This window comes from Diadema setosum, chromosome 19 (genome assembly GCF_964275005.1).
Source record: "Diadema setosum chromosome 19, eeDiaSeto1, whole genome shotgun sequence".
In the NCBI taxonomy this organism is placed as follows: Eukaryota; Metazoa; Echinodermata; class Echinoidea; order Diadematoida; family Diadematidae; genus Diadema; species Diadema setosum.
The window spans coordinates 20,651,261-20,934,051 of record NC_092703.1 but is presented as its reverse complement, the minus strand read 5'-3'; the positions used below and the strand labels follow the sequence as shown (position 1 = coordinate 20,934,051).

The window sequence follows — 282,791 nt, the reverse complement described above, 5'->3', positions numbered from 1 at the left end:
ACAAAAATGGTAAATAATCAATTAATAACAAATCTAAGGTGTTGACTGTGAAATCTAAACTTTTGTAACAATGGGGAGAGAAGGGTGGAGGGAGTGTGAGCGGTGCCCTCAGCTATCGGATTACCAGCGAGTAATTGAACACTGACGTCAGCAAGGCCGCATTTCTATTCGGTCTTTTGTTTGTAGTCGCTGTGCACCCCAGTACCGTGTTTCACAGATGAATTATTTGCGATTTTTTTTTTTCATTTATCCCGCCGTTTCCTCGGGCCGACCTCTGAAGCAATCTCATGCTCTCGTATCCCGATAACCACCAATGAGATGTGAGAGCCACTATCACTTTGAAGTTTACGATGGGAGCCAATGTACAATAGCGCATACACATGAACAACTCTGAGAAGTAATTAACGACAATGTTCACTGCGGGATGTTGGTATATTACTTTTTATTGCTCATATCTATGTAAACTAGGCGGACTCCCGCTCTCGCAAGCCACAGTTTATACAGCAGCAAAATACATTCGAACAGTGACTAATGTGCTGCTGGCATACAGATGTATTTTTTCACTGCAATTATTTTCATATTTATCTTACACCATACATCGAGCGCATACACAAGCACACACACTCATGTGGTATTAAAGCGTATACATCTTAGTAACTGTTATGTAAGTATATGTGCTTAAAAATCGTGTTGATATTTACAGAGAGATATATAGATATATCATGTATATGATGTGTGCGTGTGTATACGTGTATTACATACTTTACAACGAATGACTGAAAGCAGGGATAAAGGTGGGACCCCGCCCCCGTTGAAAGTATGAACAACTTGCTAAACTCTACGTGATAATCGTAGATGCAAAAAAAAAAAAAAAAAAAAAAAAAAAAAAAAACAAACAAACACCAAACAAACAGACAAAAAATATTCATCTAGGCATCTGTGTTCCTGTCTCCAGGATTCATTTTTAGGAAAATGCGAGCACTCTAGCAGCAGCATCAGCTTTGAGCTGGGGTCATCGCCATGGTAACTGTGATTACTGTAAGTTCACATAACTACAAAACAGAGGTTCCAGGTCATTGTTAGAATGTTAACATACTCTATCAAAGATCACGCAGTCTCTGTATACACCTTTCATATACATCTTATACGCCAAGATCCTGGCGTTACACATTCTGTAGTATGTCTACTAATCACTTTCTCATCTACTTTCTTTGCATTCTTTTGTATTTAAAACTGCTATTATACTAAATACATATAATACTCGAGGTAACTGAGCTATAAAGTGAGATTATAACTAATCATTAAAAACTTTGTTTTATTTCTTTATAACTTTTCGATCTGAAAAAGTATGAATGAAATTCGAAATTTTGTTGGTGTCTAAATTACTCTAAATTCGCTTCAGTTATTATATCGACATACTCATATTAAATGCATAAAGCGTGCGAGCCCCATTTTATGATCATTGTGTAATGCTCCGAGAGAAACACTGAGCACCTTCGATCCGATTTCAGTACATAGTGGACCCTATCGTTGAACAGAAGCTTCAAAAATAAAAAGGAGGAGGAAGAAGAAGAAGAATTAAGCTTCATAAATCTTGTATGACCACGAAAGATCGTAATGTATAGGCCTACCTCACAACGTACTAAGAACCTTTAAATATGGAAACATCTAAAGGAACAGTGTCATTGGTTTATAATTGTGATTATATTATGCAAATTAGATGGTGTCGCAACTCAGAAAAGAAAAGAAAATCATCAAGATCTATACCTTTTCTTCCATATTGATCAAACATTGTAGTCTGATTTCATTTTAAGATCACATGACAGGTAATTTCATTATGACAACTAAACTGATATAAAATATGATATATATGAAGTTTTATCTTAAAAGAATATATTTTTGTGCAGCCGTAACAAAAAGGAACATTGCCATACAATGATGTCATCATCAGTGAGTTCGTATAGATGCAATTTACGCTTGCAACTAATGTCACTTTAACAGTTAATATGTCTAGTATAAAACATGTAATAGGCCTATTTTATTGATCAGCATTCTCACAACTGGTCATATTATTACTTATCCGATTTTAATGCAACTCTCACTATTTTGTTAATTTGTTTTTGGTCATAATCTTAAATGCAAAGTCATTTCACTTAGCTGAAAAATTTCACTCCACCAATATGTTTTTGTAAACGATAAGTGCAATTTGCACGCTGAATAACCACGCTTTCGTTTTCTTCATTTCCGCCTGAGCTGTTCGGTGCTTCCCTCCTGCCGACTCCAGCCTCTGCCCAGTGTTATCTGCGTTGCGCATAATAATCATAATTAAAGGCGGACACGATTATCTCAAATTTTCCGTCATGCTGTCGAGAATGCCGCTTGTACTGTTTGGAGGGCTGAACTTAAGCAAACTATCAAAATAATGAAAGTCATTTCACTGTAAAAATTTCCAGGTATTTAAACCTTCTTCTCTCCTCATTCAAAATGACGAGAGATCATTCGGAATGAGATACGGTACACCATGAGAAGCAAAATAATGTTCTAAAAAAATAATATTTGATGTTATTCATAGTTTATTTTGTTGTTGTTTTGTCTTTTAGCAACAAAAGTTGTAGCGTTTCTGCAGTCTCAGTTGTAGAGTAAGAACGAGAGGAGTCTATTAATGGCAGAACATTTGTTGTATACAAATAACCCTGCCTCATTAATCCTGCAGAAAAAAAAAAAAAAATCTCGAACTCGTGGGACGTCATTACGGTAATAACAGATTATTATCACATTGTTTTAACACTTGCAAGTTATAAGGAAGAGCAAATATAATCATGTACCTTCACGGTCACATCCGACGCAACTTGACATACGAACATGGATTTGATACGACGAGCTGACATAGAGGCAAAAATCAAAATATATTGATAAATGTGAACAACTACAGCCCTCCTTAGGATATTCCATATTTTGATTCAGACTGTTGCGTGCGTCAAATTCACTCTTCACGCCTCAGCAATGTCACGAAATGATTATTACGAGTATTGTTGCATGATTATTTCCTTTCCTCGATCATGGTTGTGTGCTCTATATACCATAGCTATTCACGTCCCATTTGCGATAACAACAGCAATAATAATGAGTATTTGGTACGCTCTCCACAGTATAAACATATCACTGCTTTAACACAAAATAGTCAAACAACAAAAACAATTATTATATAGGCATAGAAAAGATAAAGCAATATATAATATCTGGGAAAGAGATATTATGTTTTCAGGAGTTTTTTTAATGCGTTAGATCGTTATACCTCATTCCTCGTGTCTCATTGTTTTCTTCCCCCTCCCCTTCAATTAAACAACAATGAGCGAAGATCGAACTATCAGTTTATACATCAGTGGATCATCGAGCGTGACCCTTGCCAAAAATTTACTCCATTTGTTCCGCTTCCTTCTGAATCAGGGATTGCACGCTTTGTCATTGTAGAGGGCGCTAGTGCAGTTCCTCCAGAGCGGGTTGATAGATATCTATCAACACGCTCTGAGTTCCTCGCAAACCCACTTGAGAAGCCGAACATGAACGCGTTATAATACGAGAATGTACACTGTTGCAACAATGTGAAAATGTGATTGTTGATGCAGAGCTACCAAGTCTCACGCATTCTGCGTGAGACTCAAGCATTTAGGGGCCGTCTCACGATCTCACGCATGGTACCCATTTTTCTCACGCATCGGGCGAAGTCTGCAACTTGGGCCTATAATAATGAGCATAGCTCAAAAGATTAAAATGATATATTTTCTTTTTGTCTTTCAAAATAAGTAAAAAAAATAGTCACTTAAGTATGCACCTGATCGCATCATTAAGAGCTAAAAATTGAAAAAGCTCCTACCGTGGGAGGCCACAGGGGGGAAAAACCCCTCCCACACCCTCGCTCGCACGCACATTCGCTCGCCGAGATGCCGAGTCATGAAAATCTCACTCATAAAAATTTTTTGAACTTGGCATCCCTGGTTGATGGTTTGTTGTTGTTGTTGTCGTTGTTGTTAATGTTGTTGTTGTTGTTGTTGTTGTTGTTGTTGTTGTTGTTGTTGTTGTTGTTGTTGTTGTTGTTGTTGTTGTTGTTGTTGTTTTCATCAACCACAATGCAATTTCACCTCAGGCAATTTATTTTCTATTAATATATTCATTATAAAACAAAAATAATCAGAAGCGGAAAGTGTTGTAAAGTGGTTTGTACTAAGAAGTTGTTTTCCTTTATGTTACGTTTGCGTGACAGAACAGCGCTGTCTGAATTAATTTATACTAACTGCACATTCCTAATTTATTGCTTCATCTGCATTAATTGCTATAGATGTAAAGTGTAGGAAATCGTGCTAAGATTAGCTACGTAAAGGGAAGTGCTATAATTAGACTGGTCGGCTGCAATATCGTGGGGTTCTTGTCCTTTTTGGTAGCTGGTAGCCTCAAGGTAAGCTTGATGTAATATTTATGACCCCTTGCCACATTATCTGTGGAAGGAGGTGAATCCTCATTTTCGGACTTTCTCCAGCATCCGCTGATGGTATTAGAAACCTAATAAAACAATACTAATTTTTGGTATTGTTTATCTAGATTGGTATACAAGCTGGACCCTAAGATGTCATTTAAACGTATAAGAGTATAATACTACAATGTCGGGTAACAATCATTGTAGTTGCATTTTGACTTGAAATGAAATTAATTCAAAAGAGATGACATAATCAGTAGGGAAAACTGGAAAATGAAAAGCAAATATCGTCTGAAATGTAATTGTGAGATATTACACTTGGTTTCTTGGTTTCCTGACCCTGTTTTATAGTGACAGAGTTTTGTAGTCTCGTTAGTGGTATTATCGCGTGATAAATGTAGCGAAAGAACTTTGCGCGTGGTCCATCACTGCTTCAAACAGCAGCACAGTACGATATAGTCTAGTGGGATTTGGAGAAAATATGACTGTTAGAGGCATTTTTTAGTAAAAGTTGGGAACCGGTCTATTTTGTATAATTCGAGTACGCTGAATCCAAAAATTCCGGTTCCCAAGCGGAATTTTGAGTCTAAGAGCATCTAATTTGCATAAACAAAATGGCCGCCAATCCATCGCTTTTTTAGGTATTTCGATGATCTAATTTTCATGAAATCTCCGTAGACATGCAGAAATAGTAATAATTTTAGAAATTAAGGTGCGGAGACAATAGCTAGGTCGTTATTGTTCATAACTATCACTTATTATATGCAAATTAAGAAGTGAAATATGCAAATTAGGAGTTGCCGCTGATACAGCAATGCATTACCGCATATGTATAGTAGCCCTACCTATACTTATTTACTTCTGTTTTTAATAATTTTAACAAGTTATCGGGCAAACAAAAAGTACGTGGTGTCGTCAGAGTCCAATCAAGTCCTGCAATCAATCAATTCATTAGAGTTGAATGACACTTATGCAAATATCTATACAAATTGGTATACAAGAGGATACATAACTGGCAGGGTTCTAGATTCTACAACGCATCGCCGCAATAAATTATATGAATCTGAATCATAATTCTGATGATAGTTATCATTGTGTCACGACCCGTTCACGATTCCTAGTCTGATAAAGAGATACAAGAACCAACTTCAAGTATTAAAATAAAACACGCATCTCATTTGCATAATAGATTATGCAATTTTTTTCCATTTTCTCAACATATTTTCCCCTAAAACAAAGTTTTGCTATCAAAATGTACCTTGGCGTAGTGAAATGTGATATGCTATCGGTCAAACAAAGTGTACATGGTGTCATCAGAGTCCGAGGAAAATTAAGCACTGGAATCAACCAATTCAGAAAAAAAAAATATAACAATAAATTTGCAATTACGTATGCAAATTGGTATGCAAGAGGCTATACTACGACAGGCTTCGAGATTCCCCAACACATTGCCGCGATATAGGAATCTCAATCATTATAGTGATCATATCAAGACCTAAATTGATGATTCTTTTGTGACAAAGAGATACAAGAAAAAACAGCTATTAGAAATGCCCTAATAATCTAATGTGCATAATGAATTATACAAATAGTTGGCCATGTCTATGAATATATTCCCTAAAACAAAGTCTTGCTATCAAAATGTACCTGGCGTACTGAAATACAGCTAAGTTATCGGGCAAACAAGTTGCACATCATAGTGTCGTCAGAGTCCGAGGTAAATCAAGTACTGGAATCAATCAATAAAGAAGAACTGAATAACTTACGGAAATATGTTTGCAAATTGGTATTCAAGAGGCCGTAGACAAGGAAGGTTTTAAAATTCTTCAACGCATGCCGCAATATGTGAATATGTTTCATAACAGATTACATCAAGGCCTGTTAATGATTCCTGGGCCCCGTTTTATCAAAAGATAAAATCGATTTTAAATGTCCTTACCACACAGGCTGCCATAGACTTACAGTTGAAATCAACTATATAATCAATTTTAACTCTTCATAAAACAGGGCCCTGGTGTGATTAAGAGATACAAAAATTAACTGCAACTACTAATCAACACACCTTTATTATCTCATTCGCATAATGAATTATGCAAATATTTACCCATTTTCTGTCCATATTTACCAAAAAACAAGTTTTTTTCTATCTTAGTTATCGGGCAATCACATCACTATACATTACCCTATAGATTAGTGCAAAGTCACTTTATCCTTCCCTGTACTTTGTCGTTTTCATTGGATAAATTGGTTTATAATTATTTTCAATCTGCAGTTTCAATCTGCAAGTCTGGCAACTTTCATAAATCTCGTCTGCGAACATAATTTATGGCTTTTTTTATCTATCTCTTCACCCATTCTTCAGGGTCAAAAAAAAAAAATCCTGGTATCTCCGGACAGTGTCGGAAACAGAAAATAAGGATGACTTTGTAATTCTTCAGTCATCAACACCTTTATATTTTGGCTGTCGAAGAAACATAATCTGAGTCGAAAAGTCTATTTCTCAATCGAGCTTAATTGATCTATACATTCATGCAAGGTTTGCATCATCACACTGTTGCTAACATGCACACGCTGCTGAACATCGTAGGCCTGATTTGTGACATTTGCATCGAAACGTTCTGCATTGCTTTCGCATGCAAATGAAATCATCTCAAGGCAACTTTGCAGGATTGGAGCTAGATACATCAGTTGTACAGGCTGTAGGCCAGATCAAAACGTTCCCACCCATTATCTAAAGGTGAAGAAAGATCAGGTCTGGCACAGTGAGCAGATTTTCTTCTTTCTTTCTTTTTTATACAGGAGTATTGTCGTTGATCTGCTTCCGCGAGCGTTCAGTTTACTTTTGTCGGTAAAATGGCGGAACATAATTTTTTTTTGTGCCAAACGAGCTTGTGTGATGCATCTTTTGAATAGAATATAAGTTTTTTCTTATAAAGACGACTGATAACAACCATGTCTTGGAATCCTTTAGTTTTCTTCTCGTACAAGCAGCATCCTTGATGATTGTGAGTCCTTGATCACTTGCTTTACTAAGAGTGCTACTGTCAGTATCAGTCTGACTGAAAAAACACAACTCCAGCATCTACGGAAGAAAGGTCTCTTTGAGGTAGCTATCGGATCGATGTTATCTCTCCAGGGAACAAAAGTAACTTCATGGTCGCAAGGTGGTGGAAAGCCCAGGTCCTCCATAAAAAAGATCAATATCTTAATTCTTGGGCAGAAATTCAAGTTACAACATGCATATTCAAAAACTATACTTGATAAAGCATATAATGACAGGCGAAATGGCGACCATTTACGTCTGATACGATGTGGAATCTTTTGTATGTAACATGGTTCCTAATGAGTATTCAGTATTCATTAGTTTTTACAAACCACTGGTCCTTAAAGCTAGAGGCCTATTTGCTAAGAATGTCATTTCTATGATCTGAATCACACCTCGTGAGATATATCAGAAGTCAGACACCCAAGGGAATGTGGCGTCGTCCAGTTAAGAATAAATTGAAATGCATCCATACCTAGTGGTTATCACTGGCGGTATGTTATCCACGCATATTGAAAACAAAATAAAAAAAGGACCAGGAAGGTGTAAACCCCTTATTTCGCAGATTGCACTGGACGAGGCAATTTCAGAGTTCAAACTGTCTTGAAGTTGACTAAGTTACATTCTTTGAACAGATGTAGAAGGATCAAATCTAGGTAGATGTATGCCACACGTCTTTTTTTTTTTTTCATTTCCTCTCCCTCACTGCTATTGTAACATCGTTATTTAAGATTATCATGACAAGGCGCGGTCAGAGTGGCAAAAGATCGCAAAGTTTAAGATCGTGAAGTCTTCGCGATCTTTTGTTGTCCGGTCACACTGGCAAGAGACCGAGAAGATTGGCGGGGATGGCATTATAAAATGAAATATCCCTGTAGTGGGAAGTTTCGCGGAAAGTTTGCAGTCACACGCACTTGAAAAAACTTTAAGATCTTAAAGATTGCGATCTTAAACTTTTCGATATTTTGCCAGTCTGACCGCGTTTTTTGAGATCTTGGAGATCGCGATCTTAAACTTTTTGATCTTTTGCCAGTGTGTGATCGCGGCTATTCTACAAGCTTAATTTCCCAATGGATCCTTCTCCAGTCTTTAAAAAAAAAATATATATGATTTCATCTAACGGACTTACAACATATTTTGTTTATTCATTGGGGCATCAGTAATGCTTGTTGTGATATTAAAGATGTTTTTCTTCGACTTGCAAGAAAAAAAAAAACGCCTCAAGAGAAAATACTATAAAACCACCTATCCCATTTCAACCTATAGACGAATGCTTGCTATGTATAATCATATGTTATCATATATGAGAGTACCATGCTCTGGCTAACTGGGAAATAGAATTTCTGTGCTGATGCTACAGATTTGCATATTGGAACAATACAATAATGGATGTTGCATATGAACACGATGGCATTGATCGATGACATTTTTCCACCCCCTCCATAAAAAGTTGAGTCATGATCCGCGTAGAGAGAGTTTTCATGAATTCGTTTTGCGATTATCGATGTACTACGCAATATTGCGGCTATTTTATATGTATTATGCACATTAGATGTAAAAGTTCATTCGCTTGAATAAGACCCTTGTTTTGTTTTTTGTTTTGTTTTTGTTTTCTTGCCCTAGCGCAATCAATTTTCGTTAAGAATCGGGTTCCTAACTTGAATTCTAAAAAAAAAAAAAAAAAAAAAAAAATCCGAAAGGACCTTTTTACAGGATTTGAAAAATAAAATCCCACCAGGGTATATAGGCTATTGAATTAACTGCATGCACAAATTAAAAACTCATGAAGCATACATTATGATGTGCATATCAATTACAATATTTGCAATTTATTTTGATACCACTGAGAAGGGATTCTGGTATTTATCTAACCCTTAAAATCTGAAAGTCTACATATCTAATGTTTTTAAATTCCTTCTCACAAAAAATGTAAAAATTACTCTTTAGTGTTAATAAGTATATATTCATCTGCACATTTCAGTCCTAATTTGCATAATTTTGAAAGAAATAATTATAGGCCTACTATTTACCACCTGAAAAACGTTTATCCTTCAAGGTGCTAATTCCATTCTATGTACAAAGATTTCAAATCATTTTTTCCAGCTCATTTGCAAAAAACAAAAAACAAAATCTAGAAAATGCTTGTCTGAAATTGACAATTTCTGTGGCTGGGCAGCCATTTTGTTTATGCAAATTAGATGGTCAAGATTGGTGAATTTTGCTTGGGAACTGGAGTTTTCCTCACCCTCAAAACCTGAAAGTCTACATATTTAGTGTTTAACTTGCCATTCAAGAAAAAATTGTAACAATTAATCTTCCAGTGTTATTATATACTTATATATCTACATATTTCATTCCTAATTTGCATAATTATGAATAAAATATACAATTTACCACCTGAAAAAACCGTTTATCCCTCAAATTGCTAATTCAATTCTCTGTACAAAGATTTCAAATCACTTTTTTTCAAGCTCGTTTGCAAAGAATTTCTAGAAAATGCGTGTCCGAAACTGACAATTAATGTGGCTGTGCAGCCATTTTGTTTATGCAAATTAGATGGTCAAGATCAGTGAATTTCGCTTGGGAACCAGAGTTTTCCTAACCCTCAAAACCTTAAAGTCTACATATTTAGTGCCTAACTTGCCTCTCAAGAAAAAGGAAAATGTAAAAATTACTCTTCCAGTGTTAATATATATATATATATATATATATATATATATATATGCATATTTCAGTCCTAATTTGCATAATTATGAAAGAAATATACCATTTACCACCTGGGAAACGTTTATCACTCAAATTGCTAATTCCATTCTCTGTACAAAGATTTCAAATCACTTTTTTCAAGCTTGTTTGCAAAGAATTTCTAGAAAATGCGTGTCTGAAACTGACAATTTCTGTGGCTGGGCAGCCATTTTGTTTATGCAAATTAGATGGTCAAGATCAGTGAATTTCGCTTGGGAACCGGATTTTTCGGATTCAGCATACTCAAATTAGGTAAAATAGACCGGTTCTCAACTTTTACTCAAAAATGCCTCTAACACCTTTTTAGAGAGCCCTTTTTCAGAAATCCCACTAGACTAATACGTGGAAGTAATGCATTGATTAAAAATACTAAAATCTCCTATGGATCGAATCCTAGCCGGCGTGGACACTACTTTTGCACAGAAATAACATCACACAAAACAAGAAAGACAAACAAACAAACAAACAAAACAATCACCCATGATGCCCCTCCTGCCCCACAGGGTCACGTGGTACCTGGTTTTTGCAGGGTAACGAGAAGACCTCCTGGGGAGAGCAGATAAAGCAAAATTTAACCTGATAATCTTCCATTAAATAGTGACCGGAATGACATGTAAAGATATTTGCAGCATTTTGATGACTGGAACTCTTACAACATGTTCTATCACGAAATTAAAATCTCACAGCCTTTTGAAGAAGTGTCTCTGCATCAGGGTATCATACGCTTATGTTTCGTGATCTTTGTATTTCATATCCTGTATATAAACCGTTTGTTTATTCAATCGAAAATGTTATGCGTTTGCAAATGTTATGAAGTGTCAGTACACGTATTACGATTACTGTGTTATACTATACTTCTTATATACAATAGCAGCGTACGCATAAACTGCTAATAACAAGAATTGGCACTATTACGTAATCAATGTCGAAACCTCGTCAATATCATACGTCAACGAAGTATCTTTTTGAGACAGACATCGCTGTCGTAACTTCTCCATCTACTGATATGTCAATCCATTAAATTGTCTCAAAATAATTAGGTTAATTCATCCTCCTCCGCTACGGACAAGTTCCAAAATTTTACTGAAAGAGAATGGAGTCAAAGGGGGCCTGTGTAGTGAGCTTTCGATGCTAGTAGAATCTTCGTCAGAGGCAAAATGACAAACAGGCATGAAGGGAAAGCAATCACAAGGACTTCACACAACAAAAACAGTCAGGGAGGGGCTAGGGACACAGAACAAAGAAAACAAAAGGAGAGGGTAAAGGAGGTCATGGGCAATGAGCCCAACAGGTAAAGGGAGGGGGATTAGAGCAGGAGGCAAAAGGCAGAAGAGGGTCAGTGATGATCCCGAGGACCATGGGGGGGGGGGGGGCAACCTTTGAAGGATAAGGATGAATAGGGAGGCAACATCAAACATGATAAGGAGCAACAGAGGGATAACGAAAGGAAAAGAGTGAAATAGCAACAGCATAACGGGGGGGGGGGGGGGTGGCTGAGAAAGCAGCGAGCCCTAATCAGTTATACCAAGAGGAGGCAACAAAATGAAAGTGAGTTAACCAACACTCAAATGCATGTTATCAAACAAATCAAAGTACAATTTTTGTATAATCCTAAATAATTATAACAACAATAATGATATTGATAATAGTAATGAAAATGATAGTAAAAAAAAAGAAAATAAAAATGAATGTGAAAAAGGGGGAGGGGGAGGGGGACACAAACTTTTACTCCATTGGCTCGCCACTATTGGATAAGCAGTTTTCAGCAGCTTTTTTGCTAGAAAAAAAAATAGATGGATGAAGACATCACATTGACATTGTATCAGCCTTTTCTGTACCAAGGACTTTTGACAGTGTCACAATGCTTTGTGGATTTCTGTGCCAAACTGCACTCAAGGCATATATATTGGGTTCACACAAGTTGTCCACTGGACTAAAAGAGTTAAACCCATCTAAATGACGTCTGAGAGAATACCTTGGCATAATGCGCCTCTATGTATTTTCAAGCAACAAGAAAGCGCTGTGCTCTGGAATGGTCAAGACGGCAGGTGATAGCCAAACTGTAGATGGCGCTATACAGGATGGCGACCATGTGCAATATTGCAACTGGGTGTCTTTTCAGTGTATGAAGGCCTCTATAATTGCCATTTTATTTACATTCTATAGTTTATTCCTTGTGAGGCATCTCCTGACGATCGTACCAGAAACTTGTCGTTGTTTTTTGTCATTCTTTTTTTTTTCGAATAATGCACTATTTGTGAAATGATGTCACAAAGCAATCGTGACATCACAAAGTAATTCTGACAATTCTGACACGCTGGACACTAAATGTCACAAAGCACTAGCATTTCTACTTCCTCCTAATGATGCTTTTACCTTTACAGTAAATACCACAAAATAAGGTCTCAGCAACGGCTACTACTATCTTTATAACAACAACAACAACGTACTACTACTATTACTACTACTACTACGATTATACTACAACTACTACGACTACTACCGAAGTCTACTTCTACTTGTACTACTGCTACTACTACTACTACCGGCTATACTACTACTATTACTACTACTACTACTACTACTACTACTACTACTACTACTACTACTACTACTACTACTACTATACTACTACAACTACTACTACTACTACTACTACTACTACTACTACTACTACTACTACTACTACTACTCCTATTCTTCTAATAAAGTGTGGGTCCCGCACTTTATTAGAATTGCACTTTCTAATTAAGTGTGGGTCCCACACTTTATTAGAATTGCACTTTTTTTGATATCTCAGCCATTTCAAAACCAATTTTCATCAAATTAACATTGAATTCCCCATAGAATTACATGGTCTTTCATATTTTATAAGAGGTTTCTCACTATCTCACAAAAAAAAACACTAAAAAAAAAACACACTATACGATCCCTTTAATCAGGGGCGGATCCAGGAATTCCGTAAAGGGGAGGCGTCTTTATACAAAAATTAAAGGGGGCGCACGCGCCCCCATTATGTTTCTTTCTATTTTCTTTTGTTAAGAACGAAACAAAAAATACAGAGGGGTGAGTGCCCGGTGCGCTCCCCTCTCGATACACCACTGTTAAAGGGACATTCCAGACGATTTTCATAATTTCACATCATGTAGTACATAAATCGACAACTCCCTGTATAGATTTGTGGAATTTATTGTGGTTCTTGAGCAGAGAAATAATACTTTGAAAAACCTTAAACAAATTACACTGAACAGGATGATGACATAGAAGGTTCACATATTATTTCAGAAATGATAGCAGTGTAATTTCCTAACAATACCGCTTGCTTGCGAGTTCACCTGTCTATAATCTATGCATGCCTTCGATCTTCTTTTGTTCTGCTTCCTTGAGCCCCAACTCATGCATTCTTATGGTGACTCTGCCATGTCATCATCCTTGTTCATTGCAATTTGTTCTATTTTTTGAAAATATTCTTATTCTTCATCCCAATATTATCACAAATTCTGAAACTCTGTCCTCAGTATAACTAATTTATAGTTGTACAAATGTAAAAATCTGAGAATCACCCGGAGGTCTCCTTTAATGATGAGCATTGTGATCATGATCATTGTAGCTTGAATCACACAAGCAATACGCTGATTCTACCATCATTGCTGTTGTTACAAACATCAAGATAGTAATGTCCACCTTTGTCTTGTTTTATTCCAGGCATCACATCCCTGTATTTCGTCAGCCCACTTGGGAAAAAAAAAATCATAATAACTGTTATACGATGTGTAAATTTCACGTGTGTGTGTGTGTGTGTGTGTGTGTGTGTGTACGTGTGTGTGTGTGTGTGAGTGTGTGTTTGTGTGTGTGTTTGTGTGTTTACTAACTGGAACAGAGGGACAGAGAGATAAATTATATGTTATATAAAAAATATTAAATTTTCCAAATAATGCGTGTATGAATAGCGACTCTCACCTCGCACAATCTGTTCGTTCAAGCATGCATGCATAAACAATGCATCATAAGCAGATATCAACAAATTATTGTGGCCTTTAGGATGGGTTTGATGCCGTGATGCCGACACGTCACGCAAAAAAAAAAAAAAACAAAAACAAAACAAAAAAAAAAACAAAAACACAAAGACGACACGTTTTACAGCTGATTAGATGGGTATACAGACAGCCCATCAATGCGGACGAGATAAATTATTACTAATAATATTATGATGCGCCAGTGTGTGTGTGTGTGTGTGTGTGTGTGTGTGTGTGTGTAAAGTACCCAGCGACAATGTGCGTGCCTGATGAACAAAGTACGAAAGGGGGAACGGGAGAGAGCAGTATAATTACAGTTTTATAACACTGCTTGATAACTTCGGCGTTGCCATGGTTGCTGATCGTGCTTGGGATGTTGACAGGCAGTGCAGAGCTGGCGAGAAGAGCTATATATATCCTGCCGTCAAATGCTCTCAACGATCACTTCATGGGCTTCTTCTCTCACATCCCTTTAGTTCTCATTTTGACACGAAATGCCCTCAGATGCGCATTGTTCAAGGGGTAAACTCATCCATGTTTGCGGATAGGATGATGCCTGCTCACTTCACCGACGTAGAATAAAAGAATTGCAGCTCTTCTGGGGTTTTAGGCCAAAGTAGATTCTGATGGACGCTGATGTGAACTCGAACAGTGGCATGTTTGACTTCTCAATCTTGTTTGTCCGAGAAGTATTAGACCGCCCTAGAGACAGGGCTTAGCAATGAGAAGTGGAGACTCAAGAAACACGATTTGTAGGCCTACCGGACTCGACTGTTTACAAGATCCTGTTGGTTCGGGAATATACACAAGTGTACACCACGTTTTCTCTATGCAAAGACGGAACGAGTTTCAGCAAAAGTGATCAGTGATATGCTTACAATTTTGTTACTGAATGATATAACTATGGTGATGGGATATTGTCGTTTGTATCTGAAATGGAGCAATGGCTGAAATGCGGATCATTTAACGGAATATCGCTCGATGGAACAGAGGAACGATTGTGACTGTTGAATTGGCACCAAGTACGCTACGGATGTTATTGTGAAACGTATGTGACTGAACAGTTATGTCTTGCTATAGGATAACTGCACTGTAGCGTGTTTGGCGGATCTGGTGTTTCTTTCTATTTTTTTTCTATTGATCTGGAAAAAGGATTTTCTGCCGGTTTTTGCATGTTACTGCCATCGCAATGGCTACAATCACGAGTGAACCGTCAGTGACCGGTGACGTTCCACGCACTCCAACGAGAAGTTTGGAGAAGGCCACCTTGAAATCGGAAGGAAGCAAAGGCGGGAGCGACGGTGGGTCTGTGGTAGCCGGTGGAGCTGCGAGTGAGGCTAACAGCGAAATAAGCAAACCTAGCGTTAAGCCAATGGTCCGGAAAATCTCTCAGTGGAGTCTGGTGAAGAAGAAGCTCAACATCCGCGGAGATGCCGCAGGTCCTATGAAGGGCTCCATGTCAACCGGTAACCCCATCCTCATCCGCACGGCCTCCAAGCGCTCACTCTCTACAGTCAACACGAGCATCAACAACCAGAGCAACAACGGCAACAGCCAAGCCGAGTCGGTGCGAGTGGAGAACACGTACCAGCTGGGACCGCAGAGCGAGCGCACCTTCCGCCCGCTGCGGGTCCAACGCGAAGTCGAGAGCCTGGTCGAGACGATTCTGGCTGACGAGCGCTACGATGCGTCGCGATGTGGCTTCATCACCGTGCGCATCACCGAGACCGTCAAGGACAGGGTGAAGACGTTGGGGTTTTCGCGTCATAAGCTCGTCGTGCAGACGATGCTGAGCTCGGCTAGCGGACAGAGCTTCGAGATCGCCAGTCGGTGCCTGTGGAACGCAGAGACGGATAACTACACGACCGTTGTTTACCAAAACCCTTCTCTCTTCGCCGTGGTGTCTGTCTATGGTCTCTACTATGAATAAGGGAAGCTGAAATGGTCCAAAGATGATGTGTTGTTTTATCTATTTTATCAGAATCAGCGTGTCTCTGCGGCTGTTGCATAACTGGATCGAAAAACAAATAAAAGCGAAAGACACGCGCACACAACAGATATGAAACATTAATGTATTGTTATTTCCGCGATGAACTGTGAGAGTCGCATGAAACAGTAGGCCCTATGCCATGAAATGCAAATGAGTAAAAGCAACAGATTTGCTTATAGTTTTTGTATTAGTAATGAGAGAAAAACTTATAAATTTGCCACTAAAGCTATAAATAGTCCTTGGTCACCAGGCTCTAAAAAAGAGAACGACATTTGAGAATCTAAAGTTTGAGGAGTAGTTTACATTTGTAATGAATTCAAAACACACTGGGAGGTATTTATTGACACTCATATTGAGTGCTGCAACAAATAGCTTTATCGTACATATTTTTTTTTCCTGTTTTGTTACGGAGACCATGCGTCATCATGAGATCATCTTTTGAGAGGTATTGTCATCACTGCATTTAATAAGCCTCTCGAATAGCTCACGATTTGAGACGTATTTGTCATTCCATCGGGGAGTGATATCCAATACCCTCTAGACCGCAAGAATTTGACGAAAATTGCTCTCATTTCGGAAAGACACAAAGTAGAAAGTGAATACTTTACTTCGAATACTTTACAACGTCTTCAGTCAGACGAGCTTTCCAACCATGCTTAAACCCACCAGATTTATTCAGTCAGCTGATTGTAGATATTTCTCTTTATGCACTTGCTAATAGTGGTGTATGTGAACAATAGCAATAGCCACCAAGATGCATATTGTCAGCGGAGAACCAGAAGGACGCTTTATGGCGTTCTAAGATTCGAGCAAAAATAAAAACGAAACAATCAATTTTCATGAAATAAAAATCTTATTCAATCAAAAGTAGGTATACAGAATCATACGCGTTGTTCCAAATATCAGGTAAAATAGCACCTCTTCTGGTTTTGATTTATAACATTTTACTGAAAATGAAAATGATTTAAACACCATAAAATAGAGGAGACTACCGACGTGATACATCAATAATTCGATGTCCCCCAAAAGTGTGATAGCGCCCTTCTGGTTCCCAGCCGACGAAATAGTGGTGGTGGTGGTGATGGTGGTAGTTATGTTATTATTACAAAAGTACTATAGTAACAAAATAGTGATGGAAGAAGAAGTGGCAGTAGCAGTTGCATAGTATATACCGCCCTTCTGCACACTCTGAAGACAGACGCCAAGAGGTGTTAATGTGATCCACTATCTACCATGAATTGAATGGTGGATTTGGTGTCATGGAGACCCGTGTATTCCCCATGCACGGTATTTTTTTTTTCAATTCAATTCAAATGAATTTATTAGGAATTTTCTGCATTGAATATATTATTACAAATGAGATACGATCACTTTTTTTCATTTTCAGGACAATAGAATAGACAGTGTGTACATCCGAATTAACATAATTGAGATACAAGATTTGAAGATACAGATACAAGATACAGATTGAAGAAAAGAGGAAGAAAACACGTCAATTGAAAACTACTCGGGATATAGTGAACCAAAAATGATCTGACTGAATTATGGCGCATGTATTGGGAGTGTGAATGCAGAAGACTGTCGTCAAATAAGCATATAGCTTGAAGATACGACAGCCTTAAAGAGAGGAAAAAATGGGCAAAATATACATCATTGTATACTTATCGAAAAAGAAAAGAAAAAAAAACAGAGTCGTTCTGGCATCACATTGCGACAACAAAAATTGTATAGACACTATTATGTGTAAGTGACAGGTGTTTGGTGTTCGTTCTGTGTGTTGACTATTGCGTAGTCATGTCGCAATTTATGATAGATTATTGTAAAGTAAATAATATTTTGAAATCAAACTTTTCGCTGTTGTTCATCAGCATTTATCATTCTAAAATGCAATCTTGAAGTGAATAAGTGTCCGTATTTATCGAAAAAAGTACACGACGCACGTTTTCATTTAAATCTAATGTTCTGAGCTTCTGATTATTTGTTCTTACCACGACTATAGGCCTCAGAAAAGGTCTGATGGCAAAGCCGCCCTAAAAAACCAAGCGGAAATCATAACGGGATACAGTAACTTAAAGGGACTGTACAGTACTGGTTGAGGTGGGGATTCATGTTTTGAACATTCCTAAGTGAGATAATGAGAAACCTCTGATGAAATATGAAAGAGCATGTAATTTTAAGAAGGATTCAATGTTTATTTGATGGAAATTGGTTTTCAAATGGCCGAGATATCCAAAAAGGTGAAAATAATAAAAGGCAACAGGCCACGCCTTTTATTAGGATCTCTTTGTTTCACATTGTTTTTGGATATCTCGGCCATTTCAAAACCGATTTTCATCAAATAAACTTTTGATACCCCTTAGAATTGCATGCTCTTTGACATCTCATAGAGTGGTTTCTGAATATCTTGCAAAATGTTAAAAGCTAAATCCTCACCTCGACCAGAACTGTACACACCCTTTAAATGAAAATCAGCTCTGTGGTCATGGTGGTAAAAAAAAAAGTGTAATAGTAACTTGCATTTCAAAGATGTATTCAGCATAGTTGCGGTTTTCAATTTACATTGTGTCTCCAGTTTTGATTACCGACGTATTGTATATAATATGTTTGTCTGTACAAGTTTTGTGTGCCTTAATCAATGCAAAACTCATGGGTATACGCGTGTGTCCTCCAGCTCATCAGACTTGACTCGTTTCACAACATTACCAACAACAGAAGCAGTAAATCACTTTAATTGCCACTGCCATGGTAACCGCCAGAATTACCAATAAGCGCTGTTCAGATGCATGTAAAATTCAGTGATTTCAACCAGGATGTGAAAGATGATGTGTATGGTCCACCGTCTGCATAGTCTCCACTAAGACTAAGACGCTTTCAATAGGAGCACACGTTTCAATAGACCGCAGGGGCACATAGTCTCGTCACACAAGCCATAAGCTGGTAAGGACAACGCAGTCTTGACAAAGAGACTATGCATCAGAGAAATAATTTATAACATTTGCTGCGGTAAACTAGACTATACATCAGGGAAATTATTCATAATGCGGCGGCACTGTGTAGCGAATAAATTTGTTTTTCGCTATGAATAGGCAGCGCACCTGCTGCATATAGCCATCCGTTCGATACAGGTTTCCTGTAATAAGTTTGGCCACAAAACATGTGCCACCATCGACAATAAATCATACGCTATGACATTAGATAGAATATTGTCAGGAAACTTTGACGTTGACACGTTAGCACCATGATGGAGGACTGTGTATTAGACAGAAGCTAAACTCGTCATTTCATTCACCTGCGCCGTTGTGATGATGAAATGTTATTTTCTTCCTCTGCAATCTTTTACTGTCAAAAGCAGGGTACCACTAAAAATATCTTCTATATATCGGAGTGTTATTTTTCGCAACAAGTGTTAAGACTTCGTCACCTGGCAACGTCAACTCGAATTCTTACCGAGCAATACGTAAGCGGCCACCTGCAAGAAATCAATATTGGACGGTCCTGTTAACCTAAATAGAATACTCGTGTACATTATGGAGCATGAGAGAAAGTCGATAAAAAGTTTGAAAATAATTTTCGTGCACAGATTTACTCCCTATTTGATGAAGTACACGTGTAGAAGGTTTATTAAATGATTGTTTTACGTTCTCTGTTCACTTTGCGTCTATTTAAAACAAAGGTTGCATTTATTACACATCATAGTGTAGATAATAAAATTATGAGAACTCATCGGTTTCCATGAAGTGTGTGTGTGTGTGCGTGTGTTTGCTTACTCGTAAAGTTTGTTGAACATTAACGTTTTTATCCCAAAATATTTACCTCACACGCTCATGATTTTACCAATCCCCCGCGATTGTGTTTTTCTTGCCTCACTTTCTTGATTTTCTCGTGTGTGTGTGTGTGTGTGTGTGTGTGTGTGTGTGTGTGTGTGTGTGTGTTTAAACTCATTCTCATACGACATTTACAATTTTGACTTGAATACTTTTGTGTCTAATCATGTATGATTATGGGCATGATGGGTGTTTAAGCATTGGTGTATACCGTGCCCCTTGTTTGCTTTGCGCAAAATACCCTTTATAGTTTTACATACTGTGCTTTGATATGGCCCTGACTGTATTCGTGTAATTTATTTTCTTTCTTTTCCCATTATCTATTAATGTTCTAGACGATGGTAAATAACAGAGTACGACTGAATCGAAATTATTAACGACAAAACAGCAAAAATGCTAATGGACAATGCGCTAGACTTTATTTAAGACTCTATTCAAGGTATGCAATCAACTTATATCATGTCCATGGCCACTCGTTAAATCCCCATTATACACAGACTGACAGAGCATGGACCTACGGGTAGGTCCATGCACAGAGCAAGGCCTCTAAAAACATTCAGTATACTGAAAGACCGTAAAAATTAGCAGATCTCTCAATGATCCCTCAGAGAACTTTCAATGATCTCTGAGGTCCTTCAAGTGATCTTTAAGTGAATTTCATGCTCTCCAAACAATTTTTAAATACTTCAAAGTGGTCTTTCGGTAGTCTTTCATGAAAATGGTCTTTCAGTGGTCTTTCAGCAGTCTTTCAGTGATCTCTCAGTGAGCTCTCACAAGGGTCTTAAAGGGCTGGTATAGTGTTGGTGGAGATGAGGATTGGGCTTTTAAGTTTTGCGAGATACCAAGAAAGCACTTATGAAATAGTACAGACCATATTATTCCAAGAGGGATTCAAAGTTTATTTGATGAAAATCGGTTTTTGAATGGCTAAGACATTCAAAAACAAAGTAAAACAAATAATAACACGTAATAAAAGGTGGGTCCCACCCTTATTTGTTTTGGGTATCTCAGCCATTTAAAAATCAATTTTCATCATATAAACGTTAAATTCCTTTTAGAACTAAATGCTCTTTCGTTTTTCATAAGAAGTTTCTCATTATCTCACCCCAAAATGTTAGAAACCCGAAGTTAGGTCTCAACTAAAACTACACGATGCCTTTAAGTTTTTCAATTATCTTGATAGTCTCCCAGAATCGCCACATTTTTGGAGAAGATCACTGAAAGATCACGGAGAGATCATTGACGGATCATTGAGGGATCATTGAAATACTTGTCTCTCAGATATCGTGATTGATCTCTTGAAGATCTAAGAGAGTATCTCAGATGATCGGTCAGTAGTATCTCGATCAGTAGTCTTATTGACCTCTCAGGGAACGTTCGGCAGTCATCGTTCGAGGTCCCACAGAGATCTCTGAGTAATTTGCTAAAAAAAAATCACCTTTTGGTCTTTCAAGAATCTTTTAAAGTTGTTTGTTTGTTTGTTTGTTTTAGAGTCAATCTACACAGACACTTTTATCTGGTCTTGGAGACTCCTGAGGGGTCTTGGAGACTCCTGAGGGTTCTTGCCAATTTTGACTCTCAAATGGTGGAATGGGGCCTTAAAAAAACACCCCCCAAAAAAAACAAACAACAAAACAAAACAAAACAAAACAAAAAACAAAACAAAAACAAAAACATATGTTAACTCTCATATGATTATTTTCATATGAGAATATGTTAAGAGAGTCCGGTTCGGTGTGTAGCAGGGAAGGCGAGTCAGGCTTATCTCTCCCTGGTGTGTGTGACGTGAATGATTTTCAACATATTTCATTTCATTTCATTTCATTTCAATTAATTTGTCTCTTCTTGGCTCCCGTATGTGTAGATATTAAAGCAGTCAAACCATGATGGAAAACCTCAAACAGAATTAAAGATAGCTCTTATCAAGGCTGCTTCGAAAATCCTTTTCTCCCCCCCCCCCTTTTTTTCAGCTGGCGTATTTATATATTCATTTTATTTTAGTCCTGAAGTGCATTGTAATGTCTGATTACGATCTGTAAATCCTGTACAGCTGTATTATTTGTTGTTGTTGTTTTTTTTTTTTCATTTTTACGGGTTGGCCTAGTTACTGGTCGGCCTAGTATTTATCATTTTTGTTTGGCTGTTCCCTTTAGTATTTAAGTAAGGTTTTTTGCGGATATCTACATTCACAATATGTTACTTTGCATTTATACTAATTTGTCATGACTGTTGTGCAGAGCAAATAAACTGAATTGAATTGAATTATCTTCCTCTTTTTAACCACCAAATGATTTTGTCACAAACAAACCAACACATACACATTTCTATATGAATGTAATTTTGTATGTTTGTACTATTTGTTTGTACCTACGTATGTATATGAATCGCACACACACACACACACACACACACATTATATAAAAGTGTATACGTATATATATATATATATATATATATATATATATATATATATATATATATATATATATATATACATACATGTATATATATGTACATGTATTATATATCATAAGAGCTACAGAGTACTTTTCTGCATCTAATTGCGCCCTTTTACAAGCTGTACAAACGACGAACATAGTTTTGGTTTTGGTAGATACATGTAATTTAATAGTGTATGTAAGCGAAGTCTCTCACAGACAGCACCAAAATGCAGACATTATACAAATACAGCTGTATCAACATTATACATGTATCAAAATAGCACAAGTTGAGTGTGGTGGTGGAGAGTGAGAGAGAGAGCCACATACACTATACGGGTGCACATTGTGCATGGACTCACAATTACATGGCATTTCAGTCTAAAACCCAAATGTACACATGGACTGCGTGAATACAGCAATACCAACAAGAACACATCAGTTGATGTTTGAGAAAAAGGACAATCCGTTTTCAAAAGTTATGAATTTTCAAAGTTTCGATGCTGCTAAAGCTGGATGTGAAGACTGCAGCAGTTTGTGTCATTAATGCAGGACAATATAGAGAAAATTTAAAGAGAACTTTACAAAATGTCTTTAAAAAAAAAAAAGTACACAATCATTCCCCCGACTTGTTACAGATGTAAATCAAGGGTACATTAATATTCCCGTCTGCTTCATGAAAGAGGTACAGTAAGTGCTCTGTCATTATGCTAAAAAAATGAAAACATGTTGAATTTTCTTTATACATTTATGTTGTATTGTTGTCTGCATGACAAACACGAACTGATGTAGTCTTCTCATCCAGCAATGGAAGCTACGAGACTTTGAAATTCCCAACATTCGAACAAACTGTCGTACATGTATTTATTTCCTTCAATTTCAATGTATTGTATTCTACTAATATTGCTGCAGTCACTCAAGCCACATACATTGTATATACAATGTATTTGGGTTTCATTCTCTTTCTTTGTGGTCTAACTAAGTATGTGCTACACGGTCAAGCATCCACCAGACACACACACACACACACACACACAAAGAAAAAAAAAACACCCAAATACACATACACATCCTCACACACAACTGGTACGCGTGCTGTTACTGTTGTGCACATGGTAGCCTTTCAATGGCACTTTCTTGACTGATGTGTGTAATAACATCCTTCTTGGGGCAATTATAGGACTTCTTCCTTGTTGGGACTTGACACTCCAGAAAATTTGCTGGCATTCTTTTGCCATCCACGCACACTCTCCCTATTCCATTTTCAATTAGCTATACTCTTACACAAATTCACCCGAGTGTATAAAGTACATGTACTTTGACATCGCTACTAGAACTCTGTACATGTACTCAAATTCATAGCTAGTTAAATAGTACTTAAACTTGGCTTCGAAGAAACTTACAAAAATTCTGCAAAGCAGTGTTGCTCTTTACCATCAGCACATGCAAAGTAGTGTGGGTTACAACAGATGTATATACCAGGGTGTTGTAAGGAAGACATAAACTCAAAATATCACAAGTAGTCCAATTTCAGTTTTGTTTTTCCTTCACATGCAAAATTTTACTTCAGTTGCCATGTGAATGACATATAAATCACGATACAATAACAAACTTGCAATATAACAAACTCTCTCGGACCATAAAATCACATTACTTTATAAAAATACTGCTACAAAGGGCTCTAGAAAGCAACAACAACAAAAAAATCAAAACTTGGCAAGGCGAGAATTTTGTTGCTGTTGTTTGAACTAGAGTGTCTTACATCAACGTTCTACATTGAAGGGTCAACAGTACTGTGACATGCTGGTTGATCAGAAGAGATGTACCAATTAAGACCTCTGTTTAACTTTCAACGACGAATTCAAAAAGCTATTTAGCGAGCGACCTCTCCTAACATTACAGGTGTACATGATGTTCTGCAATAGGGAAGTTGCCCAGAACGAAGACTTCACAGCCAAAGATTTGGGGCTGATGTCATGCTATGCTTACTGCTCAAAAGTCATCGCCTCCATCACATGAAACGTGTAGCCACTACAATGCAAATTCAACATGGAATTTGCACGTATTGGCAGAATGCTGACTTTGTTTCTACAGACAAGCATTTCACAAGGATGTAATGCTATGAGAATTTCTCTCCTTTCTCTCACAACTGAGTGGAACTTTTATAGCACATCACAACTTGCTTGAAGAGTGATTCTGATGTAATGTTTCTAAGGATAGTGGTTGAACTTGGTCCACATATTTCACTCACAAATCTCAAGACGGCTTACTTTTGGAAATCTGTGTTTTTACTTTCCCCTCTACAGTAGTGCACAAGATTAAAAGAAAAACAAAACAAAAACAAGCTTACAGACCATGATCAATACAGAGAGTTCCTGTTAAAACAAATAAGGTCATAACAAAACTTTGTTCCAGTGAAGTAAAAATTATCATCTTTATATACTGTACTATCTTTTTGTTTAGCTGTAACGAAAGAAAACTGCTGGTCACATGGACTTCAATTAACAGGAGTCCCATGTATAAACAAGCATGACATCTTCCCGAGGAGGATCACTGCATCTCTCTTTACACAGCTTTACACACCAGGCTAATGTTCACTCACTTTTACCAGAGTACCATCTTCATACTTACTAGCTTATGGATATAAGTGTTGCATGGCTGTTTTCACACAGCTTGCATACAGTCATTGTCTTTGCCTATTAATGAGAACTGATTGTATTCCAAGCAAGACCGACTAAATACTTAGAGTACAAAGGAAACTTGTTAAAACAAGGACCTATTAACCATGACAATTACCTCATTATATCAGGTTTCTCACTATATCACTAGTTTTCTATTTGTTGGTGATAAGAATAAAGGGATCTATCTCTTTCTGCAGTAAATGCAGGCATGTCAGCATTCTCATATAAAAATCAGAAAAATTCCAAAGTGCCATCCACAAAATGCGTCTGTACTACATGCACCTTTACAGCCAACCATCATTCTCAAATCAAGACCATTGTTATGTTCTGTTTCTGAATTTAAATAAATTGTTTATTTCCCAGCAAGCTTCTAGCAGAATCAGATACATTGTATGTGGCAGTTCTGTAGATGTCTCATCACGCTAAGCACAAAGTCTTCCACAGGCGACTTGCACATAGATGGCTCCTTTGTGAGGGAGAGGGGCCAGTGAGGTCCAGATTGCACTATCCATCCTGCATGGAAGTGAGAGTAGAACATATGCATGTCAACCTCAGAGGCTTAAAGGTAGGGGATACCTTTTACAGACCTCCTAAAATGCAGCAAAACATTAAATATGAACCTCAGGGGACTTGTTTAGGCCACTGCTGAGAAATTTCGAAGTCAACAGTTATCTACAATTTGAATAATGCACAAAACTCAACTACTCAGTAGTTCTGTGTGTCAGCCACACTTAAAGACCTAATAAAATGCTTGCAAAATTTTTTAATATGCAAAAGAAATGTAAAATATATGTCATGATTATCAATGTTAATATGTTGTCAGTGTCGTTCCGGTTTTCATTGCTTCTAGAAACTCCCCCAAATATCACATTTTTGGAGGACCCCGTTGCAGCTTTTGCGAAAAAGATAGTCACGTGACCAACACCCCTGAACCGATTGATGACGTATAAGCACGGAGTTGTGCTCAGTTAGCAGACGCCGCTCAGCACAAGCACTCAGATTACTAGCTTGGTACACGCGCGTACACGATAGCAAGCCCGGCCAGGCCCGGGCCCCGCGGGATGTGCGCTCCCGGTCGACACACTGACTGTCGACATGTACGCATTACCACGTACATTATCACTAAGTTAGCTTGCACAGATACCTGGTACCTCGAGCATAATGTCTTCCCCTATATGGGTAAACTTCGACAGTGACATTGATGATGATGATGGAGACTGTAGCTCTGACGATAGCGGAGAGGAAGAGGAGGCACATGAAGGTGAAGGGGAAGATGGGGAGGGAGAGGCAGCCGATGAACCAGAACGTTATCGTGGGGCTGCACTTTACCGATATGAACCAGCTGCATCTCCCCGCTGCCAGTGCAAGAGCGTATGAACATGGCACCAAGCCCGAGAATAGACCTCACGGAAACGATCGCCTGGGAAATACAGAGTGGTATGTCTGGTATGCCCCCATATAGTTTAACGTTAGAAAGGATACACTGTATTCTACATGACTGACATTGTAAGTTGTAACTGTCTAGTAAGTAGATTAGAAGAACAGGCCCAGCTCGCTCACAAAGTGAGCGGCTACTCCGGCCGCAGCAAGCAAGCGGGAGCGTCCCGGCCGTGGCCTGGCCCGTCGGCCGGCGCTTACAAGTTAAACTACCACTGGGTACCAGTAGTAGTCTAGTAGTAGATCTAGTAGCAGTCTACTAGTAGTTATAATAGTCTACTAGTAGTAGTAGTCTACTAGTACTACTACTAGTAGTGTACTATTACCACTACGGCACTAGGTGTAGTAGACTAGTAAGTAGTAATAGCAGAATCTTTGGTAGTAGTACAGAGGCTACACTCTAACGATTAACGGTTAGGGGGATATGTTGTTACAGGGTGGGTCGTGGCTAAAAAAAAAAAAAAAAAAAAAAAAAAGCCTAACACGTTAACCAGTTTCCCATAGTCAGTTTCTGCAATATGATCAGTAATTTAGATGCGTCATTTTCTAAGAAAAACGACACCAAGAATGATCGTCAATTTTGGTCGAGTAGTTTTTGTTTTATGCTAAAAATCATACTGTGGAAGGAAGCCCAAACGCCGTGACCGATGAATGCCACGGTGGGGCTGGATTCACGAGTAGGTCTAGGCCTATAAAGCAGGCGAGTCGCCGTAGTATTAGTACAGACACGCAGTGGTGGTGGGGCTATCGTGAAATAGGCCCCACTGCAGTCACGCGTGCACGTTTATAGCAAGCAAGGGTAGGTCCTCCTAGGGTTTAGGGTTAGGTAGGGTTGTATTTATGGTTAAATTGGCCGTTAAATTAGTCGAGCCGAGGGCCATATTATGAAGTCATTTTCGCCGCATTCACGAGTATTCACTGTGGAAGGCAGCCCCACATACAGCCGTGCTTACCTACCGAGATGAACGCCACACGGTGGGGCTGAAACAGGCGAGTCGCCGTAGTATTACTATTAGTACAGACACGCAGTGGTGGGGCCTATTTCACGAGTTTGCCGAAAATAATGGATATCCAAGCGTACCACAGTTGTAATCTGTATTATTGGCAGTATTAAATCCGATACAGTTCATTAAATATTCTTTTGTCTAAAGGCTTAGCCAATGACAATAGTGCAGCGCTAGCTCGCTCCCCCGCCAGCGCTAGCCAGTGCAGCCGCCGGCCGCGCGCCGGCTGTCGCTGCGCTAGCATAGCCTTGCCAGCTCGCTGGCTACGGCTAGAGACTGGTCGTGAACGACTCCGTTCTTAGACGTCATCACAATTTAGAAGTGATAGTGCGCCGCATGCGGTGAAAGTATAGCAAGTTTTCCAAAACCGAGGAAATTGCATCCATTATGTTAACAAATATAGAACAAAATTCAGAACAGTAAAAAACCCCGCACAACCATAGAATTACTTAGAATTTAACATTTAATATTATTACATCATTGAGAAAAAAATGCCTAAACCATTTTATTAGGTCTTTAAGCCTTTTTGTTGCAGTCTTCTTTATTTTTTTTTTTATCTATAAACACAAATCTAAAAGTATAAGAGCTGATGTAATAACATATAGAGTGTGTGGCAAGAATGTTTATAGAAATGTTTGTAAGTTTTGATGAACTTTCTTCACAAAATATACATGATGGACACACATGCAGTGCATGGGTCTGCAATGGTAGCCTAGTAATGTACTGGAATTTACGGTGAGCCCCGAAAAAAATTCAATTCAAAATCTAACGGTCAATAAAAATGTACTTAATGTTACCTTCCACTTTCAATACTTTATGGGAGTTTCTAAAATGATACTCTCTTCAACATACCACTGTATTTATACAACTCTTCATTTAAGGCATGCAAATGGGATTCCCTACCTTTAATGTCTCCAATATTGCTACTTAACAATACAAGCTATTTGGGTCTTAGAACTTGTTCTCTTCAACATGGAGGATGATACTATTCAAACATGTGACATCCCAACTTATCACTAAACCTTTGTTACGCCAGCAAAATTCCCTGCGTGTACTAGCCGATTTCCTACTCTTGGTTATGTTGTATAAAAGATTAATTTTGCTCATGCAGATAGAACAAACATCATATTAGAATAACCATGTCAACAACAGTACACTATTAATATGTTGATCTTCTATTTTAGAAGCATATTTGTCTAGTTCTTTACAAGACTCACCACAAACAACAAAACCACCCACAGTTAATTGAGCACTGTAAATTAATCCCCTTCCCATTTTAACAAAATCCTGACTTACTGCTTTATGCTCCATGAAATACGGAAGTCTCCCAGTTCTTCTGTATGATGTCTGCAGCAGAGTCTCTTCTTCCTCAGCCAGCCTACAGCAGACTCGCAGTCATCGCTTGGTCCACATCACAGCATCTGCAGAATTTCCATGGCAATGACAGCAAAATCCATCATCATTAGGATATTCGGCTACACCACCGTGCATTTGTCCCATACCAGAAATATGACTGGCAAATTTGCATGAAAGTATGATCTTAAGTCATGCTGGCATTTTACTTTGTGGTTAATACAGTGAAAAAAGGGGGAGAATTTTCTGCAAATACCATAATGGCAGTAGTCCACACCAGTTGAAAAAGAAATGTTTCCAGTGACAGGGAGCAGCAAACAATTGATATGTATACAGACTTCAGAGGATGGATCGGTTTCCCCCCTTATTGCCATACAAAACTGCCAACAATTCCAACAATTTTGTCAAATTGCAATACATAAACAATCAATGGAATGGGGAAAGGGAAAAGAGCAAACCCTTAGCAGGAGAAGTAAATCAAGGAAAGAAAATCTGCAAAAAGAGCGAAGGAAGAGTAAAACTAGTCCGAGCCAATTCTCCAGATGTAAACTCACCTCCGTGGTTCATTTACTATCAAACTGGGAAGGAATGGGTCAACCAATCTCCAGCACGACGTACTGGGTTTACATCTGTCCACAAGTGATACCTGCAAATAAAAGTGAAATGGATACTTCAATTAATAATATTGTGCACCTTACTCACAGGGACACCACGGGAGGATAATGGTCTACTCAACAGACTAAAGCCTAAGTAGGTGTTTACACTCTTATGTATAGGATTCTGTTTGAAAAGATTTCCTTAGAAATACTACTCTAAAGTTGAAATAACTTCAAGAATGAATATCTTTTTGTCACTGAGCCGATCCTCCACTGCAGTAAATTTCAAGGAAAATGTGTTTTTAGATGGTATCTGTGTGTTTTAACGAAATCTAAGGATGGTTCCCTAAAAGATGCTAAACACAATCTACAAGAAATGTGCAAATACATTTTTACATTTTCTCATTACATTTTCAATTTGAAAACATCCATATCTGCACACATTTCCCAACTTTCAATGAAGCACAGTCCCTCTGCATCGACCTACAACTGTACATCCAATTCTGACTCTTAATGGCAGCTAAGAGACTTAAAAAAAGATCTGTCTTTAGTCATTTCTATGACTAATAACTTCTTGGACGGCACTTTTGTGCTGCTATCAATTGTGGGCAAGGCATGGGTCGCAAAGCGGAACCATGTTATAACTAGAAATGTCGCTATGGCGACTGATGCCTCCGCATAATGCATGATTCTCCCAATAGGCGTATAGTACAATGTCTTCACAATGTGTGATCCATGACAGTTTCACATAACTTGCAAAATATTGAAATGACAGGTTTGTCAGAAATGTCTTGAACTGGGTTTGCTATAATTTTCTAAGAGTGCAGGTACACATATTTGGGGAATTTTGGGAAAGTTTATGCAATGAGTAATTTTCAAGGTACGAAGAAAGAGTGTGATGACGGTACAAAATAGATTTTTTTTTTTTTTTTTTTGGGGGGGGGCATTGAAACCTGGCCTTTGACCCTTAACCTTTGACCTTCTGGCTGGAAATTTCCCGGAGAATCTCCATTAGGTAATGCATGTATTAAGTTTTGAAACTAATAATGCAAGCATTGCATATACTAGTATATGAGGGAAATAGTAAAATTTTGAGGAGTTGACCTTGACCTTTGACCCCTGACTATTGACCCATGACCCCTAAATTCCCTAGATAATCCCTGCCAGACAGTACATGCATATGTACCAAGTTCCACGAAGATACATTGAAGCATTTGAGAGAAAAGTAATATTGCAACATTTTCACCTAACCTTTGACCTTATGACATGAAACTCTCTCTGGAGAATCTTTACGCAGAAGTACATGTCCACACCAAGTTTCAAGAAAATACCTTCGGGCATTGCATAGATATGGGGGAAATTGCAACATTTGTAGCATTTGACCTTGACCTTTTGACCTTTGACCTCTTGCCAATGTCACTAAAATCTACTCAACTAATTGTCCCATCATACATCATCCTTGGACCAAGTTTGGTGAAAGCTGCTTCATCCAGTTTTGAGTTATCACGTAAACAGATAAATTTTAGGATTTGACCTTGATCTTTGACCTTTGACCTCTGTCCGATTTCACTGAAAAACTAATCAAGTAATTGTCCCATCATACATCATCCTCCAACAAAGTTTGGTGAAATTTGCTCCATACAGTCTTGAGTTATCGCGTAAACGGATACAATTTCATGATTTGACCTTGACCTTTGACCTTTGACCTTCAGCCAATTTCACCCAAAATCTAATCAAATAATTGCCCCATCATACTTCATACTTGGACCAAGTTTGGTAAAATTCAACTAAATATTATTCAAGTTATCGCGTAAACGAAAGCGGACGGACGGACGTACGTACGGACGTACGTACAGACGTACGGACGTATGGACAGACGGACAGACGGACAACCCGAAAACATAATGCCTCCGGCACCACTTCGTGGCGGAGGCATAAAAAGGTTGGACAAACAAAACCCTCTTATAACAAGGTGACGTTGCAGGTGCAAGCTCTTTCTATTTCTTTGTCTGTGTACCCTGAAATAGTGAGGAACCTGATATAACAAGGTACAATTTGTATTTGTCATGATTTTTAGGTCAACTTTATAACAAGTTCTCCAGTATCTCTGACAGAACAACTCTCACTAATCCTGCTCTTTATTCCTTTCTGTGTCTGTGTGCAACCCACTATCTATGTAGAATTATACCATCATCTACGACTCCATTTCTAGGCTACTTTTTCCTTCTGTAATGCACCATAAGTCTGGCCGATATGATTACAAGCAGAGACGGTCGTGCCTCCCCAATTCTACAGAAGGATCCCTGGAGATTCCACTATCTCTCCACGTTTTTGACAAATTATGTCTCCCTGCTTTGGAAATCACATATTACAGCCCAGTTATGTCAACATTTAGCCATCAAAATGAGGCAGATTCCAAAGAGCAATCAGGAAGATACTTGTGTTTAACATGCATCTCAATGGGAAAATATAATTTCAAAATTGGGATCATTTCTATATTATTATCCACTCGAACAAATTATCACAATTTTCAGGAAGCCTCCTGCAAAATTATGGGGACTTGTCAGCTCTGATTGCCTATTACAGTATATGTAATACACAAGTATTCTATCTTCCTGGTTGCTCTTTGGAACCTCTGTGTTTGATGTGTTGAATGGAGGCAATCATGTGCAGGGTATCTAATGCTACGTTTACATCATGTTCCCGGTGGCCATGGCAGTCTCATTTACCCCTAAACATAGTGTGCCGTGAGTAGATGAGATATCTGCGTGTCTTTTCCCCTCCATATTCTACTCGTTTGTTCCAGTCCTCATTCCTGTGAACATGTAGCTATCAGACACCATTCTCACTGTGTCTGGTCAAGCTAGACTACACAATATTTATTTGACGTGATGTCAAGCTTTGTTGCATTCATCCCATTTCATCATGGCCTACAAGGTTTCTCATAAGCACCAGGACTGCTCTGACAAATTTTGACAGTTTAAAAATCTGACATGGCATCCACGGCAATTACTGTCTGTCACATTTGCCCATTCCATCCCATTTTCTCACGTCCATCCCATTTTGTCCACGGTGGCCTGAAACGGGACTGCCATGGCTGCCGGAATCATGGCGTAAAAGCAGCATAACTGGTGTTTAGAACATACCATCAAGCTCATAGCTGTGTGCCATTCAGAGAACACCCTCAGGATGAAACCAAAATGAGGGAAGCCTGGGGGAAGGAAAAATAATGGAACAAAATCAACACAAAACCAACTCTTACAGACCAGAATAATGGCATAGAAATTGATGATACACAACCCTGTGAATATGCAGGATGAGAACAAAAAAATATAGACAAAAAAACAAACAAACACAATTACATTCACAAATAAAACATCTTTTACTGCAATTTCATATCAATGTATTAAGGCAAAGTTTGTCATGATATTATGTGAACTAAAAGAATGCAGTTTAATGGGTAAGAAAGTTCATGATGTCAACTGAATAACCGTCTTCTTAACCAGAGTATGAAAGCAATTGAAACAGCTGTAATTGGAAACCACTAAGCATGAGACATTGTTTCATGACTGGATCAGAGTAGAGGGCAAATTCATCTGGAGAAAACTGCCCATATCGTGGAACAAATTATGTCAGGTTCTGAAGCTATGCAAGGTCTTAATTTTCACATGGAGAAAAACCACTTGTCACTTGCTGTATTTTTCAATTTTCAATACATGTTACTCCCTTTTACATGCACTATGCTTGAATCAGCCTTTTAAGAAATCCTTTTGGTTAACTGAGCAGCCATCTCTGCAGAAGCCTGATTGAGTTATAGTTAAGAGTACAGAAAAAGACACTACAGAGGTAAAGTCTGGAGATTCATACAGCAGATCTCTGTTGAATGGTTGGTCATTTGCTACTCTTGGTACACTTTTGTGCATCAATTCTATTTTGGCAATACACAATATGGGTCTCGATCAGCTCTGCACAACTTTTTTTATTTGTATCACTTTTTCTGGAGAATGTATCTCGCAGCCAATTTATGAATGATGTATTGGCATACAACTACCGAAGTATTCACTGCTCTGAATGGTAGCGATACCTTGTAGTCCAATAATGATCACAAAGGAGCAAATTTTATCGCGGAAACTATCAGTGCAAATTCCTATCTGTTCATCACTGTGACAAAAGACAACATAATTGGGAGAATTGACTAAACTGAATGGCTATGCAAGCACTAGTGAGTGTTGGAGAATTCCTGACAAATCCACTTCCTGAGTGAGTTTGTGATGAAAACAAAGTCTCCCCCAAGATTCACACAAAAGAAGTCGCGTCTTTCACGTCTTATTTCTCTGTGCACATTTTTAAAGAGCAGTACCCAGACGTACTGATACACACAAAAAATTGTCATCTCCTAGCAATATTCTGCCTGTGAAGGAAAGCAAAAGAAAGCCAAATTTCTCATCAACGATTCTAGAAACTTGCAATTTCTTCTACTTGAAACAAACCGAGATGAATTATTGGTACTCGTATTATTGACACCGACATACAAACGTAGGTGCAATTACACATTTGTTCATCTAGTGTATGAGAATATGCAGGATGCCAAATAAATATGATGATTCCACAGCAATCATTTTATCCTCAAATGACTATCTACTCTACTCACTCGCTCCATTTACGCAATACTGTAGCCAATAGACATGCAGGGTATCCGAAAGTACGGAGGATCCCGAGGCACAGTGTAAATCCACCATACCAGTGAGTAAGGCATTCTGAAATCATTTCCTATCTTGCTCGCGTGATCCACAGGCTATCACATTCCCAGAGTTACAACATTTTTGTTTGTAGAACATTGCTTGGGGTTTTTCATGAAATCTTTGGGATGTAGCTCACAAAATCATGCTTATTATGGATCCAAACTCCAACCTAGCTCCAGTGACACCACGTGGCATCACCAGATGAGGTCAAAATAGGAAGCTGTGAGCAGCTGCACATGATATTTGAGTTTATTCGTCTGCGACTCTATTAATTAAATCTACAGATATTGTGGCATGATAAACAGCCATTATACATGTGTGTGCTGTTCTAGTCATGACCATTTTCAGAGAGCACTACTGATATTACTGCAGCAGACAAAATTTAAGAACACGTGGACTTTCGAACAGCAGTAGCTGCACACTTGCAATAAGCAAAGAAAAAAACACAGTGTATGTTGTACATGGCGAGTGTCATAATCAAGATTGTCCTCTGCGAGATGAAAAGTATATTTCCCCAACCATCCCCTCCCCCCAAGAAAAAGTCTCCAGAGGTTATAAGTGGTGGACATGATAAAACAATGGTAACACAAGTGAATTGTATACGGACAAGAACTGGCATAAAAGAAGGCAATACAGTCATATATTGTACATGAATACCTGGACTCCTGCTGGCGTATATGAAGACCTGGCGAATACAAACCACTCTGGCGAACTTGTCTTCGTTTTTTTCTTCCTCATCTCCACTCATCAAACTCTGCTGGTGAGCACAGACATAGGTTGCCTGGCTCATCTTTAACGGTAAGCACAATCCTACAGAGGCTCAAGAGAGAATCAATGCTCGGCGACTGTGTTGGCGGAACTGTGAACAATGCCGGAGTTACATGTAAAAAGACACAGGGTAATTCTGGAGATAAAAAAAAGAGTCTGTACTGAACCCCCAGCATCACAGGATTTATCTGCATTCTATTACATCTGATGGTTTTCACTCAACGAGACTACTATATTGACGGCTGGATAGAACTGCCAAATAGTGAGAGATAAAAAAACAAAAAAACAAAAACAAAAACAAAACAAACTAAAAACAAGTCACATATCTTAAAAAGTACCATGGTTAAGGAATTAATTTTTGTTGACAGTTTATTTAATCTGTTCCATTAAAGGTTGAACAGTCACTTTCACTGGAACAATTCCCCCCCCCCCCCCCCCCAATCACATCCTTAATACGTTCTGGGTAATGAAGATTTAGAGGCACCTGATCAAAAAAGAGGTGAGCATCTTTTATCTTCATATTTCAAAATCTTGAAATAATTTACCGAAGCAGATGGACAGCTAAATTCACAAAATAAGATATAAATATCAGCAAAGAAAGATTGAAAAAAAAAAACCCACACAAACTGAAAAGCTCCAAAGCTTATGATGGCGTTTGGAAAGTTCTCCATGATTTATGGTTCAAAATTGCCTTCAGAGACTTTTCAATCTGCTGCTCCTGAATATTATATATTTGTGACAGGTTGAAGACATTGGAATACACACACATAAATTTAACTTGCTACAAAATTGGCACAATTTATTCCATTTGATTTAATTTTCTTGATCCCAAATTTGTGATCCACAGATTGCACCTGTGACAAGGATGATGAAACACTTCTGTTCAGAATATCCCATTCTATTCTTAAAACTCACATTCTCAGCTAAGAAGAAACACCCCCCCCCCCAAAAAAAAAAAAACCCTAACAAAAAAAAAAAAAAAAAAACTAATAGAAAAGGAATACACTACAAATTTCAGTGCTCTATTCTATGAAATAAATCTGAACGTAGTACATCTTAGTCATTTGAAATCTAAGCCTTGATCTTACTCACAACAGTTCTGGCAATAATGAAAATTGAAAATGATGATTCAATGTCTTTGGATTGAAAACCACTCCCCCCCCCCCCCCCAGAAAACAAGCAAAATTAAGAACAATATCGTAAGTTACATCTGCCCCAATGTACATGATGTACCCTGTTATAAAATGGTAACATCAAGGTAAGATTTAGTTTGAGAGATAGTAGAAAAAGAACTATAGAAACAACATAGTTTATGTCAAGTCGTCCACTATCAAACTGGAAATATCATGGACTTAACATCCTCTCTCAAGACAGAGAACAATTCAACAAATATACCAATGTCCAAACTGTTTGAACTCGACTTGAATAATGAGTACATACACTACATGTCACCAATTACTTTTGATATGGTACCAGTAAAATGTTGACATCAGTTACATCAGTTACATTTTGGTCTTAATTTTAAGTAGTATATGCCCACTGATCTTCAAACACTGATCCAATTATGTGTTGTTTGTCCCAATAGTCTGATTTAAAAAAAAAAGAAAAGAATAAAATACAAATAAAATACTTTTCCGGAATCATGCACACGTCACCTTGTTAGACCACTGTAACAAACTAGAGGTTTCTCATGCAACCTTTTCTCTAGTAGAGGTGTGCAAAACATTATAACCATGTTAACGTCCAAGTAATTGGTTATTAGGTACCATCAATGTACCCAGAGGTGTGTACTTGAATATAAACATGGTGGTATGAGATTCCTCATAGCACCTTTTCTTTTAGCCGACAAGCCTTTCTCTCATGGCATTTAGTCCGGCATTTGAAGAGATTTCAATATTTTGCTCAAATCAGCACTTTTAGAATTTTGACTTTACATTTCAGAGCACAATGTTATTAAAAAGTTGTTGAACTATAAGTTTAAAGAAAACTGTTCATTAGGAACCAAACACACAAATCCTTCTTTCTTTCTATCTTATTTCCCTTAAAATGCAGGCTGCATAATATTACATTGTATCATTAAATGACAGCATCAACACCATTTTTCTTTTACTGATTTATCCAGACCATGGTTATATTCAAGTGTTGAAGGGTCATAAATTGTACAACTTGCTTTAAAAGTCAGCTAAAATATTTCAAGAAAACATTTTGTTTAACTGCTAGTCAAGTGAAAATGACTATGAAAAGGTGACAGTACAAAGTATTTTTTTTTTCTTTGTGCTAAATAACAAACAATTATTAGTCATGCTCAGGTCTGACCTCAGTATAAACTCTGAAGCATCATGACCATCATAAACATCCCACCTACACTCCCCCAATGAATAAAGACAACTATAGAAACAAACTGCACATTTGTGAGAGAGAAACTAGTTAGTGCAGGACTAGAAAAATGTACAGGTATTGAAATCAAAAGAAGACATGAAATGACAGTTTTGAGGAAAGAAGGGTCTTGGAGGGACAGGAACAAGGACAGAGATATACAAGAGCAGAGAAACAAGGACAACACGAATTTAGGAACATTCATATAAATGGGAACCATGAGCAACTTACACTCCTTTGTAAACAAGCAGCTGGGCTGCAAACATGCATAATCCACAAACACAGACTTGAGATTGGCTGGTTTATAAACTATGTATTTAAACTCACAGGAATTTGGTTTTACTTTTGTTTTCAACTTGAGGACCTTTTAGCCAGCTATTCAAACCACCTGTGCATACTTGATGTATTTCAAGTTTAGAACACTTTGCATTTATTATCTGTTGCTGTGTTGGGCGTGTCTCAGGCAAGCCTTTGGGTAAGTTTTCTACTTGCTAGGAACGGTCTTTGTCATAAAGGCATGCCTAAATTAAAATGCGCTGTGAAGTCATTTGGGTTCTGAAGCATTACAATGGGTGCCTAACACTCCTCTTCACTGTAAAGTCACTGCCAGTAGCACTCTAGCTCCAAGAATGAAATTGTATTTATGTATTCCTTGTAATGTGCAAATCAAAAGTAATGAAAATTAGGTCCTCTTTAAAAAAATTTATATTTCTCCATGATGCCCACATTTGCACATGCCCGTTATCAATTTTTTAGTCTGGCATGTGATCTTTTAAATATGTTAAGTGCTCCACCCAAGCGTGGTCTAGTACATTTTTCTATCTCCCCCCCCCCCCCCCCCCCCAGTGCATTTTAATTTGCTGGACCAGTTCAAAGCACATACATTCATTACTGCCAGCACATTGAAAGAGAGAGCAAACTGCAGCAAGGGGGAGTCTTTTCTGCTGGCGAGAGCACTAGTCCTGATTACTGAATGCTCTCTTTTGTCAAAGCACCGGAGTACCACTTATACTAATAAGCGTTGAGCTTATGACCTCTGCAGAGAGTACATAGTTGTTATTTCTCCATCTTTAACACCTCCCTGGTTTGACATACAATGTAAGTGTCAACATTTAACTTCTTCCCCTATAAAATGGATCAAGAAAATTCTGCAATTTCAATGGTCAAGAGCTGTGCATCAATTTGAATGGCTGCATACATGTATCTTTAAAGTGTCATTGCGATCATGAACGATAGACACCATTAGCCTCCTAACGCGCACTTGACAATCATTAGCGCATATTAGCAAGAGACGGCTAGCCCTGCATCCAGTAGTAACAAGTAGCAAGATTCGCACAATTAGTAAGCGCTTGCGAACTGAACAAGAGATGGCTAGCCATGCATCCAGTAATTACTGACGCATGGCTTGCATCTACTGCAAGCTTTAAGGAAATGCACCCAATAAATTTACCATGTGTAGGTAATTATCAGAAATATGATTATATCAATGGATTTCCGGCAAAAGTTTGTCCATTGGTCCATAAAACAGAAGATGCAAACGGATTTTCATTATATCAGTAGTAATAGTGTGCACGCGGCAATTATAGAACCTCTTCTAGCGCTGAGTGGGTTTAACACTTCCATAGCTATCTTATGCAAACAACTACTGATGCACTCAGGCCTGTGCATCATTTGCATAATCGCAGTTATTGGAGCTATAAAAAGCTCTATTACTCTTGCTATATACTTCTATGGAGTCATTACACAGTAATCTTACTGTATGCTTCAATTACCTGCACACGGAATGAGTGTGGAGTTCCGTCTTTGAAAACGGTCAGTTTGCATCCTTTTAATTTCCGAATTTCCACAAGGGAAGTAAAGGATAATAATCAAACAAATTCCAATGCCTTTCTAAGGCCATATCAAGGTCATACTTAAGTGAAATGAAATATTTTTCCTCACTTGACTTTTGACTTCTTCCAACAGCTGAATGAAATTTGGTTATAGTTCAGAGAAATTTAAGTTACATGCAAATTCTTTCCACAACTATTCCACTAGTTCCAACACAATGCAGGGCATTACGAAAGATATTTCACCCACTTACCCTCATAGGATTTTGAGCAAGTACCCCATACTTTTTATCAGGCTAGTACCCAATCATTCTCATTTGCCCAACAGTACATTTTAAATGCCCTGGGCTAATGGGCAAGTGGTTTTGTAGTGCCCTGCAGTACGACACGATTTGACATCTTTAGACATGAGATATTGGTATTTTGCAACCTCAATGTTACAACTACATGATGTATCTGACGTAAAGTGCAGAAACTTTTGAAATCAAATTCCACTTCTGTTTATTCCTTTGGTGGTTTCATTTATTCATCTTTTCATTAAATCTTTTTTTTTTTTTTTAAATGCCTTCATTGACCAACTAGAGTTTATAATATCACAAAGTAGGTTTGGCATTACATATTTATACAATTTTTTCCATGCCATATTGGACAAATTATGTTGTTACAATCAAAGACAAGCATTTTGATTAAATAATTCAACCTCCGTGTAACAGGTGGCAGGGAAGGCTTATGGGATCAACAAGTTTCTACATATTTTGTTTTTCCTCTGGGTGAAATCATCAAAATAGCAGTAATAGCAGTAATGTAATGACCCATACCAGTCCCAGGTAAATTTGTAATATGAATGTTTTTATGAAATAATCATCCTATTATATTATAAAAGACAGAAAAAAAAAAATGTGGTGATAACAACTGTTTACAATTCGTCAAAGTATTGACCACATTGCTTTGTACCACCATTTTGGAGCATACTGCTCTTTACTTTAGAAAGAGATGTGACAATGATCGGTTCTGAAATTTTAAACTGCCAACTCAAACATGGTTTGAGGGAAGGTTATAGAAATTATGAAGTAAGCAAAATGGCAGTCAAGAAATACGGTAGGTGAAGATTGTTTGTAACTATCAAAATATACATGTTCAAATGAAAGACATTTGATTAAAAACTCATATTAATACAACAGAGGATTTTGATGACTTTTGAAACTCCAGCCTGGTATGTTTGGTTGACAACTTGAGCCTATCAAACCATTTAAAATGAACAATGACAATGGACACTTGATAATCTGAAGCTGGTTTACGAATATGCATTTGTGCACTACTTGTGTCAATCCTTTTTGCACTAATATTTATCATGCCTCTGAAACTGGCCCTTCACTCTGTCATTGCTAGTTGCAACCAGTCTGCATAAAATGCAAATGGCAGTTTGATATTCTGATCCCGAGAAGGTCAAGGCTACAAAATATGTAGACCCATTTGGTTCGAGTGCTGCTTCATATATTAATGTACGATCTATATTTCAGCGGGAACTGGGGGGTTTGATATGCCTGCCAATAGCTGATTTACAATCTGACACAGCAATATACCAGACTCATCGCATTCCATCCAGTCATCTTTTCTTATTTTGGACCTCCCCCTTCCCTTCCAGTTATGGCTGACACATGTTAGTGTTTGTTTGTTTTTTAATTACTGTCTATTGTTGGCATGCATTCAGGTTGTGGATAACCGGTAATGTTACACAATTTTGCCACTGATCAGGTGGTTCTCAGGAAAAACATAAAGCCTCTTATTCATAACCTCTATTTCAGCTTTATTATGATTGCCTGGCATTCCTGTCATTAATCATATACTTTTCATACTGATCAGTGGATCTTAAATTAACGAAATACTTAGTATTCTATTCTTGGGAGTGTTGGCCATAATGTGTAACAAACTAATTATGCAAAAGAGGGGAAACCATTTTCAGGCTTTTATATATTGATTCTTCTTGTCCCTGCTACAGGGTTGCAGCACCTGTGGAAAGAAATGCTGTGAATAGAATGACATCAATACAAGTGAAATGTTCAAAATGAAGGTGAAAAAAGAAAAGAAAAAGAGAAACAGAATATCACTGAAGTTTATTTAAAGAGCTGTCGGCTGGTCCTACAGGTGTCAAGATCTTTTAAAAAACACAAAGCATGTTGCTGTTGCAATCTTCGTGACTCGTGTAGATGACTCCCTGCCCCAAGGCACAGCAGCAAACACATATCGGTAGGGTTAATCTTCTACTCAGCTTCGCCCATTTTTGGTAGAGTGACAGTGTCCTTCACAAACAATTTTAAGTGCAAACCTCCCAACCTTTCTGACTGAAAAATAAGAATGATTTGGCTCAAAAGTAGGAAAGAAAGAGCAGTTCCCATAGCGAATGTGTAGTAAAATTATCCAGAAAGATAGAAAACTCCTGTTGAAACAAGAGCTGGGAGTGGTCAAAATTAAGATTCTTTCCTCCAAATTCAGAATGGTTGGGAGGTCTGCAAGTGATTTAGCTTCATGCTGAATGTTATGTAACATTCCCACAGTCAAACTGATAAGAGTACGACATGTACTACACTCTTCAGTGTAATTCTACAGATCTACGAATAAAGAAAGGTTTAACAATGGGGAAGATCACTACATGCTGGGCAAGCAATGGATTCTTAAACAGTCTCAATGATTTTAAAAACAGAAATTCTGCAGCTGAGATAACACACACAAATGAAGTGTCACAGCAATAAAGATCACTCTTGTGAACTGCCAGAGTATTATGCTGCAGTTAATGTGTATATGCTCTTCAACTTTTTACAAGTTTCATCTGATACCTATATTTGCTTCTCTGAGGTTCATTACATGTCTATTTCACTGCAATCACATCATCTGGGCATCCTTGGGCAGGTCACACTTCTTGGCAGTCATGATTACCTAAAGCATTTCTTTTTTTTTTCAATATTTCCAGTACCTGACATGACTACAGTGGACTCCCATTACAATGAAGTCCTCGGGACCGACAGTTTTCTTTCGTTATATCAAAATATTGTTATAACTGAACAAATAAACAATAAAAAAGATAGAACAGAAAATGTTCCAACCTAAATTTTTATTTCGTCGTAACCGGAACATTGTTATAACCATGTTCATTTTACTGGAGTGCAATGTACTGTGAAAGTAGAAATTTTGCAGTGTGGAAATTTACATACCATAACCTAGCGCAAAAATAAAAGCATGCAAATATTTTTGCTTGCTATATAATGTACCACTTTTAAACGTCTTGATTCTGCTAAATTCAAAACACAAGAAATTCATCTCATCCAGTCCAGCACGAAAATTACTCATGCAAAATAACCACTTTTACAGTATGCCAATTTATTTGAGCTCCACATGAACATTGGCTTAAAGTCAGCCTTGCTCCATTACTTTAGGTATGACGGAATGAAGGACAAACCGTATCCAGCAAAATGGAAGCCCAACATATTTTTTTCTTGGTAAACTTTCCATATTTCCCCCATATTTTTTCTTGTGAAAACTGAAGCTTATAGATATATTCTTGTCCAAACTATGATTTCCAATCTCCACTTGCCTCACTAAGGCCAGTGTTATGAACTACAAACTCTTATGTCTCAGCCAGTGCCAAGAAACTCACTGGTTGCAATTGTGTTTCCATGGCAGTGGTACTCCCAATGACACTGAGGCCCATATACCTGATACAATGTTGTTTCCAGCGCAACTCTTAGAAAGTCAGGTTCGGACGATCACGAAGAGGTAAATTATTTCACTGCATGCTATAAGAAATACATATGAGAGAACAAAAATACTAACTTCCCCCCTCCCACCAAATCATCTTTGTGCTAAAAGTCAGCATATTTTTCCACATCTTTGAGAAGTCTTTCAAGGGCTCAACATAGCGGTGGCCTGAAGCCACTAGATATTGATATCAAGCCACCTTATTTCCAAAAAGGTTATCTTTTGGTGGCCTAATTAAATGCAACTAAGACAAAAATGAATTGTGATGCATCCTTTTATTTCTGGCTGATATACATCTTTTTCAGGCCATCAAAATTTCAAATTTAAACATGTAAGTGTCAAACCCTGTCTTTTTCGGGGGTATAGAAAAGGGAGCATTTGAACTTCAATATGAAACTCATGGATTAGAAAAATCTAATGCATTTCCCGTTTGTCGAGTGTCACTTCAAATTTCAAGGTTTTTCTCAGTATCCATGAAGAGCCATTTAAGTCCTGTGAAAAGAAAGAAAAGCAATGTTTCTCTGTTGTGATAAACAGAGGCACGAAAGGAACAAGGGCAAGGCACATTATCACTTGAAAGCAATAAAAGAGTAACATATAACCTGTTGTGACAGCAACACTAATATAATTCACAATGAGGTGAATGCAATGCAAAGTATCAATCAATAAAAGTGTGTATTACATATAACCAGTGTACATGTTGGACTGTGATTCTTTTGCAATTCTTTTAATATACCCCAGCATTCAGTCACTTAAATTGCTTTTAAAATACCGTATGACACAGCATGCAAGGTGGCAATTGTACTGTAACTCGAGGACTATAACAATTCAAGCACGAGGAACACGCCTGTGCGCAGTCATCACACTATTATCGAAGCCTGCAGTATTTCTTGTACAGCAAGCAGTGTTGGTGTGTCCATCAATGGCAATAGCTCTTACTTTCTCAGCTGATGAAGATCAGCTGTATGTCACAAAGAGGTAACCAAGTCAAATCTTTCCTATCATTTGTTATTGATAACGTTTCATTAAAGAATGCATCCAAATATGAAACATGTGGGTGAAGGATACACAAGTTTTCACATGGGCTATTTGCCCTCTATATATTTTGACTTGTCTATTACTAGACATCTAAACAATTGATCTTGGATAGGTAACAGTGGCACTGGCACCCTTTGGAGTGGAGGCATAAAAAAAGAAAGAAGCCAGTTTACATCCATAGTAAGGAATTGATGGGCCTTTGTATGGCTCTGCTAACAAAACACCAATGTACACCACCATTAAACATGAAAGTCTCAGTGACCTTCCCTCAGGTGAAGAACATAAACTTACACTGTCACTGGATTCACACACTGACTTCTCATGACTTACATCCCCTTTGCTTTCCTAAGAGCTTTTTGCTCATCGGTCACTCGTCTCGGAAGCAAAGTTTTGTTTTGTTTTCTTTTCTTCTTCTTCTAGTCACCCACTGAAGTGTACAGGATCACAGTCCCATGAATCTGATTTGTGATGGTCGACTTTTATCAGATCTGTGTCAGCCACGTTGGGCGCAATCCAATGAGGCAAGATCGTCCTATAAAGGAACTAAGCCAGAGCTTTAACCTTACTGTGCCATTTCAGACAAATATTGAGTCAATCCAATAAGTGCCGAGTCAGTGTCATATAAGTGTCAAGTCAGCGTCGGATAAGAGTCCAACATATTGTGTCAGATTTGTGTTGTGCGGCTATCGAGCATGTCCTGCAGACATCTCATGACAGCATGTCGAGTGTCTGACAGTCATCCGACAGATTGTAGCTCAAGTCTAGGTGCTACGGCTTTCCTGGCATTGGTGAGCCTTGGTGCGAGTCTCTGGATCTTGTCAGCTCAGTTTCGTGGAACTCATCGGAACGCTTATATTTTTTTTTTTCTGTTTGGGAATCAGTAAGACTCTTTCTCAAATGGTCAGTCAAAGGGAGCTTTACCATGTGATCACTTGTTCAGAAGACGTTGGAGTAGATTGTTCCCTCTGTTCATCCTTTTTATCCACTGTCAATTTACGAGCACATTAACTTCCTTCAATATTCAGTTAAAGGGACATTCCAGACGATTTTCATAATTTCACATCATGTAGTACAAAAATCGACAACTCCATGCATAAATCTCCGGAATTCATTTTGGTTCTTGAGCAGAGAAACAATACTTTGAAAAACCTCAAACAAATTACACTGAACAAGGATGATGACATAGGAGGTTCACATATTTCAGAAATGTAGCAGTGTAATTCCATTACAATACCACTTGCTTGCGAGTTCACCTGTGTATAATCTATGCATGCCTTCTTCTTTTGTTCTGCTTCCTTGAGCCCCAACTCATGCATTCTTTTGGTGACTCTGCCATGTCATCATCCTTGTTCATTGCAATTTCTTCTAAACTATGAAAATATTCTTATTCTTCATCCCAATCATCACAAATTCTGAAACCCTGTCCTCAGTATAACTAATTTATAGTTATTCAAATGTAAAAATCTGAAAATCATCCGGAGGTCTCCTTTAATTTTACTGACAGAAGACAGTACTTCGTAGCTGCTCAAGCAAACTACATATTTTCTTTGTTGCGCAACCAAGTCGGGTGGAAAGCAAGGTCAAGGTTTGGTAATGAGCAGATTGTTCAGGACTACATTCAAGCTTCGGCTGTGGACAACTAGTTTTCTGAATATCAGGGAAGAGATTACCATCCACCATGGCCACTTTGCTGACCACACAGTTAAGTCCTAATTCTCACATCACTATAGAAATGGAAGTAAACTAATAAATGAGTCTCTCAAGTTGACAGTAATTTGTGAAATGTTCGCATTTCTCACTGGCTATTTTGTATAGTTTGGGCTGACCATCGACTGTGCTACGATGTCATCAAAAAGCATCTCCACATGACAACTGCAGGGTCTTGCTGGAGAAGGTAACCTTCGTTTGAAACATATCTGAAATTACTTGAAAGAACTCCTCTCTTGGCAGACCCTTCTATAAGCGCCTGGAGTGCTCAGTAACGGCAGACACATATCTCACTTGGGACTTTGCGAAGTAGTTGCGAAGAAGTGAAACAATCATCAATTTTGAGAACATTCACTGTACGGTGCTGTACGCAAGTTATCTTGCTGGGATCCAGCCCTAAAAGCAGAATATTGATTTACATGCAGCTCCTCCGGTGGACAGGTGGATGTCGGCTACTTGCAGTAATCACTTAAAATACCTGTAGTTCAACATTCTTATTGGGATATAAAAAAGGAACATGAGAAATTAAACAGACAGACACATGCACCTACTCACGCTCACACACACCAACTCACATGAGAAAAAAAAAATTACACATGCAAATACTAAAACACTTGTTTCCACAAGATCATTTTTTTTTTTTTTTTTTTTTTGAGTGGAATAAAATCTCTGAGCAGCAATGAGTGAATTCAGACAGATTCTTTTTCTGTCTGCTTCTTACAAAACCACATATGAAAGTGCATGTACTGGACTAAGCAATACATGAATTTGTAATGCCCTTTCTTTGCCATGACATGACTTTCTAATGAGCTGTTACGACATCTATTAGGGTATCCCCATTATAGAATAATATCAGGTATACAGAAATACTTCGCTAGCACTAAGGATGGGCCAATTATTAACCCAATTCAAAACTTGTGCAAATTTAGCAGCAGCTTCAATCAGCAAGAGCAAAGGAAAAATACACAGGCACTTTAGCCCATGTAAACATTTCTTTTCAATAATTCTACTTGTCTTATGTCTTACTTCTCATAAATTATCCATTTCATTCCAAGCCATTGTAAATTGCTGCAATAAAAAATTAAAAAATTTTTCTAGCACAGGAGAACCGTCAGCTTTCATAAACAACTGAGAATTTTGTGTCAAAAACACACATTCTTTACTTCAGATGTCATTGGAAGGGGGAAAAAAAACAAAACAACCCACATGACATTAAAGGACTTGAAAAAAGCAAGGTGATTGTCATGCTCATAAAATGAGATCCATGACACCCTGCATCACAAAAATAGTTACTGTTGATCTATCCCCTGGTGTATGTGATACACATTCAAACTATCAAAAGCTTGAATTTAAAGGGACTGTACAGTACTGGTTGAGGTGGGGATTCTTGTTTTGAACATTCCTAAGTGAGATAATGAGAAACCTCTTATGAAATATGAGAGAGCATGTAATTTTAAGAAGGATTCAACGTTTATTTGATGAAAATTGGTTTTCAAATGGCCGAGATATCCAAAAAAGTGATAATAATAAAAGGCAACAGGCCACAACTTTATTAGGATCTCTTTGTTTCACATTGTTTTTGGATATCTCAGCCATTTCAAAACCGATTTTCATCAAATAAATTTTTGATACCCCTTAGAATTGCATGCTCTTTGACATCTCATAGAGTGGTTTCTGAATATCTCGCAAAACAATTAAAGCTAAATCCTCACCTCGACCAGAACTGTACACACCCTTTAATCCACCATTAGAAATGCGATTTCAGCATATGAACATTTGTGTCCGTGAATGTATAATCAGCATTTTAGTAAAAAATACTGAAAAACCACAATATAGTTGGATTAAGTCATTCTTTCTTCACCTTAATCTCGATGATGTACTCGTATGCAAGCTTTAACTTACATCTTATGACTAATTAATCTAAAAGACAGTCACCAATATTCTTCCCATGGATGAGGTTCAAGAAAATTCGAGAAAGTACGGTTCCAGTGTCAAGTACATCACAGACTGTCAAATAATTATCAGCACCTGCACATCTGATACATACACTTATGCATGCAGTGTCAGCTCAACTGATAAGGATTCCAGTTTGATAGAGCACAAAACCCTGTTGAAGAACAGTAGACTCTAATTTGAAGAAATTAATTGCTGCCAGTAAAAACTTAAACCACAGTTTGAAAAACTAGATACAAAGGTAAGTATGATCTCTGAAGGAAAAAACAATAACTCTGTTATGTCGAGTTAATCGCATCAGTGTTCATGGTCACAAGATTCCACTGTATAATGCAAAATAAAATTATTTATTGGAGTGTGAAACAGGTCGATTCAGACCCAATCTCTTTTTATGAAGCCGCTCTATTAATAAGTTGGGATAGAAAGACTGATTTCTCCGTCCACAAACAAGCAAAGATAAAAATGATGTACATATTTATTCCAGGGCAAAAGTTTAGCTATGAAGACAGTATTCACTCGCAGACATCTGCAACACACTATTGCTGCTAAGGTGGAGGTGCATCATTGCGGCTTCATTTTTAGCATACTTACCATCAAGAAGAGCTGTCAAAAAATAACTTATCTTAACAATATCTCCATGATGAAAGTATCAAGGAAATGCATTGTCCAGGGAAAAAAAAAAAAAGAAAATCTGCCAAAACTCCAGCAAAGAAATGACCTGGTGAAAGAAAATCTGGTTAGGAACAGGTAGATATTTACTTCTAACCCAAAACCTACACAAATAGGGCCTGCCAAAGGCCTCTGTTTTTCATCCAAGTGTCTATCCGACAGACTGAGTAGAACACTACAACAGTGTTTCCAACTTGTCTTGGGCTAGATCTTTTCAGCTGTCCAAAAACTGCTATTATTCAAGGTGAAAACACTAAAAAAAATCATGTTCAGAAGTCATGTTAAGATGACAAATTGCTCCTCCTATTGCTCATGTAGACAACTGAAAATAATAGTACATTAATGACTTTTGCTTTCAACTTTGATCAACCTTTGAGCGTGTACTGTAAATCACGAGGGGACACAAATTTGAAGTGTCTAAACCCCATCATTATAAGTTATGATTTGGTAAACATGGTTCATTCAGAGTGAGATTTGCTATGTAATTTACTGTATATGTTGTCGACACCTAAACTTTCCTAAGACCATGTCCACAAAATGCTACAAACATGGTACTCAGGGCTATACTGGGATTTTTTTTTTTTTATTATAGCAAAAAAGTGTCAATAAACAAATAATTGAATGAATACACATTGTAACAATTTGTTCATTACTGCTATTTCCAACAAAGCTTTCCCCTTATGAACTTAAAGCTCATTATCAATCATCAGAAACACACCCCACGTAGAACACTACACTATAACAAGCAATTTTCAAAAGGTTCAAGGCTAGCACCTCGAGTTTATACTATCATGAACACTACAACAGAATTTGGCAGTTGTAATAGCTGATGTTTTGACCATTTCACTGTCTGCTCTGCAACAAATTTTATTTCAGGGGCTAATATCTAGATGTATCAATGTTGCATACAGGGTCAATTTCCATTAATGCCCCCAACCCTCCTTACAACCTGTAAAATGATATATTTACTGTAAAACGAGGAATGTTCGCATGCATTTTAATTTCACGAATTTCGCGAGCGCCAACATTCGCGAAATCAAAATGCACACGAACATTCTTGCCTACATAAATATGCATTGGACGCCAGTGGCAATTCACGAAAATTTCATGCCGCGAGAAAGGTCCGTCAGCCCCAATTCGCAAATTTTCGTGCCACAAATTTATTGTGTTTTACAGTATATCAACTGCCATTCTTTCTATTCTTTTTGAAAAAACTCCTTCCCAATGCTAATTGTACATAATGTAGCATCTTTACAGAGTCTCTTCGAGCTCTTGCAAAACATTTAACACTAAAATATACCAGAAAACATGCTTCAGAGTATCAAATGGCTATTTTGATTCAGGCAGACAAAAGCTTCAGCACAATTTTGATGCCACCTTCATTTGAACTTACTTGTAGTAAATTTTGACAGAGTCAATGCACTAGCATGTTCTGCAAAATCTGAATTGTGGTATCAAAATATTCCAGATTTTGCCAGTCTTCATTAACTAAATTGGGGTTGGGGTGGAGGAAAACTCCCACCCAACATGCAAGACATCCACATTTCACTGTCTACACTATTTAGGAGAATGCCAAGGGAACTCCTGCCCCCAAATACTAGATGTTCACATTTAACCATAAATCCATACCTTTTAGGAACAAGCAATTCATGTGAAGGTACCTCCTAGTCCCAGCAAATAGATGAAGTTTTACAGTTCATGAATGTCAAATGCTCAACAATCAAAAAAAAAAAAAAAAAATTAAAACAAAAACAAAGCTGGTCTTTACAAAATGTGAAAATGCCCTAAACTTCTAATAAATCAGAAGCATTTAAAAAAAAAAAACATTAACATGCTTTCTCTTTATAAGATTTTTTTTTTAAATCATAAAAAAGGAAGTTGACCACAGATATCTTCCCTATTCCCCTTTACCTAACTCAAACAGAGTAAAAAAAAAATAATAATAGCAGTAATTATTTGTTATGTAGCCCTCCCCCTCTGGCAATCATCAGGTCAAAAAGACCAACAAAAAAAAAAAAAAAAAGGAAAAAGAAAAATAAGTTGTAACTAATTTCCAGACACTGGAAAAAAAAACACAAAAACATGGACCTTTCTTATCTGAGCAATTTTCAGGGTTTTTTTTTTTTAATTTATTGATCTATTTATCTCTCTTATTTTTTAATTACAGTAAGATACAGGAAATGACAAAGAAGTGATCATTGGGTGCCAAAAGAAAATGGTCCATCTTTACTTAAAGCAAAAATTGATAAGACCTTCTCTACCACGCAAAAACAAAAACACCCTCGGATTCATTTTAAATCTTCAAATGCCTAAAAATTTTCCAGTATGTGTAACTGTGAGGAAGTCAGCATTTAAACTTAAGTATTTATCAGAACAGCTTAATATTAAAGAAGAAGTCCAAAAAGAGAGAGAAAAAAAGGAAAAGAAAAACATTCAGATCAAATCATCCTGCATCCAACAAAATGTCTCTACTTCTCTTTCATACACTGCAAACAAAAGACATCAATTTGACCAAATTGCAATGCTCATCTTGCCTCAGAACCACATTTTCTTTCACTCAGGGGTCAATCTTACTCTTACTCTCACTTCACTGATTCGTTCATTAATTCCCTCAAAACTTGCAGAAATGGCCTGTGCATGTCGTAGTATCACCTGATAATTGGTGTATACATTTTGTTTGTGTGTATGTGTGTGTGTGTGAATATACTGTACGAGCTGAAATTTTCGCGAATTGCTACTTGGAGGACGTTTTCGCATGTTGTTAATTTCGCAGCTGCGAGGGTCTAACTGAACTTACTTATTTGCATACTGTTATTTTCGCAAGTTGTTATTTTCGCGGTTCAAAGGCGATTCGAGAAATTCGCGAAAATAAAACCACCACGAAAATTTCAGCTCGTACCGTACACTATGTGAGTGTAATATCTTCTCGACAAACATTTGCTGAGAAAACTCAAACTCTGCAGCAGTTCTAACCACAGGTAATATATTACCAATAATTGTGAATACATCGCTTGACAAGCTTATTGGGGGCATGCAATCAAAGCCCCTCAGGTATTAGCCTTACACACACTCAAATGTACTGTAAAATATCAATGCTCACTGATAATGAGACTAGTGGTCACAATAATGGAATAGATGACTTGACATCAAGTTGTCTATGCTCAAGTGTGCATGCAGTCAGGACACCCATTCAGCACTCACAACACCCATTCATGACTCACAACACCTATCCTGCCACTCACAGGACTGAATCACTATTTTTCCTTCACTTCTGCATGCAAAAAACTTCTCACACTAACCCTGGTCTTGAATACTGTAACAGAAGGGCAATCTCACACAGGCAAAAGCTACTGTAATGCTGTAATATGCCATCAGCAAGAGCTCCATTAAATAAAGGATATATACTGGAGCTCTATACCTGTGGTAAATTTTGAGGGAAAATGCTACCACGGTAGTTTGAGAAACAAATTGTGCAATATTGACGATCACCCACGTCTTGTCCTGGCTTTCTCTAAGGAATAATGTATCAAGTGCAGATTTTACAGAACTCCGTAAGTGCAACTTCTACGCGCGTGTTAAACACTCTTTAATACTGCGCCACATTTATGTATACATTAGCAATAAAAAAAAACAGCAAAATTCACTGGAGTAAATTGCCAAAACAGATGTTAGGTGTGGATTACAAGTATGCACAAGTTACCTTGGTTAGTAGACCATGCTATGCTGGGAAGGACACATCAAGAAAAATCTGAATGCTGAAGACGAGTTGATTTCCTGATTCACAATTATCTAGCTATAGGGACTTCTATCAAAACATTGAGAAGAGAATTCTGTCCATCACCGATTTTACAGGAGAGGTGAACACAGCTGAGTGAAGGAGTTCTACATAAGGCCAAAAAAAAAAAAATTGTTGCATTGGCGTAACATGAGATTTTCAACTAGGGTCGGTCGGGCAGATTTTTTTTTTTTTTTTTTTTTTTTTCTACCTGCATTTTACGTGTAAAACTCGTGCTCAGCTCAGTAAACAGTTACAACTGCTGAACCGAATGTGCTGTGTTCATCTATTCTACAAATCATTTATGAGGCCGATATTACTCCAATTATACCCTTTCACAGAATTTAAAGATGTTGAAATCCCTATCCTGAATGTTTTCACTTCATATTTTACTATTTTGACTTAGATAAGATAGATGCAAATTGACCCATATGTACGATCTTTTCATCGCACACGGCGATCTCTATTACAGTCCCACATATACAGATTCGTGTAAGTTCTCCACACAAGAAACCTATGGCAAAACTGTGCACAATACATCGCAGTCTGAATGCTAGATCTCTCCCTAGTACATCCGATATCCCCAGAGCCGTTTCCACTTCCGGGTTTGTGCGATCGCGATCGCAATCAACAAGATATTTGATATCGATAGCAAAAAAAATAATAAAAAAACATGGGGTCGGCGGAAGTTTTAGGGTCGGGCGGGTTACGCCAATGCAACAATTTTTTTTTTTTGGCCTAATTGGGAAAACGTTGAACTGACACAAGCTAAACTTTTTTCCTATAAAATTTCCACTTTAATAGTCTATTGTCTCTTCTCGAATAGAGCAAATTTATTAAAAATGCTGGAAAAAAAGTCTACTATCTGATAGTCCTCAAACACAAGTAATTCGCCTGGTGCTATCCACACAGACTCTTGGAATCTGAAAAGAAACCATTGAGAAAGCAAGGAGTTACAGACTGATTATCACCAGAAACAGGTTTCCATGCAGAATGGAGAACTACATGATTTCACCTAGCTTCTGGTATATTGATGATAGATGGAAATTTGGACTTAATTTCTCTCACTCTCTCTTACAACAGAGGGGAAAATATGCATCTAATGTCAGATGAATGGGGACTGCAGTTTCCTGAAAGACTACTCAGATGCATAACGCGTATTCTGTTTAGGACATAAGGGTGCTTTGCCACATACATTGTATAGCTGCAACTTGCTGTATGTGAAGACAAACTGTGTAAAATCCTATGGTGTCCAAGTTACTTTGCCGAGAGTGTTGTGCAATATTGTGCAATTATTTGTCCTTCTCCCAGTATATACCAGCATACCCTCACCCTAATATGGCATGATCCCTCCCTTCTCCCCTTCACTTTGGGCTTTAAGATTAGCCAGCAAAGCAGCCCATGGATTTTTCAAGTCTTACTCAACTCAACTCCAGCAGGTTTAAAAGCACATGATGCAAAGGAAAGGAATATGGATACTACTACAGAGAAAATGATAGAAGCAAATACACTCAGATACTGTTTTTCTCTAATAACAAACACGATTCACCATTTTAATGACATTTTTTTTTTCCACAAGTCACATCACAATTCTTTTTGATACTGCCCTATGTTCTAATCCTTTATCACTACAAGCAACCTTGTGATATAAAATGTTACAGACTTTGTTTTCAATTATTGGGAAAAGAAAAGCTAGGAATTTTTTATTTTTTTGTCTTTACTTAAATAAAACATAAAGCTCAGCAACTTCCAAGTCAACGGTTCAAAAACATCCAACATACACAAGAATGCACGCTCTCTGTCTAAAGAGCTATTTGGCTATTCTGAATTAAGGAGTGCTTAAAATTCTTGAGTATGCTGTTATAAACATCATGGATAAATTAGTAACAAGATCCACCTCTACCCTCCCCCCCCCCCCAGCAAACTTGCTATTATACAACAATGATATATATACAGCGTCTTGATATGATTATAGTTATACTGTGTAACAAAGCTTTTTGACAGCAAGAATTCAGGCTTGCAATGTACCTGGCTTTCACTATTATCCTCTCTAAAGCCAATAGTATCCCAAATATCAACACATCCTGACAAACAAGCCTAAACCTACAATGATATATTTAGTAAGAATGTCTATGTAAGTAAACGGATCATAGATGAACACATGATTACAATTTAAATGAATCAATACTATGTACAATTTCTCAAAGAGTGCTTCAACATTTCCAAAAATAAAACAATGAACGTGAATGAACCCCAATAATTACAAACACTGAACGCCAGGTAACGCATCAAACATTAAAAGCACATCATCCCTTTTGTCTAAATGGAGTTCAGTCATTGACACTTTCCATACACAGCTTCTTGGCAGGTAAAAACAACTTCTGCTGCAGAAAACGACTTAGGAAGAAACAACTAACAGCTGTGCGAGATAAAACTGAAGAGTAGAAAATGACCCCCCCCCCCCCCACAACGCAAATGCCTGTGGTGGCATCGAAGAAGACACATTTGTGTAAGTTCTCTCATGTGTGAATATTTGCAATGCTACTACAACGCCTCTCAAGGTTTGGGAATCTTCTTGTGGCTGTTGAGAATTTAGAAACGGCGCATGCGCTTGTTCATGTAGTCATCCCGACGGTCCATCCTGCCTCGCTCCACGCGGTCGATGTCTCTGCGTTCCACAGGCATCCGGCCTCCTCTGGCATCATCCATCTGAGGTCGGTTTGGTCCCCTGCTGCCATAGGTAGCCGGTCCTCCCATGTTGGGGCCTGGGCCTTGATTGGGGCCTCCTGGGCCGCGCTGGTTTGGACCACGTCCCCCCTGAGGGCCGCGACCTCCCTGACTGACTGGGGTGCCTTGCTGGCTCCCTGGGGCACTGCCGAGTACTCCAGCTCCAGAGCCGGGACCCCCCTGGCCGCCAGCACCTCCCCCTCCCATGGGGCCTCCCTGGTTTGGCCCGCGATTCTGACCATTGTTGAATCCACCGCCTGGTGGCTGATCAAATCTACTCTGGCGCTGTAAGTTGTATATTCATTCCAGCAGTCAATAGAGTTTTTTTTTTTTTTTTTTCAAACAATCATTTTCATCGTTAATTGTGTGTATGATATTGTTGGACAGAATATGCAGTTTGTGTTTGAATTCACGCAAGCAACGTAGTAGAATAAACCCGTGGTAAATTACACGTTACATAGATATGATACGCAAGGCACGTTCCATCGTCAAACAGGAGTCAAAGGATTGTGTACAAATAGGGGCATCAGATCAATTCAGTGTTGTTCCATTGCAGGCATCAAATGAGTCATCGGCAAAACAGTGAGGACACATGGGAAAGAGACAAAGGTAAGGCAATCATTAGCATAGACATCAACACCTATTAGGTTCGGAATCTTGATTCATAGGGGTAAGAAAGTGGCACTTGATGATACGTTTATGGCATGTATGCTTTCTTGCACTTGGCTGTCCAGTCTAGCAAGTTGAAGATGCACCGTTCACAAAGTAAAGGCAAACAGCAAAATTAGGAAACATGTACACACACACACACACACACACACACACACACACACAAAGGAAAATTCCCAAGTTCGTCCATTTGGTGTCCACTGTGAATCATCACTTTTTTCACTAAAATTCTCCAAGGTCACCAGATATTATTTCATAGTCTCGTACGAGTGGGACTCAAGACAGACCACAAGAGATAGTAGTCCATGCCAGCAAACCAGTGAATATGACCACAAAGTGAGCCCTCGTACAACTATTTGCAACGACGAACGCTCATTTCATGCTATTCAGACATAGTAACCCATTGATAGGCAATATCAGATCCAAGTTAGTTTCCACCAAAGTTTACTTCATACAGACGAAACAGACAGAGAAAAAGAGAAACCCTACCAATAGTACGGCAGTTTTGTTGAATAGCGAGATTTTTGAGCACTTTACCGTGTTTGAACAGTCTACTTCCATTTGACCAAAATATCAGGGGGGGGGGGGGGGGGGGAGGGAGACACTGCATGAAAAGTGGGACCTTTCTTTGCCATGAAGTTCACCTTTCCAATGACATGCATATTGAAACACTCGCCTATGATCATCAACTGTGTCTATACGTTCAAGAAATCTATGAGCAAAGCAAAGAGATTGTCTGGTATTTTCTTCTAATTACTGACTACCAATGGTGACTCAAAGATATTAACAGCATTATTCCTATAATAATAAGGTTTAGTGAACTTGAACTTTAACTCACACCTAATTCATAAATTCATTTTTTAGTTATACTTTTTTTTTCTTTTTTCTTTTTTTGATTTATTTATAGGCAGCAACCTGCAAATTCCATGGTTGAATGTAGGTCCTTTATGTCATAAAGTGACTTTGTAAGTTTCATTCTTTGATCAGTCCAGTGACATAAGTAAACCATTGGATACTATTAGAAATACACGGCCTACATTCTACAATAAAAACAGAGTGTGTATTGTGAGACGACATTTCTCATAACAACAATAAATAAATAAATGAATAAATTAATTAATTAATAGATTAATAAATAAATAAATAAATAAATAAATGAATAAATAAATAAATAAATAAATAAATGAATAAATAATGGTTTCTCTAGACAGGGTAGCCCTCCTTGCGTTTAGCTTTCAAAAAGGTACATACTGATCTCAAAACATAGCACAGCCTGAACAATAGTTTTAATGGCTTTCAAATCCACATTGTCATTCATGGACCAACTACACATAGTACACAATTTTTATCCCTCCCACACCCCCCCCCCCCCAAAAAAAAAAACAAAACAAAGAAAACACCAAATAACAACAGCGCTATTACAGCATGTCACCAAAACACAAATCTCATGCCTGCCTGAATAAACATTTGGGCATGGGCTAAATACTTACAACATGAAACTGCGAAGTCATTTTACTTGCCAAATAGTAAACTCTAGCTGCCCTAAAGGTCAAGCAGCACAAGATTTTCTACATCTTGTACAGGCAAATAACCCCATGAATGCAATGTAACAGATAGCATAATAACTCTGGTACCCTTTGGGATATAGGCATTAAAAAAAAAAAAAAAATGTCATGACCATCCGCTTCCTACATGGTTCATCATTAAAGTTTCAATTCCCTGTGATCACAGTAGGACCAGCAAGAGACCATATGCAACTGCAAGAGGTCTGGCATTTGATTTAATTATGACCAATGTTCCTCCACAGCAACGGTTACATGCCCTGAATATTTTAATCAAACCAATACCTCATAATTATAAATCTGGCAGATCGTAGGCAGACAAAGGGACGGCATCCCAAAATTCACTTCAAAGGACAATTATATTGGATTTTAAGTATATTTCAGGAAGTTTCATGACACAAGGGGGGAAAAAACTCAAGTGAAGCAAGCCTGTCAGAAGGAACAACTATTTGTTACTTGGTGCATCTCAACATAAACTTACAGGAACAGACTAAGTGTGAAGCATTTTGAGAAACAAAATACATCCTAAAAAGTGCCACTTTCAGAGTTTACAAGAGAATCACAAAAATATATCAAAATACCCCTGCTATGTATATACTGGTGGGATCAAAGAACTGTATACAGCGATGCACGCAATCGTGGTTGTAACGTGGTATTACAGCGCAGCACAAATGTAGGATACAAAAGCAAAACGAACAAGCAGCACAAATCTGCCATGGCAGATACTCTGGAGGCATGAGCCAACACATTTACTTTGCACATTACTGTGTATACAAAAGCGATGTACAAGTACATGTGTATGTAATGCTAGTAATAGTTCCATAAGCTTTTTACTTATGACCAACCAGAGCTGGCCACAAGTTTTGAATTGTCACACATATCTTACAATCCGATAAACAGGATTACAATTTGTTTTTGTTTTTGTCTTTGTTTTTGAAGTAGCAGAAATAAGTATGATTTCCATCTGAGAAAGACAGCAAAGGCTGGATATCCAGTCCTGTCACATTTTCTCCTCACACCTATTCATCATTTTTAACAGAAAACAACACGATAAAACCTATATGAATGCATTTCAATGTTTAGGAATGAGGGGGAAAAAAGATGGTTTGAACTCAATACGTCTCTTTCATGAATGCAAGACATTCGTTCACTAAAAACTTCAATGAAAAAACAATGATTACCAGCAGACCAGGAAATATGCTCTGAATTACACCAATTGATGCAGTGAAACAGATGCATATCTCTAGCATTTGAGATGCAGAAAGGACAACTGTCCTAAACTTTAGTTTATAAATATGATTCTACACTGAAATCTGAGAGCATGATCATGTATGTAGATGGTGAAATCCATGTAAACGAGCACTGTGCATTCACATCAGCTCTAACATAATATCTGGAAAAGGTATGTCATGGTTTAATAAAACTGTTGATATGCAACACATCTTTAAAAACTGATGCATATCATTTCAGTGAAGCTCCATTTGCCTATAAGAGAGGATTATGCTATCTCAGTGAGCAGAAAACTGCACCAAGGCAGGCACATCAGTGGAGAGTTTGTGGTGAGGGTGATGGCATATGATTTCACAAAAAGAAAAGCGATAAGGATGAAAGTTACCTGTTCTTTCATACGTTCCATTACTATCTCTCACCAATAACATTTTCTCTCTCTGTTCTATCTTTTTCTCTTTTTCTATCCATCTGTCTCCCTCTTTCTCTCTTACACACACATATAACCACAGAGAAGGTATGCATATACAAAAGTGCACAATGTCTCACAGCTCCATAGACAATACTTACCCCGGGAGTGCCTTGCAATTGCTGGGTCATCAAGTCTTGACTACCACCTCCCTGGGGGCCACCACTTGAACCCCCTCCACCCATGAGGGGCTGAGGCCCACCTCCCTGCATAGGGCGTCTAGAGCCCTGGGAAGAACATGTACACAGTGCGCTAGCTCCAAAGTCCCATGGCAAACATTTTAATAATTTACGCAACAAGAGGTACATGTACTAAGCTAACTGAGAATAGTTTTGAGAAAATAATTCCCCCAAACAAGAAAAATATCTTGAGTGATAATCATAGCAAAGATTTCTACTTTCAACAATCACATATCTATTGACTGGGTTGCCAATTCAATGTTACTTCTATTTAGCATGAATGTATCTGTGACACAGTTCTGAACACTGCCGCTTCGCTGCCATGAATGAAGTATCACTACCTGGTTCATACACAATAACAAAATACTGATTGTTCTTCAAATTCCACATTGTTGAAGAATCCTGCAACACTTCAGGGCCAAAACTAAGAAATTTTGCCAGTAGTCCACAGTTGATTGTGTGCCTACATCTTCTCTTGTAATCAGTGCAGGATTACAATTTTATTCAAATATGGATGAAGTTCATTGATCCTGAACACTGAAATGTTTTACATTGATTTTTCATTGTCTTTTTTTTTTTTAAATCAAATCATATCACCGCTAGACATTCTGAGCTAAAGGTCACATGGGCAGGACTGAATTTCTTTGGTCAAAGTGTAATGACCTTCGGACTTCCACCACTCTCACTGCATGCAAATATTGACCTCTATGCTTTCTACCTAATACTATTACCACTGGACAGTCCTGTTTGAACTTACGGCTAGAAACTGTCATCAGTTAGATTACTGTGACCTTTAAACTTTTACCAGTGTTTGTTTCCTCATTTCTATTCTTCATCACAAATTACATCATCAATGGAGTTTCTAAGCTTAAGATATGGTTGGAAACAAGAAATTTGGAAACAACGTTGCCTGATCTTGAACCCTGAGCCTTCACACGATTTTACCCTAAATATAATCCAATGCCTTTATACCTCATTAACACATCTGCACTCTGTACGATGAAAATCCATCACAAGAGATTCCTTAAATACTATTTATGAGAGCTGGAGTGATCCAATAAAACATGACCTCCGAAATCGATTGGACAGATGCCACAACTCTTTTCTGGTCCTGCCACAATTCATATAATTTTTAATTGCATCAATCCAAACATAATTGTCATGGGACTATATCGCCATGCTTTGTATTTATGTCTTGTAAAACAAATCATGTTTTATAATGGAAGTTGCCATCATTAAAAAAACAAAAACAAAACTTAAAACGCTGAGAGGAAGAAAAAAATCCACAGGCATACTTTCATCCTGCATGATAAAATGAAGTATTCGCTTCGCAGCATTCAATGCATATTGTGTTTCTTGATAAATCTCTCTCGTCTTTAGATAACCAGAATATGCCAACATTTTCATTGGAATACCTAAGGAATCTACAGAGCGCTATACTGTTTTTCATCAAGCAATGATTTGAAACATCCAATTTATGATACGATTATTAAGAAGGGAATTGGGAGTATATACAAAAGAAAACTATAATCCTCTCGTAGTCTGGAATATTTCAACACCATACAGAAGAGAATATTTACCAAATAACACTTAATTCCATGTAATTTTCATTGTGTGTGTGTGTGTGTGTGTGTGTGCAACAGGACAAGCACAAACATCAGGAACGAAAAACTTCACACAATACATACTGCCTGAAATGGAATGGTCACTGCTACTTGGAAAAAACATTCACTACTGAAAGAATGCAGAAGTCAAATATCACTATTCCAGTATTCATTATTAGCACCATATTTTTACTAACAACATTCTTTGCGAATATTTCTGAGATGGAAAATTTTCAAAGTAAGAAGTGGAGATATGTGAAATTATAAGAATGATTGAAAGTCTACCATAGCGTTAACTTATGTTTAATATGTTCTATGATGAAGAGAGAGGTTAAAAAAAAAAAAAGAAGAGAAAACAAACGTAATTCAAGAATTGCAGCTGGAAGCATAGAGATACTACAAATCAATTTAGAAAAAAAAGAAAAAAAGAAAGTCAACTTCGACAGATTTTTCCTGTCCGACATTACAGAAAATTCTACAAGAATTTGTTGGTGCCATGCCAGTTGTCCAGGATAGCACAGAAATGCTGCAAGGAGTAGCACATTTTCCTAAAATTTATAAAAAAAGGACAAAGATTGAAGTAATTCAGTATAAAACTCTTCTTTTCTGTTACATAACTAAATATATGGAGTACAGTTGTATGTAGACCAAAAGGACACCAGCCGTGCAACATCGACTCCTCAAGAAAACAGGAGCAACAAACAGTTGGGGAAAAGAAATTCTCAGAAAAAAGAAGAGCATCCCAAGCCAATAAGCTTAGATGAATTACTATCAATGAAGAAGTACAAGAAATCTCACGTTTTTGTAGCTGATCAGCATGCCATACTTCCACTTTTCACTCTCTCTGCTTCTCTCACTTCAGAGTAAGGCACATTGAAATCAAAAGGTCTCATGCTTTGATCTCGTCAACCCCATTACAATTGCTGCATTGCTGTATTGCTGTATGAGCTCTTGAAGGGCTACACTATAGATGGGGGATCTCAAAATTTCAGCAACATTTCATAGGTTGCAGAAGCGTTTATTTCAATGAACACCACGGAGAATCAAAACTGGAGAAAATGCTTCTCAATTCATCCAAGCATTCAGTTTTCCTGGCGCCCTCATTAAATCCACAATTGAAGTACAATATCTTAGGAGGTTAGAATAGTAAACTTGATGCCAAATCCCTCTAGCACTTCACAGCAAAGTATGCTTGCAAGCCTCTCAGGCCAAAAGAGAATTCTGGCTCGGCTCTTGGACGGGACTTTCTCCAGTTTGGATCCCCCAGGGACTTGGCGAGGACAGCTTTCACCTACCTGATCCATCTGCATCATCTCTTCCTGCCGCCGGATCATGTCTTGCTGGAGCCTCATCTCGTCCTGTTGCCGGCGGCGAAGTGCCTCCTCCTGCTGGTGCCGCAGGAGAGTCTCTTCCTGGCGACGCGCATCTCTCTCGTTACGTCTAAATGTACAGAGATACAGTAACAGTGGAATGTCATTAACAGGCCAAATATAGCAGGATACATGTACTCAACCCATTGAAGAAGAGTCCACTCAGGCAAGTGTCTATAGGAAATGTGTGTTGTAGCAAAATCAGCCCATCCTCACCAGGTTAATGTGACTAGGTAATTTGCCAGATCCTAATCCTTCATATAAATATGCTTTTATTTTTGTCCTTGGTATTAACAAGATACCTGATATAGCTCATTAGAACAAGATTCCCTTGTACCGCAGGTTAGCACTTCAGTTTAGCACCTCAGTTCCAAATAATCTACTTTCATGGCAAAATTTTGCTTTGGGCCAAAAGCAATCTTCTTTGCGTTTCCCAGGTCATTGCATGCAGACCTTAATGGGTCAGCTTAAATTACAACTGGGTTGAGTGCTTCGAACACATGCCATTTCGAAAAAATCAAGGATTGAATGTGTGATGACCTTTTAGCACTGAGCCAATTTGAGTGTACTTTGCTATCTATAATTTCTTCAATATTACAGCCCAAATATTTGGTACATTTTTATCAAATAAAGTCAATCAATTTTGTGTTACAATATTTGTGATAGTACTGCACAGCATGAAATTTATGAAACAGGGAAGCCAGTTAGAATGAAAGAGAGGGCCTGAGATACATCTAAATGAAGCTACTTTCTACATGAAGGGGCCTGAACTTTGATACTACCAGGGCCTGAATTTAGACTTTTGCCTCAAACTGGCATCCCTGATGAAAACATTCATCATGAAAAAGAATTACATCCACATTTTGCACACCTCATCTCAAACTCCCTGCGTTGGTCCTCCAAGCGCTGCAATTCTTCCTGCCGTCTGAGGAGTTCTGATGGGGGAGACAAAAAAAGAAAAAAAGAATAAGAAAAAATGTATATACATGTAATAGGCAGCACAACAGGAACAACTGAATTAACACAATTTCTGCAAGCCTCCATGAACACATGCTGCTACACACCATAATGCCATTACATTCATTCATTAAATCTCTGCAGATTAAAAGGGTCGTTGTGTAACCTATAGATTCCATACAATCATGAAATTTAGTTAAACTGGCAAAACTTTGAAGTAGCATCCTCAACACTACCCAAAAAGCATATTTGCAAATCTATTGCAATTGGACTGATAAAAAGTCAATAAGCCAAAGGAGGGAGAGGTTTTGTTTGTTATTATCTTTCTTACATTTTCTCAAATATACCTTGATACAGGATGGTTGAGCACAAAAAGAATACTCAGTCTGCACATGGTTTATGACAGGCAGGAGGCAAGGTTACCTTGTCGCATCACCATTGTCTGATGCTCAGTCTTGGCAATCTCCATCTCGTCCAACATCTTCAGCCTAGAGTCTTCAATGTTCTTCTCCAGCTGCTCCCGCTTGAGCTTCTCCTCCTCTTCCAGTGCCTTCATTCTCTGCCCCCATTCGTACTCGAAGCTCCCGGGCTGAGCAAATCTGGGTGGCTGCTCCCTCTCCCGCTGGTACTCGCGGTTCTTCTGCATGTAGCGCTCGGGATTTCCATCTTCTTCATCCTTCTGTTCCAGTGGTTCCACAGTAATTGGGAATGGTGACCTGGAAAGCACATGGGTCAGAGATCATTAGTTCATCTCTGCGGGAGGTTACAGATATACAAATAAATGTGTTGAATGAGACAACAGCACTCAAAATTATTCTACAATATCTATTTACCACTTCTAACACATCACATCATTTTGCACAAACATCAAATGAATGCAAAGATCCTTGACGGACAAACTTACGTTGTGAGCAGAAACACCCCTGTCCTTATCCTGTTCAGGGCATTCTGTGCACCAGGTTTGCGGGCAAATTCGACGATGCCATTTTTTGTTGGTCGCCCTCTGTCGTCAACTATCACTACTGCCCTCTCTACCTCTCCGAACATGGAAAATGCTTGCTCCAAAAGCTCATTTGATGTGCTTGGGGGGATGTTTTTCACTCGCAGCGCAGCACCATGTGTTGCAAATCTGACTCGGATAGTGCGGTTCTTCTGGCTTGTACCATCTAGAGCAGCTTTTGCAGCCTCAGCGTTCAACCGTGTGTCCTGGGTAATAGAAAATAATATGAATTAGTCACAAAAGGGAAAAGACATGGGACATCTTATGACAGAGCTGACCACGCTACAAGAAGCTTTTAGAATACAACATACTCTGTAAATGTTCAAGGAAAAATCTACACATGGCCGTGGTCTACAAATGTATGCACTGACAGGCCAGCTTTTTCCTCCAATAAAATATTGTTTTCCTCAAATCAACATTAAGATGGGTAGCTTTTACACAGTCTCACATTGTACAGATCCTCCTGAATTTCTTTTTCTTGCAGAAAGTTGTTTTGGGGTTTTTCAAAGCTTTTTTTTTTTTTGGGGGGGGGGGCTTGATTCTCATTCTTTAATATAAGTGCTATGAAATAACCCTACTCTCTCACACACAAGTAGCATAATTCAAAAAGAAATAAAGGTAGAAAGAAAATGTCAAATATCAATGCATAGTAGACTTTGTTCAACTGATCTAATTCTTTTTTCTTTTTTTTTTGTTCTAGACTCTGCATGAATCAGAATAGGCATTTGGTTGTTGAGAGTGTACGCAACTTAACTCAACGCTGCACACTGGCACTGGTCTGCCTTTCCAAACCAATATTCCTCTTGTGACCTCATCTGTCAATCATTGCTACTGTAAATTTACTGAAATGTTTAACAAAAGACATTGACATTGGAATGCACTTTCCCCTCGACTCAGCATAACTTGCATGTCCCTCGCCATGTCTTTGGTTAGTCACATAGGTCTAATTATCACAGAAACATGCAAGTTATGCTGAGTCTTTTTTTTTGTCAAAAAAAAGGGCATGCACGCTAATCCATTCATAGGCGGTACGTCGCGAATTTGAAGCATGGACATATGGGGTAGAACAACGAGTGCAGGCATTCAAACAATGATCGCAGCGCAGGCATTCGAATCATGCACGCTATTTTGCTTCCGCAATTTAGGCGGTCGAAAAATGGGTAAATTTAGATTACATGTAACTTGCTTTATTCTCAAGCACACAGAGATTGTGAGAATGTGGTTGTTGGGTTGGCAATTGTGCACTTTACGGCCCTATATTATCGGTACCTCATTCGCCATGTGCCACGGTGATATCCCATGAACCACACCGCACTGAGCTGCTGGCGAGCTTCTCTTGCTGGATGGAACACCGTTTCACAAGTGATAAGGTCACTAAAAGCCCGCCTCATTCACTGCACTTCTGCGGAGCTAGCTGACACATGGGAACACTGTGCGATCGCGATCTTCGCGTGCCTTTGCTCTCTGCTGCGCTGCAGGATTATCGAGCTTTACATTTACAATGTTGCATCACAGAAAATTGCCATGATCATTGCGCAAAGTGTGAGAAAGTTGGCAGTAGTCTGTGATACAATAGATTCCATTTTTGAACATCCTAGCTCACGCCAGCTCACCACAACAGTTACGTGAATATTTTCATGCCTCTTCATCCATCCCGTTCCGAACCCATCACAAATCGCGCAACCAACCACGCGGGCGAGGCTTGTGTGTGTGTCTATGTAATGGCTGCCCGTAAATCGGTAGCTATACATACACACACTTTGCACGGCGTCGGGCTTAAACGGTAGCTGTGTAGACGAAATAAACACTAACAGACTGACGAATCGGGATAAGATTTTTTTTTTTTTTTTTGGGGGGGGGGGGGTTATTATCATTTTACAGAATAATTTTGCCAAGCCACGAGCGGACATGTGTTCTCCGCAACAGGTTAATTAGAGATTCCCTGCTTTAATAAGATATAACACAAAATTCATTCATTTAAAATCATGCATGGTCATGATGGTTGTGTTCCCTGTGTCTAGGGTCTGCTCGCGCTGGATCACGCCGCGCCGCCGCACAGGGAAGGGCATTAACAGTGTTAGAGCAAGGACGATTGATGATTGACGAAGATGGCGATTGCCGGCGTTATGCCGTTGGGTTTGTCACAAACAATAGTGAACATGATGAATTTATGATCTGGTGAGTGGTGTACTATTACTAAGATTGAAAATATAGCCTCTATTTTTGCAATATGATAAGGAATATAAAAAGCATTTAACGTTAGAACCCTACCAGCCTGATGAATCCAAAGCCTTTTTGACTGTTGAGGAATGATTCTGAGACCTCTCCAAACTTTTCAAACATCTGTTTGAAATCTGCTTCTGTGACATCATTTGCTAGATTACCGACGAACAGGCGGCACCGTCCAGTGAATTTCTTCTCAGGCTTTGGTCCAGCGTCTAGTTCAGGCAGTGGGTTTAGGGTATCATTGCCTTTTTGGTGATCTCTTCTGGCCCCTTGTCCATGGAACGGAGGTTTGTTGCGGCGATCGCCTTGTCCACCACCACCTCTGCTTGGAGTTGTGTTTGCCGTCTGGCCTTCACCACCACCTTTCTCGTCTTTGCCACGGTTACCACCCTGTGGATTTGATCGCCTTGGTCCCTGATTACCTCTCTGCTCGTTCCTATTAGGCATGATGAATATTTAAGGAAAGAAAAGTTGTATTTCTGTTTCAATTCTTCACAACACACGCTGCCTGATGCTTCTCAGTGCAAGAACAATGGCTGCTGCGAAAAACGAGGGCGATCGCAAAGTGCATCGACGCGCTCTTCGGAGAGAATCGGTAGCTTCCGTCAAAGAATGAGGACTAATACTGGCATCGATTTCGTTAAAATAAAATAATTGATTGGTTTTTACTAAATTAAGAAATATGGTATCAATTCAATTAAATTATCTTATCTTATTTTATAATTTTTTGTTTTTGTTATGAAAATACTGGCTTTTTTCTATTTAATAAAGTGGTAACTTCCAGCTATTCGGAATACCCGAAGCTTATAATCCGAACTTTACTACCGGCTGCCAATTTTCGGAGGTGGCGAGGCCGAGGCTGCTGCGCTGGCTGGGCGAATGGATAACGAGGATTGACACAAACGGAGCGCGGAGCGTGGCATGGCGTGTCTGCATGCATGCGCATGCATTAGATGTCTACTGCTCAAGTGTACTACAAGTCGTGATTTTCTTGGAGTAGACCCACAGAACTCAAGTTCTGTGAGTAGACCACGCCACGACATGCAGACATTCAATCATCGTGCTGTCCAAAGAGCGTAAGGTTACTGTCAAAGGGGCAATTATTTCAAAGAAAGGCCTTTCTGCCACACCAGCATTCCCCCAAGCTAAAGTTACATCAGACATCCAAAATTGTATAAGATATTTCAAAAATCAAGTCAAAGGGGAATGAGAATGGTACGGCAATAACCAGAAGTAAGAACCTATCTTGATCTCTTCCCGCCTTCCCATTTGGTCATTATTACTTTGGCAAGCAAAGACAGGCAGTGGTTGGGCCTCATGAGTATGCCATTACTTTTGTCAGTTGTGCAACCCTTTCCTTATGTGAAAGTTTTGGGTGTTTGGTTCCAATCTATATGTTTATGTCATAAAATCAATCTCAAAGACAAATACCTGTTTCTTGTTTTGGCCTTGCTTTTCTAATTTCATGCATTTATATCATATTGGACATAAATTTATGGAGTTTATTGATCGAAGCCAATGATAACGTAGGCCCATGACATGCGATCCTTACTCTTTTAATTCTGAAAAAAGAAATATATATTTGTAGTTTGATTCTGAATATTATATATGTATGTATGTATGTAATATATATATATATATATATATATATATATATATATATATATATATATATTATGTTTGCAAAAACCGATAAGTCCATATTTGCCAAGTGGAGATATTTGCGATTAAAGGTCAAGAAAAATAAGGAGAATAATAAGAAAATCTTTGCTTCTTTTGACCATAACTTCAAAAATGTACCTTTATATGTAGTGACCAATATATCATTGAAAAGGAATTATTTTGTACTTTATGACAGAGACCGAACTTCAAAATCTTGAAAAATTGACTTGTCGGTTTTGCGAACAAACTCTTCATATATATATATAAAACGAAGAATCAAGAAATAAACTGGTAATGCATTTTTTTTTTGAAAAAAAAAAAGCGTGAGTTTATTCGACTCGGATTTTCGATGGCCTCCACCTTCTTCAGGAGTCTCGAAGAAGGTGGACGGCCACCGAAAATTCGAGTCGAATAAACTCACTCTTTATTGCCAAAAAAAAAAAAATGCAATACCAGTTTATTTCTTGATTCTGCTTACATTAGAGCTAATACGTACGTGAATTCTCAACATTTTTGGACCTAGAATATATGTATGTTTTGATTCTGAAAACTCATGTGGGAGGGGTGGGATAGGCCTTTGATAGGAGTACAGTAAGTGGGGACACTTGACGCCCATAATGATTTAGAGGCATGCTTCACATTGCATCTGAATCAGAAGTTTTCTTTTTTCCTTCTTTTTAAATCTAAAATATGGCCTTTTAGATAAAGGCAATACATCCCATCACCCAACCGGTGCACGGTCAGATCGCTGAAGTTCAATTCTAAAAATTCTAAACGCTCCCTCGTGATGGAATGGTGTCGATCCCTATAAACCCTTCCGTCCACCTCCATAGGCCCAAGGAAATAGTAAAAATTAAGAGCATGATCGTACGGTTCAATACGAGGTGACACGTCGGGCCAACACAACTGTAGACATTTATCCTTGAATATTCGTTTTTCTCATTTTCTGGGAGAAAATATCATTCCACCAAAATGTGCACCAGATCGTTCCATTTCAATTCTAAAAACGTAAAAGTTCTTGGTGGGATCGGAGAGGACACCCCCCCCCCCCCCCCCACACACACACACACAGGATCAGATGCATTGACACCAACGGATCAAGAAATTAAAATAACGTTTATTGTATAGTACTATTTGATTGAAAAGCTAGTATGCAATACTTTGTCTTGGGACTATGGGCAGAAGCGACTCCAAAAGAACTATTCACTAAGGGGCGCAGCCCCAAAGTAAATTACTTCTTTGAAGGCACCGAGGCCTATAGATTAACCAGAAACTAGAAATTTAGCAAAGTATATTTGTTTATATTTTGGATCTAAATTTCAAACAAAAGAAGGGGAAATGGGTAAAATGCGAGGCGACAAGTCGTGTAATGGATGCGATAATTATGGTGAAGGAACAACGCACGATGGCAGAACGGGTGCTGTTCGTTATTCCGAAGATTCGATATTCCGAAGGTTGTAATTCCAAAGGTTCGTTAATCCGAAACACACATTATATTCCCTATACCTAGAGGTTCGTTAATCCGAAAATGAAAAAGGGTTCGTTAATCCGAACATTTGTGGCGTTGTTCCGAAGGTTCGTCATTCCAAAGATTTGTTAATCCGAAAATGAAATTCGGAAAACGAACCTTCGGAATAACGAATCTTTGGACTGAAGAGCCTTCGGAATAACGAACCTTCGGAATACTAGTAACGAGCTGTAACCGGCAGAACAGCTTTGTGACGTCACAATTGTCTTGTTAGAAATACATTTCACGGTACGGCGCAGTGCGCGATGTCAAAATTGCTTTGTGATGTCACAATTGTTTTTAAAAGTGTTACATTTCATAGAGTGATGGTACAAGGCTGTGCATAACTTTGTGACATCATTTTGCAAATAGTATACGACATAAATATATTGGGAAAATGTCGTCATAGGAGTGACGTCATTTTGCAAATAGTAGGCCTACTTCATGGAGTGTCAAACATGCCAACACTATGACATAGTTGAAAATAATACCCATAATCACATGAAGCTATTTCAACCAATCACTGGAGGACAAATTTTTGATCCAAAATATATTATGTTATTGCATAATATAATTCGCCAAAGTGTGCACCATGCAGACTGCTCAATTTCACTTAGGGTCTCCTTTGTGTGAAAGTGGGACACCCCGGTCTCCCCCTATTCTCCCACACACCCTCCCCTCCCCCCCCCCCCCCCCCCCCCGCCTTCGGTCCACTTTTTTTCATCATGATGCATGGGGAGAGTGGGGTGAACTGGGACGCGGGAGAAGTGGGACACTCCCATATCTCAAAAAGTGTTGATACTATTCAGCTTTCAAGTCTTATCCCCTGTTAGCCATTTGACATCAGAGTACGCAAAGCACATGGTAACATCTCTACAACAACTCTGCTTGAAAGCTTAATTTTGAATTATATGTTCGGACACTTTTTTGTAGTCTTTTTTTTTTTTCATTCAGTGTGAAGTGCTTTTTGAATTCATCGTATAGCTTTAGGGGGCACTTAGCACGCTATATTATGTAGGCCTTGTTCCAATAATTTGCCAAAATGTGCAAAATTGTGATGTTAGCCGCCATTTTGATGATTTTTTTTTTGGGGGGGGATGCTGGGGTAAACTATTCATTTTTATTATTTATTTATTATTTTCTTTACATTTCAGGCGCTTTAACTAATTTTTTGTGATAGATCATAATGGATATACATGTACATGCATCGCGTTTGCGATGAAACTATCCATGTGTAAATATTTATGTATGCACACACACGCACCCGCACACACACAAACATATCGTATGTATGTGATATGCTTGTCATATTGCCTAGCAATATTAACACACACACGCACCCACACAGACGCACACATACCCGCACACACAAAGACACACATACATATATTATTGTATCAGGGCTGCCAACTCTCACTCATTGAGAGTGAGACTCACTCATTTTGGTCCTTTCTCACTCTAAAACTTTATTTCATTTGCATGCACTTCTATTGATCTCACTCATTTTGACTCCTAAATTATAGCATTGGCCTATGGGAGGCTCACTCTCAACTAGTTTCCAATGTTGGCAGCCCTGTTGTATGTATGTGATATGCTTGTAATACTGTCTAGCCTGTAGTTACTGTTTGTCCCACTTTATCCCAACGAATGTCCCACTTCTCCTAGGGGGTCTCCCTTTAAAAAAAAAATCAGTAATGTCACAAATGTGAGACTTTATAGGACTATGAAGTAACAAGGCTCATCATGTGGCCTAGCATCAGCAGTCTTTGGGTGCGAGGCATGATGAGTGCCCCATTCTGAAAAATCAGAAAAGTTATACGAGGTATCAAATAACAATTTTTGTCCCACTTCTCCCCACTCTCCCCTACCCGGATCGGGGCGGAGCAAGAGGTGAAAATAGCATGATTTAGCCATTCACATTGTCTCAGAATACTTGGGTTTTTTTTTTCTCTTATGTTTCTGTATTGAAGAAATACAAATATTCTACCTGTAGCGTGCCCTAGATTGCTCAAATAATAATAATAATAATAATAATAATAATAATAATAATAATAATAATAATAATAATAATAACAATGATAATAATAATGATAATAATATTGATAATAATGATAATAATAATAATGATAACAATAAAAGACAGGGCCAGCGCTTCATTTTTGAAAGTGCGGGGCCCAGTTTATGGGAACAGGGACGTCGATTCATTTTGAGGATGGAGAGGCAGCCAAAAAATCCAGGCTGAGAAGCAAAAGAAATTTTTGAAAAAGGGGAAAAGAGGGCCACTTCCGGGGTTAATTGGCTGACAAGCAAGAAAAAAAAAACACAATAAAATAGAATAAAATAAGAAATAAAAAAAAGGTGCAAAATTTTTCCAGAGTGTTAAAAAAACAAACAATAAAACAAAACAAAAAGGTCTTCACACTTTTGGATGGCATTTCCCTCCCAAATCAAAAGCTTCACAGTTTTTGATGTCACTGACTCCTCTATATAACAACATCGGCTGCTGACAAGCAAAGAAAAAAAAAGTCAAACACTTTATTTTCTGCCCCCCCCCCCAAAAAAAAGAAAGTGGGGGGGGGGGGGGCAAGTAGAAAGACCCTTATATGCATCATACAGAAAGTGTGGGGACCGGGGGTCCCCCACCCCCCCCCCCCAACTTTTTTTTTTAATAATACATAGGGATACATAGGGTCTACACTTGAGACCCTAACATTTTTTTTCTTTTACCCCGAAGTTTTGAGTGGCACGAGAACAAGACCCTGTAAGAAGGTATCGTTAGTGTTTTGTTAGTTTTTTATTTGTCACAGATCATCAACCCCGGAATTGTTCCAGAAAATTGCCGCCCGCCCTGTGAAGACCTCTTTTTTTTTTTTTTTTTTTTTTTTTTTTGCTTTTTAGCTCATGAAACCCGGAAGTGCCACCAGTAATATAAATTGGGCCCCTTCTTTTAAAAACGTGATGCCGCGGATCAATATGGAACAGATAATACGATTTAGCCATTCACATTGTCCCTCGATTATTTATTTTTCGATATTTTTTTCTTGAAAATTCGGTAAATTTTCCACCTAGTGTGCTAGGCCACCATCGCCCTTCCGAGCCCAAGACACCCTCGAGTCCTCCTTCCCATCGGGCCGCAGTGATCAAGGTCCGATCGATTTCTTGACTTACGGCAATCTCCCCTGAAAAATCCTGACTGTACGACCTCATCATTGAATAGCTTCAAAATATTATACGATCAGTCAGAGGATTTGAGATTGGGGTACATTGTATATACTAGCGTTTGAGTGAAAAAAAAAACAACAAAAAAAAACGGACATTTTTAAATCTTCGTAGACCTGCAAATACGGAAAGTTCGTCGTGGGATAGGATATCACTTCACTATATTTGCATATTCATGTTGACTTGTTCAACAACTGTTTAGGGAAAATTATCAAAACTTCAATATTTCATAACTTCCTTATTTTTTTCATCCAACTCTTGACAAATTGTTCATAATTGCCATTATTGTGCTCAGAAAAATGTGCCCTTTCTTGTCAGACTATAAATTAACGCACTGGAATTCCTCTAGGTATACGAGCTGCGCGCAACGAGTCGAGCGAGGACACAATGCCACTATTCCCCACCCCTCACAAAGAGGGAATAGCACTCACACTACACCGTCTGCAGCATGTTACGTACAAATCATGTACTGAATACCACAGAGCTTGGTACAGTACGTACGTACGCACGTCCCCTAGGCCCATGCAGGCAAATCAGCGTCCCTTTTTGTATGCGCGTATAACCGTATACGAAGATACGAAGTATCCTTTGCTGTCTGAGCGAGAAGTGTGCGTGCCGCGCTCAGGCTTTGTTTGTCTATAAGGCATTTTTGTTTCATTCAGGTACAAAGTGCGTGTGTGGCGTACAGAAAGGATTCAAGACTACAATTAAAAGAACGGAAGATAGAGAAATATTCCTTATTTCACAGAGTTGCAGCGTGAGTGACACCTGAGCTCGAACTGAATTGTTGCCGGAGTTGGAAACGATTGCGCACACACCACACACAGTCCCACTCCATTGGTATGGCGTGAGTGCAGTGGACGCAATGAAACCCGATCGTCAGAAACTGACACTGTCAGGAAAAACGCTTCGGCTTTTCGCACTCGCTGTCTGAATGGGACGTTAGTTGTGTGCAACACGTAAGTCAACGCGATATCATCATTTTGGCTGGTCCAACAATGTATTCTCGAAACAGAATTATCGGTTTTTTTTTTTTAGTTGAGGACATATGCTGTGTTCTGTGCTGTTCCATGGTGCGTGCGTGAGGCCGTAGCCGTAGCGTAGCTAGCTCGTAGCGCCGTAGCTGAATGTACGATGCGCGTCAAAGGAAGACAAGGTGGGTTTCGCGAGGGCTAGGCTATCTGCGCGACCAGCAAGCCCGAACGCCCGAACTGTGTGAAGGGGCGCCCCGGGCCCGGGCTTAGGGCTGGGCCTAGGCTAGACAGCCCCATCGCTGTACAGAACTTGAGTCACGGCGTCTGGTCGGGCTATTCTAACTCTGCTCTGGTTAGGTAGCGCCAGACTAACGTGTTAATATGGTTTTGGTTAGGCCTTTACATGTTACTCTCAACATAAGAAGTTGGTGACGAAATGAAAAATTGCTAGATAATTAATTGTACTATTTAAACTTGTAAACTAGACACTGAGGCAAGTGTAGTTGTTGGATATTTAGACTTGGACTTAATAATTATTGAGGTTTGTTTTTTTTGTATGTGTGTGTGTGTGTATCCATCAACATGACCGTACATAGTATTAGTGTTATAGGTATCTTTCTATCTGAATGAAAAAAAAAAATATGCAAGAATTGTTTAAATTCTGAAATCTAAATGATGTGTAAGATAGTCAAGAATAGTTTCAGTGTTCAGAAATCTGCAAAGCTCTGTGTTTTTTTAGTGGGAATATAGGGAGTGCTGATTGTCGTAATTTGATGTGAAACTGATGACTGTGACAAGGTTCTGTGGTCTGACAGTGCCTTATCAGTTGAGCATAAAAAACTATATAGATCTACCTGAATGTCAAACACAAATTATGGCCAATAATTCAAGGTGACGACTTGCATTGGACACCAAGAGCATTTGACCGAAGGATTGGTCTGTATCTTGTCGTCGGGGATATGTTCCGAGGAGACTGTACGTCTCGTCAAAAAAAAAAAAAAAAAAAAAAAAAATGATTTTAAAAAAATCCTCCGGACAGACAGTTCTTTTTCTGTCTACAAGAGCTTGTACTTGTACGTTTGAACAGCATTCTGAATATTGAAATGGAATGAATTCATGTTTTGAATAGTTCTGTGAAACCTGCTTGTTTATGAAAGTTTATTTTTCTGTCATCATTGGTGTGATTGCAAAAATGTGTCTTATAGGCAGAATACTTCAAATTTTAGCAGCGTTGAAGTTTTCATTTGTTTCATGTGTCTAATGACTTTCATACACCAAATGCACTGCATGTTATCTCCAACAAATCCTTATCTTTCAAAGAAGGAAACCAGTAATACAATTTTTTTCATTCCATCACTGGTAATTGATAGCAAATTCATGCACACACAACTTGCCTTAAAAGTCCCAGTTTGCATTATATTTGTGAAATATATGGCATTGTTTATATGGTGAATTGGGTATAACTATATTATGAAATCTGAACATTGACTGCCAATGGTTGATTTTCTTCCAAATATCACTCCCCTTAATTATGCAATGTACAAGCATAGGACCCTTTTTCTTCATCAAAACCAACAACAGCACAAAGGCAAACTACAATGAAAGATTTTATGACTTAATTGATGTTTACAGGAACATGGAGGGACAGTCCACCAGTGGAGGACAGCAGGCAGTGCTAGAGGAAAGCGTTGATGAAGCTCAGTCATCTTCGACATCATTACGTAATGATGGGAATGGCTGTCCTGCTGACACAGAGGAAGGAGAGAAAAAAGAGGATAGTGTTTTGGAGGAGGAGGGGAAGACAGTTGAGGAAGTTGATAACGAAGATGACTTACTAAAGACCGATGGCGAGTCAGCAGCAGAGGAAGATGCTGATATGGAGGAGGACATGATGGGATCACAAGATGATGCTTCTCCTGATGAGGAACCAAGACAAACGAACCCAGTTGAGGAAGTTGGCAATGAGGTTGACTTGCTAAAGACTGATGAGGAGGTTGCAGTGGAGGAAGATGCTGTTATGGAGGACACAATGGGATCACAAGATGGTGCTTCTGTTGATAAGGAGCCAAGACAAACCAACCCAGTTGAGGAAGTTGGCAATAAGGACGACTTGGTAAAGACTGATGAGGAGGCAGCAGCCGAGCAAGATGCTGTTATGGAGAAAGACACAATGGGGTCACAAGATGGTGCTTCTGTTGATGAGGAGCCAAGACAAACCAACCCAGCTGAGGAGACATCGGAGATGTCGGGAGGAGAATGGTTGGAAGATCTCCAGGATGAGACGAGCACAGCCGGAAATCAAGACAGTGGTGGTCAGCCAGATGCCTACACTGAGCCTGAGTCGACATGTGAGGGATTTAGAGAAGAAGCGCCAGAGACTGGTGAGGCCCCAGCTGGAATGACCTCGAGGAATCAAGGTTCTGATGAAGGTGAGTGGATGGAGTGTGATACAGCCAATGACTCTGCTATAGACTCCGTGCAGGCCCAGCAGGGGGAGGAGGATGTTGAGGAGGAGGAGGAGAGACAACCTGCAGAGCACTCCCAAGATGATGATGTGATTGGAAACAGACCCTTTGGATCAGATGGACTACATTCTGATGAGCCTATCACTGAGCCCATCACTGAGCCCATGAATTCAGAACTTGTTGACAAGCAGCCTGTGAGTGAGACAGCTGAGGACTTCCAGGAATTGGGTAACCTGCCAGCAGCAGCAGTAACAACAGTATCAGAGATTGAAAGTGTTCAGGATCAAACTGCACATGAGGGAGCACATTCTAGTGTTGAGGACTCCCAGGGGAGCATTGTTATGCAGGAGGGTACCTCAGAAACAGACGGAACCACTTTTTCAGCTGGAGTCCCATATAGTAACAACATCAAGAAGGCTCAAGAGGTATTAGATAGTTTAGAAACACAAGAAAGAAATGTGGGTGAAAGTCAAAATACTCTGCCAGAAGGGGTAGAGTATATGCACACTGAAGAATGTGGCTCGGACAGTGAATATTTTGTCCCCCAAATTCAAGAAGTGGTTTCACTGGGAAATCTTCCAATGGATGAAAGCAATTCAGGAGATGTAGACATCTCCTGTAATTATGGCTTTGAGAACTCAGAGATGGACACAGGTGGTCCTGAAATTATTGCTGTTGAAGGAAGTGATCTTCAAAATTCCACTGATGTTGCTGAAGGGATGGAAACATCCACATGCAGCATCACAGATGAGCAGAACCTGGAAACACCAGTTTTACAGCAGGGAGGAGAGAGAGGGAACGCTGTGTCGGTGCATTTGCAATCTGCGTGCATATCAGACAATGACCCAAAAGCACCAATGCAGGACGTTGCTGCCGAGCCCATCATAATTTCTGTCGGAGAGGTGGAGACAGTGGATGCACTAACAGCGCAATCCAATGTAGGTGCCTCTGATTCTGGTGTTGAAAGAGCTGCAGGCACTGAAGAAACTCATGGTGAGCTAGTTGGAAATAGTGGCATTACACCTGAACTTACTGCACCGGCAGAGTATTCTTCTTCTACTTCTTATGACGCTGCCATGTCTCAAACAGGGGATGCTCCAAGTGATCCCTCTGCCCGTGATTCTGCTGCTGTTGACCCATCAGCTGCTGAAAGTCTTGTTTCAAGCATCCAGTCCGACGATCTTGCAATCAAGAGGGAGATGTTAGATGATGTGCTGGGAGACTCATCAGGTACAGATACGCCTCGTCCCACCTCATCGCATACTGATACACCCCATCCTGACCATGAAGTAGATGTGAAACCCAATCTAGAAGAGCTAGACAAGGTAGTGCAGCAGGCAAGTAGCAAGGATTCCCCTGTGGATGGACCCGAGGCCGTGGCAATGCAGGGAAAACAGGCAGAGAGTCGACGCAACAAAGGGAGCAGTATTACCAGTATAGTTGGCAGGCTTTTCAAGACAAAACAGGAGGAAGAGGCGAGAAAGAAAATGGAGGTAAGAATTCTTCAGCATTCTTCTGCAAGTCTTGTACAATCATACTTAATATGCACTGTCAGCTCTGCATTTAGAGAAGTTTCATAAAAAGTCATATCAAAAAGCTCAGTGTAAATTCTCTAATCCAAATATTAAAAATGTGTAGCAATCATATATTGTGCATAGGATATTGCCAAAGGCAGCCTATTCACCAGTCCTAATATATTTGACCTGTGCAGCATTTAAAGTTTTTCAAACTTGTGGAAAAAGTGGCCCAGAGTGCAAGAGGTCCATTATTAAAAAGCAAACATGCATTCCACTCAACCTTTTCTCATCCCAGGGTGAAATTATTAATTGTCCATGAAACTGTGGCACACAAGCCATATTCACATGTCACAATTTTCAACTTTTCTGTCCTCCCTAGTGTTCTCCCGAGGAAAGCCATGACCAGCCTGGGAGCGACCAAATTGCAAATGTTCCCATCAAGATCTCGGGCGTCAAGTCCTTGGCACCCGCCAATTTGGCGTCAGCCCGGCAACAGAGGCAGGAGAAGCGACAGGCGTCAATGGACTTCGTCATTTCTAACGTCACATCACTGGCAACCGGGGTAAGTTGGATACAAGCGGGGATTCCCACCATGAGGAGCAATCCTTGAACCATCAGTGTTCTCCCTGTTAGTTTTTGATTAAGAGTCCTTCCAAGCAGAACATTTTTTATTTGTACCTTCTCCCTTCTACAGTAGACTCCTGTTTATTACGAAGTCCTCGGGACCAGCAATTTTCGTTGGTTATACTGAAATTTCATTATAACTGAACAAATAAACGATTAAGAACAAAGAGCAGATAATGTTGCTGCCTGAATTTTTACTTCGTTGTAACAGGAATTTTGTTATAACCATGTTTGTTATGACAGGAGTGCACTGTATTCTTGCAGCTCTCTCATTCACTCTCATCCCTCAACACTCCCCTCATTGTACAGTCCTCCCTCCCAACTGTGCCTCACCTGGCCCTCTGTCACTCTGCTACACTGCCACTGTGCTTCTGAATCACACCATAAGCAACTAACATAAATATAGAAAGAAATAGAACTTGCAACCAAAGTAGATCTGTGCCCCGTTGCATAGAAGTTACTGTTGTGGTAACTTTGCCATCCAATGGTAACTACCTTGGAAACAATACTCAACAGCCAATCAAAATCAAGAATTCCATGGTAGTTACCATTGGATGGCAACGTTACCACAACAGTAACTTTTATGCAATGGGGCCCAGATTTCACAGTAAACAGATAAGATAATGCCACTTCTGTTCAAGGGAAAAGCCGTTTCTGTTTGATAATCCTCAGATGCATACTATTACTACAATAATGATTTTCATATATATATATACTGTATTTCATATATATGCTAATGATTTTCATATATATATTTTCATATATATATATATATATATATAATTCAAGGGAAAAGCCATTTCTGTTTGATAATCCTCAGATGCATGCTATTACTACACTAATGATTTTCATATATATATATATATATATATATATATATATATATATATATATATATATATTTATATTACATCTATTTCCCCGTATGATATATCTTTATGTTTGTGAATTTTTTTGCAACGACAATCTATCTCAGGTCGAAAAGTGCAGCAAGTGTGAGAAAGAGATCAAGCCCGACGAGACTTCCTACATGTGGCAGAGCGAGAAGTTCTGCTGCTTCCCTTGCCTGGAGGAGAAGCGGGAGGTGTCCTCCAAGACGATAAACTGCGACTCGTGCTCCGCCGTGATCCACCCCCGCGCCCGTCACGCCTTCTTCCGCAAGGGCGAAAGGGAGCTGCGGGAGTTCTGCTCGGCGGACTGCATGGAAAAGTCGGAGAAGTCGCCAAAGATGTGCCCGGGATGCGGCAAGGATGTGGCGAACCAGGCCAACTCTATCCTTGCTCAGGTGAAGGCACCTCCTCTGCTTGCTGACTTTCTGCTCCTACTGCCTTGTGTTACATGAAAATGAACCTTACACAGAGGGAGAGAGAAAAAAAAAATCGTAGACCAGTTTTGTAATTGCAGTGATCACCACAACAAAGACCCATGTAACAATGACACATAAAAAGTGATAGAAATGGAAAAAAATGAAATGAGACTTATGAACTATTCCAGTATTGCATCGTAAGATGAAATAACAAATGCACAACAAGTTTGTTGTTTACTCTCATTTGCATTTGATTTGATATGTTCTTTCATATAGTTGGCTCTCGGATGTATGAATAGTTTGATTTTTTTTGTTTGATGAGATTGTAGGGATTTTTGATCGAAAGGTTTGCTACATGACCTTACACCACTGAAGATATGAATTTTAATAATGCAGAAATTAATAGGGCTTGTCAAGGTGCTTGCTGGATGTGGTAGTCCTCAAATCATCTTAAAACACTTTGCAAAGAAAAGCGATTAATATCAAATAACGAAGTAGGGGCTGAATGACGATTGAGAATTTGAAGAGAATTGCTGTGTCCGTCCCACTCTTTCAAGAAACAACAGTGCGAATATGTGCACAGTACCAGTGTGTGGAAGATATTGCGAACAGAGTTTTATGTCGGCATTTAATAAAGCTGTCACCCTCTGTTCTTATTCTGCGTGTGTACGTGAAGGTCGGGCCAGAGGGAGAATTCTTCGAGTTTTGCAAGCAGGAGTGCGTGAACAGCTACGAGGAAAGCATCGTCAATGATGAGAACAAGGAGCCGGAGATTTCCTTCGTCAAAAGGTTTTCAAAAGCATGCTGTTCGGAGTGCGGCCTCATTGAGATGGTGAGTGGGTTGATCATTCAAGTTCTACTTTGCAAAAATTCCCATACTGTAAGTTTGCAGCATAACTGCCTCTCCTAACCCATCTGCCCTACAGCATCACATTCCCCCCCCCCAAAAAAAAAAAAAGTAATCAAACAAATTTTATCAAGTAACTGTTCAGTCTTAATAGCTTTAGACTTGTGCTCTTTACCATTTAATGTAAGTATATGGATCAAGTTCTTTGCCGTTTTGAAGTGTGCATGTCTCTTTTGCAGCCGTGAACGATCAGATTCCTTTCATAAAAGCGGATACCGTCAACCTTGCTTAAGTCGACCTCGCAGAAGTTGAATAATTGCCTGAGTCAAAGTCTTTTCAGGTCCTCTTCTCTTTGTATTCTATTGATTTTAATCCCTCATAAGTGGAATTTGTTCGAAGTTGAAGCTATTCAGTCCAAATAGATTCCACTTAGGCAAGGTTGACTGTATATTGTAGGTAATTCCAACCTTTACTTAGAATGATAAAACCAGTAGCTCTTTTATGATGGAGGAGGAATAAAATAATGCTCTAGATTTCCAGTGAATTTTATTCAGATCCTGAAAAATTTCCAACCATTATTCTTGGTACAAAAGGGGGAGTGTATTCTCAAATGACATGGTGTTTGTTTTTCATTTTTGTTTTTAAAAACTCTTTGAGATGTATTTTTATAAGATATCATTTACGCCATTAAGAGACATTATTCTTCAACCATGCAAAATTTGGGGATGTTTGCAAAAGGGATATATGACTTTTCAAACTTTAGGGAACATCTGTTCTCATGGCAGCCTCTGTCTTTAGAATCCCGTAGTCTGGATGGATCTCTTTATCTGTCTTTCTCGTGCACTCTTTTTTTTTTTTTTTTAATTAATTTCTTCTTCTTTTTTAGTTGTCTTGATTACATTGTATGGCTCTTTCCCATGAAGGTCCGCTATGAATTCTGCTACCGGGAGAAGACCCGGGCCTACTGCTCAGAGGCTTGCTTCGACGCATTCCGGATGAAGCACAACATTAAGATCCGGCGCTGCGCCGAGTGCAACTGCATGTGCTTCAGTGACACAAGCAACGGACTGGTTGTTGCTACGGGCAAACAGACTCGCTACTTCTGCACCCAGAAGTGAGTTTCTCTCACTCCCATGCGTCATTTGTATTATATTGGATGGCAATGAATGGGATACAAGGGAATATTGCCAGAGTTAGGGCCAGTATTGCAGAAATCAAAGATGAGTGCAATATTGTTATTATTCATTCAACCAGGTAAAGAATAAAGGATATCCATACGAATTACAAACATGAAACAAAAACAAGAATGAACATTACAAAGGGGTACACTGTACTGTTCATGTAACACAAAATGAAAGATAAATAACCTAACGAGTGCAGTATTCCTGGGTATTTCATAAATTAATTAAAGCCATCCAATATTAACTATTATCATCTATAATCATGTAGGGAAAGCATAAACTGTAAAAGTACTGTACTTCCACTGCTCTTTGAAGTCGACTCTGCACTGAAAAAGGAGCGACTCGTACAAACTAGTTTGCTACATACACTAGCAACCAGCGAGATATTTGCACTCTTGCGAATTGTAACAAGAGTTCGCACACTTAGTACAGTAAAAAGCTTTTGTGCACTCAGCTCGCGCTCATTGGCCTATGCCTTTCGTTCAGTACAGTCTCGTATTGCTCAGTGAAAATCGAGCATACAGAATACATGTTTTTGATGCACTGCTAAAACATCCTATATAGATGATGATTGTTATTATTGTAGAGGTGGTATAATCTAATTGTTGGATGGGTGATAATGCATTTAAAGTAGATTTTTTTTTTTTCAAGTTTAGTAAGATCATAGTTTCTGTCATCTGAATGGTATATCTATGGGGAAACAACATTTCCGGAGGGGGAAACATTGCCTGAATCTAACAGAAATGTTGCATTGTTACTTTTGTTTTGGTAGGGGCAGTCAATTTGTTAAAGAAATAAGTGACTAATCAACTAGCTCAAGTTTAATTTTAATACAGTTGCTGGTAAAGGAATTTTCTATGTGGTGTGTAAGCACTATTTACATAAACATTAGTCCCATGTATAACATTTGAAGTAGTCAACTTGGAGACATGTTCAAAGCCATTCATGAGAAACAGCTCAGCAAATGAGTTGGAGACTACAAGCCATAGTGTTGCCATCAAATTTATATCTGTGCTTAATATATACCACAGTCTAGCACAACCAGGTCTGGTACACATGCTAGGTTACAAAATATAAGTACTCTTGTAACAGATCAGCTTTGTTCTTTGTCTAACCTTGTGTAGGGATTCATAGCAGTTGACCGTTCAAATCTGTGATGCAGGTTGTAGCTTCGGGCCTTCGGCTGCGGTTTGCACACTGGAATATGATAATGTCACAGTGCCAGCATTTTTCTTTGCTTGGCTGTGCATATATATGAAATATGGGTGTTTAAATCGAGAAATAAGATATATACAAAGCACCTTGTGTTCAAGAGCTTGCACATGACTTTGTTTACAGTATGGTAAATACGCTATGTGCTGTAGATTATGAGGTGATTTTATTTTTTTGTGAATTTTGTGAGTCATCTGATATTCACAAAGTTGAAAAAACATGCCACAATATTGCCTGTATTTACAATAATGCTCCAATATTGCCACTGTTTTCTTTCATGCTATGAATGTTACTCACAAAAGATACAGCATATTCAGTACAAATCAACCTGGGCTATAAGGCCACCACTTTACAGATCTCTCTCTTATCCGGACATGGACTAGCACACTACTATATTTGTATTACCACTGCAAACTTTTCCAAGAGTACAAAACAGTGATTCTCTTACAAATACTAAGAAATGATAAAGTTTTAACCAAACTGTCAACCACTATGGTAAAAGGTATACTTGCACCAGCCAAAATGCTATCGCTAGAAGGTACAAAGACCAAGATGAAAGTCAATTACCACTCATATTCCGTTTTGTTCCTACATTATTTGAATTATAAAACATCCAAACATCATTCTTTAGTACAGTGACACAACATCTGCTCACTGTAAAAATTGCTGCGGTTTTATTTTCTTCCAAGGATTTGGGTTAGGGTTAGGGGTGTGATAGGGTTTTAGGTTTGGGTTGATATGAGGATAAGGATTAGGGTTAGGGTTATGTTTTTGGGTAGAATTTATGTTTGGCTTAGCATGCAGATATTTCATAGGAGTAACTGTCACTGGAGCAATTGTCATGGAACACAACTTGCTTAGAATTGTCTTGCCAAGCATCTCCCAGTGATATCACTTATGTGGGTTGCCATCGATCCCAGTGAGTTAGTATAAGTGAGTGAGAAGGTAGATTCATGAGCAGTGAGCCGAGGACTGCTTGACCTTAAAGGGACTGTACAGTACTGGTTGTGGTGAGGATTCAACTTGTAACATTTTGCTAGATACTTAGAAACCACTCTATGAAATATTAAAGAGCATTATTCTAAGGGGAATCAAAAGTTTATTTGAAGAAAATCAGTTTTCAAATGACTGAGATATCTAAAAACAAGGTAATACAAAGAGATCCTAATAAAAGTTGTGGCATGTCAATTTCATTCGGATTGCTTTTTTGGATATCCCGGCCATTTGAAGGTCAATTTTCATCAAATAAATGTTGAATTCTTCTTGAAATTACATGCTCTTTCATAATTCATAAGAGGTTTCTCATTTTCTCGCAAAAAAAAAAAAATGTTATAAGCTTGATTCCTCACCTCAACCAGTACTGTACACTCCCTTTAAATCCAATAACCACTGACAAACTTCACTTGCTCACTCTCCCCCCTCCCCCCAGGTGTAAAACAGCCGGGCTGAAGCCATGCTCAAACTGCTCCGTCTTGCAGCCTTGGAAGGACATGCTGCGGAGGGAGCCTAATTCTTGGGAGTTCTTATGTTCTCAATCCTGCCTGGACCAGCATAAGAAGAAAAAAGGTGGGGACCGGTATCACTGTGCCCCTTTCAGGAATCAATGTGTCCCTAAATCCATTGAATGTCAGAAAACACATTTCTTACGCTTGGAACTCTATCTTTCTATTTAACATGTCACAATCCGTTGTTTTGTGTTTCATTTGGTGGAGTGAAAATTAGTTTCATTTGAGCCCTTGTTAGTTCATGTTTACTTTTTTTGTTTCTTTTGAGCATGTTCAAAATCTTATTAATTTTATTCCTTCATCTTCTTAATTTCTGAATTTAAGACTGATTTGTAAATTATGTGATAGACATTCATGTTTCTCTTTCAGGTCAAATTTCTGTAAATTGCTTTTTGATTTTTTTTTTTTTTTTTGTGTGTGTGCATAATTAATGAATTAAATTAGTTCCATTTGATCATTGTTCAATACCAAATATGCAGAAAAGTTTAGAGTTGCCAATGTAATGATGACCAGGTGATAATTTCTGTTGCAAATTTGCCCTAGGATGTGATGGGTTAACACCACCTGTCTTATCTTTCTAACATCTACCCTTGACTTGGCTTGAATTAAAGGAAAATTAAATTGAACTATGTATTTGTATATATATATATATATATATATATATATATATATATATATATATATATATATATATGTGTGTGTGTGTGTGTGTGTGTGTGTGTGTGTTTGTGTGCAGTGCAGGAAATCAGTGACATTAGTAGAAGACATTGGTGAAATATGAGGATAATTGGCCAATCCATTCAAAAGTTGGGAATTTTAACCCGTTGAGGACGAGTCCCAAGTATACTCGGGCAAGTGTCTATGGGAAATGTGTGTTGTAGCAAAATCAAACCGTCCTCAATGGGTTACAAAGTTTTGGTGCAGCCATCGCTGGATGAGCGGACTACAACACTTTTTAACGACATGTATGGACAGTGATGTAAATAAAATATTAAGAAAATTCAAGATATTTTCACTTCTGTAGCATAATGACAGAGCATTTGACCTATCTATTCAGTCAGCAGGAGAATGATATTACCCTTAGTACACATGCCAGTACCAAGTCCATAGAAATTGTAAGAATTCTCAAAAACTATGTTCATGTGCAATTGCCCAGACATTCCACCGATGCAGCCACTGCAGCCTGTGACACAAGTAAGTTCCAATACCAACTCCAGCCGCCCAAGGTCTCCACCGAACCTTCGCTCGCGTACAGCGACCACTGCTTCCTCTACAGACACATCCACACCGCAGCAGCAGATGTCTCAACTCCAGTCACAGGGCAAGAAGGTCCAGTGTGACCACTGCGGCAAGCAGCAGAAGCCGCTCTACCACCTGACGATGAGCGACCACACCCTGCGCAACTTCTGCTGCTACAACTGCGTCATCAGCTACCAGGGCAAATTCAACGTGCCGCCGGTCACGCTCCCCCAGGAGACCCTGCTCCTGCGATGCCACCAGTGCCAGCGTGGATTCAACTCACGCCCGTTCGTTCTGGACTACGAAGACAAGACCTCGCTGTTCTGCGGGAAGAAGTGCATAGAAGACTTCAAGAGAGTAAGCAGAGATGCCCGCTGTTACTTTTTTTCAGTATTTTGTATTCTTGTTTTCTTGTGTTTTGTTTTGGCCCAAAATTCTGCAGGTTTTGTGGAAAATAGTTGTGGTTAGTAATTTACTCCACATGTCTATTGCAGGCTAAAAAATACTGTTTGTCCACCCAAAATCCACCATGTCAGCCGTCATGAGTAAAGCGATGTTGTTTACAAGTTTAGCATCCCTGGGTGAGGGAGCATACACTGCTTCTATAGCTCTCTCCTCATAGCATCCAAATCACATGCCAGCAGTATTTTTCTCTTTTTCCTTACCCGAGTCATGTTCAATTCAGATTGAAATTGACAGTCACTGGCAGTGCAATTTCAAACTTTGATTGTGTGCAGTGTTTCGACAACAACAAAGATTATTTTGCTTTCCTTTTTTAAAGGACTTTCTTGCTTAGTAGAGGTCACCAACAAAAGCAATACTTCTGAAAGCTCCTTCCATATCTTTTTAAAGTTGTCAGATGTTTGTATTTCCTCACAAAACACAGCCCTCAGCATGAAAACAGTTAATAAAGAAAACAGAAAACCTCATCTGTAAATACTTATGGCACCCTTTCTCCTGTTGAGTGTCTTCTCACTACTGTGTTCTGTATTACTGAGAATTGAGAGGCATTATATGTTTTATTTACATTTTAGATGTTTTCCTTTTCATTTACATCTTTCTTTTTTGTGTGCAGACAAAGTGTGTGTCTATGATATGTGACCAGTGCCACCAGGACAAGATCCTGTATGAGGAGACATACTTTTGCGGTGAAGCGAGATCCTTTTGTAGTGAAGGTATGGCAAACTATTCTTCAAACTCAATTTACATGACATTAAAGCATATGGATATACATGTATATACTGTAAACATGGAATATATTTCATGGTGTGAGATTTTTTTTGAAAGATTTGGGCTTGATTTAGCTATGCATGTGAAAATAAACCCAATATGTATAATACATATTATTAAAGGACAAGTTCAACTTCATATACATGTGGATTGAGTGAAGGCAACAATATTAGTAGAACACATCAGTGAAATTTGGGGAAAATCCGACAATCCGTTCAAAAGCTATGAATTTTTAAAATATCTGTGCAATCACTGCTGGAAGAGAAGACTACTACAGTGTATGATGTCACATGCGTACAACGATATAAGGAAAACAAAAAGAGAATTTAACAAAACTTGACTTTTTGAATAAAGTGCACATTTCTTCCACTTGTTACTGACTTATGGTAGGGGTAATATCATTTCCCCTGACTTCTGAAAGAGAGAAGTCGAGTGTTCATTTATTATGTGAGAAAAGTGAAAATATCTTGAATTTTCTTTATACTTTCTTTACATAGTTGTACTCATATGACATCACAAACTATAGTAGTCTTCTCATCCAGCCGTGACTGAGCAGAAACTTCAAAAATTCATAACTTTTGAACGGATTGTCCGATTTTCCTCAAACTCTCATTGATGTGTTCTACTAAAATTGCTGCATTCACTCAACCCACATGTCTATGAGGGTGAACTTGTCCTTTAAACATTAGAATATGTACAAAAATACTCTCATAAACAAGTCGTGGCAACGTCTTCTGAAACTGGCCCAGCTCAAAATATCAAATGTTTGAAAGATTCTACTTTTACTGGATGTAATTCCGAAACTGCTCCTCACTTATGCATGAGCTGAATGAGTGTATACAGTAGTTGCAGGGCCTGGGTCGGGTTGGCAACTTTTTATGTAATATCACTGATCTGAAAGCTGCCACCGTCTTTCTTTACCTTTACATACAGGTGACTTGTGTTATAACAAAGTCCTCATGACTGGCGGTTTTCTGTCGCTATATCCAAACTTTGTTGCAATTGAACAGCAAAGTATTATAAAGATATATGAATAATAATTTTGGGACCTCAATTTTTGTTTGCTGTAACAAGTATTTCGTTATGAATAGTTATGACAATAGTTATGACAATTGATACTCTACAAATTATGTATAAAATTGCACACAAGTTTTGTCCGAAATATTTGCTTGATATGTTTCAATTTAAAGTTTTCAGCTATAACGTAAGGAATTCATCGTTAAATTTTGTGTTACCTTTGATTAAGACTTGTTTCATACATAAAAGTTTGACATATTCTGGATCAATGCATTGGAATAAGTTACCATTGGAGTTGAAACAAAAACCAACGTTTGTAAGCTTTAAAAACGCACTTGACCGAAACTGTTAATTGACAACTTTTCAGTTTCCCCCTTTGTATGTGCTTCTCTCTCCCTATCTCTCTCCTCTCTCTCTCTCTCTCTCTCTCTGTTTCTCTTTCTGTCTGTCTCCCTCATTCTCTCTTTCTCCTGAACTCTCTTTTTTTTTTTGTCTCTTTCATTTTAAACTACGGCGAACATTTGTATAATTGTACATGGTTATCTTTGATTGATCATGTTTGTTTCTGTCGAAATGTGTGCCGCAGTTTCATCAACATGTTATTATGTTTTTTTCTATATGTTTTTTCTATATGTTTTTAAGTATGAGTTTTGTTTTTGTTTGTTTGGTTTCTTTGTTCATTTCTGTATAAAATGTATATCTATGTTGTATTTTTTATCCGCACGGACCTGCGGAAGAACAGCCTTCGGGCTGAAGTATGTGCCGTGCATAAATAAATGAATGAAATGAAATGAAATGTATATGATTTTTATTGTTGAAATAAGAGAGATTCTTAGTGTGATTATTCTATTTTGTTATTTTGATTGTATGGTTGCCATGGTTACCTCCTCAGGATGCAAGCTCCTCTTCAAGCAGGAGATAGTGGAGAAGCTGGGCCTGCAGTGCATCGTGTGCGACTACTGCGCCCAGATGTGTCAGCAGAGCAGCCAGGAGCGCTTCGACGGAAACCTCTGCCATTTCTGCAGCCCGGCGTGCAAGGAGAAATACGGGCTGTGGTTCTTCAAAGCGGCCAAGTGAGAAGGAACAAGGAGATTTTGTGCTTTCTCCCTTTTCTGTAATGTTTACCCTCACAGTTGTTTTTGTTACTGTGAGAGGGCATTCAAAATGCTTGCAGCATATTCACTAAATCCAACTTTTTATCATGAAATATTTATGACTGTAAATCACTGTATTGCAATTTTATATTACGCAAGCCTTTTCCAGCTAGTTATCATTTCTTAAATATGAAAAGAAATGAAAACATATTTGTTTGTTACATACTCATTTATTTGTTTATTGTTTTTATATTTATGTATTCATTTATTCATTTGATGATTTATTTTATCATTTATTCAGCTGTTCATTATTCACTTACAGAAGTACGATTGTATTCATTGATATTTTTATTGCAGGTGTGATGGTTGCAAAAAGATGGGGACGGACCTGTCGGAGTCATTCAAGTGGCGTGGGGAGATGAAGCGGGTGTGTAACCAGCAGTGTCTTCTTCTCTTCTACACCCAGCAGGACACCCCGAACGTATCCACCCAGCTACCAGAGCCCATACCGACGTCCACTGCAGGTAGGGTGCCACAGAGCGGGAGCTCGAGTGGTAGCTTGAATGAGTACAGAATTGAAAGCGAGCCAGTGAAAATGTGCTGGTCATTGTCGTAGCAAACTATGGTTGGAGTTTACGCATGAATTGATAAGTGTCTGAATTTCGGATTTGGCTTGGAAGAATACTGTATACGCCGAATATTTCGTGAGGTTTTTATTCTTCGCGAGTCAGGTGCTATTCGCGAAATTAAAGACATGCAAAAATATTGATTCTGATCCCGATGTGGATGTGATGTACGCGTGTACATTTCTCCATTCAGTACATTACTCCACGATCGCGAATTTAACCACTCGCGAAAACGTTGGGAATTCCCGGTATGCAAAAATTTAGACTCGCAAGATATATGGCATATACAGTACTTGATGTCTGTTTGTCCTCAAAATGACCTTCATATGTGCTTGACTTTTGATATAAAAACCTTGAAATTACACACCTACGATTTTTAGGAGACTTCAGAAATATCAGTCTGTGAATTTTGATGGAAATCCAAATTTTCTTTCCTGTTGTGGCATTTGTTCTCTAATTTTTCTTCCCCCAAATTGTGTGAAATGAAATAAAGTGATAAAATAATAGAACCAAAAACCAAAATTTACTCTAAATGGTTCTTGGAAAGTCCATTATTTTCAGTTTCTGAAATGAACCCTGTAGAGTTCTTTGTTGCCTTGCAGTTTTACCATATTGTATCAGAGGTTCTTTGTGCATATTAGAGAAGAGGCTTAGTCTCCCCTCAGATATGGGGTGAATTTGATCTCTTTAAAACAGAAAGAGAGAGAGAGGCATATTGTCAGCTGAGTGTTCATTGGATTGATCTCTCCCCTGTTGCAAATTTTATTATATCTTCTCCGTGTTGTTCATTGTTCTCGTTCTCAGACCATGCCACACCAACCATTGCCAAGGTGATGTCGTATACTCCCGTTGAGAAGCTGGGTCCTGGTAAGTTTATTCAATAATATACAAAGTTTCAGTGTTTTTTAGTGTGATGGTTCCAAATACAGTCAAACCTGTCTATAGCGGCCACCCAAGGGAAACAATAAAAGTGGCCGCTATAAACAGGACGGTGGCCATTTTTTAATTTCATCACTTGCATTGTATGATAGCATATAAAGTACCGCATGTTATTCTTTAAAAAAAAGCAACAAGCAAATAAGTTTGTGCGTGCAGCTGTAATATGGAGATTTTTTGTACAATTTACTTCATATAATTTTTTGTTTTGTTTTGTTTATGCTACTAGTTTTTCTGTTCTTTTGACTTTTAGAATAACATTTTGGGCTTGAGGAACTGCACTAGTTTGTACCGGTTTACATGAATGGGGTTCATGAATGAGTGTAAGGGGATTGATATTGTGTGAACCTGACGTAAGCAACAAATAATACCCAGACAAGTACCCTATTCCCGTTATTCAAAGGTATTTCCATCACTTATTAGTCGGCATTTTGGTACAATTCTCTGGTGTTATTAGGTATTATGTAGCATCTATTCAGGGCGGCATTACTGAAGCCTAGATCTAGTCAAGTTAGTGGTAATTACCGTAAAATGGATTTTCACGGCGAAGACCTGCATTAATTTTGTCAGTCATGTCTGTGTGATTGTGACTGAGGTAGGACTCGGTAGAATTCACGCAATGAACGTGAAAGCCAACGTATTCATGGCTGATTTAACAGTTCAGCTAAATTTTTGTGGCCGCTATACGCAGGTAGATATTCACCTTGGGATACAGAATGAGTGGCCACTGGCCGCGTTAGGCAGGTGACCGCTATATAAAGGGTCTATAATACAGAAATTTCGTGCGGGGGATTTTTCAGTGGCTGCTATAGGCAGGTGGCTGCTAAGACAGATTTAACTGTATTACATGAGTGTGCAAGTTAAAGGGATAATATAGTATTGGTGGAGATGAGGATTGGGCTTTTAACTGTTTGTGAGATACCAAGAAACCACTCATGAAATAATGCAGAGCCTGCCATTCTATGAGGGATTCATAGTTTATTAGATGATAATCGGTTTTGGAATGGCTGAGACATCCAAAAACAAAGTAAAACAAAGCGATGCTAATAAATGGTGGGACCCACCTTTTATTAGTATTGCTCTGTATTGGACATCTCAGCCATTTCAACAACAAAAAAAAGATTTTATTTTCATAATCATCTCATCCGATCTGCACCTAATTGATCCTGAGGGATATCACAGTAAATAAATAAATTTTAAGAATTTGGAACTTACTCTTTGTGATTGTCTGATTTCACACACGCACACAAACACAAACACGCACACGCACACACTAGTACCAGGGATGCATCACTGACGAAGCATATGATTCAACCCGCTCAAAATGTGCAGACAAAATCACAGAGATATTTTATGCAGATTATAGAATTTGCGCAAGTCACAAGAAGCCAAAAATATGTTGATGTACCATCAATATTTCAGTATTTACAGGAGCCTTTGATTAGCAGACATCAAAGTATATATATCAGTAAGAGATGAGGAGAAAGAAGCATGGGAATTGTGCTTTCAACAAGGATATCTTCATTGCATAAAAAGGGTCTATAATACAGAAATTTTGTGGGGGGGATTTTTCAGTGGCCGCTATAGGCAGGTGGCCGCTAAGACAGGTTTTACTGTATTACATGAGCATGCAAGTTAAAGGGATAGTATAGTATTGGTGGAGATGAGGATTGGGCTTTTAACTGTTTGTGAGATACCAAGAAACCACTCATGAAATAATGCAGAGCCTGCCATTCTATGAGGGATTCATAGTTTATTAGATGATAATCGGTTTTGGAATGGCTGAGACATCCAAAAACAAAGTAAAACAAAGCGATGCTAATAAATGGTGGGACCCACCTTTCATTAGTATTGCTCTGTTTTGGACATCTCAGCCTTTTCAAACCCCCCCCCCCCCCCCCCAAAAAAAAAAAAAAAAAAAAAAAAAAAATGATTTTATTTTCATAATCATCTCATCCAATCTGCACCTAATTGATCCTGAGTGATATCACAGTAAATAAATGAATTTTAAGAATTTGGAACTTACTCTTTGTGATTGTCTGATTTCATTGAAACTTCACAGTTTTGTGTGTATATCTGTATTCTGTTCTCAAGAGCCAACATATATATGTGGAGCATTGTTTTTCTTTAGTACTGAAGCGCTCTCGGAGCAATGACAAATAATCTGTGATACAAAATATCTGTGATCGCAATGAATTTGCAAGTCAGGCAGAGAGATAAAGAAGAACAAAATGATATAGGCTAACCATGGTAGATTATGTTGATTTTAAAAGTATGCTGTTACTCGAGGCATTTCTTGTCTACAAGTGCATGATGAATACCGCTCCTCAATACCTATCCAACCTACTAACCACCCCTACAGTCTCCAGATATCAACTCCAGTCACAAGATGATAAAACAGCCCTACAAATCTCACAAGCAAAAACCAAAGCTTTCGAACACACATTTTCATATACTGGATCTGTTGTTTGGACTGCTTTACCAAAACAACTCCGCCTATGTGTTTAGAAGGAAACTCGAAACTGAACTGTTTCAATTGTAATTATGTTGTTTCTATACTTTGTGAATGCCGTATGTTGATTGTACAGCGCTTTGATCAGGTCCTGTAAAAGGGCTCAATAAGAAATAGTTATTATTGTTATTATTTCTTCTTACTGGTCTCTCTTTTTCCAGCCCGGACGTATATCACGGAGCCAAAGAAGCCAAGCTCTGACAAACAGACCCAGATAACCACGAACACTGTGTACATCAAGCCACCACCTCCCCCTCCCTCTTCCCTCCCTCCTGGCCCGAAGATGGTGCGCAACAAGATAACGAGCTGCAAACCCATCAACATCACCAAGGCAACCATGTGCCGGCCATTTGTGAAGGACATGTGCGTCGGAACAGGTGAGGACTTTCCTGGCTGTCCAAATGCAGTGCAGTGGTGGTTAGGTTCCCAGTCCACCTCCAATGGGAAAAAATGGAATACCGTAAATGTAATGATTTTATCACGATTAATTTTTCACGCTTCGTGGCTCAAAAACATATTCACTGGTTCTTGAATTTGCGCTGCACAATTGCTCTATACTTGTAAGTTTTCATTCAGGTCACAGAGAATGCATGAATATTCATTTGAATGTACAGCCTGCACAGAAACTGCTGTGTACACACATGCGCTGAAATAAATACCTGTACTGCTAATAGTATTAGGGCACATGTACACACACATGTACACAAACACGCACACACACAAACACACACACAAACACGCACACACATGCACACACACACACACACACACACACACACACACTTGTACTAGGGAGGCAGCACTGATGAAGCGTACTATTCCAGCCATTCAAAATGTGTAGAGAAAATCACTGAAATATTTTGTGCAGATTATAGAATTTGTGCAAGTCACAAGAAGCCCAAAATATATATGTAAACATCGATGTACTATGAATATTTCAGTATTTACAGTAGCCTTTAATTAGCAGACATTGGTTTTGTTGATATTAGTCAATGTGTGAAATTAGCAAAAAATAAAACACCACAAAGTACGCTATATATTCCATGGTATCGTATCTGTGTAAATTGAATCTCAATACTGTAAAGCAAGATATTTTCACAGCATAAAATTTTCTTGAATTGGAGCCGACAGCCTTTCTCACGGCATGAATTTTTTTCATAAATTGCCACTGGTATGCAATACATAGAGAGTAGATGGGAACATTCATTAATTAATTCATTTGCTCATCTTGGCTCTCAAGAATTTTGCGAAATTAAAATGCACATAAAATTTCTGGGTATACAGTAGTGTTATTGCTCTATGTCTTCATTGCATTTTACTCAGAAACCCATTGTTGCATTTTATCCCCAACTATTCCATCACCCATTATTCCATCTCATTCCAGACTTCCCCAAGGTACCTGCCATGGTACCCATTCCCGTTCCCATCTTCGTTCCTGTGCCGATGCAGATGTACAAGATGCCCGTCCCACACCCGGTGTGTGTCCCCGTACCCGTTCCCACGCCCGTCTTCATCCCCGTTGCGGCCCGGGACTGCGACCGCCTCATGTCTACCCTGGAGCAGATCAAGGCGCGCGTCCCCTCCGACCCGCTGGAGGCGGAGCTGTTCATGATGGCGGCGGCGGCGGCTGGCGAATCAGAGTCCGGGCCAGATTCCCGGGAAGATGACATTGGGAGGGACAGCCACAGGGGCAGCAGCAGGGATCCACCAAAGATGTCCCTGGTTGACCAGGCTGTAAAGGAGTGTGGCTTGCTTGATGAAGTTATGGATGGTGAGATGACCATACGTAGAGTAATCTTCCAGTAAATCTTGATGGCAATGATAATAGAAACTAATGATTTAGATGATGGTTATGGTGATGGCAAAGATGAAGAATTGATGATGATGATGATGCTGATTAATGAGAATACAATGATTAGGCCAATGGGGGTGAAAAAAATGATGATGAAAACAATGAAGGGATAACAAAAGTGTTTGTGTGACTTTTGCCATCAGTTGAAGGAGTATTTTGCATGTGAGTCCAGCTAAAAAAAGATTGAAGCCTTTTTTAAAAGTATTTTATGTAGAATGATCTTATTGTCAATTATCTATTTCATATTAATACAATTTTAAATACAAGTATTAAGCACTGTATAGGTGCTATTTGTTATATTAGTATGATGATGATGATGATTATTATTATTATTATTATTATTATTATGATTGTTTGTATTATTATTGTCATTGCTATTATTAGCGTTGTTATCATCACCATCATTATGAGTATGATCATGATTATGATTATGATTATGATATGTGTTTAATCATACAGATGTCGGTGTTGATGAGCTCCTGGCTAGCCTCTCCTCCCCGGACGTTGCTGATGACATCCTTCTTCTGGACGACGATGATGACGAGAGTCAGGAGGAGAGGGAGAATCGTAGACTTGAGGAAGAACTGACCTCCAAACTCAGAAATCTTGGTCAGTGAAAGTCAGCGGGAAAAACATAGTTCACATTATGCCTGCAGAACTGTCAATTTTTGCTCTGAAATGGACATGAATGCATAAGAAATGTGTGAAATGTTACTGTGACGATACAATTTCAGTTGGGAATAGAGAAGAATGTGGAATATTGGCAAAATAGGTTTGCTGGAAGTACTACAGTCTCAAAGCTTACCTGATTATGTTTTTTTATTTTTTATTTTCTTTTCTTTGTTTAATATTGATTCTTATTTTGATTAATTATTATAGTGGAGAAATCAGGCCACAACAGCATCCAATTCTTCTTTCTTATTCTGTAAATGTGATTCTTCTTCAGCAATTGTTCCACAGGCAAAATTGTCCAATAAGTCCCTATTCACAAAATATTGCTAAGAAATATTTGGTACAGACAGTTATGAAACACCTGTAGATTTTTATGCCTCCGCCACGAAGTGGTGCCGGAGGCATTATGTTTTCGGGTTGTCCGTCCGTCCGTCCGTCCATACGTCCATACGTCTGTACGTCCGTACGTCCGTACGTCCATACATCCGTACGTACGTCCGTCCGCATTCGTTTACGCGATAACTTGAGTAATATTGACTGGAATTTTACCAAACTTGGTCCAAGTATAAAGTATGATGGGGCAATTAATTGATTAGATTTTGGGTGAAATCGGCCAAAGGTCAAAGGTCAAAGGTCAAGGTCAAATCATTAAATTGTATCTGTTTACGCGATAACTCAAGACTGGATTCAGCAAATTTCACCAAAATTTGTCTGAGGATGATGTATGATGGGACAATTACTTGATTAGGTTTTGAGTGAAATTGGACAGAGGTCAAAGGTCAAAGATCAAGGTCAAATCCTAAAATTTATCTGTTTACGTGATAACTCTAAACTGGATGAAGCAGCTTTCACCAGACTTGGTCCAAGGATGATTTATGATGGGGCAATTAGTTGAGTAGATTTTAGTGACATTGGCAAGAGGTCAAAGGTCATAAGGTCAAGGTCAAATGCTAAAAACGCTGCTATTTCCCCCATATCCATGCAATGCCCGAAGGTATTATATTGAAACTTATTGTAGACATGTACTACTGCATAAAGATTCTCCAGAGAGAGTTTCATGTCATAAGGTCAAAGGTCAAAAGGTCAAAGGTTAGGTGAATATGTTACAATTTTACTTTTCTTGCAAATGGTTCAATGTATCTTCATGGAACTTGGTACATACACATGTACTGACTGGCAGGGATTTTCTTGGGAATGTAGGGGTCATGGGTCACTAGTCAGGGGGTCAAAGGTCAAGGTCAACTCCTCAAAATTTTACTATTTCCCTCATATACTAGTATATGCAATGCTTACATTATTATTTTTAAAACTAAAACTTGATTTATACATGTATTCCCTAATGGAGATTCTCTGAGAAATTTCCAGCCAGAAGGTCAAATGTTAAGGGTCAAAGGTCAGATTTAAATGCAAATATATATATATATTTTATACTGTAATTACACTCTTTCTTCATACCTTGAAAATTACTCAATGCATAAACTTATAAAAGGGTAGGTCAGAAGTCAAGTAAAAGTTCTCAATTCCCCAAATACAGGTACCTGCACTCTTAGACAATTATAGCAAACCTAGTTCAAGGAAAGTGAATATTCAAGATATTTCTGACAAACCTGTCATTTCAATATTTTGTCAGTTTTGTGAAACTGTCATAACACTTTGTGAAGACATTGTACCATACACCTATTGGGAGAATCATGCATTATGGCGGAGGCATCAGTCGCCATAGCGACATTTCTAGTTTTTTTTTTTTTCATGGTTTACGTTCATGGAATAATTGCCCTTCCAACTAATCCCCACTGAATGCAGGCGACATCCCCGAGTCGGAAGGAGTCCCACCTCCGCCCCTCGCAACCCCCAGAATCAAGCGCATCATACTGAAGAAGAAGAGGCGCAAGAGGGGAGTGAAGAGGTCCAAGAGGCCGAGAGAAGTCAAGGGCGGTGGTCCCCAGCAGGCGTCCCAAGACTCCTCCCTCCCTCTGCGCAGAAGCAGCCGTTCCACTAAGAAGACCAAGTATTTCAGGTGACTCTTCTCCCTCCGTTCTGCAGTGTTTATCTTGTGAATATCTCGGCAAAGTTTTTGTTATCCATCCAAGCGTCCAAGTGGTAACATTGTCCTTTTACGCTGCAGCTGGTCTTATATCTTAGTTGTTGTTGCCAAACCTAGATGTGGATGTAATGCTTGTGTGCCGTTAAAAAAAATAATAAATAAATAAAAGATCTATGGCTTGTGACAGTTAAAGTTCTTACATAGTATAGTTACTGTTTTGTTAAGTGTTCTGATGATTTTCATTTTGCTAGCAAGCCGTTAACCTGAGTTTTATATTCTTCTCAGGAGCATTTATTTATCTTTTTTTTTTTTGTAGAGGGCGGGGGGGGGGGGGGGGGGGGCGGTCATTTGCCAATTTCTCTAGATTCCCCTGCATAGTAGTACTGATAATAATATGCATACTTGTAACCCACTGTATCAATCATAAATGTATACTCATTACACAGAGAATGACAGATAAGAATGTGACGAGATAAATGAGATATTGTGATAGGGCCACACCAAATCTTTGCAGTAAGCAGTTCTTTTTGTGTCAAGTATTGTGTCTGAATAAACCAAGTTGTGCATTGGCAGATACAACACTTATTTCATAATTTCATTAGAACTGCCAGAAATATGCCTTGCTATGTGTTGTAACTTCATGGTTGTCTCGTCAAGCTTGTACTAGGGAGATGAATCTGAACACCTTGTGATAGAAATAACTCATCTCGTTCAATGACAGTTGAGATGGAGCCTGTGATGCTAGTCTTAAGATGTTGTTGCCATGACTACTTAAATCATCTTAGTGCCGGTGAGGAGAGCCAGGAAGAGGTGGACGAAGAAGAGGAGTATCAGCCGGAGGAATCTTCATCGGACGAGGAGATCGTTGAGATGGAAGATGAGGTCAGCCAGGAGGATGCCCCACCACCAAAACCTGTGGGACCGCCTCCGATTGACGAATCCTGGGTAACTGCCGGGCAGGCGGCGTACAGCCTTTTTGTCCACAGGCACAACAAAGGGGTAAAGACGCCAGCCATGCGGCTCCAAGCCAGCATTCTGGAGTGCCCCACCGACATGCTCCACCGTGGCCTCATCATGTTCCTGCGCCACGCCCGGCGGCCCGACGCCGACGAGCCGTACCCTCCGGAAACCATGTTCCTGCTCTGCCTGTCCATCCAACACTTGGTGACCAACAGCGGTCGCATGGAGAACTTCTTCGTCGGCCCAAACTTCGAGCAGTTCCGCCTCTGTCTCCACCAGACTCTGGCGTCGTGGGCCCCCCGACTCCACCCCCAAAGCGGCCTCTTGCTCAACTCCCGCATCACGGAGGAGATGATGTGGTCTGCCCAGCAGCTTGGGGCCCACTCACCCCAGGTGCTCCTCAGCACCATCTTCTTCTTCAACTGCAAGAACCTTGCCATGAACACGGTGCAGGAGCACTCAGAAGTGGCCTTCTTCCGCATGCAGAAGCACGTGAAGAAAACCGGCCCTGGGAGAGAGCGTGCACATGTCATTCGTTACTTCCCTCCAAAGAAAAAACCAGGTTGGTAGTCTCTTGGCACTATGTCTCACTTTCATTCTCTCTTTGTCCTTCCATCAGTTTGGCTCTGCCCCCCCCCCCCCCTCCTTTTTTTTTTTTTGCATAATACATAGGAATACATAGGATGATGAGTAGTTTTGGAGTATTTTGAGATTAAAAGTATAGGGTAATAAAAGTTGGTATACTGACTTTAATTCGAGAAGGATCCAGGCTAACTCGGACTCAGGGACAACTAGACCCTATTTCAGACAATTGACAATATTTCATATGTAGGCGAACGTTCATTTTGTATGTGCGCCAAATAGGTTCTATTCTAGAACCTCTTTGATGCACGCGTTGTGTCAACTCGGCCCCAGACTGCTACCAGCCAGAATGCAAAGCACTCCCATAGTACAACTGTACAATTCAGAACAACTTGGCCCTGCCGTTAAACCGAGGCCGAGCTGTCCCCGAGTCTGAGTTAGCCTGATCCCAATCAGGTACTGGTAAGTTCTGAGATGGAACTCCAGCGAACCTTTTTGGTTGGGCTGATTTGAAAGTGTGTTGCATATTAAGCACAGTGAACTTGAACCAGGTACCTTAAAATATGAGTCTGTGATGTTGTCCACCGAACTGCATCATCCCGCCTTTTCTTCCCCTTTTTTTCCCTTTGTTTGACAGAAACAAATGTCATTGAACTGAATGGAACTATTTTTATCTGTTCTCTCTTTTTTTTTTTTTAATCACCAAAACTTAATGGTACCAATATGAATGGAGCAACAAGAGAGTGTCTTGTCTTCTTTCAGATGAGGATTCAAGCGAAGCACCAGGCACAAGTCGACGGAAGAAGGAGCAAGTCCTCGAGAGGTTGGACCAGAGTGAGAATACGGAGAATGTCCTTAGGTGTCCCGTCAAACTCTACGAGTTCTACCTTTCCAAGTGGTAAGGACCCTGACCACTTGACGAATGTATTCTGCTCCTGTGGGATGTGGAATTACACCCCTCCCCCTCTCCCTTCCTCCTCCCCTCTCCTCCACTTTTTTGTGTCAGTGGCCTTTGCAGAGTCTGCCTTTGAAAAGTGTTCTGGTTGTGTGCAAAAATACCTTCCTACGGTTTGCACCAAGAACTAGTGTACCATCAACCTGTTTGAGTGTTCACCTGCTCATGTTGCCAGTAAAATGTCCCGAGAAAGTTCTGATGTTTTAAAAACAAAGGTGAATAGTGTTTGCGTGTCTTTATGCAGCTAGCAGCCTTTTACATTTTCTCCAGTAGTCAGTGTTTTATCACTCACAATGGCCCAGGACTCCAAGGTGAGACTAGGGGCCTGTTTCATAAAGAGCTGCGATTGATCTTACACTTGATTTATTGAGCGTAACTCGTTGAATTGAGCGCAAGTTCAATATTGAAAATAATTCCTTTTTCATAAAGACACGCTTGATTTCAAGGAAAGACGTGCGAAACTTTCAGAAGATTGAGCGTTACTTATGATCAATTGCAAAGTTGTTTATGAAATGCAATTTGCAATTGATTGCAACTTAAGCTCAGTCGTTATGAAACAGGCCCGTAGATCTGACAGCACACTCAATTAGTTTTCTCTCAGGCAGTGTATTTGTAGCAGTGTTTTTTTACCTACACCTCAAATGTGACCAAGAACAAAAAAAAACAAAAACAAACCAGAAAAGGATGATCATTATCATTACAATTTCCTTTGTAGAGAGAGACAAATTGAAGAAAATTCACTCCTCATGATTATCATTTTTTGTAACTGATTTTTGGAGCACAACTTTATATGTCTGATATTTGTTTCCCTTGGTTGGTTGCTGCAGACAGCTTTTTACTTTAATAATGGAATGCACATTAATTTCTGCAGGAAATACTTCTTACTTTGAAATCTCAATTTGATGCTTGCAAGTTAGTGAAATCCAAATTCTCTATGCCTGAGAGATTCTACTGTGTCAAGATTTATCAGCCACAGACAGTTGGTAGACTTTACCAGGTGTAGGTGATGTGTGCACTGTGAAATCCCTTTTGGCAACTGAATCCCTCAAATCTGCTCTGCTCCTTTCTAGTCCGGAGGCGGTCAAGATGCGGAACCAGGTCCTGTACCTCCTCCCGGAGCACTCCTGCGTGCCGGACAGCCCCGTCTGGTACTCGGCCACCAAGCTGCCGGACGAGGAGATGGCCCACATGCTGCACCGCTACGCCATGATCCACGAGGTCCAGACGGCGTGGAGGCTGAAGGAGGAGAAACTGGCGAAGGAGAAGGATGCGGCCCCGCCCCCCTCCAGCTCCAGCCACCAATCACCGGGTGCCACAGAGGAGTCCGCCACACCCATAGAAACTACAGTGCCTGGTCAAGAGTCGGGGACACAAATTTAATCAGCTTGACCAGTTGTCATTCCTCGGTGCAAAAGTTTGCCAGCTATTCCCATACGTACTGAGTTAGGGGTACAGACAGAAATCAAACTCATCTGGAGCCAGGAAGCCACAGTGGAATGTCAATGGAAACTTTTGATACACTGTCATTTGTACTGCAGGAGTATCATCAGTGTCCATAGTAGGAATCAAGCTGATAGAAAGCTTGTAGTGCATGTCCTTCCACAGGATATTCATATACTTTGGATCACAACCTTTTATACTTTTTTTTTTCTTTTACCTTTCCTGAATATTAAAATTTAAATTCTTGAGGTCTGTAGAGTACCCAAACAGTTATTAAAGGCTGAAGGAGGTATTTCGAAGACTTCATCATTGATATGTGAAAAATGAAATAACCTTTCAATTATTCTTAGGAATTCCATTGAAATGGTAGATTTCACTTTAATATTTCTGTGATATGATAATCAACTTTGAAATTTGGCTGGTCGATTTTTACCAAGAGGTTCACAGGCTAGGGGCTCTTTAAATCAACCTTGCTTTGAATTTGACAGAAAAATCATACTGTCAGAATTCTTGCAACAAAAGAAAAAAGCATTACATCATCATATATTTATTATGCCATTACCTCATGTAAATACAATCAAATTTGTCCTGATCGGTATGTCCTGTGTAAAGGTCTCGACTGTTTAATGAGGTCTGGTATATGTGGTTACTACAAACTCCCCCAAGAGAGATATTGTGTGTGAAAGACCTTACATGTATGTAGTGGCCACCTCCTTAGAGTGGTCATCACCACCATAGTGTGTCTCATGTGGGTAATATCTCATTGTGCATTGCAGCCCCCTACCACAGGTTGAGTTTAATCTGTAGATGTAGTAATAGGTAACAAGCTGTGACCACTGTTGCACAAGTTTCAGCACCTTGCATAACAGCTGGGGGGGGGGGGGGGGGGGGGGATTAAGAGCTATGTGAAACTGAGAGTCAAAGAAACCACACATGAACACAAATTGTTTTTTCCCCCAGTTATTAATTTCTGAGATGATTTAATTTACAACGTGGAATTACCTTTTGTTTTCACACATTTAAGCAAGACATGAATGGCATTAAGTAATAATATGATATAAATTGAGTAGGGTAATATGAATTGAACACCAACCTGTCAATTATGGCCTTTGAAATGAGGGATGGGGAGAGTCAGTATGCCATTGTGCACTTTGCATCTGTATCAAAGTAATGCCATAGGTCCATAGTCTTCACAAACACTGGGCAGCCATTGATGGAACAAAAGTGGAATGATTTGGACGAGCAAAATCATCTTTATGTGGGATTCTGTGAAGTTACGTCCATTGTCCTGTCTGGATCATTTGTGATAAAACTGTACTGTTTTAACTATGAGCATTGTTCCGTACTTTTATCGAACAGGTCCTGGTTGAATCAGAACGTATATGAATTAAACAGTAGCATTTATCATATGGCAAAGGTCGACAATCTAATGTAACAACATTCTGAACTTTTCTTGGTCTGAGGTGGCAGACTTAAATTCATTTATCACTTTGGACATGCACGGCAGAAAATAAAAAGTGAGAGGGTCAGCTAATTAGGTTTGTTCAACCCTTTCTTTACCAATCGGGACTCAAAGCAGGCAAAAGATTAAGAAGACAGAAAATCTTTAGAGTGATGTCAGAGAATCTTCAAAGCAAATATCTCTTTAAAGAAAGCAAACAAAGAAAGTGCAAAACAAGTACATTGTACAAGATAAGTCATATACGGCAACTCCTGAAGTGAGGCAAAATCTGAATAAAAAATGTATGATTCTGAAAAAGCAGTGACATTCCTGTTGAATTTGCATGCCATTTTTGCAATCAACAAACCTCAGCCAGTCTTGGTGAGCTCTACATGCATGGATGAGCCTCTTACCCTTGAGTTGAATTGAGTTGAGTTGAGTCCAGTTTGTATATTATTCTATGTGGCCGCTACTAGAAGAGCTCAATGCTTAATATGTAAGCAAACCATTTAACTTCTTTCTTTTCAGCCCCCCAACAGGACAAGGTACTGTAGTAGCTTAATGCCTACCACTGCTACCAACAGTTTTGAACTGAGGATCTCATGATTTAGAGTCTACCTTCTCATCCACACAGCCATAGAACTGTGTGGGACTGTACAAACTAATTGTCAGCTCATTTCAACTACCAGTAGTGCCATGCTACATCACGGCTAAGCAGTCTTTTTTTCTTCTTTTTTTTTCTCTTTCTTTTTTACTTTTGGGAATTTGAATTCAGAAATGCTCTATGTACAGGTAATGCTATTGTACTTCATCTCTGTAGACTTGCAAATGCCAGTAATGTTTGTAATAAAATTCATTCTGTCCTTTTGAAAGATCATGTGCTTAAGTCATTCCTTTGTCAATGTGTGCTATGTAGTGATGTTTGATGCTTTCATGTGTCACACACAAATGGGATTTAAATTAGTCATTTTTAATTTTGAAGCAAAGGGCAATGGTTTCCCCTCCCTTCACAATATTCTTCATTAGGACACTTAACCCTATTCTAACTGGGCTATTTGAGACCAAGTTTTTACTGGGGGGGGGTCAATTTGACCCCCCCTTCAGATCTCGGCCGCCGATCGCGCGAACGCCGCAAAATTTTGCCTGAACATAGAGCCGGATGTCAACTACAAGATTACATGATCATACAATAAAAAAATTTTGATTTCATATTTTTTAATAAATTAATTATGCAAATTAACGCATGAAATCATATTTTCACCTATAACTCCATCAAAAAGACTGAAGGATTATTGAATTTTTGTGTCAGAGTTCCTCAAGACACATCAAACAATTTTCTTGTAAAAAAATAGCGCAATCAAAATCATTTTCTTTTGTTTTTTATTGTTTTGTTAATTTCTTATGTATTTTATTGTTTTTTCGATCTTTTGTTTTCTATTGTTTTTTTGCCAAAATTTGTTGGAGGCACTTTTTCAAGCTTATCTACATTAGAATTGATTTATTTCAATGGTTAAAAGTTGAAATAATCTAATTTATATCAATTAAACAAAAAACCACAGTTTGCATTGGATTTGCACATGAAATCATGAATTTGAGCGGTTTTCGGGTTGATATGCATATGCAAAACATTGCATAACTTCAGAACGGTGTACCCGGACGTCGCAAATTTGGTCTCAAAATATGTGGGAGACTCAAATGAAAAAAGTCATGAAACGACGCGGCAAAATCTTTGCGCGTTGCGGAATCGTGGCGCGAAACGTCGAGGGGGGGGTCAATTTGACCCCCCCCCCCCCCAGTTAGAATAGGGTTAAACGATGAGGTGGCTCAATTTTAATCCTTTGAGGATGGGCTGATTTTGCTACAACATGCATTTCCCATAGACGCTTGCTTGAGTATACTTGGGACTTGTCCTCAATGTGTGCTGTATAATGATTCAAATGGATGCAAAACTAGCAGACACTAAGCATACAAGAGTTTTGCCTCTCTGCCGGGCAGTGTGATGTTTGCGTGGGAGAGCTATTCAGAGCAGCATCCATTATCTCCTGGTGAATCTGTGCTGAGCTTGAGCCATCGGTGGGGGTCTCTTTTGCTCAGGACTGTGCGTACTTTCATCATTGTGTCATAATTTTTTGAGATGGTGTTCATTAGACATTAGATAGAGAGAGAGAGAGTTCAAACCCCTTAACTTTAATGATCACACTCTTTGAAATTACATGTATTTATGTGTTGGATAGTAAAAAAAAAAAAAAGTTGATAACCTACAGTACTTGATACACCTTACACGAGAGAATTATTTCCCCCACTCAAACCATGGAGCTACTATAGCGTTATATAGTAGCTCCGTGCTCAAACTGAGATACAAACATACAGTGCATTCCCATTACAACAAACAACGGTTACATGTATAACGAAATTCCGGTTACAACGAAATCAAAATTCAGGCCACAACATTATCGGCTCTATGTATTTTTATTGTTCATTTGTTCGGTTATAAAGAAATTTCAGTATAACAAAAGAAAACTGCCTGTGCCGAGGACTTCATTATAACGGGGGACCACTGTAATGCTTTTTGTTGGATGATCCATCTTGAAGGAGTAGATATATCATACGGATGGAGAGGACATGTAGCTACCACACAACCATAGCATACTGATATTAAATGGATCGATAAGAGAGATAGAAAATGCTTTAGTAGTACTGGAAGCATGATGGGAGTAACGATCGGGGAAACTACTGCTGATTATTGGTCATTGGCCTGGAAATTGAACACTACCTTTCTTAAGCAAGTTTTCATAACAGCGTACAGCATGCAACTTTTGGCTCCAAAGATATCTTTTCTGCTGCCTCGATATGAAATGATAAGATGATGCTACTTCAGAGAAAAATACATGTGCACATACTGTACCATTAAAAAAAAATCGTAGAAGTACATTTGCGACAGAAAGGGGAAAAACCAATGTCTGCGCCTCTGGACAAGGCTACACTTCCAGCAAGGCTCTCTTTTCCTTCCTCGTGCCTCGCTCGATGGCGCTGTCTTTTTTCCGCACTTGGTTGTTATTTTCCTTGGCCGCCCTCTTCTTCTTCCTGCCGCAGAGACACTTGACGCTCACGAGACAGACGAGAACCGACAGCAGTGCCAGCGTGAGGAGGATGACAATGTGGTAGACGAGTGGGAGGGGCTTGAGGACGCGACAGATCCTGTCGATCATGCGAACGAACGCGTTCTCCCCGCTCTGGTTCATCCAATCACAGTCGAGAGTCTGTGGGTGATGATGATGTGAAAGAAAACAAGTGGATTTGTTTGTTTGATTGTTTCACTTCCGTATTAAAAAAAGAAAAGAATTAACATATTTCATACAGTAAGAAAAAATGTTTTACATATAATAGTCACGAATATAAAAAAAAAAAAAAAATACGGAGGGTAGCCCATTTTCAGTAGTGACAATGATTGTCACTACTGCTGGTCTTCATTAGTCTTCATTGAAATTGCCATTACTCACGATTTTATCGTCGTAAGTACATGTCCTGCAAAATAATAATATATCTTGTTAAAATGGTGTGCATTTATTTGATGGTTTAAGTTGCCTCAACATAAGCTTTCTCTCAGGCATATAGATGCAAATATTTCATGTTACAATGATTGTGTACCTATATCATAACTAAAGAATAACTTTGAAGAACGTACGAAAAGACGAGAAAACAAACCGTAAGATTCAACGGCCTGGCGCTAATGCCCTTATTCTCGCTGTCCGTTAGGCTCTGACCGACATTGCTGAAATCGTTATCATTGTCATCTGACACTTTGTAGGGTGCTGAGTTGAGACTTTCCACTCCCCCGTCGTGAGGAATGGCGGGAAAGGACCCTTGAAGAGACTTGCCCACTTGATCGTCTGCAGGGGTAGGGCCTGCATTCTGATCACTCCATAGACCTTGCTGGGACGAGGAATCCATCACAAATCCCACGCTGGGAGATACGTTGGTGGAAGCGTTGCCATTTGTTGTCAAGTTCTCAGTCACAGCGCCTGACTGCAATGTAACCCGAGGTGACACCTGTGCGACAGATTGTGGAGTCTTGTTCCAACCATCGTCGTCAAGGCCTGCTTGGCTGGTATTAGTTCTCGGCGTGACAAATCTCTGGTCACCAGTTTTATTCCGATGCGCCCCCGCCTGTTGTTCGCTTGAGGAAGCCGTCGCTGCATCAACGTTTTCCTGGGATTCGTTCTGGCTCGACTGCCCATTACGCGTCGAGGAAGGGTCAAAAAATCTCCTTGGTATGGAATCTAGGGCTAAAGTCCAATTCGCAGATGACACACCGTTTGCAAGATCGATACCTGCTGTCTCAGCCGTGTGACTGGTGTTGGTTCCTGTCGTATCCACTCCTTGTCCGACGACGTCCGGCGAACTATTTACGGAGTTCTTGGTGACGGCCGTGGAGCTGCGCCGTGTCTCACTAGCAAAGAGGACGTCTTCCGTCGCGGTGTGGTCCAGCAAGGGCTTAGATTTCGTGCCCTCTTGTACATGCAAGAAATCCTGAAGTTTGGCCCAAAAATCATCCCAAGACGATGAGGGCCCAAAAGGATTCTGTTTCAGTGAGGAGATGTTGGCGAAGAGATGATAATGATGAAGGTGTTTATGATATTTAAGAAACGAAATTACATAAATGACGAAGCGAGTAAAGGAAAGGAAGATGTGTCTTAAATGTACAAGGTATAGGTCCTACATAAAGTTTTAGGAACTGCTGACGACCATATTATTCGTCGTTAAGATTCATCAAACGTAATGTTGTCTTGGTAACAGGACACAGTCATTATCCTTTGTTTGAAGCATCCCCCATGCACAGGATGATATGGGTCACATAAGCTTGAAAGTAGGCCCTATTATATACTCAACCTGTCCCCTTAAATCGAGCAAGATCTGCTAAACGAATATAAGGGAGTTCATTGTCGTTATTTGCGCATGTGCAAAAGAAAGGTTAAATGCGAATGTTTGCGTATTTGCCATTGACTTTAAAACGAAAAGAATCATGTTAATTAGAATCTAGAATATCAAGTTAAGGTTTCATGCGTACAGGTTAAAGTGATTCATAAACAATGTGTAACAAAAGCTGTCCATGTATTTTATTTACATTCATTATAAAGGTGGCATGCTTTAACAAAGAATGCTTCATTTCTTCAAGACATTTCCATGATATTCCAGGGGTCAAATGCGACATGCGCTGACTGTGAACTCCCTTATTCGCAGTGCGCAACTGTAGCAGTCTAACATTGATTTCATGATTTGGTTTCATAAACAGATACTCCGAAATACTGTCCGCACCTTAACCTATAACTCAAGCCACTATCACTATACATGTTATATGTATTGTCATATATTTTGTTTGCCATATCGCAATCATTTCTTCACACTGAATCTCTTTCTGAAAGCAACACCGTTTAGTTTACCCAAAATCGTCTTAAATGAGTAAACCATAACACTCTGCACAACACAATTATTCCATTCATAGAGAACAAAATGTCGACAAAGAAAATGGATTGTAGGCGTTGCTAATAAGGAATTGGGAAAAATTGCTCGATATACTATCAATAACAACAATAATTATAAATGCCCAAGCGCAATGCAACGATTATATAGCATAGGTTTGTATGTGTCTTGTCATTGATTTCGTCTAGATGTTGGTTTTGGCGTTTGTTTGTTTGTTTGTTTGTTTGTTTGTTTTTGTTTGTTTTTAAAGGCGATGTCGTCTTGTCATCTAATTTGCATAATATTATGTTGTGGTGACTGATCAGTCACTGTTGCGTGAGTACATGTTCGTCTATCAAAGTTAGACAAGCTTATCAACGTCCGAGTATCACATAATCATATAGAGTGATAAGTCATACAGACAGGAGGCAAATTTGAACCTCACAATTAACATGATAGAAAAAGTACATACCTCCGAAGACGCTCCTGGAGTACCTGTGTTATCATCCTGCGTGTCCTGCGTGTTTGCTATGGCGCCAAAACATAAGAGCGCGACGAAAAGGGAAGACAAATTTCTGGACGTTATTTTTAACATTTTCGTGGGACAAGCGGACTCTTCACAACTGTAGCAATGCTAGAAGAGGCGACACTGTGCTCAGTTGAAATCACACAGAAAACGATGAGGAGCAATTCTGAACGTCATGACGGAATTTTCATAGATATTGTTCAGAATGATCGTCCACTATACTGACACAATTAGCTGCGCTTATTAAGATATCGCGGACCAAACGTCATCCAAGACCACGTATTTATATGATTATTGCTCTCTGTGTAGATGTATACCCCTGACTCATTGGAGAGTTGTAGAAGGCTTGGTAAAATCTATAGAGAAATAATCACAGGTAAAATCTGAAACCGATCGAACGCAGAGCGTGATCAGTTTCACACGTCATGGCATAAAGTTCAATCTGTAAATATACAGTGTTGGGAGGTGCATGGGAACAACCACATGTTGCACTGGAGATTCGGGTGCGTTGCCATCTGTTGCCAACGGAGAGACAACAAAAGCAGACATGGTCGGTTAGTAGTACTAGTAATTCAGAGCACAGAGTACGAGTGAAAGAGAATTATACATACCTGCCCACTCGTAATATACCTAAGATCGTATGGTTTGCTCACTGGTTTTGATCGAGGTCCTCGATCGGCCCTGCCGCTCTTTTATACCAACACATTATTGACATTCATGTCTTATTCATGTAAACAAGTACTTGTAGTAGGACCTATCTGTTTTTTGTATATGCCTGGATATATTTCTATATACTGTACGACTCAAAGATTACATAATTATGTTTTGTTGCACTTCATGATCCCATAGTAATTACAAGAAAGATATACGCACACATTCTGTTCCTTCCCTTCGTCTCTGACTCTTTCTATCTCCTTCTCTCTCTCTCTCTCTCTCTCTCTCTCCGTATATTTACCTGAATTTATACTTTCTAAACATTGCTACTTTGTACGTATGATAGCTGAGTCATTCACTTCTCCCATGCTGTCTAATATATAATTCGGAATCTGTACACACTTATTGTTGTTGAAACAAACCGATCAGTTGTTGCTATTTATAATCATTGTCATACTTTATTGCATGGACTTCAGACCAATCAGAACCAAGCGTTAAGTGACTTATCCAATGCATTCACTTTGATATTCTTCCCCATTTTTATCAACTTTTCATCCCAGCTATATACCCTTTAGACGTGTGAGCCCGCTGGTAAGGCTCATATTTCATTTAATATTTTTCACTGTCTTGATCCATTGGAGGGGGAGGGTGGTGTATAATCGGGTAGTACGCCTACCGTGTTATAGATGTGAGAGCGTTATTTCTCACATGTGTAGTCATGTGCAAAGAAAGGGAAATTACGTTTATTTGAGGCAGAGACCGAGACACCGAGGTGTGTGTGTATGGTGGGGAGGGGGCCGGGGAGCAGTATCATTTCTTACATAATTTTTACGCACGAAGCACAACGAGGTGGCACCATGCCCTACTAACTCCTGGCGGCTTGGCTCATACAAATGCCCATCGAACACTCTGATTTTTTTATTATAAAGGAAATATTATTTGACTAAACTGACATTCAGTTGGCCGTCTGGTCACAGAAGATGCTAAGAAAAGAAGCATTCAAGAAAATAAATAAATATATATATGAAGGCCTATATGCACATTTAGCACTCAGAGAGTGTAGACCTCTGCCAATTAGCAGCTCAATTTCACCCATTTGTGATTTCCACCCTGCATCATAAATAGTCTCACATTCCTATCATCAGCAATTTTAGAGTCCTTGACCATCAAAGCATAATGATATCATACTGGCACTGCCGACCAGTCGTCTCTGCCTCCGCCCGACATTCTGACCAACAGCGCAATGACTCTGAGTGTGGTAAAACACGCACGCCATCTCGCGTTTATGGTGGCCCCTGCCCATGAAAAAGAATCCTTCAAATACTAGCTAATACTCCTCCCCCGGCCCCCGGCTCCCCCCCCCCCCCCCCCCCCCCAAAAAAAAAAAGGGGGGGGGGAGGGATCCAGACTGTGATCTTGATCACTACCAAAATTTGGTAATATGTTCCGTGTCATTGGCAAGTTTCCCTGAAAATTCTATGCAACTCCATTCGTAAATTTTTGAATTATTTTGCATTCAAACAAACAAATTAACGCCGGCAAAAACGTAACGTCCATGGAGGACGTATATAAACAAACACAACTACAAGCAAAACCATAAAAAAGCACAAATGGGTTGGTCTGAGTAAATTTGCTAGAGCCAAGCATTTAAATAGGGCCTATCCCAACCAACGGAACTCCCTTAAATCATGGACCTACTTTGTTGTAGGTCCATGCTTTAATACATGCATTCACTATGCATGTAACCTGCAAAATGATTACCTCGACAATGCTGGTACCCGTATATATTCTAGTGCCGTTTTAAAGGTAAAATGCCGTCGTGCACTCCTGCAGGGGATTTTTATGTTACAATGTCAGTGTATTTAGTGAATTCAAATCTACTTTCATTGTTTACTTAAATTGTCATATTGTATACTGATTATATTCATCATGCAAACGGCATTATTTCCATCAGAATGCATAGATACGAGAATAATGTCTTACTTCACTTTGATGTTCTACATTGTCATTGTTTTGTTTTTATTTTCTATTTGTATTTTATAGCATCTTGTGTGCGGTATAGGATTGATGATCATCGATTATTTTTATCATTATTATTATTGTCATTATTATTACTGTTATTATTAATCACTGTGAGAGTGATTTGACTACACTAGAGATTCGTAATAACTCCGCGTTCGTGTGGAATGATTCACGCCCGGTCGGGTTAAATAAAGGGATCAGCACGATAACGATAATGTCACTTTAAGTTCTCCCAGTCAATAAGACATGCAGGCTTTCGTTTACCCATAATATCGAAAGTCCATAACTCACGTGTTACAGCGCAGATAGGAAGTGGGGAATATCCCACAGACAATTAACGCTAAAAGTCCTACTTCAGCGAGTCGAAGCTATTTGCAGTGCTCCATTATAGTGAAGCTATTTTTATAGTAGTCCTGTTTCGGCGACGAAGGCACACCCAGTATAGCCATCATGGAACTACACGAGGTCATACCGGATGTCATCGACGAAGTACCGGAATATGTAGCCGAGATCGCTTGGTCTCCCGATACGCGAGTCGACATGGGCAACGAACTGACCCCCACGCAGGTATTAAAGGCTATCGACTCTAAATTTTTGCTGTCGGTACTTTTATCATAGGATCGGACCGGCTGAGCTATAGTGCGTTGGCCGCGGTAACGTAATCTTATACCTCAAACTGCAATTATAGTTTATTCAATTGTCTCTTAATTCTCTGTGAATGGTAACAGGTTTACGTTGCTCGGTATAGTTTATATCACACGAGAATGGAATTCACAGATAATGTGATAAATGTATCATTAGTGATAAATGTATCATTACATAACATTTCACATGCTTTGATCCAGGAAGAAATAAAGTATGTTAAAAATACAAAACTGACATACAACTTATAAAACTTCTCATACTAAGCATGAGAATATACTTGTATGTTGTATATTTGGAGACTGTTAAGATGATTTTTATTTGACATGACAATGCATGACAGTGCAATTATGCGTATTATTATTGGCATTAAAAAAAAGACGGGCTATGCGTAAGTTTTGAGATGATGACTATAGTTAAGACTGGCTGATTATGTTTGCAGTTATAGTTTGATCATGGACCCTAGTAGGGTCCATGGTATAGACTGCTTTGAGGAAACATTATAGGACAAGTTCATCTTCATTAACATAAGTCGTGTACATTCTATTGAATGTACACAACGCAATTAATATCATCCCACTACTGAGGAAGATGGTTACTGAATGTAGTGTTGTTGTGGAGTGTTTCTGTCTTTTGAGTGTGCATGTAAGGGGATAGCGCGAACGCAGATCCCCGCTACCATAAATTATACGCCCGAGTTCCCCACGTTTGGGGGAATCGCAAGGTTCAGCAAGCCGGAGTGCAATGGCAAGCCTCGCCCTGGGAGTGCGTCCTTCTTGATCAACGCAACTCCTGCGCCAGGTAAGTATGCCTACACGAATTCCGATAAATATGATATATAAATTTATATTTGTTCTAGTCATGGTTAGCAGTGTTTGTAAAATAACCATCACCGTTATCAATATTGCAGATTTCTAGTTTTGCTTAAATGAAAACATTACAACGCAAGTATATTAATTTTTAGAAAATAACTTAAAGCAATATTATGTCAATTTTTTGTAAAATTCAGTATTTTGAGCAAGAAAATCCAGATAATCAGCATGATTTCGCACGTAAAACGCCGTCTTATGCATAATAATGAATATTCATGATGTGCCTATACGTCATACCGTCAGTTTCTGCGCATGCGCTCAACTACTGAGTCGTTGTGTTTGTGCGTATGTCCCGAGTGCGCATGTCCGTGATGCGTTGGTCTTCATTGACTGTTTTCACGCTGATAAAATCTTTTTACGTTCCCGTGCCCTCAATTGTTATATCCTTATTTCTATTTTCAAGTCTATGGATTTGCAATTTAGCAGTTCTTATTCAATTATCGGAGTCGGAGGATGAAAGTGACCTACACCGCTTCGATAAATGGGCAGTACAAAATCAACTAGCATAGCGATAATGTTGTAAGTTTACAAAAGCGTCGTCAAATTCGTCAGAGCAAGGAGTTATCAGATAACTCCTTGGTCAGATGTGGTGACTATCAAACACCCTCACCCCTCCCCCCCCCCCCTTTTCTCTCTCCCTCTCTCTCTCTCTCTCTCTCTCTGTGTCTTTCTCTCGTGGACGACTTGTTTATTTGGATAACGTGGCCAGATGATGTAATCTGATACCTCCTTGATCCGGCGATAAGATAAGTCGATACGATCCGAGCATACATCAGGATCAGTGCGCGCGCGCAAGTCAGCTAAGTATTAGCTTGCACAACAATCAAAACAAGGATATCTACTTGATAATAGTTACATAGGCCTACAAACTCCAGCATAACTACGTGCAATATTGATCACTACATGTTAATCTGCCTATATAATTATGTGTATTATTATTGGCATTAAAAAAAAGACGGGCTATGCGTAAGTTTTGAGATGATGACTATAGTTAAGACTGGCTGATTATGTTTGCAGTTATAGTTTGATCATGGACCCTAGTAGGGTCCATGGTTTGATAAACATAGCAGGAAGCACAACACGTATAGACTGCTTTGAGGAAACATTAAAGGACAAGTTCATCTTCATTAACATAAGTTATTGAGAGAATGTAGCAATATTAGTAGAACACATCATTGTAAGTTTGAGGAAAATTGGACAATCCGTTCAAAAGTTATGAATTTTTGAAGTTTTTGTGCAGTTACCGCTGAATGAGAAGACTACTGCAGTGTATAATGTCACATGCGTACAACAATATAAGGAAAATATAAAGAGAATTTCACAAAATTTCATCTTTTGAAAAAAGTACACATTCCCTTGACTTACTGACGTAATATTATGGGTAATATTATTCCCATTGCCTTTAGAAAGAGGCAAGTCAAGTGCTCTTTTATTATGCGAAAAAAGTGGAAATAAGTTGAATTTTCTTTACATTTTCTTTATACTGTTGTACTCATATGACATCACGAGCCTTAGTAGTCTCCTCATCCAGCGGTTCCAACACAAAAGTTTTAAAAATTCATAACTTTTGCATCGATTGTCCAATTTTCCTCAAACTTTCACTGATGCGTTCTACTAATATTGCTGCATTTTCTTAATCCTTACGTTAATGAAGGTGACTTGTCCTTTAACAATTCAAATTCCATTATCTTCCCTTTCTCGATTTCAATGAATCTATTTTATTTGTACTTGTCTGTGAGTTAACTTTGTTCAACGTCAACTTGAATGTGGAGTGAAATAGGCCAAATTGTAACAGCTTAATTATCTACTTTGGTTTAATGTCAGTTCTTTGGTTCCACATGATATAACATGATTGATAATGATCAAAATCATCAATGTCATCCATGTAGAGCAAAATGGTCTAAATGGTTGGAGAATGAAAGATGATGAAAACAAATCAATTCGATAACCCGCGTGGGCTGAAAAGCATATTGACAAAAGTTACGTTCATGTTTTTGCATGGATTTTGAGTCTTTGTAGTGAAAATACTTCACTCGACAGCGTACTGATCAAAAGATAATTCAAATCCATAACAAAGCCTTTTTCTGTAGATAATATAATTTGATATTTGATGAGACGATTCTTTACATTTACATATCATTTCTACAGAAGAATTGCTCATTTATTTTTCTTCTTTTTTTTTTGCAACATGACATTGTTTGAAAAAAAAAAACAACAAAGTCATTATCTTAATAACATTGTTGCATTCAACATTAAGCACTATAAAGTCCTTGTTATTTTTTTGTTTTGTTTTGTTCACGTGCATTTCTATCTTTTCTCCCTCTTTCTCTCCAGGTAAAATCCCCTCCCACGATTTTTTCGTGGCCCACTGAGCCCGGCGCCCTGTACACGTTGGCTATGGTGGACCCCGACGCCCCATGCAGGACGGACCGCTCGGTGGGTGACGTCATTCACTGGCTGGTTATTAACATTCCCGGCTGTGACGTCAGCAAGGGTCAGGTGCATGCGGAACACATTGGATCAGGCCCTAGAGAGGGATCTGGTAAGACAAACTAATACTTTACCTTAATGCCTCATGAATGTGTAGGAGTCATAAATTCTTAGAGCTTTATGAAGTTCCTTATACACTAAATTTTCATTTCATTTTTTTTTTTTTTTTATAGTAAACTATTCTTACTGTTTCAGACTGACTCTGGGTCGAGAAACGATGAAAAAAAAGTTTTGATTTACTTCTGGCGTAGGATACTTGTAGTAGGAATTTTGAAATATATTTGTGGACAAATCAATGGCTAATGATTAGATTTCAGTAAAAAAAATCTAATCTTTGATAATTTGCCAGTTTTTGGTTCTAAAATTGCGTTTTTGGGACCTAAGGGACAATCAGACCTTGAATCAAATTTGTATTTCATTTTTTGTTTGTTCGTTTGGTTTTTTTTTTTTCAATATATGAGATGTCACGAAGACCCTCTCCCAGCTGTCTCTTTGCATGGTGCTGATTTGATATACTAAATATACGGTGTCTGTTACCAAACCAGTACGGTTCATTTTTCTCTCTCTTGTGATCGTAACAAAATAATTTCCCGGCACAGTTTACAACCTTAAGTTACATGGTGCACCATTTTCGAAGGCAAACAATCCATCACTAGATCATAAACACAACTGCACATGTGGGACATGACAAAACAAACCACAAATTCTGCATTTATTATTACAAAGTGACGTTTACTCACTCCCATAAATCTAATTTATGCATACTTTCATTTCTTTAAAAATAATATGTATATTTTCTAAGGTTATTTCAGTCAAATAAAAAAAAATAAGTATGGCACTCAGACGGCTGGAAAATATTTACTGAACGAATAACAATGTAGGCCTATTCACACTTGATGCAGTTGCACGATCAACAAATTCAAACATTTTTACTGACATTCTTCGAGGATTACATGCAGCCGTATAGGCCTACATTATTATGGTGTGAGTGGGGCTAAGGGGGAAATGAAGTGTCATCCTTGTAGAAAACCAACTTCCAGGACGGGCATTGAAAATAATGAAACAGTTGACGTAATGCATGCAGATCATTATGCAACTTATTTCGGCGTTATTATGTTCATTTTTCTTCGGCCTCATCCCCCTTTCCTTATTCTATCCATTGCATTGATTTCTTCCCTTTTCTGTTGTTGTTGTTGTTGTTGTTGTTGTCGTCGTCGTTGTTGTTTGTCGTCGTTGTTGTTGTTGTCGTTATGCGTCCATATTCTATATACGGTTTGCACCTTCCATCCTCCGCCATGCAGGTCTTCACCGTTACGTGTTCCTAATCTACGAGCAATCCGGCCCTATCACTTCGCCATCGGAGGCGTACCGACCACGCAATAGCGAGCGCCGCATCCGCTGGAGTGCCCGCAACTTCGCCCGCGACAATAAGCTGGGAGCACTGGTGGCCGCCAACTTCTACATGGCACAGTACGATGACTACGTACCGACGTTCTACGAGGAGCTCCACGCCAACGACCCGTAAAGCCATGGGCTCGGTCATTGAACACATTGAACACAGGCAGCATGCCGGAAAACAGAACGGAATAGAACGGATCGGAACGACGCTTAATAACATGCAGCGGCTAACCATTCCGTTTCTTGTTGCCGATATTCAAAACTAAAATTTCGAAAGGGACTTTGCGATGTGAAAGGTATTCCCACAAGATTTCCACATGGTTGCTCAGTTTATTTCTTCTTAATTACGCACATTCTACAGGCAGATTTTAATAACTTACATTTCGAGTGATTGTAAATTCAATACCCCCTCCCCACTGTACACCCTTCTTGTCGCTATAGGTTTCAGTTTCGCGTTGTTTAGCTGGGATTCGAACCCGTCACCTATTTTTAGCGAGTAGAATTATGTTTAGCGGAATTGCCACCTTCAGACAAGATACTACAATAGGTCCTATGCCATGTCTCAGTGAACTAGGAAAGAAAATTGCAGCAAAAGAACAAACAAATGTATTCTCCTCATTGTATATTGTGCTCCTGCGGGGGGGGGGGGGGGGGGGTGATCTTTATGGTTAACAGCGCTCATGGATCTTTCAATTTCGAGCCATGCAGTAAAAATGTTTACATGCCTTATATTCTCTTAATAATGCGTAACAAGGAGAAACATTTAGCTGCATTCAAAGCCGTGGAGATAACGGCTTGCATAATGGGTCGTTTGTAGTTGTTGACTAACTATACTCTTCCTGATCCTGTAATCAGGATATATTTGCAGTCATGTGATATTTGCTAACACACACACACGCACATAATCACACACTCAAATTATACATGATAATGCCATTAATATATTTCTGTTGGATTTTACTATCCTATATGTAATTTTCTTAATGTCTCATGTGCTGTAACTCGTTGATAGAGAACATTGCCTTTCTAAAATGAAAATTTTAAATGATTTACTTTGTGCAACTGTGTGAGCTAAAAAAAAAAATCTTAGTTCGTTTTAATGAAATTGTCAATATGATATCAAGTTGTTATGGTGTATAAGGTGAACTGTCGTCTGCAAAGTACAAACGAATAAATCAAAGTCAATATTCGTCTACATGCAGCCAAGTATGACATGTCATTACTGTACTAATGAGGGAGACAGATTGATGATAAAGCGCACGTGTTAGTAAAGTACCGTACATAACTCATATTGTATCATAGTTCACATTACCGGTTCAAAACCCTAGATGCATGTTATGGGTATTTTTGTTCCTTTGTTTGTTGCGATGTTGCTTTTGCTCCCCAGCGGCACATGACAACATTTACATCAATTTGCATCGCTGATCGCCAGACACCTCCCCTCCTTAACCATACGCGAAGTTCAGTGTAAATTATAGGCACCAAGAGATCATCGCACTTTCATAGAGACACAGACACATTCATCACCTTATGCGACTATGCGCTTTATTAAAATCGTTCCACGTTGGTACCTCCTGAAGTAAATCATATAATTATAACAGGCAAACGATATCGCCCACGTCACATGAACACGTGAGGGTGAAGGGATAAAAGGGTACACAATATGCACATTTTTACCACTAATTGCTCTCGTTGCCGTGCAGGAGAGGTGCGACTTTGTGCCAAAATCTGTCAGTGTTTTCAAGTCGTCAAAGCACATAAGTTGCTTTCAGCGAATTCGAAGCTGTTCGCTCGTTCCAGCACGTCGATTTCGACCACGAAGATGAAAGCGACGACTCTGATTCTCTTCAGCGCCACCGTACTGGTGCTGGTGCTGTCTACTTTTGCAGAAGATGTGAGGGAAGGTGAGATAGATTTATACATTGTCAAAATCTTCATTTCCAAACAGTTTGTGCGTGTGTGTTGTGTGTGTGTGTGTGTGTGTGTGTGTGTGTGTGTGTGTGACGAGACTCGGAAAATGACAGGCGTTTCTTTTACACTCGATATTTTCAATTACTGTGTTGATAAGAAAATGTAACTGATAATACTCTATACTCAGATTACTTACATCATAAGTATTCCGGTCCAGTTTCACACTAACCCCCTATTCAGACGCAAGCCAGTTTATACCAAAACTTGATCAAGAAACGACGTTTAGAGAATCATTGTATAGCCGACAGACCGTTCAGACCATAATCTCGACCGTTCTGGAAAATGTCGTATAGATGTGCGGTTTCCCACTGCGCATGCTGTTGTGGTCAATGAGGGGCCACCTTCCGTGCCCAGTTATACAGTTCTATGGTCGCCATACGTTCAGACGCATAATGGACATGATGGAATGCTGATTCGTTATCGAATTCTAGTTCGAAACGATGCTCTGACCGTCGTTTCGTCAGTCAGCGTGCAGACGTATGAATTCATCGTATGGCTATAACCGTTTTGGTATAGCTTTACCGTTATAGCATATACATAAATATATATATATATATATATATATATATATATATATATATATATATTATATATATATATATATAAAATAGCATACATACTTATGATACAGGCCGGCAGTGCACGACAAAAGTTATAGTGCACGCAAAATATAACGATTGCAAACGATAACCCACTATCGATTTGATATCGGTTTTTGCTCCCTCATTTTAATCATCGAGTACTTGAATCCCGCACCTTATCAACACGATTGCGCCACAACCACGATATGTTTTGCTCGATATTATCGTTATTCTCAATTCTCGCAGGCTGGCTATGCCAGCTACTTAACTGTGTGATGGGACCAGACTTTCAGCGGTAGATTTAAACATGGAAGCTGAAATGAACAGGTTCCCTACTTTTAAAGAGACTGATCTATATAAACAGTATCTTAGACAATAAGGACACAAAGGATGCCATCAAATACGCCCTTCGAATTTTGGACTCCTACTGTTCTGAAAAAAGAATCAATCCGACGGATATTACTGAGCAAGTCAACCCAAGATTTGTGCCGCTTTCTCCGTACATTCTACGCGGAAGTGCACCGTGGAAATGGGCAGCGTGTGGTGTGTACAGTATACGCTAAGCGCTCTTTGATCACGCTACGCTATGAACTTTACTACGACATTCACAACACACTCTCGGAATCCGCATGTGCAGCAATGTGGCCTGGCACGAGCCTTGTGTTTAAATCCAGTAGATCCCTAATCCTACAAAACATCATCTAGTCCTGGTCCTGGACCCACAGTGCAGTAAGTAGGGCGTCTAACGTGTTACTGTTAGTGTTACTGTTAGATGCATGGTAGCTAGTGTTAGACCTATTGTAGGGTCAAGTGTTAACTACTGTAGCTCTGTCGCTCGTAAGTGACGTACAGTACCGTACAGTGTACGTAGATCTAGTATAAAAACGTTAGGCCAGGGCCCCTAGGGCCCTAGACCTAACCTATCGTAGGGCCTAGAAAACGTTAGATATAACCACGTAGACCCTAGACTCTATAGTTGACTTTGGATCTTCAGGATTTTGTCTACACAGGTTCAAAGAAACTGGTATTATTGCTTGTGTAGACACGTGTAACTGTTAGAAATTATCTAGGCTTATCTTGCCTGGGTATGTATGCTATTTTATATATCACATAGTGCATGACATCTTATTGCACTATAACAAGTACCAAGCACCTCCAAATTCTGAATTTGCCCTCAGGCAATTATATTCAATTCGGCCTGCGGCCTCATTGAATATAACTGGCCTTCGGGGCAAATTCAGAATTTGTCGGTGCTTATATTGTTATAGTGCATTCAGCCTCATGCACTATATATATAATATATATATATATATATATATATATATATTTTTTTTTTTTTTTTTTTTTTTTTTTTCGTCTGAACACCCTGCTGGTGCATGCATAAGTATAATCTTTCGTTCAATTTTGCCACAGTGTAACCAAAATACAAAATACAGCCAAAACAAAATGCAGAATGGGCATTCGAATTCGCCATAGAGCATTCAAAATTGCAAAAAACAAACAAACAAACAAACACCCGCCATTCATTTTCTCTCTAGTTCATTCAAGTGTAGCACGGTAAAACACGCATGACTAGAGTTAGGGCATTCGATTTCGCCAAAAGATATTCATGTTCATAATTATGTATTCAATTTAGCACAGCATTTCCATAATGTAAACAGAATTACAAACATTACCGTGTATTGTATGTTACTGGTTCAAAGTATGTTCAAATATGTGTGGATGTTTTGTGATACAACTGACCTACACATAATGTATGCAGCAAACATAATGTGATAACTCAAACTTTTTAAAATCACTTAATGGTAAACAATACCGTTAATGTGTTTCGATAGGATTATTCTGGTGAATGTCGCCACCATGTGCGCACTCACAGTGGAGGCGCTATTACCGAGTGTAACCTCGACCTCACAATCTTGTCCCATACTGTAGAAGCAAAAGTAGCAGCGTGGACATATGAGGAGCAAGATGGTAATCTGAGGGAGGAGGAGGCACCAATGGCACCCGAGTCCGAAACCAGATTTTATCTTCGAGAGCCTGCTTCCGCATCCGATGTGAGTCCATCAAGTCTTTGTTCCAAGTATAATCGAAGATTAATAAAAAAAAAATATTTTAATGTGATCATCAATATTCTTCACATCACCTTACTTGTCCTCATACAATGTGTATAGATAAATTCACATACACACACATAAATGAACATAAAATTTCACATTTGCACACAGAAAATTTATCCATTTTTCTAACGAAATTAACTATAAAAAATGATGTTTTGTTTTATCTCTACCCTGATATTTTATGGTGCAGAGTGGGTCAGTCACTGTTATAATCATGTAAATAAATATTGAGAGAGAGAGAGAGAGAGAGAGGGGGGGGGGGGGGGGGGTTACGTGCCCGTTCATATACGTAGGTAAATAAATGAAAATAAGTTCTAATCTGAGGTTTCTATATTAGAATAGTCATAGATATAATGCACAAATACAGATTACATATAAAGAACTCTTCTAACAAATAACATTTTCTTGAAAATAACAATTAGTTCTGCCTCTGTAACCAAACTAAACACTGTAGTCCACATTGTGTACCATTCGTCCTTTTTGCACAAGTTTTACATAATTTAGTGCTTTTGCCGTGTTGCTACGATCAAATTTCTTATTTCAAAAAAATATTATGTAATAATGAATTATAATCTTTTGAGCAACATAAATAGATGGATCAATTATTCCTCTACAGAGTTCAGTCAACGGGATAAAATTGAGATTCAATCGTGTCTAGCTTGCTTGAACAGTAAAATCAGAGCGACAGATGTTTCACAGAAAGTCTCAGATGTTTTTATAAGACAGACACCTGCTTTTGAACCTGGGCGATTTGACGATGCCACCACCTGTATAAAAAATTGCTACGACCTGTAAATAAGTATTAATACTGAAATTTCCTCACCCATCTCAATTCAACGTAAATGAATTGACGCCTTTTCCTCAAATCACAGTTGTCTTGAATAAAAAAGCAATTACATCTTTAAGGGAGACTATTATTTATAATTTGATATTGCATTGATCTATTGTGACTGAATCTGAAAAAAATTGTGATCTTGGAAATAGAATTTGATTTGTAAAATAGAATCGAAATCAAATATACGACAGAGGTTGAAGACGGAAAAATTCCACTTAAGATTGATAATCTTATTATTATTATAAGAGACCATTATGCCACTGTTAGTGTAAAAGTTTTTTTTTTTCCAGATGCACTCTAATGTTCACATTACCCATTATCTCTTTCACTGCTTTTACTTTGAAAAATTTCGGGAGACATTTGGCACTGTGAAATTTAATGTAAAGGTATAGTTTCTAAATAGTAGATACATTGTAATACAGTGTGTAAATGGCTTGCTTTGTGAGATAAAATGTCTGGTTCCTTGATAAGGACCTCGGAAGAAAGGAAATCTTGGAAATATGTACAGAATATGGAAACAGTATGAAGTTAACATGAAGTGACAGAATGAAAAGAGAGAGAGAGAAATAATAATATTGATAATAATAATAATAATAATAATAATAATGATAATAACACAGTGCTTATATAGCGCATATCACTACCATTGTGTCTCTGTGCGCTTTAAGGGAGAGGGATGAAAATAGAAAGAGGATAATATTATGAGAAAGAAAGAGAGGGCGAGAAAGAAATAGGTAGAGTCTGGAGGTATAGAGATGTATTGACTGGTAGGCAGAAAGGGCGAGTTGAAAAGTATACTAAGCTTCTTCATGGCCACAGAAATTTAAAATAAAAAGATAATTTCGTGGGTGCACTTTACATGCGCATTTTTTTTTTTTTTTTACATGGGAGTTTTCCTCACTAGCCAGACAAGAGAGAGAAAGAAGGAAAGAAATACATAAGGGGAGAAGAGAGAGCGAAAAGAATGATCGTGCAAATGATCAAAATGACGCAGAGAAATCATTATTGTTATTATCACTATCTATACTACTTCCTCTTCTTTTGGTAGAGAGGATACCGCAGACTTACAGCAGACAATATTTTATCATTCGGGTCATTACAGTTAGGAGCAAAGCTTATGATGTATGTCTTGTAGTCAAAACAATGTTGATAAAATTGAACAAACAAAAAATTTTAGGACAAAACCATGTTGCATTAAGTACCTTTCGATGTAATGAGAAACAAACACTTACACATGATTTAAACAAATAACATCAAACAGAGGGTTTAGGGCAATTACTCCAGACCCAGCCTTCCCCTGACCCAAACCCTAATCCTAAACCTGAACTTAGTCCTAACTTTAACCCAAACTCTAGCCCTTCACTCTAACCTTATCACTAACCAGTTATATTTACCCGGTGGTAAAATTGCCCTCGGGGGTAATTGCAATGATACACAAACAGATGGTACATCAGCCCGGCAAGTCGATAATCATTCAAGTATCAATTAAATTGCAGACACAATTAATATGTTGTATACTTATTCCTGTAACTCCATACGGCACATCATATCAATATCATATATTGTGACTCTCCTCGACAGCTCCATACATACTGTGCGTGCACATAATGTTCTTTCTCGTTTGTCAATATTCATCCATTTACAGCTTCCCCCCCCCCCTCTCTCTCTCTCTCTCGAACTTAAATGCTTAATATGTTTCTGTGATCAAGCAGTATTCAAATGTAACCCGTAAAATTAATCTATCCGTATATTGTGTGTGTGTGTGTGTGTGTGTGTGTGTGTGTGTATGGTGCCTCTAAATACATGCATTCATGTTTCTATAATCATTGTTAATGTTACTTGTTACCTTCATCCAGGACTAGACAACAAGTGACGAAGAGCCTATGGTAAATATATTCCTTCTCCATAACTGTAGCATATACTTCTCTTATTTCTATCAGTATCTTTATGTTCAAGTATTTTGATTAGATAATTTGATTAAAGTGAAACCAAGCCTGGTCATTCGTGACTTCTCCCCCTTGCACTTGCACCTTATACCTCCCCCTCTTATTGTCTTTTTTTTTTCTTTTTGTTGCGGCGAGTAAATCCTTGAAAAAGTTTTTAGCCGTTCTGTCAGGAGTAAGGGATGTCATCTCGTCAAACATCATTACGTATTGTGACGACCCCTGCAACGTTTGACTGACATGGCTGTCATGAAAGTGAAAATGCACCAATTTACTGCATGCATTTTGTGTCCTATAAATGATTTTGATGATTTTGATGATTTTGTTTGAAGACTTGATCTGCCTCGGGAAATCTTAATTAACCAAATTCGGTGCTTTTGTATTTCCGTTGTACATTGTATTCTTGAAAAAAAAAACAGTTGCAGAAATAAGCTGACAGTGAAATTATAAGTTTACCTCTCTCATTTTGCTTCATTTACACCAACGTCATTTTCACACTTTTCGCTTTTTTATCTCTCTTTCTCTCTCTCTCTCTCTCTTTCTTGTAATAAACGATGCACATTCTTCGGCTAATGTTTGATTTTACTAGATCCACATGTGGATCATTCTTAAAGGTTTGTATTTTCTTTTACAAGGACGAGGAACACTAAACAAACTGATAGAGGCAAATGTCCGCCTTGTTACACGGATGATACGTCAATCAGTCTTTATATTTTGCTTGAAATTGAATTATTACTGTGAGCTGAATCAAAGCAGAAATGAAATTGTGGAGAAGCTTGAATAACTTTTCTTAACTATGTTTTAATCTGTAGACAATTAAAGAAATTTCAGTACATATTACATCATATTGGTCGCACAGAAGACACGTTGTGTATAAACATTATCATCTGATCATCTCCCTTCAAGACACACATCAATCGTTGTGTCCAAATGAAGGTTAATTATTAGTCAACTGTCTCTGATGGGTGAATGTTTAAACAAGCGATCCTGGGTTCGAATCCCATCTGGTTTGAATCTCAGTCCCGAGAATTAAATCCTTGTTGAGACCTATAAAAAGACCTAAAGACCTCATTAAATTTTCAGCAAGAAAACACACTCATAGAAAAGGAATAGTTTTCATCAAGAAGACAACGCATTGTTAGTCTTTAAGCATTTAATGTTACAAAGTGTTAATCAATTGAAAATGATATGACAATCTAACGTCTCTCTCAATGATTATATTAAACTCTTGAAAATGAAATAAAGACATAGAATTTACACAAAACTTTAACCATTCTTAATTGCAATTTTGCAGTTTATTAGAGGAAGTACTATACGGGACTCTAGGATTCTAAAAATAATAATACAGAAATTTGAGCCGACAAACTCGTGCAAAACAGAGTCGAGGTTCATCTTTTAACACACACACACACACAAACACAAACACACACATACACCACACACACACACACACTTACAACAAACAAATAGACAAAACACTGTCGAATGACGATAGTGTTGTCAATATGTTGCTTTCTCTTTCAATTCATTCAGGCTTCTGGCTGCATCGGTACCTCCGCCGTGGACTGCAATGACTACCCTGGCCACAATAGTACATTTTGGAGATGGTTGCATGCTGTCCGATCGTTTGGATTAAATATTACTAAGATTGATAAAACTTGGAAGACTCGTGACGTATCCCATTGTGAGCTTAACGATTTGCGTTGAAGCAATCCAACGAATTATAATCCCTCTTGTAATTTGTTTATTTTTCCTCGTGTATCTTATTGTTAGAGATTATAAGTGAGGGGAATTGATGTGATTTTTCTTTCTTTGATCTTTTTAAATGATTTTTTTCCCCAACACAAACTCATTGTCTATTCGAGAAAAAGTTATCTTGACATGAAATGCAGCGTTACATTTTCATGCTAAAAGCAGACGACTACGCTAATAGATCTTAAAGATAAGATTCTCTCCTTTTCAAGAAGTGGTTATCTCAAGCTGAATTTTTCTCATCTAGCAATATCAATACGATGTATTTATCACAACAAGTAGGAGGAAAAAAACACAGATAGGCCTTTACGCACCAGAATATTCAGATAATATATAAAGCCGAGATACTGTTAGCACCTACTTACACCATGAACGTATGACAAAATAACAAGTAATGCCATTTACGGCAACGCTAGCCCGACTCGTTCTGATGGTGTGCCATCAATACTGGATTTTCTATCAAATTGCACTGCTGATGTGTATATATCTGGAAGCCCGAGAACTCGATAAAGACAGATAAAAATGCACATACACGTAAACAGGAAAAAGTGTATTTTCATTCCATAATATGAAACGGTTCCAGTAGTTCAGCAATATAGAGTCCTGTATGCACATCAAACATATATGGACTTGGAAGTAAAATACAGCAAACGTTTAATATTGAAAACAGAAATTGAATGTACGTCGTTTGTTGCATGGAATTTCGAATATGAGTATACCAGTGATAATAACTATGACACTCCCTCTAAAAAGGCATTCAGTTCGAGTCTCATAATAAAGAGTTGATGCTTGTAACTTCCAAATCTTGTGGTCACGTCCATTTCTTCGAGTGACGTCATTCAGCACTTGGACTGGAGAAAGAAACCAGAGACAAAGAGGGAGAAAGAGAGAGAGAGAGAGAGAGAGAGAGGGGGGGGGGGGAGGGGGGAGAAGAGAGAAACAAAACCCTTGAAATATTGAAATGATAAGAAGGCTATCGCTTGTAGTATAGCAATATAATCAAGGGAAGTGTAGAACATAGTTCGTTTGGAGGAAAGGGCAAAGCAAAAAGACACAACAATGAAACAGCCTATAGTGATTTTTATGAAGTACATGATCACACACACTAACACGCACACACACACATGTATATATATATATATATATATATATATATTATATATATATATATATATATATATATATATATATGTGTACATACATGTAGGCCTATATGCATTTTTTTAATGTGTATGTGTGTGTTGTGTGTGTGCTTCAAATTCATGTGTTTCTTTTATGTATCTTTGTATCATTGGTTTCATACTTTCCTGAAGCGCAGGGTTGGTTTTATATTAAAGACTTACGGAGCGCGGAATGTAATATAGAAGGTGCGGAATGTTTTATGGTGTACGGTCGATGTGGAGGGTCTTGGAGTGGGAGGGGCGACAGGGGTAGCGCTCGTCACTGGGTTATCATAGCATAGCCCTAAAGGACAAGTTCACCTTCATTAACATAAGGATTGAGAGAATGTAGCAATATTAGTAGAACACATCAGTGAAAGTTTGAGGAAAATCGGACAATCCGTTCAAAAGTTATGAATTTTTGAAGTTTTTGTGCGGTCACCGCTGAATGAGAAGACTACTGCAGTGTATGATGTCACATGCGTACAACAATATAAGGAAAATATAAAGAGAATTTCACAAAATTTCATCTTTTGAAAAAAGTACACATTCCCTTGACTCGTTACTGACATATGTTATGGGTAATATTATATATATATATATATATATATATATCAACATTCGTTATGCATTGTTATGGATACATAATCAGGTACATTTGCACACGCGAGAGTGTAGGTCTATATTTACGTATCATAGTTGTCAAGAGTATATAGCTGCACTATAGAAATGATGATATATCGGTAGCCGGCAAATTCCACGAAAAGACTACCGTAATAGATAGGATTGAAACACATAGATTGTAACATGTCTCGCAATATGCTGTTGTAATATTATACCTACAGCTAATTCCACCGTGTCTCCGTATTCCTTATCGGGTGAGCCCCGGCGGAATTTCTCGCAGATGCTGGCGAGCCGCCACTCCAGTCCGAGATCTGTTATGACACACCACCGAATACAAGCCGCGCAGCTGGACACGAGAGTAATAAGGAGGATGACCCCAAGAAAAGCAAAGGCACAAATTACCGGCCACTGGTCTGCATAAAAGCAAGTAAAAATTCATGAATATGTTAAAAAAAAGAGGGTCAGAATGCATCGCTAAACGTCTTAGCTTCTCCAATTTTACACATACTTGCTCCCTCTCCACACACACACGCACACACACCCACTTACAAATTCCTAAACGATCTTGTAGGTTGGCAATTTCATGAAAGCAACCCTTAAAACAAGAAAAAGAGTTGCGACTTTTGATCAGTCTCATAAGCAGACATTACAACAACAGCAACAGCAGCAGCAACAACAACAACAAATCTATATCTACATAGTCACATTCCTATTTATATTGTGTAAAATTATGACATTAACTGTTAAATGCAGCAGCGATGTGGCCGTATGGTGATGCATATTCTAGGGTGTGGTCGCATGTGTTACTGCAAGTAGTGGATGGTGCCAGATTGCGTTGAAAATGGGCCCAGTTTTGTTTTTCCTAAGAACTTTCTTGTTTTGGAAGTCTATGTACATTTATGGCCAAAAGTAAGAGAGACAAGAGCTCGACAAAAGAGCTTAAAAGTTTCAGTTGAAGAGGAAATTATTTTGCTGTTAGAATATTTTGAGTTAATCTTCAGATCCTAACTTCTGTTGTGGAATGGTTGTTCTTGTCTTTGGGAAAATTACATATTCACCAGTAATTATCTACTTTTTAGTTCCAAAGATGGTGTCTCGATGCCTTGAGTCCAAAACACGTATAAACGCCGTATTGTGACGACATTAACTTTGTTCATAGATTGCTATCATTTCTGCCTGACCCATTGCTTCTCGAATACTCAAGAGTAAGAGTACATTATGGAAGAAATCAGATTTTTTTTTTTTTTTTGCGTAGCTAATGACGTCAGTGTGTGATTTCTCACAATACACAGGCGGTTCTCTGCTGAACCGAATATGTCTCGCTGTTCCAGAACACAAAACAAAAAACAAAACAAAACAACGAATTTCACTCAAGCTGATCTCACAAACTACCACTGCCATATATTGAGAGTATCCGTCGTTCTGACAAATTTTATATTCCGACTGTCAGTTGGTATACAATATTATATTACGGAAGTTTATTAATTTCAATTCACCATTGACAAATTTACATTAAATTTCTCGGTTTCATGTTGTTTACTTCATGTTATGTCAAATGCCGCAGAAGCTGACTGTAATCAAGGAAGTACATTCAGTTTCAAACACACACATACACAAAACAAAATGAATTTTCGCTCTTTTAAGAAATATGGTTGTACTAGCAGTTACAAACTTTCTAGCTTAAGGACTTGCACATTCAATCACCGTTCACATTTACGACATCTTACACCATCACTATTCTTTCATTGTTCGGTTAACAATTTAAAATATAAACCTGTGAGGTTAATGCATAAGATGATGTTGATTGTGATAATAATATTATGATCATGTAGGTCTACCTGTCTATCATACAACGTTTCCATTACCAATCAAATCAAAATCCTCCTCAACTGTCGCATTGGCTGTTGTGGACGCCGACGTCCACGGTGTTGCTCTTGATGATACCTCGTCTGCCTCATTTGTTGACATGTAGCTTATGTTGTCGCCACTCTTGGCCAACGTGGTTACTGATGTCGTTCCCTCAGGCGCTGTCGTAATGCGTGACGTTGTATTTGCTTCTCCTGTTTGGCAGGTGATTGAAGGTTTTTGGGAGCGCAAATGGAGGTAAGATTAATGGACCGCTAAACCTACGGACCACATAACAAGGAGAGGACTACCTCCATTCGACGACAATTCATCATCGACAACAAAAATCTTTGCTACCTTCAGAGAGACCTGTAGTTGAATATCTTATCAATACTAACCTTGTTTTAGAACCTAACCTCCCGGTATTAATTATAGATCCCATTTCAACTTCATTTTGTCATTCCATCATACCCTCTTTTACACTTTGTCTGTTTACTTGCAGTGATAATATCAGTGATGGCACCGATTCGCTATTTTCGCTAATCAGCTAATCGCTAATCAGCACCGATTCGCTATTTTCACGCATATTTACGTAAATGTCTTTGCATTAACTTTTACATTATATTATATTTTGTTTGCAACACATCTATCTTAACTAGAGTCCTGTACACTTCATTAATAGTTGCATTATTCATACATTTTGTTACGCTAAATATGCACTCCCTTGGAAAGGACGGGCCTTATGTTTTCTAAACTCTTGTTTTATTGATGATCGGTAATTATAATTAATTGTGATGAAATGTAAATGTGTAATGATGTATGTGTTTACTGTTTTGTGAGTATGCTTGTACGATTGTGTATATATTGAAAATTGTATTATGTGTACATGTACATGAATGTACGTAGTGTGTATGTATGAAGATATTTCTACGTGTACACCCATATGCCAACAAGAAAAATTTCCTAAATGGACAATAAATTAATCTGAATCTGAATCTGAATCTGAATAAGTTGAAAATGTGGTTGATTCTATTTGATATTATATAAACAATAGGCAAGAAAATAAATTCTCTCTTTTCGTATTGTTTACGTGTCTGAGTATCAAATACACATCATTTAGATCTTCATTTGCTTGGTCCGGTTCCATCCGGTAAATGGATCGATGAATATCAAATTATTTTTTTTTTTTCGTGTTTGAACAAGATATTGAGAGTAATCCAAATTCTGAACAGGTTTTGTTGAAAGTGTCTCGAAAATGAACATTCAAAGTTCAGAACTTTAAGATGATTTGCAAGAGTTTAATCTTCACATGGGACTTTCATCAATCCTTCAGGACCGAATTCACCTACATCTGTATACATAAATATTGTGTAACAAAGATTTCTAGATGAGGTGAAACAAACATGAACAAAGAAGGTTTGTATAGTCATCATTTCATATTTCAAACGATTTCACCGTGGATCTTCATTCGTTGTTAATAGTCCATTAGCGACAAATCAATATAAAGAAATACACAGTGCAGTCGGACAACTACGGAAACGTCCGAATAGAATACAGTGCATGGATGGATTATTGGACAAGTGACATAATAAATTGCAGTAGGCCTATATCGAAGTAGGCCTATGCTTTCTGGCTTCCATGGCAGAGGAGATCAAGAAGCTTGGTGTCATATTTTTAAACGTTTTTTAATGTCTCCAAACATGAAATGTGCAAGATGGAACCTTTAACAACGAAGTATACAAAGCCCTATATTTTGGGATGATGTACTCACCAGTAGCACCTTGTGTTGATAAGACAGTAATGACAATTAGCAACGTGTACATTTTGCCCTTTAAGTTTCACCCCTAAGAAAACTGCGATAAGGTCCTGGCATTCACTGGCGCAATGATTTTAAGCAACGTCTCCACCACAGCCGATGGGATGAGAGCTGCCGATTGACAGAAAAGACTCCCTGTGCGTTTCATGGACCAAAGATGTCTTACTATCACACGCCAATCGAGCCCCGTTCCGCATCTTGCACAGCCGTTGCCTACCGTGTCTTTTCGATAGGTATGGTCACAAAAACCTGAGCCCTGTCAGCATATCATGGACACGCTTACCGTCTTGCCTCCTCGAAGGATTCGAGGGATTGAAATTCTATATAGCTTGTCGGAAGTGTATCAGAATGCGGGATATAGAATATGACGAAAAATAAAGAAAGCAAGAGAGACACTAGAAATAAACAAACTGTGTTTTCTTCACCGGTGCTATGTTGTTGACACTGTATAGGATGGTCATCCATCTTTGTTCTAGTACCTCCTTGGTTGACATCAAGTATCATTACGTCGACTTCATGACTGATGGGTCGCAAAATCCAATGTCATTGGCCCAAATTTTTACAGGGTGTCTGCTTTCTGTTACAGTCATATCATCATTTCTTCTTTTTTCCATTTTGCTTCATTACCTTCAGTCAACCGTTTTGATGCATCATTTTTTATCACTTAAAAGGAATAGGCCTGTGGAGATTTGAAGTCGCTAACGAAAAGTGAGATTGCCAGTGATTGGGCCTCAGGCGCTTGGGAGACTTTCGTTTATGTGGCTTCTGATATAACACATGTATAGCCGCGATCTTGTTAGTGTATCTAATGGAAAATAAAAGCAACAATGAAACAATCGGATGCATGTTATTCGTGTTCTCTGAATGTTATGGTGTCTCCCTTTTACCGAACTATAATTACAACCAAATAAATAATAGTACCACGCAGGTACTTCGCAGTCCCTGTATGCGGTCAGCGCGGCCAAGATAATGACATTCTGTCGTTTTTGTTGGCCTTCTGCCATTCCTTCAGATGAATTTCTGAGTTGTCAGCTCCCATGCGCCTGGCACGCAGGTCATACAGAATACCCGCAAGAAGAACATAAGTAGCACGCATCCAGCAAGTAAGACACATATGCACGCTCGCGCAAATCCTTGTCCGCCCTCAGAAATTGTCCGGTATGCTGAAAATCCCCACACGCAACAAGCCCGCGTAGCTTGCCCGGAAAGGTATGACAAGGCCTTAACATGGTTACGGGTAAAAAAAAAAAAAAAAAAAAAAAAAAAAAAAGGATTTGCCTGCGCACCTCCGGGCGACTACGGGTGAGATACGTGATAGATACTGTTACGTGCAGGTCATCTGCGGGGACCTCTGGGTAGTAAAAATTGTTCTTCGCAAGTCGCACGCAAGGCTTGCCCGGAAAGATGTGACACGGCCTGTAAGGCGGCCGTGTCACACCTTTCCGGGCAAGCTACACAGGCTTGTTGCGAGTAGGGATTTTTTCAGCAAGCAGGACAATTTTCTGCGGGCGGACAAGAATGTTTACGAGTTTCGCACTTGTGTCTTATTTGCTAGACGTGTGCTACTTACCTTCTACTTGCGTGTATTCCATTTGACCTGCGTGAGAACTTTGAAACCGATCCGTTTTCTGTTACGAGCGATTTACGGGTACTGTGAAGTACCTGCGTTGGAGTTGTCTGCAAGATGCTGCCGGTAAGGGTCTCCTACTGGTGTTCTGCGTGTACCCCCCGCAACTCACTCGTAACATATTTTGAATATGCTCAAGACCATGTCATACCGTATCTGGGGAAGTTTGACTTGCGGGGAAGCAAATTTGCTACTCGGAGCTCTCCGCAGTTGGTCCGCACCTGACAGTACCTAGCGCGTATCTCGCCTGTATTTGCCCGGAGGTGCGCACGCAAGTCCGATTTACCCGCAGCTAAGTTTACAGAATGACCCAAACTTTTTCCGGGTGAGGACAGTCGGAATTGCCCGCAGAGGTACACGCAGAACGCCAGTAGGAGGCCCTTAGCGGCAGCACCTCGCAGGCAGCTCCCACGCATGTATTTCGCAGTCCCCGTATGCATGGTATGCGGCCAAATTAATGACATTCTGTGGTACTTCTGCCATTCCTTCAGAGGAATTCCTTCACTGAGTTGTCAGCCCCACGCACCCGGCACGCAGGTCACACAGCATACCCGCACGAAAAGCAATAGCTTAAGGCGGTGTCACACCTGTCCGGGCAAGCTACGCGGGCTTGTGGCGAGGAGGTAGTTTAAAGCACGTAGAAGATTTTCCGCGGGCGGACAAGAATGTTTGCAATTTTCGCACTTGTTTCTTACTTTCTAGACGCGTGCTACTTAGCTTCTAATTGCGTGCGTTCCGTGTGACTCGCGTGAGAGCTTTGAAACCGATCCATTTTCTGTTACGAGCGACTTACGGGGATTGCGAAGTACCTGCTTTGGAGTTGCCTGTGAGGTGCTACCGGTAAGGGTTTCCTACTTGTGTTCTGCGCGTACCTCTACGGGCAACTCCCGTGACTCTTCCGGAACAAGTTTTGAGCATGCTCAAGGCCTTGTCATATCGTATCTGGGGAAGTTTTGCGGCTTGACTTGCGGGGAAACAAATTTGCTACCCGGAGCTCTCCGCAGTTGGCCCGAACTTGACAGTACCTAGCACTTATCTCGTCTTTAGTTGCCCGAAGGTGCGCACGCTAGTCCAATTTTACCTCAGCAAAGTTTTGAGCATGACCAAAACTATTTCCGGATGAGTCGCGAGGATTGCCCGAAGAGTTCCACGTAGAACACCCGTAGGAGGGCCGTAGCCGCCGCAATTCACAGGCACTTGACCCACTTGAAGTAGGTAAGTTGCCCGCTGATCTATGCCTATGTGAAGGGAGCGCGTGCCATTTGTGGGCTCATTCTCTTCTTTGTCCTCTGTCCTCTGTGGCGTCGACGACTACCTGGTCCCTTTTGGACAGGACTTCATCCGCCGAATGGACTTCAGCAGCAATTTGATGCATTTGCTGTGAATCTTCCGGGCTTTGTGGCTGTCCATCCACTGGACGTTCTCTGCCCTTGTGCACTTTCCGTCTTCGGGGCATCTTAACTTCTTTAAAGCTAGTTGACAAATGATTGTTTGCCCATCCACTCGAACAAGCCTATTGTTCAGGCTAGCACTCATCTCGCAGGCGACTAGTACGCAGATAACATGCAGTTGTGGCGCAGGTACTTCGCAGAGCCCGTATGTCGCCCGTAACTGACATAAAAGAAGCTATCACGAAGCTATCACGTGACACCAACGCGCCTAACATGCAGTTCAACGGAATACACGCAAGAAGGACTTAGGTATCACGCGTTTATCATGTAATACCCACGCCAAACTCGCCCTAAACCTTGTCCGGCCGCAGAAATTATTCTGCGTGCTGAAAAATCCCCATACGCAATACGCCCGCTTAGCTGGTGTGACAGGGCCTTTTTTGGCAGCGGGTAAATAGAGCCAGCGTGCGCACCTCCGGGTAACTACTTTTGAGATACATGCTAGGTACTGTCATGTGCGGGTCATCTGCGGGGACCTCCGGATAGCAAAAATGTTCATTTCATTTTCATTTCATTTTTTATTTCATTTCCGGCCAAACCATATAATATGACATTGCATATACACAAAGTCAGTACAAAGTAACTTTTACACAAAATGGAAATGTTCTTCGGAAGTCGCACGCAAGGCTGGTGTGACACGGCCTTTACTCGAGCCTTCAGCTCGAGTGAGCTAAATAAGTGTCTTGCCTGTCTTTACTGCTGCAACAAGACCATATCACCTTAACTCCTTGACCGTATTATAAATCTCAAGCCCATCCATGGGTTTTTAGTTCAGTTACCAATATGTGCAGATCGTCCAAAATGTGCAGGCAAATCGAATTGAATTGAATTGAATTTATTCATTTCATTTCCATTTCCATTTACATTTACATTTTACATTTACATTGCATTTACATTGCATTTACATTGCATTTGCATTTTTCATTTACATTGCATTGCATTGATGATTACATGTTGACACATACTATTACAGTAATATAACAACATGAATTAACAGAATATAGAGTTACTATACAAAATGGAAATGGGGTGACCCAACTAAAAGCATAGCTTGTAAAATTTGTAGGTCACCATTCAACGAGTAATATTCAGAATTATGTACAGAGTGATTGAGAATATAACATACCCAACAGACTCCTGAAACATACTTACATAACTTATACATATACATCTTAAAGATAGTAAAAATGAAAGAGAAAGAGAGGGAGAGAACGAGAGAAATAGAGGAAATAAAGTGAGAACCAAAGGGGGAGAGAGGAGGAAAAAAAAGAAAAAAAAGAAAGAGAAGATAAACAATGGAATTAGAATGAATAGGAATACCACATGAATGATATACCATATAAAAATGATATAAGATTACCTTATTGGGTAAAAGTGTCCAGATATTTGGTATAGGATTATAAAAAAACTGGTTACATCGTAACATATTTACTCAAAAGGCTTAGTTTTAATTTGTATTTGAATGTTTTGAGGCTTATGGTTTGTTGAAGAGAATAGTCTAAAGAATTCCAATATTTTGGTCCAGCGAAAGCAAGTGTATTGTGTTTAAAATTGGTTCTAATGGATGGCAGGTGGTAAGAAGAAGACTGCCGAGTGTAGTAATTGTGCACTTGTTGATTCATAACAAAAAGTGACGAAATGACTTGTGGAAATTCAGAATCCTTCGAGCTGTACATAATGGATCCTAGATTCATAAAATATATATCCTGTACTTTTAGTAATTTATTTTCATAGAAGAGTTCATTAGTGTGAGAACGTGATGTTGCACCAGAAATAATTCTCACTACCCGTTTTTGGAGTAATAATAATTTATCCAGGTATAGTTTTGCTGGATTTCCCCAGGCAAGAACGCCATAATTGAGATAGGGTAGTACAAGAGTTGAGTATAGCATACGCAATATATTCTTTGGAAATATAGATTTTATATTATTGATAACGCCAACATTTCTGGAAAGAAGTTTACTTAAATAGCATATATGCATTCTCCAATTCAATTTGTCATCTATATGCACTTTTAACTGCACATTTTGGTAACAGTAATGTTGATCCCGTTAGGTATAGGTGCACTATCGGCACATTTTGGTAAATTACCAAAATGTACAGTTACCAAAATGTGCCGTCACATATTGATGGCACATTTTGGTAATTTGCACAGTATTTTTGGTAATTTACCAAAATGTGCCGATTTACCAAAATGTGACGTAACAGGGGGCATATACGATATCTCAAAAGGAAACGTGTCATTCGCTTCACGTATTCCAAGACGGTCTAGCGATTTGAAAATGATTGCCTTCATTATAGTAGAAACAACAATATTTTAGTATTCTCTGTCAATCTTTCTCAACTGATTCATTCCCTCCATCCCCCTTCCTCCTGCCCCTCTCTTTCCTTGGAAATCGGCAGCATGAAGACAATAACCGATGAAAATTACTTTTTAAGCGTGATTTGTGGCTAAATATCACTGCAAAAGACAAAAAAAAATGCACATTGCAAAAATCTCAAGTGTATACTGTAGAAAGTAATGGACAGGAGTTGTTTTGAAACCAGGGAGGTTCCCACTGTACCTCCCTGTTGAAACTATACGTTCCCTGAATTATTGCTCTTGGTTACTCGTATAAAGGTTACGGGGGGGGGGGGGGTGAGAGAGAGAGAAATGAAAGGGTAATTCCCCCGCCCTTTCTTGTAGCGTTTGCTGCTACTACTAATTGATTAGAGCCATGCAGAAGAAACAGGCCCTTCACGTAGGAGCAGCGAATTTCGATACGCGTCGCGGGGCTTTTTTTTTTTTTTTTTTTTTTCTTATTATGAAACCAGTGCCGGTTGGGTTACGCAAGCCAAGGCGCCTAGGCATAGGCAGTGTAGTTATGAAAACACAGCGCTTGTGCTTGAGAAGGCGTTGTCAGTGTATATGTACGGACGTATTCAGACACCAATCTGAATCGCTGTCTTTCTCTTGAGAGAGGTTCAGTTCGATATTAGCATCTAAACTACCACCTAGGTAGCCCACTTTTTGACGAAACAGAAAGCCTCACCAAATGAGTCAAAGCCAACAAGGCCGATACGATTGTCAACGAGCTCGAGTAAATGGTAATCGTGTAGAAATGCACACCTACCGTTCGCTTCGCTGTTTGTCAATCAAATTTTGTGCAGCTATTGGAGATGCTAAATTGAACCATATCAGAGAGTTTTCATGGAATTAGAAAGCCGAAAAGGTAAGAAAAATGAGAAATCGGAGTTGAAAAGTACGTCGGTCGCGAACATAGTCTCCGACCTAACTAGTGCACCGATTTCGCAGAGAACGATGTCAACGATTATAATCGATTCTGGTAGTCTCTAATTAGCCGCTTACTAACAATATCGAACTCGACTCGTGCAATACGTGTAGCCCCAAGGCCCTACTTTCTTTTTCGTATTTTTTTTTTTCTTATTGTTAGCTCACCCGAGTCGAAGCAGGGAGGCGTGGGACCACCTCCCTGGTCGAAGGCTCTAGTGAGCTATTGTGATAGTTCTTTGTTTTCATTGCCACTATCATGATTACCACTATTCAAATTATTGATACGATTATTCATACCAGGATTAAGACATCGATCCTTTCTTTAAAAATTGTGGCAAGTATTGATTTTATCATGAAAAAAGTTGATAATAATTTAGATTAAATTATTTAATTTGAATAGTATTGAGGGGAATAGAATGTGGTTGAAGGAAAAGTGGAAGAAAAAAGGTTGGGCTATTAGGGAGAGAGAAAGAGAGAGAAAAGAAGATGAGAAGGAATTAAGTTGAATTCAAAGGGGATTTGTTTCTAGTAATTTTCATCATTCATAGGCCTAATTTAATAAATTAATGAGAATAGTATTACAAAAAGTGTATGTTATACAATCATGTATTAATATTCTGGACTTCTCATAAAGTGCTCATTTTACCGAAAAAGAAACAGAATATTGAAATTGAAATGGTAATATGTTTTCGATTGATAAGTTCAACTTACAGTAGAAAGTAATTGTTTTTATGATAGTATTTATTTTTCCATTTCATTTTTTTTATTATGTATACAAAAACAGCAACCCAGTATTTGCTTTTGTTTTGTAGTAAAAATCCATTTTATTGTGCAATATTCATGATGGATAATTCCCATTTTTTCATATATCTTTTACTGTTTTGTACACATATTATCCATCCATCATTTAGTCAGCGAAAAATGTTGACAGATATACCGTCACATGCAGGAGAAAATTAACTAAAATGATAAAAAAAAAAAACAGACGCATCAAGATCACTTTCTTTTTTCCACATTACTGAGTATACTGTCGAGCCGACGTAATTATTGTGGTTAAACACCAAACAAGCGGCTGTATTACAGACTACAACGATCGATTATTCTCGTTATATCACTCTTCCACATAATCGATCATCCATCATGCTACGCTGAGACAGTCGTCGATCGGCGTACTTTCGAGTCAAAATTAGCTACTTTTCTTCTGTAATTGACTATGAAATTTCATGAAACCGTCAGATATGGTCCATCTTGACATTTCTGATAGCCACAAGAAGTTTTCATTGACAAATTAAGGAAGGAAATGGTAGGTGTGCATGGTGTGCATTTCTACATGATTACCATTTTCTCTAACTTTCCTACAAATACACAAGACTCACTGCACTGTGAAGTACGGTATACGGCGAGACAGTCGGCACTATGAATACCCCCTCGTACGTCAAAGTGTCACCTGACAAGGCACGTGACCGGTCCTTGCTTTTTCTGGGGGCGTTCCCGACTACCCGAAAAATGAGCGATTTAGGCGATTTCAACTGAGTTTTTTGAAGTTCACAGATCTCGTTGAAGAAAAGCATATGCGATTTCTAATAGTATTGACACAGTATTTTCATATGATCATGCTTTATAAAGTTATAAGACTGCCCCTTTAAATGAATCCCACAAGAATTGGTACAATTATCCCCCAGCATTCCCACTGATACCCACTGATCAGTTAATACTAGATTCTAGCCATCCCCTCGTGTCTAGATCCACACTATGGCGCTAATCTATTAAGGAAATTCCACTCTGATATTTATTTTTCATAGTCACATATTTTCGTTTCTGTAGGGAATTTTTCTTTTTTTAAGATGTTGTCAGTCAAATAAGAGTTGTATTTGTTTTGTTTTTTTATGTCCTCCTCAGTGGATAGGTTCTGTCTGAACCAAAATAATTAAACCAGCACCACGTCCGCGTCCAAGGTTTGACCTCCCTGAGCGTTATGAGCGTCCCTTGCTAAAAGTTGTCTGCATGCAAGTTGCCCCTAAATCTACATAACAATTACATGTAGCATGCAGACGGTTGAATTTGGGACAGCATTATGGTTGAAATATGGGGGGGGGGGGGGGGGGGCTTGCTGTATTTGAGAAAAATGAGAATTGAAACACAGAACGCAATGGCAATGGCAATGTTTTGTTTTATTTTATTTTTATTTTATTTTAGCTTTGAATACGAGGGTAGGGACTAGAGGGTAGTGTAGAGTGGTATGGCAAAACTAAAAGTGGGGGTACACTGGAACTCTCACATGCTGTTTGTTGATTGAACAGAATTGAGGATGCTGCTGTTAGCCTGGTGGAGGAATATGACAGTCTAGCATAGTTGTAGCAAGAGTTTTATATGTGGTGTCGTCTCATTGGATTCTGGCAAGATGTACTACTGCAGATGTACAGACCTAGCTACCGGGAAAATTATGCAAAATAGAAAAAGCATACCAGTTGCCATACTTGGTGACATGTCTGTTTTTGTTTTTCACGAAGAGAAAGTAGTTCAGATATTATCTTGTCAAATTTGTTCACACACAGATGGTTAAGTCGGCAGATTTGGCCAAAGGAGCTGCTAAGAGTAAGCAGAAGTCATCAGTGGAGAAGAAGTCCAAAGCTGGCAACATCACAAAGAAAAAGAACCAAACTGAAGCAAATTTGAAGAAGGCTGCCAAGAAAGCGGAAATAACACCAGGGAAGAAGGGTAAACAAATCAATCTTGTCTTTTTTTTTTCTCTCTTTCTTTAAGATCTGTGATTCCGCTGACAAGTCTTCAAGTCATATTCCATTCTAATCACATTCTTTTCTAGCTTCCAGGTGTATGATACAAACATGTCTTCAGGGAATTGTTCTGAAGAGTTTGTGATGAGGTCGTCTGGAATCGACATCTCCAGCTCCAGGTTGACCAAAGTTTTGATATGTATGCTGATGAAACATTCACATTGTGTCATGTTGTGGAAAGCTTTCATGACTTCAGAGAACATTGTGCCAAGACAACAGTTTTTCTACAAAAAAAAAAATTCAATCATACTTATGAAAAAAGGCTAAACTGTTATCTATCAAAGGATTATAGCTATTGTAGTGTTGTTACTGTTTGGGGAATTTTGACAGAACAACAGTTGTCAGAACATTGAACTTCAGACCAACGGGAGATTACTAATTTTTTTTTGAATTATTATTTTTTTTTTTTTTCATTCTGTTCCTGTTACATTATTCCCCTATTTCTGATTTTTTAATAATCTTTCCGCTGGGTTGTGCAAAAATTGATATTTCAAAAAAGTATATATTTCTTGAACCAAATGTTTAGAAAGTTTGGAAGGTCAGTAACTTGAAGTAGACCTCTAGAATGAGATAAATTCCTTGGTTGGAATGCAATCTAAAGAGTCCATCAGAAACTTTGTTTCATGGGTCTTCCATGATAAAGATTAGCCTGACCAGACGCCGTGCGGAGCACGGATACAGCGACTGGGCTGTGTATAGTTAGATAAAGATAAGAATCATAAGACTTATGGGAAATGTCATTACAATCTTCTTTCAAGTGCCACTTCTGCACACTTGGTGGAACTTTCTCAGAGTTCAACTTACTGGTCTATATGTTTTCTATTGCTGGTTTTGTGTGTTCTTGCCCTGTCAGATAAAAAGTCTTCAAGCGAAGAGGAAGCCATCCGCTCTGAGAGGGGCTACACCGCCCCCCTTCCCAAGAAGAACACCAAGGGGGAGCTTGTTTTCCCTGATTACCCTGAGATTCGGCCGAACATGACCCCAAAGGAGGTCCTCCAGGCAGGCAGCTTCAGCGGGACGTACTTCCGACCAATCAAGTCCTCAGTGACAGGTATGTATGGCAGCGTGGCTTAACCCATTAAGGACAAGTCCCGAGTATACAGGGGCAGGTGTCTATGGGAAATGCATGTTGTAGCAAAACCAGCCCCTCCTCAATGGGTTAATCTGCTTCGCTGCTTGTTGGTGGATTTTTATCAGTAAAAAATGAACAGAATACATCTCGCTTTTTACCTGGCTCCCACAAGCCGAAGATTTTTAAAGCCATTTGAAAATTTCTCTCATTGCCATACGTGTAATAGGTGATTGGCAGAAGTGTATGAGGTACTCCTAGATAGGTATGATGTCAGGGTCATGCAAAGCTGCTTGCCCATTTGCCAAGGACAAAGTAAAATGAATTGACACTATCCTTACAGAGAAAGTTCTCCTAACTAAACATGTAGATTGAGTGGATGCAGCTATGCTAATGGAGCATATCAGTGAAAGTTTTAGGAAAATTGGACAATTCTGGTAGGAATTTTTAAATTTGGTGCCACCATTGTCAGATGAGGAGACATACAACACTTTCACCTGTTAATGACATCAATGCAGAACAGTGATATAAAGTAGATATTGAAGGAATTCCACAAAGTTTCTTATTTTATGGAAAGTACACATCCTGTGGCTTGTTCTTGTCGTATGAAAAGGATTATAGAACCTCATTTGCTTTCTGAAAGGGATAAGTCGATTGCTCTTTCATTATGCTAGAAAAAAAAAAACATGTAAATAGATTCTGCTTCAGCTACTCTTTACAATCAGCCTCTTGATCTGCAGATGAATGTCATCTCAGAATCCGCTGAAAAGTATGTGATTTTATGCCGTGAAACATTCATGCTCATTTGTGTTGGTTCTGTGCAGGTAGTCAGTCTTGGATATTCTGGGCAATGTGTTAAAGGGATGGTATAGTATTGGTTAAGGTGAGGATTGAGCTTTTAACTTTTTGTGAGATACCAAGAAACTATTTATGAAATAGTACAGAGCATACCATTCTAAGAGGAATTCAACTTTTATTTGATGAAAGTTGGTTTTGGAACGGTGGAGACATCCAAAAACAAATTAAAACAAAGCCATTGTAATAAAAGGTGGGTCCCACCTTTATTTGGATCGCTCTGTTTTGGGTATCTCTGCCATTTCAGAACAAATTTTCATCAAACAAACTTTAAATTCCTCTTGGAATTACAGCCTCTTTCATAATTCATAAGAGGTTTCTCACTTATCTTATCAAAATATGTTAGAAACCTGAAGTTAGGTCTCAACCAAAACTATATGATCCCTTTAATTTCTGCTCTGTTTGCATCATTCATCCTTATGTCTTTCTCTGTCTGTCTGCCTCCCCCTCTCTCCCTCTCTGTCTTTATCTGCCTTTCTTTTCCTCTCTTTCTCCTTCTTTCTAATCCTCAGGTGAGAAATATTCTGGTGTGTGGAAGGAGCTGCCCAAGAACTGGCTAGAGGGGCTCGAAGTTTCGAAGCAGGTGAGATGATGTAGAATAGTTTAACACTTAGCCCTCAAACTGCCCACAACTGCCCATACTGAAAATCATTGAATAACCTGCAGTTACCCTAACGTGTGTGTAAGTGTTCATCTGTGTGCATGTGTCCATATGTATGCATTGTGGAGTACAGTGCTGTACAGAAGTGTATGTGCTTCACTGCTTAATTGATATCATCTTTGTTTTGTCTCCACAAAAACACAATTTATTTGTCTAACTCCAAGAAAAGTAGAAGGAAATTTGTAATTGCTTTCATCGAGTGGATTTTGGCATAGCAAGGAATCTTTAGATGCTCAAGGGTTCAGGTTATGTTGACCTTATAAATGTTTCCAGAGTAACTTGCGTTTGATCCTTGTGGCTGTTTGTATTGCATATATACATGTATATTAATGTGAGGCGATGAATTCATATTTTGTATTGTCTGTACAATATCTATCACACATGGTAAAGAAGACTTTCCATTTATTTGAGGTGTCAGGTGACTATCCATCTAAATTGAAGTGGTCTCCTTTATGAAACAATATGCTGGCAGTAGTCTCTGATGGGGCAAGCTAAAAGTTAAAGGTCATAACTCCTCAGTTTGATATTCTGCTTTCTAGCACAAAAGAGGCAGGAATTCATCTTTGTGAAAGGTGTCAAGTTTGTGAAGTTTTGTTCTGTCGAAGTCACAAAAAGGCTGTGCTGACATGCTTCCATGAAGTGCTGAGCTGTTCCATCATACCAAAAAGCAGATGAAAGATGCTTAGAAACATATACTCATTTGTAATTGCGAATTAAGGCAATGGACATATTATGATGCTCTTGAAAACATGCCAATTTGATGTAATTGTTGTGGGAAATTCAAATGATCTTACTATGTTTCAAATAAACTTTTCTTTTTCAATGTGATACTGTATGAGGATATTATATCATCTATTGCTAAGTTACTGTTTTCTCCTTCATTAGATATAAGTATTTATCATACACTTTATGTATGCAAATTTGTATGTCGTTAATTGAAGGTGGCATCCAGTACATATCGCGAGGATGTCAACACCTACAAGGTGAAGTGCGGTGGCAGTCTCGAAATGTGGGAAAGCAGCGGATGGATTCACAAGCAAGATCCCTACGGCTGGTTCATGTGGTACTGCAGGTACTGCCCATCAAAATATGGATATCTGTAGCCGATATTCAATTCTTCTGTGAAAAGAAAATAGGAAAAAAGAAAGGAGAAGCATCTCATTCTCCTCCTCCTCCCCCCTTTTTTCTCCTTTCTTCCATTTTTGCTCTAATGACATCATGGCTCTATAAGTTCTCAATGTCAAATGCTGACCTCTGCCAAGCAGCTCATTTCTGCCATACACGCATGCTGAAAATTGCCCAATTTCCCAATACAGAGGTCTTTCTGTACGTCATCAACTTCCAACTGCGTGGTGCCTTGCAACTGTGTGGCGCCTTGCCTGCCCGAGCAGAGCACATGCTTTTATTTATTTATTTTTTTTCAGTGCATGTATGCAAACCTCAATTACGCATAGCTTGAACTCCCATGGTTATTGACCCTATCTGCTGAAATCTAAAAAAAAAATCCTTAAAATTCCCAGATTACTACTAAAATTTCAATCCTCTGTTCCTTGTGTCATTGACTCTTCATGTAAGTTTCATCCAAATCCATACACAACTTTTTGAGTTATTTTGCAAACAGACAAACCAATGCCAAAAAAATATAACCCCCTTGCCTTTGGTGGAGGTACATAAGATAACAGTTCTTCCTGCGCTCATCTGCTCCTCCTCACAGTTATAGTACAGTGCATTGGGAGTTGGTCTACATCAGTCTGTGAGTCTCTGAAACCACAAGGTTACTAAAAGGCAGCCAATCTTGGGAATCTGGCATGTGTCAATAACACAAATTATTTGAAAGATTTTCCTTTTACGGATCCCCGACCTCCCTGACTTTCCACATACATATCATAGCAGTAATCAATGGTTTACAGATCAATTTCAAGTTATGTTAATTGAGAAAACTTGTTTGAGTTAAATGCTCCACAGCATAAAGCATGTTACCTTTGTGAAGGTAGTGGATATTCTGAGCATATGTGTGTTCTGTCTTTGGTTCATATAAATTTGATGTTATTGAGAATATTTATGCATCTGTTCTGCATTGATTGGCATTATTACTGTTCTTACTGAATAAAAAAACTTTTTCCATCTGTCCTCATTATAGTCTGGAATGAATCAATGCTTTTACTGGTAAAAGATCAGTGAAGAATAATGTACTTACATAATTACCTATAATTGCTTCACCATTTTCTCAACTTAATTTGATTGCATGTCTCTGCCTTACAGGCAGTGAGCAAAATCTGTGTTTCACATTCCATCAACGAGGCTAGATCGCAGTAAATCTTACTTGTACTCCTCCATTTTCATCTTGTCCAATCAACACCTTTCATCATGGAAACTTCTTTGTTCCACCTCATGTCCACATCCCAGGTTCTACTTGGGGAGGCGCACAGATGACGACGAGCGACAGGTCGGAAGGTGGAAGAAGTGCGCCGGCCTGAAAGGGAGGTGGCGCAACAACCTCATCGCCAAGTGTGCCCGCAGTGGCTCTGCCTTCGACAACTTTGGCGTCTCGCCTGTGGTCCGGCAAACCCTCCAGCACTGGGGCTACCGACTCACCAAGGAAGACTTTGAGAAGGCAGCCAAGAGATTCAGGTAGCAGACACTCTTGTCTGGTTGTCAGGGGAAGGGAAGGGGGGTCATTTCAGTATGCATAGTTATTGTGGTAAATGTCTTTCTCCAATATCACCTGTGTGGATTGCCTTGCTGGAAGTCGAGATAAATACATTCCTTTTGAACAGTTAAAATTCGTAGCTCTCTGTTAGCTTATATCATATCATCACTTTTGAGAAACAGTCCACCATATTGCTGTCTTGGAGTTTACACAATGATAAAATGATAAAATTAATGCCCCTGGACTAGATTTTATAAATTGACATTTAGAGCTTTATCACAATTGAGAAGGATTGAAATATCAGTCTCAATTCATTGAGGCATTAGGGATGTGTTCTAATTGAGGGTTTCCCAATTCATCACCATGCTGCATGCAGGCCTGCAATGGCTGTGGAAAAAGAAAAAGTGCTTCAGGTCTGACTTAGCCAAACAGTGTTTCTGGGTGATTGCAGTGTCACTGCAGTTATCCTTTTTCACTATCATGAAATATGGTGAATTAGTTCTTTTGGTGAATATAGCAGTTTTTAATGAAACTATTCTTGTACATAATTAAGTGTTTCTTCTGACCCCCATTTTGTTTGATTAGAATAAAGTACATGTTTTTGTTTGTGCATTTCCATTTAATTGTGTAAATATATTATAATTTCCCCCATAAAATCTTAGGGTATTGTCCTCTGACTGATGATCATTGACGTGTGTACATGCATTTGTAGTCTCGCGCCATTGTAGTGCAAAGAAGATAATGTCAGAGTGATTGTTATTTTTTGTTTGTACTATAACAGTAGAATCATGTACATCAGCTACCTTAGTTTGTAATGCCAATGGGAGTGGGTTTTGAAAGTGGAATCAGAAATTAAGGGAGGGGGGGGGGTCCTTACCAATGATTTGTTTTGTGTCCTGTCAGAAGACAATACTGTATACGCCGAATATTTCGCGAGGTTTTTATTTTCGCGAATTTCACGAGTCGGGTGCTATTCGCGAAATTAAAGACACGCGAAAATATTGACTCTGATCCCGATGTGAATGTGACGTACGTGTGTACACTTCTCCGTTCAGTAGAGGACTCCCCAATCGCGAATTTAACCACTCGCGAAATCGTCGAGAGTTCCCGATTCGTGAAAATTTAGACTCACGAAATATATGGCGTATACAGTAAATGGTATGGTGGGTGAGAAAGATATATCAACTGAATCTCAGGGAGATTTTACCTTCATTCTTTTTTCTTTGTCTTTGTGTGTAAATATGATCAAATAAAAGTAAAAGGAAATGGAAAATGTATATTTTTGAATATCAGTACATTCATGCGGCAAGGACATCTTACATTCACATGATATTGCTGCATTAAACAAAAATAGTCGGGAAAGCAATGATAAACTAAAAAATGATTATACAGTAACAGACCAGTTTTCATAATTCACAATCTAGCCTAGTAAAACTGAACTTTGATTGTAAAACATTTGTGCAAAGAATGAAAAAAAAAGGAAACAAATGACAATTGACTGCAACAGTGCTCAGGTCACATGCAATGTTAGTGCGAGATCTCATGTGGAGCTGACATTTCCCTTTCTGTAAAGCAAGACAGCATCTATCACTTTGCTCGGATTTACATTCAGAAGGTATATGTCTCTTGTAAATAAAATGTGTATGTGGTGTAGTCATCTTGATGTGTCTTGAAAATCATTATCATTCTTGAAGAAAAGAGTGAATCTGACAGTGTTTGAAGACTATGCAAAGACGTCACTATGCGACTTTCACTGTTATGAAATTCATCATGTCTTCATTATGAAGTGGTTATATTTTATAATCTTCTGGTGTCTGCTTCCATCCAAAATATTGTTTTGATGTACTGGTTATCTTTGCAAAGTTTCTTGATGTTCTATGTTGCAATTCTGATATCACACATGAGTGAAAGAACTATGGATGTACAAATTGTACTTTACTCAGAGGGGACAGGGAAGATGTTAAGTTATACACTACATGCACTTCTTAAAGGACAAGTCCACCTTCATAGACATGTGGATTGAGTGAATGCTGCAACATTAGTAGAACACATCAGTGGAAGTTTGAGGAAAATTGAACAATCCATTCAAAAGTTATGAATTTTTGAAGTTTCTGCTCAGTCACTACTGGATGAGGAGACTTCTGCAGCCTGTGATGTCACATGTGAAGAATGATATAAAGAAAATATAAAGAAAATTCAACATATTTTCACTTTTCTCGCATCATAATAGAACACTTGACTTGCCTCTTTCAGAAGGCAGGGGGAATAATATTACCCATAACATACGTAAGTGACAAGTCGAGGAAATGTGCACTTTTTTCAAATATTAACATTTTGTGAAATTCTCTTTTATATTTTTCTTATATTGTTCTAGATGCATATGACATCATACACTTTAGTAGTCTTTCTCATCCAGCAGTGACTGCACAGATACTTTAAAAATTCTTAACTTTTCAATGAATTGTCCAATTTCCCCCAAATTTTCACTGTGTTCTACTGATATTGCTGCATTCACTCAATTCACATGTATGTGAAGGTGGACTTGTCCTTAAAGCTTCTGTGACATATTTGTTGCTTTCTATTTCAAGTTCATTTTTTTTTTTTTTAACTGAGGGACTGCATTGTTTCTTGTTATATACTGACATACACGTACTGAGAAACTTGTCATTTTAAAAGCAAATGTTTGTAATGAATCATGAACAAGGTAGATTTGATTTTGAATATGAATCTTACCCGGTTGAAGACTAGTTCAATGCCAAAATTGATTTGCCCCTTTCGTTGACCTCACTAGCAAATGCTCAACTTCTATTGTTGTTATTGTCTTATAGTTAATGTCTTATTTATTGGTCATTGATTCACGATTGCTCTATTTAAAGTTGGTCCCCAAGCCTTGTGTGCTCGACTTTTAACTTAAAACTGTATATATTGTAAAAGACTTCAGTTTTGATGTTTTACAAATAAATGTCAGCCTAAGACTGCAACACACAAAACAGCCAGTATTTGTTGTGTTTTTATCAATCACAAGTCATTTATTATGGAAATTCTTTCTCAAATCTCTAATCCTATACAGAGAGTGCAAATCTAATTCATAAGTTTCCATCCTTTGTCTTTTTTTTTTCTATGGGAGTTTTGATGTTTCCTCTGCACAGAAAAGAAATTACACTTGTTCTCCACAATACAATAGCTTCTCACTTTTTTGTTGATAACAAAAGAAAATGGAAACAAAGACCCAATGGTTAAATAATTTTAGGCAGGTTGTTACCAATGTCACACTGAATTTTAAGTTGCGATTTCTCTCTTCTGACATTAGTAGAATCCTACCATTAATACATTTGAGGAATCAGCTTCCCATATGTGTGTGAAGCAAAGATTGCACATTTCTTGTTACATGCAAAAATAAAAAGAAGAAGAAATCATTCATTACTTCACATCTTTTATTCATAATAAATGTTTTGCATACACCTTGCATCTAAACATTTATTATAGATCAAGCTAACATGATTAAGTACTGCACATAACAAACATACAGAGTCACCAATATACTAATCTAGGAGGTACACTGTACAAGGCTCTGTGTACGTCCTTGGTCTAATCATCTGCTACTTATTCAACATACTGCATATTTCATGCTTTTGTTTATTTATTGCAAGTATACCAGAACTTTGGTATTCTGAAGAATCAAGTGAATGGAAAGGTTTTTGTGTGTAAAACCTGCACGTGCACATACACACACACCCACACACACACAGTGCATACACACACACGCACACCCATGATACACACAGTGCATGCACACACACAAAACTGAACATCGTCATTACAGAAACTGAACTACCATAATACATGGTTGAACACAGAGTGTTAAAGGCTACCTTTACATTTGTACCTCTTACCTACTGGGTCATTTAACTGGTTGTAAACTGCATAATAAGATGAAAACTCTGCAAGAGTTAGATGCCATATTTAAAGGACAAGTTCACCTTCATAGACATGTGGGTCGAGTGAATGCAGCAATATTAGTAGAACACATCAATGAGAGTTTGAGGAAAATCGGACAATCCGTTCAAAAGTTATGAATTGTCAAAGTTTCTGCTCAGTCACGGCTGGATGAGAAGACTACTGTAGCTTGTGATGCACATGTGTACAACGATATAAAGAAGGAATAAAGAAAATTCAACATATATTCACTTTTCTCGCATATCAAAAGAACACTCGACTTCTCTTTTTCAGAAGGCAGGGGGAATAATATCATCCATAACATACATCAGTGACAAGTCAAAGAAATGTGCACTTTATTCAAAAAGTAAAGTTTTGTGAAATTCTCTTTTTATTTTCCTTATATCGTTGTACGCATGTGACATCATACACTGTAGTAGTCTTCTCATCCAGCAGTGACTGCGCAGATACTTTAAAAATTCACAACTTTTGAACAGATTGTCCGATTTTCTCCAAACTTTCACTGATGTGTTCTACTAATATTGTTGCCTTCACTCAATCCACATGTATGTGAAGGTGGACTTGTCCTTTAAGCCTTGTTCGTTCATGGCTGCTGCTACATGAACTCAATTAGTATTCCTTAGTCTGAATCAAGTTAATATTGACCAAAAGAAAAAAAAAATTCTCTTGAAATTTCACAAATTAACATATGCACAGTGAAATAAGTACAATGATGTATCCCAATGAAATTCACAAATGAATCATATGAATGGGACTATCAGTGACAGGGGAGGCCTCAACTTTGTAACTAACGCCTACAAGCTGCTGGAAAACAACTGCATATATGCATTTACATTTTTGATTACAACAGACAAGTGACTACACAGGGGCAACTGCTCATCCCACCTGTTTACATGGCACCCAGTTCTTTGATTTTGTTAAAACAGTTATCAATGAAGGAGAACAGTGCTATTTCTTTATCAAGCACACAAGGTATGCACAGTAAAAACACACTCCCCGTCACACTGAACTTTGAGGTACCACTAAACTTTGGGGCACCACTAAACTTTGGGGTACCACTAAACTTTGGCGTACCATCAAACTGTGGCGTACCCCTAAACTTTGGGGTACCACTTAACCTTGATAGGTAAAGTAAGTCTCATTACACACAAATGTATTTTGAGAGAAAGTTGCTTGTCATGTTCAGCATGGTGGATAAATTCCCCCACCAAAGTTCTCAAGAATATGCTACATGTATTCAAGGGATTATATGAATTTAAAAAAAATTGAAAAGGTAATGCCTGGCACTTCATCTAAATACTTGGAAGACTCATAGCATTATGCACAAATTCGGCACAACTTGCAGTTTTTTCCTAGACGTGTTGTACATCCATATGCCTTAAAAAGGAAGCGTTTCACATATCTGTAATATAGTAATATCTATCAACTCAGCACCTTTCTTATATCTATCTAGCAGGCCCATGTACATTCCCAGTGAAGGTATGGATAACAAATTTGGAGCGATTGCTTTCTACATGTACCAACATTCTTCCCACGAGTTCTCCATCAGAAGTCAGCTCCTAGTTTCCCTTTGTCAAATTCTCTTTTCAAGCAATCACTTGGTCCACCAACAGTTCAGTATCAAGTTGTGGATAAGACTGACGTGATGCTGAAGGCCATATGACTGGATAGACTTGCTTGTGAACTGGCTACTAAATAAAAATGTACTGATACTTTTACAAAGGGGAAACTCATTCTAGAAATCTCCACGGCCAATTCATGCAACTGCCTGCCATACACCTTGACCTCTCTTTTGGCGCCGATGCATGAATGACAACACAAGCTAGCCAATCGCTACACAAAATTTTCATATATTGTTTATGCAGAATATTTCTTTAGGTTTTTATTTTTGTGAAATTCATGAGTCGGGTGCTTTTCGAAAATTTAAAAACACAAAAATATCATTTAACTCTCATTCCGACATGAATGTGACGTGCATGTATACAGTTCTCCATTCGGGACTGTACTCCACAATTTTGAACTTAACCACTCGACAAGTTGTTGGGAAGTCCCTATTTATTATAATATACTAGTTATATGGTGTATACTGTAATTACCGCTATGATTTCAAAAATTCAGTTGCTACAGAAGCATAGCCACTTGATGATACAGGAAACATTGTACATGCATGAACAGAAGCAATATATCTGACTGAAAACTGGCAATTATTACAAAATGCACTTTGCATAAATTGACTGTACACTGCAGCACAAATCATGATAAATAGGAACGCAAGTCTCCATTCAAAGACAATCTCATCAAATACAGGTAGAAGTTCTCAATTTGTAATAGAACGATACAACAAATATATTAATATATAAACATGTAAGTACTATGGCTGACTGAGACTATGTCACAGGGCAGAATCAAACAATACACTACGAAATTAAATATTACACTACCACATAACACAGAAAAACGGTTATACCTCTCATTTTCAAGAATAACATGTACTTCTGTATGGCTACATGCGAATAGTAAAATAATATTTGGCTCTTCAATGTTTGGCATTATTTTGTGCCCCATGATATTTGCAACAAATCCACCACATAAACATACATCATTGTCATGTGGCAGAGTTTGCGAAATAAGCCCCCACTGTAATGACATGAAACACAATACAACAACAACTAAGCACAGGCACATACTTTATACCAGGGTCCTGGCAAAAAAATTACATTGGTGCCACAACGAATTTAAAAAAAAAAATGCACATGTTTGACAATTTTCTTTTTATTGTGAGATACAACAAAGGAAGAAAGACATTGTTTAGGGAGAGCAGGATGAAGAGAAAAAATGGAAAAATGGAGACGGAAAAGCAGAAATTCTGAAGAAAGTGTCTACTACACGGGTAATAACAATGTGTTGGCTATTTCGAAACTACCACAGCCAAAAACCTGAACCCTCCTCATTTCCATAAAATTTCATTTGAATGTGGCACTTTGCATCAGAACAACACATATTACATTAGACTAAACACAAACACCACCCAAAGGCTTGGCCTCAAGGCCCCATGTTCCTGGGAACAACCCTAATTGTATATATTTGTTTGGTTTAAATGTCTCAGGCATCTTCAAGATGCCTCAGGCATGGTTTACAGTATGGAAATTTTCACACATAGTAGTGCGATGTGGTGCTAGTCCAAAGATGAAAACATGAAGATATTTGTTTTGCTACAGTTTATTGCCATTATAACAAACATGGTTATAACAAAATTCTCATTACAAACAAGTGAAAATTCAGGTCCCAAAGTGATCATTTATATATCTTTATATACTTTACTGTTCGGCTATAAAAAAATTCTGATGCAACAAAAGAAAACTGCTATTCCCGAGGACTTAATTTTCACAGAACTCTATTTAGACCACATGAATAAACATCCTTTTTAATAGTCCTGTATATGTACAGTCACCACATCAGAGATGTCTTAGATTCCTGTCACTACACAGAGCAGGAAATATCATGTTAGGATTTCCTCTATAAAAGTTTAAAAGTTTTTTTTTTGTTTGTGGTGGTACCAAAACATGAATGCTGTGATGATTTTGCCAAAGGAGCTGCCAGTCTGAGGCAGAGCAGGTTAATGCAACAAGTACGATGATTTACAAATACAGGCTGACAATGCACATATTGCCTCTTTTGTGAGGACTATATATCAGGCCAGTGTACTCCATACATGCCATCCATTCAAAGAGAAGGGTGAAACCATGTTTTACAAACACAATCTATGTTCAACTCTGTTGCAAAATCAAACAAAAAACAACCAAAAAACAGCAGCAATTTCATTACTGTCTAAGGTTTTCTTATGGGGAATGCTCCAGCAAGATATGACTTGGAATGAATATGGTTAACCATTTCATAAACAGTATTCACTTTTCTATACAGTGGTATACCGAAGATAAAATATATTAATATGTAGTCTAAACCTAAACAAGAAAACTACCACCAATTGAATATGAGCTGGTATATAGGAATGAGATAAGGACCTGATGTCAGCTCAATACTCCATAATAGGGAGCTTTTGATTTGCGACACAGACGTTAAGACAACGGTTGCGTTGACTGATCTCCTGTCTCCCTGCATCATGTTACAATGTAGCTTTAGAGTTCGCAAAGATGCAGCCCATAAGAAGCAAAATAGTGCCTCCATATGTCGTTCGTCATAACAGCATCAAGTAGCTCTCTGTGTCATAGGAATGAGCAGATGCTGAAATGGTTCATGCACTGTTATGAAAACTCAAACACAAGATCAATTTTGATAAGTGGTCTTGCATGGAACAGGTTTTTTTCTTTTTCCCTCTTACAGATCTAAAGCTTCCTATTGCAGCAAGGAAACAGAGATAGAAGTACTTGACGACTCTGCTCCTGCTGTCGGGTCACAGGTCCTCTGAGATACAATGACACTTAAAGCTGGCATCAGATAACGGTGCCATTTTCACTCACAGTGACAAATTTTCTCCTTGTGCTGGGCTCTACAAATTGGTAGAAGCAAGGTAGGTTATATAGCTTGGAATGCATTCGATTCCTGGGATATGGTACGGGTATGCTGACACGATCCTCCCGCTATGTCATTCAATACATCAACCTCAAGATGAACATCTGGCAAAGCTGAACAGACCCAGAAGTGTGTCCTTGGCTACCATCTGTCCTCACATGGCCGTCAAACTTGAAATGTTGTTTATTGACATTTCTCTTGGACGATCTTAGATACTCCGTACAAGCAATATACGATGTATATGATGGTTAGGACAACAACCAAAAATACCGCTGTTGTCCATGGCAAAGACACGACTTGAGATGAGGAACACACAAAAATCTGCAATCAGCTCATTTCTTTCCAGTCGCCAGCAGGAATGGTTCTCAAGGAATGGGTAAGGAATGCTTTCTTTTCTCTATTTTGTCCCAAGAACAATAGTTGGAATCTAAATATATTTTCTCTATATATGCAACGATAGTATCTCTTTTCTTTCCGCCATACAATGTGGCAACTCCCCAATTTCTCTGTTGGTATCTTCCAGTACAGAGTCAATCTCTGTTCTGCTAGATTGTTCTAGATTACAGTTCTAGCTTTCACACAGTGGTCGTCTCCCACATGAGAGCATCAGAGGCTCCCACTGCCATCCACATCTCCAAACGAGTTCTGGTAGTTTAGGTTGTTCACCTGTTGGTGGGATGGAGAGAATATTCGACAAGATCAGATTGCATCTGCCGAAATCACACGGTGTGGCAGGCATGAAGGTCTGTCTCTTTTTAAGAACTTTTAACACATTCATTCTCCCTGGGGTGACAAGACCTTGTTCTAGTATCTCAACTGGCTGATTATTAAAAAACCTCACACAATTTTGGATGAAAAAAAAGAAAAATAAAATGTGAAAAATCTGATCAGTAAAATTCAATAACTTTCTTCTGATTTTGATGAAATCTCAATTATTCTATTTGTCAGAAGCAAACATAAATAAAATGCAAAATTCAACACAAATTAACAAATATACGACCTACTGCCCGAGTGTATTTGATATTACTCCAACATGGGTGTACAATGCTGTAAATTATTATTATTATTATTATCCTCATCATCATCATCAACATCATCATCATCATCATCATTATTATTATCATTAAATCCTTTTTTGACATTTGACCCTTCCACTGACCTTCATGTCATGTTCAATGACGAATGGTGGGATGTCAAGCTGGTCGGGGTGGATGGTAGAGTACAGGGAGTGGACAGCACCCAGGGAATGGACCTTGCCTTTGATGCTTGAGGCGGTGAAGGTTGTGAAGTACCACGTGACAAGCTTGTATGGGAGAAGAACAAGGTGGTAGGAGGACCAAAAATAAACCACTAAGCTAATACAGAGCAGGCTAACATGAAGACTCTAAGAAACAATGGATGATTGCTGATTGAAACTTCAGCAGAAACCAGGGGGCATTTCATGAAGCGTTTTGGTCGGATATTTTTCTGACAAACTGTTAAAAGCTACTGAAATCCTTGCATCTGATTGGCTAAGAGCAAATTTGTTCAACAACTTTGTCGGACAAAACGCTTCATGAAATGCCCCCCAGATGTATGTTCTTATGAATGACGAGAGAGAAGTATGAATATTTTTTTTTCAGTGGTCCAATTGAATTCCACAAAATTATTAGTTTTTTTTTTAATATGAAAAGTACACATCCCTTGAATTGTTACTGACTATTTTCCCTGCTTCCTGAAAGAGGTATTAAGTCAAGTGCACTGTCACTATGCCAGGAAATGAAAACATTATTCTCCAGGAAACAGAAAATTGAATCCTCTTTCTATCATTTTCCAATTGCAACTTCACAAACTGTTGTAGTCACTTCTCATCCAGTATAAAACTTTAAAAATTCATAATTTTTGAACTGATCGTCCAATTTTCCTAAAACTTTGCTGATGTGTTCTATCAACATTGCTGCATTCCCTCAATTCATACATATATTTGAGCTTCATTCTTCTTAAAATGAATTGGTTAAAATCCAGGGGACTTAATAGACTCACCCTGGACCAGAAGGTTGGGTGGACAATATACATGGCCTTCAGGTTCTTGCGATACCGGTTGTCCACCATGTGGTAGACCTCCTTCAGCCAGTTCAGCTCTGGCTGGTTGTCGGCAGTGCTCAGCGTGTGGAAGTACACGACCACGTAGTCCTGGTTGACCACCGAGTCCAGAAGATGGATGACGTAGAGCAACACCTATTTAATGAGATGACGAATTGATGACTGATTGACTTATTACATTTCCAACCTGGAGCAACTTGGCACAACTTATGTATCACTTCCTTGTCAATAAATACTCATGACTACCTAAATTTAGGTCCGTGAGTAATACTGTATACGCCATATATTTCGCGAGTCTAAATTTTCACAAATTGAGAATTCCCGACGATCTCGAGAGTGGTTAAATTCACGATCGTAGAGTCCTGTACTTAACGGAGAAGAGTACATGCGTACGTCAAGTTCACATCGGGATCAGAGTCAATATTTTCGCGCGTCTTTAATTTCGCGAATAGCACCCGACTTGCGAAATTCGCGAAAATAAAAACCTCACGAAATATTCGGCGTATACAGTAGTAGGGGTTGCTAGCATGCATGATAATCTTGCCACGAAACTATGAAATTGATTGCTGTGAAGAAGTCTCACGTAAACTTCCATCACTTGGCACTATAACGATGATAATAGTAATAATAATGATTTCTAAAAATGTTGCCAAAGTCTGGGTCTGTGAGAAAGTTAAAGTGCAGATGGCAGACAGAAAAGTCCTGAGATGACATTTATTGCCAATCATGATGGGATGAAACAAACATGCCAATCAACATACATCTGAACTGGTCACGTACACAAAGTCTAATTTCCTGGGCAAGACAAGGCAAGTGCCAAATTGTGTCTCGCCCATTCGCTTAGAAGAAATTAATGTTTTTCTAATTTCGGGAAGTTCATTGACCCGCCTATGAACTTTGACCTCGTGGTGACCTTCAACTCCCCAAGGGACATCTACCATCCAAATTTCATCACAAACGGACAAAGGGATCAAAAGTTAGGAGCCACAATCAAAACATGCCGTAAAAACTTAACATTGGGCCCTAAAAGTTTGTTGACCCCTGTCTGTGACCTTTGACCTTGTGATGATCTTCAACTCCCCAAGGGACATCTACCATCTAAGTTTGGTCACAAACGGACATAGGAATCAAAAGTTATGAGCCATAATTGAAACACGCCATAAGAACTGAACATTCGGCCCTAAAAGTTCGTTGACCCCTGTCTGTGACCTTTGACCTTGTGATGAACTTCAACTCCCCAAGGGACATCTACCATCTAAGTTTGGTCACAAACGGACATGGGAATCAGAGTTATGAACCATAATCGAAACGCGCCCTAAAAACATAACATTGGGCCCTAAAAGTTCTTTGACCCCTGTCTGTGACCTTTGACCTTGTGATGAACTTCAACTCTCCAAGGGACATCTACCATCCAAGTTTGGTCACAAACGGACATATACATCAAAAGTTATGAGCCATAATCGAAACACACCCTACAAAATTAACATTGGGCCCTAAAAGTTCGTTGAACCCTGTCTGTGACCTTTGACCTAGTGATGACCTTCAACTCCCCAAGAGACATCTTCCATCCAAATTTGGTCAGAAACGGACATGGGGATCAAAAGTTATGAGCCATAATCGAAATGCGCCCTAAAAACTTAACATTGGGCCCTAAAGTTCATTGACCTCTGCCTGTGACCTTTTACCTTGAGGTAACCTTCATGTTTGGTAAACTGTGTATAACCACTATTCAGGTTATTCAGGTTTTTGTAGCGCTACGGACGGACGACGGACGGACGGACGGACAGACGCCGCAGGCGATCCCTAAATCTCCCCACACCTCCGGTGGGTTAAAAAAAAACCCAACAATTCAGTAGCGATGACTTACATTGGCAAATAACCATTTAGTTGTGACAACTGACATTTACATTGATATGCACAGGAAAACAGAACAACAATTTCTAATAGCAGTATCTATCTTCTTTAAGTCATGCTACAGTATACATGTACTACAAATGAACACTTCAAACATATTACGGCCTCAAAGCGAAAGAGATGGAGTTTCTGTACGTATGGATGTGTGTGTATGTATGTGTGCGTGTGTACGTGTGTGTTTGCTTATTTTCAAAGATTTCATTTTCATTTCATTTATTTCATTTCCAACAACATTTTCATACACAAAATAACACAAGATCAATGCAATGTAGTAACAAAGAAAAATACGTAAAGTTGACAATACTACGCATCACAAAAGCAAAGTAAACAATGAAAATTGAATTGAAACTAAAGTTGCAGGAAATGGAGGAGACATGCTAAAAAGCTAAGCTTGTATTTTGCAGTCTCCTCGTGGACAAAAAGACTAAATAACATCAAAAAGCAATTAGCTAGACATAATATAAAAGGTGTACAACACATACAGACCTATACATATAAACAAACAAACAAACAGACGGACAAACACAAGCGACCTCTCTTGTAAAGAGAAAGATATATATATATATATATATATATATAGAGAGAGAGAGAGAGAGAGAGAGAGAGAGAGAGATTTCATGTATACATATAATAATTCATCTACTATGTATCTCCCTTTCATGTATGATTTGTAAATGGTTTAGAATTCATCAAGGAACACTGACGAGAGAGCACAAACCTTGTTGAGATCAATGGAATGTGCCGGGAAGTTTCTCGCCACAAAGACGATGATGGGTCGACCGTGGATGTCATTGCCCGTCTCGTAGATGCAGCGGTGGGCGGCGATGTCCGACAGATCTGCAAGACGAGCTTTCCGGAGTAACCTCTCATATCTGGATTTCATGCATCAAAGACAGAAATTAGAAAATAGACATAGAAAGATGAGAGATACGAACTTGTACATTTTTAATCAAATATCTTACCAACAAAATATAAAATGGTCGTCACTGATGATGGCATTCTGTTTCCATGGCAATCGCTAGAATCACATCAACACACATAAACACACACACACATGCGCCTAAGAAGCTTTTATTTTAACTTCACTACAAAGACGTGTTGATTGCCAGTTCACAGAGATGCCAGGGTCGAAGAGCATATCTAGGCGTGAGACTTTGTGGCGCGTCAACGTCACCCCAAGGAGCAAAGCGACCGAGCGGGTGTGGGAGGGGGTGTCCCCCTTCAACAGTATGATGACCGAGCATTTAATTCTGTAAGCTGTACATCGTGCTATCTGCTGCATATTGAATATAATGTTTTGACTTATTATGATATGGAAAAAAAAATGTCTCAAAATGTGAAGTTTTATCAGACCAACCTCTACAGGAAAACAATTGACATCAACAACAAAGAAGACATGAAACAAACAACCGTAACAATTATATTCTTTTTCAATTTTCAAAGAAACGTGTCGACTATGCAAGTAAATCAAATATCAAAATCGCCGTTGGTGGAGTTGTAGGCCTGACACGCGTTGAAGAGATATTGTATAGTCCTGAAAAAAAAAAAATCCCTTTGAATTTTCAGTCCTTTGTCTTAAAGGCGCCTTTGCAGATTACCGGTAGGCTACTTGCTGCGGCGAAACCACGCCGCCGCCGATGAACGGCCTTCTCGGAGAAGACCGTTCATCGGCGGCACCATGATTCTTGCAGGAAATACACGGCCATAAATGCACTACAACCTTTTTTTTTTTTTTTTGTTTCTTTCAAATTGCAAATCCGATTAATAATGGCGGTCAGAAGAACGTATTCCTGGAGGTGTGACTTCGGGTGGTTGCTGATGCTGTTATTTTTATTCTTGTTGTTGTTGTTGTTGTCCTTGTTCTTGTTTTTTAAGCCTCCATCTTCGTTGTTAATATTTAGATCTTCTGTACTTGTTGGCGTCCGGACATAGCCCCCCCCCCCCCCCCCACATATTCCACTCGTTATTATGTATAGCACTTTTGACACATCCCACGCGAATTGGTATATAAAAAGCGGTTCCATAAAAAGCGGTTCCATAAAAACCGCATTCACACTTGCCATACAGACACCGACATTGCTGCGTCCACTGATGATGCGCCGCCATCAGTATCACTGATGGTAGGATGTCGCATTTTGTTTGTTTGTTTGTTTGTTTTTTCCAGCGGCAGGAGGTAACTTGGGTGGGCAAAAAAATGCATACACATGCATCAATATTTGAGGGCCGTATTCTAGCTTATTTTACTCGGGCTTATCCATTCGCGATGATGAAAAATGCGGATTGTGTATCATTAACGCGTTTCTGAATATTCTATTCTCCCTCTGCGTTCTCAATCCGTTCCACATTGTTCTAAAACACTGTGGCGAAAATGTAATTCTTGCTCGAGTGGATATTGATAGCGACAATCACGACCTTGGAAAGTTTTGCCCGTATCCATGTCATTGCTGTAGGCCTATCTATAAAGCTGATGGCAACACCGAAAGCGTAGAACAAGTTGATACCCCAAATAAATCACGTGATCAGAGAAAGTACGTCAATATCTTTCCTACATCAAAATGTTACTGAATTCTAATGTCACCCTCTGTAGGCCTACCGTCAACACAGGCAATAAGTATGAATAGTATACTTTTTCCCCCAATTCAACCATTTTTAATTTTCCATCAATGTAATAAAGTCCTTTATGGCGGCCGCAAATGACAAGACTCACTTTCCCCTTCCGCTTTTCTATGTAAACAGTCACGTTGAGACTACGGGGCTGGCCGAACCGAAGATGTGCATCGTGAAGCGCTGCTGTCGGCTCACGCTGGCGTGGTTCACACCGGAACCGGTGAATGCGTCGCGCCAGAGAGCATCTATTATTTCAGCTTTCCTTCCTACTCGGGATACTTTCACTACCAAGTGAAACTCTTGCATGTATACATCTCTATGTGGAGAGCACACACACACACACACAAACAGAGGAAAAAAAGAGTAACACTACCAAATAAAGATCGAAGATTTTCAGTGTTATTCTTTGTTACTGATGAAACAACATAATGATGTGAGAATCGCTAGTGATGCCCCCCCCCCCCCCCTCTCTTCTAGTGGGTGGCAGAATGTGATATCATATCATTACACATTATGATTACTGGTAGAACTATGTGCGAGTAATTCAAAACATGCATAAGCACATTTTCTATGATTTTTTTTTTTTGATCACATGCCACGTTCCTGTACGCTGGCGGGAAAACGTAGGAGGCACTGTGACACCACAGCACAGAGCTTTCAACATCTCATCTCAGCCGAGACTATAAAACGCAAAATCTTGGCTCGTCACGGGAGGTTTACAAGATCCAATTCTATACGTAAGTATATAATCTGAAGTTCGTTTTGATGTACTATAACGTTACTATTTTAGCGATGTTATTAAGTCGGGGGAGGGGGGGGGGCGGCGGCGGATGACACAATTTCGGTCGACCCAACAAAGCCCGACTATACAAGGATCATTTTGCGTCTCTATTGCCGAAATAATTATTTTAGTTATTTAAATTTACAAGGGTGTTTCTAGTGCACGCTTGTGACTGGGATATCGCATTGTTGAAAAATTGAAATACCTCTTTTCTTCACGTGGCAAGTGCACGCACATGAGCCAGAAATCGTTCATCTTGGAGAACTGCGAGGACAGGTAGTGTCGTGTAGTGCTTACTACCTATATAGCTTCGATTTTTCAATTTTTGTATGAAGGACTATGCATTTATGGGTCTCCGCGTTTGAGAAGTTTGTTTGACACAGCGTGATATCACATCAGTTGCTCTATTATAACACTTTCTTCCACTGAATTTGAACAGCTTTGAGCTGTCATTCATTCGGAGTCAAAATCAGAACAAACTATTCCAGGCAAGCACACGACAGTGTGTGAACTTCAGTGCGTTGGCCTACATGTGGCCTCACAACAATAACGTCTTTAAACTGCGTTTGAATTCATTTACTGATGAAGATTTCAGATTTATACGAGGAAACTGGTTCTATAGCTTTGGTGCAGTACAGAAAATTCTATAAGAGATCGAGACGTTACTCAAAAAAGTGTGCATCAGCTTCAGACCCAGAGTGGTCTTCACGGCGTGTGAAACAATGACGACAATACAGAAATGGACGATATGCGATGAACGTTCATTGTTCCAAAGGTTCGCGCTCGCCTGGGCTCTCTTCAACATACAGCGAGAGGGCCTTGACAAAAGGCTAAGTTACGCAGGGGCCTGCATGCCTGTCTCACTGTCGAAGCGTGTGAAATTTGTTACTGGAGACTGTTATGACGGGTGCTGTTCGTTATTCCGAAGGTTCGCTATTCCGAAGGTTCGTTCATCCGAAAATGAAAAAGGGTTCGTTAATCCGAACATTTGTGGCGTTATTCCGAAGGTTCGTTAATCTGAAAATGAAATAGGATTCGCTACTCCGAAGGCTCGTTTATCCGAAATTGAAATATGGTTCGTTATTCCGAAGGTTCGTTGATCCGAGAAATACGGTCCGTAACAAACCTTCGGAATAACGAGCTTTGTGTCAATTTCAGATTTACGAACCTTCGTGATAACGAACCTTATTTCATTTTCGGATTAATGAACCTTATAGGAATAACAAACCTTTTCACATTTTCGGATTAACGAACCTTCGGAATAACGAATCTTCGGAATAACGAACTTTCGGAATAGCGAACCTTCGGAATAACGAATCTTCGGAATAACGAACTGTAAAACCGTTATGACTACGTGGGGGCGAGGCAAGATGCCATTTTTGTTTCCTGCGTAGAACTGTCTGTAGAGCTTTTTTTTTTTTCCTTTTTATACGCCAGTCCATATTTGTGAGTGTATATTATATACGTAGTTGAATTATACTATAGATGCGATACGCCCCCCCCCCCCCCAAAAAAAAAAAAAAAAAATACCCCTAATTTTTATTGCATTTTTCTTTTTGAGTTTCGGGATAAATGCTCTGATTCATTTAGGAAAACTAACTCTCACCAGTTTGACTCATCCACCCCTGAAATTGGAGTGGAGATAACCAAACTTCTCCCACAATTCCGAGAAAAATGACATATCACCAAAGAGGTTCTATGTAATAGAGCGTGCGCTCGCATATAGAAGCGGGGCCAATATTGAACGACCCGCCGCCATTAGCAAAGAGGTCGACTCCCAGAAGCCTGAACCCGGAAGTGCCTATAGTAATCATGTACACGTAAAGTACAGCTTCGAAGTTGAGGTTGGGTTGGAAAAATCATTCTAATTTTAAGGAAAATCAATATTTGTCCATATGCCTCCGGATTTTATAAGAGAGATACATTCTCAACACAGTATACGTGTTTTGATGAAAAAAGGACTTGCTCTAATGTGTCAAATATGTGCATTCACATGAAGCCAAAATTGCCAAACAGGCATTCATGCATTCATACTACATAAGAAAGATTGCAGAAAGGTATACAGTGTATACTCTTTGGTATGGGAGTACAGATTTCACATGTCACTTAGAAACATCAGTCACACATACAACACACACAACACACACTCCCACACACACCCACAACAAACACACACATACGCATTGTGTGTGTGCGTGTGTGTGGGTGTGTGCGTGTTGAAATTGAAAAACGAAAAAGTGTTTGTGTGTGTGTTGTTTGTGCGTGTTGGAATTTGAAGAAAAATGTGGTTTGGTGTGTACGTGTGTGTGCGTATGTGTGTGTTTGTTGGGGTGTGTGTGTTTGCTGTGGGTGTGTATGGGAGTGTGTGTTGTATGTGTGTCTGATGTTTCTAAGTGACATGTATTATGTGAAATCAGTACTCCCATACCAAAGAGTATACACTGTACCTTTCTGCAATCTTTGTAGTATGAATTCATGAATGCCTGTTTGGCAATTTTGGCTTCATGTTAAGGCACATATTATTGACACATTAGAGCAAGTCCTTTTTTCATCAAAACACGTATACTGTGTTGAGAATGTATCTCTCTTATAAAATCCGGAGGCATATGGACAAATGTTGATTTTCCTTAAAGATTAGAATGATTTTTCCAACCCAACCCCATCTTCGAAGCTGCACTTCCGGGTTCAGGTTTCTGGTAGTCGACCTCTTTCGTGCGCGCGCGCACTGAATGGTGAGTGCTTACTCTATCACGTAAATATAGAACCTCTACTTTGCATATCACCCATCAGCTGGATGTGGTTTTGAGCTCCACGCACATGTTTATACCAGCATCCATCGCGACAGGTGATATTTTCCCCCTCTTACAGGTAAGAAATCGTACGTCAGCCTCCGTTCAACTATCCGAAATTATTCTGGTAACTTGCATAATTGTTTTGTATAGCTGAATAGCATGGTTCCTCCCGTATAAAAGAGATTAAGTTAGAACAACAGCAGTAAAGTTATGGAATACCAGGGAATACCAGGGTTTCACTATAAGTACATGTAGTACATGTACCAGTTTGTCAAAAGATGATGTGCAGGACTCCTGGAGCATATTACGTTATTCTTACAGATACTAGTGTTTGTGTCATTATCATATTATTTCTGTGGTGATTTAGCAGTTTCTATTATGCAAGACTTTTTCTTTGCAACTTAAGCTGATGTTATTTAGATCAAGTGCTGTTAAGTGCTGCTGGTGCGTGTGTACAAGCGCGCCGGAACACTTCTGGTTTTGGGGGGCAAAATCTCAACGGGGCACATTATCTTTTATGTGACGATGTGAGATCCTCGGCGCGGGAGCGAAGCGAGGGGGGGGGGGGTGGAAAGGGGGATACCCCCCCCTCCACTGTAGGGAGTTTTTGTAAAAACAGGGTACAAAAGTCGCGTTTATAGACCATTTAAAAGCAAATTTCTAAGGAATTAAACATAGTGAAAAATAATCAGTGCGAAGGATTATGATCATTACATACAGGAGTACATAATAATGTGATGGCGTGAGATCCTCGGCGAGGGAGCGAAGCGACCGAGCGGGGGGGGAGGGTGTGGGAGGGGGGACACCCCCTCCCACGGTAGGGACTTTTTGTAAGAACAGAGTATAAAAGTCGCGTTTATAGAGAATTTAAAGCAAATATCTAGGGAATTAACATATTGAAAAAATCAGTTGGAAGGACTATGATCATAACATACGGGGAGTACATTAATAATGTGATAGTGCGATATCCTCGGCGAGGGAGCGAAGCGACCGAGCGGGGGGGGGGGGGGGGAGGGTGTGGGAGGGGGGACACCCCCTCCCACGGTAGGGACTTTTTGTAAGAACAGAGTATAAAAGTCGCGTTTATAGAGAATTTAAAGCAAATATCTAGGGAATTAACATAGTGAAAAATAATCAGTGCGAAGGATTATGATCATTACATACAGGAGTACATAATAATGTGATGGCGTGAGATCCTCGGCGAGGGAGCGAAGCGACCGAGCGGGGGGGGGGGGGGAGGGTGTGGGAGGGGGGACACCCCCTCCCACGGTAGGGACTTTTTGTAAGAACAGAGTATAAAAGTCGCGTTTATAGAGAATTTAAAGCAAATATCTAGGGAATTAACATATTGAAAAAATCAGTTGGAAGGACTATGATCATAACATACGGGGAGTACATTAATAATGTGATAGTGCGATATCCTCGGCGAGGGTGTGGGAGGGGGGATACCCCCTCCCACGGTAGGGACTTTTTGTAAAAACAGAGTCGAAAAGTCGCGTTTATAGAACATTCAAAAGCAAATTTCTAGGGAATTAACATATTGAAAAAAATCAGTTGGAAGGACTATGATCTTAACATACGGGGGTATATTATGTGATGGTGTGAGATCCTCGTCGAGGGAGCGAAGCGACCGAGCGGGGGAGGGTGTGGGAGGGGGATACCCCCTCCCACGGTAGGGACTTTTTGTAAAAACAGAGTATAAAGGTCGCTTTTATAGAGCATTTTAAATTAAATTTCTGAGGAATTAAACATAGTAAAAGAAATCACTGCGAAGGACTATGATAATAACTTATGAAAACTTCATTTTACTATAAGTACGGGCAGAACGAGCGAGCCACTTTTACTTTGCAATTTATCTGAAATGTACTCATTAAAAGCTTAAATGTGATCGCATCGTTCGAACAATAAAAAATATTCTTATACTGCTAGAAAGCAAAGAAGAAAATGAAATGTGTAAGGTTTACTAAAGGTATGTTTCAGCGGGCACACTCGAGGATACGAGGCTACCATCTATACACTCAATTTACTCATAAGTTACTATTCAGTAGTGTATTATAGATACAATAATGTATGTTGTTAGTGTATTATAATTTTCGCCCCGTTAGGGACGAAAATTTTTGCATTTTCAGTTATGAAATTACAACATTTAGACAAGAAATATGCCTTTATTGTTCATTTTGGTCTTAAAATCAGTGATTAATTATTTGTTACAGGGGGCACTTTGGGAGGGGGGGGGGGGGCAAAAACTCGTTATGCCCCCCAACATTTTGTTTGGGGGGCAAGTGCCACCCCTGCCCCTGCCCCCCCCCCCCCCCCCCCGCTTCCGGCGCCCTTGCGTGTGTAAACAAGTCATAGGCTAATATGTTATCCCATGTAAAAGGAAGAGTGGGAACGGTCAGTGCAGTGTCAACACTACTCTTGATCCATGAGGCCGCACCACCGACCAATGACACTCGTGATCAGACAAGTGGCTGATCTATAGTGATGCTAGTTTGAATGGAAAGCCAAATGCATGTACAGGTGTACAAATTGTAAATGAAATATACATGGATACTATGTATGTTTTATTTTTCATCGTTATACCGAAAGAAATAGTGGCAGATAAGGAGAGTGTACATCAGTGTGCAGATAAAGACGGCGGAACCGTTTGGATGACTCATTGCAACTCCCATATTCCTTATCGGTCAGAGTTGCAACCAGAGTTGGCTCTGGACGGAATGTTTATAGTTCTGGTCAATATCTCTCAGCTCTATGCAGTCCCATCAAGCTCCCCAGTTCCTCACTTAACCACCTTCGTTAATTCGGGCCAATGTGTTGATGACTCGCCCAGTTAAAGACCCGTTGGCATGGGGAAACATGGGTGGCCCGATTGACTAGACCATCATTGGGATATCATTTTTGTAAAACAAGAAGAGTGCCAATGTGCGCAACGAATACGCTTGATATTGTCGGTAACGGTCGACTCCAGTCGATATATTCTTTGGAAGTTCGGCTGTGCGTGTACTTTCATAGAGATCAGTAATAAAGTTCTACACAAATTCATTACGAGGATTCTCCAATATACTCGAGCTGGACCAACCTTCCCACTCCATGATATGCTCACGTTTATACCGCTGGTTGATAATCATTTTTGTGATTATTACATGATCATTGAAAATTGGCATATGATTTAGTCTAGACTTGAGAGAAGACACTTTCATCCACCAACTGTCCAACATCCATCGTGACTGTACATGTCATTTTCTCTTCCTACAGCACCCCTTACCGTATCGGGACCTGGGTATCATAATAATAGTTTAGTCAATAAGGCATAATGAAGTGTCAGTTCATTTTGGGGGTGGGGAGGACGACATCAAGGCAAGTTTGTGTTCATGCCAATCTGCCCTTGTACACAATGGACGTCGCAATAACAAGGTAGTAAAAATTGTGGATGTTATGAAAGCTAGTTGGCTGTTTCAATGTTTTGTTTGTTTGCTTGCATTTATTCTGCTTCTCAAGGCAAAACAAAATATAATTACATTGCAAAAGAATTAAGCAAAACAAAACTTAATTACAAAGGAACGAAACAAAAATAAAATCTCATAATGCTGCAGCATTTTATGATATATTTATGGTTCTATACATAGAAAGCGGTACATTTATTTTGATTAAAAAACAAACAAACAAAACAAAACAGGAGGTCTGTCAGCATGAGCATGACTTGACTGGGCTGACGACCTCGTGGGGATTGAACTCGCGTTGCAAATTGTAACGTCGTGGGAGAAAGATGGTGGGCGCGTGCAGCGTGTGCATTAGGTGTTTGCGCTTGGGCAAAGTTATATCACCATTCCTGAATATCAGTATGATATAATGCTATGGGATAAGACCAGAACCTAGACAAGCTTGTGTAGACATGTTGTGTACAGGCTGTACAGGAAAATTATCATCAATGTAAAGCAAGGCATTTGTAAAACGGAGCACTACACCGCCAGTATGTCTGGATCTGCAGACGTGTATATGCATCACCTAGTAACATCAACCATCATCGCAGGTGGAATACTGATGACGGTAAATGGGTCTCCATGTACAGCTCAACTATCTGTCAAAAATTCAGGCTTTGTACATGAAAAGATACTGCCAAGTTCTCGTTTCCTGATGTGTCCAGTCTGAGTTGTTGGGACCAACTTTGTAGTTGGCCCTTCTCTGGCCACACTGTGGCTTCCTTTTGGGTAATTGTCAAAAGGCTGATTAACCTTATCTGTGCTTTGTTGAGCTGTGTTGAGCTGATTTTATTTTTATTTTACCACGGGTCACTCTCACTTCAGCCGATGACTGTTCTTCTGTTCACTGATAGGCACTCATCCTGAAGTGTTTTTTTTTTTCTCCTATTGGCAAAGGATGTCTGGAGACTAAATATCAATGAAAACCACAGAAATTACCAAATTCTCCTAGTCCCTATGTTGTCACTTTCCTGTTGGACTGAGGCACATTGCTACAATGGAAGGGGCCTTGCTAACTGTCCGGTGGATCACTCAATAGTGATGAAAAGGCTTGGCAAGAGATTGTGCACGTAAAAGGTTAAGAATGAGATAATATTGTCTCAAAAGTTTGGTAATACATGTATATCAAGAACTCATTGCAAATTTGTCCTCTATGTTGTGTCGTTCCTTGCAGAATGGCGGACGTAGACAGTGTGATGAAAGAAAAGATCAAAAGTTTCGCCTTCCTGGACCTTGAGACTACGGGGCTGGCCGAACCGAAGATAACCGAGTTAAGCATTGCTGTCGTACATCGTGAAGCGCTGCTGTCGGCTCACGCCGGCGTGGTCCACACCGGAACCGGTGAACGAGTTCAGCCACAGAGCCTCAGGTTGCCAAGGATCGTGGACACCTTGAGTCTCTGCTTCGATCCCGACAAGGAGATCGAATCGTGTGTCAGCAAGTTGACTGGACTGCACAACAAAGATTTGCGCAGGAGCAAGAAGATGGTGTTCGAGAAGCACGCCGTGGATGCAGTGAATGCCCTCCTAGGCAGGCAGGAGAAACCTGTGTGCTTGGTGGCCCACTACGGCGACAAGTTTGACTTCCTCGTGATCCGCACCGAACTGCAGGGCCTGTCACTCCACCTGGACCCCGACGTGTTGAGCGTGGATACTGTACCGGCATTCAGGCACTTCAGTACGATCCGTCACGGAGGACGCCCTGCAGACATCCAGCTGAACGGCAATCCCTACGTCCCTCACAGGTACATATCGTGCAAGTTACGCGATATCTACCTGCGCAAGCTGGGTTCTGCTCCAAAGGACCCCCATAGCGCCATGGAAGATGTGTACACGCTGATGAGGGTGGTGATTGCCGATGCACAGATGTTTGTGGAGTGGGCCGACGAGAATGCAGAGACTTTCTTTTGAATGTGAGGAGTGTCACCATGTTTCAATTCACTTACAATAGAAAGGTGAACGGAAAGGTAGAAGTTTCATCAAAATCAGACTTGAATTATCAAAGTTATGCATGCAATGCTTCTGAAGTTTCTGGTGTTTTGAGCAAATACTGATAATGGTGGCAACCATACACATAAACTGTGGAAGGCGTGATGACCTTGTCAATCCATAATTCTTATCTTTGACTTAGTAAAACAGCAGAGTTGACTCTTTAACACTTTATGATGCCATGACTCATGAGACCATAAAAAAGTAAAAAATAAATAAAAAATAAATTAAAAAAGCATATAAGGAAAAAAAACCTGTGTTCAAGTCGGTTTTTTTTTTTCAGGCACTAGACAGTAATATGAAATCATATGCATATATGATAAATCTGCATGTCTGATTATATCACGGATAAAGAAATAAAAGCACATGTGGACTACCTTGACTTTTTTTTTCTGTTGCAAAACATGGCCCTTGTCTTCTATAAGTGTTATCATTATCATTGTCAAAGAATGTTTACACAACAATGTCACAATCCTGTAAAGTCCACTTTGTTGAATGTTTCAGCTTGTGTAAGAATATTTCTTTTCATGTCATACATCTATTTTCTTTTTTTTAAGATATAGTCACTAGGGGATTCACACGCGATTCACATTGCGGTGACGGTGTGAACGCTAGACCAAAATAAACTCCAGATTGTATATCCCATCATTCAAAGCACACATCACAACAGCGTGCGCACCACACCACTGTGAGGCACAACAATAGATTTATCGATTTTTCGATCAACAACTAATGGGCTATTTATGCACCTGTGCTTGAAAAAAAAAAAAAAAAAAACTCGAGCTTTGGAGCGCAATCGCTATACCGCTATTTCTGAGCGTGTGAACGCTTGCACCACCCACTAGAAAAAAAAAAAGAAAAAGAATCGAGATTTGGAGCGCGACTGTCATTCCGCTATATAGATACGGAGCATTTACAGACCTGTAAAATCTATATGGAGACACGCCACTGTGAGCATTTATTATGCGAGACTATATGCTTGCTGCACATGGAGAGTGATCTTGATTGAAAACTCTAGTTGTCAAGCGTGACGTATTATAATAATTATGGAAATTGACATTGTGCATCAGTGTTACGTGACTTAACGTGAGAAACACTATACAGCACTTCACCAAGCACTATTATGTCCACAGTAGCAGCACAGCATGGTATCTTTCCGGCTATAGAGTTGAGCTGCTGTAGGCAGTGGCGCTGCCAGTATGCGGTCAAAAACATTGATTTTGATCGTGGCAAGTAATAATATCACCATGTTGAGTAAATGTATTGCGGATTTTGACAAATTCAAAGCTGATAAAAACTCAAATTTTGAGAATTTGTGTTTATGTCCATCTGGACATTAATCTAATTTTCAATGATCTCTGTTTTCATATACACAAATGGAGACTATCATATATGCCGAATTGTATTTTGCGTTTCTACGAACTTTCGGCAACATTAATAACAAATTACTTCATTGCTCCTGTAAATCCATTCGTTCATTAAAAGGTGGGGGACCAATACGTACTGGTTATTTCCGTGTTATTGTTGTTGTTTCGATCGTGAAAGATTATGTCGGTATTTAGCCGCAAAGCAATAAGCCATCGCCAATAAAGCGTCGAGCACATGCAGCGTGGGACACTATAACGAGGGTGTCGATTGATCACAAACGTTGCTAGCCAAGACGATCTTTGTCAAAAGGGTTTTTTTTTTTTTTTTTGTTGTTGTTAACTTACTGATCACAGGAGATTGAAGTCGAGCTCTGTGCAGTTTCAGACACTGCACCAATTCTTAGATTTACTCCTGATTCTTTACAGAAAATTCCTTCTTTCTTGTTTTAAGCATGTCTTGGTCTCACACAAGCATACAACCAAACGAAAGGGAAAGTACATTTCACCTGGAAACTTTATCCGCTGACCGCTAGTTGGCGCACTCCTTCAAATTCCCACATTAATTCCAAGCGGCAGCGTTTCACTTATCGACTGAGTTGATCATCTTTAATACGTAGAGCATACCGGGGAGGTGAGCACCTCCCTGGTTATACAATAGTTCCGTATCCGGGCAATTACACCCAGAGGGCAATTACCCCCCGGCTAAATACTGGTTAATGGTAAGGTTAGAGTTAAGATTAGGGTTAGGGTTAGGTTTAGCGTTAGGAGTTTGGGTTTGGGTTAGGATTAGGTTCAGGATTAGGATTAGGATTAGGGCCAGGGGAAGGGTCCGGGGTAATTGCCCAGGGGGTAGTTGCCCTAGACCCCAATAGTTCCTCTTATAGTTCCGTGGCGTAGGAAATATGATCTTTGGCTCTACCGTTACACGATAAAGATCACGTGATTTGCAGATGGTGAAAAAGAAGAAGAAAAATACAATGTATAGCCTATCATACATGATTATGATTATGTGCTGGTATTTCCCGGGGTATTCCCCAATGTATAAGGCTTATTTGTGTGTGTGTGTGTGTGTGTGTGTGTGTGTGTGTGTGTGTTGTGTGTTTGTATTTATCACATGGGAGTCAGTTGGCGGGAAAATCAGCTCGGTAAACTGGCAACACCAGACTCGAACCGGAGACATCAACACTTCAATCGAAGCGCTTAGACCACAAAACGTAACTTGGGCTCGTCTGACGGAAGTTTACAAGATCACATCCTACGTAAGTATCTGACGTTCGTTTTTAACAGGTTACAAAGATATTTTGATGTGACTTTTGACGATATTATCAAAGGGGGAAACAACGGATAGCACACTTCCAGTTGATCAACTAAAAGTGACTACTTGCTACACATATTTGCAGCGTTTGGGCAGCGTTTTTCGTTACTGCATGACTATGTTCTTTTCAGCTTTTTATCTGTTTAAATAGATTATGTAAGCTTAATTTACCTTGAAATAAGAATCTTTCCCTTACATAACATAATTATCTCTTTCCTCTGCTGACAATCCGTCATCGAATGCAAGAGCTTGTAAAACGCCATACCTTCATTCATGCACAACTATGCAGGCGCAGAACGTTGACATGACTTTGTATACTCCGTATTTCACTGTAAGCATCAACATTTTCGCGCGATTATTTTTTTTTTTTCGCGCTGAGCGGATCAAAAACGTATTCGCGGGTTCTTGACTCGAATTCGTGCTGCGCAGTTATTGCCAACAGATCTAAAATGTGCAGAGAAACTCGTGAAGATATTTTCACTGGTTTTAGAATTCGCGCTAGCCAGAAGTAGCGTAATATACACGAAAATCAATGTACCGCGAACGTTTCTGCGTTTACAGTATTTCTCGAATACAAAACTGGGCTGGCTGAAGCATTTGATAACCAGTAAGATTAACTGTCGATGCTCGCGGAAAACACAGGCGTATTCAACAGGGTCGATTGTGGCAACGTATAGGTGATGTGAATATGGGGAGGATCCAAAAGCTGTATACCAAAGGGGTGGTGTCCAAAATGTGAAATTGGATGTGGACATATTAAAACAGACAAACAAACAAAATAAATGAATATGAATATTCCGTAAGTTTTATATCGATAAAAACAAACAGTTAGGGATAAAACTAGGAGAAAAGATTAGAGTGACAAGAATGATACAAAATATGATTGCAATAATCTTTGAAAATGAAGCTTTGGGATTAAAAGAAAAGAAATGAAATCATATTCCGAACAGTGAAAATCGGAAAGTTTGAAAATGAAAATCATAATGCTGTTATAGACTTTGTTCATACTGATGGAAATCGAAAGCTCCAAAGTGCGAATGTGTGTATGTGCGCCAATGAAAATGAAATTGGTATTCGTGACGAAATTGAACGTCTATTCAACTAAAGCGCGAAACTGAATGACAACTTCGCATAGAGTTTCTCTCTAAAACTGAAAACGAGTCTAAAAGGAATGATATGAATATGATATGAAAGAAAATCTAAATGCGTAAGAATGAAAACGAACCATGAGAGTATACAGAGTGTTGACGAAAATCGTTGAACTTGAACGTTTATCCATGAATTCGAATTAACAAATCTGAAGAAATTGGGCGGGAAACCTAAATTTCACCAAAATTAGAATACCTATACGCGTGGCTATATATCATATTTTAGGATGGTAAATATGAACCATATTTCCTCCTTACTATTGTAGTATGAACGACTGCGTTGGGTCTCTGTTTGGGAAGTTCGTTTGTTTCAGTGACACAGCATTTGTGACAACTATACTGATTCATTCATATTGCGGTTTTTTTTTTTTCACTGCATGGATACAAACACGTTGAGGTGTAATGCCAGGGTGAGCATTCACATCAAAATATCCATATACTAGGTATAGTTATCAGGCAGTTATTGTTACAGCATAAGTTCAATGAGTACACGAGGTCTAAGAATAGAATGTCTTCAAAATATTTGGATTATTTGACTGTTGTTTAAAATTTAAACTGCGGAGGAAACTTGTTTAATGATGCATGTATAATAATAGTTTTGGAGCAGTATAACATTCTGCTAGAGAGACTCTGCCCCAAGAAATGTGTATCAGTTTGAGAGATATATAGAGTGACTTGGTATCTGAAACAATGATTACTAGATATAATACGATAATGAACTCGCGCTACTCCGTTATCGCACCCATTATAGCATTCGTATTGACGTTAATAATGTAAAACATGCAAAGTGTTAAGAACTTACACTAACTGCCCATGTGATACGACTGATATATCGGCCGATAATGAAAATAAACATGCGACCTATAACAAGATGTTGCAAATATCAAGTCCATGTGTAAACGGGTGGGGTGGGGTGCTAACATCATAATTCTGAAAATGACCATAAAATGTTATTAACTATGAGATGACTATGAGAAAAATGCACGCTTTCCCGCGTGTGTGCTTCATTCAAAGTCGGCGTTGCGTTATAGGAAAATACCGCTCAATGTTCAAACTTACTTTCAAAAAACATTGCACCAGTTAAACAAACATTAAAGTATACTATAATAAGAAGTTCCATTTGATTTGGATTTGAGATACGCGTACAATAGACTGATGGTATCGTGTGACAAAACATTCTATGTGACACATTAATTCGCTTGGAATAAGTCAGTCCATCGTTCCACTTTGCGCATATAGGCAGGAAAAGGTCATTTTATTTTGTACTAACCCTATAAATACTTCGGCATGCTTGTAAATTCATGAGACAAGCATCTGTGCTGTCATATGCATGATCATCCATGTAATCCTAATAAATGGTGCTTGCCAGCCCATCCACGTGACAGTAACAATCTTTGTTCACTAAATCCTGGTGGGTGTATTTGGTCATGATATCATACAAATTTTTTAATGTGTTTAATGTGAAACAATATAACTTAGGTGGCCATCTGTACAACATGCGTCTATTCTAGGGGCTCAATTCGGGAGAAATCCCCTAATCCCCCCCCCCCAAAAAAGGCAAGAAAACAAAAAGAAAACAAAATCATTGAAATAGAAGGTCTTCCAGTATCTTATTTAAATTAGGGGTAGTTTTCAAATCAATTCCAAGTTCAAGTTCAAGTTCAAGTTCATATTTATTCGTTTTTTCCACAATATACAAACATAAATCTCACTCTCTTAAGTGACAAAAACAAATCTGAAATAGAGTCCCAAACAGAGTGACTTTCAAACCCCTGAAAAATCCGACAAAGAAGGAATGGGGCTGCTTGGTGTTTGCCCCTATCAGATCCTCCCGAATGTGTGGATGCCGTTCATGTTTGCTGCAAAGCATGTCAGGCTAGCCTTCTTATCGCACGACATATCTCCCCACTCATGCACTGCACGCACGTCATGCTGCTTTGCCAGCTTCCTTTCCATGTGATAGAGGTAATTTTGCTGGCTTCCCTTCCCTAGGATAAGGGGGCAAAATCCTAGCCAATTTCAATCCTTAAAGGGGATGATCTGTAAGAGTCTGGTACCAGCATAAAATGTGTATACTCGGAGTAGTTGACCGCAAAAGTGGTGGTGGTGGTGGGGGGCAAGTGTAGACGGGCCATTCAGGTCAAACGTTAGTCTACAAGGGTTCGTTCTTTGTATCAACATGAATTCATAAGCTGGTACCTCTGGCAAGCTTTGGATGCTATACAGATGCATTTTGTCACTTTGAAAACAAATAAAAAGCCTAACAAACTGGGAAAAAGAATGATTATTTCGGAAATGTAATTATGAAAAAAATTACGACCTGGCCTACTATTGTTATTGTAACCGTAAACCGTAATATTCATCCGAGATAACATGTAGAATTGAAAATATCCCGAACTTTCTAATAGATATTTGCGCAAATTTATCAAACTTCTACTACATGTAATTACATTTGCTTCACTTCATTTTTTTTTTTCCTTTCAACGTGAACCTAACCATGGACACAAGTTTATATTAAATAAGTTTAAATAAGTTCTTGTTTTAATTAAATCTGGAATCCATACACCTCATGACTTCTTATAACATTTTTGGCAAATCAGTCACGAGCTGCTGAGTTTTCTAGGCATTCTCACCCTCATGGATCTCGCAAACGCACCACGTAATGTCAGACTAGAGTGGTAGTTTTCTTTGGTGGACTCACTCATGGTGAGCCGAAAAGACATGCACAGATTTTATTCTTATATAGGTTTTCCCGCGCAATTTCATCAGATTTGCATTAGATTTAAAACGATGCGGTCATTCAAGTTCGAGTGAATTTGAATGATCACTGAGATCGACATTCAAAAAGGTAACTAGTTCATTCATTTTAATTTCATCAGCAAGCGATTTCATGAGTTTCTCACACAAGGGTGTAAAAAGGGCATTCAGTTTAAAAATGCAAGTGCAACGCATTCAAATTCGCATCAGCACCGCCGTGGAGAACGTAAGGAATTCAAATTCACGATAAGGCAAACAATTCCAAAGTATGGGCAGTCTTTTTCGTTGTTGCTTTTATTGTTTGTAGTAACTCAGCTGTTTGAATATGCAAACGTATATACCTTGAAATGTGATTTTTGACTCATTACCAGCTAGTAACTCGTATAACCCCACTTTCAAACACATATATTTACACTTTATTCATACACGAGCATGCGTGAACATCTCGAATATGGACAGAATTAGTGGATGAAGCATGACCTTGACAGCCAGCAAAACTGGCGATATAACCCTTTGGTGAAATAGGCCTATCTACAGATGATCCGATTGCGGCAACTTATGATATGGACACGGGGAACTAAGGAATGAAATCAAAATGGATGAAAATAGATTTGGAAGTATAGGACCCCTAAGATATTGTGGAATATGGCTATTTCCTAAATGTTACATCCATACTGATATAGGATTATCGAAAGTGACAGAAAGGTCGACAGGAAAGAAATACATCCAACACAATTAATTAATAATGAGATAATTAAATGAGACCTTGAAATGAAAATGAAATTGTATCATCCAATCGTATGACAGTGAAAAAAAAAGGCCCGTATAAAAGTTGTGTATGTTGATTGAATTCGAACGTTCAAAGTGCGAAGTTGTGTTCCTATAAATGAAATTGAAACTGGTATTTGGCACGAATTTGAACGTCTATCCAGCTGGCGCGATATTGAATGCCAACTTTCAGTCGTTCAATTGAATGCATTTCTCTCTGAATTGAATGAAATAAAATCTAACGGGTATGACGTGAAATGAAATTGAATACTCAAAGAATCAAAATGAACCGTGAGAGGAGAGCAGTGACCAAAATCGCTTGAATTTGAACTCCTTTTCATTAACTCGAATGCAAATCTGATGAAATTGGGCGGGGAAAACCTATACTAGCTAACGTTTGAGGTGTTTCGACTTGCACGTTTGTGGTACAGAAGTAGCGTTGCTAGATAACAAAATATCCCATTGATATTCACGATGCACAATTTGTCCCAACTTGGACGATTCGATGATGTTGACAAAAGCACAATTTATTGATGCATGATCTCATTATCACGTATCTCTCTGGGAGTATTCACACTTACAGAGACGAGCAAGATGCAAATCCTTGCACACACACACAAGCAAGCAACTTATCCCCGGTGTTTTGTTTCTATTTACATATATATATATATATATATATATATATATATATATATATATATTTGTATGTGTAGGAATGAAAATATCACTTAGGATTTTTTTACATTGGTACCTATTCATAATCCTGCTCAATCTTGGGAGATAATTTTTTTTTTCAAAAGTTGTGCTTTAAATGTTACTGTAACCATGTTTTATATGTGTGAAGAACTCTATTAAACCATAAAAAACCCACCAACAATAACAACAACAAATGTGTCGCCAACAAACATGAGCTATCAGCAGGTAGAGTAGAGGACGGTAACTAAGTCTTAATTTACAGCTCACATACCAGACAAGAACACAATGCTATGTGTAAAAAGATAAAGACAAGCTGTGTCCACTGGCTGTGTTTAGTCTGAGTTTTGGGGACAGACTTTTGTGGAAGGTCCTTCTCTCTGGCCAGGTGGTGGCTTCCTTTTAGGAAATACCACGCTATTAATAATTGGACAATTTTGTGCCCGAAGTTTGGCAATAATTATAGATTATACAATATCAATGAAATTAGTCCTGTATATTGTGTTCCTCCTTGCAGAATGGCTGGCGTAGACAGCAAGGCGAAAAGAAAAATCAGAAGTTACGCTTTTCTGGACCTTGAGACCACAGGGCTGGCAGAAGCGAAGATTACGGAGTTGAGCATTGCCGTCGTACATCGTGAAGACCTGCTGATGGCACACTCACGCGTGGTCCACACCGGAAATGGCGAACGCGTTGAGCCCCAGAGCCTCAAACTACCAAGGATCGTGGACAGTTTGAATCTCTGCTTCGATCCTAACAAGGAGATCGATGCATATGCCAGCTACGTGACCGGACTGTACAATGAAGATTTGCGCAGGAGTAAGAAGATGGTGTTCGAGAAGCACGCCGTGGATGCAGTGAATGCCCTCCTCAGCAGGCAGGAGAAACCTGTGTGCTTGGTGGCCCACAACGGTAACAGTTTTGACTTCCGCGTGCTCCGCGAGGAACTGCAAGAGTTGCCACCAGCGCGCACGCTGGACCGTGACATCCTAAGCGTGGATACTGTACCGGCATTCAGACACTTTGGTAAAGTTCGTCACACACGGTGCCCTGAAGATGTCCAATTCAATGACAATCCGTCTGTTAACCGCAAGTACATATCATGCAAATTAACTAATATTTATCAGCGCAAGCTGGGTGCTTTCCCGGAGGAGTCTCACACAGCCTTTGCCGATGTGCAAACGCTGATGAGGGTGGTGGTAGCCGATGCACAGATGTTCGTAGAGTGGGCTGATGAGAAGGCCAAGTGTTTCTTGGAATGAACTTATAGGGAAAGTCGTGCCATGTTTCATTTTGACTTAGAATAAAATCTGGTGAACACGATGGTAGAAGTTTTGTAAAAATCAGAGATATTTAAAAAAAAAAAAAGTTCTGGAAAGTTTCGGAAATTTCTGAAGTTTGTGACGTTTAGTCATAGTAATAATGGTCACAAACATGTATATAAACTGTGGAAGAGGTAATGATCATGTCAACTCACAATTCTTAGTATCATCAATGCGAAGAAAACTGCGCATGCTGAAGAGCCCTCTTAAACAGATGCACTGCGGGATTTCTCGTGCCATTGTCACTTTCGGTTGTCTCGCGTGCGTCGGAGTTCCCATCATTCGATTCAATGGAGATATGTCTGTTTTTTTCGTTGTTACTCCTTTTTTCTTGGCTATAATTCGGCTCTAATAAGTTGAATGTTTTGATTGTTTTACTGATTCGCGGTTACTAGAGTCACGGTTAATTACTGCAAGGCTTCAATGTGCTGGTCACATGATGGAAAGCGAAGAAATCTTCAACAAAAGTACCCCTGGATAAAGGCAGAACGGAACCTGAGTGCATAAGTAGCGAATCCGGGGCAAGTTTGTCCCCTGAGTTACCCCATAATGCATCTGAAATGCTGCTCTGTGCACGGCACCTAGGTATTGGCGATACACCGATGTGTATAATAATTATAAAAGCATGTGTTTGTTTGATACTTTAGAAAGAATGACCCTTCTTCTTCTCTTCAAGAAATTGTAATTCTTGCTGTTTTCACAACTCTTACTCTATTCGATGCCAAAAAACTTAATTTATCGTACGACTTCGATGCAAAAGAAAAAAAAAAAACAGATGTGGACTGGCAAACAATTGTCTGTGTTTTTCACACAAAACCTTACTGAAATTACAAAGCAACATGGAAATGAAAAATTTGGATTATAAATGTAGACCATTATGATACAATGCGATTTCATACAAACCAAAATAACGACAGTTTGTTTGTTTGTTTGTTTGTTTGTTTGTTTGTTCATTTTCATCTGAGAAGATGGCTGGATAGCCCATATTCAGCTATCCTAAGCTGGTCTTCCATGGGGTCCAGTCTGATGTGAAGAAGAAAACAAAGTTTAAAGAAACAAAGCTCAAGAGAAAGGAGTACTCTTATTTTCGCTCACATTCCATTTCATTTGCATATTTCCTGTATTAAAATACCTGCACAATATCATGTAAATCGAAATACCATACTACTGTCATTTTGAGCCTAAATATACCTGAAAAATTCCTTTGTATTTTGTGTGTGAAACCCAGTACAACTTGATAGGTCTGCAATGTTGAAATGTCAACCACTCTTTGTACTCACCAAGAGTGATGAATTTACTCACTACCCAAGTAGGGCCTACGCAGTATCAATGTCTAAAATTTGTTTCGGAACATCTCGTTTCAGTATTGGTGCCACTTGCCCAACTTTCTGACATCACTAACAGAAACATTTGCATGATTTAGTGTACATAATAAGGATCACTCTTAGCATATCAGCTAAACATCTGACTATTAAAGTGCACCATGCTTACTCAGTACAAGATAGCTTGAAATCTATATACAATTTTTATAGGATACGTACAGAAAGACTTTCAGCAGTCCCCTACATCTGGCACACAGGGCTGCTGACATTCCCTGATCAAAACCAGGGAGATTCCAACAGCCGTTAGGGAAATAGTTGTACGTTACATGTATCTCAGTTGTCAGAAAGAATTCCTACGTCGAGAGGATTGCATTATATCCCTTTGTAAGGACGTGAAAGGGCAAGGTGTCACAGAAGTGCTTGCCCGAATACCCGGGGCAAGTGAAAAATCAATATCGGGCAAGTGTTTGGAACAATGAGAAAAAAATGCTTGCCCGAATTGGGCTAGCAAAAAGATTTCAAAGCCACTTTTTTATGAACACCAACACGAACACTTAATCCAACCAAGCATGTGTATCAACATACATGCGCTGATTATTCCAATAATTGTGTTTCATTAAGCCCTTGACTTACAAGATAATTTTTGTTAATCTTTTTCTTATATTTTTGGACTTTCTTTCTGGACAAGTAAATCCATGTTCCGGCGAGTGTTCTGCAACAACTTAAAAAACTGCTTGCTCGACCGGGCGAGTGGTTAAAAAATGTCGCACTCTGAAGGGCATCTATGTTTGTTTGTTTGTTTGGTTGCTTGCTTGCTTGCTTGCTTGGTTGTTTCAGGTAGCCTCCTGTACAACCACATAGACCTGACAGCTCTGGGCACATATACCAAACGAGTTCCAGTGTTGGAATTGAACATTACGTTCTTTCCAGTTTGCATTAAAGCAGGATATCACGAAAACCATCCTCAACCTTGCTTTACTCGTTATGATACTGAAACAAGCAGCATGTTGATGTGGAAGGAATATCCTATTATGTCTCATATTGCATTACTCGTTGTAAAACAACTGTAGACTAGACACTTTTGTACTCTATGACGGCTTTCGTATATAGACCATTAAAAATGGTTAGAAAGCTTACTACAACAACAGACCATTTGTATTGTAGGACTGTTTTCAGGGAATGAAAAGTATATACTATGATATATTATAATCATATGATATATTACAAAACTGTAATCTGGACAATGAAATAATTATATTTACATGTAGATGTGGCATCTTGATATATATAAATATATATATTCTTTTTGGGACATGATAGAGGCCCTGTCTGTATTATCATAATTATGGTCAAAGAAGTGCTTATACAGTTGACTTCCGTTAAAATGAAGTCTTATATAGGGACCGGCAATTCTCTTTTGACATCACAATGTCGTTTAATATAACCGAACAAATTTTGTTTAAAGTACGATTCCGCTCTTTCTAGACGTCTTCATACTGCTGTAGGCATCATTATTTTGTAATGAATTTACTATTAATGGGCAATAAAGGTACTTTTCATTAATTTCTCAAAATTGTTATCCAATTAATATCTTGTTTTCTCAGCATGTATTGCCTGTTACCTTCTGTCTGTTCTTTTCGTTTTAACCCTAACCAGGCCGGGTTTTGGGGCTGTTTTGTGGCCGGGGAAGAGTTGAATTAATCCCCCCCCCCCCCCACCCTCCCCCCCCCCCCCAAAAAAAAAAAAAAAAAAAAAAATCTCGGCCGTCGATCGCGCAATTGCCATGTCAATCAGCAAATATACCTGTGACGTAAACTACCAAACTATATATATAAAAAAAAAGAAATTGAAATTTTCATTGAATTAATTAATCATGTTAATATATGCATAAATCCATACATTTTGCTCTAAATCAGAAAATACAGCTCCTAGAATTCTAATTTTTGGTGATAACATTCTTTACAGCATTCCTAACAATGTACTTGAAAAAAAATGATATCAAAATCAATTTATGTATTGTGTATTTTTATAAATTTCTTAGGATGTATTTCTTTGTTTTTCGAACTTTTGTTTTATCATTTATTTCGCAAAATTTATGACAGAACCTATTTCAAGCATAATTATGCTAAAATTAATTGCTTTCAGCCAATGAACGTGAAAATAGTCATATCTTTTTGAATAAGGTAAGAAAACTCCGTTTGCATTGACTTTGTACACAAAATCACGTCTTTGAGCCACTTTCGGTCTGACAAGTATGTATAAAAAGTTCACGCAGCGTCGTAACAGTATGCCCGATTTTCGCGAAAATGGTGTCATATAAAGATGTGCAACACTTGAAATAAAAAGTCAGCGAGCGGCGCGATCAAAAAAATTCGCGCGGCGGAATAATCGTAAAAAAAGTCGAGGGGATCGACCCCCACCCCCACCCCCGGCCGTTTAAGGGTTACATCTTTCGTGCATAATATGTATAATATATATATACACATCATATATACAGTATATATATATATATATATATATATATATATATATATATATATATTATGACCAAGAGTGCCTACAAGGAGAATTTATAGATGTGAAACCTATAAGGGAGAGCTGCCATTTTGACTATACGAGGAAATATCGTTACTTGGAAATGACCAAGAAAAATTTTTGAAGGCTGCAAAATCGCATATTTGCTGTCAAACGTGATCTATTATTTTAAATCATGATCGTGCATCGTTGATAATCGGGGTGAGGTGAGAATGAAGCTGGAGTCAAGAAAGAGTCAACAGAGTCAGACTGCCGTATATAAGGCAGTGACGCAGGCAGTGACGCAGGCAGTGACGCTGCCAGTATGCAGTCACGAACATTGATTTTTTTTTTTTTTTTTTACTGTGGTATATAACAACACCTCTAATTAGAATAAATGTAATTCAGATTTTGATAAATTCAAAAATCTGTATTGAAACTTATCTTTTGAGAATTGTTAAGTTATATATATATTTATATAATATATATATATATATATATATATATATACGATGTGTGTATATATATATATATATATATATATATATATATATATACACACATTTTTTCTCTCTCTTATATACATTATTTTTCTATGATTTTTGTTTTCTACACACTTACAGACTTATGGTATGGTGGATCTTAAATGGTATTATGCGTTTCATACGATCTGATCATTATCATCATCATCATTATTATTATCAATTACGAATTACTCTATAACTGTTCCTATAAATCAATTTGTTTAAGAGGCGGGGTCAATGTTCACTCTCATATTTCTATATTTTTTTCGATCTTGATAGATCACGTAGGTACACTTCTACTCAAAGCTATATTAAACAAGTCTTCGCCATTAAAGTAGAGGCTGCAGCTGGCAGGGACACACTTGGGGTGTGCACCCAAATATTGATAGGCACAGCTGGCTTCATCCACTCACACATACATAATCAGATCGATTGCGGGCGGATCGAAGGACGGACGGACGGACAACCAGAAAACAAGCCTCCATCGACACATCGTGATGGCGGCGGCATAAAGAGCGATAAGGCACGAGCTGGTCCACTTTATTGATAAGTGCATGCCACCTATACAGCAAGCGCGCATGTGACAGAAACGTTTTCATGAAGTTTATATAGAAATTAGTATTTCAAGATATCCGATTCAAACTGATAACCATCACTTTCTTATTGGAAACCAAGACTACCCGGTGCACTGATGTCATACAGAAGAATTAAGTCTTCTACTGTCGTCGCCGTCGTCTGAAATAGGGAGCTTTAGATTTTTGCGACGAGACGGTCAGAGGAAAACCAACAAACACAAAAACCTGTTCTCCTGTTCTAAGCATGCGCAATATCGCTTATCAGTGATAGCTCGCGTCGTCTCGAGTTTTCACTACCTATACCTGGGCTGTTACACATCCGCTCAATTAACCACGCAGAGAGCCACCTAAGTACTTGATGCACCGACCATAATATATGGAGGCGCCTTTTTATTTTTAGTAGGTTACTTCCTCACGTAATCTCAAGGTACACTGTACAATAGGTTTTCCCATTCATTTTCACACTTTTTTCATTCAATTTCACAAATTTTTACTTCAATTTCGTCGCGGAATGTCGGGAGTAGGCCAATCTGACTTTCAAATTCGTCTTTCGTCGTTCATTTTCAAATAAAGTCCATTCAATTTAGTCATTTGGCATATATTTTCGTCATTTACAGTTCAAATTCGTCAGTCTCACTCGCAGCACTCAAAACAGTAGGATCGATTTCGTCTTTTGTCAATCATTTTCGTTAAATTTTCATTCGTATTCGTCTCATATCTCTACCCTGTGTGATTTTCCAGTCATTAATGTATTGTTTTTTTTTTCTGTAACCGTTCACATTTTACATTCAAGAGTTAGCATACACACAAGTGCCCCCCCCCCCACACACACACATACACAGAACCACAGATACAGACACACACAAAAGCAATCCGAGTACACACTGATACAAACAGACGTATACCGTCTCGCAAACGAAAACACTGACAAACGATTTCTAGGCAAACATGATTAAAGACAAAATTTAAGTGTAGAATTATCGCCTGTTTAATGTCAAAGAATGGATAACATAATTATGTTTGCTGCTTTCCAGGGTACAAAATTTAAACTTTGCTTCATGCATTATGATGCGAAAGCCTGAACATTACGAGTTAAAATTCAAAATGTGACACTGACATACTGTCCTGGGTTATGACTTTTGACTGTCGTTTATCCTTCAATCATTTTCGTTGGCAGTCTTGTTTTTCGTGTGTATTGTTAAAGAAAATGGTTAGGGAATAATGTGTAACGATACAGTTTACGAGAGAAAGTAAAAATAATTTATATGTCGGCTTAAAGTTGGTTCACCATCAAAATAAAGAATCGACAACATCTGACTAATTTGAATGAAAAATTCATGAAATTGTGTGAACAAAGACGAATTTGATCTTCACATTCTGCGATCCGTCAGCGGGAGGGACGAATTTGAATGACAATTGACGATTCTGAATGCTATGTCTTCGAAAATGTTTGACGAAAAACGAATTACAATGACAATTGACGAAATTGAAGTTAGGATTTGCGTTCCACCTGCTTCTCGGGACGAAATTGAATAATAAATCTTTGAAATTGAATGACAAAAGTGCGAAAATGGATGGAAAAACCTATATTTAGCACGAAGCAGGGAGAAAGGAGAACGTCCAACGCAATCATCATCTCAAACGTCCGCGTCGTAAATCTAAAGCTCCGTAATGTCACACAACAAGCGCTGACGAAGTTTGTGAGGATTCGCCTTGTTAGTGATTGTGGGCGCTAACGTGGGCGAAGCGTTGCCGTCCACGGACATGAGAAACTTGTAATAATAATCAGGACCGATTAGGTCAGGACGGTGAGAGCGTGCGGAGACGCCTTACTCTCCGTCATGCAAGTGTGCGAAGCCATGTTATCACGTAATGATCACGTGATTCAGAATATAATACCAACGTTTTGTTTATCATTATAATCATAATTGTGTGCGGGGATTCCCCGGGAATCGGAATGTTTCAAAGCATGAATGGGCACACTGTTATAACATAATATAAATACGTCTGTTGGCCACATGCCAATCAGTTGGCGGGAAAACGCAGCGCGGTATACGTAGGTATGGGCATACTGTCGTCACCATTCATACACGAACTTTGAGTATCTCAATCGAAGCGCCGAGACTAAAACGCAAATTTTGGCTCGTCTAAAGGAGATTTACAAGATAAAATCCAACGTAAGTATCTGACATTCGTTTGTTTGTTTGTTTGTTTGGTTGGTTGGTTGGTTTTTTTTAAGAGCTTATGAAGATATTCTGATGTGACTTCTATAGTCTACTTAACTTTACAAGGGTGTTTTCTCGAGCTATATGCTCTAGGCCTTCATTGGTTTTCCAGCCCAATTTCGTCAGAGTTGTATTCGATTTAACGGTGTGATCATTCAAGAAGAGCGCATTTGAACAAATCACCGAGGTCGACACTCAACAATCTAATTTCTAGATTTTCTCACAGAATCGCATACTGAGTAAACAAATTACAAATGCACGTGCGACGCATTCAAATTTGCACCATCACCGCCCAATGAAGGGTTTGGATGAACGAATAGGCAAGCATTTACAGGTAGTGTTTTCGTTATTGCTTACGCTCTTTGTAGCTCCTCATCTGTTTAAATATATCATGTAATCTTAATATAACTTAAAAAGGACCTTTTCCTTAAATTACATTTCTCATTCCACTGACAAACCGTCATCCTCGCGGACTCGAGTAGGGTACGTATATCTCGAATATCTCGAAGAGCTCGGAGGCTGAAGCATTAACTGACTGCCATCCGTATGAGTATCTGTAACTATTTTGATTGTCAATACTCGAGATAGGAAAAAAAACCCCACCAACAACACGGGTCTCATACAACTGCTGGGTCGACTGTGGCAACTTATAATGTGGACATGGGGAGGGTCCAAAATCCACTAAAGGGGCAGTGTCTAAAATAGAAATGTAAATAAATAAATAAAGAAAGAAAGAATTTAAAAAAATGACTATTTTGTAAATATCGAATCCACAAAACATGCTGTTATAGGGAGTTATATACAACAAAATGAATAAAGAAAGAAATAAAGAAGAAAAAAGAATCAGTACAGAAACAGGTGATCCGAGAGGATATTCGTATCACCTAAATAAAAAGACAAGAAATATATGAGCGACTGAAATATTATACTCTTTGAATGAAACTTTGAAATGAAAAAAGAAAATAATGAAATAAGGGAAAAAACGTGAAACAGGACAATTTGACATGGAGAATTGCTGTAACAATAGAATAAAATAATTCATTCATGTTGATTGAATTCGAACGCTCAAATGCGTAGGTGTGTGCCTATAAATGAAACTGAAATTGGCATTTATGACGAAATTGAATTTACGCCTATCACACTAATATTGCGCGAGTTTGAATGACAACTTCGCGTCATTAAAATTAATGTTTCTTTCTAAATCACATGAACACAATCTATAAAAGGAATGATATGAAAGTAAAATGAATGCTTAAAGAATGAAAATAGACCATAAGAGTTGAGTGTCGACGGAAATCGTTGAACTTGAACACCTATTCATGAAATCGAAGGCAATAAAATCTGAAGAATTTGGGAGGGAAAATCTATAAATCTAGTAACTATAATACCTACTTTGTACACGTGGGTATATACAATCGTATAGGATTAGAATCTCATTTTCATCTTATTCTTGTAGTATGAACAACTATGCGTTGGGTCTCCGTTTGGGAAATTTGTCAATATTTGAGTGACACAGCGTATTGTAATAATTACTGATTCCTTCTTTCCATTTTTCCCCCACTGGATACAAACGCATTGAGGTGTTATGTCAGGGTACTAACTATAGCGTCTATAGCTATCAGGCAGTTATTGTTACAACGCAAGTTCAATGAGCACAAGAGGTCATAGAATAGATGTCTTCAAAATGTTTGAATTATTTGACTGTTGGTTAAAATTTAAACTGCGTTGGAAACTGGTCGAATATAATCATAGTTTTGGAGCAGTATAGAAAATTCTGGTCTCGAGACGTTACCCCCAGAAATGTGTATCAGTTTGAGAGATAAAGAATGGCTTGGTATTTACAACAATGACGACAAGATTGATATGTGTGCTTCTTCTAAAGTCGGCGTTGCGTTACAGGAAAATACCGCTCACTGTTCAAATTTACTTTCTGAAAACATCGCACAAATCATACAGACATTTAAGTAGAAAATAGTAGAGTCTAGTTCCGTTTATTTCGGATTGAAATACGCATACAATTCAGTGAGCGACTGATTGTGTCATTGGCATCATTACATCATTTTATGTGACACGTTCATTCGCTTGGAATATAAGGCCAGATCATAGTTCCACTTTGTGCATAAGCAGAAAAAGGTTATTTGTACAAACCCCTGGACGTTTTTATGTTGGTTTTTCAATTCATGAGATAAGGATCTGTGCTGTCGTGATCAATCATGCATATGTCATCCTAATAAATGGTGCTTGCCAGCGCATCCATCGGACAGCAACAATAAATGTCCATGAAATCCTGGTTGGCCTATTTAGTCATAATATTATAAAAAGTTTGTTGATGTGTTCAGTGCGAAACATTCAAGAATGCTTCCCAAAGTACACGCCCTCCCCCCCCCCCCCCCTCAGTCAGGTAGTCAATTAACGGTACAGCATGCGAGCTCTCGATTTTTCAGGAAAAGGAGTTTATTCTAGGGGCTCTATTCGAGATATATATATATATATATATATATATATATATATATATATATATATATATATATATTAAAACAAATATGTGTCAAAAATATCACCTGTCATAGCAAGTGGAAAACCGAGTATGGTATCTAAGTCTTTATTCACAGCTCAAACACCTGTCAAGAACACCTTGCTACGTGCAAGGACGCCAGAAGCGGGGGGCTTGGGGCACTTGCCCCCCCCCCCCCCCCCAATAGAATTTGTAACAAATAATTAATCAATTATTTAAAGACCAAAATGAACAATAAAGGCACTTTTCTTGTCTAAAAGTTGTCAATTTCAGAACTGGGCGAAAATCATAATACATTATTCATATACATTATAATATCTATACACTAATATCTGAGAGTTTGTCGGCAAAAACCGATAAGTCCATATTTGCCAAATGGAGATATTTACGATTAAAGGTCAAGAAAAATGAAGAGAATAACAAAATTTTTGCTTCTTTTGACCATAACTTCAAAAATGTACCTTTATATGTAGTGACCAATATATCATTTTAAAGGTATTATTTTGTACTTTATGACAGAGACCGTACTTCAAAATCTTCAAAAATGGACTTGTCGGATTTTGCGAACAAACTCTTCATATACTTATTAATGTATAGATGGTAGCCTCGTGTCCTCGAGTGTGCCCCCTGAAACATACTTTTAGTAAACCTTGCATTTTGTCTTTCTTCTATGCTTTTTTGCAATATAAGAATAATCTTTACTGCTCAAACAATGCGATCACGTTTAAGCTTTTAATACATTTCAGACGAATGGCAAAGTGAAAGTGGCTCGCTCACTCTGCCCATACATATAGTACAATTAACAGTTTTCATAAGTTACGATCATAGTCCTTCGCAGTGATTTTTTTTTTACTACTTTTAATTCCCTAGAAATTTGAATTAAAATGCTCTGTAAACACGACTTTTATACTCTGTTTTTACAAGAAGTCCCTACCATGATATCCCCTCCCACACCCTCTCCTTGCTCGGTCGCTTCGCTCCCTCGCCGAGGGTTGCACACCGTCAAATAAATGTACCCCGTATGTTGAAATCATAGTCCTTCACACTAATTTTTTTCACTATGTTTGATTTCCTAGAAATTTGCTTTTAAATGCTCTATAAACATGACTTCTGTACTGTTTTTACAAAAAGTCCCTACTGTGGGAGGGAGTTTTCCCCCTCCCACACCCTCCCCCCGCTCGGTCTAGCTTCATTTCCTCGCCGAGGATCACACACCATCACATAAATGTACCCCCCGTATGTTATAATCATAGTCCTTCGCACTTATTTTATTTCACTATGTTTAATTTCCTAGAAATTTGCTTTTAAATGCTCTATAAACGTGACATTTGTACTCTGTTTTAAAAATAAGTCCCTACCGTGGGAGGGGGTATCCCCATCCCACACCCTCCCCCTGCTCGGTCAAGCTTCGCTCCCTCACCGAGGATTTCACACCATTACATAATGTGCCCCCCTCCCCCCAAAACCAAAAGTGTTCCGGCGCGCTTGGCTATGTGTATGAACATACAGACGAGTTTCTTTACCTGCTGCGCCCCTCTCTCTGGCCACCTGGTGCCGTCCTTCGAAGAGATACTAGGGAGTCAAAAGGCTAATTAAGAATTGAACAATTTTATGCCAGAAGTTTTGCAACATATCAAGAACTCATCCTAAATTACTGTATATTGTGTCTTTCTTGCAGAATGACAGAAGTAGTCAGTGTGGAGAGAGAAAACATCAGAAGCTTTGCTTTCCTGGATCTTGAGACTACAGGGCTGGCAGAAGCGAAGATTACGGAGTTGAGCATTGCCGTCGTACATCGTGAAGACCTGCTGTCGGCACACTCACGCGTGGTCCACACCGGAAATGGCGAACGCGTTGAGCCCCAGAGCCTCAGACTACCACGGATCGTGGACAGTTTGAATCTCTGCTTCGATCCTAACAAGGAGATCACAGAAGACGCCAGCAATATGACTGGACTGTGCAATGAAGATTTGTGCAGGAGTAAGAAGATGGTGTTCGAGAAGCACGCCGTGGATGCAGTGAATGCCCTCCTCAGCAGGCAGGAGAAACCTGTGTGCTTGGTGGCCCACAATGGTGACAAGTTTGACTTCCTCGTGCTCCGCAGGGAACTGGAAGGCCTGTCACTGCACCTGGACCCTGATGTGTTAAGTGTGGATACTTTGCCAGCATTCAGACACTTTGATACAGTCCGTCGGGTCAATCCAAATATCCAATGCAATGACCAACGTAGCTACGGATTACCCGATATTCATCACCGCAAGCTGGGTGCTTTCCCAAAAGAGTCTCACACAGCCTTTGCCGATGTGCAAACACTGATGAAGGTTGTGATTGCTGATATACATATGTTTGTGAAGTGGGCCGACAAAAATGCAGAGAGTTTCTTGAAATGAACTTGTAGGGAAGAGCCTCACCATTTTTTATTTGACTGTAAGTAAAATCTGCTCAACACAATTATAGATGTTTTATAAAAATCAGACATATTGAAAAAAGTTCTGGAAAAAAGTTTTGGAAATTTCTGAACATTTAGTCATAGTAACAATGGTTGCAAATGTATACATAACCTGTGGAACAGGTAATCATCTCGTCAACTCACGATTCTAGTTTGTGTATAACGATATCATAAAGTCATGTGATTGTTTGATGCTTTAGAAATTATGCACCTCCTTCCCTTCAAAAGAAAAAAAAATCTTGCTGTTTTCACAACTCTTACTTTATTCGAAGCAAACAAAAAATTTTGTTTGACTTCCAATGCAAAAGGAAAACAAAAATGACTCAGCAAATTTTTTGTTCAGGTTAATTGGAGTTCAGCGGTTATTATATCATCATCTAATCTTACACAGATATGTGCAACTGTAATTTTTGTCACTGCTACACAAGGATGTGTGTAGCTCTTCAATTCCATAACTTTCATAATCTCTGTCATTTACTTTGGTTTGTCTGTTTGTTTTAAGGCTATCTGCAGTCTAACCTTATATAGATAGATATCTGGCCATCCCTTTTCCTGATAAATCTATTATCCAGATATGGACTGGCAAACAATTCTCTTTGTGCATTTCACACATAACTTTACTGAAATTACAATGACATAACTTTACTGAAATTACAATCACGGAAATGAGAAATTTAGATTGTAAATGTCGACCACTATGATACCACGTGTATTCATACAAACCAAAATACTGATACTGTTTTTATTAGGAACAAAGATCAAGATGAAGATATATTTTCACTCATATTCCATTCCATTTTCACATTTCCTGTATTAAGATATCTCAAAAATATCATGTAAATTCAAATAGTGAATAGTAAATAAAAAAAAAAATGCCCTAAACGCAGCCCAATAAAACTTGCTTAAAAATGCCATGCTTGAGCATATCTTGTTCATCCAGCAACAGCATGGGTTCTAAACAAGGCTAACACCTGAGGTTGGACAGTATAATGCTTAATACACCAGGAGACTGTTCTAGACAGGAAGTCACCGAGACATGTTTGATTATTTCTGAAATATTTTTCTACTTTTCATCTGTGTATGACAAAAAAAAAAGAGTCATGTTACACATCAAGCAGGTCTCAAGGAACACAGCTTGTTTGCCAACATGCCATTTTGAGCCTAAATTAATTGAAACTTCCTCTGCATTTTGTGTGTGAAGCCCAGTACAACTGGATAAGTCAGCAATGTTGAATTGTCAACTACTCTTTGTATTCACCAAAATGTAATGAATTAACTCACTAGTCGAGTACGCAGTGTCAACGTCTTAAAAGGTCCTGTTTACCTTTGGGAGCAGTGATTTGAAAAATGTTCAATATATCACATTTAATGCATATATGTAGTATAAGTCATGTATATAACAAATGTATATATTATATTCTTCTTGGGCCATGATAGAGGCCTTGTTTGCCTTTAGTATTATCATTATTATGGCCAGAGAAGCTCTTATACTACATATATCACAATCATGAAAGTCTACTTCGGTGTATGTTTCAGCTTGTGTAACAATTGTTTCCCTTCTTTTCATATCACATAGTTTTGCTAAATGTAAGTTTTTGCTCTATGTAGATGACGTAATACTGCTGTAGACATCATCATATTGTGCTGTATGTTGCAATTTACTATCAATGGGCAATAAAGGCGGTTTTTGTTATTTTCTCAAAATTGTTATCCGTTTGATATCTTCAATTTTCTGAGCATGTATAGCCTGTAACCTCCTGTCTGTCCTTTTAGTTTGTTTGTTTTGTTTTTTTAAATAACAGGAACGTTGGCCCCTGCTCAAGTTGACTTAAACAAACAGAACAAAATCGCACTGTCAAAACAATGCAAAAGTCATAAAAATCTGTTTGAAAAAAAAAAAAATCAGAAAGATTGTATCTTGCAGTGTGGTCTGCATCTGGTAACAGCGATACCGGTCACGATTACATATCGTCGCTGGGGTGACAAGACCTTATATCTAAAATTTTGGTGAAAATTACATTTTATTTTTGGATTAATGGTCACATAATCAGTTAAGTGATATTCTGTCCAAATCCTAACAGTCTTACCCCCCAAAATGAAGCCATCATGGCATGTTAAAGTAAGTCTATCCCATTTGATATAGTGCTTTTTTTTTTTGCCCATTTTTTTTTCTCTCTCTCCTGAACATTTGACATTTATCAGTTACGAGGTCTTGTCACCCCAGTGACAATATGCAAATTAGATGCAAAAGAGATGTCATTGCATCAAACTTGTCCAAGTGGGTTCGAGTTAATTTGCTTTGTCAATATAGCATCTATGATTCCCCCTTTAGAAAATCTTTATTGCTAAATTGTTACAATGCCTGATCAATGTGACACAAAGGGTGTAATTTCTTTACTTTGAATTGATTTCTACCAAGCAAATTTAGTAGGAAATGTGTGTGAATGTAGAATGGGTCACTGGTAAGGGCACATCTTCACCTCACCTAATTTGCATATGTGCCTGATATCACTGTACAGAGAAAAAAAAATATGAGCAGCTTTGAATTTCCATACCTTGTGTGACATTTTTTAACTGTTCAGGGCCCTGTCGCATAAATGTTGAAATCGAACAAAAGTCTGAAAATCACTCACAAGTCCCTGAATACTCAATTCTGATTGGTCACCACCTGACTAATGATTCATTTTCTGACTTACGTTTAACTGCATAGTTTTATGCAACAGGGCCCTGTTCATTGATTTCTACTCAATTCCTCAAAATCAACTTAAACTTGGGGTGAACTGTAAGCCCAATTTGATGTGTTATAGAGGTGATCGTGATGAGGGTGATAATGGTTATAAATGATAACTCACAAGAAACATTAAGGACAGCCTTCACTGACAGGTAATGATGGAGTTAAGATGCCTTATGCAGTCCTTTCCACTTAATCTGGTACCACTTCACAGGTACTCCGTTTAATAGACGGACAAGATGAAAAAAAAAAACCCATTTCTGATGCATGTTAATTATACATGTATTTACTGGATAATCGGTTAGGTATGTCAGTCAAATGGGTAGGAATTTTCAAGATGAACCTGATGTACTTTCATAGTTTCCCACAGAAAATTTGTGTAAATATGAATTCTGACGAAACTGTAAGGTGTCAAGAGTCAACAGTTCTTAGGTAAATGTTTTAATGCATTCTGTGTGCAGTGTATGACCAATTTGCCGTATCACTGGTAGAAGTACATGTATTTATGCATGCCATGTGTGAAGCCTTGCACCAGCACCACAAACACTGCCAACACACATACACACACATGCACACAGTGACACACTGATCACTAAACATGTGCCCATTACCAGCTCTCGAGAAAAATGAAGAATAAACTAGCTCCACTGACACGCCAACATTTTTTCAGGCCGTTCATGAAAAAAGAACTTATGGTTGCCATTACCCACATGGGAACAGCAGAATTCGCTCCAGCTCTTGCCTGCATACCATACATAGGAGTCTAGCTGGCACATTACACGTGTTTCGGAGCACGCATGTGGCTTGATAAGTACTTAGTTTGCATAATAGTAGCCTTATTAGGTGGGGCTGCAAGTAGATTGTTTTCAAAATTATGCTGCAGACGCATTCATATAAGGCTGTTGTGTGACAAGTTGTCTGTACAGTTGCTGTAGGCAACATACCATGCTAGGCGAGTGATACAGAGAGGTGTGTGATAAGAGTGCAGTGATTGTAGATGAATTTGTTCTCCAGTCAAATGGGTAGCCCCGCTTAATGGGATGAGAAATGCTCCGCCAGACACTACCTGATCAAAGGACAAGTTCACCTTCATAGACATGTGGATTGAGTGAATGCAGCAATATTAGTAGAACACATCAGTGAGAGTTTGAGGAAAATCGGACAGGGAAATTCAAAGATGAATTTTTGAAGTTTCTGCTCAGTCATTGCTGGATGAGAAGACTACTACAGCCTGTGATGTCACATGTGTAGAATAATATAAAGAAAATATAAAGAAAACATATTTCCACTTTTCTCGCATAATAAAAGAATGCTTGACTTGCTTCTCTCAGTGACAAGTTGAGGAAATGTGCATTTCTTTTCAAAAAAATTAAATTTTTGTGAAATTCTCTTTATATTTTCCTTACATCGTTCTACACGTGACATCAGACACTGTAGTAGTCTTCACATCCAGCAGTGACTGCACAGATACATAAAATATTCATAACTTTTGAACGGATTGTCCGATTTTCCTCAAACTCTCACTGATGCGTACTACTAACATTGCTGCATTCACTCAATCCACATGTTTATGAAGGTGAAATTCCTTGACACTGTCAGAGATGGTCCATCTAAATTAACATTTCTGATAGCCACAAGAAATGCTACTGTCAAACTAAAGGAAGAAAATGGTAGATCGAGGATTCTTAATGCCAACGCCGCCATACTGTGTCATCTGTATCACCAATCCACTGGAAGCCTGCATTCAACATGCTCAAGCTCCACACGTATACTATACAGGCGAGCTGTCAGTTCTCACTACGGCCATATACCAGAGGTGACACATACCAGACTGTTTATAGAAATTAATGGAGTCAGACTCCCCTTCCCATAATGCCTTGCCAATGAGATGCTCCACCGTTTAATATCGATGGAGTCAGAGATGCCCCCCACTCTCACCTGTGCCTCTGCTCTGCTTCCGGTGGCACCACCGACCTCCTGGCCTTCTGGTTCTGTCTCTTAACGTGGTCCGGGTCTTTCTCCATGGCTGTGAAGGCGTGTCTGCTGATATGGAGATCCTCCTCTGTCGCCGCCTCCTCCGCCTCTCTCACCTCCTGGTGGCCGTAGGGTGCGCCGTTGGTGATCCTGGTGGTGCCGAGTTCCTTGGCCAGGGCCTGTTCGTACTCCTCCTCATCTTCGTCATCTGCAAAGGATGTTAAAAAAGAGCAAAGTGTCAGCAGGACCATACTTGGGCCATTCTTTTTTCAGTTTGATGCACTGTGTCTTTAAGACATGGAAAGCTAAAAGTTAGCTTCTACTGGCACCTACTTATTCAAGCAAAAAAAAAAAAAAAATAATAATAATAATAATAATAAATAGAAATTGAACAAATGCACAAATAAAAGTGGGAAGTTTTTTCTTTTTTTATGTTCACATCTAATTACCTGAAGCAAAAACATTTCCTTTAGATGAACAAGCTTTTCAGAAGACAAAAATATAAACAAATAGTTACTCCATCTGACAGTTCCAGAAATTAGTTTACTAGTAGCAGAAATATTAGTGTTATCTCTCTGAAGAGATCAAATGGATAACTACCCAGCTAAGTTTGTCTGATCACCACCTTTTCTAACTTTGCATGCAATTCCATATTGGTCATTAAAGTCCCTTCATGTGATACTGCTCTTATCAAATATATCATAATGTGTAGATAACAGATGTTATGCATCAAAGGGAAGAAAATAGATTAAAATTGTTCTGAAGAGAGAAGGTCATTTCTATTCCTTTTTAGACATAATCAATTGTGGGCACTTGAATGCTATAGTCTTAATTTGTTACCAGTCACTATGAAAGCCTGATGAAGTTGGTAAATATCACTCAACCTTACACTCAGGAATAAAAAGTGAATAGACAGTATACACCAAAAGGTCATTACAACAAACCATAACATAAACACAAAAACATACTGCATTTTGAAATTTGGATAAAAGTTTGGAAAAACATACAGAATGCACGTTTGAAAAAATGTAAACTTGGTATTTTTCAAGTAAGTTATCTTATCCTGCAGTTTTGTTTTGTTTTGTGTTTTGTTGCAGTGTACCCAACTTCATCAGGGTCTCATTTACACAGATTTCCAACAGAACACCGGGAATTCTAGAATTTCATTAGCAGAGGCATGGTGGCGTAGGCCATGAAACTTGATACTGGGCCATCAAATTTCCAAAAGATTCTCTTTTGGTGGCCCGATTGGGCAACTGAGATTCAAAAAGGATTGTTAGGTTTCCTTTCATGTCAGGCCAATACATTTCTTTTACAGGCCTCCTGAATTTCAAATTTACAGATGACATAATGGGCCACCAGAGAAAAAAGTCAGTGTCAGGCCTTGCCGCAGAGGCCAGAGCCTCTCACCAGATGCCTTCTTGGTGGGGTCACCCATGATCCGAATCTTCCTCTCGGGAATGACCGGCTCCCCATCCTCATTTCCCGTGTTCTCCGGGACCAGGTCCACGGCCCACTGCTCCTCCAGCCGGGACCGGGGAAAGTAGAGTGGCAGGAGCTCTCGGTATAGGTGCTGGGGAGAGATGGGGAGTGGGTTGAAATGTGGAGATTAATGGTAAGAGTGGGGAATGGATGGAAATATATACTCACTGAAGAGAAGTTGATTGACAGATTGAGATATCAAATATGAAGTATAAACTGATACATTATGGGCCATTTCCATTATAAAGAAGTCCTCAGGACCGGCAGTTTACCTTTGTTATATCAAAATTTTGTTTTAATCAAACAAATAAGGTATATTAATAAAGGCATAATTTACCATTTGCAGAAGAAACAAAAACCCAGCATTAGTGCTTTAAAATAGTTCTAAAATGTGAGTTAGGGGTAGAAACAACCACTGTAAAAATTTGAATCTGAATAATCGATGTTAAGTATTGTTCAATACACAAAATGTGAACAATAGTTATAATAAAAATGCTTCCAGACTAAACCGTCTACAGTTATGGTTTAATGAGAAAAATACCGATATCTCCTTACATTCTAGGATTTATTGTAAAAAATTTTATATGGTAGAATGTTTTGTGATACAACAGACTTACACATATGCATCAAATGTGATATCTTGAACATTTCTTAAATCACTGCTCCCAAAGGTAAACAGGACCTTTAAGATATATAGATAATACTTTCTGGACCCGAATTTTTACTCCTTCTAACAACAAATCTTGTTACATCCGTATTCATCATAACAGGAGTGCTCTGTATGATAAAAGTATATGTACAACTCATGTCATTAGAGTGGCATCAAATAAAAAGTGCTGAAAAAGGAGGAGATCTCATATCAAGGGTATAAAATGAGATACAGCTTGAGCGGGATGAGCACAGGTGTATAAAAAATTGGCAAGTGAGAGACAGAGACTGAGAAAAAGAGAGAAAGAATGAAATAGCTAATAAGTTATGTATGACGAGGAGTGGAAGACATCATTTCAACAAAGAATCTAAGCATGGGTATCAAATTGAAAAATGATTACAGATTCGCACTATCACAAACCAACCTGTAAAGAATGGACATTAAGGTGTGGAATGAAAACGGGAGAGAAAGACAGACAGACAATTTGAGAATCACAGACACAGAGAATGACATAGAATGAAAGAGCAAGAGAGAGAGAGAGAGAGAGAGAGAAGGAATGACAGGTAGTAGTTGGCCATTCCTTGGAATAAATGTGATGGTTGGAATTCCACGCAGTGGCAGTGAATATGTGACCCGCTACAACAAAAGGATCCAAAAGTCGGGGGAGGACAATTTTCTGAAAATGGCATGACATTCTTCCCTTACTGTTCTACTTTAATTTCATATATAACACAACTCATAAAAGTACTCAGTTGCAGAGATATCAACGATTTTATTAGTGCATGTCAAGAGGTTGTGGAAATCAGAGTTCCGACGCTATCATGATCAAGGGGAGGCGAGACAGTTTTCACCGCTTGACAACAGAAGGTATGCTCCTAGCGACCTCCGCGATGTGCATTCAAGCTTAGCGCCAGCGGTCTATGCATGTCCAATCAGTAATGAGGACGCCACGCACTGACCAATAAAATCACTCCCTCGTTGCTAGGGGCGGAGTCTGGCTGCGGCGCTAAATCCAAACCTTCGGACACGATTCTGTTACATTGAAACTCGGAAAATCATGGCCCAGAAAAACGCCATTTCTTGCCTTTCCTTTGACCATTTAGCTTCGAAATTTCAGCAGATGATAGAAAAAACATTAGACTACAAAATTATGCCAAAAGCAGAAATACGATTGTTTTGACCAATTTTGATGATGTGACTTCAAACTCGATTTTCTCGGCTCAGCCGTCAGCGACTTTAGGATCCTTTTGTTGAAGCGGGTCACATATACAGAAGTCATAACTGCTGCATCTTATAGGTTGGAGGTCCATAGAGATATCTAGTTTTTACATTCAACTTGTAAATATGAAAAAACTTTTCAATATGAGAGACTGATCACAATGACATAAAGGAGACAGTACAGGAGCTCTCATGCAAGATATCTGCTTAATGAAATTGCAGAACAGCCTACAACTTACAAAAGATCTCACTCAAAGTTATTCTTTCAATATGAGTCGCTATTGACCTTGTTTTAAAGGTCTTGTTTACCTTTGGGAACAGTGATTTTAAATATATTGAAGATATCACATTTGATGGATATGTGCAGGTCTGTTGTATCACAAAACATCCTACCATACAAATCTTTTGCAATAAAGCCTAAAATATAAGGAGATATCAGTATTTTCTCATTAAACCATAACTGCAGACGTTTTAATCTGGCAACATCTTTATTATAATTATTGTTCACATATTGTGTATTTAACAATAATTAACATTGATTATATGGATTCAAATTTTTACAGTGGTTGTTTCTATCCCAAACTCACATTTTGGAACTATTTTAATGCACTAATGATGGGTTTTTGTTTCATCTGCAAATGGTAAATTATGCCTTTAATATGAGTACCTGGTAGTTAATAACCTGCGATTAAAAGACAATAAAGAATGAATGAAAATGCCTCATAAATACTGGTGTATATGGAAATCACAAAATGGTTACACTTTTAATACTCACTTCGTCCACTCCCATCATAGCTAAGACAATTGTTTCAAATGAGTCACTGTGCTTCTCCAGAAATCTTCTTATAGTTCCTGCATTCGGGAGTAAAAATAAAGTGTGAGTTGATGTGCTTCTGGGTCAAGGAACCATTCGCATATGAAATACAAACTGACTCATAGTGTGAGACAAGTTAGGCCTTCTCTTATCAGCGTTTTATTTATGGGAAGGTCATTGTAGGAGACTTCTGAGCTATCCACCAGGTATAGAGGGTGTCATGCACACTATGTCTGATATAACCATTACACCTTTCTTCATATAGGAAAACCATCCTTTCATAACATGTGTACCATGCCTCTGCAATTTAACGTAGTGTTATACCCTGGGGCTGGGTCATCATCCCAAATTGTTGGATTATTTGTGTGTTTTGTTGGTTGGTTGCTAGTGTATTTCATAGAAAGTTACCAAATTATGACTTTCAAAGGATTTACATTACATTCCTAAATATTCATCTAAAAGTTCTGGCTTCAATTAGAAGTAAGACATTCTTGCAGTTTAACCATAAAGACTATTTTTCTTCCTTCTCCTTGCCATCAAAGACTTTAACAGTTTTACATAATAATTTCTGATGAATTTGCTGAAAAAAAACAAAATCATAAACCCTTGAAAGCCAACACTGCAGGCAAGCTGAGAATGTGATTTCAATTTTGTCCTTTTTATGAAACTCTTAAAATCCCTCAGAATCTTGACCTGATAAAGACTGGAAATCATGATGTGTCCTGGTGACCACAACACTTCTAATGGCAGTAAACTGACAATGATATGTAATTTGTTTTGGCGTTGTTTGGTGTGTGTGTGTGAATATGTGTGTTTGTGAGTGTGTGAATATGTGTGTTTGTGTGTGTGTGTGTGTGTGTGTGTGACAGATTAGGACCTTCATTTGTAAAAGTCTGACTGGTATCTGATAACAGTCAGCAAGTGTTAACCCATTGAGGACAGGCTGATTTTGCTACGATACGCATTTCCCACTTCTGTAAAAGTGGAAATTTTCGCGGTGTTGAAATTTTTGCGCATTTCGCGCAACCAGAAACTAGCGCGAAAATAAAGCACGCAAATATTTTTGCTTGCCATATGTTCCAATAGTTGATGTCTTGATTCCGCGGGATTAAAAAACATGCGAAACTCCTCTTACCCCACTGAGCGTGAAGAATTACTCGCGCAAAAATATCCACTTTTACAGTAGTCTTCTACAGGTTAAAAGAGGGGACATGAGTGGCACTTCTTTCATTTCAAAGGTCAGACATTAAACACTTCATGCTAGTATGAGGTCATTTTTGTCACAGTCAATACAAAAAGATAATAACTTTGGTTTTATTTTTGTACCTTTTTTTTTGTTTCTGTTTAATGATATAATTTTCATCTAAGTCATGTGCTGCATCTAGTTCAGTAATATCTATACATCCTCTGGAATAGTTGGCACACTTATAAAAGGAAGTAAATGATTTCCTGTCATGGGTACACAGAAAAGATTCTGTTTAATCACTGTCAGCTGACCTGGCCCTAATGGCAAAGGTAGGAAAACACCAAAGACCTGATGCTTACCAGGTAAAAATGGGGCTTAGTCTCATGCCAGTTGGTCTATTCCCAGATCTTCTAACACCAAAAAGGCTATTATTTTCGTCTAATAATTACTTGGTCTACTACGTGCCAAATGTGGCTACTTATCATTTTGTCTAATGACCAAATGGTCTCATTTCCACCTTGTATACTAAAACATAGACTAAAGTGGTAATAGACCAATCAGATATTACACCAAATGGGCATAGGTAACTGGTAATTAGGCAAACTGATTGTAGAAGAAACAGGATTATCTTGATGAGACTAAACGGCCATTTGACAAAGTGGCGATTTACCATGAAAACATCTAGCGTGAAATTCACCAGCACTATTACACATGAAGCAGTGATTCTTGTTTTGCAAAGATCATATTGGCAAGAGTCAAATACCAGTCAGTGATTGGGTAAGCATGATCACATGATAGGAGGCCGCCTGTAGTGTTCTCCTATGGACACAGAACACTCTCTGAAATGTTCCACTGTGGGAGAACATTTGCAGGATAACAAATGGCAAAGCGAGGGAAAGAGCATGTAAGCAGACATTACGAAAGTGATTTGGCGATGCAGACAGCACTTGTGGTGTAATACTATGACTATCTTTGTAGTAATTATATTAATGTATATGACTCCATATGATCCATTCTGTAGAGTACTCGAGGTGCATACATACTATTTACACACATACAAACATACAAAATAGATTATAGAAACTATATCTGAAATCCAAACAGTGGAGTGGTTGATAGAAAGAGAAACAAGAAAATGTTCACATACACACACACACACACACAAAAATATATATTTATATATATATATATATATATATATATATATATATATATATATATATCAACTCCTTGGTACTCACAAGACCTATCATGTTTCCATGTAAACTTTCCTGTTTTCCTGTTCCTGAGGCCATGAAAGTGACTTGTTCCATTGGTAACAAGTGCACACTCCCAACTTTGGAGGAGTGCCACCTCCTAGGTGGAGAGAGGCGGTTTCCATGACAACAGAGGCACAAGGCCTGTTTTTCCATACTCACGTAGGGCTATGTGGGCTCCCTCCTCTGGTGGGTAGTTTCTCCTCACTGTGTGGATTGCACCAGTTGCTAGAGATGTGACTTTATTCTCCCTGTCAAGAAAAGCATGAAAAAAAAATAATGAAAAAAAAAAAACAACAACAACAACAAGACAGGCATCTTTTTCTATTTTCTACAACTGTTAATATAAAACAAAGACAATAAAGGTTAATAGAGTCTGGAACAGCTAAGAGGTCATTCCAGAATTAAAGGACAAGTTCACCTTCATTAACATAAGGATTGAGAGAATGTAGCAATATTTAATAGTAGAACACATCATTGAAAGTTTGAGGAAAATCGGACAATCCGTTCAAAAGTTATGAATTTTTGTGCAGTCACCGCTGGATGAGAAGACTACTGCAGTGTATGATGTCACATGCGTACAACAATATAAGGAAAATATAAAGAGAATCTCACAAAATTTCATCTTTTGAAAAAAGAACACATTCCCTTGACTCGTTACTGACATATGTTATGGGTAATATTATTCCCATTGCCTTTAGAAAGAGGCAAGTCAAGTGCTCTTTTATTATGCGAAAAAAGTGAAAATATGATGAATTTTCTTTACATTTTCTTTATACTGTTGTACTCATATGACATCATGAGCCTTAGTAGTCTCCTCATCCAGCAGTTCCAACACAAAGGTTTTAAAAATTCATAAGTTTTGCATCGATTGTCCAATTTTCCTCAAACTTTCACTGATGTGTTCTACTAATATTGCTGCATTCTCTCAATCCTTATATTAATGAAGGTGAACTTGTCCTTTAAGGTCCCTATTAGTGTATACACTACAAAAATGTCTGATGACAAATAGATGTCTAACCCTAACCCTAACCCAAGCTATGTCATGGAATGCAATAAATCACACTAAAACACTTTAGAATTTAAGCCTATGTGCCAGGATACTGTACGAGCTGAAATTTTCGCGGTGGTTTTATTTTCGCGAATTGCCTTTGAACGGCGAAAATAACAATGTGCGAATAGATAAGTACCGTTAGACCTCGCAACCGCGAAATTAACAACACGTGAAAATGTCCTCCTAGTAGCAATTCGCGAAAATATCTGTACGCGAAAATTTCAGCTCGTACAGTACTACTCTGAACGCATCACAAGCAGAAAGGCTAAAAAAAAAAAAAACAAACAAACTGCACAATAGGGCAATTTGCCTAATAATAGACACCCACATATCTTAACAGTTCCAAAGTCTTATAACTCAACTACTGCATGTATGTCAAAATGTCAAATTAGAATGTATTGAATATCTTTCTTTTTTTTTCCATTAAAGTGCATGTGACAATGGTGTTTCAAATAGACCTGAACTGTGTTACGAAACTGCCTAATCTCCAGCAACTGTGACTACAATTGTACAACTGTCTATCTCAGAACTGTGTTAAATCTGACAATCATTCTAATCATTCTCTTTTCTCTGGTAGATTTTCACAAATAAATTTATTATATCACTGGAAAGCTTTCAGTCTCCATTTCAGTAGAATAAACAAACTCTGAAAACAGACATTCCAGTACAACTTCATCAGGGTTTCACTAGTGTTCTGGGTCACATATTCATACAAGATTGTCACCCTAGATATTACTCACACTCAATTACTGTTGTGTTTTGTTTTGTTTTGATTTTTACATGATGGCAACTGCATTCAAAATAACAATATAGCTTATCTTGTCAAAGGATCTCAGGATGTACTTTCAGCAATTCTGACACAGACTTTTTTTCAAAATGTCTCCATGATTATAGGCCAGACTTCCTATACCTTTGGACAGGTGAATGAGGTCATTTTGCTGTCATATGATGGCAATTTCGTTCCAGAGAATGAAACTGCCAAATAATGATTATCAGTTCTTTGACCCCCAACCTCAGTCTCGTAAACCATGAGAACATTGATTTCTTTGAAGAGTTTCTGTGTAAGAGGCTGAATGTGTGTGTACCAAGGATAAGCTCTAGTGCTCGGCTTTAAAGGGATCGTATAGTTTTGGTTGAGACCTAACTTCAGGATTCTAACATTTCTGGGTGAGATAATGAGAAACCTCTTATGAAATATGAAAGAGCATGTAATTCCAAGAGGAATTCAACATTTATTTGATGAAAATTGGTGTTGAAATGGTAGAGATAAGCAAAATAGAGCAATCCTCATAAAAGGTGGGACCTACCTTTTATTATGATCGCTTTATTCTACTTTGGCTTTGGATGTCTCAGCCATTTCAAAACCGATTTTCATCGAATAAACTTTGAATTCATCTTATAATGGTATGCTCTGTACTATTTCATAAGTAGTTTCTTGGTATCTCACAAAAAGTTAAAAGCCTAATCCTCACCTCCACCAATACTGTACCATCCCTTTAACATACCATACTGTAGAGGCTACCAAAACCTGGCTATTAGAGCAGGGCGCTGCACTCACATAGCTGCACACTTGCAAAGGGAAACTAAAACTAAATGCTGTGCCAGTAGAATAACTGGGAGCTCCCCTGTCAAATGTTCAATAGAACACTTGCAAAAATCCCCATTTCAGACAAGTGTATGTTTTGTAATGCAGCTCTAAGCAACACATAATAATGATATGTAGAATAAACCTACAGTTATTGTATGTTGATGAGCTTTAGAGCTGGAGCAGGAGCAATATGAAGGGGGAATTTGTTCATTTGCCAGTTCATTTGTCATCATATTAATTGGTCATAGTTTACATTCATGTATGGACTACAGTAAACAGTACGGCACCTAGAATCCTTCACTTGATCCTGTAGTAAAGCACTACCTCATGTACCAAAATGGTCTTGGTACTGCATTTTTCTCCTCTTTTCAAAGTTTTGCTTGTTTTCAAAACACAGCAATAGTGTAAATAGAAACCACTTACCAGTTTATGAAAATTCAATAAGGTAATGATGACATGACTTCACAATCCACCCATAAATCTGGATACAAATCTTTACTATTTGCCCTCATTTGTTATTAAACTAGAAAACATGTCTTTTGCATCAAACTTTTGTGTTGCAACAGCCTAGCAATCATGAATCTTACAAGGAAGGGTTTGTACTTGTCATGTTGTCAACCAAAAAATGTTTTCACTGTACCTGGTATATCTATTGTTACTGGTAATTATCGGTCTGAAATGAGAGTCCCAACAAGGACGTAACCTATTTTGTGACTTGTCGCTCTATTGCACTGAATGAATCAGTGCATTGCTGAATGTAATACACATGTTCCTTCACGTATCTGTACTGTTCTCTCTAGAATAATATGGCTAAAGAAGAAGTGAAAAAAAAAAAGCACTCTGAAAGAAATGATCTGAATTTTCTGATGCATAATTTCATCTTTCCTAAGAATGAAATGTCAAGGGCAGTATATCAACTGATTTTGTTTCATACCTGCAAATATTTTCCAATATACAGGTAGGTCAATATCTGAGAAATAAGTCTTAAGTAAATAAAAACCCTGAAAAAATACATACGATGTTTTGGTATTCCAAAAAAGCTAAGTTTACTTCGATTCTGAAATTTCCACAGCAGTATGGTACTGTTCAAAACTTGAACACCTATATATAGGCTGCAATCCTATGACTTATAGTGAAGAAAAGAAAAATACAAACACAAATCATGCATATCTAATAATGTACATAGCATCCTAGACCTGAGCCTCTGTATGTACATGAATCTCAGGAGCACTCAAGCTAGGGGATTTGATGTTTAATGATCATTTGATATCGAAAGTCTATCTTTTATCATGCATGGGGTTTCTGAACGGGAGTGACCAACAGGACATATCTGAAAGTCCAGCTGACTTCCACCTGCATTATAGCTTGACCATCGGCTTTTATTGCTGGTAAAACATTGGTCGATATGTGGCTACTACACATTAAAATTGGAAGTAACAGCCATTCATTGCACGACTGAACCTGAAACTTGTTTCTACAATGCACTGGTTATCGATCATGCATAGTTGCCATTAGCGTGTTGAACTCAAAACCATGTAACATGCATCTACCCTACCCATGAAATTCCACTTGGCAATACAGCTATTAAGAGTATAACCTTGTGCTCCAGTTTCTTTGATATTTTCAGCAAATGCATTCCAATCACACACCAACGACCTTTGCTATGTTTGATGCTTCTTATTTGCCATCATTGTTTGTTTTTCTACCAGACAAAACATTTAATGGCATTGGAGAAGATATAAAACTGCATAATGACTTCACATTGGGAGAGAATGTCGTACATGTACTGTAAATGGGTATTTGAGTCAGCAGGTTTACCTGGAGTCAAATATCAAAGGCAGCAAATTGGAATAATTCCGTAAATTCTAACTTTTATAAAGTCAAGCTGGCAAATTATAACTAGCTGAAATGATATTTTTATATTTCTTTCTTTCTCTCTCTCTCTCTCTCTCTTTGAATACTAGCGCTGGAATATGGCATTTTATGTGACAAATCTGTTGTAGATTCCTTCAGTACAGCAAAATATTATTCAAACCACTGGCATGAAGCAATATCCTGAAATATAAAAACAAATAGAGAATATCTAGTTTTGAAAAACAAAACAACAGTTTTTGCAATTAAAAGCTTGATGCCTAATACAAATTACTTATACTTAAAGGACAAGTTCACCTTCATAAACATAAGGATTGAGAGAATGTAGCAGTATCAGTAGAACACATCATTGAAAGTTTGAGGAAAATCAGACAATCCGTTCAAAAATTATGAATTTTTGAAGTTTTTGTGCAGTCACCGCTGGATGAGAAGGCTACTGCAGCATGATGTCACATGAGTACAACAATATAAGGAAAATATAAAGAGAATTTTACAAAATTTCATCTTTTGAAAAAAGTGCACATTCCCTTGACTTGTTACTGACATATGTTATGGGTAATATTATTCCCCCTGCCTTTAGAAAGAGGCAAGTCAAGTGCTCTTTTATTATGTGAAAAAAGTGAAAATATGTTGAATTTTCTTTATATTTTCTTTATACTGTTGTACGCATATGACATCACAAGCTGGAGTAGTCTCCTCATCCAGCAGTTCCAACACAAAAATTTTAAAAACTCATAACTTTTGCATCGATTGTCTAATTTTCCTCAAACTTTCACTGATGTGTTCTACTAATATTGCTGCATTCTCTCAATCCTTATGTTTATGAAGGTGAACTTGTCCTTTAATACTCACAATGGTATATTTGTGTGCATGTGCATGCATGTGTATGTGTGAGTGAGTGAGTGTACAATGTATGCATACATTTGTAATATTTGAATGGAAGGCCCAGCAAAAATTCAAGTTTGCTTTTAAAATAGTCCGGAAGGTTTGTAATGTTATACAGTGCTGACAAGCTGTAAATGGTTTATGATGCATTTACTGTATTAATGCTATTATACTGCAAAGGTAGAAAATCTCATGAAAACCAGTCGTAACAAGCATAAATCATGGCACTATGCCAAGTGAAATATATGCATGCACGACCCATAGTCCAGCCTCACCTCTTCTTTCCCTTTTTATCCTTTCTGTATTAAATTACACGCATGAATGGCACTCGGTATGATCGATAGAGATAATGTAACAACATACACCTGTATCTCAGGATCATATTGCGGGATCATATTTCATAAATCCACAGAAAGTACATTACCAGTACTTCCCCCTCTCCCTCCCTTGATCTCTTGAATGCGCATCAAGCAATAAAAATATCAAAAGACATTCATACCGACAAAATGTGCAAGGAAGATTTAAAATTGCTGCAGTCCTATCATCTTGTAATCTGCAGGGTTTCCAGTAATGTGTGCTGTATTAAATAAGGGACCAAGTTATAAGCGAAAAAGTTTATATTTTACTACAAGTGTGCGATAACTTGTTTAAAGTGTCAAACGCCAGTGATCGCAATTATTATGATTATTTGCTCTTGAACGTGTGACCAGTAAAGCTGGACACACTGCTCTAAACCAAAGAGATTGTAGAATTTTTTTGACCCGTCCTGGAAAGGGATTTAGTTGCAGATAAGTGAGTTTGTAGAACCCTCTAAAACTGACATGGATCATAATAACATGTCATAGCAACCACATCGCCATCATTTGTATATCATTTGTAACATAAAGTGCGCAATAACAAACACAAGGGGGAAGAAAATTTTAAGTGGACATTAATTATATGGTGGCTGACAGCTGAGATCCAAAGTGACAACTAATGGATGGTTTTGGTTGGGTGGTACAGACATTAAAGAAGTTATCCCTACTGCACAGACTTTTCAGAACCAGATGGGGTCCTAAAATTGACTGCCCGATTTTGAGGTCCATAAAACCAAGTTCCTAAAACCACATTTTCCAGGTTTGGTGCTTTGTCTTTTTAGCCAAATTTGTACAATTCTTTGACATTTTTTAATACATTATAGATATACATGCTAAGGGGACAACATTTTCTTTCAAATGAGCCTTTTGGTGCTTACAAACTTGTACAAAATTACTGAATTTGCTAAACTCTCTTAATTCCACACTGTATAACAGATTCTTTCATTGGGAACAAAATTTAGGAAATGGTAGTTCTTATTTCTCTCCCCAAATTGGCAATTTTGAATTCTTTTTTTTTTTTTTTTTTGTTGCATTTAGCACAGATATGATGCATTTGACCAACTCCTCAATCTTTCTTCAATACGGGAGATGCAGTAAACTTCAGAGTACAAGATAGTAATTTCTACAGCAAAATTACCCAAAGACCTAATGGATTAATTGTGGTGGGCCTTAAAATATACATGTCAAGTATCTCTCAAGGACCCACAACAAACCCCAACTCATTCTGGCCTAGTGTACAGTGCATGTATTTAATGGAGTCTCATCTGTACAGTATGCATAACATGGCACACTTTAATGATTTGACGGGAATACCATTTATCTCAGGAATGCTACCATATCCTCTACCACAAATTATCATTTAAAAAAAAAAATAAAAAAACCACACACACTTTCAATACAAAATAGGGGAATTCCCTTCAACTGCCACAGTTCATACATTACTTGCAACCCAGCCACTATAAAGAACAAGCTACCATGAACCACAGTGCTGCAACTAAAAATATGCCTACTTGCCAGAAGATCGATCAATTAAAATTCACTGTAGGGCAAGTTGAATAATCGTGCCCTTGCCAGTGAAAGTATGGAGCTCTTGCCCACATAGCTAGCTGAGCAAGAGGGAGAACTACCTACTGTGATGCCCTATCCAGGTGCCAACTATTACTACTGAGTTTGAATTTACTGTTAACAGGGGTCGCACTTAACTTCTTCTTTTTTTTTTAACTAGCCCGGCGGACTACTTAGAATCAATTTTGACACTGAAGCAATATTTTGGCTAGCCAGACGGACTAGTAACTTCAGAATTTTACGATTTTTAGCTAGTCCGATGTGATTTCGGGTGGCCAATGGCCAGCAGACCATCGCCAATTTCGAACCCTGCTGTAGTTTAAAGTTTTATGCTTGAAATAAGGGAAGGTTTAAGAAAGGTATCAACTGCCATAGAGTCCAATCTTTAAATGGGTAAGAGATGTCTGGATTTCTTCATCTCATCAGAGAAAAGGCTGAAATTCAACCAGACAAGGGACAGAAAAAGTAATAGGAAATCGATGAAGTCAGAATGATGTGGTTCTTCACACAGTGTCACCTATGCATGGGCCTGTATGCAGAGCTGAATCGCTTACTTACTAATTTTAATTCTCCTCACGTCGACACATTACACGTTTATATTCACATCAAAACAATTTGGCAATGCATCAAGTCTTTGTGTAAACAGTTTGTCTTGAAGCTGAACTTGAACTGAGTGTACCAGTACATTGCATATCATGTATAAATACTGCAAACATATCAAACACATGTGTTTACAAATATATTCCAGTTCAGCTTCCAGAATGAGCTGCAGAAGGGGATTACCAGTATTTCTTCACGGTTCAAGGAGTGAAGAATACATAGTCGGCAAGAAGTATCTGCAAAATAAGTTCTTCCTTTCTTAAACCTTTTGACTTTTGGTTGTTGCTTTTTTTTTTTAATGCAGTCAAAAAATCTCCTAACCCAATTTCACACACTTTTCATACTTCACTGCACTCACTGCCTAATAGTGAATTAATCATTTGTATTTACCTTAACAAAAAAAACAACAACAACTATACGACATCCTATCTAGACCATGCATGTAAAAATCATTGAGAATAAGCACAAAATGACGAAGTTGATTACATGTGATGAAGCATTATTTTCTGGTGGAGCCAGGATTTGCGCAACTTTTTTGTCTACACAATGCATTGAATGCCAGTGTCGATTCACAAAAGTTTCATGCTGCAAAAAAGGCCCTCAACTACAACGCGCAAATGTTTCTAGCTCTACAGGATAAAAGTTTTGTAAATGAATTTAAAAGAAGCTTCTTACAGTTCAATTTTAATGTCAAAGAATATGACATGAAATGGTAACAAGCGAACACACTCACTTTGCGAGAAGCAGCGAGTTTCTATAGCAATTGTAGAGAGCGCTCTCAGCTGCCGTTCTGTAGCGGATGTTGTAGCGTGGGCCAACCGTGTGGATGACGTATCTACTGGGAAGCTTGTATGCCTTGGTAATTTTGGCATCCCCAGTTCGACAAACTAAGGAGGAGGTGAGATGGGATGTGGGAAAGTTTGAAAAAAGATTAGAACTATAAATCACCACGGTGACCTGCATTGTGAACAGGATTTAAGTGGAAAGAAAAGATTATTCAGGCAGAGGAGAGAAGACGTGCTTGAAAAAAAAATTGATCAAATGCCATTCTCTTTATTTTGAAGATCACAACTATTGATCTACAATTTTGAATTTTTCTAATATGTTTGTTAAACTTTGTAGATCAGCAGTGCAATCTTCAAAATACAATCTAGGGCAACATTTAATAAAATCTTTTACAGCATGAGATTCACATAACAGTTACACAGTTTTTTTGCAAGATCTTGGGTTCAATGTAACAATAAATCCTTCTTCAGTTGAAAACCATTGTGATTTCTGATTTTGATTCTCATTTAAGTTTCTAATAAAGAGAGATTTTATCTCTGAAACTGGACCACACTTGGCATCAACAATGAACAGAGAAACAAAAATTGACCTTTAAAAGTGCATACATATTTTCTTTCAAGAATACTTACGGTAATGACATGTGTTTCACAAACTGTAAAACTGTGAGTGAATATCTCTCCCTAAAAATATCAAATATCACAAAAATTTGCTCATTTTGGGGTATTCGGGCCCACCCTATGAGCCTGGCCTGGGGATACCTGGCACACTTCATAAAAATAGGGAATATAATAGAACACAATATTTGAAAAATGCTAACCTTTATTGTACAATCAAGTCTTGAGTAGTGTAATGCCAACATATTTCCTCTGTCAATACTTTGTAAAATATTCATGAGTTGAGGGTCAACAAACTCTTTTAAACATGATTCAATGGACTGTTTCTGTAATGTATTCAACTTCAATGCATGCTTTGTTCATAAAAGACTGCCTTAACAACCACAACATTTGCAGGAGGATTGCCCTACCTAGCAACAAGTTATTAATGCTAAGTGAATTCCTGCCTGCAAAAATAAGATGGAAGTCGCAAGTGAATACAGTGGTCTGTTCATAGGCTATAGGAAAAGAAACATATTCATAAATTTTAATACAGTACAGAAATAGTCCATTCTATGAATGATCTGGGGTAGGATACTGTATGCCAAATATTTCACGAGGTTTTCCACTTCATTTCTTGAGTCAGGTGCCTTTAGCAAATTCAAACACATGCGAAAATATTAACTCCCATCACGACATGAATGTGACATGCAAGTATACATTTCTCTATTCACAACTGTCCTCCACAATCACAAATTGTTGGGAAGTCCCAATTTGCAAAATATTAGACTCGCTAAATATGATGGCATATACAGCAACAAACACACAAACGATCTACTCACTCCTAAAGGAGGTCTGTATCTCCTGTACGAGGTCGTGACCTGCCAGGCTGAAGATCTTGTTGGTAAGAGGGCAGGGCTCCGTGAGAGACTCGTTGGTGGGGTGGATGATGGCGATGACATCCAGGGTGCAAAGGTCACCTTCCCTGTGTGGCAGTGGTAAATTGTGACATAAGAATGTGAGGCAAACAGGACATGTTAGAGAGACTTAAAGGCGGTGTAATGCTGCGCAAAACAGTGCAATGATTTCTAGTGGGCTAAAATCACTGCACTAGTTTTGCAGTGCAACTCAAAAATTGTCCAAAGTAGCATGATCTGTAACTCAATCAAAATCTTACAAAGGAGAAAGATTTTCAACCTGAACATGTTATTTGGGCAGAGTAGAATACCTCTTGGTGAAATAGTGTCATGCTTTGTGTGCATATTGATACAGCTAGCTGGTGCATCACAGCAGCCAAGCTCGTACAGTGGTGGGAAATTAGTAAAATAATTCCTAATATAGTAGAAATAATCACATTAAATGGGCAGTTTGACACAGACTACATTACTGTGCTAAGTTTTTATCATTATCTGCATTGTGTTATTTGGGTAGTGTAACACCACCATTTGTCACCACTACAGTCATTATTGACATTTTCTGTCAACAGCAACTATGAATGTATGGGAAGTGTTGTGAGCACTTTCCACACTTCCTTATTTTATAACTGCAACATTCTTCTAAAAACAGTTCCTTGACCACAAGAAGTCTCTTTGCAAAAGTTTGGCAACAGCATATCTTGGATGTTAAGTCTGAATACATTAGTCCCAGGCATTCTGCAAATACCCTTTATTTGACAAATGAGTTCATGTATTGTTTTGTTTTGTTTTTAATTAAAGATCTCCTATTTTTATTTTTATTTTTTTTTTTTTGAAATTTGAAAACAGATGATGAGAGTGAGAAGCAATGCTCTCGGGGCAATGTGCTCTGCAAGGCATGTCCACAAAATGAGAAACTGCATTCAGCAGCCTTCATCAATTTACACAGTATATCTGGAGCACAATCGCATCTAAAGCAGAGTGCAACTCAAACTTTGGACAGCGGGGAGAGAGTGTAACATATGGTGAATAAATACAGTGGACTCCCGTTATCACAAAGTCCTTGAGACCGGCAGATTTCTTTCGCTATATCAAAATTTTGTTTTAACCGAACAAATATCATTACAAAAACATTTTGCAACCTGGATTTTTATTTCGCTGTAACCGGAATTTCATTATAACTGTGTTTGTTATAACGGGAGTGCACTGTAGGTACCCTACTGTGAATTAATACTGTCAGCTATATTCTATCAAAGAATGGTTATCAGAATTAGTTAAAAATGACAGAAAATGATCAAGCATCATACATCCTTACCACAACACCAATTTTTTGTTTAAGTCTGGTCTAGAGGGAAACTTGGAGTCCCTCTCATCGCCGCTGACACTGTAGGATGGGATGGCGGTGTCTGCCCATCTCTCCAACGATGACACCTGGATGATGTCCGACTTGGTACCAATGGGATCCATCCCTTCATATCAGATGCACAGAAGTAAATAAATGAAAATTACAAAGCCTTGGTAAGTTGATAGAATTCGGATGATAAACAGTCACCAGCATTTGATAATAATAGGGACTCGGGTTAATGAGAACACTGTCTGAATTGGATAACATCATCATAACATTCCCACTGCAAATTAATTTTACTGCTTAAACAGGACTGGACATTGATTCAACTGGGACAAATTACTAACCATGCATTCATAGTATATATATTTCGTGTAAGGTCATTCTTTACTACTGACAAAAGAAGATTTTATAAGTGCACGACAAAACTTAGCCAAAGATTTCAGAAGAGAAGAGGAAGAAGATGAAGAATTTACAATAACTTCCCCAGTCATGAAAACTAAGCGTGAGAAGGGATATTCAACAGCAGTTTAGGATGAATTGCCGGACAATGCACACCACAGGTTCCTGAATGCCATGCCCCATCTTTGGCCAGCCATGTAATGGCTCATACCAAGGAGGTTTTATGCATGGAGTTCCAACTGGCTGTAATATTATTCAAACAGTTGTCAGATTTCTATTGATGCACAAAAGAATTCCACAGCTGCATCTGTGCCTTTGATGATCGATGTTTGATGCCGCCGTCTTGCTGAGCAATCTGAAGATTCATTTTGAACATTATCATAATGTTGGCCATATTTTGCTTATTTATCTATTAAATGAGATGAAACTTCACTTAATGATAAAGCATGAAAAACAAAAGTCAATTCCATCCAGAAATTTGTGCAAAAGTGTAAATCAGAGCTTCATCATATGAAAATGTTTAAAACTGTACCATCCTTGAAAGCTGATTTTATCACTTTTCTGCATAATTTCCGCAAATGAATCTAATATGGAATAATCTTCAAGTATAATTCTTTATTGATAGATATATTACATTAGTGCCCAGGTATGCCCAATCAAGTAATTTTCATCTTTATTTCAGCATTTTTTGCTCAATTTCTATTCGCGCATCCTTGTGTCTGTACCACCTAGCTTTTATAAGAAGGGATAGCGAAAAGTAATTACCATCACAAAGACATATCTTCCTTTGAAAGTGGCCAGACATATCTTCCTTTGAAAGTGGCTGGTGATTATGCAATGAGACACGAGTCAATTATCTTCGTATCTGCGCGGGCAGATCCTGTTTGGCACATGCTTCAAATATTTTTGAGCGGTGGCTTCGAACATCTAGCAAAGGAAATAAGACGGTTGTGACTCCATTCTCTAGAACCTCCTTGCTCATACTCACTACAGTACAATGGTTGTGTTGTGGCTCAATTGGCAATATGATGATGCCTTCAAGATTCAGTGCATCATGTACTGTACATCTTTTAATTTGCAGAACAAATGGCACAACCAAGAAACTTCATGTCTTGAGATGGTAAGGTTTTTCAAATTTTCTGAAATGTACTAATAATAACAATCTCTGTCATAAAGGAATGGTAAAGCTTTGGTTAAGATGGGGGATTCAGATTTTAACTTTTTGTGGGATGATCAGAAATCAGATCACCTATGAAATGTTTGAGAGTATACAATTCAAAGAGAAATTCAAAGTTTATTTGATGAGAATCAGTTTTGAAATGGCTAAGATACATTAAAACAAAGCAAAACAAAGTGGTCCTAATAAAATGTGGGTCCCATCTTTTATAGGATCTCTTTGTTTTTGGATATCTCAGCCATTTCAAAACCAATATCCATTAAATAAACTTTGAATTCCTGGCTATGCTGAGCATTGTAAAACCGAAAATATTCGCGTCATGAAATTTTGATGAATTGGAGCCAACGGCCTTTTTCGTGGCATGAAATTTTCATGTATTGCAACTGGCATTCAATGCATATGGGGTAGAAAAGAACTTTTGTTTGCATTTTAATTTTGCTAACCTTGGCTCTCGCGAAATTCCAAAAATTAAAATGCACACAAAAATTTCTGGTTAACTCTACAGTATTTCTCAATTCTCTTCAGAGATTCTGCTCTGCAAACAGACCGTGTTTCCTCCAGGGCTGTACATCTGTATAGTTTATATTATATTGTGGATAAAAAAACAAATAAAAAAAAAAATCTCTACCTCATGATTGGTAGAAAGAGCTTGATATGATCATATGTATTTTCAGCGATGTCATAATGTTGGAATGTTTGACAGACCCTGAATGGCGCACTATACATTTGCAAAATGGGACATCACTTTTTTATGTCCAACACCTAGGTCCAGTCTATGGTCTAATCTAGTAATGTTAGATCTAGATTTAGGGCCTACTCTAGATCTATTTAGACCATACAACTTACAAGTTGTAAAAAAAAAAAATTGGGCGCTAGTGTACTTTCGTACCTGTTTGTCAAATGATCTCCAAACATGCACAAACTCACTCTAAATGTCCAAACTCACCCTTGTTATTCAGTAACCTAAAATACATGCATCTTGGTCTCCAAAGTCGAATAGAAGTTGCTTTTAGTACATGTGTCGGGAAATCGTTGGAAAATCTTGATTGCTTGAAATGCTGCTCTGTACACAAGCACAGTACGAATACGTTCAGTGCATGCACTAAGGGTCGATCATTTTGGTCTGCATGTAGCCACACAGCGGCTTTTTCTATGGTGTCGTTGAAAAGCAAATTTTGTTTTTTTCCTCAGCCAAGCCTTCCGTTAATGGTTGTAGCTTCAAAGCGGTTGAGCGCATACGCGAGTGTGTGCTGCCACTTACTGTATATCTTTCTCTTTCTTTTTTATATTTTCATCTTTTATTTTCAGGTAGAAGCTATAGCTAAATTTCCCTTTCCTTCCTATCAATTATTTCTTTGTGGTTTTCCTCTTGTTTAACTTTCTCAATTCCTATTTAACTGTACTTTCTCGCTAATTGCTCATTGTTTCCTTCATGGGTTGTTTTTCTATCCAACTACAAGCCTTCTATCCTCTTTAATATCTTTTTTTATGTGTCTAACAAATCCTTTTGTTTCCTTTTCAACCTGTATAAGTCTTTCTTTCCTTCCTATTCATCTTTGCTTTCATCAAGTTTTGATTCATCTCTCATTCTATTTTTCTACCTAGTGCTTTTCTGTTTTCAATCTAGTATTCTCTGCTTTCCGCTTTTCTTTTCAAACATACCCATCGCTCCCTTGCTTTCCTTTATAATGCAAGTTTCTCTTCTTTCTTTCCTTCCATTATCTTTTAGTGTATGCTCTATTTTGCAAACCTTTTGTTTCATTTTTCCATTTTTTAAATATTTTCTTTCATTTCCTTCCCCCTTTTCCTAGCCTTATAGGCTTTATATTCTTTCACCCTACCCTTGTCTTACAACCACATTTTTTACAATCTTCTTTCATTCACACACATACACACACAACCTCACACATACGCACGCATGTGCGCGCACACACATACACACATGAACAACCCCAATCCTCAATCGCTCCCGCGACTCAGTACAAGCTGAAAGGCGGAAAAAGTATTATCTTTTCAAAGATACCATAGGAGAACTTGCTCTGATCGCTATGAGATAGCTACATTCAGATCAATCGTGGTGCTCGCTGCTGTGAATGTGTGTACACCATGCTGCGGTGTCTGCTGCTGTACAACGTACGTATCACAGAGCGAACTAGCTGCGATCAACATAATCCGACAAGTGTAAAAGTGTCAAAACAGTGAAAATTTCTTTTCTACTGGCCTTGAATCTCATTCAGCAGATGCAAATAGGCCTAGGAGTTCTATATTTGAGGCTGTTGAACATTTAGACTAGTGAGTTTGTGCATGTTTGGAGATCATTTGACAAACAGGTGCGAAAGTACACTAGCGCCAAAAATTGTTTCAGTACCCAGAGACTCCAACTCTCCCACTTTCGACGGGAGATCTCTCGCCGAAAACCAAAGAGGTTTTATATACATGTAATAGAGTAAGCGCTCACCATTCAGTGAGTACAAATGAAAACGGGGCCAACTGAACAGTGGCGCGCGCGCACAAAAGAGGTCGACTACCAGAAGCCCGAACCCGGAAGTGCCTATAGTAATACACGTAAAGTACAGCTTCGAAGATGGGGTTGGGTTGGAAAAATCATTCTAATTTTAAGGAAAATCATTATTTGTCCATATGCCTCCTGATTTTATAAGTGAGATACATTCTCAACACAGTATACGTGTTTTGATGAAAAAAGGACTTGCTCTAATGTGTCAAATATGTGTCTTAACATGAAGCCAAAATTGCCAAACAGGCATTCATGCATTCATACTACATTATAAAGACTGCAGAAAGGAACAGTGTATACTCTTTGGTATGGGAGTACTGATTTCACATAATATTCGTCACTTAGAAACATCAGACACACATACAACACACACTCCCACACGCATACAGCAACCACTCCCACACACACACACACACCCACAACAAACACACACACACTCACAACAAACACACACATACGCACACACACGTACACACCAAACCACAGTTTTTTCAAATTCCAACACACATACACACACACACACACACACACAACACACAGTGTGTTTTGTGTGTGTGTGTGTGTGTGTGTGTGTGTGTGTGTAAGAATTTGAAAAAAAATGTGGTTTGGTGTGTACATGTGTGTGCGTATGTGTGTGGGTGGGTGTGGGAATGTGTGTTGTATGTGTGTCTGATGTTTCTAAGTGACATATGTGACCCGCTACAACAAAATGATCCTAAAGTCGGGCGAGGTCGATTATTTGAAAATTGCATGACACAAGTCCCTAATCTTTCTGCTTTAAATTGATATATAACACATCTTATAAAAATAATCGGATGCGGAGATATCGATGTTTAAAAGAGAGCATGTCAAGACGTCTGGGAAATCACAGTTTCGAGAAAAGCGCTCTAAAAGTTCTTCTTGCGACGCAATCACGATCACGGGACACGCAGTCAGTATTCACCTCCGGACAATAGAAGGTAAGCCCTAGCAACCCCCGAAATGCTCATTCAAACACAGCGTCGGCGGTCTCCTCACCGACCAATCAGTGACCAGGATGCCAGGAGAAGCGGCTGGGCCGGCTGGGCATAGCGCACCCCGCCAGCACGCACCAGTCGACTGGGCAGTGTGCGAGCTTCACGCTTCGGTTAGCGGCAAGCGGCAAACTGACCAATGAGATCACGCTGGTCGTTGTTAGGGGCGGAGCCTTTGTGTGGCGCTCAATCCAAATGTTCGAACCAGTTTCTGCTTCGTTGAAACGCCAAAAAACATGGCCCAGAAAAACGCCATTTTTTGGTCTTTCCTTTCATCATTTTGCTTCAAAATTTCGACAGATGATAGAAGACATGTCAGACTCCTTTTGTCTCACCTCCCTGGTCAAATTCAGAAAATCGTAAGTTTTGACCAATTTTGATGCTCGGACTTCAAACTCGATTTTCACGGCTTCGACCGTGCGCGACTTTAGGACCATTTTGTTGTAGCGGGTCACATATATTATGTGAAATCAGTACTCCCATACCACAGAGCATACACTGTACCTTTCTGCAATCTTTATTATGTAGTATGAATGCATGAATGCCTGTTTGGCAATTTTGGCTTCATGTTAAGGCACATATTTGACACATTAGAGCAAGTCCTTTTTTCATCAAAACACGTATACTGTGTTGAGAATATATCTCTCTTATAAAATCCGGAGGCATATGGACAAATATTGATTTTCCTTAAAATTAGAATGATTTTTCCAACCCAACCTCATCTTCGAAACTGTACGTTACATGTATTACTATAGGCACTTCCGGGTTCAGTCTTCTGGTAGTCGACCTCTTTGCTAATGGCGGCGGGTCGTTCAATTGGCCCCGCTTCTGTATGCGAGCGTGCGCTCTATTACATATATAGAACCTCTTTGCCGAAAACTCATTTTTGCAAAATCTCCTGTTCTCCCGCTTGAGACGCAATTTCTCCCGCCCTGGCTCTTTGTCTCCCGCTTGAAATGATATCTTACTTAGCATCATCGTATGTCAAAAAATAAGCATGAGATAGCACGAGAGAGCATCTGGAACCCTAACCCCGTCGCGGGGCGCTGTAACACAGTAACCCTTTACGGTACGTATTTGTTCGTATGGGGTCGCTGCTGCGGTTACTGGAACCCTAAAATTTCTAGGGCCCTAAGCGGGCCCTGGACCCAGACCGCAAGGGACTTCGCACTTCACGCACATAAATTTGGAGTCTCCCGTTTGCAAGGGATTTCAGGCGGGAGAATCTCCAGGTCAGAAGGTGCTTGGGGGTGGAGTATCTGAGTACCTAGCATAATCGTGATAATAAAGCCACTAAGCTGTCATTTGCTATTTATTGAATGGGCGATAACACTGACACTCGTTGTAGGTCCACACTTGTCACTTGTAAAATCAGCGACAGGGCTCTGTATAAATTTAGTACAAAGATTGGCGCTAGTGTACTTTCGCACCTGTTTGTCAAACGACCTCCAAACATGCACAAACTCACCCTGGTTATTCGAGTAGCTGCGATCGAGATTATTCCGAGAAGGATATAAGTGACAAAATGGTGAAAATTCCATTTCTACTGGACTTGAATCTCACTCAGAATCAGATGCAAGTTTTGTGCATGTTTGGGGGTCATTTGACAAACAGGTGCGAAAGTACACTAGCGCCCAAAGATTGATTACTGATACCTGGTACAAGTCAGCTACATGTAGTGGGTAGGTGCGTATACCGCGGCCGCTTCACCGCCCACTCAACTCTGGAGTGCAATTGCATTATTGAATATTGTGTACACACACATCCATATCAACTCCAGTTTGCAGCTGCGAGCTGCTGCAAAATACATTCGAGTGCAGAGGGCCAGATTAGCAACGGGGCAGCTAAGGCGACAGCAACGACACGCGAGTGGGCCGTACCTTCATGTGCAGCCGAGTTCAAGCCGGGGCTCTTCAGTCTTGGAAGGCCACTTGGACACATTATGGACGAAATTACACAGAAACTGTGAATCTGTATTGCCTGTGGTAGTGTAAATACGGCAATAATCTTGTCTTACCTTTTTCCAGCCAAGATACTCAGCGAAATGTGCAGGTTTGTTCTTCTTTCACACAGCTTGTCTGTCAATCCCGATGTTTACGATTGCATCCGGATAGATCCTCACGGGTTATCACGTGATCGGAGTAGTAGGAGAAATCCTGTCCGCCTGATTCAGTAGATGGCGTTTTTACCAGCAGATGGAACAGAGCGCAGTAACAGATGAATATCATTATGTTGTAATTGTAATCCGTAATGAGTCGATGGACTACTATAACAGTTGTCGTGGAGTAGATTCTTTCAACCTGCTTATGTTGTTACTGACATCGACTTAGCCAATTGGGGGGGGGGGGGGGGGGGGTGGCAAAGGGGGTGGTTGTTCCCCCCCCCCAAAAAAAAAAAAAAAAAAAAATTGGAAGGCGAAAAAGGGGGAATTAAGGTTGCGCGTATGCATGCCGCTCGCTTCTTTCAACCTAAAGTGAGTTTGTCCCTCTCTGTGCCCCTTTCTCTTTTCAGATTAACAAAACATTCTGAAGAGTGCACACTGTCACTTCAATTTAACTAACCTATAATTATTTGATTAAGGATTCTACATATTGAATAAAATAACAGCTTAATCTTATCTTCTGAGTACTTTAGGGTTTTTTTTTTTTTTCAAATCTTGAAATTTGCCATTACATCGCCATGTACAGTATCCCAGCTCAATCTCATTTTCTGTACACTTCTTTTTTTTTTTTTTTAATCTTGAAATTTGCCGTTACATTGCCATGTATAGGTCTACCCCATGTCAAAATACTGTAATATACATTCTGCCAATAGTGATACAGTGTGAATGTGATAAATCAACAAAGAAAAAATAACATTAATAAGAAATTCTAGAAATTTACACTACATTAACCAAAATTAAACATTTTCAACTAAATCTACAAGTGTATTTTGATTAAATTCTGTAGACTACCTATTTGCTAACATTTTACAAACTGTAAATTTAATTCCTTTTTTATTGTTTTCATTCTTTCATTCTATACAGGATGGCAGAATCCGACCAAGAAAAAATACACAGGTCACTACTACAAGTAGTCGGTGTGTGCACCAGACTGAGGCACCACCACTACAACCAAGGTCAAGCCATCAGTCAAAATAATGATGAACATTGTCAAGGACATCGAAGAACAAATGTCAACCCTACAACAAGAAATTGCAATGTCCAAAAAAGCCCTCACCAACAAAGGAAAAGAACTAGCAAAACAAAATCATGCTTTAAAGCAGGAAAATAAGAATCTGAAAGCTGAACTTGAACAGATGAAAGAAGAACTAAATACAACACGGTTAAGCCTGAGTGCCCTGGCAGACTCGGATGGGGAGGAATGGGCCAGCGAAGAAACATCAGAAACCAAGACATCTGATGGAATGGAACCTTCTTAAGTAACCCAAAAAGACGCCATGACATCAACAGGGCTGTGTACAGTCAGTAATTAAGTTTTTGCCTTTACTTGAATATTAATGTAAAATATTAGAGTAAGGAAATTAAACACTAAACTTTTGATCCATTTATTATTCCAGTCTTCATTTCTGCACATCCAGAAATGAAGATAAAATCCAACTAAGTAGTAACAATCCAATATCATGGAACTTTTTGAAAAAATACACTGAGCAGCATCAACCTTAAATAGCCTTACAAAATTCCCACCACAAGTGAATCATATGAAAATTTAATCGTGTTCAAATGTGGTGCTACTATATTTAGCTGTACTGTAAAATAACATTTTAATATTCATATTCTATAAGATGTAAATAGTTAACCATATTTTACCTCACCACTGCAACATTGCTGTAATATTGATGCAATATGATAAATTCACCTTGGTTTCTTTACATCAGCATTACATTGATGTTAATATTCACATAAATTTGTATATTAAACTACAGTAGTTTATTTATTTCCCACATCAGTAGTACATTATTTTCAAAACAGAAGGTCTTATCTGTGTTCACTTCATTTTGTTTTGAAAATGATGCCTTTACTTATATATATGTGTATATAAAAACATTTTTTTTTGTACTTGCTCTATGTCATGTCAGAACTTCAAAGACATCAGTTAATATAAATCACCTTGAACAGATTGCTTGCCAAATATGCCTTAAGTATCAAAGTGTTAATGTTTGAATGCTATCTACAACTTGCTTATGAACATATTGCAACCATAATTTTTTCATTGTTTTGCTTCTCAGTATATTTGCATATAATGTTGCCATAATTATGTGCATTATTACCTTTCACCTGCCTACTTGCCATATTATTGCATGATACAGTAACAATTCTTTGACAGAAGAACAGGAAATCACTTAAGTTCTTATATAAATGTACTAATCAGTATATACACATAATATTCATAATACTTGCCTTTTTGCCAGCTTTTGTTTTATTCATTAAATTGTCACTTTATACCAACAACATGGATATCATTCAAATTAGTGAAATTCTTCCGTCGAGGTGTTTTCAATGCAACTGATTGACAAATTACCCAACATCGACGTAAATGAGCACTGAATTGATCAGTGTTTTAGTAGTAGCCATGATAAAAATCATGGGCGTATACATACTCGAGTATGTACGCCCATGATTTTTATCATGGCTACTACAAAAACACTGATCAATTCAGTGCTCATTTACGTCGATGTTGGGCAATTTGTCAATCAGTTGCATTGAACATGGATATCACTTGCATTTCCTAGGGTCAGTATAATTATGATGAAAATCATCGTAACTGAAATGTTTATGTAAGCCCTACATTTGCCTATACCATATCAAGACTTTCAAAAACTTAGAGTATGCAATTTTAACTTTGACTTCATGCTTTCACAGAAAGATCTGCCTGATAATAAAAGATGCTTATCGTTACCAGTTTCCTCATTAATTCTCCGTTCGCCACATAAACATCATGTAACTAAAACGAATTACTTCATCTTTCTTCCAGAGTAATGACATGTTTATTTACATAATTTTTTAGTACTATATTAGTTTTAGGCATAGATGACATGTTTTTTATAGCACTGCTGTAAGCCTATATCACGATCTATGTGTTTGTTTGTTCGTTTTTCAATTACATCTTTATTGTTAATGTAAAAATGTACATGATATGCATTTTAACTTGCCTCTGGAGTCCTACCTGTGATGTTTTCTTAATTGATACCATAATAAATTATGTGCCGGTATAAGATGTGAAATATCACTTCCATTTCTTATGAATGAAACCAGTATCACTATTATTATTATAATAAACAACAATCATTCTTATCTAAGTTACATTTTCATTGCATGTTATACTCAAGCAACTTTGAGCTTTTCCTTCAACATTATACATGTAGGAGATTCACATTCAGAACAAATCTCACTTACATCTTTCATGTACAGATATTAAATCCTCATACCCATAACCCATTGTATGTGGATGTGTGTGTTTGGGTGCATGTGAACATTGACCATAATATATAAAAAAAACCCACAAAATCTTATCAACAAATGCAAAATCCGTACATATACTGTAATCTGTATATGCATTATATATATATATATATATATATATATATATAAGAGTTTTTCGCATAAATTGATAAGTCCATATTTCCCAAATGGAGATATTTGCGATTCAAGGTCAAGAAAAATAAAGAGAATAAAAATCTTTTGCTTCTTTTGACTATAACTTCAAAAATGTACCTTTATATGTAGTGATCAATATATCATTTAAAAGGTACTATTTTTTACTTTATAACAGAGACCGTACTTCAAAATCTTAAAAAATGGACTTATCGATTTTTGCGAACAAACTCTTTATATATATGAAGAGTTTGTTCGCAAAAACCGATAAGTCCATTTTTGAAGATTTTGAAGTACGGTCTCTGTCATAAAGTACAAAATAATACCTTTTAAATGATATATTGGTCACTACATATAAAGGTACATTTTTAAAGTTATGGTCAAAAGAAGCAAAAAATTTCTTATTATTCTTTTTATTTTTCTTGACCTTTAATCACAATTATCTCCATTGGGCAAATATGGACTTATCGGTTTTTGCAAACAAACTCTTCATATATATATATATATATATATATATATATATATATATATATATCACTGCAAAAAGTCCGGTGTTAAATAGTGAACACCGAGCTGGTGTTAAATTTTCGGTGCTCATTTATGGTGTTAAATTAACACCTCCGGGTGTCATTTCCAAATTTTAAACTGTTTTTTGAAGAGTTTCTTAGTAACTGCACTTCTTTTTGATTTTTAATTTAAACAAGACGATCAAGAATTTTACATTAAAATACTAGATTTTTGAAAAAATGTGAAAATAAATTTACACCAAAGTAACACCAGCTGGTGTGGTCTCTTATTGAAGCTGGACGGGTGTTAAACCATTGATATTAACACCAACAAATATCAAATCAACACCATGTGGTGTCATTTTTTAATTAACACCAGTACAGCGTCAAAATAACACCAGGTTCAGTGTCAAATTAACACCACGAAGTGTCAGGTGAACACTTTTCAACACCATCACAGTGCATTTTTAACACCTGTGGGTGTGGTCCTTTATTGAAGTTTGATCGGTGTTAGATTTAACACCCGTGGTGTTAAATCTAACACCGATGTTTTTACAGTATATATATATATATATATATATATATATATATATATATATACAAGTCTAACAAAGTACCCATAACTGGTGGTATGTGGATGTGTGTGTTTGGACGCGTGTGTATATCAATTAAACCAACAGAAAATAATTTATATTTATTATACATTTAATATTTAAAACAGAAACCACTAACTTCATAATACATGTACCTTCATTGCTCAATATTGCTCAATGCCCTGCATACACACAGACACACATTCAGACCAAATGTTGTCGAAATAACAAATAACTGAAAATAACAATAAAATGCCCCAAATCATTATGAAATTACAAAAAAAAATAAAAATAAAAGGCCCTCGGACCCGTGGATTTCCACGGGTGCTGCTAGTATTGCAATATATTTACCATACGATCAAAGAGTCTCTTCCCCCTGGCCATGTCATATACGCTGATCTAGATGGGTGCAAAGTGGCAGGCGGAATGATTCCACCCCACGCAGTTACAACTAATCAACGACCAGACATAGTAGTCTTACTAGAAAGAGTAAAACGAATCCTAATTGTTGAATTGACTGTACCTTTCGAACCTTAATGAGACCGCTCATGAAAGAAAAGTAGAGAAATACAAAGTATAGTTGAATGATCTAAAACGCAAGGGCTATAAACCTTCCTTTCAGTTTGCCATCGAGATCGGAGCGAGGGGGCAGATAACACTAGAAAACAAACAACGACTAAAATGCCTACTCAAAACATATAAATCCAAACAAAGTCCCACTACATTCTATCAAGACATTAGAAGATACGCAACTTAGAAAGTTACATGTAAGAATGAAATGCACTTAGTAATAACGTAGTTATTATGTTGAATTATTACATTGGTCATTGGTCTATTGTATGTGTACTGCGTGGGGAAATGTATAACTGATTTTGTGTAATTAATGTTGTGTAATTGTTGTCAACCTCACATTCTGTTGCGAATTCAGCTATTGTTATTTATTCACTGTGTAAGTATGTGTAAGTGTGTCATTACCTGCCATGTGTCCAGAATAGGACCATGGACCTGGTATTATTATGTCAACATGTCCTTTGTTTATCAATAAAGACATAGACATGATTACAACAAAATTATGAGGTGCCGCTGGAGCTGGGCCAACGTAGAGGGCCAATTTTAAAATTCACTGCGGAATCTCCGATGAAAGAAATAAACGGTTTGTGATCTCATTCAATAATCATTGACAACAACAAGCACTGCTGTATCTTCTGACGGTGAGTCGACTTTTGATTATCTTCCTGTATGTATAAATTGTCATAACGTTCGGTTGAACAAATATTATTGCAATTCATTGCAAGTGTGTCATCTATAGACAATGTGTTGACCAACGTAAGTACAATGCGCTGAAATTATGATTATTTTTTGTTGTTGGTGGTGGGTGGCCGCAATGCAGAGCAGAGCTGGAGCGATGTGAATGTGGTGGCACCACACCGACCGTGTGTGTAAAGGGAGTGTCCTAGTCCCGTACAGTTTAAAAAGTTGTTGCGGATGCGGATGGGATGATGATCACGCCTACTGATGATGCCTCATTCTTTTTCATAACGATCAGTAGTGGTGTACTCATCAGTGTACTCATCATGCACCATGACTCTAGTTTTTAAGAGTAAAATAAAACCTCCAGTTTTTGGCCGGCCTCCTCCGTGCAGAATCCGGACACTTCATCATGTTCATGACTTATCACAACTTTACAAGTGGTCAATGACAAGCCAGTAAATTCTACTGTCGCAACACATGCATATTACATCATTTCACATACGACATACTGCACAGTTGTTTTATACAGCAGGAAAGTGCCATAGTCACCTCCAACCTCCACCTTTTTCAGCAGCCTTGTACGCGCATTGACATTGAACGATACGAGTATAGATGTCTAGTGCGTGTCCGGATTTGGAGAGGCTGGATGGATTCGAGTGGATTTACACAAGGTGATAATATTTTGGGATTTTGTGAAATTTTATGATGTATTTGACAAAATCAACATTGAAATAAAAGTAGTCTGATATATTTAACATATATATACATTGATGTGGATATAATTTTGTGTGTATTATTTGAGTTAAATAAATATTGCAGAAAATCCACTGGGTAATGGTTGCACAGTTGTATGCAATGGCCAGGTGTGTGAAGTCAGATGTCTTGGCCTTAAAGACAAACTAACCAAGCAACAACAACAACAACAACAACAACAACAACCACAACCACCACCACCACCACCACAACAACAACAACAACAACAACAACAACCAAATGTACAAGACAGAGTGGAATGCCAAACAAGAATTTGACTTCCTATTCATTTTTGTAGGTATCCTCTGCATAGTGTATGTGCCGGTAAACCAGCAGCCATCATGAGTGTGGACGAAATTTGTGAGAACACCAAGATGGGGCGTGAGTATGCCCTCCTCGGGAACTACGAAACCTCGCTGGTCTACTATCAAGGCGTGCTGCAACAGATCCAGAAACTTCTGTCATCTGTGCATGAACCTGCACGCAAGCACCAGTGGCAGACGGTATGTCGACTGTCAACACATATATGATGGAAAATAAGATATAAATTGATCTGCTATCAAAACTGCTACCTATAGTAATTTGATGATGTGACAATCATATTTTTATGAGAATTCTAATGTACAGTGCAGACACAGTTGGTACCTACAGACCTCTGTGTTATGCAAAAAAAAAAAAATGTGATTGTCTAGTTTAAAGTAGAGTTACTCTTTGTAAACTAGAATTTACCGTCTTCAATCTTTCATTTGTGGCATCGTCTTGGGGTTGGTATGAAGCTGCAAATTTTGCATGTGCTGAGTCAAGTGGAACATTGTGGTAGAAGATGAGGATTTTTTTTTTTCTCTCTTTTTTGGTCCTTAAAGACTGTCGGATGTAGAAGAAATTCATGGCTTTTGCTTCTTTTTACAGTTATCATTGTAGAATAAATCTTGTTAGAATTGAGTCTGCTTGTCGAAATGTTTAGTCAAATTGTTGTAATCGCTTCATATGGGCCTTAGGGCAAGTGTTTGAATAATGCTCTGACTTTGGTTAACGTTTCTCTCTGTTGTTTCATTTTCTCTTTCTGCCTGCACACTCCCTCTGGCAGCTGAGGCAAGAACTTGCTCAGGAGTTTGAGCACGTCAAAGACATCAGCAAGACCCTCAGTGGTTTCAAGTCGGAGCCGATGGGAGAGCCGGCGCCCAACCACAACCGTGCTGCCCCCTTCAGCCACCACGCCGAGCCTGCCAGGGACCCTGATGTCTGGCCTCCACCAACCCCTGTTGAGCACAGGTCAGAAAAAAGACAAAAATAAATAGAATGAAAATGAGGCAGCTGCTTAGAACACCATGTATCTTTTGTTTGTTTATTTGTTTTTTCTTGAATTTCGTCAGTCCACCCATATGATAAAAAAAAAAAAAAAAATGTACCAACATGCCTGAGTATTGCATCCTGGGAATACAACTGAACTGTTTTTCATCTCTGAGATAGGAAAATCGAAACTTTCCTGTAAAACGTAATAATGAGTGACAGTCAATTTTCATTCTCTTACTTTGGTCTGAAATTGCTGATTCAACTAAGCATTCCCAACATCATTTTGTGTATCCTGATTCATCAGTTATATTATAGCATTACTGATTGAGTGATAGAGGTTGTTTTGATGTCATATGAGTATATTAGCTATAGTCCATGTCAGTGGGGATTGGTGGTTTCTGATATTAACCACGTTGATGCTTGTTCAAGATTCAAGAAGAACATAATAGCATAGGAACCTCAAGATTACTTTCCCTCCTCTTCGCAGGCCGTCCCCGCAGTACCAGCGCCCCGCCCGAAAAGAACCTCCCAGGCGCAGTGAACCCAGCAGGCCATCCAACCGAGGTGGTGGTGGTGGGCGTGGCCCATCTGATCGCCGTGGTGATGGTCGCTCGGGTGGAGCCAAGGGCGGTGGCCGCGGAGGGAGTGACAAGGCAAGGGGTGGAAAGTCAGATAAGGTGAGATGCATGCTGACTAATGAATGGATGAATAGTTGGTAGATAGACATAGAGAAAGATAGGTATTGATAGGGGTAGATTACACCATAGATTTATTTGTGATGGATAGATATGAACTGAATGAATACATAATTTGTCTTTTGACAATAAGAAAGAAAGAATTTGCAGCAATGCTCGTAGACAAGAAAGACTAGACTAGTTGAGTCATATCTTGGGTCTTGTTCGAAAATTAAAGTTTCTCTACGTATTCCACATCATCATGCAATGCTGTGTGTGGCTCAAAAAAAAACAAAAAAAAAACAATACATGAATGTGCTCATAAACTGAAGAGTCTTGTTATATTGTACATGAAAATGAAATGTAGTGCATGTTTATAATACCATATAAATAAACTGCACTACATCATGAAATTGCAAGATTTTCCATAACAGTGTCACTGATATCCAGTGTGGATAATTCCTCCATTCATTGTTCAAAACATGTTGTCAAATTAATAGTATCAGAGCCAAAACACTTAGTGGGGAGACTCGAGAATTGTGAAACAAATCAGGATTAGGACATTAAGAAAGCACTACATCGCCTATTAAGTAAGGTATTGAACTGACATGTTTCTTGTTGTTTTTTGGTGTGTGTTTGTGTGTGTATTTCTGTTATTTGTGTGTGTGTGTGTGTGTGTGTGATGCAGGACAAGAAAGCGCCCTCTGGAGAGGAAGGTGATGAGAAAAAGTTTGACCCTGCTGGATATGACAAGGATCTTGTGGAGAACTTGGAGAGGGACATTGTGCAGAGGAATCCAAATGTCCATTGGTAAGGGGTTTGCTAAGCAGAAAAATTTCTTTCACTTTCTTTCTCTTTCTTTGCTGGCTAAATTTAATAAAATATCAGGGACAGGAAATTCCACCAAGAATTAACCCTCAGGAGCATTCCATAGTGATGTTCTGACGCATTGAGCATACTTGCCAACTAGTAAGATTTTATCAGATTCAGTAAGATTTTTTACATTAAAAATAGCAAAATAAGATTTTCTGTCAGAGAAATAAGATTTAAAAAAATATTTAGATATACCTTTCATGTGTATTTTCTGAAGATTTGACTGAAAGTAAGATTTTTAACTTCAGTTTGCATATAAAATAAGATTTTTGCAATCCACGAGTAAGATATTTCATCTTGAAATGTTGGCAGGTATGATTGAGGTGTGCACTGTGCACCAGACCGAGGCTTGTGAAATTTGATTTTTTAGTCTCATAGAAGATGTACTGTAGCTTAGAGAGAATTTTTGTTTTTTAGTATCAGTGATGTATTATTGCTATTTACTGGTGTTTACTTGTAGAATATGCAATCCTTTGTGCAGTCTGACCCATAAAATTCTGTATCTCTCATTCAACAATGGATCAAGTTACACAACCAAACTCATTTTGTCACAGCAATATGCAGACATAGCAGTAATCTGTTTCATGTTTGGCCTCCTGTGGTGCCCCATTATCTTTGTAGGCTGCCAAATAAAGGCATGTGAATTATGCCAGTCCTATAGGGTATCATTAGTACTCTAAGAATTTCTCTGTCACACTTTCTTTGTTTTTTTCCCTTTCTTTCTGTCTCTGTCTCTTGATTTCTGTCTTTATCCCCTCCTAACCCTTCCTTCCCCCATCCTATTTTCCCTCCCCGTGTATTTCTTTTGCCTCTCTCACTCTTTGAAAGTTTCATGCTACTTGTCACTCGCTGACAACTGGTTTAAGCTACTGAAATCCTCATATCTGATTGGCTGAGAGCAAATCTGAATCACTTACATAACACTTGATGAAATGCCCTGCCCCCTTGTTTTCTCTCCCAAGGAATGACATCGCTGGACTGACCGAGGCCAAGAGACTGCTGGAAGAAGCGGTTGTACTACCGCTCTGGATGCCTGATTACTTCAAGGGAATCAGGAGACCATGGAAGGTACATACCTGTACAATGTAACACATTCTTGTGCCCAAAGCTTGTCATGCCAATCACTGTAATAGCTGTTTCTTTCATGCACATGTACAGATATTTTTACCAATGTGGAGGTCACAAACATATGTGTGAGATGTCGTTTTCGCAATTTGACACCGAGACTATCAGAAGTGTACTATTAAATGCCTGTCCAAATTTTTATGATCAATATCAGGTGGTGATATTTTCGCCTGTTGTCAGATTTGCGGCCCAGCTGTGGAATTTGCGAAAATTAAATCCTCACGAAAATAACAGCTTTTACAGTGCATTACGGGTTGTACGGCTCACTGGAACTTGATTTGCAGACAGGATTTTATGCTAATTATGGAAATATATTCTGTCAATTCCGAGTTGACAGAAAAACCAGTCTGCTCTGTAAACACTGGTAGTGCGAAATGAGATAGATTTATGATATTCTGTGTGCGGTATTTTATGTTTTGTTCTGTTTTGTGGAATTTAAGAGTTGTCATCAAAAGTGTTGTTCAGTGTTAAAGTTCAGTTTCAACATTCATGTTCTCTTTGATAAAAGAATTTTTAGAATTTAGTTGTATTGCTAGTGCATATGCAATTTATTGTTTGTCCACATCTTCAAAAGATATCTTAATATGTTTCTGCGAGACAATATTTTCTCTATTCCGTCACCATGGAAAGCTGTTTGAATTGCATGCTACATGCCTGTTATTTTGAATCTGATCATGACTGAACATGTGTGGATTTGAATGAGGAAAAAAATGTGTTAATTGCAAGAGCTTCACACACACACACAAGCAATGGGAAGTCACTTGTCCCCTTCCTTAAAGACCTCCGGCCTTCTTTTTCCCCCCTTTCTTACATCATCACTGCTTCGGTGCAGGGGGTGTTGATGGTGGGCCCGCCAGGCACAGGGAAAACGCTGCTGGCCAAGGCGGTAGCCACTGAGTGCGGCACAACCTTTTTCAACATCTCCTCCTCCACTCTAAATTCCAAGTGGCGCGGCGAGTCCGAGAAGCTCGTGCGACTACTCTTTGAAATGGTATGTTCCCCGTTTCCTCAATATCTCACTGATGCTACCTTATTTTGATTTTGGGGGGCAACCCCTAATTCCTTCGATTCTCTCAGGGGGTGTTGATGGTCGGGCCGCCGGGAACTGGCAAGACCATGCTTGCCAAGGCGGTTGCGACGGAGTGCGGGACGACGTTCTTCAACGTCAGCTCGGCGTCGTTGACGTCAAAGTATCACGGCGAGTCAGAGAAGCTTGTGAGACTCTTATTCGAGATGGTAAGATGGATTGCAGCGGGCGCGGCAGGGCGACAGCTGGTGTTTGTTTTGTATCGTCTGTACTTGCCTGTTTGTCTTTTTGTATGGTGACAAAATGCTCCAGACATGGAGAGAAAAGGTAGTGAATCAAGGTGATCTGGACAACCTTGGATAATTACAGTATCCACATTTCTGAAGTGGTATCGTTGCAACGTTTGCCAACATTATCATGAATCATTCTGACTGTTACTTGACAACATCACTGAAAATAAAGCTCGCTCTATGTAGATAGTCATTTTTGGCAAGTGGCTAATTACAATGTATGTTCTGAGAAGAGAATAAGAAAAGAAGGAGGAGGATTGTTACTGTGATGAGAAACCAATCATGGTTGCCCACTGTAGAAAATTGACCTGTCTGTTTTATAATCAGTATCCTATGTCATTTCCCATAAGGTTGCCTTTCAAAGTTATTTGAGTGGGAATTTTAACATGCATTTGTTCTGTTCTCTTGTGATCTCAGGCTCGATTCTACGCACCAAGCACAATCTTCATTGATGAGATTGACTCCATCTGTAGCAAACGTGGAACAGGGTCTGAACATGAGGCCAGCAGGCGGGTCAAGTCAGAACTCCTCATTCAAATGGATGGTAAGAATGTGATCTGTCCTTTCTCTTAGCTGTAAAGCAGAAGCAAAAGTCCTCAGAAATACACTTTAGAAGTAACTAAGCAAACATATTACTTGATATGATTTTTTGTTAATAGGAGAAGAAAGAACAAGATTGAAAATACAGGATAAGAAAATGATCTGAGTTCTCAGGATATTGATGGTATCCAGTTCAGCTACTTTGCAAAATGTCCCTCTCCAAGTTCTCTACCAGATCCTTATACATTTTTCAGAAGCATGTACAGAGTCTCTGTACAGAGACTTTGCCCAGTCCCATACAGTCAATGGGATGCTTGTCGTATATGGCCAAGACTTGAATGTATTTATAAACTAGAAATCGCACAAAGAAAGATAAAAAAAAAAAAATGAAATAACATACTTCCTTTACCAATGCCATCTGTGATACCATTTTCAAGGAGTGAATGGTAGTGCTGGTACAATTTTTATGTCTCTGTTCACATGCCTGCAAATAGTATTTCCAGTATGTTGTGTTTCTCTTCTCCTCCTTCTCTTCTTCTTCTTCTTCCTCCTCTTCCTCTTCTTCTCCTCTTCTTCCTCCTCCTCCTCCAACATGGATGACGACGGATAAGGTGCTCAGTAACAAACTAAGGTGTGACTGTGGTAGTAGTACAGATCATACACATGCTTCTGTCACTGAAGTTTAGAAATATGTTGCTGTTGACATCATCAGATATCCGTAACGTTAACACAAATCCGTGTTCTCCTTTGCAAAAGGTGTGTCTGGCCCAACGGCGGGGGAAGATAGCAGCAAGATGGTCATGGTACTCGCCGCCACCAACTTCCCCTGGGACATCGATGAGGCCTTGAGGAGACGTCTAGAGAAGCGTATCTACATCCCACTGCCTGCGAGTGAGTTGGTATTACTTGGCTCTGTTCTGCAGGAATTTGTGAAGGCATGGAATGCTGTTTCTGTGAGAGCACCTTCCCAAAATTGTTACATGCTTGACAAAAGTGCCCTGAGTTTAATGTCTTTATCCTTCTCCAAGGGTAGGAGAAAGTAATGTTTTGTGTTTGGATGACAGCTGTAGAAGAGAATACTTTACAATTCTTTCACACTAAAGTAAGAATCTCTTACTTTAGTGTGAAAAAATTGCAAAGAGCTTGTGGGCAAATTTATGTACAATGTGTACACTTAGCTGTAAGACCAAAAAGCATGAGACTTTACATTTATCAACCATACTAGGCAAGCATAAGTTTTTACAGCTACGTTCTGCTTGACAGTGATTACATGCTAAAAGTTCAAAATCAGTCAACTACAGTAAAGGCAACAAAGCAAAATTAAACTCAAAACATGTTGTCTGCTAGAATGTAAAACTTGTCAGCAAAAACATGAATGTTGCAGCTGTAGTTATCAATATTGGCCACCAAATGGCTGGGTCTGCAGAGATTTCCAACACACTGAACTGATATCCTAGTAAAATTTTTCCTGTTACCCAGCTTGTGTGATGAGTCTTTGTGAAAAGACAAATTGCTTTTAAACATTAACTAAATGTTATTATACATGTGAATGTATTATATGCAACTGTTATTGTGATGCTTTGTTTGCCTGAAAAAAATATTAATGATAATAACATTATGTAATGCGAAAAAATTCGCACTTTGATTGTCAAATATCTCTTGTTTCATGGCTCTCTTCATAGTCGAGGGGCGTGAGCAGCTACTACGCATCAATCTGAAGGAGGTGCTGCTGGCAGATGACGTTAACCTCACTGGGATTGCAGAGAAGATGGAGGGGTACTCTGGTGCAGATATCACTAATGTCTGCAGGTAAGATAACTTGTTTGTTTATGTGTTAATTTTATATTCATAGGGAAAACTGAACTCCATATCTACGTTAACACAATTGTACAAAATCATGCAAACAGACAGTAGAAGTTACACAAAATTTGAAAGAAAAAACAACAACAAAGTAATGGAATATTTAAGGTTCACATGAACAGTGGTTATTTGCATGTATGCTTATCCATTAGTTGCCTGGCTGTCTTTGGCCATTTGGTTAATTCTCTTTCTTCATTCCCCCCCCCCCCCCATGAAACTGAAACTCAAAAACAGCACAACACCCCCCCCCCCCCCCCAACAAATATAAAGACCAGTTTGGTGCTGATGCAATTCATGTTCTAATGCGGCAGCTTAGCATGAAGCCCAAACCCTCAAATTTTGCTGATGTGTTCTAATGATATTGCTGCCCTCCCTGACTCCACATATATATCTGAGATTCATTCTCCTTCGAGAGGAAAAAACTATGATCAGCCTTGCCTAAGTCGAATCTATTTGGTTTGAAGAAATAGCTTCGACTTAAAGAAAGTTTGACTTATGAAGGATTGAAATCAATAAAATATAAAGAGAAGAGGACTTGAAAAAAACCTTCGAATTGGGCGATTATTTGACTTGTGTGAGGTTGACGTAAGCAAGAATTATTAATTTTGATCTCCTCCTCCTCCTCCTGTTTCCAGGGATGCGTCCATGATGGCGATGCGGCGGCGGATCCAGGGCCTGCGCCCCGAGGAGATCCGCAACATCCCCAAGGAGGAGCTGAACCAGCCCAGCACCCAGGAGGACTTTGTCTCCGCCCTCCAGAAGGTCTCCAAGTCTGTCGGCAAAGAGGACCTGGAGAAATATGACAAGTGGATGACAGAGTTTGGCTCGACATAGATAGCTTGGCACATGGCCAAAAATATATACTGTATAAGCTGTTATTTTTGCGAGGGTTTGATTTTCACGAATTCTGCGAATTGCATGCGAAAACATTGCTATGCACTGGGTTAATTAATAGTGCATTTATGATAACGTCAGTGTCAGTTCGCGAAAACGACATCTCGCGAAAAATCTGTATGCGAAAATAACAGCTTATACAGTATATGTGACCCGCTACAACAAAATGATCCTAAAGTCGGGCGACGTCGATTATTTGAAAATTGCATGACACAAATCCCTAATCTTTCTGCTTTAAATTGATATATAACACATCGTATAAAAATAATCGGCTGCGGAGATATCAATGTTTAAAAGAGAGCATGTCGATATGTCTGGGAAATCACTGTTTCGAGAAAAGCGCCCTAAAAGTTCTCCTTGCGACGAAATCACGATCAAAGCACACGCAAGTCAGTTTTCACCTCCGAACAATAGAAGGTAAGCCCTAGCAACCCCCGAAGTGCTCATTCAAACACAGCGTCGGCGATCTCCTCACCGACCAATCAGTGACCAGGATGGCAGGAGAAGCGGCTGGGCATAGCGCACCCCGCCAGCACGCACCAGTCGACTGGGCAGTGTGCGAGCTTCACGCTTCGGTTAGCGGCAAGCAGCAAACTGACCAATGAGATCACTCTGGTCGTTGTTAGGGGCGGAGCCGATGTGTGGCGCTCACTCCAAATGTTCGAACCAGTTTCTGCTTCGTTGAAACGCCAAAAAAACATGGCCCAGAAAAACGCTATTTTTTGGTCTTTCCTTTCATCATTTTGCTTCAAACTTTCGACAGATGATAGAAGACATGTCAGACTCTAATGATATGTCAAATTCAGAAAATTGTAAGTTTTGATCAATTTTGATGCTCTGACTTCAAACTCGATTTTGACGGCTTCGACCGTGCGCGACTTTAGGACCATTTTGTTGTAGCGGGTCACATATATAGAGAGAAGAAACTTAGTTTCCTTGGTAGATTGCACAGTTAGCTGTCATTGCTGGGATCCAATGTGTGTTCTCCTTCCCATAATAGTTTTCTTTTTCTTTTTTGATTTGTATGTTTATTCTATTTTGTTTGTTTCTTTGCTATTTTTTTTCACTCGCCAGATACAATGTCACAAATCCATTTGTGTAAGTTCCAGTAACAGTGGCAATAATTCCAATGACACTGACTTTCTTAAATGAAATCTCCAAATACTATCAACCTTTAGTGGCAAGATTTCTAAATGCTATAATTGTCTCCAAGATATATATAAAAAAAAATAAGTAACGAAGTTTGTTTCTACATTAGTTCCTATCAACTTTCAACACCATCTTACTATCTTGCTGTGGGCACAAAGATGGTTTTGAGTCCTGTTAAATTTCAGTTTTGTAAATATAGTTTCTGTTGTTTATCCTATTTTGCTGAGTGAGCTGTCAAAGAAAGGTTCTTTGGATGCCACAGACAGAATGGTAACATTGGTTTATTTAAGAGATTGATATGGCATATTCTCAATGGCATAGAATTACCAAATCTCACTGAGTGGAGTTTATATTCACTGTCTCCTCTACATAAATTTTAGATGATTGTGCATTCATGTTTAGTTAAGGCGACTCTTAGTGGAATTTCATGTTAGATGAAGCATATGTGTCAAAGTATTTTTGCCGTATGGCAGCTGTTAGTTAGAAATGTAGTATGTGTGGAAACATTTAAGAGCTTGTGTGTGAATGAGTCTAGCATTATTTCCCTATCACTTCATATGGACTTATAGTATAGTTATACTCCATGATAGAAGTTAAGACTGGGCATTTTTTTTTCTTTACTGCACGTTGATCACAAAACTGGCATTATTACTGTTTCAGATAGGTAATTCTTGCTTGAGTGAGTTAATCTTGTTGCTGAAAGTGAAATCTTGTATTACCTGTATAAAGCTCTCTCCAGCTAGTGTGTGGATGTAGTCTAAGTGATATTTAAAAAGCATGTCAGTTGTTAATGATGGATTTCACTCTAAACAAGCAGAAAGGCATTTGTTCTTTTAAGATTTTGATGGAGTTAGTGCAACCCTTCTACTTCTCAACTGATTCAATGGCTGTGGCTAAGGTGTGTAGATATGCCAAATGCTGGCGTAAATGTTTCTTTATATCGATATTGAATTTTGAGTATACCCTCAGTGCAGAGGGTTTGGTTGGTGGTTTGATTCCGTCCTAGTGAATGATATGAAGAGTTAGATACAGTGCACTCCTGTTATTATGAACACGGTTGTAACAAAACTCTCATTGCAATGAAGTGAAAATTCAGGTCACAAAATTATTGTGCATAATATCTTCTTATACTTTATCGTTCCACTATGATGAAATGTTGATATAATGAGAGATGAGAAAGCTACCCGTCTCAAGGACTTGGTTATAATGGGAGTTACCGATATTAGTGTGATTTGCAGTGTGTTGATTGGTGTCTCCTTGTGAGTGTATCTATGATTGCACTTTGGGGATAGTAGAGCGAGAGGGACTGTCCGAGTTTTGCAGCCTGTAAATTGATTTCCCGCGTCCTCCATATCAGCAAATTGTCAGATGTCCCTCCTGTGGGGCATTCAGTGATGTAGTCTGCATCTCAGCAACAGGTGTGATTAAAGGTGCATTGTCCCGGTGTTTTAGTCAAATGTGTACACGGGCGCACGGTGCAAGTTTCCTATAGAGACCTACGCTATCGACTTCTCTTTGGCGCTTACGCTTTGGTCCACTTTCCCCGAGTCCGAAGAAGTCCGATTCACTGTAGTCAGTGGTCCGATCACAGTTCGGCTCATGATTCGGCTGAGGAGGATGACAGCTTAAGCAAACTTCTTTTGTGATGTCATAATAACAAGCACATATGCACGCACCCTGGCATTACTACAGACTGCGCGATGCGAAAAGAAGACAACAAAGGCAACGTTATTTAGCAACACCTACGCACTTTACTCTTGATGACAGCTCAACTTCGGTAACCTTCGTATCAATGCTGACGGTGATCGGCAGTATCATGAACAGCGCCATCTATACTACCGGGACTATGCCCCTTTAACATTAGGCATCACCCTGCTCACACGTGATGATGTTACCATGAGATGATGCATTCCCAATCCATAGGTAACGCTGGCAAGGCCAGTATTGGTATTGTTTCGCATTAGCATACCTGCCAATTGTTCCAATGTAGATGCTTCATTATACCTTGTGCTCCTATTTTTGTCGGAATACCTGCTAATAATGATGTATGGGATATGAGTGAAAATTCCTAGTTTGTATTATTTTCGCCCAGGTGTTCCAATTTCCTGAATTTTAGGGTTGGCATCGTGTCGCGTAGGGGCAGCCAGATATTTGGGGATTGGTGTGGATTGGTGGGGATCTCAAACATGGTGCAGCATGTGAAGGGAAACAAAAGTGAAGACCTGATTTGCTGACAGAAACAATTATAACAACAAAATAAGTACAGCTTTGCAGAGATGCCACTTGTTCTACACAGAGTAGAATTGAACTTGGCCGAGGATAAGCTTCCATGGAAGGAGATTTGACGTTGTGTACAGTTAAGCTGAAGGTGGAAATGGGAGTGATGTGTTTTGTGTGATCTTCACACAGTGATATTGTATAGCAGCATGCGTCTTTTCTCATTTTCAGCTTGCAACAGTTGATGCATCTGCAGTTTGATCATGCAAATGCCATCTTGGTAATACCAATGTGTGAGTAGAATGCCAGACAATTCTTGATGCTTTGCAAAATTTGATATAAGAATTTACATCATATCTATATATATTGTAGCATACCTACATCATGGAATTTCATGTATATATGTGGTATGTATAGTACCTATGTAGTACAGAAAAAAAGAAGAAGAAAAAAAAACTTATTCCTCTTGCTATGGCCTCAGGTCCATGGGTGTATGACATTCTTTCATTAACTTTGTGTCTCAGTGCTATGTACACTGTATATGGTTTTGAGCACTTGTGTGAGTATGGTTAGCAGTCAAAGGTTGACCAAAATAAACTACTTAATATGATATAAACGTATTAGTGTTTCTTTGTCTCAAGTCTGTTCCTTACAATACAAGGTGCATGCGCATCATGCGGAGTGCGCAAAGAGTGGTTTGCATGGCGCGTGTGTGGAAATGTGTATGGTACAATATGAATTTTTAAAGAGATGGTATAGTTGCGGTTGAGATGGGACTTCAAGTCTCCAACTTTTTTTTTTGTGAGATAAAGAGAAATCTCTTATGAAATATGAAAGAGAAGACAATTCTAAGAGGAAATCAAAGTTTGATTGATGAAAATGGGTTTTGAAATAGCTAAGACACCTTGTTTTACTTTGTTTTTAAATATCTTGGCCATTTCAAAACAGATTTTCATTCAAATAAACTTTGAATTCCTCTCTAACTTGTATGCTCTTTATGATTTCATAAGTGGTTACAAATTATCTCGAAAAAAAAAACCCCCCAACAACAACCACCAGAACTGAATTCCCAATCTTGACCAAAACTATAGGCCTAACATCCATTTAGAATGATTAAGTCATAATCTATAGAATAGGGAAAGACAATGTGGGATGGTATCAGAATGCTTTCACCTGTCCTCATTCACTTCACCCATCTTTTTATACTCCATATTTACGAGTCAATTATTTGTGAACCCGTGATATCTGATTCTGTAAGTCAAGCGGAATGGGAGTGTAGTCACTGTGTAGTGGCACTCTAGTCACTAAGAATAGGACAGAAGTCACTGTGTAATGGTACTGTAATCACTGAAATGGGACGTAACTCACTGTGGAATGGGGCAGTGAACACTGTGAAATTGTAATGTCATTGGAATGGGGCTGTTACATGTAGTCACTGTTTAAATGGGACTGTAGTCACTGGAACTGGACAGTTTTCACTGTCAATAATTATGGCATTAACATCGACAATACTACAATGTGTACTGTACTTTCACATCGGACTAATTAGTTTCAGACTCATGCAAGTCAAGAATGAGCAGGTTATGGTGTTTGAATTACTGTAAAAGTGGATATTTTCGCGCGACTAATTTTTCGCGCTAGGCCGGGTCAGAAGAGTTTCGCGTGTTTTTAATTCCGCGGAATCAAGACATCAAGCACAGGAACATATGGCAAGCAAAAATATTTGTGTGTTTTTATTTTCACGCTAGTTTCTGGTTGCGCGAAATGCGCGAAAATTTCAACACCGCGAAAATTTCCACTTTTACAGTACATGAATGGTTTTCGTTGGCATTTACTCATGTCTTTGACTGTGATACAGGAACAAAACAGATAAAAAGTGAACTCATAAACACAGAACAGATATACCGGTACTAACAGACGTTCAAAGTATAAATAGGGCACAAACGCCCCTCTTCATCTCAAATTTCACATTCCTATCTCCAATAAATGTAGCTCTAAGATGCCAGCTTGAATAAACAAGAAAGACACACCATGACAACCGATTTCATTCAAAATGAAAGACAGGTTCCATCTTTATTTGTCACATGATCAAACCACAAGTATTCGCTACCAATCCATGTATCAGTTATGGTACATGTATGTTATGAGTGTAGAGTTCAATAGTGGTCACAGAATTTGATCAAATTTCATATCCTTGTAAAAGCAGCTACTGTCACCTATCCATTTACAAAATATAAAGAATACTGCATATACATATTCTCATCTTGCATAAATAGAGAAAGAGAAAATAAAAATGGTGCATTGATGCCATGAATGAATTCTTGTGCCCAACAGTGAAAGACTTGAATGAAAGCATGTAATAATTCTAACTGTCTGATCCTGCCATGACAAATCTCTATGCATGAATCTTTGGAATGACACAACTTTGACAATAATTTTTGAGTGTGGCAATATCTTAAGTTCAGGCAGGATAACACTACCTCACTTCATCATGTAATTGGAGGAAAAAAAAAAGATTTTATGCCATTCATGATGAAATGATACCAAAGACACCAAAAATAATGACAATAATTTGAGTGAAGTGTAACGCCTTTGCACACTACTCTTCATGTATAAGAATACACTTGTACAATTAAATGAAAGGGAAAAATCATGCACAAATTCATGCAGGTACACCAACGCACTTTCACAACGAAAGTAACTTCAAAATTGTACATTTTGAATATCTTTTGAACAAAGAATGCTGTTCCTTCATAATTGTGTCATGATTACTTCTGCAGTTACAGGGAAGAGGAAAAATTAATCCAGCTGATGACTCATCATTTACAACTAAAATAAAAATGCATGGTCATGATGAAAAGGACACAGAGAAAGTTTGTGATAAGTCCGACATCAAAGCTTTAGGTTTCTAAACGACACACAGATATTCCTAGAGAAAAGAGTGGTTGTGTTAAAGTTCTGCCACACATGTTTAGTATTCTCAGGAGCGCCATCTCACACAAATCATGACTAATGTGACAACGCCTCCAGTAGATCAAGTTATGACTCGAGTACTTATATCTTTGTACTACTGAGACAAGGTGACCGGCTCATGGTAGCAAATAAAAGGCCATGTTGCATAGAAAAACTAGAGCACTCTGAGAGCACAGACCTCCGCCAAGCATGCAGCTCATTTCCACCACTGATCTTGTTCTTCTATTATTTCCACCCATACGTACTGCATTGTGTGCAAAGTCGCCCGAATCCCAATATAGAAGCCTTTGTTACGTCATAAACCCTCAGCTGCACGGCACGCCTCGCCCTAACAGAAACTAGAGCACGCACTTTAATACGCGCATGCAAACCTCAAATGTGTGCAGCCTGAACTCGCAAGTTCATTCACCCTACCTGTTAAAATATCAAAAATCCTTCATAAATTCCCAAAAAATTCTCGGATCACTACCAAAAGTTAATCGTTTGGTACTTGTGTCATTCTCAACCTTTCCTGCAAGTTTCATCCCAATCCGTTAACCACTCTTTTAGTTATTTTGCGCACGGACATACGAACGAACGAACGAACAAAAACGAAAACATAACCTCCCCCCTTGGCGGAGGTAATAAAATGCAATGTTGCACTCAAATATACTCTAGGTATGTACAATTCTTTGAAACAGCATTGCATTCATTACCACTCGTAACTATACACCATACCCATACCATCTAAATCTATACATTACTTACATTCATCACACTATCTGTACATGTTTGAGAGCTAATGCCATACGAGGAAATTATATACAAATAAATATCTACCAAGGTGGTCACAATTTCACTATGGAAGAATGCACACTAAGATTGCCAGATTCCGTTTAAAAACAGCCACAGCACTTATCAGTCAACATATAATTGCCTTTATTCTCTTCTGTGAGATAAATGAAGAAAGACATTACCCTAAAGCTACTGTAGTTTGTTGGTATTAATGGAAAATGGAGATACAACCCATTCAGAAAGATGATATTTGGTGTGCACACATCCCAGAATGCCCTGTGCTACAGCTACTCCACACTCATACATACTACACACACACCCACACACACACGCACAATCTTCAAACTGCGCTTGTTTCTCACACTCTACTAGTACACACAGTACAAGGTGACACCACTTAGAAAATGTTATATTCATGAAAGACTACAAAGTCACTTGTAAATGTTTCCTTCTAGCACCACACTACACTATAACAATGCCATGAAAAGAAAAAATAAAAATACCCTTCCCAAAATGGAATATTAAATATATCTCCACATAGATGCTAGTTATCACACAAATGCCTTTTCCTACAGAAACAAACTGAAACCTACATTCATATATGTATATACTGCTACTATGTTGTTTCCTATAAGAGCATGTGGGCAAGTTTTCATTTCAAGAATCATGTGTAGAACTTGATATTTGTTTTCGACTAGATATATAAATCTATCTCTGGAATATAATCTATCTCTGGAAAATATCTCTGTCAAATGGTAGTTTATGCAATAAACATGAAAATACTGAACGATAGCCTGGATGAGAAGCACTATAAAACATCATGGTAGGACATTTATCTCTTATAATACTATAACATTGGACTCTTCTGTGTAAACTCACAGGCTAAGGGGATGGGTTAGGAGCAAGTCACCCAATGGCAGTGAACATATTACAGGATTCCACAATGGATGGATTCTTTACAGTGGCAAGGTAGATAAACTTTTGTCAATGTGCAAAATAAAGGTTATCATAAATTTGATATGATACTGATATGACAATAAATTTTACTAGTATTTAACTCTTTATTCAATGTTACACTAAACTGAATACCAAGATCTTTGAGCTCTATGGATTTCCCCCTCATATTTTTCACCATCAGAGAGAAAAAAAAAATGAGATTTCTAATTTTGAGATAGGGTGAGAAATTACCTTTCAAATAATTGTTTTTTTTTTTCTTGTAAAAGATTCCCAGTAACCACACAATTCAGCCAACATCAAATAAGTACATAAACAGCTATAAAGTTATAAATAGAAGCACACATATAAATGATTATGCATTGAAAAGGTGAGAAACATGGAGGTAGCAACATCTAAATGTACTGTCTATGTCACAACATTGACAAACACACAACCACACATACGAATATATCAAAACCACACAATTCAGCCAATATTAAATGACTATATAACATCTAAAAAATAGAAACACACACACATAAAGGTCTCGTCTTGACAGAGTGAGGAACAGGGAGGGAGCTACATCTAAATCTACTGCATATATCTCGACACTGACAAACATTCATACAAACACACACACACACTGATATACACACGCACATGTAACACACAAAATAATAAATCTCTACTAAGTTGATTGTCTCAAGTAGCAAACAGATGATACGGGGAAACTACTTCTGTAGCAACAGTGCTAAAACATACAAATTATAACAAAGTCAGTTCGGTGGGGTAGGGCAAGAAAGCTGGTTTATAGAAAACTTGAAATGATACAGACTATTCTTTTCTCCTACCAAATTAAAAAAAAAAAAAAAATGCCACAAGTTTGCATTCTCAAGAGGACGGTGTTCTGAAGTACCATATTTCTGTCAGTACAGGGAAAGAAAACTACTCTTAATAACAGCCACCAAAGTCGACGTGACCACGTTATCTTAACTCTGTTTCATGACCTTTCAATGCAAAAAGAGATTGCTTGTGCCACAAAAATTATGATTGCAGAAGTTCTTGCAATCACACTCTTACACCTCGATTTCTGCTTCATGCTGCTGTGAGATATACATAATTATACAACACCTAAAAAGAATGTAGCTATCTGATTGGTCAATTGTCCATCATGTGACCTGCAATTAAAAATACCACCGCATGCTGTCACTATATCGGCCATGCAATTCTGTTTGAGCAAAAACAGATATCGCACTGCTGACGTCCCCAGTTTTTATTGACTCCCATGTTGAACTCATTATCGACTAGTAGTTGTTGTTTTTTTCCATTACATGGCTCTGATGTCATAATAAACATACCTTTGCCGCACACACTCGACAGTTCAATGCCCGCATTCTGTCACTCATTTTTACTGTAAACAACTTCAAACAATCGGTTTCGTGTATGACTGACCGTGGCTGTGCTAATCATTCGTCTTTTAAGAAAAATGGTTACCATTTCTGTACTGAATTCAACAACCTGTGTTGATGACAGCCGTCAACGTTTGAGGTGTTTACTAAAATGAATAGAGTATGGTCTTTATTCGTGCAATGGGGAAAACATTTCGCACTCGGTGAAAGATCTTTCACACTGTGCCAAATCTTGTACCATCATACTCATGATCATGCACTATTTGTATAAGGTCACACCTGGAATCAAAAGATATAATATCTTCTGTGCTGCATGTAGAGTGAAGCACAACAAGTCATCCGCCTGCACTGGATTACATAACTTTGTCTCACGAGTTTCCCAGTCCTTGTCTTCTTGACACATGTCTCTCTTTTGGTTTCCAGAGGGCAATTCCATGGTAAGTCTTATCAATCATTTCTCCACCACCAAGCTTTTTAGACAAGCATTTCATGTTTTGTTTGTTTTTTTGAAGGTGGCGTGGTATTTGTCAGCACCATTAAGTACTGCGATTTGTGTTTAACTCATCTTCTTTCACCGCCTTATTGATCACTTGAGGAATGTGATTGAAAGTAGTGAATATTCATGAAGAATTCTCCACAAACAATCCACTAGTGTGCACCATCATTAGTTACACAATGACATTATGAAAGACAGTTTATATGATTCAATATAAAAAAGAAAAAGAAGAAAAGAACCACAATTAAGGGTGGGTTAACAAAGAGGTGCATAATGGTAGCATTCTGTAAGATCAAAGGCACGTTATTTGACATTATCGAGAAAAATGCTTCTTTTGCACACCTGAACAGTTGGGACTAGCTCTCAATTTACAGAGAGAGTCCTGGACAGATGACAGCCAATTTTACCACTTTAATACTTCTTCACATGAGTCAAAAGGATAACTTTCCAGATGACTCTGTTTGCAGCTGAAATATAAGAAGGTTCATATGTTCCCTTCTGTCACCATCCGCAAGACGTGCACCGTCCCGTCGTCGACTCCAACGATGGCTCGGGTGCAGTCCGAGGAGAAGGCGTAGGCGGTCACGTCGTCGTTCTTCTCCTGGAACTTCCCCATGGGCTGGCCCTCTCCGACCCGCCTCGTCACCAGAATGCCCTGCTCGATGTAGCTCAGGAGGCAGCGCTGGGCGTTGGCCCTCGCATCGCCCCGGGCATCGACGAAGTTGGTGTACGGCACGCGAAGGTTGGTGAAGGACCCCGCCTGGCGGTCAGTGAAGATAATTTTGCCGGACTTTGGGTCCAGTACCTGGACCAGGGCCACTCCCTGCTTCTGCTGCTCCTGCATTATGCGCTTCATGCGGGCACTGCGTCTTTTACCATCTACAGGGTGATAAGATGGCAGAATTTCATGTGTTAATTGCTTTGAAGAGGAATTGAAAAGCCACAAAAAAAAAAAAAAACCCACACACAGTAGTAAAGCAAAAGCTGATTTGAAAGACCTACTGCGTATACTAGAATTGGCAAGCACTTCATGTGGAATTTACCTCAAACTGAAAGTAAGTAGTTGTTGTTTTATTTTTTCACAAAGAAATTTCATTTTTGCACTTTATAAGTTGATATATAATTATTATCATTACTATTATTTACATGTAAACATTCAGGCACAAATGAATGCCACACTAAATGATACACAGAATAAAATGCATAACTTGACAGACAGCTACAAACAATCTAAATAATCACAAACAGCCAAACAGTCTAAATAGACAGTCTAAATAAACAAACTGAAATTTGCTCAAAAAGGTACCAGTGAAATAAAGCCACAAACATGTTGAGGTCTGTGCAAAATCAGGCCCTTTATCATAACATATGCCTTCCATGTCATTGCATCATTTAATATAGTTTCATATGGGACCTTTTGACAACTTGCTCAAAAATTACTTGCAATTCTACAAAAAAGACATTGCCATAGTCTTCATACATAGGACTCTTGCGTCATCTCTTTTGAGGAGATCCCTTACTTTGACTGCTGAGTTGATCGTTGCCCTGGACATGCATGAATGTGATGAGCTGATCCCTGAGGTATCGAATCTTGTGATAGCGCGTCATCGTCACTCCCAGCTCCATCTCCGCGAGCGGGGTGCCCTTGGACCGGTCCCAGATCCTGATGATTGGTGGGTTGGCGAGGAAGGATGCGGTCTCCTTGGCGATGACCTGCGGGCTCAGGCTGTCGTCCGACACCTTGACCGCTATAGAGGCCAGCTGCTTCTGGTCTGGACTCATGGCGGTGGACATGATCTGTGGCAGATATTGGGCGATGGGTGATTACCTCAACTTTACAATTACCTCAACTTATAATAATGTAGTTGTCATCATCCAAGCAGCAACAAAGGTGGCCACAGCTGATTGGGTGCTGGTGGCTTCTTACACTAGAAACTGCTATTATTGCGAAGTAAAATTGTCAGGAACTGTCCTTTGATATAGGGTTGTGGTCTTCCTTCCCTCTCCATACAAACAATTTTTAGTTAGACCGATGAATGACTGCTGTTTATTAGAGTAAAACACCTTTTGAGAATCACTTGACTGAAATGACTGCTCAGTAGGATAACCTCCACACAGTCATATAAAAAAAAAAGCAAGGATGCACACTCAAGTGATATTTACGAAAATGTGAATTCATTCTACTAATATGTTCCTTTCATTTTCTCTGCGTATATGCCTCTTTCATTTTATGTCATTAACTTCTTTTTCGCTATGTCTCATATTACTTTCATTCATTTTATCAAATTGATAATCATGTCATCATTTATTATATCATTATCTTATGATCATCAAAATCAACACCATCATCATCACCATTACCATCAGCATTGTCACCCTCACCATCACCACCTCCACCACCACCATCACCATCACCACCACCATCACCACCACCACCATCACCACCATCACCACCACTCCCACCACCCTCATCATCATCACTATTATCATCATCACCATCATCCTCTTCTCCATCTTCACAGTAATTTCCAGAATCACCACTATCACCCTTCCCACCTTATACTGCGGGCCGTGGTCGAACTCTCTGACTGCCGAGGAGTAGCCATTGAAGAGCGGAATCTCGTCCGGGTAGGTCCTCCAGTCTTCCACGCAGGCGGGCGACATGATCTCCAGGAGGAAGATGGTGCCAGGCTTGTTGGTGGTGGTGAAGCAGGCCAGCCCCACATCCCTGACGTAGACGAAGAGGTAGCTGGGATCGACGTAGGGAATGAGCCTGTGTGATCAAAGCACACACGAGATAGAAACAACGACATGGTTCTGACGTTATGTGTGACAGAATTAGTTGAATACAAAGGGAACATTACTGAAGCACTGTAGTATTAAGTGGATGAGGCTCAAGATTTTTTAGCTCCTGACAAGTGATTCTGAAAGGGCATCCATCTGATGGAAACATCCTTAAGCAAGACGTTTCACCTAAAGCTGTATCAAGCCCTTCTGGACCTAGGAGAAAACTGGGCAGAATCAAAGCTGAAAATAAACTTCTGTGCATACATATTTACATATTTGGAGCTATTAAATGATTATAATTTCACACAGGGTTTTATTTTCTTTTTTTAATCAAATTCAGAGGCACAGTGTAAAAACTTCAGGAAAATAGACTGATGCCTTCCATTCACCAGGAATACATGAAGCATACAGTACTCTATGTCTCTCATGATGTGTAGACTATCATCTTTGTATCATGTCTAATGACCTGCAGGCTCGCACATCTTAATTTATTTCTGATTTACTGATATATTTCATGCACCTACTCAGAGATTGCCTTTGCTACACACGAGAACTAATTCATCAGCAGAAGTGTCTAAACTTATATAAAATGACACTGTCACACACACACTTTTTTATGCACTCCAACCACAAAAAGGGAATATATATTAAACAATATTTTTGGAAAAAAAAACATTGCAGTGAATGTGAGTTGCCGTACCTGTGTTGAACCATAATTGTAATTTTGTCGCTCACGCAAGGTGTTGCCTTCGTGTTCCAGATGCCGAAGTCGCTCGTGTTGCACGTAGCCACCACAAAGACACAGTCCTCAGAGATGCACACTACCTTCTCCAGATCTATGTGAATCACCATGGCAACCAAGTAATTCTCATTCTGTCTCTGTGGTTCTCAAACATGAATTAAACCACTCTGAAACTATCTTATAAGTCTAAATTGCAACATGCATTCCTTACATTATGGCATTATACAGAGTACATACATACCCATGTGACTAAAATATGCAGAAAGCATGATTATTCAACTCTCGCACATAACATATCCATAGCTCACTAACACATGTGTTTGGGCCTTCAAATATTGGATGGTCACATGAGTGAGAATATCTTTATGGTTAAAAAATATAAAAACAGAAAGGAACTTCAGGGACAACATCATAATGTAATTTATAGTGGATTGATTTCCCTTGAACCAGCACTGCTTTTTTTTTTTTTGTGCATTACCTGATTTCATTAGAATACTTTCTCTTTTTTTTTTCTTCTTTTTTCTTTCTTTCTTTCTTTTTTCTTTTTTTTTTTTTTTGGGGGGGGGGGGGGGGGTGCCACTTACTGCAGCTGGGCTTGGATGCTAGGATTCTGGTAGCCTGGGGTACACTCTGGTTCAGATCCCACAGGATGCACTGCTTGCCGTGGCAGGACGTGACCGCCTTGGAGCCGTCCGGTGAGAAGACACAGCCACTGACCGGGCCATCGTGGACATTCTGCACCTGTCAAACCATCAACCGATAGCAGAGATAATGACCCAAAATGATTTGGCTGCACCAAAACTTCACATACTTATAAGATATGATGAGAACTGTGGACATCTATATCACAAAAGAATTTTCTTCCTCCACCAGGGGCCCCATGACATTCTATGGAGAGGTTTGTTCACACACTAAGTTGCACTGATTGCAGTAACCAAGGCAACCACTTATGTGCACACAGCTGATTGGTTGTCACCTGTAACTACTGCTAAAGGAACAGCACATATTTGTGTACTGTAAAAATGGTAATTTTGCACAATTGCTCAGCATGAATCATGTGCAAAAATAAATAATTTTTTTTTTTCTGTTTGTGCAAAAAATGTTCACAATGCGAGAATTTTAATTTTTCCAGTTTAGGCCTTCGCTGACATTTAGGTGTAAATAACGGGAGAATCCTAGAGAGAGGACCCCCATCCTTTGTGAAGATGGCAGGGGAGAGTGTGTCTGCGTACCTTCACTTTGCTGGCTACTAGACCGCTGATGTGCTTGGTGTCCCAGATGCGCACCGTGTGGTCGTCGCTCCCCGTGGCCAGCATGCCAAACTGGGCACTCTTTTGGCAGAAGTCGCCGCACCGGATGGGCCCCTTGTGCCCTTCCAGACGGCGCCACTCCACCGACTTCATGCGTAACACCTGAGAACAAAGCAACAGTTTGGATTTTTCTGTTTTTTCCATTCCATTCAACATCAGCTTCAATTATTGTTAGATAGTATTGCTAAATCTACAAAATGTGTAATACTTATAGTAAAATTGTTTCTAACATAACTGTATACCTTAATGGTTTATTGAAGGAAAAAAGTGATATCTCCTTATATTTTAGGCTTTATTGCAAAATTTTTACATGGTAGGATGTTTTGTGATACAACTGACCTACACATATGCATCAAAAGTGATAACTCAGACATTTTTTAAATCACTGCTCCCACATGTAAATAGTACCAATAAATAACAGAGTCTACTCTGAAAGATGCCCACGGGACATGGCATAGACTGCAAGAAGTAATATATTAGAAAACTTTGCCCATATCTCCCTTTAACCCGATTCTCCACTTCCAGGGCAAAATTGTCAGTCTGTCCTTTCTTGAATACATTTGACATAAGATGTCTCTAATTATACAATACCTAATTAGAATGTAGTTATCTGATTGGTCCATTGCCCATCACATGACTTTTAGTTAAAAGTTCCATTGCACGCTCTAACAGTCAGCCGTGCAGTTTTGTTCGTGCAAAAATGGATAGCCCATGGCTGACGTCACCACTTTCCATAGAATCCCGTATTAAACTCACGATTTCCATCGCATTGCTCTGATGTCACAATGAACAAATATTTGCCGCCCGCACTCAACAATTACACGCGTGCTTACATGCGCGTACTTTTGTCACCCATTTTTTTGTTGTTGTAAACAACTTCAACTTATTGGCTTTGCGTAGACGTACGTACAAAGTGACTGTGACTGTGCGGCTACTCATTCGTCTTCCACGGAAAATGGTTGCCATTTCTGTGCTAAATTCAAGAATCTGTGTGGACCACATCTGTCGAGGTTCGAGGTGTGGTATAAAACAAATAGTGTATGGTCTTTACTCGTGCAATGGAACGAGATTTCGCACTCCGTGAAAGATGAGGCGCACTATTCAACCCGGCTTCGCCTCGTTGAATAGAGCTCCTCTATCTTTCACCTCGTGCAATATCTTGTGCAATCGCACTCATGACCATTCACTATTTGTATAATAGTGTTGTGGGTTTGTTTGTCTGTTTGTATTTTTTTTCTCTCTCCCTCTCTAACCTCAGCCTCTTCACCCTGGGATAGTGACAGGATGAAGTCGAGATTCGGCGAGAAGACGGCCGGCCCGACGTGGCAGTTGAGGGACAGCTTGTGACCGATGAAATTTCGCTCGTTGCCCTTGACCTGCCAGCGGTATGTGCCGTTGGGCAAGACACCGCAGAGGAACTTGTTGTCCGAGGAAAAGGCCAGGGAGGTCTCAGGGAGCATGTCCTGCTTTAAGTTGTCTCCTTCTAGGCGTTTCAGAACCTGCAAAAAGAGAACAAAATGCACGATTTCTCTGGGGGTGATAAAAATACATAATTCCTTAATTTTTTTCACCATTTCTTTTTGCTGCTTTTGCTTTCAAATGAGCCATGTCAAATTGACATATATATACATTACATAGTGTGCAAATTTTAAGCTTGTATCAATCGATATCAGACAAAATAAACATATATATCAAATTGTCATCTTCAAAAAAAATGCAAATGTGGGAGGTAAACACCCAATTCCTGTGGTCATTTAAATCATCATCATGTATGGAAGAAATAAGATGATTGTGGTATACAGGGAAGGGCAATGGGTTCTTTCAAAAAGAGATCAAGAGGTCAAATCCTGTGAAGAGCTCACATCAATGGACAAAATGTTTTGATCCATGATGTCCCCCCTGACCCAAGCGTAAAATGGGTACCTGGCAATGTTGGGGGCAATGATAATGGCAGGACTCTCTGGGAAAACATTTCTATTAACATTGAAGAGGCTACCCTGTATATAAAAGATCCTATCACTGTCATCACTGTTATAATGACCATGATTGAGATTGTGATTGTGATCATGGTGATTGTAATTCTGGTCATCATCATGATAATCCTAATTCCTATTCTTCTTTTTATTATTATCATGAATATTATCATCATAATAATCATCATCATTATCATTACCATAATTATCATAACATCATCATTACTATCATTATGTTACTTCTATCACTAAAAGGCATAAACTTGGAACTGGACTGAGAGTCATACGACTGGAATGTATTGTATAGACAGTATATATTCTACATCCAATTATCTCCCCAGACTGCCACTGTGGGAACGGAAAGTGAAAGTCAATGTTGCCGGATGACGACAGAACATCGATGCTGACCTTATCGGAGGAGATGTCAAAGATGAAGATATCCTTGTAGGCGATGCCGAGCATTTTGCCGTTGGGGGAGAAAGCCACTGCCTTGGCACGGCACTGAGAAAGACAATGGAGAGAAAGAATGAGAAAGAATCCATTGAGAGCACAAGGAAAATGCATGGGATAAGCATCTGAGCAGAATTACACGGCTGAACTGAATAACTTCAAACACACAAGTTGTTCTCATGAAGACCATACTTGTACTTGAATATGTTTGAAGTGAATTTAAACTACATGTAATCATTGAGCATACAATACCATGGGTCCATGTCATCACATCTAAAACAAATTATTTCATTTGATGGTCTGATTGGATTTTTTTTTTTTAAGTAAAGCGATTTTAGGGAAAGGCTTCTACTGAACCTTTAGAGAAATAGAGAAATAGTTAAATTAAACATGATGATTGATTCGGTTCCCATTGACACTTGTATGAATCATACCTGAAAATGTATTTCACATCACATCTCAGTTTGCATGTGTGGAATTTTCAGCATTAGCATGAATCTCTAGGTTCACATGGCATTTAGATGCTCACAAGATGTACACATTTCATCAGGAGAGTATCGAGACATAGGTCAAATTCATAATTGATTGGAATCATTGGTAAGACAACAATTTCAACAATCACAACAAGAATTTTCTATCATAAAACAGGTGTAAACTATTAGAGAGTGGTATATCTCAAGAAAGAACAAAAAGGCAACATATGTGTACAAACTTGCCTGTGAGAATTAAAAAAAAATGTATACAAATCCATGCCTATTTCTATTGATTCATGTATATATATATATATATATATATATATATATATATATATATATATATATATATATATACACACATATATACACATGCATGGATTTTATGACAGCCAGACAAAGTAGGGCAAATCAGTCTTGGCCAAAAGAAAGCGATAAAATGCCATTGGTCACCTCTCACAATGTCCACTCACCCTGAGGTCAATCTTTTGGACCACCTTGCCACTGACCGCATTGAAGATGGTCACTCGGCCAAAGGAGTAAAGATAGAGGTGCTTTGAGTTGGCCGTCACGAACATGGCGCCATTCGTCGGCTCCACCTCCGCTACAATGCGGCGCAGCAGTTTGCCTGCACATAGAAAACCAAGTATGAAAATATTTTGGAATAGTGGTTAACTTACATCATCTCTTAGGAACCCCTAAATTTGCAACCTGAAGATCGGCATTGATACTTCAAAATGCATGGCAAGAAAGTTTAAATTCACTAACTGAGTCATAATGCATCATGATAAACACTGAGGTTACCCCTTTGAATTCAAATGAAACTGCTACAATACAGAAACTCCTCCTATTTTCACTGCCCATGTAAATTCAACTAGGGAGGGTTGGAAAAAAACAACAAATAAGAAACACACATAAAAGAAAATATCTTTAAGCAATAAGTTTGAAGATGATGCCTGATGCACTACATGTGTTCTCTACAGAGATACAGCCTTTGAATTATCTTTTTACTTAACAGAAAACTCATGTACTGCAAGTAAATATCAATTTGTTTCATTTCCTCTAAACATACACACACTGGACAGCTATTTTGTAAAAACAAAACAAAACAAAACAAAGCAAAGATAATCTAATCCCTTTCTCAGAAAAACATAGGCACTCTTCAATCAACATCCTACACGTATTGTGTATTTCTTGAAAAAGTAGCCACTGACATTTTCTGACATTTCAATTTTCAACAAAAAGAGAAAAATATAGATAAAAATATATACCTTTTGATAGTCCTGCCTCCCCAACTCCATAGACTCCAATGGACTTTGGTTCCATGATGGCCACCCAGTTGGAGTTTGGAGGGAAGATGGCACTGTGTGCTGTCGTTTCTATGGTAACCTCCAGAGCACCACTGGCAACCTTTATTTTTTTTTTAAATATAGAGAAAGAAGATGCTGAGGTGACTTGTTCATTTACATCAAATCTTACTCACTGCATACATTAAAGGGACTGTCCAGTACTGGTTGAGGTGAGAATTCAGCTTGTTACGTTTTGCGAGATATTTAGAAACCACTCTGTGAAATGTTACAAAGCATATAATTGTATGGGGAATCAAAAGTTTATTTGATGAAAATCGGTTTTGAAATTACTGAGATATCTAAAAACAAGGAAAAACAAAGAGATCCAATAAAAGTCGTGGCCTGTCAATTTCATTAGGATCGCTTTTTTGGATATCTCAGCCATTTCAAGGCCAATTTTCATCAAATAAAAGTTTAATCCTTCTTGAAATTACAAGCTCTTTCATATTTCACAAGAGGTTTCGCATTATCTCACCAAAAAATGCTAAAAACCTGAATCCTCACCTCAACCAGTACTGTACAGTCCCTTTAATATCACATGATTCATATATTATGATGATAAGGCAAAGAGGCAGAACAAAAGAAATGAAAGCTCTGTAATTATTTCTGATGTAGTAATCCTTTTTACACATTAATGATGGACAAAGGAGGTGTTTATGCCAAACTATGTCCCAATAAAGCAGTTTATGGGTTCCAGATAAGCTACGGGGAAAAAAAACACACACAAAAGTTTGCTACCATGAATTTTGTTGAACTCAAGCAGTAATCTCACTGACAACATTACAGATTTTTGAGTGAGCACTGTACCTACCTATTAGGTATATATGTCTCACAGTATGACTTATTTCAAAAAGTGTGTAATTTTTTGAATTAAGATTGATAAACATTTGCTTACATGGGAAAAAAAAACACATGTAAAACTGCAGACTTCATATGGAGATATTAGTCATGGTGAAGTGGTACATTGTGACTTTAAAATTTCCACTAAATGCAGGCGCACTTACCCTCCAAATTCTGACAGTGTTGTCAGAACAGGCAGTGACAAGGAACTTTCCCTTTGGAGAGAATTGGACCAGCGTGACTGGTGCAGTGTGGGTAAGGGTCATGACCTCAGCACTCTGGATTTGACTCTTAGACAAGGACTGCCAGCACAGCACTTGAGGAAGAAAATTTGAAATAAAATGAAACAAAATACAAACCATGATAAAGTGTTAAAGAAGGAAAGGAAAATATTTTAACACTGATATTTATCTAATGAGAATACTAATAGTAAATCAAAGTGATACCACAAGGAGTATATATAACAAGATCATGACTATCATCATCATAATCCATCATCATCACTAGCAGTGACAGTGCCACTGCCTAATTATCATTACTGCATGCATCATCATTGGCAGCATCACCATAAACATTATTACTAACATCATCATGGTCAAAACCACCACCACCACCATCATCAGTATCTTTGTAAACATAAGCGTATCATATTCACCATCATCACATCGTCACCATTGTCATCATCATCATATCATCATCATTATTATAGAAATGTCATCATTACCATCATCACATCACATTGTCATCATCATCATCATCATGCCATCACATTGCAATCATCACAATTTCATCATCTCATCGTCATCAACATCATTATCATATCATCATCTTCATCATTGTCATCCATCATCATCACATTATTAATATCACAATGCCATCATCATCTCATCATCACCATCTCTGTCATCTCAACATCATATCATCATCATCACAACACCTTCATAACATCCTGATTACTGTCATCACTATCACCATCACATCATTATTATATCATCATCATCTTTGCCCTCATCATCATGCCATCATCTTGTCATCATCACCATCACAGTGTCACTGTCATCATCATCATCATCATCATCATCAGCCTCTTCTTCCTCCTCTTCATCTCCACCATCATCATCATCAAAATGGACATCAAGAAGGATGTGGATCTCACTCTTGCTGTGGTTCTCCTTGATGTACGCGCTGGCGACCTGGCAGCAGGCTGAGGAGTCCGGTTCGTTGAGTGCCTGCTGAGTGATGAGCTCTGGGTTGCGCTGGATGATTGCAGCATTGGCCCTCACCATGGCATAGAAGTCCTGCAGCTTTGAGCTCCTGTGATCACTCAGGTCGGCAGCCTGATTCACAGCAGGGGCAAAATTCAGGCAATGAAGGATGGATTCATACATGTTAACTCTTCAGGACGGCACCATTTAAATCGCAACTTTATGTGACCAAAAGAAAGGTACAAGCTAGATTGTGTCTTTACATATATCAACACATCGGTTGTAGCAGCAAGAGTATCTGGTATTCATAAAACCTTTCCTTAGAGCACACTGTGTGGTTTCACAAAGGATGACACAACTACATGCAACAGGTTTATACATTCTTGACGAGCCCTTCGAAAGGAAAGTTCAGGCTTACAACCTATTTGTAAATTATAATTTGCACTAGTTGTACCAATTCTAAAGTTGGACACAAGACTCTTCGAGGAATTAACTTTCTCTTTGACACTGATATCAGTATATGAAGCTACACTTTATGAATGGAAACCAGTTGTGGATAAATATATCAATATAAGAGGCATTGAAGGCAAAAGGGGGGGGGGGGGGAGGAGAATCCTCTTTTTACAAAGCAAGACCTCACCTCTGCCAATTCAAGGAGCAGCTGGTATATTCTCCCAGTCCGGCATTTGGCCTCCAGCCATGGAATGGAGCACATGACCTGTCAGGCAACATTTAAGCAGGAAGAAAGGATATTTCATATTAACAGATGCTGGGTTTGGTATGCTTAGACATATCACATTTGTCATGTTTGCCCCCGCCTTTTCTATTTCAATCTCAGTTGGCAAAGTCATATCTTGAAGGATTAAGACTTATTTCGCATTCATTGCACCTCAATAAACATTACATTATTCTGACATGATTCATCAGCTGTATATGTCTATCTTTTTTCTTTTTTTTTTTGGTAATAAAGTTAATTGAATTAGTGCATCTAATGCATATCTTTAGAGTCTAATTGACAATGGTTTAATGAATGCGCAAAGCTGAAGAAATGCTAAATATGCTACAGAATGACTGGTAAAGTCAAACCTGTCAACAGCGGCCACCCATTGTTGCCTGGAAATGAAATTTGCATAATTACAAGAGAATATAAAAGAAAAGTGGCGAGCACAATAGGCATACTCATGACAGCAACATAGAATTTTTGCTTTTGCCTTCTACCATACCAGGAGGCAGAGAAGGGGGGGGGGGGGGACAAAAGAGGAGAATAAAAAGAGGTAAACAGCAAAAGAGTTAAAGAGCAAGAGAAGAGGGGGGCATGAATATGGACCCCATATTGATACAAAGTGTCCTTCAAGAATGAGAGAACTCCATACCGATTCCACCTCCTCCCACATTTCAGCCTTCACGAGGTGGGTGGGCAACTCCGTCAACTTCCGGAGGTTGTACCGCGTTGCCTGGGCAACGTCAGACCTCCTCATCTTCAGCAGGGCGGAGCCGAGGCTGCGGGCGGCTTCTCGCTTGCCGTCCAGGACCAGGGGCTGGCTCTGGACCTGTCTGAAGGCGATGTCCACCTTCTTGGTCCGCTTGTCCACGTAGGGCTTGGGCTGATACGCCCATCTGAGAAAATAACAATTTGATTCTTTAATGCTCTTTTAAAAGCTCTCAGCTCGAATACTCCCTATCTCTTTCTCTCTCTCCTCTTTCACCTTGTTAGTTCCGCTCAGAAATAATATTCAGCAAAAGACTAACCCTTTTTCTCCACTTTTCTCTCACATTTAATCTTTCCAATTCCAAGAGTCCTTTGATAAGGACTAATACCACAAGGCTTTGCAGCAAAAATCTACACTACTGGTATATATAGTTTAAAGAATCCTATCATTCCAACATGAACTGGGTTTGGGCTTCTGGACTAGTTTTACTACAGCTGGCATATACATGACAAGCTTGATATTGTTGCTGTTGCACCTGTCAATAAGAATGGCATTTCACACAGAGCGCCTAAAATGCTTGAATTCATTATGACTATAATCTGTCATAATATACATCTATCTTATAAAATAAGATAGGTGCACATTCATGCTCAAAACAACAAAGAAAGAATGCAAAGTAAACTGTGAGAAATTGAAAAAAATTGCTTTTACACACTGTTCTGTTGAATGGCTGAAGTTACTACACACTAATACTTGTCAGACTTCTATACTCGTGCACTTGTAGAGGACAAAAAAACAACAACAACAACAACAACAAAAATCTACCACAAGTGCTATTTAAAGCAGTCTCCTGTTATTCAAAGACATGATTTGCTTCATCTACAGTCCACAGTGCAATGATGACTGAGGAAGGAGAATGGTAGGGCTTTGCAACTCACCTCTCCATGAAGTAGTCTGCTATGTTCTGGTGGAGCTGCTTCCGGGTAGGTTCCACATAGCGGCGGTGTGCCACTTCAAAGAAGATGCGATGGTACCACCGGTAGACTACCATGTTGTCTGCTCCACTCTCAACCAGGTAGTCTCCTACAAGGAAAAAGAAAATTCTTCTATATGTAAATGTCTTAACACAATGGCAACTAAATCAAGGAACAGCTACTCATATAGACAGCAGTCTTTGAAATTACTTATCTAAAACTTATGCCTGCATGGTGGAAGATTCTACTTTAGCTTTTCAAAAATTTCTCCAGAACATTTCAGATGTTTATTTTGATTATACGAACTCAAAGTGAAGTTGAAATGCACCCAGAAACATAACTTAATTTTCAGATACGAAAAAGTCTATCATAGGCATCTTTCAGCATTATCATCATATTTAATTAAGAAGTGTTTCCCCCAAAATGGCGCAGAATGATAACAAATTGAGTGAATGAAACTATGACAAAATCTTATGACAAACAATAATGATCATAAGAGACAATTGGTACACCGAAGAAGGCTTACAAATAATGATAACATGATCGAAATTGAATAGAAAGATAACTGAAAGAAATCACTAGAAAGAAGTTTGGGGTTTCTCTTTCCACGAAGTTGATGGAAAAGCACTTGTTTTCCTGGATCACAAAACCTTGGTAGCTTTTCAAACAAGAGAGAGAGAGAGAGGAAAAAAGGCTTTACCTAAGGATAGGCGTAACCGAGTCCATAGGAGGGGCGGAAGACGGCGAACCGGGGGAACAAAGTACTCGTAAACATCTTCCAGCACCGTGTCATCACAGGACAGGATGTCCATCAGCTCGTTGGCGGTCAAGCCAGACCGCGAACAGGTCAGATAGCCGAGGGCACGGGCCACAAAGATCATCCCGTGCTGCTCTTCCAGCCTGTTAAGTGGACAGGAGGACAAGAGGGTCAAAGGGTCAGCCTTGACCAATTCTGTACATTTCATTCATACCAGCTCATGCATAGACTAACATAATGTATGGCATGAAATTTGTAATTGTACTCAATCCATCACCATAATCATTTCAACAACAACAACAACAATTCTTCCAAGGTTTTTTTTTCTCATAGGCTGCATATTGCACAAATTTTGAACCTTTTAAAGTAGACATTCAGGTGCAAATGCAAGAGATGAAATTTCTAAAGCAGGTAGTACAAACTTATTTACAAATGCATTGCAAATGTATTTCAGAGGAGGTTAAGTCTCTGAAAGCTGCAAAGACTGCCCATGTACTCACTCCTCAAACAGCTGTGTGATGATGCCCGTGATGGTACCGGCCAGTCGGCAGGTGGACAGCGGGGTGTACGAGTGCCAGGCGTCAGCCATGTCACAGGCGATCTTTATGTACAGCGCCGTGGGCTTGTTGTCCTGGTGCGCCCTTAGAACGATCTTCTTCTGCTCCTTGGTCAGCGTCCTGATGGTAAAGGTCAGAGGTGACAGAGGAGGATTAAGTGATGGATGAAGGTAGCAAAAACAATGTGACCCAATACTGTGCATTATTTGTTTTATAAATGGTGACATGATTAAAATCTGCAGCAGCCATTTTTTTTTTTCACATGATTCGCGGGCTAGCACCAGCTCCAAGCTAATCCAACTGAACATACAAAATGATTGCAATACAATCATAATACAAAGGCAATGCAGCTATGCGCGGACAAGCGGTTGTCAGTACCCGTCATTATTATGCTAACTATTTTGTAATATGCTAATGCCACGAGACAAGTAAAAGGAGATTGTACTCACCTGCCTACTCTGTTCATGAGGCTGTCGATAATGTCTGATTTTGCGCTGTCTTTGATCGGTTTCATCTGAATTGGAAAAGAGAAGACAAGTCCAGCTAAATTACTACTCACAATGCTGTCGTAAAAGATCAGTTACTGTGACATGCACTCATTAGACATGTTGCCTTGTGTATCCCCAAATCCTCACCCTAATAGGCAGCCCATGCCATCCTGCACTTCACAAATCTGAGGGACTGCGTGTTTTGTCTCTTGATAACCAACTAAATCCCACAAACCATGTATCTCTTGCTTGCTGCTGTAATTTTTAATTTTCATAATGTGGAAATACTTTTCATTGCTATTGTTCCATGAGTTAGAGTAAAAAAAAAATCTATTCTCATTTCAGCCCTGTACCTTTTGTATGTAATTGTTTATCTTCAGTAGCACAAAAATCAAAAACCTCTAAATGAAGTGAAGTTGGTGACTGATCCTTGAATGGCAACACTTTATAGATTGTTAATTCAAGTAAATGCTTCTATTCCAAATAGGCAACTATTTGTCTACTTCCAGATTTTGTGCAGACTGAATAAATTGTAGCCACTTCCTTCTCATCTTTAACCAACATAGGATACGTCTTAAAATTCAGTTGCCAACTTAATGAGGGTGAGGGATAATTTCTGTGGGAAAATTACTGTAAGATGTGACAGGTTAATTGGAGAACAGTCTTCACATTCACACTTGTCATCAAATCTAAAATAAGACAACAACAAACTCTCCAATGTTGCTGTTGTTTTTCCCCCTCCAGTTTCTCTGTGTGGATGTTCAAAGGGGTAAGCCTCCCCTGTTTCAGTAAACAAGGCACTGTTCAAATCTGGGGCAATCTGACGGGAAAGTGACACATTCCATGCTACAGACAACATCTAGCTGGCCAGAAAATGAGATGGGTTTATTCTGACCTCCATGAAGAACTTCATGTCGTTGACCAGATTCTTGATGGCAGACAGACAGAAGCCAGCGTCTGGCCTCACTGTGACCACCATGTGGACGTAACTGGGCAGTTGCCGTGGCAACCAGAGGAGGTCTCGACCCTGGTACTCATCGGATAGCTGGTCCAGCGAGTCAAGGAAGATCACTGCACAAGGAGCCAAGGGGGAGAGAGAGAGAAAGAATCTTGGATTACTTGGGGGAAACAGCTCTCTACATTAAAACTGCTTACTTTCTGACTTGGTCAAGAATGCGGCATATGAGTGTGTAAAGATAATAAATTGGCATTGCTGGAGTGTAGCACATACATTCTAACAAACTAAGTCTTTTCATGTCATCCAACCAAATTAATCAATCCTGAGAAGGACAGGCCCTTTGATCATACATTTGCTTGAAACATATTATAAGGGAATGAATTGAATTCAGATTTGAAAGCTTTTCTTCCTGTCAACACATAGCAATGCCCCCTGTCACTGAGATAGGCAAATTTCTAGGTAGAACCCAAATGACCCTTTCAATGCTTGTCTTGTTCTGGGAGAACTATTATTTCAGTTTTCTGGTATGAAGACATTATGAAAGCACAAACAGGCATAACTCAACAGACTTACTGGATACATTTTGCTTTTCATGAGATGCGACAGTAAATTCTGAAGTCACATTGTTTTTATTTGTGTCAAAAAACTTCTTGCCGAGGTGCTGAGTTGCCAATCTCAGTCATGGCATCCAGTATTCCAAGCAGCCTGCCCTCTATAGTTCTGATAACACCTCTGAGGGAGAGGTACGTACTGATTGGATTGGTCTTGGAAGCCATCCCCAAGAGCTCAGCAAACTTGACTTCAAGCTGTTTGTAGTCATGAGGAACATCCCCCTCATCCAGGTCTAGACAGAAGGAGATCTGGTGGAGGAGATTGGGGTATACATTTGGTAATGATGACAATAGTTGGTATTGTTGTACTGATGGTGATGAAGAAAAGGACAAATAGAACAAGAACCTCAACCTCATCACTGGTGACAGTAATGACAATAACAGTACGGTGAAACCCCCTTGTATCGAGTTCGCCTATAACGAGGAACCGCTTTTAACGTTGGTCCCATTTTCCTTTGAGTGTAAACCTATGGTAAAATGGATTGGATTACAAGTTCGGTTATAATGAGATTCCGGTTATAACGAGATTCCGGTTATAACGAGGACATCTTTGGTGCGTCATGATAAAGAAACACATAAGCAATTGGATTGTACATTATTTTGGGTTGAACCATGATATGGATGTGTCTGTGCGTGGTTGAAGGTGTGTGTATGTGGTTGAGTGTGTGCACGTGGATGAGTTAGTGTGCGGTACACGCGCGCGTGTATTGTGTAGTTATTTGAGTTTGTCTGAAGAATATGAGGTATTCATCAATATCATATGAGCTCCCTCGTGGAGACGTAATGAGCTCCTTTATGGAGACAATATGAGCTCCCTCGTGGAGACTTTATGAGCTCCTTTGTGGAGACAATATGAGCTCCCTCGTGGAGACGATATGAGCTCCCTCGAGGAGACTTGGTATGCATTTAATATTCTTGTTTATATCTCTTTAAGATCTATAATGTTTGTTTTATGTTATAAGTGCTGTCTGGGGCAAATTATTTGTATAGGGCCCCATTTCTCTCTCTCTCTCTTCTTTCGATCTTTAAAATAACAACAACAATTGGATTGGATACAACGAGGTTCCATTTCTTGACCTGCTGCTTTCAAACACGCGACAGACGAAACATTGAAAACCAAATTCACGCTATCCTTCTGTTCTCTTTCCCGTTCTGCAAAGTCATTCTGAACACATAGCGCGCACGTGTACTGTATGTGCATAAACACGTGAGCTTTATTGTAGCGATCCTCATACCGTCTCTCTACATGAATGATCTGAGGCGGGAAGAGGAAACAAATGTGCTAGGCTCAGCCGTTATCCTCTTTTATCCTCCATTATCAGTGACAAATGCCGAGTACCGTTCTTTGCATGTTTTCTTATAAACCATGCGATAAGACACACGGATATCGTCTGATGTTCTTCAGTCTTTGAATATAATCATTTGATTTTTTTTTTCCCGAAATACGTGTAGGCCTACTTGATATTAGCTCAAACCAGTCCGTAACGTAAAAAAAAAATGCTCATTCAAAACTGTTTCATCCAATGAAACAAACTGGTGGCAGAACATAGAGAAATATGTTTTTGGAATGCATGTGCAGCTTATCATAATCCTTTCCATGTTAGTTCCCACTTCCAGTTGTTTTGTTGGCTGAGAAACATTGATGTGTACACAACGTAAAGGTTACAGCCGAAATAATTAATGAAATCATTGTGAGGTTCATTATTATTTCACACTTTTTTTTTCTTTTTTACAAATGAATAATTTCATTCTTTCAGACTGGTCCGTTAAAATGAGGAAGAGATAGGCGTAAAAAGGATCACGAATTCAACCATGTAGTGTACCTTTCAAGAATACATGTACAACATGCAAAGAGATTTGGGGGAGAAAAATACAAAACACATTTTCAACACGAGGGAATAATTCATGAAATTATCGCGATTCTGCTGGGTGCACACAGCGTAAAATAAGTTGAATAATACATGTTACTCTGCTTGCGCCCATGTTCAGAAAAAAAGTAACAAATGCATTTAATACAATGTGATTTTGTTTATCAAAATTTTATACTGTATTTCACAAATGATATTTTCATTCGTTCAGAATGGTTTTATACAAGAGGAAGAGATAGGTGTAGAAAGGATTATGAATTCAACCCTACCATGCACTTTTCAAGAACGCATACACAACACACGTGAAGAGATTTTTCGGAAGAAAAACAAAGAACGCATTTTTAACTCCCCCCTTTTTTTTTGTTCTTTTGGTATCAACTCACAAATGATTCCTTTTTATTCTTTCTCAATAATAATGATCCATTTACTTGTGTAATAACAACACAAAGACTGCTCATAAGTTTGATTGCTTGGTATGTGACTCCATGCTTATGTTTTTCTTTGTTTCAGTGCGTACAGTTATAACAAGGAACCGGTCATAACGAGGCAATATTGGCGGTCCTACAGGCCTCGTTATAACGGGGTTTCACTGCATCATTCAAATTGTTGAAAGTCTTCTGTCAAGTTTTTTTTTTTTTTTTATTGCAACTGATTGACAAATTGTCCTACAGTGAAGTAAATAAACACTAAATTGATCAGCATTTTAGTAGTAGCCATGACAAAGGAAATCATGGGCATACATACTCGAGCAGGATTTGAACCTATGACCTCCTTATCATCAGACAGGTGTCTCATCCACTAGACCACCAAGCTTCCACCTGACAGCCAGTGTTGGTTCTAATCCTCTTAGCAAGCAGCGGGCACTGCATAATTATTACAAGGCAGGTGCCAAAATGTGTCTCGCCCATTCAAGTAGAAGAAATGAATGTTCTTCTAACTCCCGGAAGTTCATTGACCCCACTTATGACCTTTGACCCTGTGGTGACCTTCAACTCCCCAAGGGACATTTACCAGCCAAGTTTGGTTACAAACAGACATATGGATCGAAAGTTATGAGCCATAATCGAAACACGCCGTAAAAACTTAACATTGGGCCATAAAAGTTTGTTGACCCTGTCTGTGACCTTTGATCTTGTGATGACCTTGAACTCCCCAAGGGACATTTACCATCCAAGTTTGGTCATGAACGGCTATAGGGATCAAAAGTTATGAGCCATAATCGAAACGCACCATAAAAACTTAACATTGGGCCCTAAAGTTCATTGACCCTGCCTGTGACCTTTGACCTTGAGGTGACCCTCATGTTTGGTAAAATGTGTAACTTTGTATAATCACTCTTCCCTCCAAATTTGATTGAAATTGAAGTCCTCAGTAGAGAGTTATTCAAGTTTTTGTAGCGTTACGGACGGACGATTATTATTATTATTATTATTATTGTAAGTCATTATGCAAATGAGGAATATGTGCTTTTTTTTTTGTTAGACATCACAGGAATATTGAACAGACCTGTTCACAAATGCTGAAGAGGAGATCCCTGATGTTTGAAGACTGAGGAGTGATACCAATGAAACGGATCACATGCTTAGGCCTGCCAATAGAGACACAAAGAGAAATATGCTAATAAGGCATATCACAACATACTTTATAGAGCACTGACTCACTGTGGCAATGAATGTACGACACATAAAGGACATCCAAGCAATAATCCTGATTACTGAATAACCTCTTCTTCTCTTTGTCCTTCTTCTTTTTCTCTGACACGTTCTTCTCTTTATAATCTTCTTCTCCCTTTTCATCATCATCTTCATCTTCTTCTCTAGCCATTTTCTTGTTCTTTTTTTCCTTCTTCTAATTGTTATAATCATCACTATTAAAAGCATTGCAATTACTGCTATTATGATCACTTTTTTACTACTCCTTTTGGAATTAATTGTGTTTCCATCTGTACTTATATCATCATCATCATCAAACAGCACTATACCTGTTTTCTTGTGTGCCCTGGTACCTGTCCAGCGACATGCTGAAGAGTTTGGCGATGAGCGAGGTCTTGCCGGAGCCGCCGATGCCGTGGATGACGTAGGGCTTGCGGCCGTGCTCCTGCCCCAGGTGGGCCAGGAGGGTACCGAGGGGCTCCTCCTGGCCAATGACTGTCTCCGCCCTCTCCCGGCAGAAGGTGCTGTGGGAGAGGACCTCCATGTACAGCTGGTTGTCCATGTGCTGCAGGGAGGTGCGAGCATCTGGGGAACCAAAAGATAAGTGAGTATATAGAACGGGTAGAGAAAATACTGTGATCTTACTGTTCAAGAGCTGTGTGTTGATTTTTACTAGCCGGACTTTGCCTCACTAATGATAGCCACTATAAACATATTATCGCACACTTGTAGCTAGAATTTGCATACAGGCAAACGTTCACACATTCAGTAAGAAATGCCTACTAGCTAGCTCACCATGCATCCAATATTTTCTGAATACATGGTTTGCATCTATAGCAAGTCAAAAGGAAATGCATTCAGTACATTCGTCATCATGCTACATGATCAAAGAATGGATTTCTGGCAACAAAAAAAAATATGTTCCCTGTTCCATAAAACAGATTTCCTTTTTGGTCTAATAGAAATGAATAACTTTTCTAAAGATTGAGCTCCAACCACAGCAAAGATACATTGTGACTGATATTGAGTGTACACCTACATTATTCACCTTTCTTGCTTTTTGTTTTGTTTGTTTCTTGTTTTGTTTTGCTTTTGTTTTTTGCAAATACACCATGATCACCTGGAAAAGTGTATTTCATCACTACTGGAGAATAAAGTAAATGTCTATTGACAATGCTCACATGACTTGATGGAGTTGATCATAAACATGCAGAACTTGTCACAAAAGTTCCTCAGAGTTTCCTTGTTCCACTCGTCATTCATCATGGTCTCACGGCTAGACCTGTACCTCAGCGAGTATCTGTAAAAGCAAAGGTCAGGGGTCATGATGGTTCCATTAGTTTGCATCGATCTTTCAACATACAGATATGCATAAACTCACAGACAACTAGAAAGATATACACCGATAGATACCAAATGGATAGATTGATAGACAGATATATAAATAGATATGTAGATAGATACATACATACATACATCAACATACCTTAATGCATAGTACATACATACATCAACATACAAATATGCATACATACATACATATATACATACATACATACATACCTGGTACATGTATGTATATGTAGATAGATAGATAGATAGATAGATAGATAGATAGATAGATAGATAGATAGATAGATAGATAGATAGATAAACAGACAGACAGATAGATGCATATAGATGATATGAACATACAGGTACACTAATGGACAGAGATGCAAATATGGATTTGAGGCTAACTTAATACATAGTGACCTGTGACTGATATCATTGTTTCAGGATATTGTGAAAACTTTTTAAGGACCTTATCTTTGCTATTGTATGAGAGTTTCATGAAATTGTGAAACTTTTCAAAGACTATATCTCTATCACATTTTCGAAGTTGTGCTGTCTCCTCCTACATGAGCCATTACTTTGTCTAAATCAACATGACACATTCCCCAGGACTACAAAGAAAGACAACTGAGAACAGTTGGCCTACTTGCAGAGCGTGTTGGCTGGGAGTTTTTGAAACAGAAAAGGGGGGGGGGGGGAGGAGAGAAAAGTAAACTGGCTTACTTGCAGAGCGCGTCGGCTGGGAGTTTTTGAACCAAGTACTCCTTGAGTTCCACCAGCTTCTGCTGGCTCTGGATCTGAGCCTGCTGGTCGCCGCAGTCCAGGAAGCGTTTGGCGTAGTCCTCCTTCTCGTCAATTCCCGACAGATAGCGACTGAACATGAAGCAGCGCGACACCTGGTCTGCCTCCGTCTTCATCCCTTTCAGGCCCTCATGGATCTCTCCTACGGAGGAAGAAAAATTATACAATTAAATTTTAATGAAGACGGTTTTAACAAAAATTCTCATTACAGCAAAGTAAAAATTCAGGTCAACAAATTTACCTTCATATATCTATATCTATTTGGCTATAATAAAACTTTGATACGATGAAAGAAAACTGCTGGTCTTAAGAACTTTGCTTTAATGGGAGTGCACTGTACTTCTTGTGAGATGTGTGAGGCTTTCATCTGAATCTGAACTTTCTTTTCTATATTTCAGCATAAATTTCCTGTTTCCTGTTCCAGTGTAGTGCTCTTATTTTCGGTGGCACTGACTGTACTTCTCATGCACATAAATCTCTCGGTGATAACACGTCGCAATCAATGAAAGGCAAAATCATGTCATACAGCAATACCATGGCGTGGTATTTGGGTATCACAAACACAATGGTGTGCCACAATAAGGAGTGAAAATGGTGAGTAAAGTTTGTGCCAGCACACAACAAAGAGACTGAAAATAAAACCTTGACATTTCACAACTGGGTGTCACGACAAAAGAAAGTCAGACATATCATTCATTTCTCCCACATATTTGACACAGCATGTGGTAAGCATCCATCACTTTTGACAGGTAAACACCCTTACGTTTTACTCCAGTACTTGCCCACCGATAAATTGGGTTGCCCCAGGCAGGCAAGAATGTGGGATAGTATCATTCTGAACAGACAAAGAAAGAGATGAACTTTGACCCTGATCAACAGAATGGCACCCTTTTGTGGGAGGGGAAAATGATGATTGTATGAAAGTAAAAAAAAAAAAAAACACTTTCATGTTATTATTACTCATTCATAGGCTTCAAGATGGATATAGTTTACCGCACATAAAATGAATTTTTCAAAGAGGTGAGCATGGAACATACATGCATGTGGCCATCCCTATGTTAAGGTACAATGATGTTTTCAACCAGTGGGAACTGACTGAAAAGCTGCAAAATGTACTTGTTACATCTCTAAAGACTGCAAACAGTCATTCAGATCAATACTAATTGCCGTCCCTTTTCTTCTATTCATTCTGTGATTTACGACTGCATCAAGATAAGGCAAACCACATGAATACTGAACAAACTACAGTCCCACATGAAAGAGCAGCCTCTTTTCACGCTTGACAAAACAGTGGCGCATGATAAAATGTTCAGCGAGTTCCACTTCTGCATGAATGATCTGAGGCATTGTTCACATATTTTACTGCTATGAGGAGAGATATATGGCCTATGATCACAATGAAAGGAGCATTTTCAACTGTGGCTGGAAAGCATTACTGTCTAGTGTTGTGTCAAGTATGTGTCCGAAAGAATTGTGTAAGGAACACTAAGATCTGTATCATGATGGTACAAGGCAACGATTGCCATCTGTAACAAGTAAGTCTTTTGGGAAGGTGGGGGGGGGGCGGATGGCAGGAACCACAGGTACTTCCACTGCCCTCTTATGCACTGTGATCCTAACTAATTTCACATACTAAATTTCTCTCTCTAAAGTAAACTCTCATTTCTTCCTTTTCTTTTTTTTTTTTTTAAATCATCATCTTTTACAACATTCTGTCACATTCTTATTCTAGATCTAGAAGCATCAATTCTACTAGTCCCACTAAAAATACTCTCTCTCTCTCTCTCAAGGAAAAAAAAAATGATGGGGGCAGGCAACTTCCCATGCTACTCCTCACTGAATCTGCTGTATACATCCCACAAAAAAAAACAAAAAAACAACAACCAAGATTATGACATCATAAGACAGATGGTAAAATTGGTCGAGACACATGGTATCGAACAAAATAAAAGTTGTTTCTATTCTCAAGTTATATGGCATGTAATAAGTGCAAGACATGCTTTGTCTTTCACACAATACTTGTCTGACAGAGAATTTGGTTGCCTTACGTAAAAAATGAATACAGCACCAAGAACAGGAGGAAATGTAGAAAAAAAAGTTATAGGAAACAAGATCTAAAGATCAAGTACAACCTGTTTCTACATAATGGCATTGTACCCTGAAAAAATAATGATGGTTTGAAAGAGAAACAAATGCAAAACAAAACAAACAAGTGAATGCCTATTATTCATTCTTTCATACACAGCACACAAGAAACCCTTATATACATAATGGCATTGTCATACCATGAGAACTGACTGAAAATTTGTCATGTAATCTTTATATCTTGGGCTGTGCACAGTCATTCAAAATCAATAGTGACTGCCATCTAGTTGAGAATCTCTTTATTCCACTATGCTCTACAATCAAATCACAACAAAGCAACTACAAAAGTGCACAAAAATACTTCCACCCTATTAAACCTGAAGGGGGAAAGAAACACATATATCCTTGTTCACAGTCGATTAAACAAACTTGATAAATTCAAATGATTAAAAAATATGTCAGGTTTGGCATGAAGCATTAAACTTTGCGAAGAACTTTTCACAACAATGTATTGTAAAGCGTTTCTTCAGGCTTGCTGTAAAGAACTGAATGTGACTTGAAACTTACTTCCATAAGTTACAAGAGATTGAAAAGACCAAGGGATATGAGAAGCAGAGAGAGGGAAAGAGAACTATATAACGGAAAGATGACAAATAAAAAAAAAAAACACCAAGAAATATACAAAGATAGATCTAGATAGATAGATAGATAGATAGAAAGATAAATAAATAAATAAATAAATAAATAAATAAATAAATAAATAGATAGATAGATAGATCTAGATAGGTAGATACACAGACATATATGAGTAATAAAATAAGGAGAAGTGTTGAGAGTATATGTGAGAGAGAGAAAAAAAAAAGGAATAGAATGTGATGAGAGACAGACAAGAATAGGAAAGTTTATGAAGGCTTGTACAGTGAATTTTTCACAAACTTGTATTAGTACAGACGTGCATTCTTTAAACTTTCCTGTTCTCGTCTCTGTCTCTCAGTGTGCGATATTTTGCAACTCATCTTATGTTGTGCTGCACATGTTCGATGTTATGTCTCATGTTTTGCGCACAAATTTTCTCAGTACCGGTAGTTTGATGTTTCTCAAGTTTCATACATGTTTTTCATGTGTTTGATTCCATTTTATTTTGAGCATGTTGGCAATTCTCAAGGATATTTCATAACATGTTGTTGGCTTTTGAGGATATTTAAGAATTTGAGAATGTTGCAGTGACACACTCAAACCCCTCATGGACCACCATGACCCTTACAATTGTTTCTTAAAATTTTCCCCAGTACACAATTTGTCACCTCCCCCCCCCCCAATAAAAAAAATGAATGAATGAATGAATGAATGAATGAATGAATGAATGAATGAATGAATGAATGAATCAATCAATCAATCAATCAATCAATCAATCAATCAATCAATCAATCAATCAATCAATCAATCAACCAATCAAATAAAATAAAGACAAGTCTTAATATAGTTTGCAAGAAGAAGGACAAATGACATTTGGAGAATTCAAGATCCACCTAAATACCTTCTGTGATGGACTGGGTAAGTTCCTGGACTAACTGTGGTTCCAGACCACAGTGCCTGATAGCACGGAAGATGGAGGTCTGCATGACTTGGAATATCCTGTACCACTCGGCCCAGTCCACCATAGCCAGCTCTGTGTTGGAGCTGTAGAAATTCTTCAGCTTGGAATTGATGGGTTGCAGCAGGTAGGTGACCTCTGTGGACATATTGAAATTAAACAAAATGAATAACAGAGAGTAGATGATAATAATGATATCAAAGAAAACAGCATTTTCACCCGTGTAGAGCATGCCTTTTAGAGGCCGAAACAACAGGGAGTTTCATATAACTGAAACTACGCTTTCTTTTGTTTGTAGTGTGACTGCGTGCTAAAACTTCTGAAAGTCATTCGGAAGCAAACACTATACGCATAGAGCTCTTCTTGTATTGTGACTGCTACATTGTACAGTGTTTTATGAAACTGACTCCATATACGAAGTAGTCAAAGATGTCTTACCAAGACTATTGGTGTCCGCCTTGTACCACTCCTTCATCAGGTTTACAGTTTCCATCGACTCCTTAGTCTCCTCCTTCTCCAAATGGCCCAGGACCATCTGGTAGACGACTTCTGGAAGCTTAGGCGGTATGGGGCGATAGCCGTACTTGTCTCCCAGGATGGCAACAAAGTACGGACCGATCGAATTTTCTCTGTCGTGGTGAGAAAGTGGGACATATAAATTTCAGTATCAATGAAATCTGTACAGCTGTAAACTTTCCAATATGTGCCTATCCTTTGCAAATCCTTAATTGTTTTACATCAAATCTACCTTCGGTCCATGAAGAAAATTTTGTTCATTTTTCTACTCCTAGGGCATAGATAACATTTTAAATATACCCACACTTCAGGCTGTAGCTTAACCTGTTGAGGACAGACTGATTTTGCTACAACATGCATGGAATTTCCCATTTACAACTGTACTTGCCCAAGTATACTCGGAACTCATCCTCAAAGGGTGAACAGGCTACTTGGTACTTAATTAGCATGAACTTAATCCCCTTTGATACTTGACTTTATTTAAAATGCAAGGTAAGACAACCCAGTCGAACCCCAATGCCACAGTCCATCACAAAAGCCAAGGTGCTGTGAGCAGTATTGGGGATAACTGTTAAGTAATCCCTTTTCATTAACGGTTAAACTTCAGGACATCTGAACCAAATGAAAGAGCCAGTGAGCCAGTGGATGTGGTGAGTGGCAAACAGAGCAAGCACGAGGGAAGCTTTGGATATGAGCCTGATGAGATTATATCTAAACTTGTCCAAAACATTGTTACATTGCTCATGCTACAAATCCCTTCCTGTTCTTCAAGAAATATTTTGTGTTTGTCAATTATTTTGGGTGTTTTTCTTTTGATTTTTTGTCCTTCAAAACAATGCACTCCTGGAGTGAAAATGGAGGTACATTACAAATGTGAGTAGTACAACATTTTTCTGAGTAAGAGTTGAAAGATCATGAACGCCAGTTACTATTAACAGAAATCTTTCTTATGATAACAATATTCTACCACAAAACAGGAAACACAACAATTAGAAGAGAAACCTCAAGGTGTTATGCTTGATGGTATATTGACATCAAATTTGCCTTCACTCTTGCTTGCTTTCACCTTAAATTTCAATGGAAATCTTGTTGCTATGTTCTGATTCTACAATAGAATATATCCTGTAAAATGATTCTCATCAAAGTGCTTTCCCCATTTTGATTGTAAAATGACTTGGCATGAACCTACCTACACCTAGCCACCTCACGGAGGCAAATCTCTGCTGCCATGTGTCGGTTGGAAGCCCCCTGTCGAATCCCCCACCTGAAGTCCACAACGTTGAAATCCATGCCAATTTGCCGACAGTAGTCCCTTATGTAGGGATACACGTCGGTGAGCAATGTGTCTCTCTCGATCATGGTGTCCGTGAACGTGGAGCTAATGAAGACCCAAACCTCGCGCCCGCTGCGGGGCACACTCTCTGGAGGAATCGTGCCATTGATCATCGCCTGGAAGTGTTCCGTGCTCTCCAGTTCTATCGTGTTCAACGCAAGTTTCTCTCGTTCAAGGTCAAAGTCGAGGGCAGCATTCTTCAAAAGGGTACGCCACGGCTCCCGGTCATTGCGCATGGCACTCCAGAGGCCGCTATTGAAGTTGTGAAAGCGGATGGCTGCCTTCAGGCCAATCCACGCTTTGGAGGACTTCTTGTACACATCCTTATTTGCGATGGCAGGAATATGATGTATCGAGCCGGAGGTGCCCATATCTTATTGGGAATACCTTTCTATTTGTATAAATCAAATGCCTTGTGACGAGCAGGTGTGATGTGAAAATGCCATCAAGCTCTATTTTCCATGTTGAGACACAAACCTGCAAGTTAACAAGCAAACAGAAAACAATTGTAAAGCACATCATACAATGTAAGTTTCTGCATGATACAAACATAATCAGAAAACGTCTACAAATTTTGATATTTATATGTGACCCTGCATCACAAAACCAACAAAAAGTTGCCTGACATGGATTTTTCATTAAGAATGGATTCTGAAAAAACAGATTAAGCTTTAAAATGATGTATGACTCACTGCAAATGGACCGTCCAAACCTATCTAAATATTCTAAAGAAAGCACACATTCTGGAAAAGTGTGTATTGAGAAAAGGCTCAGAAGTACTCGGGTCTATTTAAGCAGTTGTAATGTTACCAAGCCATACTATGTGCTATTAATAGGACAAAAAACAGGATGCAAAACTTCATAGCAGTAACAATGAAGGAATCATGACATCAGATCAAGCTAGAATTGATCATGTTTATCAACACGTTAATAATATCCATGACTAAAACAACTTTTCAAGCCAGTAGCGCTAGCCTTTTAAAAGTTATTAGAGTTGAAAGTGAAAGGTGTGTAAGGGTTTTTTAGGAAATGATAAGGATACTCCAAGACATACACACCATTCTACAAAAAGGTATTCTAGAAAAATTGCTAAAAACACAACTTCCCGTTGGTTTTCTGATTGTAGACTTTTATGTAGGAGAAGTACCAGGTTTTGCTCTTTCACAAAATATGAAAAACTCAAGATTGACTAGATTGACCCATTTCACCTATAGTATTTAACACAATCAGTGCGTGTGACTTTTTTTGTTGGTTTTGCGATGCACGGTCACATCCAACATATTTATTAACACTGGCCACTGCCACTGGAGTGGATGGCAATATTATCTTAATAGCACTTTACTTGTGGGATTGGGAGACAATATTACTGACATGTTTTCAACAACTGAGAATTATCACGCAGTAAAATTCTACTACTATTATGTTTAATAGTATACTGCAAGCTAGTGAGATTTCAGTGGGAACGGACAACATGATCTGGACCTGGGGCCCGTTTCGTAAAACTTGTCATCAGTGACAAGTTGTCATACATTTTGTACTATTAGATGTGACAAGCTACTGAAATCCTTGCATCTGACTGGCTGAGAGCAAATTTGTCATAGAAATGTGGCAGTTGTCACTGATGACAAGTTTTATGAAACGGGCCCCTGGTGTCTACCTCGGTACTGTATAGACAAGATCTATCAATCCTGCATGAAATAAAGTGCAGTCCAATTCTGTCTAACAATGTTAGAATTACGGATGAGACAATTAATTAGTGATCAACAAAATAAATAACTATAAGATAGATTCTAAAACATTACATTTAATTGCTAAGCTTAGCGGCTCATCCTTTGATAACTATTTTTGGACGTTTTGATCACCTTTTCTCATGATCACGATAAATCACACCCTGGTACTGCGTCCCTGCCCTGCCAGACCAGAGTGTTGTGGTCTAAATTATGGAAGGCACTGAACATATTAATGATTACCTGTCACTCACATGTCAGTGTCACGACAGTAGGGCCTATCTATCTATAGACTATAGAGGTATTGATATTAGGTTAATCATGTTAATATCACGCGTTAATTCCGATCACATCGTCGTACCTTGCATTGTTTATTGCAGACATCTCCTTATGAGTTACGTTGCCATGTTATGTAACGCTTGTCAATCAGGAATCACAGCTCAGAATCCGTGTGAACTATAACACTCATCCATACAGCACTCAGCCTACAGCAGTCTTGAAAATAAACGCGGAACGTCCCCTCGCCTCAGCTCAGAGCTCAGTATCTAGAGAATGTTGCAATACAACCTCTCTCGAATTGTACCGAAAGCTTGAGAGTCGAGTTGTGGGAAATAATGCAATGCGATCCACGAGTTCTGATCAACTAGCATTTAGTAGCAACTGCCCATAAATTACACAGAGCGAATTACTGTACCTCGATCCTTTAAATTACACACGGTAGCTTTCACATGTAGATTTATCGTGAACATACAAGGCCTATACAGGTAGCACGCTCTTATTGCTGATGCTATTCTCGGCACGATTGATTGTGTATGACCACAACCCAGGCAACGTCGACTAGTCTATCTCCAAGTTTCATATTGTAACTGTGCATTCCAACAATCGCAATTTATGTTACTCGTTCGTCAAAACATAGTTATTTACTAGGGCGTAAAGTAAACTCAAAAACGTATTTTATGAATGAAACTTGTTTGCAATACAAGTATCTGTTTCCCGTAGCGTTGTTAGCAGCGAGGTACTGGCACATGCTTATATTTTCAAATGGTCTAGATAACAGACTAATATCGGCTCTTACAGAGAAAGTGGTGACGATTACGTAATGACGTATCGGTGGTTCGCTATAATGGCTGACGAGCTGACATCGTTTTGATGATGATATAATATATTATATTGCGAGACATGTATTACTTTATCTATATCTAAATATTATAGATTCACAGGATGACTAGCAGAAACAAAAAAGACAAAAGCAAAAACAACAACAGCAAACAAGCAAATAAACAAAACAAGACGAGTAGTCAGTTATAGGGCTTGGTGAGAAAGCATGGATCCTTCTGTTATCAACACCTCAAAGTTTAGACAAAATATGCCTCTATCATTGTGACAAACATGATACTCTCGTACGTGAAAAGGAAGAAACAAGAGGGAGCGAAAGACGAAGTAAAACAGAAGACTATGAAGAAGAGAAGAAGATGAAGAAGAAGAAGAGAAAAGAAGGAAAGAAGAAGAACTAGCATACATATAGAGATGGGAAAAAATGAAATCAATATGTATGCATATAAGTGGTATGCAGAAGGGAAAAAAGAACACTAGTATATAAATGAAACGTAAGTATCACACTGGAGTATTTAAACTGACATTCATTCAATTATTTGGTACCGTATGTGAATAATCACTCGAGCCCTGTTGACGGAAAAAGCATACCAACATAAGAAGAACGGAAGTTTAGGCCCACTTTGATGGAACCCGCAGTGTCATACCACTCCAAAGAGGCTTTGAACCATGCACGCGATACCATCTTCGGTGCTTGGCGGCATCTGTTTCGTTTTGGCTGCACTTAAGTTGAGAGTGGGAGGGTTTCTATATACCGTGTGGCTGTTGCAATCGAATCAGACCTTGTCTTATTATTGTATACTGAATGATAAACGAATGATGTCATATTATCATATGCACCAGGGGCGTTTATCCGTTTTCAGGATCGGGGGGGGGGGGGGGACTTGGAGGATAAGTGTTGGCGAGAGAGCGGGAGGGGGATTTTGCATTATCAGAATTGAAATTCAATAATCTCATCTGGCGCACATCATGTTTGGTGAAATGATGTGACACACTCTGTCGAAATGAGTCAAAATCGAGGGAAAATAAGTTTTCATTTATGTCCAGAAGTGGATCAATCCAAGTTTAATATGGGACAACCTCTAGCTCAATTACAATTGTCAATTCTAAAGGAATGTCCAGCCGTTTCAAGGAGGCTACCCTTCCCTTCATCAGAGTGATGCAGCCACCTGCTGGCTCCCATAATAAATGATATAAATACAAATCGATTTTTACTTGCACTTGACATTTTTTAGGTAGTTTTTTTTTCTGTATTAATTGGTATGTCTGCCCTCCACAATTTCTGCACCTCATGACATTCCTTACGACGGCTCACTTCACTCTTTATCTCAAGATAATTATATAGCATCCTGTGTGAGCTATCTTATGGATCACTTCATCAAGTAGTATATAAAGTTGACTATCAAGTAATAAATGATTGAAATTACGACCCAATTCAACACCCTTACCTTAACAACGAATATAAACTACATTCTTGAACTTGTGTCAGTCATAAAAAAGGAGGAAATGGCTCTCTTTAAGTTCAGGTTCTGTTCAAGCTCGTAACCTGTTTCTTTTTCAGTTCAATTCATTTTGGCATTTATTTCCATCCATCCAACAAAAACTGAAACAAAATAAAAAGCACACCAGTTACTATTTTTTTTTCAAGAATGCAATACAAGGATCATTAAGAATATGATAAAATAATAATGTGCAATTTCGTAAAATCTTTCCCCTGGACAAAATATTCTCAGCGATGGGCGTTAAAGCACACTAACTACCATGAGTCGACGGCATATACTGTATAGCTACAATGATATTTTCGAATCAAAATGGTATAATAGGTCTACAGTTGCAATATTTTTGACCAATACAACCGAAACTGTAAACTTCTGTTATTTTGTGTCCTTGTTTTGTGGATGAGTTGTGTGTGTCGGCCGCCTTAATCGTTGGTTTACGTAAATTGTTATTACAATACACCAACAAAACGAGAAAACGGCAAGGTCACGTATTAATCGCTTGTCGGCTGCCTTGTTCATGTTGTTAATTTCCGTAATTTGTCATTAAAATGCATGCACTAACAAAGAGCAAACAGAGAAAGCAACAAGGCCGCATGTTATATTTATACAAAAATCCTTTTCCACGTCGGCGTTGATGGCTTCAATGTTGTCGTTTAGTATGGAAACAAATAGGATGCCACAGGCCGCCAATACACTTTATGTAGGTAGTAAAGTGGGCATATTTTGTGTAGACGGATGTTACAAAGAAAAACATTTGAACGTCAATAAAAAATAGATAATGAGGGAATTGCTAATGTTTGTTGACTGTCAGCCTGCCGAGATCGTGTATACTTTGTGTCCAATTGATCAAAATACATGTATATTTTATGCACATAAACACATGCAGTGTTATTGCAGCACACCTCAAAACAATAAGATAATACTATTGTCACAACTTTTATTTTGTTTTCTTTTTAAATCACCACCCCACTGCTACCCATTTTGAACAGTTGACCAGCTGATGTCAGATTCGTGAGAGTAGGCCTATACACATTCGATAGTTATTAGTTCACTGCTTATAATAATTATCATGTCATGTCGTTGAACACTGTAGCCATATTTCATTATTATGTATGAAAACAGGGTGTACATGTCGAGTCGATCTGTCTATAGAGCAGCAGTGCTTGCAAGGCAAAATGCACAATAAACCTATAGTTATGGCTATCTGAACTTAAAGTCTAAAAAAATAAACAATTAAATCAATCACATTTTCACAACAAGTATATTACCGAGTATCTCGCTGTCTACGTATAATATTTCTGAGTTTTATAAGGACGCTCCTCGCTCCACGATTATACCTCAGGTTCAATCATTTTTTTTTTTCTCCACAGCTGAAAAAAAAAAATACAACGAGACGAGTTTTCTTCTTCGGTCCTACTAATATATTGACGCAAACAATGCAAACTAATGCAAACTGATGCAAACTAACGCAAACTAATGCAAACTCAATGCAAACTCAACGCAAACTCAATGCAAAATACTAATTAATGCAAACTAACGCAAATTACTAATTAATGCAAACTAATACAAACCGCTAGCGGTGAAAATTTGGGTTAATTACCGTGATTACAGCACCTGAACCTGGCTCTTCCCAGGCCACTCAGTCCCTAGCCCTCTCGAAACAGATATCGATCAAGTAAATCCATCCTATCGAAGAATGACTAGCGTCACGTTTACTTCAGTATTCATTCATCCATTCATTCATTCATATTTTTGGACCAAACAGATAACACCCCGAAATATAAAACAAAATATGTAGATTATTGACAACCTAGGTCTCACGGAAAGTTGGAACAATCAAGCATCAAATCTCACTCTATTAGCAGAAGCAAAAGTTTAGTTAGCGGCAGATTCGGTTACAAGGAAGAGTGGCGCGTAGACGTAGAAGAAATTTTAATCCTCAACGTTTGCACTATCGAATTTTGAACTAGGAGCTTCATTTTATGAAATACTCCAAGCACTTGAATGTTTCGCAAGGAAATTTTCATGCAAATTCCGTTGTGCTAATCACAAATCCCAACTGTTTCTGGAAGATATAATCAATTCACTTCAATTCAATTCAATTCATTTTAATCGTTCAAAAAAAAATTACAGGAAATTCAGTGCGAGATTTTAACATATATAAATACGAAGCATTATATATATATATATGTATATATATATATATATATATATATATATATATATATATATATACTCAACCAAAAAAGTAAGTTCCCCCCTAGCATTTTTGGATATATCTCAAAAAGTTTTTTTACCGATTTTCATAATTCAAACGGAAATGGATAGGGAATTTTATTACTCATAACATGAATGGCATATCATTGCCACCAGATATAATTATGCATGTTATGTCAAAATGCATGGGGAAAAAAGTTGCACTTTAGTGATTTGCATTGACTTTTACACAAATAATCAAACAATCACTCATGATTCTAAACTTTTAAGCATGGTTTATTGCATATTTCTCGATCTCTTTCTTTTCATGAGCATACAGTGAAGTATTTAATATGTCATGAATATGATGCATATTGGTACAAAGTGGATGTGGCCTGTTCGGCCCACGGTAGAAGACAAGATGACTCGAGGTTGGGACCATGCCGTCTGAGGAGGCTATAGGGAAGAATGATAAAGTTTCCGTTACTTTAAGTTTGATTTCCTAACGGTGGTGATTTGTTTTGGTGTCAGAATGTGTGACATGTTGTTTGGCCACCAGGATTTCCCTCCTTCCGTAATAAATAATTGATATGTCCACCATCCGCTTCAATGACCAGCCGGCATCTCTTCCTCACACTTGGCGCTGCTCAACGATGGCCCATGCTCTCTGCAAGATGCGCTGAAATTCTTGCAGTGAAGTGTCATCTTTCACCTTCTTGCTCGCTTTCCGCTTAATGATATCCCAAAGACTCTCTACTGGATTACAGTCAAGGGATCTTGCAGGCCACTCCATACGTTCGATGCGATTTCCCTCAACAAACTGATCTACAACTTGAGCGCATGATGCAAAATGGCCATGAAAGCACATTAATGTGATCAACCCAAAGTGGAATTAAAGAGCACATGGCTTCGACCAACATTTTCATATTAAACAGGCCTATTGTTTAAAAAGTATGCATAACATCTGTTTAATAGGGAAGCACATTGTACCTGAAAAAATTCCTGGGAATTATACATAACAATTTCAAAAGGTCATTTGCTAACTTGGATAGGAAATGTACACAATATGCTTCGTATAACCTAAAGTGCAATTTTTTTTCTCATGCATTTTGACATAAAATGCATTTTTTCACACCAATAATGATATCTGGTGGCAATGATATGCCATTCATGTTATGAGTAACATAATTATCTATCCATTCCAGTTTGAATTATGAAAATCGGTAAAATACTTTTTGAAATATATCCAAAAATGCCAGGGGGAACTTACTTTTTTGTTGTTGTGATTATATATATATCTATATATATATATATAATATATATATATAGAAACGTAATAAGAAAATTGGTCTGCTCGGCATCTTGATGATAATAAGTTAACGAATCAGTAGAAGAAGAACGCCGTAAAAAAATAATAATAATAAATCCTAGATCC

The 282,791-nt window shown here is 38.7% G+C and overlaps 10 protein-coding genes, 1 long non-coding RNA gene and 1 other non-coding gene across 16 annotated transcripts; 8 read left to right on the top strand and 4 right to left on the bottom strand.

Moving 5' to 3' along the window:
* Positions 1-15,464: 15,464 nt before the first annotated feature.
* Positions 15,465-16,205, top strand: LOC140242325 (dynein light chain Tctex-type 5-B-like). Its single transcript, XM_072322065.1, has one exon. The coding sequence runs from the start codon at positions 15,465-15,467 to the stop codon at positions 16,203-16,205; it is 741 nt and encodes a 246-aa protein (XP_072178166.1).
* A 7,856-nt stretch (positions 16,206-24,061) lies between these two features.
* LOC140242738 (uncharacterized) lies at positions 24,062-66,745 on the bottom strand. Of its 2 annotated transcripts, XR_011902150.1 has the most exons (10): positions 66,244-66,745; positions 63,877-64,178; positions 63,396-63,688; positions 62,887-62,950; positions 61,941-62,085; positions 58,964-59,089; positions 32,745-32,809; positions 29,557-29,648; positions 28,946-29,070; positions 24,062-25,721 (listed from the first exon to the last, which is right to left on the bottom strand). XR_011902150.1 is itself a non-coding variant. In XM_072322497.1 (7 exons), the coding sequence occupies exons 1-7, from the start codon at positions 66,643-66,645 to the stop codon at positions 54,801-54,803; spliced, it is 1,752 nt and encodes a 583-aa protein (XP_072178598.1). In that variant the 5' UTR covers positions 66,646-66,745; the 3' UTR covers positions 53,730-54,800. The 2 variants fall into 2 exon arrangements, 1 of the variants encoding a protein (XP_072178598.1); XM_072322497.1 differs by lacking the exons at positions 24,062-25,721; positions 28,946-29,070; positions 29,557-29,648; positions 32,745-32,809 and adding an exon at positions 53,730-55,220.
* Positions 66,746-73,354: 6,609 nt separating this feature from the next.
* On the top strand, positions 73,355-102,238 carry LOC140242213 (zinc finger MYM-type protein 4-like). The gene is made up of 19 exons (XM_072321956.1): positions 73,355-73,545; positions 75,193-77,518; positions 77,922-78,104; positions 79,143-79,451; positions 80,149-80,304; positions 81,243-81,433; positions 84,142-84,278; positions 85,374-85,813; positions 86,532-86,631; positions 88,596-88,776; positions 89,155-89,321; positions 90,228-90,290; positions 93,033-93,248; positions 94,256-94,642; positions 95,183-95,332; positions 97,199-97,412; positions 98,225-98,961; positions 99,744-99,879; positions 101,007-102,238. Exons 2-19 carry the CDS (start codon positions 75,197-75,199, stop codon positions 101,314-101,316), a joined length of 6,399 nt encoding a protein of 2,132 aa, XP_072178057.1. The 5' UTR covers positions 73,355-73,545; positions 75,193-75,196; the 3' UTR covers positions 101,317-102,238.
* Positions 102,239-111,929: 9,691 nt separating this feature from the next.
* On the top strand, positions 111,930-117,008 carry LOC140243112 (protein D3-like). The gene is made up of 3 exons (XM_072322843.1): positions 111,930-112,046; positions 115,328-115,535; positions 116,785-117,008. The coding sequence occupies exons 1-3, from the start codon at positions 111,930-111,932 to the stop codon at positions 117,006-117,008; spliced, it is 549 nt and encodes a 182-aa protein (XP_072178944.1).
* LOC140243201 (U1 spliceosomal RNA) lies at positions 112,769-112,930 on the bottom strand. Its single transcript, XR_011902207.1, has one exon. It is a non-coding gene; the product is annotated as a U1 spliceosomal RNA (small nuclear RNA).
* A 1,641-nt stretch (positions 117,009-118,649) lies between the features above and the next one.
* LOC140243113 (uncharacterized) lies at positions 118,650-126,112 on the top strand. 2 transcript variants are annotated; one of them, XR_011902170.1, is made up of 4 exons: positions 118,650-118,785; positions 121,366-121,487; positions 124,242-124,271; positions 125,862-126,112. It is a non-coding gene; the product is annotated as an uncharacterized lncRNA (long non-coding RNA). The 2 variants fall into 2 exon arrangements; XR_011902169.1 differs by lacking the exon at positions 118,650-118,785 and adding an exon at positions 119,951-120,162.
* Positions 126,113-140,432: 14,320 nt separating this feature from the next.
* LOC140243037 (uncharacterized) lies at positions 140,433-145,892 on the top strand. Its single transcript, XM_072322776.1, has 5 exons — positions 140,433-140,595; positions 141,526-141,723; positions 143,109-143,179; positions 144,199-144,329; positions 145,664-145,892. The coding sequence occupies exons 1-5, from the start codon at positions 140,433-140,435 to the stop codon at positions 145,890-145,892; spliced, it is 792 nt and encodes a 263-aa protein (XP_072178877.1).
* Positions 145,893-154,229: 8,337 nt separating this feature from the next.
* Positions 154,230-221,624, bottom strand: LOC140242238 (protein GDAP2 homolog). Its single transcript, XM_072321984.1, has 12 exons — positions 221,525-221,624; positions 214,371-214,524; positions 212,984-213,126; positions 211,496-211,649; positions 203,004-203,092; positions 200,361-200,437; positions 197,647-197,809; positions 196,201-196,444; positions 159,109-159,262; positions 156,417-156,611; positions 155,554-155,697; positions 154,230-155,060 (listed from the first exon to the last, which is right to left on the bottom strand). Exons 2-12 carry the CDS (start codon positions 214,520-214,522, stop codon positions 155,001-155,003), a joined length of 1,575 nt encoding a protein of 524 aa, XP_072178085.1. The 5' UTR covers positions 214,523-214,524; positions 221,525-221,624; the 3' UTR covers positions 154,230-155,000.
* Positions 161,613-170,270, top strand: LOC140242237 (three prime repair exonuclease 2-like). Of its 3 annotated transcripts, none has more exons than XM_072321981.1 (2): positions 161,613-161,734; positions 169,224-170,270. In XM_072321981.1, exon 2 carries the CDS (start codon positions 169,225-169,227, stop codon positions 169,957-169,959), a length of 735 nt encoding a protein of 244 aa, XP_072178082.1. In that variant the 5' UTR covers positions 161,613-161,734; position 169,224; the 3' UTR covers positions 169,960-170,270. The 3 variants fall into 3 exon arrangements, with proteins under 3 accessions (XP_072178082.1, XP_072178084.1, XP_072178083.1); XM_072321983.1 differs by lacking the exon at positions 161,613-161,734 and adding an exon at positions 164,568-164,646; XM_072321982.1 differs by lacking the exon at positions 161,613-161,734 and adding an exon at positions 168,529-168,617.
* On the top strand, positions 190,762-191,472 carry LOC140242845 (three prime repair exonuclease 2-like). Its single transcript, XM_072322596.1, has one exon. It carries the CDS (start codon positions 190,762-190,764, stop codon positions 191,470-191,472), a length of 711 nt encoding a protein of 236 aa, XP_072178697.1.
* Positions 221,625-228,507: 6,883 nt separating the features above from the next.
* LOC140242645 (katanin p60 ATPase-containing subunit A1-like) lies at positions 228,508-236,875 on the top strand. Its single transcript, XM_072322401.1, has 10 exons — positions 228,508-228,706; positions 229,291-229,475; positions 229,984-230,173; positions 230,859-230,980; positions 232,006-232,111; positions 233,001-233,159; positions 233,903-234,029; positions 234,782-234,916; positions 235,708-235,834; positions 236,521-236,875. The coding sequence occupies exons 1-10, from the start codon at positions 228,545-228,547 to the stop codon at positions 236,717-236,719; spliced, it is 1,512 nt and encodes a 503-aa protein (XP_072178502.1). The 5' UTR covers positions 228,508-228,544; the 3' UTR covers positions 236,720-236,875.
* A 10,342-nt stretch (positions 236,876-247,217) lies between these two features.
* LOC140242324 (NACHT domain- and WD repeat-containing protein 1-like) lies at positions 247,218-275,192 on the bottom strand. The gene is made up of 27 exons (XM_072322064.1): positions 274,678-275,192; positions 273,411-273,601; positions 272,916-273,110; positions 269,216-269,435; positions 268,339-268,457; positions 267,487-267,742; positions 267,012-267,093; positions 263,778-263,886; positions 262,964-263,139; positions 262,030-262,094; positions 261,524-261,700; positions 260,967-261,166; positions 260,231-260,375; positions 259,236-259,479; positions 258,503-258,580; positions 257,814-257,994; positions 256,822-256,973; positions 255,740-255,878; positions 254,942-255,096; positions 253,954-254,046; positions 252,826-253,071; positions 251,495-251,674; positions 250,847-251,003; positions 250,221-250,356; positions 249,290-249,506; positions 248,254-248,530; positions 247,218-247,612 (listed from the first exon to the last, which is right to left on the bottom strand). Exons 1-27 carry the CDS (start codon positions 275,190-275,192, stop codon positions 247,218-247,220), a joined length of 5,100 nt encoding a protein of 1,699 aa, XP_072178165.1.
* Positions 275,193-282,791: the final 7,599 nt, after the last annotated feature.

Coding starts and splice junctions, on each gene's coding strand:
- LOC140242325 (XM_072322065.1), top strand. CDS start 15,465: ATGGCTACAATCACGAGTGAACCGTCAGTGACCGGTGACGTTCCACGC.
- LOC140242845 (XM_072322596.1), top strand. CDS start 190,762: ATGACAGAAGTAGTCAGTGTGGAGAGAGAAAACATCAGAAGCTTTGCT.
- LOC140242237 (XM_072321981.1), top strand. CDS start 169,225: ATGGCGGACGTAGACAGTGTGATGAAAGAAAAGATCAAAAGTTTCGCC.
- LOC140242238 (XM_072321984.1), bottom strand. CDS start 214,522: ATGGATCCCATTGGTACCAAGTCGGACATCATCCAGGTGTCATCGTTG. Junction 213,127..214,370: donor AACAAAAAATTGGTGTTGTG/GTAAGGATGTAT, acceptor ACTGCCACACAG/GGAAGGTGACCTTTGCACCC. Junction 155,061..155,553: donor TCATTGAACATGACATGAAG/GTCAGTGGAAGG, acceptor TCCCACCAACAG/GTGAACAACCTAAACTACCA.
- LOC140243037 (XM_072322776.1), top strand. CDS start 140,433: ATGGTTAAGTCGGCAGATTTGGCCAAAGGAGCTGCTAAGAGTAAGCAG. Junction 140,596..141,525: donor AATAACACCAGGGAAGAAGG/GTAAACAAATCA, acceptor TTGCCCTGTCAG/ATAAAAAGTCTTCAAGCGAA. Junction 144,330..145,663: donor TGGTTCATGTGGTACTGCAG/GTACTGCCCATC, acceptor TCCACATCCCAG/GTTCTACTTGGGGAGGCGCA.
- LOC140243112 (XM_072322843.1), top strand. CDS start 111,930: ATGGAACTACACGAGGTCATACCGGATGTCATCGACGAAGTACCGGAA. Junction 112,047..115,327: donor ACGAACTGACCCCCACGCAG/GTATTAAAGGCT, acceptor CTTTCTCTCCAG/GTAAAATCCCCTCCCACGAT. Junction 115,536..116,784: donor AGGCCCTAGAGAGGGATCTG/GTAAGACAAACT, acceptor TCCGCCATGCAG/GTCTTCACCGTTACGTGTTC.
- LOC140242738 (XM_072322497.1), bottom strand. CDS start 66,645: ATGCCTAATAGGAACGAGCAGAGAGGTAATCAGGGACCAAGGCGATCA. Junction 63,689..63,876: donor GGGGTGTTTCTGCTCACAAC/GTAAGTTTGTCC, acceptor TGTGCTTTCCAG/GTCACCATTCCCAATTACTG. Junction 55,221..58,963: donor AATTGCAAGGCACTCCCGGG/GTAAGTATTGTC, acceptor TACAACTTACAG/CGCCAGAGTAGATTTGATCA.
- LOC140242213 (XM_072321956.1), top strand. CDS start 75,197: ATGGAGGGACAGTCCACCAGTGGAGGACAGCAGGCAGTGCTAGAGGAA. Junction 80,305..81,242: donor AGTGCGGCCTCATTGAGATG/GTGAGTGGGTTG, acceptor TTTCCCATGAAG/GTCCGCTATGAATTCTGCTA. Junction 85,814..86,531: donor GCATAGAAGACTTCAAGAGA/GTAAGCAGAGAT, acceptor TTTTGTGTGCAG/ACAAAGTGTGTGTCTATGAT.
- LOC140242645 (XM_072322401.1), top strand. CDS start 228,545: ATGAGTGTGGACGAAATTTGTGAGAACACCAAGATGGGGCGTGAGTAT. Junction 228,707..229,290: donor GCAAGCACCAGTGGCAGACG/GTATGTCGACTG, acceptor TCCCTCTGGCAG/CTGAGGCAAGAACTTGCTCA. Junction 230,981..232,005: donor AGGAATCCAAATGTCCATTG/GTAAGGGGTTTG, acceptor TTCTCTCCCAAG/GAATGACATCGCTGGACTGA.
- LOC140242324 (XM_072322064.1), bottom strand. CDS start 275,192: ATGGGCACCTCCGGCTCGATACATCATATTCCTGCCATCGCAAATAAG. Junction 249,507..250,220: donor ACAATTATGGTTCAACACAG/GTACGGCAACTC, acceptor TTGATCACACAG/GCTCATTCCCTACGTCGATC. Junction 248,531..249,289: donor ACCACGGCCCGCAGTATAAG/GTGGGAAGGGTG, acceptor TATCTGCCACAG/ATCATGTCCACCGCCATGAG.